The 277,420-nt window shown below is 36.4% G+C and overlaps 35 protein-coding genes, 1 long non-coding RNA gene, 1 other non-coding gene and 11 pseudogenes across 69 annotated transcripts; 23 read left to right on the plus strand and 25 right to left on the minus strand.

Annotated features, from left to right (window-relative positions):
- Positions 1 to 330: 330 nt before the first annotated feature.
- Positions 331 to 1,927, minus strand: LOC109130987 (uncharacterized). Its single transcript, XM_019241250.2, has 5 exons — positions 1,638 to 1,927; positions 1,312 to 1,484; positions 943 to 1,225; positions 663 to 853; positions 331 to 501 (listed from the first exon to the last, which is right to left on the minus strand). Exons 1-5 carry the CDS (start codon positions 1,802 to 1,804, stop codon positions 344 to 346), a joined length of 972 nt encoding a protein of 323 aa, XP_019096795.1. The 5' UTR covers positions 1,805 to 1,927; the 3' UTR covers positions 331 to 343.
- Positions 1,928 to 7,144: 5,217 nt separating this feature from the next.
- LOC104767735 (uncharacterized) lies at positions 7,145 to 8,418 on the minus strand (annotated as a pseudogene).
- A 2,470-nt stretch (positions 8,419 to 10,888) lies between these two features.
- On the minus strand, positions 10,889 to 12,708 carry LOC104767736 (uncharacterized). Its single transcript, XM_087503324.1, has 5 exons — positions 12,507 to 12,708; positions 12,048 to 12,220; positions 11,670 to 11,952; positions 11,397 to 11,566; positions 10,889 to 11,223 (listed from the first exon to the last, which is right to left on the minus strand). The coding sequence occupies exons 1-5, from the start codon at positions 12,647 to 12,649 to the stop codon at positions 11,066 to 11,068; spliced, it is 927 nt and encodes a 308-aa protein (XP_087359450.1). The 5' UTR covers positions 12,650 to 12,708; the 3' UTR covers positions 10,889 to 11,065.
- A 2,747-nt stretch (positions 12,709 to 15,455) lies between these two features.
- On the plus strand, positions 15,456 to 16,301 carry LOC104766104 (uncharacterized). The gene is made up of 2 exons (XM_010489920.3): positions 15,456 to 15,765; positions 15,949 to 16,301. The coding sequence occupies exons 1-2, from the start codon at positions 15,579 to 15,581 to the stop codon at positions 16,167 to 16,169; spliced, it is 408 nt and encodes a 135-aa protein (XP_010488222.1). The 5' UTR covers positions 15,456 to 15,578; the 3' UTR covers positions 16,170 to 16,301.
- On the minus strand, positions 16,221 to 17,301 carry LOC104766105 (transcription factor bHLH117 pseudogene; annotated as a pseudogene). The gene has a single exon (XR_015591607.1). The product of XR_015591607.1 is annotated as a transcription factor bHLH117 pseudogene (transcript).
- A 4,280-nt stretch (positions 17,302 to 21,581) lies between these two features.
- Positions 21,582 to 23,506, minus strand: LOC147920424 (uncharacterized). The gene is made up of 2 exons (XM_087501064.1): positions 23,489 to 23,506; positions 21,582 to 22,466 (listed from the first exon to the last, which is right to left on the minus strand). Exons 1-2 carry the CDS (start codon positions 23,504 to 23,506, stop codon positions 21,582 to 21,584), a joined length of 903 nt encoding a protein of 300 aa, XP_087357190.1.
- A 108-nt stretch (positions 23,507 to 23,614) lies between these two features.
- On the plus strand, positions 23,615 to 26,612 carry LOC104766106 (BTB/POZ domain-containing protein At3g22104). 3 transcript variants are annotated; one of them, XM_010489922.3, is made up of 3 exons: positions 23,615 to 24,128; positions 24,920 to 26,005; positions 26,083 to 26,612. In XM_010489922.3, exons 1-3 carry the CDS (start codon positions 24,063 to 24,065, stop codon positions 26,428 to 26,430), a joined length of 1,500 nt encoding a protein of 499 aa, XP_010488224.2. In that variant the 5' UTR covers positions 23,615 to 24,062; the 3' UTR covers positions 26,431 to 26,612. The 3 variants fall into 3 exon arrangements, with proteins under 3 accessions (XP_010488224.2, XP_010488226.1, XP_010488225.1); XM_010489924.3 differs by lacking the exon at positions 23,615 to 24,128 and adding an exon at positions 24,395 to 24,670; XM_010489923.3 differs by lacking the exon at positions 23,615 to 24,128 and adding an exon at positions 24,622 to 24,795.
- Positions 26,613 to 26,951: 339 nt separating this feature from the next.
- On the minus strand, positions 26,952 to 28,667 carry LOC104766107 (proteasome subunit alpha type-4-A). The gene is made up of 2 exons (XM_010489925.2): positions 28,494 to 28,667; positions 26,952 to 27,875 (listed from the first exon to the last, which is right to left on the minus strand). Exon 2 carries the CDS (start codon positions 27,863 to 27,865, stop codon positions 27,113 to 27,115), a length of 753 nt encoding a protein of 250 aa, XP_010488227.1. The 5' UTR covers positions 27,866 to 27,875; positions 28,494 to 28,667; the 3' UTR covers positions 26,952 to 27,112.
- Positions 28,668 to 29,337: 670 nt separating this feature from the next.
- Positions 29,338 to 30,902, minus strand: LOC147920425 (uncharacterized). The gene has a single exon (XM_087501739.1). The coding sequence runs from the start codon at positions 30,725 to 30,727 to the stop codon at positions 29,603 to 29,605; it is 1,125 nt and encodes a 374-aa protein (XP_087357865.1). The 5' UTR covers positions 30,728 to 30,902; the 3' UTR covers positions 29,338 to 29,602.
- A 3,995-nt stretch (positions 30,903 to 34,897) lies between these two features.
- On the minus strand, positions 34,898 to 35,016 carry LOC147920426 (5S ribosomal RNA; annotated as a pseudogene).
- Positions 35,017 to 46,649: 11,633 nt separating this feature from the next.
- Positions 46,650 to 46,767, plus strand: LOC147920427 (5S ribosomal RNA; annotated as a pseudogene).
- Positions 46,768 to 54,824: 8,057 nt separating this feature from the next.
- LOC147920428 (uncharacterized) lies at positions 54,825 to 55,596 on the minus strand (annotated as a pseudogene).
- A 1,152-nt stretch (positions 55,597 to 56,748) lies between these two features.
- LOC147920429 (uncharacterized) lies at positions 56,749 to 62,236 on the minus strand. The gene has a single exon (XM_087501740.1). The coding sequence runs from the start codon at positions 62,200 to 62,202 to the stop codon at positions 56,914 to 56,916; it is 5,289 nt and encodes a 1,762-aa protein (XP_087357866.1). The 5' UTR covers positions 62,203 to 62,236; the 3' UTR covers positions 56,749 to 56,913.
- Positions 62,237 to 67,762: 5,526 nt separating this feature from the next.
- LOC104766110 (pentatricopeptide repeat-containing protein At3g22150, chloroplastic) lies at positions 67,763 to 70,822 on the plus strand. The gene has a single exon (XM_087501741.1). It carries the CDS (start codon positions 67,917 to 67,919, stop codon positions 70,389 to 70,391), a length of 2,475 nt encoding a protein of 824 aa, XP_087357867.1. The 5' UTR covers positions 67,763 to 67,916; the 3' UTR covers positions 70,392 to 70,822.
- Positions 70,823 to 73,792: 2,970 nt separating this feature from the next.
- Positions 73,793 to 74,775, minus strand: LOC104766111 (VQ motif-containing protein 22). The gene has a single exon (XM_010489927.3). The coding sequence runs from the start codon at positions 74,611 to 74,613 to the stop codon at positions 73,978 to 73,980; it is 636 nt and encodes a 211-aa protein (XP_010488229.2). The 5' UTR covers positions 74,614 to 74,775; the 3' UTR covers positions 73,793 to 73,977.
- A 4,723-nt stretch (positions 74,776 to 79,498) lies between these two features.
- Positions 79,499 to 83,713, minus strand: LOC104766112 (protein FAR-RED ELONGATED HYPOCOTYL 3). Of its 4 annotated transcripts, none has more exons than XM_019241485.2 (8): positions 83,317 to 83,713; positions 80,802 to 83,008; positions 80,641 to 80,697; positions 80,476 to 80,556; positions 80,320 to 80,388; positions 80,151 to 80,219; positions 79,996 to 80,040; positions 79,499 to 79,899 (listed from the first exon to the last, which is right to left on the minus strand). In XM_019241485.2, exons 2-8 carry the CDS (start codon positions 82,992 to 82,994, stop codon positions 79,843 to 79,845), a joined length of 2,571 nt encoding a protein of 856 aa, XP_019097030.2. In that variant the 5' UTR covers positions 82,995 to 83,008; positions 83,317 to 83,713; the 3' UTR covers positions 79,499 to 79,842. The 4 variants fall into 4 exon arrangements, with proteins under 4 accessions (XP_019097030.2, XP_087358171.1, XP_010488232.2 ...); XM_087502045.1 differs by having other exon boundaries at positions 80,151 to 80,213; positions 83,317 to 83,654; XM_010489930.3 differs by having other exon boundaries at positions 80,151 to 80,213; positions 83,252 to 83,640.
- Positions 83,714 to 85,279: 1,566 nt separating this feature from the next.
- LOC104767742 (putative protein S-acyltransferase 20) lies at positions 85,280 to 89,276 on the plus strand. The gene is made up of 9 exons (XM_087501742.1): positions 85,280 to 85,573; positions 85,664 to 85,777; positions 85,886 to 86,272; positions 86,492 to 86,560; positions 86,656 to 86,727; positions 86,816 to 86,944; positions 87,028 to 87,108; positions 87,356 to 87,553; positions 87,809 to 89,276. The coding sequence occupies exons 1-9, from the start codon at positions 85,529 to 85,531 to the stop codon at positions 88,838 to 88,840; spliced, it is 2,127 nt and encodes a 708-aa protein (XP_087357868.1). The 5' UTR covers positions 85,280 to 85,528; the 3' UTR covers positions 88,841 to 89,276.
- Positions 89,192 to 92,505, minus strand: LOC104766114 (protein IQ-DOMAIN 5). 4 transcript variants are annotated; one of them, XM_010489931.3, is made up of 7 exons: positions 92,184 to 92,505; positions 91,839 to 91,935; positions 91,498 to 91,719; positions 91,058 to 91,291; positions 90,860 to 90,973; positions 90,048 to 90,522; positions 89,192 to 89,795 (listed from the first exon to the last, which is right to left on the minus strand). In XM_010489931.3, the coding sequence occupies exons 2-7, from the start codon at positions 91,920 to 91,922 to the stop codon at positions 89,656 to 89,658; spliced, it is 1,269 nt and encodes a 422-aa protein (XP_010488233.1). In that variant the 5' UTR covers positions 91,923 to 91,935; positions 92,184 to 92,505; the 3' UTR covers positions 89,192 to 89,655. The 4 variants fall into 4 exon arrangements, with proteins under 4 accessions (XP_010488233.1, XP_010488234.1, XP_010488235.1 ...); XM_010489932.3 differs by having other exon boundaries at positions 92,176 to 92,484; XM_010489933.3 differs by having other exon boundaries at positions 91,498 to 91,713; positions 92,184 to 92,462.
- A 1,466-nt stretch (positions 92,506 to 93,971) lies between these two features.
- On the plus strand, positions 93,972 to 97,957 carry LOC104787216 (gamma-aminobutyrate transaminase POP2, mitochondrial). Its single transcript, XM_010489934.2, has 19 exons — positions 93,972 to 94,182; positions 94,565 to 94,665; positions 94,774 to 94,858; positions 94,951 to 95,023; positions 95,148 to 95,245; positions 95,395 to 95,487; positions 95,589 to 95,662; positions 95,751 to 95,789; positions 95,877 to 95,965; positions 96,041 to 96,117; positions 96,207 to 96,281; positions 96,407 to 96,454; positions 96,559 to 96,642; positions 96,727 to 96,814; positions 96,907 to 96,985; positions 97,143 to 97,236; positions 97,319 to 97,397; positions 97,509 to 97,624; positions 97,746 to 97,957. The coding sequence occupies exons 1-19, from the start codon at positions 94,138 to 94,140 to the stop codon at positions 97,821 to 97,823; spliced, it is 1,515 nt and encodes a 504-aa protein (XP_010488236.1). The 5' UTR covers positions 93,972 to 94,137; the 3' UTR covers positions 97,824 to 97,957.
- Positions 97,958 to 98,127: 170 nt separating this feature from the next.
- LOC147920430 (uncharacterized) lies at positions 98,128 to 100,718 on the plus strand (annotated as a pseudogene).
- Positions 100,719 to 100,796: 78 nt separating this feature from the next.
- On the minus strand, positions 100,797 to 101,391 carry LOC109131040 (uncharacterized). Its single transcript, XM_019241492.2, has 2 exons — positions 101,229 to 101,391; positions 100,797 to 101,084 (listed from the first exon to the last, which is right to left on the minus strand). The coding sequence occupies exons 1-2, from the start codon at positions 101,322 to 101,324 to the stop codon at positions 100,965 to 100,967; spliced, it is 216 nt and encodes a 71-aa protein (XP_019097037.1). The 5' UTR covers positions 101,325 to 101,391; the 3' UTR covers positions 100,797 to 100,964.
- Positions 101,392 to 101,469: 78 nt separating this feature from the next.
- On the minus strand, positions 101,470 to 105,012 carry LOC104766116 (uncharacterized). Of its 6 annotated transcripts, none has more exons than XM_010489937.2 (5): positions 104,604 to 105,012; positions 102,432 to 104,281; positions 102,129 to 102,333; positions 101,853 to 102,049; positions 101,470 to 101,732 (listed from the first exon to the last, which is right to left on the minus strand). In XM_010489937.2, the coding sequence occupies exons 2-5, from the start codon at positions 104,278 to 104,280 to the stop codon at positions 101,653 to 101,655; spliced, it is 2,331 nt and encodes a 776-aa protein (XP_010488239.2). In that variant the 5' UTR covers position 104,281; positions 104,604 to 105,012; the 3' UTR covers positions 101,470 to 101,652. The 6 variants fall into 6 exon arrangements, with proteins under 6 accessions (XP_010488239.2, XP_087357870.1, XP_087357871.1 ...); XM_087501744.1 differs by having other exon boundaries at positions 101,853 to 102,043; positions 104,604 to 104,912; XM_087501745.1 differs by having other exon boundaries at positions 101,853 to 102,040; positions 104,604 to 104,906.
- A 1,350-nt stretch (positions 105,013 to 106,362) lies between these two features.
- Positions 106,363 to 110,157, minus strand: LOC104766118 (large ribosomal subunit protein eL27y). Its single transcript, XM_010489938.3, has 2 exons — positions 110,129 to 110,157; positions 106,363 to 106,998 (listed from the first exon to the last, which is right to left on the minus strand). The coding sequence occupies exon 2, from the start codon at positions 106,903 to 106,905 to the stop codon at positions 106,498 to 106,500; it is 408 nt and encodes a 135-aa protein (XP_010488240.1). The 5' UTR covers positions 106,906 to 106,998; positions 110,129 to 110,157; the 3' UTR covers positions 106,363 to 106,497.
- An 18-nt stretch (positions 110,158 to 110,175) lies between these two features.
- On the minus strand, positions 110,176 to 135,876 carry LOC104766120 (uncharacterized). Of its 2 annotated transcripts, none has more exons than XM_087501746.1 (4): positions 135,567 to 135,876; positions 110,791 to 110,824; positions 110,510 to 110,652; positions 110,176 to 110,395 (listed from the first exon to the last, which is right to left on the minus strand). In XM_087501746.1, the coding sequence occupies exons 1-4, from the start codon at positions 135,729 to 135,731 to the stop codon at positions 110,384 to 110,386; spliced, it is 354 nt and encodes a 117-aa protein (XP_087357872.1). In that variant the 5' UTR covers positions 135,732 to 135,876; the 3' UTR covers positions 110,176 to 110,383. The 2 variants fall into 2 exon arrangements, with proteins under 2 accessions (XP_087357872.1, XP_010488241.2); XM_010489939.3 differs by lacking the exons at positions 110,176 to 110,395; positions 110,510 to 110,652; positions 110,791 to 110,824 and adding exons at positions 134,365 to 134,947; positions 135,059 to 135,206; positions 135,340 to 135,434.
- LOC147920431 (uncharacterized) lies at positions 114,933 to 115,906 on the minus strand (annotated as a pseudogene).
- LOC104766119 (uncharacterized) lies at positions 127,453 to 129,524 on the minus strand. 6 transcript variants are annotated; one of them, XR_015590964.1, is made up of 4 exons: positions 128,835 to 129,172; positions 128,540 to 128,678; positions 128,348 to 128,367; positions 127,918 to 128,235 (listed from the first exon to the last, which is right to left on the minus strand). It is a non-coding gene; the product is annotated as an uncharacterized LOC104766119 (long non-coding RNA). The 6 variants fall into 6 exon arrangements; XR_015590966.1 differs by lacking the exons at positions 127,918 to 128,235; positions 128,348 to 128,367 and adding an exon at positions 127,453 to 127,629; XR_015590963.1 differs by lacking the exon at positions 128,348 to 128,367 and having other exon boundaries at positions 128,835 to 129,524.
- Positions 135,877 to 137,652: 1,776 nt separating the features above from the next.
- LOC104766121 (protein CYSTEINE-RICH TRANSMEMBRANE MODULE 9-like) lies at positions 137,653 to 139,038 on the minus strand. The gene is made up of 3 exons (XM_010489941.3): positions 138,732 to 139,038; positions 138,497 to 138,638; positions 137,653 to 137,865 (listed from the first exon to the last, which is right to left on the minus strand). Exons 1-3 carry the CDS (start codon positions 138,760 to 138,762, stop codon positions 137,820 to 137,822), a joined length of 219 nt encoding a protein of 72 aa, XP_010488243.1. The 5' UTR covers positions 138,763 to 139,038; the 3' UTR covers positions 137,653 to 137,819.
- A 9,561-nt stretch (positions 139,039 to 148,599) lies between these two features.
- On the plus strand, positions 148,600 to 152,672 carry LOC104766122 (UDP-glycosyltransferase 82A1). The gene is made up of 3 exons (XM_010489942.3): positions 148,600 to 149,170; positions 151,481 to 152,139; positions 152,295 to 152,672. The coding sequence occupies exons 1-3, from the start codon at positions 148,705 to 148,707 to the stop codon at positions 152,556 to 152,558; spliced, it is 1,389 nt and encodes a 462-aa protein (XP_010488244.2). The 5' UTR covers positions 148,600 to 148,704; the 3' UTR covers positions 152,559 to 152,672.
- A 549-nt stretch (positions 152,673 to 153,221) lies between these two features.
- On the plus strand, positions 153,222 to 156,099 carry LOC104766123 (OVARIAN TUMOR DOMAIN-containing deubiquitinating enzyme 11). Of its 8 annotated transcripts, none has more exons than XM_010489943.3 (10): positions 153,222 to 153,597; positions 153,907 to 154,144; positions 154,238 to 154,311; positions 154,503 to 154,557; positions 154,654 to 154,728; positions 155,107 to 155,180; positions 155,272 to 155,320; positions 155,515 to 155,599; positions 155,693 to 155,749; positions 155,847 to 156,099. In XM_010489943.3, exons 2-10 carry the CDS (start codon positions 153,935 to 153,937, stop codon positions 155,903 to 155,905), a joined length of 738 nt encoding a protein of 245 aa, XP_010488245.1. In that variant the 5' UTR covers positions 153,222 to 153,597; positions 153,907 to 153,934; the 3' UTR covers positions 155,906 to 156,099. The 8 variants fall into 8 exon arrangements, 4 of the variants coding, with proteins under 4 accessions (XP_010488245.1, XP_010488247.1, XP_087358940.1 ...); XR_015591484.1 differs by having other exon boundaries at positions 153,256 to 153,597; positions 155,504 to 155,599; XR_015591486.1 differs by having other exon boundaries at positions 153,256 to 153,597; positions 155,504 to 155,599; positions 155,862 to 156,099.
- A 498-nt stretch (positions 156,100 to 156,597) lies between these two features.
- Positions 156,598 to 161,037, plus strand: LOC104766124 (protein PAT1 homolog 1). Its single transcript, XM_010489946.3, has 5 exons — positions 156,598 to 157,121; positions 157,589 to 157,743; positions 157,846 to 157,902; positions 158,133 to 158,208; positions 158,399 to 161,037. Exons 1-5 carry the CDS (start codon positions 157,067 to 157,069, stop codon positions 160,408 to 160,410), a joined length of 2,355 nt encoding a protein of 784 aa, XP_010488248.2. The 5' UTR covers positions 156,598 to 157,066; the 3' UTR covers positions 160,411 to 161,037.
- A 465-nt stretch (positions 161,038 to 161,502) lies between these two features.
- Positions 161,503 to 162,398, minus strand: LOC104766125 (protein JAZ13-like). Its single transcript, XM_010489947.3, has 3 exons — positions 162,253 to 162,398; positions 162,069 to 162,159; positions 161,503 to 161,967 (listed from the first exon to the last, which is right to left on the minus strand). Exons 1-3 carry the CDS (start codon positions 162,324 to 162,326, stop codon positions 161,761 to 161,763), a joined length of 372 nt encoding a protein of 123 aa, XP_010488249.1. The 5' UTR covers positions 162,327 to 162,398; the 3' UTR covers positions 161,503 to 161,760.
- Positions 162,399 to 164,269: 1,871 nt separating this feature from the next.
- On the plus strand, positions 164,270 to 168,394 carry LOC104766126 (uncharacterized). Of its 2 annotated transcripts, none has more exons than XM_010489948.3 (12): positions 164,270 to 164,631; positions 165,001 to 165,159; positions 165,266 to 165,348; positions 165,786 to 165,861; positions 165,977 to 166,044; positions 166,292 to 166,394; positions 166,793 to 166,917; positions 167,014 to 167,097; positions 167,334 to 167,480; positions 167,654 to 167,762; positions 167,851 to 167,970; positions 168,050 to 168,394. In XM_010489948.3, exons 2-12 carry the CDS (start codon positions 165,072 to 165,074, stop codon positions 168,121 to 168,123), a joined length of 1,077 nt encoding a protein of 358 aa, XP_010488250.1. In that variant the 5' UTR covers positions 164,270 to 164,631; positions 165,001 to 165,071; the 3' UTR covers positions 168,124 to 168,394. The 2 variants fall into 2 exon arrangements, with proteins under 2 accessions (XP_010488250.1, XP_010488252.1); XM_010489950.3 differs by having other exon boundaries at positions 164,479 to 164,631; positions 165,009 to 165,159.
- Positions 168,395 to 168,413: 19 nt separating this feature from the next.
- Positions 168,414 to 169,723, plus strand: LOC104766127 (small ribosomal subunit protein uS10m). Its single transcript, XM_010489951.3, has 2 exons — positions 168,414 to 168,953; positions 169,106 to 169,723. The coding sequence occupies exons 1-2, from the start codon at positions 168,603 to 168,605 to the stop codon at positions 169,493 to 169,495; spliced, it is 741 nt and encodes a 246-aa protein (XP_010488253.1). The 5' UTR covers positions 168,414 to 168,602; the 3' UTR covers positions 169,496 to 169,723.
- A 399-nt stretch (positions 169,724 to 170,122) lies between these two features.
- Positions 170,123 to 172,838, plus strand: LOC109124596 (DEAD-box ATP-dependent RNA helicase 9, mitochondrial). The gene is made up of 7 exons (XM_010489952.3): positions 170,123 to 170,680; positions 170,772 to 170,899; positions 170,982 to 171,393; positions 171,516 to 171,614; positions 171,722 to 171,946; positions 172,029 to 172,190; positions 172,272 to 172,838. Exons 1-7 carry the CDS (start codon positions 170,243 to 170,245, stop codon positions 172,626 to 172,628), a joined length of 1,821 nt encoding a protein of 606 aa, XP_010488254.1. The 5' UTR covers positions 170,123 to 170,242; the 3' UTR covers positions 172,629 to 172,838.
- A 182-nt stretch (positions 172,839 to 173,020) lies between these two features.
- LOC104766129 (DNA-directed RNA polymerases II and IV subunit 5A) lies at positions 173,021 to 174,595 on the minus strand. The gene is made up of 5 exons (XM_010489954.3): positions 174,463 to 174,595; positions 174,102 to 174,319; positions 173,610 to 173,789; positions 173,398 to 173,511; positions 173,021 to 173,305 (listed from the first exon to the last, which is right to left on the minus strand). The coding sequence occupies exons 2-5, from the start codon at positions 174,297 to 174,299 to the stop codon at positions 173,180 to 173,182; spliced, it is 618 nt and encodes a 205-aa protein (XP_010488256.1). The 5' UTR covers positions 174,300 to 174,319; positions 174,463 to 174,595; the 3' UTR covers positions 173,021 to 173,179.
- LOC109124744 (DEAD-box ATP-dependent RNA helicase 53, mitochondrial) lies at positions 174,593 to 177,576 on the plus strand. The gene is made up of 7 exons (XM_010489955.3): positions 174,593 to 175,277; positions 175,384 to 175,511; positions 175,611 to 176,022; positions 176,136 to 176,234; positions 176,347 to 176,571; positions 176,660 to 176,821; positions 176,910 to 177,576. The coding sequence occupies exons 1-7, from the start codon at positions 174,894 to 174,896 to the stop codon at positions 177,393 to 177,395; spliced, it is 1,896 nt and encodes a 631-aa protein (XP_010488257.2). The 5' UTR covers positions 174,593 to 174,893; the 3' UTR covers positions 177,396 to 177,576.
- A 7,306-nt stretch (positions 177,577 to 184,882) lies between these two features.
- On the plus strand, positions 184,883 to 186,370 carry LOC104767745 (F-box protein KIB4 pseudogene; annotated as a pseudogene).
- An 867-nt stretch (positions 186,371 to 187,237) lies between these two features.
- LOC104767746 (F-box protein At3g22350-like) lies at positions 187,238 to 188,000 on the plus strand (annotated as a pseudogene).
- A 299-nt stretch (positions 188,001 to 188,299) lies between these two features.
- Positions 188,300 to 189,914, plus strand: LOC104766131 (ubiquinol oxidase 1b, mitochondrial). Its single transcript, XM_010489957.2, has 4 exons — positions 188,300 to 188,636; positions 188,765 to 188,893; positions 188,973 to 189,461; positions 189,544 to 189,914. The coding sequence occupies exons 1-4, from the start codon at positions 188,361 to 188,363 to the stop codon at positions 189,601 to 189,603; spliced, it is 954 nt and encodes a 317-aa protein (XP_010488259.1). The 5' UTR covers positions 188,300 to 188,360; the 3' UTR covers positions 189,604 to 189,914.
- A 7,109-nt stretch (positions 189,915 to 197,023) lies between these two features.
- LOC147920432 (uncharacterized) lies at positions 197,024 to 198,163 on the plus strand. Its single transcript, XM_087501065.1, has 3 exons — positions 197,024 to 197,780; positions 197,884 to 197,969; positions 198,089 to 198,163. The coding sequence occupies exons 1-3, from the start codon at positions 197,024 to 197,026 to the stop codon at positions 198,161 to 198,163; spliced, it is 918 nt and encodes a 305-aa protein (XP_087357191.1).
- A 2,230-nt stretch (positions 198,164 to 200,393) lies between these two features.
- Positions 200,394 to 202,294, plus strand: LOC104766133 (ubiquinol oxidase 1a, mitochondrial). Its single transcript, XM_010489958.3, has 4 exons — positions 200,394 to 200,975; positions 201,071 to 201,199; positions 201,475 to 201,963; positions 202,052 to 202,294. The coding sequence occupies exons 1-4, from the start codon at positions 200,571 to 200,573 to the stop codon at positions 202,109 to 202,111; spliced, it is 1,083 nt and encodes a 360-aa protein (XP_010488260.1). The 5' UTR covers positions 200,394 to 200,570; the 3' UTR covers positions 202,112 to 202,294.
- A 7,876-nt stretch (positions 202,295 to 210,170) lies between these two features.
- LOC104706486 (protein TIME FOR COFFEE) lies at positions 210,171 to 216,575 on the plus strand. 4 transcript variants are annotated; one of them, XM_087501752.1, is made up of 12 exons: positions 210,171 to 210,574; positions 210,660 to 211,205; positions 211,307 to 211,506; positions 211,592 to 211,901; positions 212,006 to 212,342; positions 212,431 to 212,470; positions 212,569 to 212,667; positions 212,829 to 213,066; positions 213,155 to 213,221; positions 213,309 to 213,378; positions 213,482 to 213,814; positions 213,903 to 216,575. In XM_087501752.1, the coding sequence occupies exons 1-12, from the start codon at positions 210,475 to 210,477 to the stop codon at positions 216,282 to 216,284; spliced, it is 4,722 nt and encodes a 1,573-aa protein (XP_087357878.1). In that variant the 5' UTR covers positions 210,171 to 210,474; the 3' UTR covers positions 216,285 to 216,575. The 4 variants fall into 4 exon arrangements, with proteins under 4 accessions (XP_087357878.1, XP_087357875.1, XP_087357876.1 ...); XM_087501749.1 differs by having other exon boundaries at positions 210,206 to 210,574; positions 212,832 to 213,066; XM_087501750.1 differs by having other exon boundaries at positions 210,206 to 210,574; positions 212,434 to 212,470.
- Positions 216,576 to 219,226: 2,651 nt separating this feature from the next.
- Positions 219,227 to 219,333, minus strand: LOC147920433 (small nucleolar RNA R71). Its single transcript, XR_015591886.1, has one exon. It is a non-coding gene; the product is annotated as a small nucleolar RNA R71 (small nucleolar RNA).
- Positions 219,334 to 226,934: 7,601 nt separating this feature from the next.
- LOC147920434 (uncharacterized) lies at positions 226,935 to 230,373 on the minus strand. The gene is made up of 6 exons (XM_087501066.1): positions 229,503 to 230,373; positions 229,079 to 229,134; positions 228,851 to 228,982; positions 228,699 to 228,741; positions 227,571 to 228,511; positions 226,935 to 227,243 (listed from the first exon to the last, which is right to left on the minus strand). Exons 1-6 carry the CDS (start codon positions 230,371 to 230,373, stop codon positions 226,935 to 226,937), a joined length of 2,352 nt encoding a protein of 783 aa, XP_087357192.1.
- A 3,099-nt stretch (positions 230,374 to 233,472) lies between these two features.
- On the plus strand, positions 233,473 to 238,279 carry LOC104766136 (linoleate 9S-lipoxygenase 5-like). 2 transcript variants are annotated; one of them, XM_010489962.2, is made up of 9 exons: positions 233,473 to 233,982; positions 234,318 to 234,622; positions 235,451 to 235,694; positions 235,778 to 236,116; positions 236,201 to 236,286; positions 236,389 to 236,496; positions 236,598 to 236,902; positions 236,996 to 237,259; positions 237,357 to 238,279. In XM_010489962.2, exons 1-9 carry the CDS (start codon positions 233,733 to 233,735, stop codon positions 238,123 to 238,125), a joined length of 2,670 nt encoding a protein of 889 aa, XP_010488264.1. In that variant the 5' UTR covers positions 233,473 to 233,732; the 3' UTR covers positions 238,126 to 238,279. The 2 variants fall into 2 exon arrangements, with proteins under 2 accessions (XP_010488264.1, XP_010488263.1); XM_010489961.2 differs by having other exon boundaries at positions 233,589 to 233,982; positions 234,315 to 234,622.
- Positions 238,280 to 243,313: 5,034 nt separating this feature from the next.
- On the plus strand, positions 243,314 to 244,327 carry LOC147920435 (uncharacterized; annotated as a pseudogene).
- Positions 244,328 to 259,314: 14,987 nt separating this feature from the next.
- Positions 259,315 to 262,723, plus strand: LOC147920436 (linoleate 9S-lipoxygenase 5-like; annotated as a pseudogene).
- A 1,224-nt stretch (positions 262,724 to 263,947) lies between these two features.
- On the minus strand, positions 263,948 to 267,271 carry LOC104766138 (uncharacterized). Its single transcript, XM_010489963.2, has 7 exons — positions 266,850 to 267,271; positions 266,598 to 266,715; positions 266,415 to 266,503; positions 266,287 to 266,333; positions 266,096 to 266,187; positions 264,857 to 264,990; positions 263,948 to 264,746 (listed from the first exon to the last, which is right to left on the minus strand). The coding sequence occupies exons 1-7, from the start codon at positions 266,925 to 266,927 to the stop codon at positions 264,102 to 264,104; spliced, it is 1,203 nt and encodes a 400-aa protein (XP_010488265.2). The 5' UTR covers positions 266,928 to 267,271; the 3' UTR covers positions 263,948 to 264,101.
- Positions 267,272 to 277,420: the final 10,149 nt, after the last annotated feature.

Raw genomic sequence — 277,420 nt, forward strand, 5'->3', positions numbered from 1 at the left:
AAACAAAAAAAGACATCAAAACTTTCTACACCACCTTAAAATTCTTTTCCGAGTTCAAATATTTCACGGGTGAAACGTATTTTACAGAATATAAACGCAAATTTGAATAAACGAAAAAACTTTACTTATATATTTTTTATACAAACAAATCTTAAATCTCAAATAATAATTTTATTCATATTATTTTATTTAAATCGATTTATCCCGCACATAGTGTGCGGGTTGGTACCTAGTAAAACCAATTATTAAAGAACTCATAAGATAAATTAAGAAGAGTATGAACATATCAATGTATCATAATAGTCTAAGTAGCATTATATTATTGAAAATTCTAAAGTAGAGCTTAAATAATAGGAGAGCATTTTGTCTCAGAAACAACTTCAAATTCTATCTCTATAGTTAAAGTGTCTTTCTTGCCCAAGTATGCCTTTTGAAGCTCAGTTCGAGACATAAAATGACGGTGCCCCCACCCTGGATTTGATTTGATGTGCCAATCCTTAACTGCGTACAGAACACGAAAAGAAGATCCAAGCATGGTTATTTTGAGGCTGCTGAATTCCAAATGAATATATAACTCTACAAATAAATCAGGTTAATATTAAGACTGTTAAGACAATTAGACAAATAACAATGTAATATAAACAGCGTTATGACTTAATTACGTTCCACTGTGACGTGATCGTGCCCAAATGGGTCTAGAAGTCGTAGTTGAGCTTGTGCAAAAACCTTCTCATCTTCTCTTAGTGTTTCATTGTCAGCCAAAATCAGATAAATGGATACCCTTTCGTCATCTACTTTTGCACTTTCGCCATCTGTTTTTGCACTTTCGCCATTGGGATACAAACTTAAAAACCTAGTTATCAATAAATTCGCGCATGTTAACATTCAACTAAACGCGTGAATGCACACATACATATTTTTTTATTGATAGTTGATACTCACCATTTCCTTCCTCCCACTGGTAAAATGCTTGATGTATAAACAAGTTCTTTCAGCTCGGAGAAATTCTTAAGAATCCAATGGAACTTAGGACAAGGGAATTTTTCATTAAAAGATAGGATATCCCAATTGGCAGGGGGTGGAGCAACAATGACATCAACACCAAACTCGCATTGATCTCCTTCAAAGACATATCCATTATTAGGGTCACTGAATGTATCAAGCGGTAGCACTTGCGGCAAACCCCACACCGTTTTAAGTGTATTGAACCGCTTTGATTCTACATCTGGATATTTACATATACACATATTAATGACTAAAATATCTAGAAAACAAACAAATATTTGTAGTATAATACATTTAGATACGTACCTTGAATAGTAATGTACTTGTTTACGTTTTTGTTGAAGACGAAAAAACGGACATCTGCAAACACCTCAGTTTGGGGTTTGGACATGAGGCTTGTGCTATCTATTTCCACATACATTGATAAAAACCCACTACCGTTGTCCTTGTCGTTCCCTTTAGGATATATGATCATTGACCTGAATTTTTCAATACTGCATAAGTTAGGATGATACAATCTTTTATATTATTAAAAGACAAAAAAAAACGATTTCAACTATAGATTATTTTAATTATGAATAATGAGGAAGGTGCGAATATTTGGCACTAGTTGAATACGCAAATACGAATACCAATTGTATCCACCAGAGGAGAAAAGACGGGATTGATATTTTTCATTAGATTTAGAGGAGAGAGTTGAGTTCTCGAGTTGGGAGAAATTTTGGATCTTCAGTGAGTAGGAAGAAGGACTACGTTCTCTCCAGCTCTGCATGGTTGTTGACGATACGTTTGAACACATTATTGAATCTGAAGCGAGTAGAGAAAAGAAGAATCTACCCCCAAAGAAACGTATGTGACAGAAATTACGTACAAGAAGAGATAAAATTAGGGAACTGCCAATATTACTTTCTCCTCTCTATTAGATATACGAAGGAGTCCTAACAAGAGAAGGAGAGATAACTACAAGCAAATAAATAAATAAAAGTACAAATAAAAAAAGCATATAAATAAATATTCCAATATATATCTCTAATCCTTAACTTTTAATAGGAAAAAAATGTGTACTAATGCACGTGTTAATATTCCCATGGGTTAATTATTTATTTCTTTGTAATTTTGGCAGGTTATCAAGTGTCACAAGAATCACAAGAAGAAAATCATTCCCATAGTGTATTTGTTTTTCTATATCAAACAAGTATGGGCAGTTGTCAAAGTACCACAATTTATGTTTTTTTTTAAAAAAATTATCATTACAAAGTTGGGTAATTCTATTAACAAGGATAGTAGGATACTCACAAACAATGGTATATTTAAATTCTATGTCAAAAAGGTTTGATATTCAATTTCTACACTTTTTGTGGTACGTTAGGATATTTCTACTAATCGTATTATAAATATAATTTAATATATAGATATAGTTACTAATCATAATATATAAATAATATAACAAATGTTATCTTTTATTTTTATTTTACATCAGACAAATGTTATCTATAGTTATTTGCTAACGTTGATAAACAGAAAATATTTTTCGATAACAAATGAAATGAAACTGTTAATTAGGAAATAAACAAACCGGAGTATATATACTAGTATTTTTGCAGCAATTTTTGCTCAAAAATACTTTTTGGAAAGATTTTATATTTAATGCATCTATACTATTAATTGGGGAGCACACTTAAAAATAAAAAAATAAAATAAAACTATATGATATATCCATGTTGCCAAACAAACACAATTGCTTGCATAAAAAAAAAATCAAAAATCAAACATCCGATTTACCAAAAACCAAAAATTCAAATCTTAAAAGTACAGTATATAATCCCGAAATTGTCTCCATAAAACCTCCTAAATCTCAATAATAACCATATCTAACAACATATTTAATATAACAAAAAAACTAACCTTATTAAAATAAAGCTAACTATCTTCACTAATATCTACCTAATTAAAATCGTAATAAATATTCTAAATTTAAGCCAATAAATTAATTAGTTTGTTAAATATGGAAAAATATAATATGTTATTTAAAGAAATCTAACTAATTCATGGATTAAACCTGTAACTAATCTTATTATGATCGTCCAAAATTTTAGCATATTCCACAAAAACTTTATCTTGAAAAAATATTCTTTAAGATTTCATCATATATTCAAACCTAAAATAACAACCAACTCTCTTAACCTATAAATACATTAGTCGAAATCAATACTCAAAAAACACTCAAAGCTTTCACTGCATATCGAAAAGATTTTAACTGCTTTCACCAAAATGGCCAGTCATTTGGTTTTACAATCCTTGCTAAAATCTTTAGTACTGATGTAATGTTGAAGATGATTGTTGTGAAAAGGTAAACAATTCAAATTGCATAGATATCAGATTCATTTATCGGTTATTCACAATTAAAATCATTGATTATTGATTATTTTTCTTTTTCTTATTTTCAGGTTTTAGGCTACAAACTGATTATCAGACTATTGGTGTTACTCAAAACGTTTTATAATTTTCACATTCATTGTTTAGAACAGTGTAAGCATTTAAAATGGGGTTTGGAGCTTTGTGTTGTTTGCTGTTTTTAATTTTTTTTTACAGTTTTATTCTTGGATTTTAAAACTATAACTAACCTTTCACGTATTAATTTTGAATAGATTATATAACAGATACGATTGGCACCACCTTCTTCTAATTTTTATCTCCATTTGGGTAATACTAACCTTTTTTTTTTTAACCTAAAACAAAAGAGGCTGATTAGCTTTTAATCGTTTTACTAATACAATTGATTTTGTAAAGTATTTGATCAAGTTCTCATCTTTTTGTTTATTTCCTTCCTTGAAAAGTCGTAAATGTTATGATGTCTGGAGTAAATAATCCTGTATAAAGCAAACTTCACTATATTCAAACAAGTACATGATTAAGACTGAACCTCAAAAATGAAAAGCTTAAAATGATATAGAGCTGTTGTTGTTCTTACTATATAAACTTCTAGATGAAAGGTATATAAATTAATCGCATTTTCATAAGAATATTAGAGAAACACATAACAAATCTATAAATATAGTAAGTAAAATACCTTATTGACGATGGTAATAGTGATTGAAGGGCCTTTTCTTCTTTCCATAATAACGAGTTGTCAATAAGACCTTATTGGAAATGAGGCCTTGGGAATTATATAGAACACAAATAGTGATCTTTATTATACCGGGATTGAAGTCGCAACAAGTGCAGGTAAATTTACAATGGGCTTCTTTAGTTTTGGCCAGCAATGCTTGGGGTTAAATTAAATTAGTCAAATTTATATTATTAATAAAAAATTTAACTATCATATATCTTCTCATCATTTTTAATAAAAAGGTAAATTTAATTAAAAATTACTAATATTATATAATTTACATCTACATAAATTTTATCTCTACATTAATACAGTATGATACATTCTATACTTGAATTTCTTTGTGCACATAAGTCTTTAGGATTAAGGTCTAAACCATTAAAGAATATTATAATCCACGGGTTAAGTGGACGGATTAAGCATAGAAAATTTTCTATTTGTAAAAAAATTATTATATGTTAAGAAATATGAGTTTTTCTAAATTATGTTTAAAAGCTTAGGAAATTTAATTATTAAAAGCTTAGAAATATGAGTTTTGTTGTTTTATAACTGGTTTATCACTAATCCGGGTTCGCATCATGTCGATCTAAAGCGATTATTATTTTAAACATTCAAAATTTTGATGAATGCAAACTAAAGATATGTGCGAGTCTGAATCTCTTACCTATTTTTTGATATGTTGGATTAAAATATATAATCTTAAATGGGTATTAAAACCAAAGTTATAAAATAGCAAAACATGACATACATGAGACTATGGGACGGGACGGGTTCTTGACCCAAAATAGCCCTACCACATTTTTCTTATTATTTTTTCATATAGAGATCTTCTTGCTTATAACAGTTTCAAATCCGATCATTTCTTTTATTTAAACCAAATTAAAAATAAATTAATTACTAAACTGGTACAAATTCTGGTTTTGAATCTATTAACATTTCCAAAATGTCTATGAAAATAAACCTGCACTTACGTATTGAAAACATAATAATAATTTTACACTAGTTGACTTTAATATTGGTTACCAAAAATTTTAAAATTAATTATAGGTAAGATTGAAAAAAATAAGGAAATCTTTCTACCTCATTCAAACATAAATATATGATTCTCTTTCATTTTTATTTGAATTTATATTTAAATTATCTTGAATTATTCTATAATACATTTAGTTAATAAAAACTGTGATTTTTTCTTCATATGATGTAATACAAAATTTTTAAAATGAACATATATTACTCAATAGATGAATCAAAAAATACGGGTACAATATCCCACATCGCATAAAAAATTGGGCAATAGTTTAGAGTCATACTATAAAAGAGACAAAAATGATTCATAATACAAATGAGTAGAAAGCTTGATTTATCAGGCATTCAAACTTAAAAAAAAATATTTGGTTTATTCCGGTTCTTTATTTTAAATCTTTTTAAAAAATTAAATATTATAAATATTAATATTTTATAAAAAGTACAAATATTATAAATATTTATATTTGTTTTGAAAGTTAAACTTTATAAAATGTTAAAAATATTAATAATATTTAAACTTTTATGAAGTTTCAAATATGATAAATATTTAAACTTTATAAGAAATTTAAATATTATAAATATTTCAACTTTTAAAAAAGTTAGAAGACTTTTAAAATAGTAATAATATATTTAAACTTTTACGAAACTTCAAATATGAGAAGTAGTCAACCGTTTTAAGAAGCGTCAATCTTATAAAATGTAAATGATTACAACCTTAATAAGTAACATATCAACTCAATCTAATATTTATAATAAAAAAATATTAATAATTAAGATTAGATAGTGCGAGTTAAAAATCTCGGAACGGAGTTATATAGCGGGATGGGTTTTGTCGATATTTATATAAATTTTAAATATCATTAATTTGGTGTTAAACGGGTAAAACATCATTTCATTATTTTGTTAACACTATCGGTATCCAAGAATAGACATATCTAATTAAATTGATTAATAAATATTATGTAAAAATAAATTATACTGCAGTATTATATGGTTTAAACCATAAAATTATTAATTATTATATAGTTATAACATATTTAACCAACAAATACAACTTATAATTTAAATGTTTTAGTTATAAATAATTTGTCCCGCGGTATACCGTGTAGGCATATCAATTAGGGCTAAAGCCCGCGGGCTGGCCCGGTCCGGTCCTGAAAAACACCAGGCTTGGGCTTAAATATATATGTCCAGAAAAAATCCGGTCTTTTGGACTCAGCCCGTTTGGGCAATTGGGTTTTTCGGGCTTAGCCTGACCGGGCTCGGACCAGCCCGAAAAGCCTTTAAACAAAAATATCTGTACCTTTTTGTTAACATTTTTGTTTTATTGCAATATTTGATTAATAATTTATTGTAAATAAAGTTGTAAACTCTAATCCTACCTTTCATATTTATTTAATTACCATACTTAATACTTTTAAAATTTTTATCTATGATGTTTTATATGAACTATATAATTGTTTATTTGGTTAAAGTATCGAAATTTTATTTAGTTTTAAACTTTTTCTATTAAATTAAATTGGTTGTAGTAAATATAGATGAGTTATTAAATTTTTGATTAATTTGTTTTATAGTACACCATCAAACACTACTTTTTAAGGCTTATAAGTTTAAATTTTTGATCAGTAAGATAAGCCCGAAAAAGCTCGAAAAGTCTTGTAGTCCTGTTAGGGCCGGGCTCGGGCTTTGAAATATAGGCTCGGAAATATTTCGGGCCGGACCGGACCGGACTCAAACATATGCGGGCTTTACAGGTTTCGGGCCAGGCCAGGCCGGGTCAGCCCGATTGATACCCCTAATACGGCGGGTCCTAATTTAGTATATATAAATAATTTAAGAAAAACAAGGATATCCACGAGCAAAATAAAATAGCTAATAAGATAATGGAACAGAAAACAGAGTAGTACTAGTACACACATGGAACAGATGATCCTAAATAGGTCGAGCTTAGATTTAAGCTGAGTGTTTAGTGACAGAGAGAACTTTAAATTCGACCTCTATGTTCTAAGTATCTTCTACGTCCAAGTACGCCTCTCGATGTTTAGCTAAAGACAAGAACTCTACAACACCCCACCCTTTGCTCGATTCCGTGTACCAACAGTTAACTAAAAGAACAAGGAGTGTATATGTACATTAGTTAATGACTTAAGTAGGAAAACTATATATATTCATCATAAGTTAAAGAACGGGTATTGAATCATCTATTGAAATGATTTGATGACATACTTCTTGTTGTGACATGATTTGATCCACGGGGATCTATAATCTTCACAAGCGCTCGCGCGTAAATCTTCTCATCCGCCTTTACTATTTCAGTGCCATCTAAATTCAAAAAAATTGATAGCCACTTGCCCGTTTCTCTATCTTCTCCCTTTGGATGCAACTGAAGACACCTAAAAAACATTATTGTGCCCGGTTACCACTGATGGACATGTGTATATATATAAAAAAAAAAATTGACTCACCATTTTCTTTCTCCGATTGAAAAGCTATTTGACAAGTAAAATTTCTCTTTAAGCACCGAGAAATCTTTAACACTCCAGGAGAATTTTGGAAAAGGAATCTCGTCAAAAGAGACAACTTCCCACTTGGTAAAGGGTGAAGCAATCACCACATCAACACCAAACTCACATTCTTCTCCCTCGAAGATATATCCATTTTTAGGGTCACTGAATGTTTCCACCGAAACCACTTCCCCATACCGTCCTTAATGCATTGAACCGCTTTACTTCAACATCTAATGTTCATATGCATATACTGATTTACATATTAATCAACTAATATGTATGTATATAGAGAGAGGGCTAAGTGGGTACGGTACGTACCTTGTATTGAAAAATATTTGTTTTCTTTCTTGTTATAAACAAAAAACGTGAGATATGCAAACACTTCTATCAGTGTGGATGAGAGGCAGGTTTTGTCAAATTCCACGTACATTGAAATAAATCCGCTTCCATTGTCACTTTGGTTTCCGTTGGGTATATAACCAATCTCCTATGTATAGTATTTTAGTTTAAAAAAATAGGTCACAAAAGAACAAGCTTACTTTCTTCAAATTGAAATAGATAATAAGAAAGCATAGTATGTTTACAATGATGAAAAATGCAATCAGACTATAACAAATTCACGTACCAGTTATATCCACCAGACAAGAAAAGACGGGATTCGTATTTGTCGAGAGTAAGCTGAGAAAGTTTGTTAATCTTGAGGGAATAAGAGGAAGGAGGATGCTCTCTCCAGTTCTTCAAAATTGTATAATCTGCTGCTAATGAACCCATTCTATACTATCCTTCATCCAACACGGTGAAGCAACCATATATAGAGCCGATTGTTAATAAATGGAGAGAAATAGAAATGATAAATCAATATTAGTATGACTTGTGAGAGCAAAGGTGTTTTGGAAATTGTGCTATAGGGAAGGTGGAGCAGTCTCAAAAAGGTTATAACGACTTCATGCAAAAACGAAGAGTCGCGACTCATGAGTGTCCAAACATTTGACAAAATATGTCTACATTTAATGTAATGTAATTTTCCTCTTCTTAGATTTTATCTACACATCACTTTTGTCACGTCAAAATATATACTGTCTGCAATGTCATAGAGAAAGTTCGAATCCGGATTCCGTTAGTATATCTGGGATCAATTCACCCCATTATATAGCCAATGGTCTAAAATTACCAAAACTCTTTTTTTTCTTTTTTTTTGTCAACCACCAAAGCCCTTTTCTATATCAATAGTTTCTGGAAAACCCATAAGCCATAGCAAAACATATTCAAAATCAAAATATTCGAAGAACATGAAGCAAAGAGAGGGATAGAAAAAGATAATCGATCTAAATTTCTAACAGCGAAGAGAAAATCTGATTTAGAATTTAGAAATATCAATTAAACAAACCAGAGCTAGCTCGTTTTGTCTTTTATATATATCCTCTAAAGACTGGTGAGAAGTTGAGAGCTAGTGAAAAATTTGACGAACCTGAAGCAAAGAGAGACAGAGAAGTATGGTCTTTGGGATGGAATGCGTCACCGGAGGGCATTGAAATGAAACATTCCAATGGGGCCCCCACTTTCTAAGGGCTTCACCTTTACATATTTTTTGGTTATATATGTTTATGCATGGTAATTTTGCATAATATATATGTAAAAATAATAAGTTTGTTGAGTACATTTTGTAGAAAAGTATAAAAACTATATATTTGTTTACAAAATATTCAATTATTTTAGTTTTTTTTTAGGATGTCACACTATTAGTATATTTTTAAATAAAATGTTTGTTCAAATTGATTTTTTTTTTCACTTTATAGTTAATAATATTATAAAAATTAGTAATTTTTTCTTATTTTGTATGGGGGCCGAATTTTATTGGTCCGGCTCTGCACTTAGTTCTAGACTTCTAGGGTTGGATAGGAATAATCTTCTATATTTAAACGAGAAATTAAATTATGTGTTAGATAAAATCTGAGAAGAGATCGATTATCTTCAAAAATTATGATGATGGACGATTATCTTTTTCTATCCCTAAATTCTAAATTCTAAATGCTTCATGTCCGGATATCAATTGGTTTATCTTCAAAATTAGAATTTACAATTTGAAATAAATACAGTATCAGTATGTTTCTAAGATAATTATGTGCTGACATACTGTATAATTATTTTCAAAAATTATGTTAAATATGTTTGTCAAGAGAGCATTTGTTTTTCCTGTGTCCTTTCTCCCTGAAAGTGTGGCAGGAGCTAATTGAGGGCCTCCTCGGGGACATATACACAGCAAGATGGTCTGAAGTCATCTCCTTACTCACTGGCAACGAGTTGGATAAGACAACCAGGTTTCTCTTGGGTTACACCTTCCAGAATACGATTTACTCCGTGTGGAGGGAGCGCAATGCTCGACGACATGGGGAAACACCGGTTCAGGAAGCAGCGCTACTTCAACTGATCGATAAAAACGTTCGCAACCGATTTAGCACCATTTGGAGGGGGCCATTTTCTTCAACCTTGGTTTGCTGCTACTCTCTACCGGTATAATGCTATGTTTTGTATAATTGCTCTGCTTTATGTTCTTTACAACTGGTTTTAAAAAGTTAAACACAAGCTTTATATAACGTTTTTTGTTTTGAATATAATTTAACATTTATTCAAAAAAAAAATGTTTGTCAATTGTCAAAATTTAATTGTTCGGATATCAATTGTCAAACGCATTTTAAGAATCCTAAAGTTACCAAAAATAATTAAATGTGAACAAAAATCTCATATGTAAATTGGACTTTAATGCATTTAAAAGATCTAGTGATCCCGGGTGATCTGTTCTGCATCAACTTTTAGTTATTTTGCAGGTAACGTACATCATAGTTATTACTTGACTCTCTCTTTTTTTTTAATGGTGCTTTCCTTAACTGTTTGATGGTTTTGATGCGACATATTTGGGTAAATATGAGCAGTGGTATAGAGATTTCTAATGCAAGTTATAAGATAATTCGCTTTAATATGAATAATTTTGGTTTAATTTGGTTTGGTTCGTTTTTTTTAGCACAGCATAATCCACCAATAACCTTACAGTGAATTGTTGGACACAAAAAGCTAGTAATTCTCACCAAAGGTAAGCTCATCTTTTTGTAAATGATACTCCCTCGTTTCAAAATATAAGATGTTTTAAAGAAGTTTTTTGTTTCATAATATAAGATGTTTTTAAGTTTCTATGCAATTTTTAGATTAATTTAGTATCTACGTGTTTTAGTTAAAACATCCTATATTTTGAAACGGAGAAAATATATATTTCACCACTTGTTTCTTTTATACAGTATGTATTCAAGTTCTCTTTCTTCAATTTGTATTTGGTCATATATAGGTACGAAATATAAAATAAACTAAAATAAAACCTAAAAAGTATCAGTAAAATAATTTAACGCATGTTTTTCTAAAGCAGAATTTAGATACTGGGAGAGTATTTGGTGGAAGAAACAACTGCAAATTCAATCTCTACATTCAAAGAACCCTCGTTGTCCAAGTACGCCTCCCGAAGTTTATCTAAAGACGCAAATGTAGACCAACCAAAGCCTAAGTTTAGCTTTGTGTACCAGTAGTTCACTGCAAAACATAGTTAGAATATATATAAGCAGGCTTATTAATAAAAAATAGTCAACAAGGGACGAAAAAGAATAATGAATGAACATTATTAATTAGATTCATGAACCAATGAAGAGTAAACAAAAACAATCAAAGAAACTAGAAGATGATGATGTAAATAGTGTTCAACATACAAGTCCCAGACATGTGATTAGTGGTTCCACGAGAATCTACAATTCTGAGATGTGCTCGCGTGTAGATTTTCTCCTCTACGTTGGGTGTCTCAGCATCCCTTAGAGTCAAATAAATGGATATGGACTTGCCTTTGGCTCTAGCATCGCCGTTCGGGTACAGTTTTAGAAACCTATATAACAATTTGCTGCCCTTGTTAACATTCACAGATGCAGATGTATGTGTACAAATTAATAATATGGAAAAAGCAACCAAATTTTTCTTAGACTCCTCACCATTGTCTTCCTCCTACCAAAAAGTTATCCGAGTTGTAAGAATCCTCTTTCAACTCTTTAAATTTCTTGAGAGTCCAGGAGAACTTGGGATTAGGGATTTTCTGATTAAAGGACACGACTTCCCATTTAGCAAGGGATGGAGCAACCAATACGTCAACACCAAATTCACATTGCCCTCCCTCAAAGATATATCCGTTTTTAGGGTCGTTGAAAGTTTCAAGAGAAAGCACTTGAGACATTCCCCACACCGTTCTCAATGAACTGAACCGCTTCAATTTTGTATCTATAAAAGTGAGATCATATATATTGTTGATGAGTAAAGTAAAAGAGAAGCGAAAGACCAATGTATATGACAAACATGGAGTATTAATTAGATACCTTTAATAGTAAAGTATTTGTCTGCTTTCTTGTTGTAGACAAAGAATATGAGATATGCAAACACATCAGTTAGTGGTGTTGACAAGAGGTTTGTGCTCTCAATCTCCACATACATGGAAATAAATCCACTCCCTTCATCTTTTGCGTTTCCTTTTGGATATATGACCAATCTCCTAAAAAACAATTCGAACAAAATTATATATAGGGCAAATAATTCTCTGTGCTTCATGAAATATGTGAATACATATCATCAAATATTTAGAGTTCTATGTTTTACAAGTATATATATATAAACACAAACCACAATTCCAGTCAAATTCTTATCTCCAAACTACTCACTAAAGTGAACTCTTTTGTATATCCAGCTCTTCTTCATGTTTCTTGGAAACTATACAATTGATTATTAAGTATACAATAAGTGAAAAAAGAAGATTTTTTTTGGTGACCATACGTACATACCAGTTGTACCCGCCGACCGCGAAAAGACTTGATTCGTATTTGTCATCGTTGAGTTCTGTAAGATTTTCAAACTTGATGGAATATGAAGAAGGAGGATGTTCTCTTAATAATGACGTTTTTGTGTCCAGTACCGCGTTGCCCATCTTTTTGAATCTTAGAGAGAGAAAAAAAAGACTTAACTTAATTAGGGTTCCTTGATAATGATATCAATCTTCGATTTATATATATTATTATTTCAACTGCAACGAAGCCAAAAAAAAAAAAGTAAAGGAATTAAAAACAAAAATAAAATAAATAAATCTATATATATAAAGTTAACTTTTTTCTCCTCTGTTCTACCTCCTAAGCAATATTATATTTTTTAAACTTTAAAATAAACTTAACATATTCATTTAAAGCATATTTGTGTTATTTATTTATAATTAATAGAAAGTTTAAATAAATAAAAAAATTAATTATGTAAAATAAATGAAAATGTTAAAATAAAATAAAAACAATACTATAATTTTAAATTAGTGGTAATAATATAATTTAACTTTTTTTTAAAAACTGAACATAGTTTAAAATTTTAAATGTATTATTAGAATGGAAGTAAATTTTAAAGTCATGGTAGAAAAAAAATTTAGGTAATTGTATTTATAAAAATTTTAATATGAAGTATAAAATTGAAAGTGAAATATTTGTTTATAACATGAACAAAAAAAAAGTTGATAGTTCATAAATTGAATCAAATGCTTTTAATCCCAATTTGAGTATTGAAATATAGTAATTACAGCGAAAATAATTCTAATATTTTTTGAAAATCAAGTTACAGTATAGTATGTGTTATATGTGAGCCAATAGAAAGTGAAAAAAAATATGTGTCGAATGGCAACGAGTGCATCATAGATAGTGACGAAAGAATTGTAGATAAAAGTGTTTGAACATAAATTACTAAAACTTGCAAAGATAATAATGTAATACATGACTAATTAAAATAGTTGACATCTCACTTTTTGTGTGAAACAAATGAGTTTGTAGAAAAATACATGAAATATATTATTAGATTCCAAATATGGTTTAACCGGCCGTATAATCATAGAAAGTGAGATAAGATAGATACATCACGAATTGATCGAAAATTCTTCTATGATATGCTGCTTTTGCTTTGATGAGTAAAGCAAGCTCGATAAAGATGTTATATCGATATGATATTATATATGTACAGTTACACTAAGTAATGTTCATAAGATTCAGTATATTCAGATTTTATACAGAATAGTTTTATTTTAGTAACAATATCTAATCATAAATGATATATACAATTAAGTCAACAATCAATAATCAACATCAAAGTTTTCAATAATGTTTTCATTGAATATGAATAAAAAAAAATGTTTTTAAAGATAAAAGATCATGATGTACTCATCAGTGCCGTTTAATATTCCTGCGAATTTTTAAGGTTATTTTAGTTACCACCTCATATATAACAAATTATTTATTTATCAAAGAAACATTATCGTCAATAATATATTAGTAAAGTATGTTTAGTGTTTATATAGATTAATAATTAAAACTTTAAATGATTATATTTGAGCTCAAAAATCTCATTTAAAAAAAATTAAAATTAAAATTTCGTGTGCTGGTACAAATTCTAATAAATAAATAAAGATATGTGGAATATGGAATTGAAACTTACGGTTCATTTTTTTTGGTAGAACAAAGGGAGTAGACTCCCCTAAATTATTAAAGAAAAAATATACTTAAATACAAACAGTCTGTCTGTGGTGTAACATAACCACTAGTATCCTGCGAGAGCAAATCCGCAACACAAAGTGGAGTAACCTCAAACAAATGAAAACCAAGCTGTAAAGAAAAAGCATAGGAAGCTAAACCATCAACAAGACGATTAGCTTCTCTATGCACATGCGTAACCCGGACCACCCAGTCCATTGATATAAAGTCATGGCATAGTCTTACCAGGAAAGACAGCGGATGAGTCGCACCAATCCCTGTCTGTAAGAACCCCACCACTATCTCACTATCCACCTCCAACTCTAACCGCTTAACTCTCTTATCCCATGCCACACACAATCCTAGTAGACACCCCACAATTCCGCTATTGGAGCTGAGGAAACACCAATGTTAAAAGAAAAGCCTGCTTGCCAAACCCCTGTCTCATCTCGCAAGACACCACCTGCAATTGCTAAACCCGGATTCCCTCTTGAAGCGCCATCGGTGTTCATTTTCCACCACCCCCTCTGTGGACGAGACCAACCTATTAACCTCTCCTCCCTTTCTGGGTCCGATCATCCTCTTAGCTTAGTGAGCCAGTTCTATCTCTCTAGCCAAGTCCTTAAGAAACTTCACCCTGTCCCTGCATTTGCCTTGCACCTCAAACACATTACCACACCACTATTTCCACCCCACCAAGTCCCAACACTGAACAAAAAGAATTGAAACTTACGGTTCTTGATAAAGATTGATCTTTGATTAATCTCACATTTAACAAAAAAAAAAAAGAATTGAAAACTCAAATCGTTGATGACGTGTGTATAAAATTGGTTACAAAAACGGGCTTTTATGGCCATATTGGCGGCGGCCATGAGCCGAATTACACAGCATGTAGAGTTTAACACTTTAAACCTGATTTTGATGTATAAAAAATCAAGGATCCCTCTCACCTATACCATGAATATCCAAAGCCTCTCTCAACTCAAGAAACTCTTCCCCAAATCCGAATACAAATACGTGAGTTTGGTTTTTGATGTGATGTTTCCACTTACCAATTGGGAAGTTGTATCTTTCTACAAATTATCTTAGACGGTCAACAAATTATCTAAGTTGGAAGAGCATTACTACATATGAGAGCACTTCTTTCTTTGTGGATTTAGCCATCATGTTCGGTTCAGTTTGGTTATTAGGTTTCCATATTCTTCTAGAACCGGTGATAAAACCCACGTCCGCTGAACAAAAAATTTCCATATTATTTTTCGTTATAGAAACTTACTCTGTAAAAATAAAATTGACAAATATATAAAAATTGACGAGAGAACAAAAATCGAGTCTTCTAAGCTCAAATCTCAAACAACAATGGCGGTTCCGATTCACTTCCTCATCAACTCTCCACATGAATCATCTGACGACGAGTTCAACCTTTCCGAGATTTCCTATTCATCTGATGACGACGAGTCCATGGAAGAAGTCGAATCGTCCGAGTTAGTCAACACAAACGCAGGATCTCTCTCTTCTCCTCTCTCCAACCTCGAACATGACGAAGGTACTTACACTCATCACTCTGTTTTCCTCTGTTTCTTCTACTCTGAAAAAAAGAAAAAAACATCGATCCAGTTCTGTGAGATTGTTGTAACGTAAACTGATACTATTTTTGGTAGATTTAATTTTGAGAACCTTGTGTAATCATGTTCGTATCAACGTTTTTTGAGTATGCGTTTTTTTACAGAAACTGAGGATGAGTTTTGGGTTAAGTATCCGTATCTGAAGGAATTGGTGGAGATTATTGTATCTCAAGGTTTGATTTCTGAAGACGATGCTTTTGAGAGAGTGAAGCTTATTGGTGATGACAAGGCTAAAGAGTTGAATGATGGGTGGAAAGCTTTGTGTATCAAGGAGCAAGATTTGGGTAACGAGATGCTTGATCTACTTGCTTCCACCATGAAATGAAGCGACTTTGGTTTATAATCTGTTTTTGTGATCTGTGTGAAAACTTTGATCTTTTGATGTGTTCGTTTATGTTTTGGTTTATGAACTTTTAAATTATGAAACATTCAGCTGAAGTTTTTCATTTACTCAAAACAATGGCGTAATACTATATCAAAACTCTTGAGTTCCATCGCCATTAAAAACGCTATGTAGCTTTCTATGATCATTGTAGAAGAAAATGAAAGCAAAAACAGAGTTGTGTTCAGAGGTTTCTGGTCATAGCCTTGAGTGTAAGAAGCTGTTCGTAAGAGAAGACGCAAAGACCGTGAGTGGAGAGCACGTTTCGTGAACCTGGCGAGTTCGCAAGAACCTGTAGGATCTGTTGACGCGTCAGAGATTTAAGCAGATCGGATTCTCCAACTTCTCCGACGGTGTTGTAGACTGATTCAAGAGGCATCCAAAGGAGTGAAGCGATTTGAGCTTGGAGAAACTTAATGTACTTGTGAGCTTCTTCTAGAATCGCCGCTAAACTCATTTTTCTCTCCCACGGCATGAGTTTCTCAAGTGTTCTGATCTTGTTAGAGATCTTCTTACGTTTGTTGCGACCGCCGTCGTTGGTGTTGTGTGACGAAGACGCCGTCGGAGAACCAGAGGTGGTTGACGAATTAGTAGAAGAGTGAAGCTTCTTGTGACGTTTCGCGGCTGGAGGAGGGGAGAGAGATGGAAAGAGCTTCATCGTCGTCAGTGTCGGCTCTTCAACGGCGGTTGTTGTTGTTTGTTCGATGGATTTGAGATCTGGCAAGTGAAGAAACGGTGCGGCGGCGGAGGAGTCGTTGTTTGGAAAGAGCTGATCGAAACGAATGGGTTCGTAAAAGAGGTTCTGATCCAAACGAGGTGATTCAGAGAGGTGGTGACGGTTGAGGAGAGAGAGAGTTGAGTCGAGGAAGAGCGAGTCTGAAAGCGAGAGAGACGAGTCGAGGTAGTGGTCGGAGAAAGTGAAATCGGAAGGTGGGAACGGTGGTAAGGAATCGAAGCTTCGTGAGTAGTCCACGACGGTTGGTTTGTACTCTTCTGGAAGCGGTGGTAAGTCAGTGAGCGAGTCGAATTCGTAAGCTGAAGACTCCATTTTTTTTCTCCTCCGGTGGAAGCCAAAAAAAAAAGTGAGAGAGGAGAAGAAGATGATGAGAACGAAGCGTGTGTGAAATAAGAACAGAGAGATATCCACGTGGCTTTTGATGATTGGGTGAAGGGGAGAAAGAAGGAGAAAAAAAAAAGAGAGTTATCGACGTGGCAGATGATGATTGGGTGAATTGGAATAGGCGGCGACACGAGGAACGAAGGCGATTCTGTTAATATGTTTTTATTGTCGACTGTTTGTCGCTGAGGTACCAATTGGTCAGGCGGTTTCAGGGTATTGTACTGAATAAAATATGAACCGTTGGATCAGATGAGACTCTGATCCTAGGGACAGGGATTTTTGTCAGGTAGTGAAACAAATTCTGATCTACGGATTTGTGCCATTCGTAATGATGTTTTTTGTAAAGCTTTTTTTTTTTGGGAGGCAAAGGCACGTGTACTGTTTCTTTAACCGTGAATGCCAAAGTTTCTGGTAAATCAAATTCGTAATGTTTTTTTCTTTTTCTTTTGTTGCATTACTTTAACAGAGAAATTGTTTAAAATATAAATGAATTTGAGTGTATTATAGAGAATGGAAAGAGAAATTAGAATGAACCATTGTTAAATATTTCGTTCTTCTTAAAAAAACGTTATGAGAAACTGAATTTTAAAACTAGGCATGTAACACAAGAATTTGGAGAGGATAAAGCGATTGCACGTGTGTGTATGTGTGTGTGTCCAAGGTTGACGTGAATGTTATATCGCCGCATACACACTATGATGGCACAAATTGATATTTTAAACACGATTGTGTAGATTGTTTCTGTTTGGGCTAAGAGGCCCACTAAATATATATATGCACGATGATGGAAAGAAAATATTTCAAAACCTTTGTATTGACCATGTTATTTTCAATGTACTCAATGCATTTTCTCTACCTTAGGCGTCTGTAAAATGAATGAAGTGTTACATTCTTGTTATTTTGGACCCGATGTTTACTTTTTTTTTTTTTTTTTTTTTTTAAGATTGTATGTGAGCTTTAGATGCGTCATACTTCTTAGAGTCATGTGTCTTTTCACAGGTTGAGGTTACGGTTTTTTTTTTTTTTTTTTTTTTTATTGTTGTTTGGACAGAGTTTGGATCGGAAACGAAGAAATGTCTTGAATGGAACAACTTGTCCCGAGTAACATTTCTACCTTGGCGGTAAAAGATATATTTTAACCCGAGTAATAATGTTTTGTTTGGGCTAAAAGGCCCATTAAATCTAGACATTTTTCAAATTTGTATTTTGAGCGTTACTAAAAGCAATTTCTCCGGGTTTCTTTTTTTTTTTTTTTTCTGTCCGTGTCGTCCATTTTCGACGGTTTAAAAGGAGAAAGGAATACATTTCCCAAAACATTTTTTTGTCGCATATCCCAAAACCTTTGACAATTTTTTAAAAAGAATATTCGATTCATGTAACATTCTTAAACCAAGTAAAAGTGTGATCATGACATATTAGGAGATGTTAAGTATATGACTATAGCAACTGCAAAATATGCCTGACGTACGGAAACTAATAACTCAATGGTTTCTGCTATATATGATGCTATCCAAATCACCTTGATTTAATTCAAGCTTCTTCAATACCGAGTTATACCATGTCACAAATGATTCATGAGACAATACATGTAGGGGGAAGATTCTCAACGTGGTATGTTTTTACTATCAATGTTTTAATACAATAACATATAAGTTTGTTAGAAGGTGTATTTTTAAATCCTATAAGTGTGATCGTTCGAGAAATAATCATACATTTTCATAGTCTAGAAAAAAAAAGAAAAGAAACAAAAGTAGGAATCCCTCCAAAGCATATTCAAGCAAAAGGTAGGAGATGACCACATGACACAAAACTCAGGGATTTGTTTATACCATAAAAAAATATAATACATATGGACCGATCGACCAATGTAGCCGCAACACACACATATGGTAGTGAATTACATACGCAATGGTTCATTAGTTTAGTTAGGCAGAAAACTTTGTGACTTGTGAGTCATTTGCAATGCATTGGTGGTTGTCGTGGTTCCATATATATTTATATTGGCATTATTGTGTATAGTGCTATATCAACTTACCAAGTGAATTAATAGTTTTGTTAAATGAACTAATAAAGTATATATATGTTTGGTTGATCGATGAACCTTTTTCTCTAACGTAAAAAAATTGGTATGATTGCAGTTACTTTATTAGGTTCCACTTCCACACCACGTGAGCAATATTGGTGTCTCACGTAATTAAGCACCTTAAACATTTTAAACTCCACTCTGTCTAGCTAGCTATACCTAGTAACCTTAATACCTTATTGTATTTGGATATCATCAGTTTGGTTTCGTTTAGCTTCTTGGTTAATGTGAATTAGTTGATAACATATACATACAATTCGAACCAAACTAATATTGAAAAGAAAAAGAAAAGAAAGACGTAATTTACATATTGTGTAGATGTATATACCATTTGATATGAGGGATAAAAGTGTCTCTGCAGAGTGTGTAAGTCACGTGAGCCCCGTTCCATGGCTTTTTTGCCCACCACGTTAGGATTAGCTTCAGTGCATGAGCAGTTGAAACCAAATCACACTTTTATTTTATACAGTATTTGTTTATCATTTTATTTTTCATTAAAAACACCTCACATTTTGAGTCTCTTTTATATTATTGTATGTCACGTCTAACGAATGCTATTTTTAGCCTTATATCTTCTTCTAGTGACTTCATTGAAATCAAAATAAAAAAAAGGGAAAAAACACTCTTTCTCTCTCAAACCTGAAAAACCCTAGTTTTTTACAGAGCACCGCTCCGTTTACCTTTCTGCCGCCTACGGTTTTACCGTCGGTGTAAGAGGGCTTTGTTCGTCCTCTTTTTACTTCTGTTGTAGTGGTAGGGTAAAAAGACTCGACCTCCTATTCTCTGGTAGCGCGAGGAGTCACTTCTGTTACATCAATTCGGTGCGATGACGGATGTTACAAAGAGAGATCTTGGCTCTTCTCTCCTCTCCGGGAGATTGGTGGCGGTTCGTAACTGCTTCGGGCGGATTTCTTTGCAGTTTCAGGGCGACGGATCTGGGTTCCTGAGTCGCGTCCCCTGCTTCCCCATCTCTTCGCTGGAGATCCTAGCTAACCGGAGGCTTTTGGTGGAGTTCGAGTTCTAGATTCGACCGGTTGTTTGGGAGGATCTGTTGGATGTCGGTGGCCGGGATTTGAGGTTATCCTCAAAGCTGGTGTTCTTGAGAGCTTCCTCAACCTCTGGTTTTAATCCGGCTAAGAAGTGAGACAACAGGCAGATGCGATGTGGCCAATCCGGAAATGCATCGTGAGGTGAAGATTTGCTAATCTGTGTTTCAATCTTATCATTAGACGATTAGCATTATGGGCTTTGAGTGTTTGTTTGGAGAAGTCTCGGATCATGCTGGTTTGTTTCGCGTCCCTTGGCCGGGTCAGTCGGATATTTGTCCGTTTTTTGGCTTAGGATCGGAGCAATGAAAGCCGGAGAAACCAAGTCTTTCTGATGTTGCGCCTCTGGATGTTGATGCTATTGGAACAAGAACTACACGCATATCATGAGGTTCAAATAGCTTGGATTTGTTTTTGATCTTCAGTATAGATTTTGGTACCTTCTGCGTTAGTAGTTGTTTTCGTATCATAGGGTTAATTTTAGGTGGTTTAAGAGATGATTTCACTCTGAGTTGTAGAGTGTTATCTATCTCATAGTGGTTAAAAAATGCAATGGTTTCTCGGCCAGGTAGCGTTGGATCCGCTAGTGTTTCAGGGCGATACTAGATCGAACCATTGCATTTGGTCTAATTCTATGGTGGGGAATATTATGTATCTTGAATTGGATGTATTCCTTGGTTAATGAGAGTTGAAGTTGAGCAAAAAAAAAAAAAAAGAAATCTTCTTCTACTATGGCGGTGCCTCGTTTATTAACGACTCTTTTCTTGTATTTTTCTGACTAGTATTTTTCAACTATTTGTTATGCCATCTAACGTAATAATACATGATTTTTATTTTATTTACGGAAATTGATATTACATCATTTGTATATACATTTATATTAGTAGTATTATAGTATATCTAAAGAATTATTGAATGACATACATAGTTTTTTTTTGTTAAAGGGTTTTCTTATATAAATAAAATATTAAGTTTACAGGATCGAACTATATTACAAACAAAGAAATAAGAACAAGACTAGCAAGAGCTAGAAGGATGAAAGTTTTAAAGCAAACAAAGACTGAAAAGAGGAAGAAGCAACCAGAGCCTAATGCTTGATATGAAACTTAACTGATCCAACATTGAAGAAGGGAGGCCCCTCGCTTCAAACCCAATTGCATCAAAGAACTACACTTGTTATTCATGGTGGAGATGATGCTTGTTGCTACTGAAACTGGAGAGACCGAAAGACCTTCATGGAATCGTCGATTTCTCTCTCTCCACAGTTCATAGAGTGTACCCTGCCAACCTTGAAGGAGAGCAAGTTTTGTATGTTTTGATGCTGAAACTGATGGCATCCAAAGAAGAATCTGATCCCAAAGAAACGGAGGCGATGATAGCTTAAGTCTTTGTGTAATCAATCTCCATACTTCAGCAGAATAGGCACATTCAAAAAACAGATGATTTCGAGATTCATGAGCCAAACCGCAACAGTCTAACTCAATATCCACTCCCCAAGTAGACAAACGATCAAGAGTAGGGTTGCGATTAAGTATAAATAGCCATGAATTTATAGCATGCTTTGGGATAACAGCTTTGTGCCACACAAGAAGAGCCCAAGATTTTACTTGATTCAAAAACCTAACAGCATTCCACACAGCTTTAGAAGAGAAAGATTGTACCATACCGTCGATTTCCCAAACCGGAGTATCATTTGCTGATGACAAAGTAATGGTAGAGATAAAAGAGTGGAGAAGAACTTGTCTCTCTGATCTAGCATTAGGAAGAGACCAACCATTCTCATTGCTCAATTCAGCCACAGTTGAAAACAAAGGGATCCCTAAGTGACTAGGGCCATCTGAACCAAGGAAATGGTAAAGAGATCCAAAAGGAGTCCATGGATCCCACCAGAAGAATGTAAAATCACCATTTCCAATATGGATGCTAAAAAATTTAAGAGCTTTGAAACGCAGCTTAAGTAATCTTCTGAAATTCCAAGAGTAAGAAGCATTCTTTTCATTGAGCGCCCACAAAAGAAATTTAGAAAGATACTTACTTTTTATCCAGGCCACCCAAAAAAAATCAGCTCTAAAAAACAACATCCAAAAAAGTTTCAACACACAAGTTTCGTTCCAACTACTAATGTGCCTCAAACCAAGTCCACTTTCAAATTTAGGGAAACAAATGTTAAACCAAGACACTTTTGCATCTGAGGGAGAGTCTACCTTTCCATGCCAAAAGAAGGAGCTGCAGAGACTATTAATCTTTCTAATAACCAATTTAGGGAGGAAGAAAGCACTAATCCAAAAACCGATAATTCCAGAGATAACTGTAGATAAGAGAGTTAATTTACCCACCAAACTCAGAAACCTATGAGTCCAAACATTCAGCTCCTTCCGAATTTGAGATAGTAAAGGGACATACATAGTTGCATGTCATCATCAACAAAGATAATAATTATATATCCATGATTTTTTGTATCTTTTTTGATAAACTTCTCGATGTAACCAATTTGGTTTTCCTTTTTAACTATTAAAATCAAGAAATAGTAGTAGGATAGATAAATCAATTTTTAGCTTGGTCCACATAGTACCAATTTTGTTATGGTCGGGGTCCAATAATTAATATTTTTCTATATTGGTATTTAACGGGAAAAAAAAAGATTGCTGAATGAGAGATTTGAACTACTAATCTTTACAAAGTTTTATATCACCGAATCATATTCCTCTAGACGCTCGATTATACACCAACAAATAAGTAACCTTTCTTGGAAACTATTTTTATATTTTTGATTTTAGAACTAAAACAAAGTATTAGTGATTTAATAAAAAAGATAGCTTTGATTGGAAGCATCTCATATAAATAATTAATTCTGATTTCTATCGAAATCCAATTTACTTAAACCACTGAACGATTCTTGCTAAAGTCTTGGTCCACGATGGTCAATGAAGTAAAATAATCAAAATTTATTAAGTTGATTAGAGGTAGATTAAAAAATACAGCATGATGAGAAAAAGGTAACAACATACAGTACCCTCAAAAGCTTCACCATTTTTGATTAAACAAATAAACTTTACATGAAAAAAATACATGATTAATTACTGATTGATCAGCTGATGATCAAAAAGGTAATAAAATGCGTTGTCATTACTCTCTTTTTACTAACAAATTTATTAGCAAGAATGTGTCAGAATAGGTCTCCCCATCTCTCTCTCTATCTTTGGTCTTTGTACATTATAACACACAGTGAACAGAGTGGTGTTTGTTTGAACACGCCTTTGTTGCTCTTGGTCTCTCTTTTTTTTTTTTTTTTTTTTTTTTTTATCAACTCTCTCTAAAAGAACCCACCACTAATTTTGTGGGTGCTTCACCGATTGACTTGACAGACACATCTAAAGAGAAGAGAAGACTTTACTTATATATCAAAAATCCGACAATCAGAAAAACCAACAAAAGTTTTCTTGCTTCTTTGCTCTTTGTCTTCTTTCACTTCTCAGCATAAAAATCCACATCTCTCTCTCTCTACTGTTTCCTCACTTCTTTACCTTTTGGGGGAAAAAAATCAAGAAAAGCTAGAAAGCATATCTGGTTACGGAGAGGTGGCTACTATGGAAGCTTGTTGCTCTGATCTTGAAGTTGACATCAATGGAGAAGAATCTCTCTTTCTCAATAAGGTAAGACCAAAATCCAAACTTTAACCGTTTCTCAGTGTTAATTTCCACTTTTTCTTATCTGGGTATAGTTAAAAATTCTTGTTCTTTCATTTCAAATGTTCATGTAAGTTCTAACTTGAATCAAAAACTGTGACTTGAAAAAAAAACCTTCTTTTTTTTTTTTTGGGTGTGTGTGTGCTTGTGATAACATTATGACGGCTCACGTATTGTGTGTGACTCTGCTACATTCAGCATTTAATGTTCCACTCAACGAATTACCTTAAAATGAGGGAACCACAAATCTCTCTTTTTTTGTTTCAGTAAACCGATTTGTCTGAGTTAACATTAATCTCACTAGATTCAAATCTTATTTAGTTAAGACTTAAAGAGAGTAATGAAGCATGATGTCTCCATCACCATTTATTGCATTTTTTGTTTGTTCTTTACCTTTCCTCTTTGACTTTCTCCCATGTTCCTCTCTCTGTTAAATCAAACAAAATGTTTGTTGCACTGCACCTCTACAGAGGGAAGAAGATAAGAGGCTCAATTTGGATTTTTCTTTGGTTACTATTCACTTCCCTTTTTGTTCTGTGTGACTGATTTATGAGTTGATCTTTAATGATTGGGAGACACAGAGAGACCTCTCTCTGTGTAGTTGATATTTAATTCCTTTACTCTCTTGTTAGTTGTAATAACTGTTGCCTTACCCTATTCTATACCACAAACAGTAACATGGCTTAAAGTTTCAACTTGTTCAAATCTGTTTTGTGTTATATATGACTTATGAGTTTGTTTGTAATTTTCATCTGCAGCAAATCATATGTGCTTACTCTGCAACGTTCAGGAAGCTTCTTGGGAAATCAACTTGTTCCAATGGGAATCTCAAGGTGATCTTTAATGATTTCCCCGGTGGAGCGGAGAGTTTCGAGCTTGTATCGAGGTTTTGCTACGGTAACGGTCGATTAGCTGTGATGCCCTCGAATGTAGTCCTTATGCATCGTGCTGCTAAGTTCATGGAAGTCTCTAAAGTCTTGGAACGAACAGAGAAGTGTATGGAAGAGATTAGGTATTGGTCTTGGCCAGAGCTTCTTCTCAGTCTAAAACAGTGTCAAGAAGTTGAAACATCCTCTGAAGCTGAGTCTTTAGCCGCGAAACTGATGGATGCATTAGTGGAGAAACTGTGTTTAGCCGTTGAAATGAGTCCTTCTAGTGCTGCTTCTGCTTGTTCACCAGATAGCAGCTTGTTTCGGTTTTCTTGTGACAGTAAAAGCACAGAGAGTTTCAAGAACAGCTCTGTTCGGTTAACCTGGTGGTTTGATGAGGTTCTTGTTTTAAGTCCTGGTTTGGTTGAGACGTTCTTGAAGCTGATGGTATTGCGGAAGTTTGATAATCACATCATAAGTAGGTTCTTGTTCTATTACCAGAAGGTCAAGTTCTGCTCAGCGTCTTCTCATGAGAAAAGAAAGATTCTTGAAACCATCATTGATACTCTTTGTGTCTTAGATCAAAGCTGTGTCCCTTGCAAGGGCCTTTTCGGATTTTTAAGGCTTGCCCTTGGATTGAATATAAACAAGAGCAGCATGAACAAGCTTGAGCTTATGATAGGTAGCCAACTGGATCAAGCAACACTAGACAATCTTCTTGTTCCATCTCCATCGAAGTCTAGTCACTTGTACTATGTGAATCTTGTTCTTCGATTCACAAAAGCTTTCCTTGACGGAGCAAGAGGAGGATTGCAGTTGAAGAAGGTCTCAAGCTTGATTGATCAATACATAACTGAAGTAGCACCTGATCCTTGCTTGAAACCTTCAAAGTTTCTGTCTCTTCTCACACTTGTTCCAGATTCAGCCAGAGAATCACACGAAGAAATATACCGTGCTATCGATATGTATCTCGAGGTACGTTTCAACACTCAAAATGTAAAGGAAAGTTTCAATCTTTATCACACAAATGACAGTTTTTATGGCTTGTTCAGGCTCACACTGGATTAACCAATGGTGAAAAACTCAGCGTCATACGAACATTAAGTTATGAGAAGCTTTCAGGAGAATCAAGAAGTAAAATTTCACGTAACCCGAAGTTTCAGGTGCTTGAGACACCAGATGAACAACGAGAACAGAAGCAGCTCATACTAAGAATGGAGAAGGTTGAGGTTTCAGGAGATAACGAGAAGCTGAAAGAACATATTGAAGGGATTCAGTGGAGGGTTATGGAGTTAGAGAGAGCGTGTTTGAAAATGCAGAATCAAATGGAAGTTATCAAGAAGAGATCCAAGAACAATAGCAAAGGAAGCAACAGATCGCTTCCTAAGCTCTGTTCTTGATTACTGAAAGCTGTAGCTTACGATGATATTTGTACATAGAGTGATAGAGAGCATAAGGAGTCAATTATAGAGTTATAATCTGTTTCTTATTTCTCAAAGTATGTATCTTTCCTAGTGTTGTTTACTGTCACAAAGTTGTGCTTATACAAAATTAAATCTATCAAATTTACTTGTTAGATCAATACCAAGAATGCAAGAAAATGATTAGGCAAAATCCCAAAAAAAAAAAAAAAAAAAAAATCTAAAATTTTGATTCTAGTCTTCCTTAAACGTTACTCTTTTGTGATTCCAAGATTCTCAATGTGAAGTTGCGTTTACTTAGAAAAGAAAACAGTTTTTTTGGACGAAATCAAAACTTCAATTTAACAGTAGAATCCGAGGAGGCATTGCCGTTACGTGTAAAACATTGCACGACAATAATGAATGCTTAGTATTCAAGTAATGAATTGAAGAAATTAAAGACTAACCTATAATATATTTGCTCCTTTGATCGTCGTCAGTCACTAGTAAAAAGATAAAACTTCTCTGAACGCATTGTAGATAAATTCATAACATTGTCAAATTTTCATCGCCATAGTTAACTCCAACGTTCAAACTCAAAAGAAAAGCTGTAAAAAGAGTACTACAAACATAAGAGCCGAGACACCATATCAAGGGAATAAGACTAGAGATACTTTTGGGCTTAGGATGTTTCAGCAGCGGGTTGAGTCACACCATGTTTGACCAACAGCTTGGTGAGCGACTCAGGAGAGTGAACATGGTACTTGACGTTCCCAGATGGAGTCAGATACACCTCGGCAAGCTCTAGCTTCTCAGATGTTAAGCTGGTGCTGTCCATTGTCTTGGTCAGAACCTTCAAGGCGAGCTCGACAGCCTCTTCCCTAGTTGCATCATCCTTGTAGTCTTGTTTCAGAATCGACTGAGCAGCCTGATTGTTTGCTCCAACAGCTGCAGCTTTCCAACCACCATAGTTGCCACTCGGGTCACTCATATATAGTTGGAACCCAAAGTTCTTGTCCCATCCTGCAAAAAGAAAAGAGACTCCAAACGGACGAAGACCACCGAATTGTGTGTAGCCCTGCTTCGTGTCACAGAGAGACTGAACCAGCTGCTCAACAGGCATGGGCTCTTGGTACATGAAGGTGTAGCGTTGAGCTTGGACTCGAGCCGTGTTGATGAGAATGTTGGCATCAGACATTATACCAGCCACGGCACAAGCAACATGGTCATCAATCTTGTACATTTTTTCAGCAGAGGTTGAGGTTTGAAGAAGTTTTGAGGTGACTTTCTTCTCACCAATCAACACAACTCCGTCTTTGGATAAGATTCCAATTGCAGAACCAGCGTTTCCAATGGCCTCCATAGCATACTCAACTTGGTAGAGACGACCTTCAGGCGAGAAGATTGTAGTACGGCTATCATACCTCCGAGACATCTTTTAACAACTACACCAGAAAGAACAACAAAAGCAATGGTGAAATCCTATTCTCACAAGACTGAGCCTACTAGTTAACTGAACAGAAAGCAATAAACTCAATGGTTTCTCAAAACATCGGCTTTCGAATAAACAAAACTGTGGAAAACAAGAAGCTTTAACACTAATTCATACTCCCTTAGACACAGGGCCTGTTTTAAGAACCCCAAAATTAGGGTTTTTGACATCACAACGATCAAGCTCAACAGATCAATTCAGAATAAAACTAGACTAATCTTAGGTCAAGTTTCCACAATAGAATCGTTAAAAGGAACTAGCTTTATCAATCTATGGTCCTTTGAGATCAACCACAACCCTTTGAAATGAAATCAAAGGAACGATGAAGCAAAATCACTGTTGCCCATATAGAAAAACCCAAAAAAAAACTAAATAGAATCACATCACCCAGAATCGTATCTAGCTAGGGGTTTATTTAATTCCATCGAAATTTTCAAGATTTCGTAGCAAAAATACTTCGCTCAATACAGATCCAGCAAACGAAGATACCCAGATTCCCACAGATTCCGAGAAACTAAGGAGTAAGTAGAAGAAGAATGAAAGACAATGGAATTTTAAGGAGATTTCTTACCTGAGAAGAATTTAGCTTCTCTCTCGTTTTGGGTTCTTCTTTGATCTTTGCTGAGAACTTACTTGCTCTCTCTACAACAAAAATACACGACGACCTCTCTGAGATGCGAACTTGTTTGACAAGACAGACAAGTGCTTTTTCGATGAGGCCCAAACATATACTTAATGGACAAGAGTAAAGCCCAAATGTATAAAATTAAGCCCAATATAAGATCATCACGTATCGGATATATATCTCTTAATTTTTGTTGTCATATTCAACGTAAAGCTTGGCATAAATGGATGGTCATCTTTTTACCAATTTTTTTTTCTTTTGTACTTTATTTATTTTCATATGCTGATATTTGTATTTTTATTTTTCTTGTTTTGATATTCAACACAAAGTCCAATTATATACGCATCGTAAAAAGAATATATACCTTGAAACAAAAAAAAAAAAACCTTAAATTCCCCTATACATATATACTGTACGTACTTTTTGTTTTGTATAAAATACGTAAAATATGCTGTATAGTTATGAATGATAATAATTGTCGACACTACATGTTACAATTTGTACAAGATATTATTAACTCGAAATTTTAAGCTTTTCTTTATCTTTTTTTTCACGGTTCATCTTATTTATCAAATGTTTTGAAGACAAAACTATGATATATATTTTTATTAGCATGAAATATACGTGTCTCTATTTATACGTACATGTGTACTTGGTCAGTAGCTGCGCTGTGCGGCGCCTATGCATCAGTGCAATGCGTATGGACTGGACCATGGCTATAAAAATCACATTTTTCTACGTAGTCCCACCACGTATACGTACATATGTATATAAAACAAAATTAGACAGATTGACAGATACAAACTTGTTTATATTAGAAAAAAAGTTATATCGTTTTACAGTTTTTTTCTTCTTCTTAAAAAGTACAGCATAACATGAAAACGCAAAGAAATAGAGATCTCAAACCCAAATTACAAGCCCCTAATTTTATTGTATCAAATGAAACATGAAACTCAAGGTCGCACACACGCATATAAACCTCCCATTACCAAAAGAGATAATGAACAAATTTTTGAAAAAAACGAAACCTTCTGAGACTCAACTCTTTACATTGATTAAGCGGGACACTTGAAACCAGGTGGTGGAGTTTTTCCACAGTCGAGAAGAAGCTCAAGAGCAATGGGGAGAATGAGGTTGATGTTGAGAAGTTTGGCTTTAATAGTGGTACATAAACATACGGCTGCGTCTAGGTCAAGTAAGCCTCCCAAAACTGGACAACACTCTTCCTTGGCGTGGCTTTTCCCAAGCCCGATGTGAATCAAACCTCCAAGAACGTCCACACACGCTCCTAGCTTCAACGTGTCAATTGGGCAAGTCTCGGGAATAGGAGGAGTTGGTGTTGGCGGCGTTACCACAGGTGGGGTTGGTGTTGGCGGTGTCACGACGGGTGGTGTTGGTGTTGGCGGTGTCACGACGGGTGGTGTTGGTGTTGGCGGGGTTACGACGGGTGGAGTTGGTGTTGGTGGTGTTACGACGGGTGGTGTTGGTGTTGGCGGTGTTACGACTGGTGGAGTTGGTGTTGGCGGTGTTACGACGGGTGGGGTTGGTGTTGGTGGTGTTACGACGGGTGGGGTTGGCGTTGGTGGTGTTACGACAGGTGGAGTCGGTGTTGGCGGGCACGGTGTAGGCGGCGTTACAACGGGTGGAGGCTTGGTCGTAGGAGGTTTAGGTGTGGACGGAGGAGGCTTGGTCGTAGGCGGTTTAGGTGTGGACGGAGGAGGCTTGGTGGGCGGTTTAGGAGTGGACGGAGGAGGTTTGGTAGGCGGTTTCACGATGGGAGGTTTCGGGTACGGGTGAGGTTTGGTTGGTGGTTTAGGGTGGGGGTGGGGTTTGACGGTGGGCGGTTTTGGGGTAGGTGGTTTTACTGCCGGTGGTTTAGGATGGGGTTTAACGGTCGGGGGTTTAGGATGGGGTTTGACGGTGGGTGGTTTAGGGTGGGGTTTGACGGTGGGTGGCTTAGGGTGGGGTTTGACGGTGGGTGGTTTTGGGGTAGGTGGTTTCACTGCCGGTGGTTTAGGTGGCTTGACGGCAGGTGGTTTAGGAGGTTTGACGGGATGTTTTGGCGGTTTGTGAGGCGCTGGTGATGGTTTAGGAGGGCTACAGTCGCAAGCATAGGAGACGGCAACGAAGCCGAGGAGGAGGAGAACGAGAAAGGAGAGGTTCTGAGTGCGAGACCCCATAATTTTAGAATGAGGGTTTGGGTTTGTGAAAGGAGTGAGTAAGTAAGATAAATGAGTGTACGTGTACCCTTTTTATAGAAAAACTCATTTAAGATTTTTATTTTTACAAATAATACTGTATGTAAGCAACTGTGATTTAGTTGATTGAAATTAAATTTGATTAAGCACGTTATGTCACTTGGTTACAAAAAGAAAACAAAGGGTTGTACTCATCACATTCCTCAATTGGCATTATATTTGTCTTCTCCATATTTTTGAATTTTAATTGGGCTTTAACGAAATATGAATTTATATACAACAGTATTCTTTCTTACAAAAATTTGATTTTTGTCAGGGGATTGTTTTGCTTTGTAAATTTATAAATTTTATAAATTTTATAAATTTATATCTTTGTGTTAATGTTTTAAGGATAGTTTTATAGCTTCGTCCACTTACATGTCACAATGATCATTTAGTGTAATACTCCAGTACGTAGTCAATCAAGTAGCTAGTCAGAAGAGTGCAAGTTCAGCTCTACTATACCTTTGAATCCATAACCTTCTGTTTGGAAAAAGAAAATTCACGCGTTCTCCATCCACCATAGATAATTTTATACTAAGTGTTAGTTTTATTTAAATTTCTCCGGCATACTCATATACTGTATGGTTAATTAAGTCAATAATTATTTGTTTAATTATTGTCTCATATAATTATTTGTTTCGAAAGAAGCATTCATCAATATAGTGTATGTTAACGACAGAAAGATCTCGATTGTGAAAATCTCATGTATACCAAAAAAATTATTGTGCCTATACGGTCAAAAGTTAGCTTTTTTTTTTTGAAAAATGCAATCAACTTCTAAGAATCATATCTTGCGCCTATTTTTTTTCCTCCTACATCTCAGATCAAATTTGGCTAAAATATAAAATATCGTGAAATCAACGCGTGAATCAGCTAGAGAACTGTCCCGACATACATAAGCTCTAGTCTATTAACATTAGAGAATGCCTACTCTATAATTAAGCGTTTAGTATAGTCAGTACATTATTATTGATATACAAATGTTTTAGAAAACTTAGACATAGTCATATTTGTAATTAATGGATGAAAACAATGGGAACAACCAAATGTTTTTGTAATGTAATGGCCAATTGGGTCGACAATTTAAGAAGGGACTTTGTCATTATTATTTGACTTAAAAGACACCTCTCATTTCTCAATTTTGATATTTTTTTTTTTCTTTTGAAACAAGACAAGATATAATTAAACACATCGTTCTCACTCTTTTTTTCTTGTTCCTTGCGAGGTAGGTCCATTTTTTTTTTTAATAAGGATTTTAGGCAATTTCGTTTGGGTGCTAGTTTGTGTCTCTACCTATACAAATAAGAAAAGAGAATCAGTTTTGGTAAAAATCCCCAAAAATATATAAAAGATTGATAAATCTTCAAACCAAGTTGTTGGGTTTCATTAGATATATTAGATTACATGTTGTTAAGTTTTCATTAACTGATGGAAAAAAGCTATACCCCCATCACTTTCCGACCGAAACTATATGTATAGAAGATGTTATCTTAGTGCTTTAATTATCAACTCTTGAAATGATTGAATGACGTGTGTATGTGATAGATGATTCTCTTTGTAGTTTTGTTCATATTATTATAGTTGTATATGAATCTAATAGTACTGTTTCTGATTAATGGTTAGTGGTTACAATATTCATTTTATTTTCTATATTGACATTTTCGCAAAATATAATCTGACCTAATTTTTAGTTCAGTTTATAAAATAATACTGTGAAAAATAAATAGAGCTATAAAACCTACTTGTATAATTAAACAATAAAACTAAATGTACCCTTCAAATTTATTTATATATATGGTGAAGAAAACAAAATAAAGTTATGGACGCAAATTATAAGCTGGCGGGTAGAATTTGGCTGGTAGTAAAAACCGTGTAACCCGTGAACTCTGTCACTTTTGAAGATTTAGTCTTAAAAGAAGAAAAAAAAGGAATGGATAATGTGACGTTATGAATGAATCTCATGCATGCATGTGACTCTCACCATTTGTCTCTTTGTTTCCTCTCACAACCACGACAATAATTGTATAAAAAAATATATATACTAATGGTCGTCTGCGTACTGAGTAGTAGAGAAAGAAGACGAGAATAAACTTTCTTCTTTGTATTTCTCCTTTTTCACACATTTACAACGTCTGCCCATGGGCTTATTTTATGCAACACGATCGATATTCGAATTCGACACTTGTCTACCTTGTCATCATTTCATAGGGCTAGGTATAGCAAAGAATCAAATCGATTGCTAAGCACGAGGTTTAGTTTTCTTAAATCTTTTCTTCTAAGGGGCAATCAGAACTTCACATGCTTTGTGGTGTGAGGTGAGAGAGAAGAAAGTGACGTGGCTGAGCATTTGCTTGGGTTTTGTCTTTTACTTTGGGCTTGATGAGATGTATAAAGTTGGGCCTGAATCTACTTCGATATGCTTTAGAGTGAATTTGCGCATGAGATTGGTCATTTTGTAGGGATGCTGCAAGATGATTTTTCGGGAGATCACTCGTCCTAGTACTTACTATTCATTAGTGCTGCTATGATCATATCTATTAGTATATCCCATAAAACCGCATATACCATTTTTTGAAGACTCGAGGATCATTTCATGTGTCCCCCACTTAAATAGTGTACTGGTTTATTAGTCACTTTAGAAGTGCTTCCAAACTTGAAAAACAAGACATAACCATGTTCGAAATTTTTTTGATCCCGAAATCGTGTTCAGATAAAAAAATCCTAAAAGCTTTTAAGCATCAAAATTTGGTCCCCAAAATAGTCTAATGGTACGGAGATCCATTGCCTTTCCAGAAGCTCTCTTGGGGTTTCAAAAAGGTATTATCGGTCACGTAGATCCTCACGGTATGAAAGTTACGACGTTTATGTATGTCATAGCGTCATGCGAAACAACCAAAAAAAAAGGGAGGGATGCAACACAAGAATTTTCTGGGAGGTCACCAATCCTAGTACTAATGAGATCCCATGCAATCGCATATATTATTTACAAGACTCAAAGGATCATTCGATATGGGTCCCACTTGATATGTGGACCGGTTAAATCACCTTGGACATGCTTCCAAACACGAAAAACAAGTTATAACCATGTCTGAACACATTTTTTGATCCCGAAATTGTGTCGCCCAAGCATAGAAAAAAAGGGAGGGATGTAACACAAGGAATTCCCCGGAGGCCACCCATCCTAGTACTACTTTCGCCCAAGAGTTAACTGCAAAGTTCTGATGGGATATGGTGCATTAGTGTTGGTATGATCGCATCCATTATTATATCCTATGCAATAGCATATATCCTTTTCTGAAGACTCAAAGGATCATTTAATGTGGGACCCAATTGATATGTGGACCGGTTAAGTCACATTGGACATGCTTCCAAACTAGAAAAGCAAGCCTTAACCATGTCCGAACATGATTTTTTGCTTGAAATCGTGTCGCGATCACAAAATAACCTGAAAAGCCTTTGAGCTTCGAAATTTGGTTATGAAAATTGTCTAATGGTACGATGACCCATTGCTTTGCCATAAGTTATCTTGCGGCTTTTCAAAAAAGTATTATGGGTCGCGTAGGTCCTCACGGTGTGAAAGTTACGACATTGTGTATGTCGTAGCATCTTGCGAAATAACCAAAAAAAACGGGGGAGAGATGCACCACAAGGAATTCCTGGGAGGTCACCGATCCTAGTACTACTCTCGTTCAAGCGCACTTAACTGTAGAGTTCTAATGGGATCTTGTGCATTAATGCTAGTATGATCGCATCTCTTAGTATATCCCATGCAATCACATATATCCTTTTACGAAGACTCAAATTATCATTCAATGTGGCTCCCACTTGATATGTGGACCGGTTAAGTCACCTTGGACGTGCTTCCAAACTCGATAATCATGTTTGAACACGTTTTTTTTCTCGAAATATCACGAAAAACCCTAAAAGCCTTGAAGCGCCAAAATTTTGGTCCCAGAAATAGCCCAACGTTATGGTGACCCTTTGCCTTGCCAAGAGTTCTCTTGGAGATTTTCAAAAAGGTATTATGGGTCACGTAGGTCCTTACGGTGTGAAAGTTATGACGTTGTGTATGTAAATATCGTCATGCGAATCAACTAAAAAAAAAAAGGAGGGATGCAACATGAGGGCTTCTTTGGAGGCCACCCATCCTTGTACTACTCTCGTCCAAGCACACTTAGCTGCAGATTTCTGATGCGATCTGGTGCATTAGTGCTGGTATGATCGCATACATTAGTATATTCCATGTAATCACATATATCCTTTTTCGAAGACTTTGTGGATCATTTTATGTGGGTCCAACTTGATATGTGGACCAGTTAAGTCATCTTCGAGGTGCTTCCAAACTCAAAAAACAAGCCGTAACCATGTTTCGAACACATTTTTTGATTCTGAAACCGTGTTCGGATCACAAAAAATCCGAAAAGCCGATAAGCGTCAAAATTTGGTCTGGAAAAGAGTCCATTGATAGAGTGATCCATTGTCTTGCCAGAAGCTCTCTTGGGGCTTTTCAAAAAGGGATTAGGGGTCGTGTAGGTCCTCACTGTGTGAAAGTTACGACATTGTGTATGTCGTCTTGCAAAACAACCAAAAAAAAAAGGAGAGATGCACCTTGAGGACTTCCTGGGAGGTCATCCATCCTAGTACTTACCTGCAGAGATCTGATGGGATTCTAGTAAATCTCTTAGTATATCTCATGTAATCGCATATATCCTTTTACGAAGACTCAAAGGATCATTCAATGTGGCTCCCACTTGATATGTGGCTCGGTTAAGTCACCTTGAACGTGCTTCCAAACTCTAAAACAAGCCATAACCATGTTAGAACACATTTTTTATTCCCAAAATTGTGTCACGATCACAAAAATAACCTCAAAAGCTTTTAAGCGTCAAAATTTGGTCAAGAAATTAGTCCAAAGGTACGATGAACCATTTCTTTGCTAGAAGCTCTCTTGCGGCTTTTTAAAAAAGTATTATGGCTCACGTAGGTCCTCACGGTATGGAAGTTACAACATTGTGTATGCCGTAGCGTCTTGAGAAACAACTAAAAACAAAAAAAAAGGGAGTGATGCAACATGAGGACTTCTTTGGAGGCCACCAATCCTAGTACTACTCTCTCTCTCAAGCACACTTAATTGCGGTGTTCTGATGGGATCTGGTGCATTAGTGCTAGTATGATCACATTCATTAGTATATTCCATGTAATCGCATATATCCTTTTTCGAAGACTCAAAGGATCATTTTTGTGGGTTCCACTTGATATGTGGTCCGGTTAAGTCATCTTGGACGTTCTTCCAAACTCGAAAAACAAGCCATAACCATGTCCGTACACATTTTTTATCCCAAAGTTGTGTTCAGATTACAAAAAAACTTGAAAATCCATTAAGCGTCAAAATTTGGTCTAGAAAAGAGTCCAATGGTAAGGTAATCCATTTTATTTCCAGAAGCTCTCTTGGGGCTTTTCAAAAAGGTATTAGGGGTTGCATAGGTCCTCACGGTATAAAAGTTACGACGTTGTGTATGTCCTAGCGTATTGTGAAACAACCAATAAAAAAGGGGAGGGATGCAACACGAGGACTTCACGGGAGGCACCCATCCTTCTATTACTCTTACCTAAGCACGCTTAAATGAGGAGTTCTGGTGGGATCCGGTGCATTAGGGCTAGTATGATCGCATCTCTCAGTATATCCCATGTAATCACATATATCCTTTTACGAAGACTCAAACAAATAATTCAATGTGGCTTCCACTTGATATGTAGACCGGTTAAGTCACCTTGAACGTGTTTCCAAACTCGAAAACAACTCATAACCATGTACGAACACATTTTTTTTATCCCAAAATTGTGTCGGGATCACAAAAATATCCCCAAAAGCCTTTAAGCGTCAAAATTTGGTCTAGAAAATATTCCAAAGGTACGGTGACCCATTGCTTTGCCAGAAGCTCTCTTGCGGCTTTTCAAAAAAGTATTATGTGTTGCTCAGGCCCTCGTAGTGTGAATGGTACGACATTGTGAATGTTATAGCGTCTTGCGAAATAACCAAAACAAAAAAAGGGGGAGAGATACACCACGAGGATTTCCTGGGAGGTCACCTATCCTAGTACTATTCTCGCCCAAGCGCTCTTAACTGCAAAGTTTTGATGGGATCCGGTGCATTAGTGGTAGTATGATCGCATCTCTTAGTATATCTCATGCACTCACATATATCCTTTTACGAAGATTCAAAGGATCATTCAATGTGGCTCCCACTTAATATGTGGACCGGTTAAGTCACCTTGAACGTGCTTCCAAACTTGAAAAACAAACCATAACCATGTCCGAACACAATTTTTTATCCCAAAAATTTGTCGTGATTAAAAAAATAAACCCAACAGCCTTTCAGCGTCAAAATTTGGTCCTGAAAATAGTCCAAAGGTACGGTGACCCATTGCTCTCTTGCAAGTTTTCAAAAAAGTATTATGAGTCGCGTAGGCCCTAACAGGATTTTGCCTTCATATCTTAATGGGCCGAGCTATCTCTCCTCTCTCAAGTCGAGCTAACCGACTTTGACATCAGCGTTGAACGGGCTGACCGACTACAGTACCAACAAGATACACCACGAGGACTTCATGGGAGGTCACCCATCCTAGTACTACTCTCTCCCAAGCACACTTAGCTGCAGAGGTCTGATGGGAAATGGTGCATTAGTGATGGTATGATCACATCCATTAGTATATCTCATGCAACCACATATCCTTTTTCGAAGACTCAAATGGTATTTTATGTGGATCCCACTTGATATGTTGGCAGGTTAAGTCACCTTGGACGTGCGTCTTAACTATGTTCGAAACAAGCCATAACCATGTTTGAAACATTTTTTGATCCCAAAATCGTGTCTCCATCACAAAAAAAAACTGAAAAGCCTTTAAGCTTCAAAATTTGGTCCGGAAAACAATCTAAGGCACGGTGACCCATTGCCTTGCCAGAAGCTTTATTGGGGCTTTTCAAGAAGGTTTTATGGGTCGTGTAGGTCCTCACGGTGTGAAAATTATGATGTTGTGTATGTCCTAGCGTCTTTCAAAACATCAAAAAAAAAGGGAGGGATGCAACAAGAGGACTTCCCAGGACGTCACCCATCCTAGTACACCCTCAACCAAGCTCGCTTAACTGTGGAGTTCTGATGGGATCTGGTGCATTAGTGCTAGTTTGATAGCATTTGACAATATATCCCATGCAATCCCATATATCCTTTTCCGATGACTCCATGGATCATTTGATGTGGGTCCCACTTGATATGTGGACTGGTAAAGTCACCTTGGACGTGCTTCCAAACCCAAAAAACAAGCCATAACCATGTCCTGACATGTTTTTTAATCCCAAAATCGTGTTAAGCTCTGAAAAAAAAACCCGAAAAGCTGTTAAGCATCAAAATTTTGTTTCGGAAAATTTTCCAACTATACGGTGACCGTGCCATTAGAATACCTCTTGAAAAGCCCCAAGAGAGCTTCTGGCTAGGCAATGGGACCATTGGACTATTTTCGGGACCAAATTTTGACGCTTAAAGGCTTTTATGGTTTTTTTGTGATCCCGACACAATTTCATTTTTTAAGTTTGGAAACACTTCCAAGGTGACTAAACCGATCCACATATCCAGTGAGACCCACATCGAATGATCCTTCGAGTCTTTAGAAAAGAAGATATTCGATTGCATGGGATATACTAACAGATGCGATCATACTAGCACTAGCGCACCGGATCCCATCGCTACTATGCAGTTAAGCGCGATTGGGAGAGAATAGTACTAGGTTGGGTTACCTACCGGGATGTCCTCGTGTTACATCCCTCTTTTTTTTTTGGTAGTTTCGCAAGACGCTAGGACATACACAACGTCATAACTTTCATACCGTGACGACCTACATGATCCATAATACCTTTTTGAAAAGCCCTAAGAGTAGGAAAGGCAATGGGTCTCTATACCATTTGACTATTTCAGGACCAAATTTGGACGCTTAAAGGATTTTCAAGATCAGAAATTGTGTTCAGACATGGTTATTGCTTTTTTTTCGAGTTTGGAAGCCCATCCAAGGTGACTTAACTGGTCCACATTAAATGTGGGACCCACATCAAAGGATCTTTAAGTCTTCGGAAAAGGATATAGCGATTGCATGGGATCATACCAGCACTAATGCACCAGACCCCAACTGAATTCTACAGTCAAGCGTGCTTGGCAGAGGGTGGTACTAGGATGGTTGGTATTTTGGGAAGTCCTCTTATTGCATCCATCCTTTTTTTTTGGTTGTTTCGCAAGATGATACACAATGTCGTAACTTTCACACCGTGAGGACCTAGAAAACCCATAATACCTTTTTCAAATGCCCTAAGAGTGTTTCTAGCAAGGAAATGGGTCCTCGTACCATTGGACTATTTTCAGGGGCAAATTTTTACTCTTAAAGGCTTTTCGTGCTTTTTTTTATCATGACACGATTTCGGGATCAAAACTGTGTTCGGACATGATTATGGCCTTTTTATCGAGTTTGGAAGCACGTCCAAATTGACTTAACCGGTCCACATTTAGCATGGTACCCACATCGAATGATCCTTTGAGTCTTCGGGAAAGGATATGTGCGATCTCTGGGATGTGATCAGAGTTCGCATAAACGATACCAATGGTAGGTGGACCCCTTTCCTTGACATAAGGACTCTTGGGGCTTTTCAAAAAGGTATTATGGTTCGTTTAGGTCCTCACGGTGTGAAAGTTATGACATTGTGTATGTACAATCGTCTTGCGAAACAACCAAAAAACAAAAAAAGGGAGGGATGCAACAAGAGGCCTTTCTGGGAGACCACCCATCCTAGTACTACCCTTGCCCAAACACGCTTGAATATGGAATTCATATGGGATCTGGTGCATTAATGCTGTTATGATTGCATCCGTTTGTATATCTCATGCAATTGCTTATATACTTTCTGAAGACTCAAATGATCATTCGATGTTTGTCCCACATGATATATGGACTAGTTAAGTCATCTTGGTCAGGCTTCCAAACTCGAATAACAAGCCATAACCTTGTCCACACACATTTTTTATCCCAAAATCGTGTTGCGATCACAAAAAAAAAACCGAAAGGCCTTTAAGCGTCAAAATTTGCCCCCAAAAATAGTCTAATGATACAAGGACCCATTGCCTTGCAAGAAGCTCTTGGGGCTTTTCAAAACGGTATTATGGGTCGTGTAGGTCTTCACGATGTGAATGCTATGAAGTTGTGTATGTCATATCGTCTTGCGAAATAAGCAAAAAAAAAAAAAAGGAGGGATACCAATCCTAGTACTACCCTCGCCCATGCACGCTAGTGCGTAGTTCTGATGGGATCTGGAGCATTAGTGGTGATTTGATCACATCCCTTAGTATATCCCATACAATCGCACATATCCTTTCCCGTAGACTCAAAGGATCATTCGATGTGGGTACCATGCTAAATGTGGACCGGTTAAGTCAATTTGGACGTGCTTCGAGACTCGAGAAACAGGCCATAATCATGTCCGAACACAGTTTTTGATCCCGAAATCTTGTCATGATAAAAAAAAACACGAAAAGCCTTTAAGCGTAAAAATTTGCCCCTGAAAATAGTCCAATGGTACGAAGACCCATTGCCTTGCTAGAAGCACTCTTAGGGCATTTGAAAAAGGTATTGTGGGTTGTCTAGGTCCTCACAGTGTGAAAGTTACGACATTGTGTATTTACTATCATCTTGCGAAAAAAAAAAAAAGGATGGCTGCAATAAGAGGACTTCTCAAAATACCACCCATCCTAGTACTACCCTCTGCCAAGCACGCTTGACTGCAGATTTCAGATGGGATCTGGTGCATTGGTGCTGGTATGATCCCATGCAATCTCTATATCCTTTTCCGAAGACTTAAAGATCCTTCGATGTGGGTCATACAGGTTATGTGGACCAGTTAAGTCACCTTGGATGGGCTTCCAAACTCAAAAAACAAGCAATAACCATGTCCTAGTACTACCCTCGCCCATGCATGCTTAAGTGCGTAGTTCTGATGGGATCTGGAGCATTATTTGATCACATCCCATCGGAAGTGATGCGTGGGATATACTAACGGAAGTGATCATACCAGTAGCATGCTTGGGCGAGAGTAGTACTAGGATGGGTGACCTCCCAGGAAGTCTCTGTGTGACATACACAACGTCATAACTTTCACGCCGTGAGGACCTACGCGACCCGTAATACATTTTTTGAGAAGCCCCAAGAGAGATTCTGGCAAGCTAATGAGTCTTCGTTCCATTTGACAACTTTCGGGACCAAATTTTGACGTTGGAAGGGTTTTATGGTTTTTTTGTGATCCAGACACGATTTTGGGATCAAAAACTGTGTGTGGACATGGTTATGTCTTAATTTCCACGTTTGGGAACCCGTCTAAGGTGACTTAAACGGTCAACATATCAAGTGGGACCCACATCGAATGATTCTTTTAGTATTCGGAAAAATATATAAGCAATTGCATGGAATATACTAACGAATGTAATCATACCAACATTAATTCACCGGATACCATCAAAATTCTATAGTTAAGCGTGCTTGGACGAGAGTAGTTCTAGAATGGGTTGTCTCTCGGGAAGTCCTCGTGTTGCATCCCTCCCTTTTTTTTTGCTTTTTAGGAAAACGATAGTACATACACAACATGTAACACCAGCGAACCAAAATTTTGGATATCGGTGGGTGTGTCGAGCGACACAAAGCGTGGTGTCGATCGACACAGTGTTCGGCTGGTTCAACCGGTTCGATTTTTATTTCTCCGATTTGCGTGGTTGGTTTAGGAGAACCCTAGACTCGATTATTAAAAAGAAAACTCGACTTCTTCCACTTCCTTTAGCCGTTTTCACACTTTTAGAGAGAAAGAAGAGTTTTCCAAATAAGCGTTTTTGAGTTTTTGGAGATCTTTTGTCCTGTGAGTGAGTTCTCTTCCTGGAGAGTGTGGATCCATGGCTAGAAACGTGGTGGGAAGTTTGTTTTGGTGTTAGCTTCGTCGTTTGGGCTTAAATTTCGTTGTTTGGCAAAGGTGAGTGTAACGCCCCCGAACCGCCGTATGACCGGACAGGACCGCAGACGGCACCGAGACACCACATGTGTGGGAACCGCACCCTGGTCGTCCGGTTGAGGGACGGAAGCTGCAGTTTCCCGACCAGTCCTCCTGGAGCGACTCCGCCCGCAGCTGAGGTTCACTTAGGCTTTGCAACCCTTGCGTCCCACGCCCGTTGTGTTGACCCGGACAAGGCCGAGTACCATTTGCAACTTGCCATGATTTCCCCGAAAACCAAATATATATTACTTTGATAATTTATTACATTGAAAGTAAATCATCAAAGCAATATACATAGATAGTCGGATAATTTTACAGAAATCATTTAGGAAAATATAGGGTTTTACAAAGAACACAGAAAACCCTATCCGGTACCCTAATGTTTGCTCCAGCTCTAGACTCACTTAGGCTCCCTGCAAGACAAAATAATATCATGAGTAATCTAAGATTACTCAGTGAGCCTGGGCACCCCTTTCCTAAACAGGATTCTACTTCCCCAACCCAACTACCCCAACAGGCAAAGAAAACAAGCCAGCAACAATCAAAGCAACGCAACAGAAATAGTAGCGGAAGCAATAAAAAATAACCAAGCGAGAGAGGTTAGAACGACAAGCCTCAACTCGGACGGTCTAAACTCGCTATTCACAAAGAAAGGCGACTAAAGGGAACAAGGACTACTCGGCCACTTTAGACTCTTAACTCATACACAACTCGCAAAGACGACTAGAATAAAACAAGGGACACTTGAAATACTCTAGACTCTTTCACCTAAGGGCCCTCGATAATCTGTTCCGTTCCACAACATTTCCCATGCCGAAACCACAAAGGTAACCAGCATGAGCCCACACAAATGCTACATCGTCATGTAGCGGTCACGCTAGTAGCTAGCTAGCCGTGACATTGTCCCACGCGAGTGGTCATCGGGAACTCTCGCGAGACAAACCACATTTGGAACGGAAGATCGACTACTCTATTCTAGCTAGGACTCAAGAAACAAATTCGAGAGACTTAGCTAAAATACACCGAACAACTCAAGCAAGAAAATCAAGCATCGAGAGCAAGAAAATCAAGCAAGAGAACATGCAACAATCATCAAGCAACAAGAATGACAATTCATGCAACTTAGATTGTTCTACAAGCATGCAACCTATTCACGCAACTTAAATAATTTAATGCAACAAGTTCAAATATGCATGCAAGCCAGTTTTTAAGCGATTTAACCCATTTAAATCCGTTAAGTCCATTTATGCATGCAAGTCAATTTTAAGCGATTTAACCAAGTAAATCCTTTAAGTCCATTTACACATGCAAGCTAACCTCAACCAGTTTTATGCAATAAAACTGCAAATAAACTTCACCAATTTAATCATGCATGCAACCGATTTTAAGCAAGAAATATTGCAAGTAAAATCCTTCAAACTCAACCATGCATGCAAACCCTTTTGTCCAAATTTTAAGCAAGTCCAACTTACTTTAAAATGCATCCAAGTTCATTTCGCATGGTGATTCCTAGCTCAAATTCTATGTGCATTTAAACATGAATTTAGCATGAATCCTACCATATTTCGCATGCATCAATTTAAACCGATTCTAACATGAATCTAGTCTAAATGCAACACGCAAAGGAGTATGTGCAAGGATCTAAAGATCAATGCAGCACTCCATACACAATTACCGCAGAACTCACCCTGGTACAGCGGAGGATGATTGGACTTCACTGCACCGCAGATCAGACAACTCCCCTTCTGGCGTCCAACAACGTCTTCACAGCAAACCTTCCTCAACTATCTCCTTGTCCGCAACACCGTTTACCCCCTTGTCTCAACAGCTTCACCCTCCAAACACTCTCCCTTCTCTTGGATTTGAGAGCAAAAATCGCAACTTTGAGTGTTTAGGGTTTTTCAAAAATGAGAAAAATGATCTCAAGAGCCATATATATAGGTCGAGCATCCCCCTCTCTTCCCTTAGTGCGTTTTGACAAATGGCAAGCATGAGCTTGCATGTGGCGCGTGTAAGCCAATCGCCCGCCACTTGGCTAACATGAGCTTGCATGTGGCGTGTGAAACACACTCTCCCTTGCATGAAATTTGATTGGCCCAAATCATAGAGACACAATGATTATGCCGCCACTAACCCTTCGTTCGTCAGAAAAAACCGCACTGTCCTACAGTCCGGTACATACGGCATTGTTTGGACATCTCTTGGCCAGGGGTCGGTCTCGGTCTGGACTGCGTTTGGTTCCTCCGGACTCCCTCGATCTTTTCTCGGACAACTCTCGGTCCTTTCTCCCTACGGTCCTTCCTGTCCCTTCCGACACTTCTCGGACCGTACTGTCCTTCCTGGTACTTCTCGGACCGTACTGTTCTTTCCGGTACTTCTCAGACCGTCTCTTCCGCGTACACAGTTTTCTGCGTAAACCGCCAACTCTCGATCGGTCTTAAGGTCTCGATTGTACATCCGGCCACTTTGGTCTTGGCTTGGCCATTCTCCAACTCGTGCATTTTTCCTCATACTTCCTTTGGCCTTTCTCCTTTGTTTTTCTTCCTCTTCCTCTTTAAGTATTATCCGGGCCATTTCCTCGAACTTTTATTTTTGGGATTTCTGCCCTTAGTGAGGGTCACTACAGTGAGTGCATGACCATGGATTATCCAAGCTAAGATCTCAGTTTTCTGTGATTTGTGATATAATTGTTTTCTTGTGAGCTCTATGCGTTTTTCGTTACTCTTGGGAGACTCATTCTAGATTTGGTTTGCATGTGCATTTAGATTGCATCTTCTTGATTTTCTTGATAGATTCTGTTGAAGTTATGCATCTAAATTTTGGTTGTGAAATGTTGAGGTGAATTCCAGGGTAGATCGTTTATGCGATCTCTGATCCGTCCATTTGATCTATTGCATGTGGGGTTAAACATTGATAGTTGTTGTTTTATGTGTTCTTTAAGACCATAAACTTAAGTATCAATTTCTGGATGGGCTTAGTGTGTGGCATTTGCAACAAGAGGTCTGACTAGCCATAAGCTCCCTTAGATTTGGGATATGGCTAACCTTCCTTCTGGTTCCGTCTCAACATGCAACCTTGACCTTGTTCTTGTGTTGCATATTGACACGAAGAGCTCGGTGAACTTGGTTTGCTACCTTGGCCGAGGCTGTCTACACGACGTTGTGGTTTATGTGTTGTACCGGTTGCATGCCTTTGTGGTTGCAATGCGGGTGTTCAAAATGTAGTGGGGTGGAAGGCAGCATATCCAGGCCCTAGTAAAACTTGTTTAAAACTTATCTTTTATTCAAGTTTTGCATGTTGCATTGATTGCTTGCTTATGGTTATTTGCTTGTCTTATTACCTTCCGCATGCTTTGTCTGATTTTTTGTTGGTGTGTTGATTGAATCCTGACATCTTGGGATGGGATGAGAATCTAATCTTCTGCAGGGACCCCTGAGACTCACTAAGTAATCTTAGATTACTTATGATGATATTTTGTCCTGCAGGTAACCGTTAGAGGGAAGCTAACAGGCTTGTTGGACGATAGGAGGCCGAAGTAGTTTTTTTGTGCCTTTGTGTAATGAAAGAGAATTATGTTTTATATGTCAAAAATGTATAATCTTTTTGGCTCTAGGCCTCGCCATAAACTCGAAAAGTCCTTTTGTTAACTTTGTGAAATTTTTTTTAATGAAAGAAATCGGTTTTATATATTCGTGAGTACGAGTAATGTCTGATAATGACTTAGTCCAAGTCGGCTCAACACTTGAGCATCATGAGGTTTGGCAAGCCTAAGTGATTTCTAATCTGGAGGGAATAACACCGAGGGACTGGCTAAGGGTCTAGATCTGTTTTAGAACCTTGGTCGGATCGTTGGTGACTATTTCTAAGTAGCATCTCAGGGCCGTTCTGGGCGTTTCCGGCCATATGACGGTTTGGGGGCATCACAATTAGTCTATTCTCTGGACCAAATTTGTAAGTTTAATGGCTTTTCTGGGTTTTTTGTGATCCCGACATAATTTCGGGATGAAAAACATTGTTCTGACATGGTTATGGCTTGTTTTTCGAGTTTAGAAGCACGACCAAGGTGAATTAACCGGTCCACATAACAAGTATGACCCACATCGAATGATCCTTCGAGTCTTTGGAAAAGGATATATGCAATTGCATGAAAATATACTAATGGAGGCAATCTCACCATCACTAATGCACTGGATCCATTCAGAATTCTGCAGTTAAGCGTGCTTGGGCGAGAGTACTAGGATTGGTGGCCTCCCTGAATGTCCTTGTGTGGCATCCCCCCCATTTTTTTGGTTGTTTCGTAAATTGATATTACATACACAACGTCGTCACTTTCATGCCGTGAGGACCTACGTGACCCAAAATACCTTTTTGAAAAGCCCAATGAGTCCTCCTACTATTTTACTATTTTTGGGATCAAATTTTGACGCTTAATGGATTTTTGGGTTTTTTGTGGTCCCGACACGATTTTGGGATAAAAAAATGTGTTCGGACATGGTTATACCCAACATCATACCTTTCACTCCATGAGGACCTACACGACCCATAATACCTTTTTGAAAAGCCCCAAGAGAGCTTCTGCAAAGGCAATGGTTTCTCGTACCATTGGACTATTTTCGGGTGCAAATTTATGCTTAAAGGCTTTTCAGGTTTATTTATTTTGTGATTCCGACATGATTTTGGGATAAAGAAATGTGTTCGGACAAGGTTATGGATCGACATATCAAGTGGGACCCACATCAAATGATCCTTTGATTCGGAAAAGGATATATGTGATTGCATTGGATATATTAACGGATGCGATCATACTACCACTATGCACCGGATCGCATCAGAGCTTTGCAGTTAACCGTGTTTGGGCGAGAGTAGTACTATGATGGGTGACCTCCCGGGAATTCCTCGTGTAGCATCCCTTCTTTTTTTAGGTTGGTTTGCAAGATGCTAGGACATACCCAACATCGTAACTTTCACACTGAGGACCTATGGGACCGGTAATACCGTTTTGAAAAGCCCCGAGAGAGCTTCTAGCAAGGCAATTGGTCTTCGTACCATTGGGATATTTTTGAGACCAAAGCTTAAAGGCTTTTTGGTTTTTTTTTTGGTGATCTTGACACGATTTTGTTAGCTATCGTGGGATTACCAACGGTTCGAGATGCTGACATTCCCATTAGGAATCCATCATGCAAACGCCCTCGGTTAATCCATCAACAGTTTTAGGGACAAGTAGCAACAAAATACAAATGAAACACGATATAATTAATGTCGAAGGGGGGGGGGTAGTGTAGTGACCCTCACTACAGGGTAAATTTAAAATAAAAACCCATGACCAGAGGACCTGGAAAGGACTTGGAAAGAAGGCAAGAAAGCTAAGTTGAAGAACTGCCGAGGAGTGTCCGAGAAAATGTGGACGGTTCGATAAATGGCCGATGGCCGTTGCCGGACGCGTCTACCATCGAGCCAAAGGACGGATGATCGACGTAAAAGAGTTTTCCTTCGACGGATCATCTTAGAAAGACAAGGGAAGAAGAACGGTCGAGTTAGAAGGAAGAAGGCCATGTACCGTACCATGTACCCTACCACGTACCGCGAACTGTACCGCATACCGCATACCGCATACCTGAGATGTACCGCAAGAGTCGTCCGAGTCATACCGCAAGAGTCGTCCGAGTCATACCGCAAGAGTCGTCTGAGACGTACCATAGAGCCGTCCGAGGCGTGCCACAGATCCGAGACGTACCGCAGAGTCGTCCGTGACCATGCCGCAGAATCCGTTCGAGACCGTGCCGAGAGAAGGACGCTGTCAAGAGAATCCGGTCGCTCAGTTCAAGAGATCGTCGGTTATCTGTGAGTTCAGGCACATTTCACCGGACTAGATGGAGTCTAATGATTTCCATCTAGTGCACGGTTTGCATTGAGCCTATAGTTGCATTTTTACTTGAATTTCTTGCTTGATTTCTTGTTTAAATGCATGTGCTGTGAGGTTACACTCGTTACTAGTTCGAAATGTTCTAGTATCGGAGGTGGTAACTTAGTAAGGATACTTGTAAATTCTTTAGCTTAAAAACCATAAAAAATCAAGTATCAATTGTAGAAGTCTTATTGCGTTAAGTCCGCGACAAAGTCTGGCTTGCGTATTAAAACTTGGGTATGGCTGTCCGTACCAGCATGCAGCCGCGTTCATAAATACATGTTCGTGAGTTGTAGGGTTGGCACAAAGATCTCGGAGGTTATTGGGCTCGCTACCCTGGCCGAAGCTGTCTACACGACGGTATGGCTCTAAGTGATGTTCAAGTTGCATGCCTTTGTGGCTGCAGCGCGGGTGTTCACAGCGGTGTTGAGGAGAGGAAGCATACCGGGCCCATAAAATTAAAACTTGTTTAAAACTCTTTGTTTTTATTCAAGTTTATTGCTTTGTTGTTGATTGATTGCTTGCTAGATTTATTTGCTTAGCTCATTATCTTCCGCATGCTATCTCTGATTGTTTGATTGATTGATTGCTTGCTTGTTTGATTGTTATTTTGGGGTTTGGGGTTGGGGATTTTATTATTGTCCAGAAACCCTGAAACTCACTAAGTAATATTAGATTACTTATGATAAATATTTGTCTTGCAGGAAACCTTAGAGGGGATTAGAGGGCGTGGTGAACGATAGGAACCCAGAGTGTAGTGACCCTCACTACAGGGTAAATTTAAAATAAAAACCCATGACCAGAGGACCTGGAAAGGACTTGGAAAGAAGGCAAGAAAGCTAAGTTGAAGAACTGCCAAGGAGTGTCCGAGAAAATGTGGACGGTTCGATAAATGGCCGATGGCCGTTGTCGGACGCGTCTACCATCGAGCCAAAGCACGGATGATCGACGGAAAAGAGTTTTCCTTCGACGGATCATCTTAGAAAGACAAGGGAAGAAGAACGGTCGAGTTAGAAGGAAGAAGGCCATGTACCGTACCATGTACCGTACCATGTACCGTGGACTGTACCGCGTACCGCATACCTGAGACGTACCGCAAGAGTCGTCCGAGTCATACCACAAGAGTCGTCTGAGACGTACCATAGAGTCGTCCGAGGCGTGCCATAGATCCGAGACGTACCGTAGAGTCGTCCGTGACCATGCCGCAGAATCCGTTTGAGACCGTGCTGAGAGAAGGACGCTGTCAAGAGAATCTGATCACTCAGTTCAAGAGATCGCCGGTTTTCTGTGAGTTCAGGCACATTTCACCGGACTAGATGGAGTCTAATGATTTCCATCTAGTGCACAGTTTGCATTGAGCATATAGTTGCATTTTTACTTGAATTTCTTGTTGATTTCTTGTTTAAATGCATGTGCTGTGAGGTTACACTCGTTACTAGTTCGAAATGTTCTAGTATCAGAGGTGGTAACTTAGTAAGGATACTTGTAAAATTTTTAGCTTAAAAACCATAAAAACTCAAGTATCAATTGTAGAAGTCTTAATGCGTTAAGTCCGCGACAAAGTACGACTTGCGTATTAAAACTTGGGTATGGCTATCCGTACCAGCATGCAGCCGCGTTCATAAATATATGTTCGTGAGTTGTAGGGTTGGTACAAAGATCTCGGAGGTTATTGGGCTCGCTACCCTGGCCGAAGCTGTCTACACGACGGTGTGGCTCTAAGTGATGTTCCAGTTGCATGCCTTTGTGGCTGCAGCGCGGGTGTTCACAGCGGTGTTGAGAAGAGGAAGCATACCGGACCCATAAAATTAAAACTTGTTTAAAACTCTTTGTTTTTATTAGAGTTTATTGCTTTGTTGTTGATTGATTGCTTGCTAGATTTATTTGCTTAGCTCATTATCTTCCGCATGCTATCTCTGATTGTTTGATTGATTGATTGCTTGCTTGTTTGCTTGTTTGCTTGTTTGCTTGATTGATTGTTATTTTGGGGTTTGGGGTTGGGGATTTTATTATTGTGCAGAAACCCTGAAACTCACTAAGTAATATTAGATTACTTATGATAATTATTTGTCTTGCAGGAAACCTTAGAGGCGATTAGAGGGCGTGGTGAACGATAGGAACCCGGAGTAGTTTTTTGTGTCTTTTATAAAATCAAGTATGTTTTATTATGTAACAGATCTTTGGCTCTAGGCCTTAACTTCGTACACTATAATCTTTTTGGTATCCATTTTGTAATAAACTCCTTATATATTAATACATTCGGGTTTCTTTATTCGTACGAGTAGTAACTGATATAGACTTTTTCCAAGTCGGCTCAACGCCTGGGATGTCACAAGGGTTGCAAAGCCTAAAGGACGTCCCATGCGGTCGAAAACGCCACTGACGGACTGGCTAAGGGTCTTGATCTGTTCTCAAACCCCGGCGGGATCGTTAGTGAACATTTTCAAAGTGGCGTCTCGGGGCGGCCCGTGGCCTGTCCGACCATAGAACGGTTCGAGGGCGTTACAGATAGTGGTAAAAAACAGTGAATAACCAATAAAACACAAATTACCAACATACGCGGAAAAAAATTGATGGACTACAAATGAAACACGATTTTATTATTTTTGAGGGACTACCGACAAAAGAGGAAAGACACTAATCTATGTCACTCAAAATACATCCCAAACTTGCTTTCAATCATATATGGAAACGATTATTTTGGGCATAGTTTTTACGGTAACATATTTGAGAAAAAAATCTTGGATGGTCTACAGTGACTTTAAAAAAAATTTGGATGGAGAGGAGCACTCCCTCTATGATTTAAACCATGTTGTGCCTTTGAGGATGAGAGACTTCCAAGACGTAGTAAGGCATTGTTCACTAAGTGATATGACGGCTCATGGACCTTTATACACTTAGTGTAATAAGCGTGAAGATGATGAGCTTATCTGTAAGAAATTAGATAGGGTTTTAGTGCATGATGCTTGGATTGATAAAATACCAAAAATTATAAGGAATTTTTGAGGTAGGGGGATGTTCTGACCATCTGCGGTGTCGAATAAAGATTGGAGTTAACAAACCTTGTTTTTTCAAGCCTTTCAAATTGACAAATGCTTTGATTCAGGACACCAAATTCCTGCCCATGTGAAGGATTACTGGGAAGGTATTGAGAGTCTATATCACTCTACTTCTGCAATGTTCCGATTCTCAAAGAAGTTGAAAGCTCTGAAGCCAATAATTAAACACTTTGTGATAAGCTAGGAGATCTAGAAAAAAACGAGAGAAGCTTTTGCACACCTGTGTCAATGTCAAATGGAGACACTCAACAATCCCTCGAGTTTGGTGATGAGAAAAGAGTCTGTAGCTTATAGTCGATGGTTGCTGGTTTCGGGAGTCGAAGAAAAAATTTTGAAGCGGAAATCCAAGCTCCATTGGTTACGGGTGGGAGATAGTAATAATAAGGTTTTATTTAAAGTTGCAAAGGTTTGGGAGGTAAAGAATGTGATAAAGGAATTTTAAATGTCCAGATGGTTCCTTAGTAGATACTCAAGAGGAGATAAAGAGAGAGTCTGAAAGGTTTTTTCATAACTTTCTCGGTCACAAACCAGCTACTATCAAAGTATATCAGATGAGGAGCTGCAAAACTAGTGACATATTGCTGTTCAGACCTGGATATAGCACAATTAGAACATGAGGTCACCGAGGCAAAAATATAAAACGTGCTATTCTCAATGCCAAAGGATAAAATCCCGGGACCTAATTGATACACTATGGAGTTCTTAAAGAAGATATGGCCAATTGTAAAGAAATATTTCATAGTCAATATTCATCTTTCTTTCAATATTGCTTTTTCCCCAAACGAGTTAACACAAAAATTCTAGCGCTTATACCAAAAAAAAAGAAGTAACGGAGATGAAAAATTACCGTCTGATCTCATGTTGTAATGTCACTTATAAGGTTATCTCCAAGCTTATTGCTCATAGGTTCAAACGTCTTCTTCCGGATTAAACTCTCCAAATCAATATGCTTTTGTGAAAGATCGGCTGCTGATGGAAAATGTTTTTTTGGCATCCGAGCTAGTTAAAGATTTATCACAAAGATGAAGTTTCTTCTTTAAGTGCAATAAAGATTCATTCGAAAGCGTTTGACTCTGTTCAATTCCTTTTATCCTTACCTTACTCTTAGTGCTAAATTTCCCACCCCAATTTGTGAGATGGATAGAACTATGTATTTACCATGTCTTCTTTCTCGGTTCAAGTCACCAGAGAATTATCTGGTTTATTTCATAGTAATCGGGGATTACGGAAATTTTGCTCACTATTGCCCTATCTTTTGGTTGTTTGTATGCAAGTGTTGACGAAAATGCTTAACAAAGCTGCTATGGAAAGAAGGATAGGCGATCACCCTAAGTGTCAACACCTCAATCCGTTTGTGTTTTGCAGATGACTTGCTGGTGTTTACGGATGGCACCAAAAGATATATTGAGGGAGATGTTCAGATTTTTTAAACTTTTGCAGAGTTTTTGGACTGAATATTAGACTTCAAAAACCAACACTATACATGGCAGGGATACGAGAGAGTGAAAAGGATTTGATACCAAGAACTTTTCCGTTTGCAGCGGGAACTCTTCATGTGCGCTACCTTGGTTTGCCGATTCTCAATAAGAGAATGACGAGAAATGATTATACACCACTTATTGAACGAATTCGTGAGATAATAGGAAGTGGGACGGCTCGAAATTTGTCGTTTGTGGAGCGCCTACAACTCATTAGCTCAGTAATCCGTAGTCGTACAAATTTTTGGATGTCTGCTTTTTGTTTGCTGAGTGCTTGTATCAAGGAAATGACAGTCTATGTTCTGCTTTCTTGTTGTCAGTCCCTCCTTTGAACACAAAAAAAAAGCTAAAGTGTCATGGAACGATGTTTGTCTACCTAATGAAGAAGGAGGTCTTGGGCTTCGTTCTCTAAAAGAGGCCAACAAGGTGAACTGCTTAAAACTCATACGGAGAATCCTCTCATCAAATTGTCTATGGGTCAAATGGCTTTGAGTTTACTTGCTACAAAAGGGCTCATTCTGGTCTAAAGGAAAATACCACATTAGGCTATGGATGTGGAGAAAGTAAGTATCAGGTTCTAGCTTATGGTCTTGTCAGGTATGAGATACAAAATAGGAAAAATGTTTCTTTTTGGTATGATAATTGGTCGGATCTAGACATATTTAACAAGCATATATTATGACTAATTACACAGTAGTATAAGATCGGGAAATTGACAAAAATAGCACATATTTAAGTTTTTGTTCCACAACTAGCACACTTTTTCAAATGTTCCAAAACTAGCACAAATTTATATATTATTAATTTTTGGAAAAATCTAAATTATTTATAAAACTAAAGGTTATGTCGTCTCTTCTCTGCTTCCACCGACACGATTCATCTTCTCAACCCAAACAAGCTCCGCATGCTATTCCCATCACCGGAGAGAAAGAGCGACACAAAAGCTACAAAATCTTCGAGTTCTTCTCCAGCAGTATCAGATCGAAACGGCTCGTGGTATCCTCTCTTCGTTGATTCGATCAGATTTACACTGAAAGAGCTTTTCTCCGTCTTCTGGTTATTGTATCCGTCGTTGAAACACGATTTCTCCTATTACTAACATAATCGAAGATTGTTTCTGAAGCTGCAGAAGTGTTCTTCGCCATGAGGAATTTTGGGGTTACTGAAACTGGTACTAACAAATCCATACATATTTTAAAATTTGACTCTCGTAATGCATTGAAGTGATTATTAAGTCGTTAGAAGGATTCAACATATATAGCTCATGATTTTGTTTCTCTTAGGATTTCAGAAGCAGATTGAATGAGGTCGATGTTGATATCAGCAGAAGAGAGGTTCTTGAGATTAGCAATAAACCTCTTAGAGAAGGGTTTGTTGATGATGTTTAATTTTAGCTTTGCATTCATCATATTTGCTAGTCTTTGTTGAGTTATCTAAATTGTTCTAAATAGAATTTGGAATCTGGAGAGAATGAAAGGCTGAAGGTGCTTTGTATTGAATCGCTTAACAATTTTGTTGATCATGTTGTTTCATTTTGGCTTAGATCCGTACTTTTGAAGTGTTTCTTTTGTGATTTAAACAAAAACATCTTATATGTTTCTATGGTTAGAGATATATACAGCTTGAGCATCGTACTAAGTGCCAAAGCTTGAAAGAACCGAAGAGAGTGATTGGCTTAATTAATAATTTCTTATTAAGAGAGTGATTGATAAGTACTCAGTTGTCTTATTACTTATAGTCTTATACCATGTTTTCATCTTTATTGCTTATTGCTTGTGTGTTGTTTAATGTTGTTTCTTGTATATTGATGTTTTTCTTAGTCACATTTAAAAATTCAGGAAGCACTATTGAGAATTCAAGAAGACTTTCCTGAAACATATTCTCTAATAAAATTCAACTTTTATCGCAGGAAACAGAGCTTGGAGATTTTTTCAAGCTATGTGATCCAGTTTTACTTTATTTGTTATTTAGAAATGTATGGAACTTGTGAAACTTTTATAGATTGTTTTGGTTCTTGTATGCATCATAATAGTGTCACATGTTTCTGTTAGCACTTTGCTTTACTTGTGATTGAACTTCATGAAACATTATTTGAAATTAAGGAAGGATTGTATGAAATTCGGGAAGGATTGTATGAAATTCGGGAAGGAATGTATGTAATTCGGGAAGACCTTCATAAAAAATTAGAATTTCTTAACATCAGAATGTTCACAAAAATAAAATCAATATTCTTCACTAAATGGAGTAGTTTGCAATATATTGAGGCAAAACATGAATAAAAAGATAGGTCGAAACTCATTTCTTTAAATTTAAGAAAGATTTCATATTGTTTAGAAAGATGTCCTTGAGTTTATGAAGATCTTCCTAAATGTCTGAAACCAGCTAACTTTGGAATTCCAGTTTAGTCCACAGAACTAAAAGAGAGAAGAAGAACAATAAACACAACAACATCTTCTATTTTATTGGCTTAATTAATAATTTCTTCTCTTTAGAAAGAGGAGGAATCAAAGGAAGAGTTGAAAAAACTAAAGAAGTTGAGCTTTAAAAGACTTAATCAAATCAATCATTCTAATCTCTATCTCTTTATGAAGCCTCATTGTCTCCTTCGCAAACTCCACCTTCTTCTTCTCCATTACCATAACTTTCTCATCAACACTCTAATATCTGCTACCATGGCTCTTGCTCCTTTCCTCTGCCTCTCACCACCATCTCCATAGTTGTTCCTTTTCCTCTTCAAGATCTCTCTCTTTGTCTTCATGACAAGAGTCATCGATCCACCAACTCCAGCAAATTTATAAATTGTACCAGATCTTGTCATTATGTAGTTAATACTTCTCAATTTGCTATATCTCTCTTCATCTTCTTCTTCATAATCCTCATCTTCGTCCTCTTGATAGTGATTATTCGAATTTGGAGACAGTCGTGTGAGAGAACAGCCTGAGATAAGGACAAGGTTCTAATCCAACTCTTCCATTTGATTATATAAAGGCCAAATCGAGATAGATGACCAGTCAACATCAGAACAAGCTGAGACGACGACGACAATCTCTTCCCCGTGAGTTGATTCGATTTAAGAGGACCACAGTCACGGAGAGTCTCGTCGTGAGTCCAGAGTAAGGTTGGGTTGGGTTTTCTTGCTACGACAGAGTTTCTAGAGGCTAAAGCGATGGAGTACGATGAATCGAATAAACAAATCGTCTTGGCATTTCTCACAAAAATTGATGAGGATGAACTAATAATGAAAATCTCAGATGAAAGGATTGAACACAGGTTTTGCCGGAGAAATCTCAAATCGTGAATTTGATTTTACCACCACCGTCTGTAACATAGCGGCGGAGACTACGAAACAATCGGAACAGCATAATTGAGTTGAGACGTAAGAAACGTAAACCTCTTTGGATGGCACAAAGACGCACAATCACTCCGTTTCTAAATTTTAATTTTCAATTAGAATTTTTATATTAAAAATGCTACATATAGAAAAGTTGAAAATAGGTGCTAATTTTGGAATAAAAACTTAAAATAGTGCTAGTTTAGGGTATTTTTCTATAAGATCGTGATTATGTAAGTTACATAATTAATTTATTTTTAAGTTAAGTTATAATAACATATGTAACACTGTATATTTAAAATTAATAATCTAGGCAATACCAAATCCAACTAATTCACAAGTGAACGTCGTCATTTATAGTTATATCACATAGATATATTCATATAGAATTTAAAATGAACGAATAATTTTTCGTGTCTGTTTTGTTTTTTAAAAGAAATGAGTTATATGATAGCCATACAGTAACAGGACCCAAAACGTCCAGGACCATGATAGTGATACGCATGATATAATAAAACTAGCAATGGTTTAGATACTATAGAATATACATATATATATATATATGTGTGTGTGTGTGTGATTTGGTAAATTATTACATTTATTATTCAGACCAAAAAGAGTTTTATTTACAAACTAGTAACCATAATAATAATTAAAAAAAAAAAAAAAAAAACAGAGCAGATTTAGAGAAACAGAAAACATAATCAGAGTCCGTTCAACTGAAAGGTTTGTCATGTTTATAACGAAGTACATACATCGTATGACCAGAAGCTTGTAGCGATGTATTACATAATTAATTTAGATTTCTTTATAATTTGCTTAAATTATGTTAATTTGTAGCATCATACTACAAATATCAAATAATTCGAAAACATCATTCACGATGATATAAAGGGATGCGAACAAATAAATGAGGTTGTGTCACTAAAATAAGCTTGTGCAGATAAACCTTTTCTTTGATAATAAGAGCTATCTCGTTTTATAGCTTTTTCTTCTTTCTTAAAGATACAATATGTAAAATAAGTTTGTGCAGATAAACCTTTTCTTTGATAATAAGAGCTATCTCGTTTTATAGCTTTTTCTTCTTTCTTAAAGATACAATATGAAAACCCAAAGAATTTGAGATCTCAAACACAAACGAACCTTTTATTGTAGTAAATGATACAAGTAATTAAAGGTTGCACACATGCAAGTAACCCCTGTTACCAAAGAGAATATGAAACCAACAAATTCTAAAATAACGAAACTTTAGAGTCATTGAGAGACTCATCACTCTATATTGATCAGGCAGGACATTTGAAGCCAGATGGTGGCTTTTTACCACAATCAAGGAGAACCTCAAGAGCTATAGGAAGAATGAGGTTGATGTTGAGAAGTTTGGCTTTAATAGTAGTACATAAACAAACGGCTGCGTCTAGATCAACTAAACCTTCCAAAACAGGACAACACTTTTCTTTAGCGTTATTCCCGATTCCAATGTGAATCAAACCCCCAAGAACGTCAACGCACGCGCCTAGCTTTAGCGGATTAATTGGACAAGTATTTGGCTTAGGCATAGATGTTGGTGGTGTTGCAATGGGAGGAGTTGCACTAGGTGACTTTGCGATAGGAGGTGTTGCGCCTGGCGGTTTTGCAATAGGTGGAGTTGCGGTAGGAGGTTTTGCAACCGGCGGTGATGCGGTTGGCGGTTTTGCCATGGGTGGAGTTGCCATAGGAGGCTTTGCTACGGGAGGTGATGCAACAGGCGACATTTCGGCGGGACACTGAAAGCCAGGTGGTGGCTTCTTTCCACAACCAAGGAGAACCTCAAGAGCTATGGGGAAAACGAGATCGATGTTGAGAAGCTTAGCTTTAATAGTGGTACATAGACAAACAGCTGCGTCTAGGTCAATTAAATCTTCTAAAAGTGGACAACACTTTTCTTTGGCACTTTTTCCGATTCCGATGTGAACCAAACCTCCAAGAACATCAACGCATGCGCCTAGCTTCAAAGTGTCAATTGGACAAGTCTTTGGTTTAGACATAGATGTGGGCGGTGTTGCGATGGGCGGCATTGCAGTGGGAGGAGTTGCAGTAGGAGGAGTTGCAACAGGTGGTTTTGCTACAGGAGGAGTTGCGGTTGGGGGCTTTGCCATGGGTGGAGTTGCCATAGGAGGCTTTGTTACAGGAGGTGATGCGACAGGCGACATTTCGGCAGGACACTGAAATCCAGGTGGTGGTTTCTTTCCACAACCAAGGAGAACCTCAAGAGCTATGGGGAAAACGAGTTCGACGTTGAGAAGCTTAGCTTTAATAGTGGTACATAGACAAACAGCTGCGTCTAGGTCAACTAAACCTTCTAAAAGTGGACAACACTTTTCTTTGGCACTTTTTCCGATTCCGATATGAACCAAACCTCCAAGTACGTCAACGCATGCGCCTAGCTTCAAAGTGTCAATTGGACAAGTCTTTGGTTTAGACATAGTGGGCGGTGTTGCAGTGGGAGGAGTTGCACTAGGAGGACTTGCAACAGGTGGTTTTGCGACAGGAGGAGTTGCGGTTGGGGGCTTTGTCATAGGTGGAGATGCAACAGGCGGAGTGGCGACAGGCGGAGTTGCTACAGGTGGCTTTGCTATAGGCGGCGTTGCAACGGGTGGGGTAGATACGGGTGGTTTTGCTATAGGCGGAGATGCAACGGGCGACGTTGCAACAGGTGGTTTCGCGATAGGTGGAGTTGCTACAGGTGGCATTGCGGTGGGTGGTGTTGCAACTGGTGGTTTTGCAACGGGAGGAGTTGCAATAGGTGGTGTTGCGACGGGCGGCTTTTCGATAGGAGGAGTTGCAACAGGAGGAGATGCTACTGGTGGCTTTGATACCGGTGGAGTTGCAACAGGGGGTTTTGATGTGGGAGGAGTTGCGACAGGCGGCTTTGCTATAGGCGGAGTTGCAACGGGTGGCTTTGCTACAGGCGGAGTTGCAACAGGCGGCGTTGAAACAGGTGGTTTTGCGATAGGTGGAGTTGCTATTGGTGGCGTTGCGGTGGGTGGTGTTGCACGTGGTGGTTTTGCAACCGGTGGAGTTGCAATAGGTGGTGTTGCGACGGGCGGCTGTGCGATAGGAGGAGTTGCAATAGGAGGAGATGCTACTGGTGGCTTTGATACCGGTGGAGTTGCAACAGGCGGTTTTGATGTGGGAGGAGCTGCGACGGGTGGCTTTGAAATCGGAGGAGTGGCGATTGGAGGTATTGCTACTGGTGGTTTTGCTATAGGTGGCATTGCAACTGGAGGAGTTGCGGTAGGTGGTGTTGCAACTGGTGGTTTTGCGATAGGCGGAGTTGCAACAGGTGGTGTTGCAACAGGCGGTGATGCAACAGGAGGTGTTGAAACGGGTGGCTTTGCAATAGGTGGGATTGCAACAGGAGGAGTTGCGATGGGTGGTGATACAATAGGTGGGGATGCTACAGGTGTTTTTGCTATAGGTGGTATTGCTATGGGTGGTGTTGCGACTGGCGGCTTAGCGATAGGAGGAGTTGCTATCGGTGGTGTTGTTGTGGGAGGTGTTGCCACTGGTGGTTTTGCAATTGGCGGGGTTGCAACAGGTGGTGTTGCAACTGGCGGTTTTGCGATGGGTGGTGTTGCAATAGGAGGAGTTGCCACTGGTGGTGTGGCAACAGGTGGGGAAGCAGCTGGCGGAGTTGCAATCGGGGGTTTTGTGATGGGTGGTGATGCGATGGGTGGAGTTACAATTGGAGGCGTAGCCACGGGCGGCGTTGCAACAGGGGGTGTTGCGACGGGAGGAGTTGCAATAGGAGGAGTTGCAATGGGTGGAGATGCAACAGGGGGCGTTGCGACGGGTGGAGTTGTAATAGGTGGCGTTGCGACAGGTGGTTTTACGATTGGTGGTGTTGCAATTGGAGGAGTTACCACTGGTGGTGTGGCAACGGGTGGGGAAGCTATTGGTGGCGTTGCAGCGGGTGGAGTTGCAATAGGAGTAGTTGCCACTGGTGGTGTTGCAATAGGAGGAGTTGCCACCGGTGGTGCAGCAACTGGTGGTTTTGCGGTGGGTGGTGTTGCAATAGGAGGTGTTGCGACGGGTGGAGTCGCAACAGGTGGCGTTGCGGGTGGTTTTGCGATTGGTGGTGTTGCAATTGGAGGAGTTGCTATTGGTGGCGTGGCAACAGGTGGAGAAGCTACTGGTGGTGTTGCTGCGGGTGGAGTTGCAATAGGAGGAGTTGCCACTGGTGGTGTTGCAATAGGAGGTGTTGTGACGGGTGGAGTTGCAACAGGTGGCGTTGTGACAGGTGGTTTTGCGATTGGTGGTGTTGCAATTGGAGGAGTTGTCACTGGTGGTGTGGCAACGGGTGGGGAAGCTACTGGTGGTGTTGCAGCGGGTGGAGTTGCAATAGGAGGAGTTGCCACTGGTGGTTGTGCAATTGGAGGAGTTGCCACTGGTGGTGTTGCAATAGGAGTAGTTGCCACCGGTGGTGCAGCAACTGGTGGTTTTGCGGTGGGTGGTGTTGCAATAGGAGGTGTTGCGACGGGTGGAGTCGCAACAGGTGGCGTTGCGGGTGGTTTTGCGATTGGTGGTGTTGCAATTGGAGGAGTTGCTATTGGTGGCGTGGCAACAGGTGGAGAAGCTACTGGTGGTGCTGCTGCGGGTGGAGTTGCAATAGGAGGAGTTGCCACTGGTGGTGTTGCAATAGGAGGTGTTGTGACGGGTGGAGTTGCAACAGGTGGCGTTGCGACAGGTGGTTTTGCGATTGGTGGTGTTGCAATTGGAGGAGTTGTCACTGGTGGTGTGGCAACGGGTGGGGAAGCTACTGGTGGTGTGGCAACGGGTGGGGAAGCTACTGGTGGTGTTGCAGCGGGTGGAGTTGCAATAGGAGGAGTTGCCACTGGTGGTTGTGCAATTGGAGGAGTTGCCACTGGTGGTGTGGTAACGGGTGGAGAAGCTACTGGTGGCGTTGCAACGGGTGGAGTTGCAATAGGTGGCGTTGCGACGGGTGGTTTTGCGATTGGTGGAGTTGCAATAGGAGGAGTTGCCACTGGTGGTGTAGCAACGGGTGGGGAAGCAATTGGTGGCGTTGCAACAGGTGGCGTTGCAATAGGTGGCGTTGCAACAGGTGGAGTTGCAATAGGAGGAGTTGCCACTGGTGGTGTTGCAATAGGAGGAGTTGCCACTGGTGGTGCCGCAACTGGTGGTTTTGCGATGGGTGGTGTAGCGATAGGAGGCGTTGCAACGGGCGGAGTTGCAACAGGTGGCATTACGACAGGTGGTGTTGCACTAGGAGGAGTTGCCACTGGTGGTGTGGCAACGGGTGGAGAAGCTACTGGTGGTGTTGCAATAGGAGGTGTTGATACAGGCGGAGTTGCAGCAGGGGGAGTTGCAACAGGCGGAGTTGTAACAGGTGGTGTTGCAATAGGAGGAGTTGCTACTGGTGGGGTGGCAACGGGTGGAGTTGCAATTGGAGGTGGTATTGCAATAGGAGGTGTTGCGATAGGAGGTGTTGCGATAGGAGGTGTTGCCGCAGGTGGTGTTGCAATAGGAGGAGTTGTCACAGGTGGTGTGGCAACGGGTGGGGTAGCAACTGGTGGTTTAGCGATGGGTGGTGTTGCGATAGGAGGTGTTGCGAATGGTGGAGTTGCAATGGGCGGTGTTGCAATGGGCGGTGTTGCAATAGGAGGAGTTGCCACAGGTGGTGTGGCAATGGGTGGGGCAGCAACTGGTGGTGTTGCAACGGGTGGAGTTGCAGCTGGGGGTTTTGCGATTGGTGGAGTTGCAACTGGTGGTTTTGCGATAGGAGGTGTTGCAACCGGCGGAGTTGCAACAGGTGGTGTTGCAATAGGCGGAGTTGCAACAGGTGGTGTTGCAATAGGCGGAGTTGCTACAGGTGGTGTTGCGATAGGCGGAGTTGCAACAGGTGGTGTTGCGATAGGTGGTGTTGCAATAGGCGGAGGTTCAACGGGTGGGGCTGCCACTGGTGGCGTTGCGACTGGCGGTGTTGGTGCACATGGTGGAGGCTTGTGGGTAGGTGGTTTGGGAGTAGACGGAGGAGGCTTCGTGGTAGGAGGTTTAGGAGTCGATGGCGGAGGCTTCACGGGGGGTGGTTTTGGAGTGGACGGAGGGGGTTTCATGGTGGGAGGTTTCGGTGGGGGGTGATGTTTTTTAGGGGGTTTAGGGTGAGGGTGTGGTTTGACGCTGGGTGGTTTAGGGTGGGGGTGTGGTTTAGGCGGTTTGTGGGCTGGCGGAGGTGGTTTTATAGTGGGAGGTTTAGGGTGAGGGTGAGGTTTGGTGGGGGGTTTAGGGTGGGGGTGTGGTTTAGGTGGTTTGTGGGATGGCGGAGTTGGTTTTATAGTGGGAGGTTTCGGGTGGGGATGAGGTTTGGTGGGGGGTTTAGGGTAGGGATGTGGTTTCACGGTGGGTGGTTTAGGCGGTTTTACTGCCGGTGGTGTAGGTGGGACGACAGAATGTTTTGGTGGTTTGTGGGGGTTAGGTGATGGTTTTGGAGGGCTACATTCACGAGCGTATGAGGCAGCAAGGAAGCCAAGGAGGATGAGAATGAGAAAGGAGAGGTTTCGAGTGCGAAACCCCATTTTTTGAGAAGTTCAGTGAGTACGTAAGAATATGAATGAGTATGTTCCCATTTATAGAAAAATATTCTAGGATATTTTTGTTCATATCATGTTGCAAGGACAAGTTGGGATTAGGCAATTGAAACTTGATTTGATTAAAGCACGCATCAGGTCACTTAATTACTAAAAGACAGTAAAGGTTTTTGTCTCACTTTTCCTAAATTGGCCTATATTATGTGTTGTAGATTCTTATCTTCTTTAGGAAATATTAGGACTAACATACTTAGGTTGATTAGGACTCATTTGTGGGTTTTAAAAACCAATATATTTTTTGTTGTAATTATTAGTTTTTAGTAAACGGTTTTAAACATATTTGAACATTTATAAAAATATTGTTCTACATATGAATGGTTTGTAATATATAAGCGATTCATTAAAATATCATGGTCAAAAGAGTGCAATATAGTTTTGGGAATCATGTCCTGCATCCTATCTTTTATTCTAAATTCCAGATCGATCGCGTTGCATAAGTCTATTAACCTAAGATAAGACCTAGTCCGTAAATTTTTAGAAGTTACGAAAATTAACGTTTGCTATATGGTGATCGACATAGAAAATATTTAAAAAACTTGGAATTAATCAATCATATTTTGTAATTATTGGGGTGAAATGAAAACGATGGGAGCAAGCGAAGGTTTTTGTAGGGTAATGGCCAGTGTGCAGACAGTGTAACGTAGAGGCATCTCCCATTCTCTATTTTATCATTATTTTATATGACTTAAGAGGCATCTCTCATTCTCTATATTTTAAAGTTGGAAGATATAATTAACCCATCCTTTTCTCTCATTTAGGTCCACTTTTCTTATAAGGATTCTTTGCAACTTTTTTGGGTTTTAGTTTGTGTCTCTACGTATAGAAATGGATCATCAATTTGAGTTGACACAAATCTATTCGTTGATAAGTATAGAACCATGTTGTTAGGTTTCAGTGGCTACTAGCTAGCTAGCTAGATAAATCTGTTTACATGTGTGAAAGTTTCACTAATTAATGAAACACTTCCTCCATTGTAAATGTATGATATCGTTGAAGTTTTGTATTTGTTGATTTTTTTTTAATTAAAACCAATAAATCTCTAGGACTGGTTTATGGTAATTGACCCTTGAATCAAATTAATTGAGAGTTCAGACATTGGTTTGGTTGAATAATTGGCGGATAAAATCTAGGACTGTTTTATCAGAGAGCTCTATAAAAGCAAAGCTAGCATTGATCTTTAGGGTTGTTAGAGTGAGATCAAGCTTGTGCAATATCTGTAACTTTAAGTACGTACTAGCTAGTGTTGCCTAGCTGAAACATAGGCATTCTACATCGAATCTAAACTCGTGAACGTGATTCGTATACATTATTTTTCTTCTTTTTAATCATTCATTTTGTTTCTTCTTTCAAGTTCTTCCGGTTGATTTCATGAATGGGAGAAAAGATATTGAGTGTAAGAAAGAGATCAAGAAGCTGAAGTTGATCAAGTTTGGTGGCAATTAACGAATATACAAGAATTACAACATACTAAAGCAATTTTTACAGATAAAATTTGTAATAAATTTGTTATAAATTTGTTTACAGATAAAAGTTACACTGATTAATGATGAAAAAAATATTGGTCTCTTGAGTTCAAGTTTTATAAGTACACGCAGTATATTCGTTTCTTGAGCTGAAGCAATAATTTATAATCAAGATATGATCATTTCGAGGGAACATGTTAGATATCCTACATTTACCTTCTAAATTTAGTTTTAAAGAATACTGTCCAACCAAAACTAACATGATCAGAGCTATCAACCTATTTTCTAAAAAAAACATAAACCTAAAAGTATCAAAATTAGGTACTTCCGATTATCTTTTTCTTAACATTTGCAAATTTATTAGTTTAAACAATTAATGTACAGAGTGAAGAAGGTGAATCAGGAAAGGAGAAATATAAAAGTTGGAAATAAAACCTTGATCGTTGGAATTTAGCTTTTTAGGCATTTAGCTAACTTATATATCAGCCGACCTACTCGAAGTTCTTGGGATCCAAGTGAAAAGAACATCTTCAAATTTGCCCTTCGTTGGACGCGGTTACAAAGTCGCGTGTACGATTCAGCTGATAGTTAGAATAGTGTAACCCGTGAAGTATATGTCACTTTTAGAATTTAATTTCCCTTCAAAAATAAAATAAAAAGAGAAATAGATAATGTGACTTTGTGATAGAATCTCATGCTTCCATGTGACTCCACCATTCGTCTCATTTGATTCCTCCCCAAACCGCGACAAGAATTAAATAAACTAGTGGTCGTCGGGGTACTCATGAGCACATTGTCGTTTAGACACGTCGGTCCATCACCAGCAGAAGAGAGCAAAAAACTAGAACATCAGACAACGATCATCGTTTGGATATTTCCTTTCCACTTCTAAAATGTTGCCGACTTGCTATATTTACGAGTCGGAACAAATAAGAGTTAATGGGAACCTATTTTGCTCATTAAATTTGGTTTGGTCCTATATTAGCGATTTTATATATTTACTGGGAAGACAAAATGTTGACTAACCTAATTGTTTAGTTTTCAATGTTGCAATTAATTACCTTTTGTTTAGATTCGGACATCATATGAAAAAAAGATTGATCGAAACTTCTAAAGACAGTTGCATGCTATAGTATATTTAAAAAAATTTATGGTCAAAAGATATAGTTGGACTAGTGGTGAGAGTAGTGAAGTCTGGTTTTCTTAGTTTGATTCTTGTTTGAGAGAAACTGTTTAGATATAACGAAGAGATGCATGTGGTTTGGACAAGAACTTCTCGATTAACAATAACAAAGAAACTAACGATCGCAGTAAGCATACCATATACATTTAGATTGTATTTTTAAAATATTTATACGTTGAGACAATTGCTTTGGTTATGAAAAAAAAAGAAGTAAATCTTATCACAACCAAAATTGTATATCCAAAATATTGACGTAATTTGTGTATGAGCAAGTGATTATTCTAATACATAATTTTGCGAGTGAAAATGAAATCATGCTTAAATAATATTATCAGTTTTAACATATTTTGAAAAATTTAATTATTCTCAAACATTATCTGTAGTATTCGAATTTGGATTTGGCAGAACCAAAACTATTCATCTCTAATCGGTTGAACGAATCAGTTTTCGAATTAGTTTGATATTATTCAAAACTCTACAAAGAGATATTATTCTACCTGCTGAATTTGATAGAGAGGGCATTTACTCTGCTTAGTTACGTTCATTATGATTGTGATGGTTTTTGGATATTAGCATTGCAGAATGCATGATTTAATATTTTACTGCCAACATTTTACGATAAATGATACATATCACTTTATTTTCACACAAATTTAAAAAGTAGAAGAATTCTGGTATACATGCTCTGCAATGGCACATTGACTTTAGATTTCATGTTTTACATGTTATTAATCTTAATGTGAAGTTATTAGAAAACTTAGGCCAAATTTTTATATTAAAAATTCAAAATTACATTGGTTTTGAAAATAAAACTAATGATAAAACGACACATACTTTAAAATAAAGAAGATAAAAATATTTTCTGCTTTAATAAATTATTTATCTCTTAGTAATGTATTATTGATTTTCAAGATCTTTATCAATCAGTTTTACTGATCTTTTGTCTTATTTCTTAGTACTGTATTATTGAATTCGAGACGTCTATTCTACAACTCTGCAAGGGATCCCAATATAATCGTGTAGCGTTTGAAAATGCCAAAAGAGCATTACTAGTATAATATACTCCGAATCTTATTGTTGCAAAGCACAAAAATATCAAAACTCTATAATTGTGACATGATTGTATGTAAACAAACTATATATCTATCTAGTTTTAATCATTTTTGGAAAATGATCCTTTGACGTATATTTTCTGCTACATGATTTTTCTCGATTGAAAATTTTATGCTTTATTTAGTTAAAACTTCGAAATTAGGGTTTGATAACAGATAACCCGACTGACACATATTTATTTAGTATTTTTTTTTCGTGATCATAACGTTGTAGTGTTTTGAAATTGCAATGTCTACGTACTGGCTAAATTACGTTAGCTATATTTCCAGCACAAAAGTAACATAGCCAAGTTATATTTTTGTCACAATCCATGTGTACGTTTCATATAGAGATGAAATAATACACATACACTGTTTGTTGGCATACGCTAGCTGTTTGTTGACAAACAAAGAAAATACAATGTAGTTCATGTTCAAGAACTGAATATAGTTCACACTTGCAATAACGTGGAGTCTATAATCACTATGCATGATAATATATATATGGTACATTTTGTCATCGTATATACGAATATATTTGGGGCTCAAAGCATTAATTAACTCTTAAGTTAAAAAAAAATGAATTAATCTTTCATTAATTAAATGAATAGTAAAAAATTCAGTGCATATCCTCTATATTCCACTATAATTATAACAACCCATACATTTTAGTAAAATCCACCAACTAAAAACAACATTGCTTTGATATATATATATATATATATATATATATATACATATACTATATCTATATATACGGCAAAAACTAGTCGTCGTTTTGGATATGAGACAAAACTTTTTTGCTTTAACATCATGACATATCACATATGTATCAACAGACACTAACAAAATGAACTCATGCCGTGATAGTTAATGATGTTTTAGACTTTTAGTTAACATCTAATAATTTATGTGATTATTTTTAAAATTTACTGATCTTATTGTAGTTACGAAATTTTGTTAGCGTTAAAAGCTTCCCTTTGAAAACAGTCTTATTTTTAAATGGTCGAATCAAAGAAGTTAAAGCAACCTAGCTATTAGGCCGTTGACAAAAGGAAGCAACTTAAAGCCCATTAATATTGTAATTTATGGCTTTAGATACGCCGCTATTCCAGAGGCCCAAAATAGAGGACAGAGCTTCTTCTTTTTTCCTTATGGTCTTTTTACTTTCTTTTTTAGTCTTGTAAATTCAATCAAATAGATAAACAAGTTCTCTAGAGATAGAAGAAAGCTTTACTTGAACAGTTGAAATTAGACACGACAGTTAGTAGGATTTAGGAATACAGATTTGAAAATTTCAGTCTTAAATTAAAAGTAACGTTGAATATTGTTTTAGTATAATAATCACATATGACATTTAACGTTTATAATCACATCTACGTTTAGTATATGGTTCTTTCTCAAATGCAACTATGACCAACGATTTTTACGTTTTACCTGAAATTTTTACTCGTCGAAGTATAAACACACTTAGTTAAATTAGTATTGAACATATAATAAAAGTTATCTTTTTCCTAAATACATAAAAAAAAACTTTAATTTGTATGCGTGTTTGGTTGAGTAAATTTAGTTTCGTAATAATAATATGTTTTTTTTTATCAATTTATGAATTTTCAGTGACAATAAATCTTTTGCCATCATATTTTGTATACACTGGTTTTTTTCTGTCTCTACCAATTTTTTTTTGTGCAAGTATGCATATATACAATTAAATTACTTCAAGATTTGATATTTTCCGGATAATATAAGAGAAATATTTGTAAAGAGAGATTAAAAAAAAGAAAAAGACAAAACAAACTCTTATCAGTTATCACTGAACCTTAAAAGATGATAAACATATAGATAGAGAGAACAGAGCCGGTAAAGGCTCTTTTTTTTTCCTTCTTCTTCATCATCTCCTTGTTAATGGCTGGATCAGCTCTACCTCTACCACCACCTCCGCCACTATCATTACAATCTCCGTCACAAAATCAAACCCGTCCTTCTTCAACCTTTTCTCCACCAACCCTCACTCCTCAAACACCTTCAATCCGTTCCCGTCTCAGCAAAATCTGTCAAGATGGGAACCCAAAACTCGCACGCCAACTGTTCGACGCAATTCCTAAACCAACAACTGTTCTTTGGAACACCATCATCATCGGGTTTATTTGCAACAATCTGCCACACGAAGCTCTTCTTTTCTATTCCCGGATGAAAAAGACTGCACCTTTCACCAAATGTGATCCTTACACTTACTCTTCTACACTCAAGGCGTGTGCTGAGACTAAGAACTTGGAAGCTGGTAAAGCTGTGCATTGTCATTTGATCCGTTGTTTACAGAACTCAAGCAGGGTTGTGCATAACTCTCTGATGAATATGTATGTTTCTTGCTTGAACGGTCCTGGTAGTGAATTGGATTCTTATGAGTATGATGTGGTCCGTAAAGTTTTCGATAGTATGCGTAGGAAGAACGTTGTGGCTTGGAATACTTTGATTTCTTGGTACGTGAGAACAGGGAGAAATGCTGAAGCATGTAGGCAGTTCTCTATAATGATGAGAATGGAGATAAAGCCGAGTCCAGTTAGCTTTGTCAATGTTTTCCCTGCGGTGTCGACTTCTAAAAGTATCAAGAAAGCTAATGTTTTTTATGGTTTGATGCTTAAATTGGGAGATGAATATGTTAAGGACTTGTTTGTGGTTAGTTCAGCTATCTCTATGTATGCTGAGCTTGGTGATTTTGAATCATCACGGAGAGTGTTTGATTCTTGTGTTGAGAGAAACATTGAGGTGTGGAATACAATGATAGGGGTCTATGTTCAGAACGATTGCCTTGTTGAAAGTATTGAGCTTTTTCTTGAAGCAGTAGGATCGAAAGAGATAGTGTCTGATGAAGTAACGTTCCTTTTAGCAGCGAGTGCAGTTTCAGCACTGCAGCAAGTGGAACTAGGCAGGCAGTTTCATGGTTTTGTAAGCAAAAAATTCCGAGAGCTACCGGTTGTGATATTTAATTCGTTGATGGTGATGTACTCAAGGTGTGGTTCTGTGCACGAGTCGTTTGGAGTCTTTCATTCAATGCGAGAGAGAGATGTTGTATCGTGGAACAGTATGATCTCTGCATTTGTCCAAAATGGCCTAGATGATGAAGGATTGATGCTGGTTTACGAGATGCAGAAGCAAGGGTTTAAGATTGATTACATAACTGTGACGTGTTTGCTTTCAGCTGCATCAAATCTTAGAAACAAGGAGATCGGGAAGCAGACTCATGGTTTTCTTATCAGGCATGGAATTCAGTTCGAGGGAATGAACAGCTACCTTATTGACATGTATGCTAAGGCAGGTCTAATTAGGATATCACAGAAACTTTTTGAAAGAAGTGGTTATGCTGAAAGAGACCAAGCTACCTGGAATTCTATGATTTCGGGGTTCACACAGAATGGACTCACAGAGGAAACATTTGTTGTGTTCAGGAGGATGTTAGAACAGAGTATTCAACCCAATGCTGTAACTGTGGCATCAATTCTCCCTGCTTGTAGCCAAATAGGTAGTGTTGACTTAGGTAAACAGCTCCATGGTTTTTCTATTAGGCAATACTTGGATGATAACGTATTTGTCGCTTCTGCGTTAGTTGATATGTATTCAAAGTCAGGAGCGATAAAGTACGCAGAAAACATGTTTTCTCAAACGAAAGAGAGAAACTCTGTGACATACACCACAATGATATTGGGGTACGGTCAACATGGGATGGGAGAGAGAGCTATCTCGCTATTTTGCTCAATGCAAGATTCGGGAATCAAACCCGACGCTATCACCTTTGTTGCAGTGTTATCAGCTTGCAGCTACTCAGGTCTAGTGGACGAAGGTCTCAAAATATTCGAGGAAATGAGAGACCTTTATAACATTCAGCCCTCAAGTGAGCACTATTGCTGCATTACAGACATGTTGGGAAGAGTTGGACGGGTTAATGAAGCCTATGAGTTTGTTAAAGAACTTGGTGAAGAAGGAAACATAGCTGAGCTATGGGGTTCACTTCTTGGGGCTTGTAGACTGCACGGTGAGCTTGAGCTTGCTGAAACTGTTTCAGAGAGGTTAGCTGAATTAGATAAAGGAAGGAACTTTTCCGGGTATCAGGTTTTGCTCTCGAATATGTATGCTGAGGAACAAAATTGGAAGAGCGTTGATAGGGTGAGGAGAGGAATGAGAGAAAAGGGTTTAAGGAAAGAAGTTGGTCGTAGTGATATTGAGGTTGCAGGTTATGTAAACTGTTTTATGTCTAAAGATCAAGAGCATCCTCAGTCTGGTGAGATATATGATGTAATCGACGGTTTGGCTAAAGATATGAGAGGCGATTCGTTTCTGACGACATTGCCAAATGTAACTCCAAGTTTAGAATTGGATGAGTGAAAAAGAATGCCAGTAACTCTCACAGACACATGGAAATCAAAGCAAGAGATGATTAAAAGTGAGTAAGCGGCCCAAAATTCTCATTTCTTTGCTTTCTGAAGCTCTTTGTTGGTGACATTGAAGCAAATCTTTAGTCATAAACACTCTTGTTCATCATTGTCTTCTGCAAATTTTCTAACACCATTAGCCATGTCTGGATCCGAACCCTGTAATATTCAACCAGACAGACACACTGTGCAGTTTTGTCTTTGGTATAATACTGATTGTATTACAAGCCGATCATGAAGACGGCAGAGGAGAAACTGGGGGAAACAAAGATGGATATTTAAACCAACATCATTGTAGTTTACTTTCTCTCATCTTCATTCTAGGCCTCTTCACTTGTAAAACTTTACTGGTATAATTATTTTTATTTTCATAATTAAAACAAATCATAAATGTGATGTTTATCGCGCTTTGAATACTGGGAATGTCATCAAGTGGCTGGATCAGCGAATCAGGTGGCTGTAGCGATTGCTAAAAGTGTTAAAAGAGACGGCAGGTTCCAGTCGTATTTATCACTTGGAGGCCCATCTTGGTTGCATGATCAAGTGTGGTTTGATATGGGTCATTAGATTGTTTGGGTCTTGGTAAGGGTAGAGGAGGGTCGGCGAAGGTTGGTACCAGACTCCTGGCTTCCGTTTGGCTCTGTTTTTGGCTCGGTTCTTTTTGTTCCACTTGGAGAGTCGATTGAATTCAGTATCAAGTGTTTTGTTTCCTTGCTTCTTGGTGTCTTTGAACTCTTACTGTTATTTCGTTTTTTTATCAGATGACAAAAAAAAAAATGTGATGTTTATCTAAAATTTCATGTAAAAAAAAACTAGAGCTAATATTCGTTACCTGCTTTATTTTCATTAAATAATCATATTAAATATATATACAAACAGAAATTTTTGGCCAAATCTAAAACTTATACTTAAAAAATATATATTTATGTTCATATAATATGTAATACAAGATCACGGGTCTATACATGTTTTGTTGGGTTTTTATAAAAAAACTTTACCAAATTTATAATTAACAAATTTGATATTGCACCCAAACCAAACCAAAATAGTAGTATTCGCTACGGGTCAAAATCGGAGTATGAAATTAAGTAAATTAAATATATAATTTTATAAAATATATAGAATAAAGAAATTTCTACTATTATTTTGTAACACACAAATCTAAATTTACGTAAATATTTTCTCACGCTAAACCGTGGGTCACTATCTAGTAAAACAAAATTCGTAACTTCAAAATATTTATAAACTAAATATACGTGTAAGACATATGTAACTTGATTTATAAAAACATTGTTATTATTGAGATTTGAGAATTTATGAAATTTCTATTTCTAAGAATATTTAGAATTAAATTTATTTTACGGGATTCACTAAACCATTTGAAAAACATTAACTAACATATATGATGTGGAGAGATAGAACTTAATTATATATATAAGTATATAACATTAGAATCTATAAAGATAAAGATTCTAAAGCATCTTTAAATGTTTTGTATAGTAAATAACTTAGACCACCTCCAAAGTAGGTTTTAAGCTCAGATTTGAAGGAAAAAGAAAGAAAAAACATATAAAAAATTGTGTAATTAATAAGAACTGTCTGAATAGTGTATAAGAGGTTGTGATGTGTCACTTAAGGGTTAGACGAACCGTTTAGTATAATTTTTTATTTATTTTGCATCAACATTTGAAAGCTGATTTGGCTGAGAATATTTGGCAAAAATTAATTTGGCACAATTCAAGATTACAACTAATTTTTTTTTCTATTTTAATTTGTATTTCTATTTTTAATATGCTTTTATGTTTTGTATGTTTAAAAATTTATGAAATGCAATAATTTCCCATTTTTATAAAATCTAAAATATTTAAACTAATTATGTTCTACTTAAAAAAATATTTTTTTTTTCAAAAATAAAAACCCCAACTAAAGTTTTACTATTGGAGAAGGATAATTTTAGTTAATCTTCTAAAAGTTCTTATTTAAAAAAAGTACACAAGTTAATATAAAAATATATATATATATATATAAGAGTCTCAAAATTGTATTTTTCCATTGGACTTGCTCTTACTAAGTGGTGATTGAACTAAAAAATGTATATTAAGAAAATAAAAAAGAAGTGAAATTTCACTGTTAGGCAGAATATAAATTGGACCCACAATGTGTTTTAGATTCATCCCCTCTTCCCAAACCATTTCTCACTCATATTTGTCACAATCGTCAATGTAATATTCCCTTTTATATAATAAGATTTGTTTTTGTTTTTGTTTTTGGTTTAAAAGAAACACGCCTACGGCATGATAAATTATTCTTTTTCATTAAAAATAAGGATTTATCGTAAGAATCTAAAATCTAAAGAAATGCCAACAAAAAAAAAAAAAAAAAAAAAAAAAAAAAAAAAAAATCTAAAGACATACTACAGCTATAAGTTATCTCTTGTGAATGCGAGGCTTTGGTATATTAGCCAAAGTCTATATTACATCGATCGATCTACGTCAAAGACCCGTCTAAGTCATAATTACAAATTACAATCACAATTAATATTAACGCGACGGATTGGAAAGAAAATAGGAAAAAAACGATAACGTAAGAATCTAGGCATGTTGGTAGCCTACCTTCACCAAAACACTATTCTCTTTGTTTCCGAACGAAAGGCAAGTTCGGGTCTCTATATGATCCAATGAGACTCTTTTCTCCATATTTTATTGTTTTAGATTTATTCTGGTCTTTAAGAAAGTTATCCGTTACTATATTTCAATTATAATCTTAATATAAAAATATTAAAAGGCAAACAAGTTTTAAAATTTGAAGCCGATCAAATTGTGTAAAGGAAACGGCTATCCACTGTTTTCTCCTTTCGACAAGTCATATGATATGATGATATGAAACTATTTATTAAGAGCCATAAGAAAAATAAATTATAAAGATTCATATTCTCAATTATTGCGCTAATTTGGTAAAGTTACATCCAACATTGGTTTCATGTTCGAATATATACTATATATCCAAATGTTGGAGTTAAGCTAGTTGGCTATTTTCTCCATTCTATGCACGTTTTATATGCATTCTTTGACCAAGAAACTTGAGAATTCTAGCTTCTTTACACATGCACGTGAGAACTTTACACGTGAAAATATTTGTATTTTGGTATATGTGATAATTCATAATATTGGCATTCGAGCATATTGTTTTAATTTTATTTGAACTAATTAAGTCTAATAAAAGTATATGAAATCCATTAATAAATGATAATTTTTTTTCCTTCAAATTTAAGATGTATGGATTTGTTTGGAATTTTTTTTTCTTTTCTATGTGACAATTTGCAATTTGAATTGCAAGTATATATGCAACTTCAGATTTATGCTAAAAGCCTAAGATAAAGATAAATCTCAAATATGAAAGAAAAAAAAAACTTAATATACAAAAAAAAGTCAAAGTTTTCATTCTATGACAAAGAAAGTCAGTACCTAACATTTCTGCCTTTATGCGAAAACCCAAAAAAAAAGGGAAGAAAAAAGTTCAAAAAGAATCCAATCGTTTTCTCATTGCAACCTCGACGAAGAAGTATTACTATTCGTAGCCTCCTTAGACGACGGAGCAGAACCTCCTCCACTAGAACCATCCACCGTCCCAAACATACCCGAAACAACCGTATTAGGGTTGTTCATGTTACTATACCCGACCATAGGGTTCACGTTGTTCAACGAGAACATGTAAGGCCGTTGCGGCTGCTGTTGCAGCGGCGCGTGAGGCTGGAAATTGTATTGCCAAGGAACTTGTTGAGAAGATCCAGCGGATGGATCAGACGAAGAAGTGAGGCTGAAACCAGAAGTAGTATTACCAGACCCGAAAGCCATAGCTGATGGACCGCCAGTGTATTGCTGAACCATGGCGCGGAAGTTGGAAGTGTCGGTGTTGAGAAGCGTTGTTGGTGTTCTACGTGAGGCTCTTGATCTTCTACGTGCTGGCTTGGTTACACGGCCGGTCTCTGGACTCAGACGAGAGTCTATAGAGGTGGTATCACTACCGGTGGTGGTGGTTGTGACAGCGGTTGAAACAGTGGTGGAAGTTGTGAAGAAGGTTTGGTTGGTGTTGTAGAACTGAGACCACTCGTTGGGGTTAGCCATTTCTGTGTCTAAAGACAAGACTCTCAAGGATTGTAAGAAAGAAAAAAGCATTTGCCTTCGTTTAGTTCTTTATATATTTATTTGATTGTGTTTTTTTATTAAGACTTAGTCAAAGGAAGACTATTCTAAATCAATCATGACCGTTTATTTTTCTAATTACACGTGGATTTGTTTGGCTTTACATTTCATTCCTCCTAAAATTTCAAAAACAAAAAAAAAGTTGTAATTCCTTAGGTACTTTTATTAATATGGTTTGATATGATTCGATAATATCATAAATAGAAAAAGTAATACTAATTGACCATACGAAGTTACAATTACAATAGTTGAATTTTACCAATAAACTAGAGTTTAGTTTGGTATTGGCTACTTTCTCAACAAGTTGACGACATTGGCCCATTTCACTGTGTGTATTATTCTTTTATTAAATACTTAACAAGTCCCTCTCTTTATATAATCGTCACAAAGGTGACGGCATAGATTTCCAAACGAAACGTTAAAGATATTCATAATCACGTTGCCTCTTGCCTGGTTAGTGCTAAATAGTGTAGTAGCCGTTTTATATAGCACACTAGATACTTAATATGCTTAGTGAGTTAGTGTAGTAGCCGTATTATATGGCATGAATTAAAAATAACGACTGTCGTACGATAATAATAATGGTTTACATGACATTTGTTTTAAACTATAATATACATGTGTATAGTATTTAAATATCGATCGACGTAAATAAAATATGATACACTGAATGTTTCGTTCAACCCATAACATATGGGAAGTGTACATAGACTGTTTTTAATCAGAGAAAATGATTAGCCGATTATTAAGAAATAATTTCTATGATAGTCAAGACGTTATAACTTATAAGATCACTATAGAATAAAGTTTCAAGAACTTGCAGCTAATAATGGTTAAAATGTAACCATGTAAAGAAAAGTGTCTCTAATATTAAGTTTCGTAGGAAATTCAAGATATGTCGTATGAGGTACAAGTACGTATAGTATGATATATGTTTTTCTTAACCCTCTTATGGGGAGATTGAGTAGTTAAGATAATGATTCTTTAAATCCACTGTGATGATAAACTAAGGAAATTACTACTAGTGTTTGCATAATTGACAAGTATCATTTACGCAGTATATATATAATTAATTGATTGGGTAGGTGACTTTTGAATTAAGAGACGACGGAAGAGGAAGCTAATGAGAAATTTCAAAGAAAACCATAATCTGATTTGACGTCGTGGTGATAGGTTATACGTATAATAGGAACTACTTAATCTTTGTCCTCTTTCTTAGTTACAAATTCTGCATCTATCAAATATATATACTCTTTTGGTAGAAGCATCTATCAAATATATATAATAGATAGTTAAAGAAGGAGAGCATATTTTCCCTTTCCATGCATATTTGTTATGTACTAAAATTGTAAAATTAAGTTTTGTAACAATTAGTAATTACACTGTACTGAAAAAAAAAAATTAAAAAAAAATATGGGATAGAGCGGTAGCTTACTCTTATAAATTTGAAAATATTGTAATTTTTACCCTTACTTTTATTAGATTCAAATTTAAACAATTTTGATCACTTCAATAAAATCAGAGAAAGCGAATAAGTGAAAAAATTTAAAAATCTGCTAGAGAGGTTTAAAATTTTTGGGGGTTGGTTTTACTATGGAAACTATGACAAATCTTCAAGATTTAGGAGAAATATTGTGGTGAGACACCTGCACCATCCTCTGCCCTTATCAGGGATTGACGGCGAGCGTCCAACGCCTTAACTCAGAGAGGAAGGTTTGTTCTTTTTTAATGCGAGCCTTTAGATTTTTTAATTTACTTATTTTGGGATGATGTTTTTTGAATATGAATCTGAATTTTTGTTGTTGATGATGTTTTGGTAATTGGGGTAGCCCGGTCCTGAGCCAATTTGCTACACATAAGCTTGTTGTACAATGGGATCTTTGCTGTAAAAAGCCATTTAAATCACGTATTAGGACTCTTCTCCAAATTTCTTGTTGATTGGTTTTTCTATAATTTTGTAAAGTATCCCAACCAATCTGTATTTTAATAATAATTTTTTATCATTTTATTTTATGAAGAAAAGCATATAAAATCATAAACTAATAACATAATAATTGAATTTATTAACAATTATATATATTTTTTTGTTGAATAACACAAAACTTTTATTTACTTTATAAAATTCTGAATTATCCTATTTAAATGATTTTTTACAAATCACAAACTAATAACACCAAACAGAGTTTAACAAAGTCTTGATTGAATAACAAAAAATTATACATAACATCTAAAGTTATTAATATTCTATTTATATAACAAACCAATAACACCTCATAATACAATAGTTGTGAAATAAAAGAAAAAGAGCAGGACATGGGAAATTATAAAACTGTAGGTTAAAACTGTAGGTTATATTTTCTTATATTTTTTGAAAATACTAGTATATTTTTATATAGTTTGAGTAATGAAATTAATTAATTATTTTAGTGAATTATAGATAAAATAAAATAAATTCCTATCAAAATAGAGTTTGATTTGATTCTCAAGATTTTAGATAATATGAATGATGAAATGAACTCAGTGTGAGTTTATCAAATACACATTCTTATGAGTTTTGTTTTCTTCTAATATTGGGATTATGTATCTAAATTAAATGATGATTAATATCAAATTTTATTTTACTTTTTATTAAAAATATATATTTAAAATAAATGAATTGTCGTAAATTATATACGATGTGAAAACAAATGTTATGATTATTCCAACTCTTCGTTTGCTTATAAGAATTATATCTAAATATATATGATTAAGTGTTTTGAAAATAAAAAAAACTCATTAAACTTGTAATTCTTTTCAGCTAGCAGAGCCAAAAAAGTGAATCATGGAGGTCATAATTTTGTTAATGAAATGAAGATTCTATTAGAAAAATAAAAATATCATTCTAAATATTCATCTTAACGCTCATTCATGATTTAAAAACATTTAAAACTGTTTCGTTTATCACATTATCACATGCCTGTTTTTCAACAAAACAAACTAAACAATCACTAAAAAATATATCATAAATATGATTATGCGATGATGTCTTGTCTTCACAATATTCATTACACACACAAAAAAAAAAATTAACGGTTGCAATCGCAACGGAAAAAACTAGCTTCAACAGTTCAGATTGAGCTAGTTTATATATAGAAGCGTGGAATCTGATGGATAAAGCATTACCTTGTTCAATACATTAATAAAAGGTGCATCCAAATCAAGTAATCATAATTAGTAATCAGTAATCAAATAGATTATGATCCATAATTAGTTTTGTTTGTAATCTTAACACCAACAAAAGGTTAGGTTTAATTTGCACGATCGGTTTTAGTTTGTTTTTTTGACCTAAGCTCAGAACTTTTGTTATTTACCAAGTATGACAATTTTTTGAAGATTTGTAAGAAACCACATTTCTGTTATTGTTTACAAAATACCGCAGATATTTACTGAAACTGGACTTTTTTTTACATAAATATTTTCTCCACCGATGCGGCTGAATTTATTCTAATTATGAAATCATAAAGTTGCTTGTTTGAATTGGTGATGAAAAAATGATAGCTACATGTCGAGAAGAAGGAAAAAATAAAATTAAGCTGGTATATGTAGTGGCTACGACAGATTGATTACTAAAATCCCTTGGATTATTCCGTTAAACAATTTGGATTTATAATCGAAAACGAGTTTATTCTACTCCTACTAGACTGAATTTTTTTGGTCCATTAAAACTCTTTACCAATAATTCAAGGCCAATAATTCAAAGTAACGTATTGTGTTTAGTGTGATTTCCCGGTTTGTTTTCTAAACCGGAATTTTTAAAATTGAATATAGAGGTGGTTATTGTAGTCTATATCAAAACTCTTTAATCTTATCTTAGCTGAAACATAGTAGAGTTTGATCCTTACAAATCTGAAACATAGTTAGGTATGATCTCCATCAGGGATGATGTGAATCTTGATTGCATAAACGAGTTTGTCATTGTCTCAAAGAATTTCGCATAGGATGGAGTCATTCTCTGTCAACTTGTTTCAATTGCATATTTTCGTCCAATTTTTTACGTAGACACATTGACCTCCCCATTTCTTTAGTGCCCTAGTTAGTGCACCAAACTTGTCGATACATCCAAAGTAGTCGCCAAACTTCAAACAGTATTATTTCGCAAGCTGTGCGTGAACTAACTGTATATATAGAGATTAGAGAGAGATAGAGCTTTTAGTCAGTAGTAGATATTCTAACTCATGTTGAAATGAGACAAAATACAAATTCTAACTAAGAAAATTACCGACTCATACGTAGGTATGTAACACATTGATCAAATCTTCCATCTATGAGATGGCTGGAATTTGTTGTATTTTTGTTTTTAGCCCAAATTTATGTTTTTTTTCTCTACACAATGACACCAAACTTGTGCCACCTTGTTAGAGATAGTTGTGTATGTTTTTATTGTGTACAAAAGTTGTGTATATACTTACATTATAAGTATATTTGTGTGTTTTTCAATTGATGATTAAAAAGAAGGATTTAAGATCAAGAATCAATAGGAATTGAAATGTATAATAGTAATACTCTATTATTATGGAAATGGGCTAGTACAACTGCTAATTAGAGAGTGCTTGAGTACCACTTAATGAACCAGTTCTTAAATTAACGACACCTCAACCGTCGAGATTGAAGTTTGGAAATTCCTGTCTCCTTTGACTTGGTTTGGATTATGCGTTCCAACAAAATTTAAGACATGGATTTGGATTTAGAATTCAATGTTTACGGTTTGATTAGATTTAGATTTCATTTAGTAAGGGTTTATGAGTTCATGCAAAGCTTAATCTAGTGGTTGAGGTTAAGAATTATATTGATTAGGGGATCAAGATATACCATCACAAGATACTAAATCTAAGAAACTTAATCAAAAGAATCAACAAGAGTTTACAAATAGAGAATATTCTCGTAACACTGTTTTCTTCTCCTCTTAAATCGAACAGTCAATGATCAAACATATGATCATCAGAACTAATACAAACAATATTAACAGAATCGAATCTCTGGAATTATAAGCGAAACAATAACATCCTATCTTAACACTTGAGAAGATAAAACGGAGCTTTTGACTCGTGTCCTGTTCTGAACCTTATCACATTCTAGTGCCTGATGCGCTTTCGTTCTCCGAGGTTTGAACCTTTTCATCCAGTCTTGACTCTTAAGATTTTGTGGATATGCTTATAATTTGGTTTACGAGTGTCTAGACGCATCCTCATGCAACTGCGTTGTCCTCACATTAGGATCATCCTGCACAGTAATGACCATGAACAAAAAGATGACCAATTGATATATATAGGAAAAGAAAAAAGAGTGATCTTTTATTACACAACTGCAATAGTTTACCGGGATATCGTAAGGGTAATTGGGAGGCCGGAAGAAATCTACTCCCTAGAAGAAACAACAAAGTAAGAGCATTAGTAGACTTTTTTAGTACTTGTTTGGGAGGCTTGTTAAAGATTGACAATGCTCATGAAAGCACAGAGAAATAGGTAGGGTACCGGTCCATGGATGCCTTGCTGAGCACCGTAGTAACTGTCGTAACTTGGTGCTAGCGAGTTCAACTGTCGCTACAGAAAACCAGCCGGGATTTTTTTTTTATCCAAAGTTAATGAAAGAAAAAAACAGCAGAAGCTACTTTTACACATATGTCATGGTCGATTTTCATACCAATCCTTGCATTGTTTGTTGACTCCCATAGAAATTATCGCGAGTTGGCGCCATTAAGTTCAGCTGGACCTGTAAAACACACATATCAGAACATACTACATACATAAATCTCAATCTATAAGTGAATAAAAATGCACTTATGTTATGCTTTTTTACCATTCCTTGTACGCTCTGCTGTGTTCCATAATAACTTTCTATGCTGACTGCCCTTGAGCTCAGCTTTCCATAATAACTTTCCTGCGATTACAAAATTGGGATATGAAATACTAAGGCGACTTGAGTTTTAAAGAGGCTTGCTACGACATGTCAACAAAGACAGACCATCTGTTGCAAGCTTTCTGGCGGTGCAACTGGCATAACCTCCGGCTCTGAGTTCACCTGGAATTATGTATTCAGGATCATCAGACTTGCAAAGCATAAAAACGCAAAGCCAACAAAATCCTTAAGCTGTCTACATAGAGAGGTAGTAAACAAGAAATTACTTTTCTTTTCTTAGTTGGATTCTTTTTCTTGCTTGTCTTGCCTGCATTTCTGCTCTGGTTATCCTCCTCGACAGAAATCAGACCTTGAGTTGGTGACGTGACCACATCTGGAAGACTTCTGCCAGAAGTATTAATACCAGCACAGTTTCCTAAAGCTCCTTCAATAGCACCGAATGCAATATTGTAACTCTCTTGAGAGAAGGATGCCTCTTCAGTCAGCTTTAGTGCTCGTTGGCACAAATCATTATACCGTAGCAGCCTAGTCTGCAACTGCTGAGGTTCTCCTGGAAAATGCCGGCTCTTTGCATCTTTTGTCCACCGTTTCAATATGTACTGCGAGGGGATGGAAGAAAGATGACAACACTGAAGAACATTAAGAGTGTGTCTGCAAAGATAGCCTTTATACTCAAATAAACGACAGTTGCAGGAGACTTCAGCCTTCGCTTGGTTCCATGTTACCACGAAGTCCTGCTCGTTTTCAAAATCCTGAACTCTAAAAGTAGAGCATGTGGTATCTCGGCCCTCCTCCCTGGGACTACACGCGATTGCACCCAAAACTTCAATTTGGAACTTTTTGAATACTGCAGGAGTATAGACTTCAGAGACACTCTTCTCAAATGGTGATGGAGACTTCAATGCTGGCTGTTTGTTCCACGTTTCAGAATCAGCTTTGGCTTCTTCTTCACATCTATCTTGCAAAATTGTATCGTATAGTTTCAAAAATTCTAGTACACTAGTCTTCTTATGCATGTACTTGTCAAAGAAAGCATTAATACTATCAGCTCTTTGAGATGTTGACATCCCTGCCAGAAGCACATCAGTCATGTAGGTCGGTGCCCATTTCTTGCGGTCTTCATATAAAGAATGCATCCATTGATCTTCTTTGAGGCCGAATCTAGCAAGATTCTTCCACCACTTTCTCGCAAAGTCTTCTTCTTTCCATGATTTATAGATGCATTTCTCAAACTTTGGCATAAAATTATCATGTTCCTTAATAACTTGACCAAGATTCTCAGAAACCTTCATCAATACATGCCAAAGAAAAAGGCAATGTCGTGTATTGGGGAAGATTTCGGGAACAATGGAGTTCATTACAGCGTCTAGCTCAGTGATCAAAACCTTTGGAGCTTGTCCCCCCATCGCTCTCAGCCAGGTTTCCATCAACCAAGAAAACGTTGCTGCACTCTCATCGGATATCAAGGCACACCCAAGGACCATATACTGGTAGTGCTGGTTGACTCCAACAAAAATAGCAAGTGGCATCTTGTACTTGTTTCTCACATAGGTGGTGTCTAGAGAAACAACATCGCAAAAACTGCCATAGTTATGCCTGCTCTTTGCATCTACCCAAAATACATTCTTCACTCGCTGATCCTCCCCCAGATCTACCGCATAGAAGAAGTTGGAATTCAAAGTTTGCATCCGTGACAAGAAGTCAAGCAGGATTTTAAAATCCCCTGTCTCCACTGATACAGTCCTTCCTTTCTCAAAAGAACTTTTCGAATCGCTTTTTAGGCTGATAGTTTTGTATTCAGCAAACTGTTTAGCCATTGCAGCATAGATCTTTCTAGTCTGTTCACTCACAGCTTGTGCAGGTAAAAGCTCATGATTATGCTCCCTCACAAAGCTGTGAATAACCCATTTCCCATCAGGCCTTCTCTTAACATGCATACTAGCTTTGCAGTCAGTTTTTGCACACGTTCGCCGACCAGCCATATTATCCGGGTCCTGCTTGCTCTGCCTAGCTCGTGGCCTATTAAAAGATTTGTCATATTCTCTTTTAGTACCATACCTGGAGCAAGCAAACTTGGCATCAATAAACTCTCTAGTAGTTTTCGACCTACGACTGTTCTGTATCGCAGTATTGAACCCAATAGCTCGAGAATACTCCTGGTAAAACGAATACGCTTCACCGTGAGACTCAAACTCCATACCATTGAGAGGCTCAAGGTTCATCATACCCTCAGTGTAGTCAACCAAATCCCCAGGTGGAAGACTCATGCCAAGACTGTCATCAGTATGTACCTCGACAGTAACATCCTCAATTTTGCCAATATCAATATCTTCTTCTTCATCAGCAGCAGCAGCATCGTGAAGTTTGTGGTCATTCTGTAACACATTATCAAGTCCTCTATCTTCATCATCATCTCCTTTGCATAGGTCACCTGAATGCAGTCGAAGATCTATATCCATGACAAGAAATTTTCCTAGAACACAATCAAAGAATCCATCAAAATCAAACCTTTCAAGGATTTTTGTGCTTACAATTGCAGGGGAAAAAAAACGTAACTTGGAGCTAAATTATTAGTGGGTAAATCATAAGATATACGAATTGTCAAATCAAATTCCAAAAAACTGATCAAAAACACTGTGTAACACATCATTTCTTGTGGGTTCATTCACTACAGAACAAAACAAAAACTAAAAAATGAAACTTTTTTTTAATATACCTCGTACGAAACAGAGAAGATATACGAAACAAAGATGAATCGAGAACAGAAACTGAGAAAAGCACCTCTCTTTCTGTAATCTCGAGGAAGAGGAGTAAGAAGATGAATCGAGGAAGAAGAAGAAGAAGAAGAAGGCACGCGCCAATCGGGTGCGAGTTGGCGTTTCGATCTGCGAAAAGGGGAGATAGAGAGAAGAAGAGGAGAGAAAAGAGGAGAGAAAAGAGAAGAAAAATTTGGTGAGTGGTGTTCACGCGATCTGAGGAAGCGAGTGGGCGGAAGATCCACGGATTCGTTCGTCTTTGAGTTTTCTAGGGTTTCTTCTCTGTGTCTAAACGCAATGCATCACACCATGTTTTTGGTAATAATATAATATCTTTTCATTTTTGATTATTTTTTAATTAATAAAACCAACTTTTTGTGTTCGCAATTTTACACAAACACTGCGCACGCGTTGCGCGTGCCAAAACTTCTCGTGGGATGAAAAGACAAAAATATAAACGTTAGAGAGGAAGCGTGAATAATGACATGATGAGATTATTAGATAGGGTCCGGTTTTAGAAATTGCTAGACGTTAGTCGGACAGTCAAGGTGGATCTAGCGTCGAACGAGAAAATCAGAGATTAAACGGGGATTAATCGGGGACTAGTTTTAGGGTTATTTTATTAAATTAATAATAAAATAAAAATATATAGTATTAAATATATGTATAATTCTGTTTATGTTAAAATAAAAATATCAAATAAAATATAAAACTATAATATTGTCTTTAAAATTACGGTAAACACATAAAAATGTAATTTAAAAAAAAATTATGATTTTCATTAAAAATTTGTACATTAATTATTATAAAACATTATAAACTCTTAATTTAAATGACTAAATAACAAAAAAATACATATTTGATTTATATTTGGCTCTAAAAATAATTATTATATACAAAATTAAGCGGAAAGTAATCAGATTATACGGGTTATAATCAAATTAGACAGATAAATTTAGATAATTGATGCTAGGCGGAGATTGGTCATTAATCGAGACGAAGAAAATGGACCTAGCGATTTTACGGGGCGTAATCGGTACTAGGTGGAGATTTTTAAAACTGGGGATAAGGGCCATAGGGTCATCGACTAGACTTATTAAGTTATTTTAGGATTCTTCTACAATTTGGTTTGGTTTTGGTCCTTTGTACCATAACGATTACTGACTTTGTTTCAACTATTTTAGTTTTTTTTTTGGGGTCAAAATTTCAATAATTTTTTTTTTTGGGTTCAAAATTTCAACTACTTTGTTTCACTTATGAGAACCACTCTAACAATTACTAAATCGAAGTAGATAAAAAAATCTGTTTACAGCTTTTTTAAGTAACTTAATTTTAGTTTTTGAATAATTTAGTATAATATTATTTAGCTGCTATAATATTATCAACCATGGAAAAAATACCAATTTTATAAGACTTTTTTTTTGTCAACCATTGAGCCATAAACTGGCCGGCCTATTAGCCAAATTCCTACATTCGTAGGAGCCGGGACTCGATCCCGGGTGTGATGATGCCTTTTACAAATGGACTTACCTCCTGTCACTGCGCTAAGATCATTTCACTAATTTTATAAGATTTTTACAATGGAAATATAAAAAATTACGATGAACTACAAAAAAAATTGTTTGATCATTTTAAAATTGATAAGCTATAAATAGTATGACAAAAAAAGCTATAAATAGTATGACAGGTTTATGTAATTTTGTATTCCACAAACTCATTAAGTAATATTTTTAATAGTCAAAATTTTTTATTTCCTAATTTTCTTTACATATTACTATATTAGCTAATAGAATATGAACAATTGAAAACCATACATTATGAATTCAAAATAAAATCCATAAAAGAAAAAAGCACAATCAAAAGCCAATAGCCCTTCTATAGCTAGTTTGAATCACTTCTTCTATTTAATTTTTGTACACACAGTAATTAATTATGCCTCACACACAAAAAAAAAACTATAAATATAATTAGTCCACTAATGCTAAATTAGTAAATTGCTAATAAGTCAGGTCAAACAATTTCGACTTCAATTATTTGACTAAACCAAACCCACAGTAAGACTGTTGTAACAGAGAGAGAGAGAGAGAGACCAAACTTTTTCCCCCGAGCAACAAAACACTCTTCACTTGATCGCTTCAGGCGGTGGCGACGACGGCAACGTGACGGAGACGTTGTCAGAAATTATAGGTTTTTTTATACTGACTTAATTGTTTCTTGCTATTGGAGAAGAAGAAGGTATGGTGAGGAAACACGGTTGGCAACTTCCTGCTCACACACTTCAGGTAAAAAAAAAATTGGTTTCTAGAATCTTCTCAATCGAATAGTCACGAATTGCTCTGATTTCAACTGGGTTCTGTGTATTATTCTCTCAGGTGATTGCGATTACTGTGTTTTGCTTGTTGGTGGTTGCTTACTATGCTTTCTTCGCTCCTTTCGTTGGAGGTCGTATTTGGGAATACGTTTTGATTGGTGTTTACTCTCCTGTGGTATGTTTTTTAATACTTCCTTCTTAAACATGATGTATATTGATATTGATGATGCATTTATGAATCTGACAGCTTTAAACGTCTATGTATCATGTGTTGTTGTTGTAGGCTCTTCTTGTTTTCGTTTTGTATGTTCGTTGTACTGCAATCAATCCTGCGGATCCAAGAATCATGTCTATATTTGATAAAGGCGTGATTGGAGATGACATGGGTCGTGCCTTGTCCAGGGATTTTGATGATACTGGGAGTCAGTTGCAGGCTTCTCCTTCTGTTGTCAGCAGGAGTTCTAACTTTGCAGCAAACTCTAGTGTCAAAGGTTCTGTTGGAGAAGGAGATGCTCAAAGAGTGGAATCTGTTCCTAGGAAATCTTGCTATAATCCTCTGGCTATCTTCTGCTTAGTCTTTGTTCTTGAAGACTGTCGTAGGAAGGAAGAGACGGCTGAACAACAAGGAAATAGTGAAGAGGCTTTGTTTTGTACATTGTGCAATTCTGAGGTATGGTAACATGGTTCCAAACTTCAGGAAGCTATATCAAGTCCCCGTGGTTGTATATGACTTGTGTACCATACATGTATGCTCTTTAATATGAAAACTTGATAATGTATGAGCAGTAGATAATACTAAATAGTTTTAGAAAGTCTAGGGAAAGAATTTTTCCTCAGAATTTAGTTAAATGTGTATGTATTTTTGTTCTGAACTATGTATGTTTAACAGGTACGCAAGTTCAGCAAGCATTGTCGGAGTTGTGATAAGTGTGTTGATGGTTTCGACCATCATTGCAAGGTAACATTCTGATGTTTCGATTGTTTTCTTGCAATCAGTTGCCCTTTTCTGAACATTTGGTTCAGTTGATGACATAGTTTTAATAATTGCTACAGTGGCTTAACAATTGCGTCGGCCGTAAAAACTACATGACTTTTGTCTCTCTGATGAGTGCCGGTCTTCTCTGGGTATGTTTATACCTTACCTCGTATCTGTTATTTTTTTGTACTTATTTCTCACTGAACCACTAACACGTTACGCTTATTCCCTCCTCAGCTCATTATTGAAGCAGCAATTGGAATTGCAGTTATAGTGCGTGTATTTGTTAATAAGAAGAGCATGGAAACTGAAATTGTCGATAGACTTGGAAATAGTTTCTCTCGTGCACCTTTTGCAGCAGTTGTTGTAAGTGTATTCTTGGTGTGATACCGTTGCTTTGAGGTTAGCTTCTGTCGTCAATGTTCTTAATGTCATCTGCTATTATGTAGGGTCTTTGCACTGTTGTTTCCATTCTGGCATGTTTTCCGCTGGGTGAACTTCTTTTTTTCCACATGCTCCTCATCAAAAAGGTCAGTGGGAGAGAAGCTACTTCTGATATTAGTCACTTATAATTTCTGACAGTTAGATATCGTGCTAAGACTTTTTTAAAAGATAGAAGTGACTAGCTCTAGAGATCCATGCTCTCCATATATTGTTTCCTAATTAAGAAGCTCTAACTATTGTATTAAACTTATGTCTATAATTTTGTTTATATCTCGATGATGGCTTGTTCTAGTATATGCATTTGTGAACTTCTCTTCTGTTTAACACTGACAGGGAATTACAACATATGAGTATGTTGTGGCAATGAGAGCCATGAGCGAGGTGCCAGATGGAGCATCTGTTGACGAAGAAATCCAGAATGTGCTCTATTCTCCCACCGGGTCTGCCACAACCGGCTTTAGTGGTGGAAGTTCTCTTGGTCTACCATACAAGGGGGTCTGGTGCACTCCACCTAGAGTATTTGATAATCAGGTAACTTTATCTTTTCCAAAACATGCAACTATTCTTGTTTCATCGCATGTCTTATCTCTTGTGAAACGCACTAGAGTTTTTGTTGCAATAGTTGGGTTATATAATTCATATACATCATTTGCATATCTAGTTATCCATGGGATCAATCCCTATGTATAAACTTGAAATGTATGAATTGTTGGCATACATATATTGCTTAATCTGAGATTATGTTCAGGTATCGACTTGCCATTTTTACTCATTATCTCTATGTAGGATGAAGTCATTCCACACTTAGACCCTCGCATGGTACCATCGACCGTAGACCCAGATGCACCTGGATCAGAGAAAGGCGCCAAGGCTCTGAAAAGACCCGTCAAACGTAATGCATGGAAGCTTGCAAAGTTGGATCCAAATGAAGCTGCAAAGGCAGCTGCCAGAGCCAGAGCATCGTCATCTGTCTTAAGACCGATAGATAATCGCCATTTACCTGATAATGAACTTAGTTCCATTGGCACGGTTAGTATCATCAGTAGTGTCAGCACAGATGCACATATGTCTACGAGTAAAGAGATACGGAACAATGATCTAAGGTCATCTCTTTCTAGAAACTCGTTTGCTCCAAGCCAAGGTAGCCGGGATGAGTATGACACAGGCAGCCATGGTATGAGCAATCTTAGCAGCCCAAGCCATGTTCACGAGTCTGTCACACTTGCTCCACTCCCTCAGAATCCTACAGTAGTTGGCCATCGCTTCACTGCAACAACCCATCACATGCACTCAACTTTTGATGATAAGGTGTTGCACAGAGGAAACGACGCTAATCCACTATTTCTCTCTGCTCCTGCAACTTCTAATCTGAGGGATGTGAGAAAGACATCAGTTGTTTGGGATCCAGAAGCTGGGAGATATGTATCAGCTCCTGTAACTACAACATCTGAGGTTCGCAACAGGTTGCTAAATCCTAGCTCACAAACAGCCAACGTTCAGAATCAGAGACCCATTCTTCCATCACAAGAGTCTTCATCTGGATCAACAGCACTAAGGGATCCTCTTCCGCTGCTCCAATCCGAGAGAAGACTGACATATACAGGTGATTCTATCTTCTATGGAGGCCCACTGATTAATATTCCGACTAGAGATACCCCAAGAACCGGAAGGGGGTCAGTAAGAGAGGTACAAGACAGATTGGCATCAACAGTTCATCGTGATGCAAGATTCAGAAGGAGTTCAACCTCAAACCAGCTTCCGGTGTTTACCCCTGGAGTTCTTGGTACAAACTCCCAACCCGGTTCTAACATCAAGTAGATACACCGGTTGTATTTCTTTAAAGGCTCTGGATCTTCTACAAAACGCCTTCCCCATTCCTGAAGAGGCTCAAAATCAATGGGTTCTGTGCTGTGTTGCTGGAACTCTGAGGATTGAATTTTGAGTCTTCGAGTCACTGGAATCTGTGCGAAGTTAGCGGTCATTCTCACTGTTAGAGTAGAACTAGTTTTCTTCCATGGATGTGAGCTTCTTACAATTGGTGCTTCTTGTAAACTCAGAAATCCGAAATGTCCACACTTTTGATTCTTCCAGAGAAACTCTCATGTATATGTTGACATTTTGTGCGCTGCACTTTCATGTCTAGAAATTGTTCACTTAAAAAAACCATTCTTATGAAAAAATTTCATCACTCTTTCATAATTTATAACGTATACAAGACAACGTACTATATAATCACATTGAGAGGGAATCCCCACTCCCAGCATAAAACCGCAAAGGTTTGACGAATGTACACCTTGAGAAAGCTCATATAACTTAAGTAATAACACTACTTACCGATCCATATAAGAAATCCAAAATCACTCCAGAGAACCATGGACAAAAAGAAAAGGATGGCTAATATATAAATAACAACAACAATGAAGGCAGAGAGAGACGCCAATATAGCATCTTTCTCTTCTTGATTGATCGATAAACCAAGCAAATCTCTCATCTGGAAACCATTGTGTTCTGTTTCTCCCATGGCCTTTCGCCTTTTTTTTGTGTTTTCTATCCGTTCATCAGATGCTGTGTATGTACAGAACGATGGGAGAGGGAATTGGGATGACAGTTCTCAAGCTACACACTTAACAGGGCTATGCGAGCCTCTGTTTTATCGGGTCGGAGTTACGTCTTCTCTGGTTTTGGGCAGATTTTTCCTCAACTACTTTGTGAGAGGTTGGCGTGAGTTTTCCCGCTGGGTTGGCTTTAGCTGACTGAGATCCTAAATATTTTCCTGTTCAAAAATATTCACAATTTTGACTTAAAAGGACAATGGGAACAAACAGACTGATTTGAGTCCTGGTATACTATCCACTGACACATTAGATCAGATTTGTGGGTTCTACTAAACTGTGGTTTGTAATTTTAGGACCAATGCAAACTGATTCCCCCATCACTATCAGCATGTTGATTAGACTATTCATTCTCTCAATTATAAAAATGAAAACGACAAACTGTTTCCTAGGCGTAGAGAAAGAAATCTGACCATTGTTTGGCAGAGATAAGCGTTCCTTTGAAGATCTAATTGGCTCTCTTGATCTTTCTTTTGGATTGCTGTGCGATCTTGGACCAGAACCAGGCTTTGAGTTAACTTCTACAGCAAGATCGTCTTTAGCAGGCTTTGACTTAGCCTTGGATACCACTGGAATGCTTGAAGATATTCCAGGAGAAGACGAAGTACCATCTGACTGACATGGGCCGGTCATCTGACTTGAAACACCGGATACAAGATTTGAAGTGTTTGGCATCTTGCTTGCACTTTTCATCTGCGTTTTATGCACATTCTCAGACTGCTCCACACTGTTTTCACCTAATTTCGCATCATCCCTGAGGTTACTGTCAAGAAACCGGTTCTCCCATGGACGAACAGCCATCCATCTTTCCAACCAGTTCCATCCCCAGTTGTTTTTGTCAGGTTGAAAGCCACTGTGAGCAGATAACTGTCGAGTTCCTGCCTGCCACTACAAGAGAGCATCCTATGTGAGAGAGAAATCCCTTCACAACCACAAAGAAACTACACCATTGGACACTGTTATTAATGGTGGCATAGGTAAAATAGAAACACTTATACGGAAAGAAAAATGACCAAAAAGGTTTAGCAGAAAAAAAGAACACTTTGCAGAAGAAAGTTAAGAAAACAAGACAAAAGAACACTTAAGTAGGCAGCTTCAGATTTGCAAGTCATAGTGATTGGTTAAGAATTGGTCCAAAGAAAGAGAACCAGTGAGAACCAGACTGACAATTCAGGGAAAGCTATGAACAAATTCAAACAATTATTTCTCAACTAGAATAGTGAACCTGATGAGTCAAAGCATATGCCATAGCCCTCTCACGCTTAGCTGCAGCTTCCTGCCTCTTTAGCAGCTTGGCTTGGATTTGTTGAACAGATCCAATGCTATCGCACCAACCTTCCTGAGATATGATAACAAATAGTCATGTTAACCACAAAATCAACAAATACAAATTTTGTAAATAACTGAGACAAGTGACCATCACCTCTATTTCTCGAACTCGGGATTCATCAGCTAGCTGTTGCTGAAGTGTCTGCTGACCCGTTTCACTTTCCAATTCCAAGGCGAGACGAACACGTCTTGCGCGTACACGAGCCTGAACTCTTACCAACGCTTGCATGCATCGAAGCGTTACAGCAGCTTGTTTTCTCACAGCATGCCCTCTAACAAGTGCTTGAAGTCTAACCAATCCCTTCAACGCTCGTAAAGCCCTTCTAGCCTAAAAAAACGTATCATTTTTTATTCAGTCCAGTCAATGGTATACAGAAATGAAGGGAAAGAGATTATATAAATCACAAGCATGCATAAATCTGTAATAAGCCCTTTAGGACATAATCTATATCATTAGCAGATCATAAGTAAGGCATGCCATGAAGAAGACTTAAAGGAAACAAAAAAGATCAACTCCATAAGGCGAATTGATACCAGAAATCCTCGATAAGCTGTTTGAATACGCGTTGCAGCTTGATGTTCCCTACTTTGTTCTTCATAAGCTGTGCCCCCATATGACTGTAGTGAAGTTGATGTAGACACCCCAGTATCGATCACACTACGCGTATTGGAATCTTCAAATCCATCTTGAAACTTTTCAAAATCGAAATCAACTGAATTGTTTCTCCCGAACCTACTCTTGGACGCCACCTTCACCTTTCCATCAGTTAAACAAATATATATAATGCAAATACAGACATGAACCAACAACATTGGCATATAATCAAAGATAGAAAGAGACACACTTGTAATCAATTAAAACATAAAGTACTCACATTTTCATCCTTCTTTGAAGACTTAGACTTATCAGATTTCTTAAAACCAACCAAAGCTTTAATCCATCTCCCTGAAGCACCCATTGTATCAACAAACCTACAAGGTTCCGCAATTAGCTACTGAATTATTCAATCCGTAAAGTAAAAAAGCTTTGATTGCAGGGCAGAGTACTAATAAGCAGTTTGTACTGATATACATACACCCAGAAACAAAAAGAAGGAAACTTCAATTGAGTCACTCAAAAACTCTTCTACCAAGAATTTTAGTAATGAACACTTAACAAACAGACAAACTTTGGAAGATTGAGAAACGAAGAGACAACATCGAGAAGGGTACTTTTTTACCGACGGAGAAGTGAAAAGATCGGATCTTTAGAGAGTGTGGTGGTGAGTGTCGTCTTCTTGATCTTTCTCAGTCCTATCACTGAGCGTCTTTCTCGCTTACTTTTTCTCTCTCTATACAAAAAAAGTCCATTCTTTTTTGGCTCTCTCTCTCTAGAGCTATGTCTATGTGTGTGACAAAAATGTTACAGATAGATAGAGAGATAGGAATTGAATCAAATTGATTGACTTGCTTAATTAAAAATTGGATTTTTTTTTTTTAATTATCGTTTCGTTTCCCTCTTCCTCAGAGATCCGATTGATTGAATGATAGATTAGATTGCACGCCGTACGCGTGCTTTATGCTTCAGCGTTTATTGACTTGTAAAACGGCAAGCAGTTTATTTACTGTATGTTTCTTTTAAGCTCTCTATTCCTTTTAATTAATGCTTCCATTAATGTATATAGTAAGATTACAAATAATAAAGGTTCTTTCTCTTACTGCACTGGGATATTTGGATGAAGCCAAAAAAGTTTTTTTTTTTTTTTTTAATATTGTGTGATGTGTTGTCATTTTAGGCATGTTAATTAGAGCCAAAGTTCGCGGGCTGGCCCGGTTCAGCCCAAAAAACACTAAGTTCGGACTTAAATTATATGTCCAAAAAAAATCAGGTTTTTTAGGTTCAACCCATTTGGTCTATAGGATTTTTCGGGTTTTGCCCGACTGGGCTCTGACCAACCCAAAAAATTGTTTAGCAAATATATGTGTACTTTTTTGTTAACATTTTTGTTTGATTGCAATTTTAATTAATGATTTATTGTAAATAAAGTTTAAAACTCTAATCAAAGTTTTTATATTTACTTAATACTTTTAAAATATTTATCTATAATATTTTATATGAATGATATATTGTTTTATTTGGTTAAAGTATTAAAATTTTGATTGATTTTTTTTTATAGCGCATCTTTAAACACTGCTTTTTAAGGTTTATAAATTTGAATTTTTGATCTTTAAAATAAGCCCGAAAAACATGTAACCCTGTTAGGGCCGGGCTTGGCTTTGAAATATAGGTTCGGAAATATTTCAGGTCGGATCGGACCAGGCCGAGCCAACCCGATTGTAATGTCAGCTATTCTATGATGTGACATTGTGACTAATTTTGTATTGTTTTACATATTTAGGAATATTTTTTTTCAGTAGGTAGTCTAATAATTTCTTTGAAAAATTAGATAAATTATTGTGGTGGTGAATAAGGGTGAATTAACCAAACTAGCCACTCTATATCTTCAAATTTGAAGTATGTACTTTTATCAAAAATAATAATGATATTTGTTAAATCAAAGTATTATCATGAATTATGAACAATGTTTTGATATAAAAATTTTAAAATGAGATACAAATAAAATAATAAGCGTGATTTTTAAATTATTTAATAATGTATAATTGAAAGAAAAACAAAAAACTAAGTTATGTGCCTAAGTAATTGCAAAAATGTAAAGTTAGTTTGTGCATATATATCCCTATGTATTATAATGTGATCATTATGTTCTTGCTGTTTAAATTAATATTCTAAAAAGTTTTATCTCTATTGAAATTAGAATATATAAACATATTAAAATATTATGTTTCTGTTGTATAATATTTTTAAACATAACATTTAATATCACTGCTGTATTTCTGTTAGACATAAAATTTAATACTTTGATACCAAACAAAAATGAAATATGTAGTCAAACTTGGGATAAATGTATTTCTAGTTGGCTAAATGAAGAAGAGCATCTAAATTCATTTATATAAAATAAAACCAAAAAAGGAACATTATAATAAAATAAAATGGCTCAATGACACGTCACTGAACAAAATCAAATGGAACTCAAAGAGATATTTTTTATTGATTCATAACGCCATCATCATCCTCTGTTTTAACCAATCTCAGCTCTCCAGGATTCTTCATACTCTCGCCTTCGAACAAAAAAAATGGTTGTCATCAACAGCCTCCGACGCTTGGCCCGTACAACTCAGGTTTCTTCAACTTCTTTAACTCAACTTTGTCGTTTCCATCTTCGTCGCGCTTAGTTGTAGATCAAGATTCAGAATAACATTGAAATGCGTAAAACTTGTGTGGCTGATAAAAAAGTGATTTTTTTTTTTTTTTCAAACATACAAGATTTACCTGGATCAAGATTTTTTTAAAAAGGTCATATCTTTTTGGGTATATACTGTTTAGGATTCTCCAGTAATCATGGTACAAGGTTTTCAAATATTATATTTTTATATAAATGTGAAACCAATAATTTTCTTGTGGTGAATAGTGTTTTATATATATAGTGATGTGGTTCATAGCTTTTAAACATCAGTGCTAATAAGCTCTCTCTCTCTCTCTCTCTCTCTTTTCTCATGGCAGGTTAATTTGCACAGTAGGTATGCAACATGCATATCTGGGAACTCTACTTCTAGGAGGATCTTCACTACAGAGGCATCACCTGAGAAGCAAAATTCAGTTGGGTGAGTGTTTTTTTTTTTAATATTATGATGCTTGAGGGTTGAAAACTAAAGGCTTTTTTAGGTTCAACGAGACATGAATAGTGGTAATGTGATTTTGGTTAAGAGCAGGTCTAAGGGGCATGATATGCTTGCACCTTTTACTGCTGGATGGCAGAGTGCTGATGTACATCCCTTGATCATTGCTAAGTCTGAGGTACATATCAATATGTCATCATCGTTGTACTATGCTAAATTGCTAATTGTTGGTTCAAACGGTTATGTAATAGTGTGGGATTCTTCTTACAGGGAAGTTATGTGTTTGATGACAATGGTAAAAAGTATCTTGATTCTCTCGCTGGTCTTTGGTGTACTGCCTTAGGTAATCTTCCTTCTATTACTACACCTGTCTTGATGTTTCTCTTTGTACATACCTCTGGACATTTGTGCAAGTGTTACCATTATGTCATTGATTCAGTCTCTCACTGATACTCAAATTTTTGCAGGAGGAAATGAGCAACGGCTTGTTTCTGCAGCTGTTGAGCAGTTGAAGACCTTGCCATTTTATCACTCCTTTTGGAACCGTACTACTAAACCTTCTCTGGTACTTGAGAGTTTTTGTTTCGATGTCATTATTATGATGTTTTTCTACAGTCTGCTGCTACTTTATGTGAGCTGTTAGGACTCAGGGCAGTAGACTTGATGCCAATCATAGAGAATTTAATCACTGTTCTGTTTTTCCTCCTAAAACAGGACCTTGCTAAGGATCTTTTAGACATGTTCACGGCCAACAAAATGGCCAAAGCATTCTTTACAAACAGTGGATCAGAAGCCAATGATACCCAGGTTTCTATAACTATACGCAGTATCTTGATCACTTATTTCCTAATCTGTTGTCCTGTACTCCTGTAAGAGATATTTATGAATCTCTTGTATGTATAATGCAGGTAAAGCTGGTTTGGTATTACAATAACGCACTTGGAAGGCCCGAGAAGAAAAAATTTATCGCTAGAAAGAAATCGTGAGAAAGAATATATGCTTGTTATTTCTCGTTTGACTGTTTTGATAAGATTTTTTAAGTGTTTATAAGTTCGGTGTTACGATTTCAGGTACCATGGCTCCACTCTTATATCAGCAAGTTTGTCCGGGTAGGATATATATAGATCTTCAGATATTCTTCTTATCTGTGGTAAAGATTCCTTTTATTTGCTTAACAAATTTATCTGTTGTTCCAGCCTTCCGGCGCTGCACCAAAATTTTGATTTACCTGCACCATTTGTGCTACACACAGATTGCCCTCATTATTGGCGTTTCCATCTTCCAGGTATCAGTGATTTTTCACTTCCATTTTAAAAGAAGAGTATTGTTTTTTAGTTTAGCCGTGGAATTGTTTGCGCAGGCGAATCGGAAGAGGAGTTCTCAACCAGATTAGCCAAAAATTTAGAGGATCTTATCATCAAAGAGGGGCCAGAAACTGTAAACATAATTTACTTATGTGAATTTCAGTCTTTATGCATTAAAGATGATGTTGGTATCGCAATCTAACAGAAATATCTTCTTACTAGATTGGTGCTTTTATAGCTGAGCCAGTCATGGGTGCTGGGGGTGTGATACCTCCACCTGCTACCTACTTTGAAAAGGTCATTTTCTGAAACGTTGTTGGTATCAAGTACCACTAGAATGATTATGTGGTTTAGTGGTTAGATCTTTGTGGATGTGATATTGGGCTCTTATTGCCATTCCAATTTCTCTTTCTGTGTTGCAGATCCAAGCTGTTGTTAAGAAATATGATATCTTGTTCATCGCTGACGAGGTATGTGCATATGAAACTATCAGTCCACACACAGGATCATGACCCCAAAATTGATCAAGAAGAAGATATAATATTATCCTTTTTCATTTTGTTTGGCCTTTAAGGTGATATGTGCATTTGGAAGGCTCGGAACAATGTTTGGCTGTGACAAATACAACATCAAGCCAGATCTTGTGTCCTTAGCTAAGGTGAGATTTTGCAAGCTGATTAGTAGCTTTTTGGCTCTGTTGGCAAAATATCCCTGACATGTTGTAAATGTTATTAAAATGCAGGCACTCTCTTCAGCATATATGCCGATTGGAGCCATTCTTATGAGTCAAGAAGTGGCAGATGTCATCTATTCCCAAAGCAACAAACTAGGTACTTTTGTAAACTAATAAATGTTCACCGTGGTAGTCGTATTCCAATGTTCTGATCTTACAATGCTGGTTAAAAACTTTTTATATTTTCAGGTGCTTTCTCGCACGGATTCACTTATTCTGGTCATCCAGTTTCATGTGCCGTAGCAATTGAAGCATTAAAGATATACAAGTAAGCTTTTGTCACTTTGCTCGTTCAATTTAAGTGAGCCAGTTTTTAGATTGTAATTTGCCATAAACTCAGAACCTGACACTCAAGTGATATTAGTTTCTCCTTTTTCTATTCTTACTGCACTTTTTTGACGTTTCATATATTTTTTATATTACAGGGAGAAGAACATACCAGAGTATGTCGCCAAAATTGCCCCAAGGTTTCAAGATGGTCTTAAAGCTTTTGCCTCTAGTAGTCCTATTATTGGAGAGGTACACGAGTTCTCTTGGTCTTTACTTACAAGTTTTTGTCTTTTAGAAGTATTTGACTAACAGCATTTGGGATGGTTGCTAGATAAGAGGAACAGGTTTGATTCTTGGGACTGAGTTTGCGGACAACAAATCCCCGAACGAACCATTTCCACCAGAATGGGGTAAAATCTCTCTCTCTCTCTCTCTTTCTCTCATGACCAAACAAAAAGTCTCATTCTCCTTAACTCATTACCATACTAAATCTCTACACCATATTCAAATGATGTTCACAGGTGTTGGCGCATACTTTGGAGCTGAGTGCCAGAAGCGAGGGATGTTAGTCCGTGTTGCAGGTGATAGCATTATGATGTCTCCACCGCTCATTATCTCACCTGAAGAGATCGACGAGGTAAATATTTGAGACAGTATTATGTCTTTTCTTTTTCTGCTAAAAAATCTTGTGACTAGTTTCCTGAAACACTCTGCTTCTTCTTCTTCCTGCCTTGTGGTTTGTTTGATCATTTTTCCAGTTGGTATCTATCTACGGGAAAGCATTAAAGGAAACTGAAAAGAAGGTAAAAGAACTCAAGGCTCAGCACAAGAAGTAAAGAAGCAGAGAGTCTATTGATGTTGATGAAAAAAGTTTTTCTTTGTTCTGTCATCTTTCTTATGAATCGTTTTTGTCTTTACACAATTCGATAATTATATATGCATAAAATAATAAAGGTTCCAGCTTTAGCTCCTTATTTTACTCAGAACTCTCTTTTCACAACATGACTCGATCGTGAACCAAAAAAAAGAAAAAAGGAAAATTGCCTTCCTTCTATCGTGCCCACTGTCTCTAAGTTCGGTTTAAAAAGAGATGGCTTAGCTAAGCCTAGAGGGTGGTTCTTCGGTTGAGATCTTTTTCGTTTTCTTAATAGATCTCTCCAAGTCGTTCGTTCGTTCTCTCTCCGTTTGCCATAGCCGTTCTTGGGTAGGAGGCACTGCCGCAGATTAAATAATATGAATCCCGTTCCAGAAAACAAAAGTTGTGTCAAGACAATTGCACGTTTGGTTTCCCAAAAAGGGTTGGAGTTGGAGAAGACGCTCATGTCCATTGATACAAACTCTAATGGAAAAACCTATAGCTTTTTGCGTAACTCAGACCCTTGTCACCCATTCTACAAGCAAAAGCTTAACAAATACCGTAAAGAAATAGAATTCCCGTTGCCACCTCCTCGTTATCGCTATCACTTTTTTCGTTACCCTAAAAAATCTGCTGCCATGTCAATCAAGGACTTTGGTATTATTAAGCTCACAGCGCAGTTCGTGGCCCGGTACGACTCGTTTTTTCTGCGTGGTTTGAGAGAGAAACTGGGCTATTACAAACCCCAGTTTGATTTTTTGGAGCGGTTTAGTACCAGGTTTAATTACTACAACGACCTTGTTCGTGCCTACGCTACTGTGTTAAGGCCTTGCAGTGAAACTTTATGACCAATGATGCTAGCTTTATTGGTGTTTTCCTGGATTTTTTCAACCTTCTTCAGTTGGAGAAGCTGGAGAAAGGAGATGTGATGGCTTTGATCGATTTGCATGCTTTTGTCAGTGGTGTTGACCGTTTTGCTCACTTTGATGATGAAGACTATCATATTGTGGCAGAACCTGCATACCTTTCATCCATGATGCTCCATTATCCAGAGATGCACCCACTCGGATCTAACCAGCCTACTACTACTACTCAAGCGCAACCTGTTGAGCTAAGACCTCGATCTCGTGAATATGCATTCTTTGAAAAGCAGATCACACTCAATGAGCTTGGTATCATTAAGCTCACAGCACAGTTTGTGGCTCGGTATGGACCGCGGTTTCGTCGTGATTTGATGAAGAAAGTGGTTATGAATCCTCTGTTTGAGTTTCTGAAGCCAACTGATGATGATGGTTGGAACAACAAGTCAAGATTTTTCAATCTGATTGAATATCGTTATTCCAGAGTGTTACTGCCTTCGGATCAGCTGTTGAGGACTGAGGATGGTTGTACCGCCGGGGTACTTGAGTTTTTCTCAGAATGTCTTCAGTTGGAGAAGCTGGAGGACGGAGTTGAGATGGCTACCGTTGATTTGCATGCGTTTGTTGGTGGTCTTGACTTTTTTACTCACATGTATGGTGCCTCCTTTGATTATATCCTGCCACAACCTGAACGCCTTTCAAAGTTTATGGGATCTCGGCTCTGTAACCCTCAGAATCTTCAAGATTGTTGTGTAGATGATGATGCACTAGAACCCTTTCTTTTTCGACCTGCATTTAGATTCCCTGCAAAGGGGATCACACTCAAGCAGCTTGGTACTATTATGCTCACAGCGCAGTTTGTGGCTAGGTATGGGTTGTATTTCAAACAAGGTTTGCGCAAGGAAGTGGTTTTGAACCGTCAGTTTGGTTTTATGCAGTATTCTGATATGAGGTACTATTTCTACATTGGGCTGGTTAAAACGTATCACAGAGTATTAAGGCGTTCCAAAGAGATGGAAGAGAGTGATGCTTGTGCGGCAAGCGTTCTTGAGAGGTTTTTTGAGATTCTCCGAGTCCTGGAGATGGAAGAGGAAGCTGGTTTGTTTGACTTTGTGGGTGTTGTTGACTGTTTTGCTCACTTTGATGATGAAGAGTATCGTGTTGTCATGCCACCACCTGTACACCTTTTGACGAATATGATCCCACCAATACTAAGGGGGCCTGATACCCTTGTGCTGCCTCCTCCAAAGAGATCTCGAGGTGCTACTATTCATCAGTATTGTGTAGATCTCGATCTTGATGATCCTAAGCTTCATCCGTTTAGGGAACCTCCTCTAAGACCTGCAACTACTACGTTTCACGATGGGTTGTGTTTCACACGCAAGGAGGCATGTATTATTAAGGTCACGGCCCAGTTTGAGGCGCGGTATGGGATGGAATTTATGCTGGCTTTGATGACTAGAGTGGCTGAGAAGAAGAGACCTCTAGAGTTTGAGTTTATGGAGCCGACCAGTGGTAGCAGGTTTGATTTCTATAGTCAGCTTGTTGAGTTTTATTCCAGAGTATTGTTGCCTTGGAAAAGGTTTGATGTGGACACCGTTCTTGAGGGTTTTTTCGATTGGGTGGATCGTTTCCAGCAAGAGGGACTGGATTTGGCTATGGGTTGTTTGAATGATTTTGTGAGTTCTCTTGACTGTTTTGCTGACATAGATGGTGTCCCCATCCCACCACCACACGTCAGCTTTAAACTGGCTATTCCTGGTCGAGCTTGTGATCAGAGTGTATCCCATTTAATGCAACCTCCTCCTGCATCACCTCTGGCTGTGCCTTTACCTGAGGAACCAGAGCCAAAGACTGCACCACCTCTGCCTGTGCCTTTACCTGAGGAACCAGAGCCAAAGAGACGAAAGTTTGACGACGAGTCAGCTCTTTCTCAACACATTTTTCAGGGTTCTTCTACAAGCATCAGGTTTTTTGTTCCAGACGTTGGTGAAGTCGTTTTCAGAAAAAAATAGGTCCAAATTTTCTAGCAAATGTGATCAGAAGTCAGAACCAGTATGACCAAACCAAAGATCCAGAAACAGTAAGCCACATGACCAGAAGGCAGCTACATCAGTAACAACATTAGGACAAAACATAGATGTTCTATAATGTATATAAACTGAAAACCCAGAAAAACAAATGTATCATTGACTAAAATAGAGTCTCTTTGATTAGAAAACATGTACGATATATATTTTGGTCTCTGGGACATCTGCAAATCAAGATTTAGGACGTTTTTTATTTGCTTCTCTTCTAGATCTTCTCTCCCTCGAAGATAAAGAAGTCTTGAACCCTGCTCCGTCTTTGTTCTCCGAGTCATACACATCTTTAAACGATTTCTACATAAATCCATTGTCAAGAGATAACGTTAATTAAGACCATGTTGCCACATAAAAAAAACCAAAATGACATCAAAGACGATTGCTTAATGAGCGAGCACTCTCTACTCAAAGAAATCAAGGACTTGTTTCAAAATGACTAACCTCTCTGATCTCAGCGAAGCTAACGGCATAGAAGGTTACAACGGAGACTGCGACAATTCCTAGAACAGGAAGTGCAATATGGCTTATCCCTTCCATCTTTACTTTTCTCAGGACCAAACGTGAAGATAAGGCTCTTGAGGATAAGACTTCTTTATATATATAGTATCTGAATTTTTTTATTTTTTTTTCAAATTTAACCACTTTTTTCACTGAAACCGTTTTAAGAATAAAGATTAGCTTATGTCCAAACAACATTTCAATCACCAACTATCAGAAGAAGAAGAAGAATCCTGTAAATATTAGTTTCTGGGATACAACTTAAATTGGTAAAGACTTCTATTAATAATACAAATCAAACTCTAAGAGGAGTCGCAAATTAAAACCCTATGATGATTACAGAATGAGAGAGAGAGAGAGGTGAAGTTCAAGTGAAGAGATTCTCCGAGTAACCACCTTCATAGCTAGCTTCCTTTTCCAACTTGTATATCTCAGCATCATCGAAACCTGTTCACATTTCATTCAAAACCCTTTTTTACAACCTTGTCTCACATCAATCAATACATATATGGTCAACAACATATGTATTCTCCGAAACTAGATTCTACTACAGTGTGAAGCTTTTACCTGAACCCAAGTCTTCTGTTTCATCAATAACAACAGCTACTTCTTCTGTTCTCTTAATCGGTTCAAGTGACTTCCAGTCTGAGCTTCCATTCCCTTCTATACAAACTTGGTTTCTCGAAACCCAGTCTTCAACAACTTCCATGTTGCTGTGTGATAACGGGTCTACAGTGTCATCTCCACTGTTTTCACTGCTGCCCCTAGAGGAGACAGACAAAGAACCCATAAGTTCTGTTTTGAAGAAACACTGTGTTTAAGAGTAAGAGAATTCAAACTTACAGTCGTCTGAGGCGCATGTTATACTGAACAAATACAAGATCACTGAGCCGTTGTCGCTCAATGGAGTTCTTTGTTTCATATATTTGAGAGATTAGTGGCAGGTTTCTCCCTGAGCCTATCGATGAGCTGCATGTCTGACTCAGAATGCGTATAGCAAAACGTGACAGGTTCAAGCAGCTTTCTCCATATGTAGACCACCATTCAGCTAAATGAAAAAGAGCAAGTTAAGTACATACGATACACTTGAACACATATGAAGAAGTCTTAATGAGATTTCAATAAATAAGAACGATATTGGTGTACCAGGAAGCATAGTGTCACGAGCTCTGATTGCTAAGTTCCTTGCGAAAATCCCAGCAGCATTCTTGTAAGAGTTTAAGTCCTTAATGATTATATCTTGAATGTCGACGTCAGGAACCAACTTCTCTATGCAATCAACCACAGCTAAATGGATCTCACTACGCATTAGTTCGTCAGTGCTATAGAAGAACTTTGGGTTAAGATAGAAACCAGCAGCATGCAAAGGAAGACGATGTTGTTGCAACCACCACCTATCAATAATTTTCCAGTAGATGGTGTAATCCTCCTTGTGTATCATATGTGTCTTAATTGCTTCCTTTGCTCTGTATACTGCTGCATACACATACCCCATTGCAGGCTTCCTTTCAGAACAAACTATCCTCAAAACCCGCAAAAGAGGAGCAGTTATGTAGTTTGACAATGTTAATGCCTTCCAGAAACCCTCATCATTGATAGTCTCAGTAATTGCTAATCCACCTGCTTCCTTCGAATATGAACAATCGTTCCACTCGGATGAAGTAACCATAGCCTGCAAATGGGGTTTTAGATCAGCAATTCTTGCCATTGTTGTAAAAGTTGTGGCTGAACTGGAAAAGCCTGGTTGCACAATATCAATGCCATAAGTGAACTTCCTCATCAGATTTAAAACACCACTGTGATTGTAAATAATCCTTGTGACAGTTCGAGCTTGTTCAATAATTTCGCTCATCCAGTCCATCTTTCCGAATTCATCCAACATCTTGTCTATGCAGTCTGCAGCACAAGGAACCCAGTACAAAGAAGGATACACATCCATCAACCTTTTCCCAGCAGCAACGTAATGGTCTTCACATTTGGTAATAACTTGAACAACATTGCTATCACCTATCTCTTCAACTACCTCCTTAAGTATCTCAAACAACTTATCCTCAGAATCTAACATCTCCGATGCGTCAACGGATTTCAGAAACACTACTTTCTCCGGGCAGTAAACCAAAAACTTGAGGATCTTAGAGCAGCCTTCGTTGGAGTTTAATTCTTGAACTAGAACAGAACAGCCTGTCTTTTTCCACAGAGACTTGCAGTCATCAATTTCTTTCTTCACTTCCTCTACGCAACTCTTCAAAATCCAGCCTCTGAGGTCTTCACGTGTGGGAATAGAAACACCAAACCCTCCAGAAACAATTTCATCCATAAACGGTTGGAAAGTAGCAGAATTAGCCACATCAAAATCAGCTCCAGTATCAAACAGAAACCGTCCCATCGCCATATGAACTGGTTTCTCCCGGTCTTTGGAAGACGGGTGCACAATGTTCTTCACGCTACTAATAGCCACAGGAATCAAATTGTCCATATCCCGACCAAGCAAGTCACTCATACTGTTCCCAACACCAACCTCAACGTTAGCCAAATCATTCCTCTCAAAAGCATTATTCTTTCTACTCCTGTAAGTTCTCTGCTTCGTCCTCCCCGTGCTTTGACCAGCAACCACATCCGAACCCGGCGATTTAAAACCATTGTCCACATCAGTAGGAGCAACAACCTGAGTTTCACCTTCACAAGGAGGGAAATAAGCTATAGGCAAAGGGTCAGGACTTGATCTACGCCTCTTCCTCTGACGTCTCACAGTGCCATCAATACACTGCTGCAAGAAGAGACGAACCTCATCAGGGACTTGATCACAGATCGTTCCTTGTCCCTTCTTACCAGCAAGATGTTCCTTAACCCTAGTAATACCACCTCCTTTAAACATCTTACGACAGTAAAGACATCTCATCTGAACTCGATCACCATATTTGTAAACTTCACAGTGCTTCCACGCACTGTCTTGTTTCTGCGGTGTAAGAGCTACAGGCTCTAAATCCGAATCCATCCTACAAAAAAACCACTCGCACAAAAACAAAGAACCCATGAATTCACATTCCCAAAACCCTAGATCCTCCAATCAAAACATTACGAGTCACACAACTTATAAGAAAGAACTCAGCTGCTGGATATAATATAAAGCTCGCAAATTTTCGTAACAAAGATGTTAAATTTTCGTTTTTTTGAAACAAATCGGATTATATTGAATCGACCCATCAAGGAAAGAGCTTTGAAAAACGCAAAATTCATAAACCCAGTGCGGCAAAATCGTAAATTTCTGAGTTTGTTTTTGAATAATTAATCTCTAGTAAGAACAAACAAAGAACGAACCTTTTTGGTTTGGAGGTTCGTGACCGGGTTGGTTACGCGACAAATCGGTTCGGTAAACAAAAGAAACTGGATGAAATTCCGGTACAAGGACTTCGGTTCCGGGGAAGGAGAAGGTGGAATCGACCGGAGAAGAAGAGTTTAAGGAACGGCGGGGAAGGATCTGAAGACGACGGAGGAATGCAATGTCGAAGAAATTTTTTGAGATGACCCGGCTCGTTTAGGGTTCGAGAGAAGAACAAGTTGGGCAGCTTTTCTAATTTCTGGTTTATAAAAAACGACAACTTTTATTTATTTTTATATTCTAAAATTAAATCTAAATCTCTCTTGTTTTTGGCTTAAACTTGTTTTTTTTTTGTGGTTAAATCGGTTTTTTAATTTGAGGACTAAAGTGATAATTTATGTAAAGTATAAGGTCTGATATGATGATAACTGACTTTATGTGGGGGTATCTTTTAACTTTTGTCCTCTCAAACATGATTTTGGGTTAATAATATTTATTGTTTTTTCAAACTCTTATCATAAAATTAATTAGAGGTTGAATACAAAAATTACCATTTTAATTTCATTAAATAAATTTCTTTGACCATTTTAAAAACTTTTTAGTTATTAGTTTTACATTGTTACTTGACTTTTTTGTTTAAGTAAAAATTTAGACATTATTCATTTTGAATTCTTTTTGACAATATAATGTACTATTAGTATTAGATGTTCAATTATGATTTTAGCTACGTAGTTTTTTATAATTATTAACACCAATTTAAAATAAAACAAATTTGTATATTAATTTTTTGACAGAAACAAAATCTGTCCTTGCTCAACATCTTATATATTTGTTCTATTTCAGAAAAGTCATAAGCAATGGATTGATGTTTTAAACAAAATTCTTCAACACCTCATTACAACTTCCCTCAAATTCAATGTAACATTAAAATAAATGTTAAAAAAAATATCATAGTGAACAATATGAAGTAAGAGACAACCTTTATACAAGCTAATCAAGATCGTCAATTACAATCAACCTAAACTCCTACTTTAGTTCCGAAACACGTAGATTATAAAATACCGGCATTTTAGTTATGTTGAAGCTAATGATTTGTTATCTTACTGGTACATATGACAAGTAGTGAAATGAATGAATATGAGGCAGGCTAGTTACACGATAATTAACTTTCATCTTGGCTCTGGACAGAAGATTCAACGTTTAATGGTATTAGGGAGGTATTGGGATAGGGATGGAACATTCAATTTTCGTTTCGTTTAAGAGGAGATGGAAATAGTTGGTATTTCGCTTTGCTATTGAGTCGCATAACTTTTGTCCAAGGAGATTTGGTTGCACTCTAAGTTTCAGAAATGTATTAGGCACTGCTACCTATCTTATTTGTCAAGATAAAATGGCAGTTCCACTACATACTAACACATCATAATCATCTCCTAACTTCTTTATATTCATATCCAAAGGAAGAAACTAGTTTCCAATCTTTAACAGCTAAACAACATGGTTGAAGAAAGATTCCAATCACCTCTCTAGCTTCTTATGCAGTTACTGGTTACAACACTATCTATCTATTAACACTTGAAAACTCAAACATGCTTCTACAGAGACTCTGTATCTTATCAAGCAGAAACCTAAGAGCTAAGACTGTAAAACAATACTTACTCCACACTCTTTAACAACATTTCCTGAATGTAATCAATTCAGCTATTAAACTGGAGACGATTAAGGCAATCAATATAGCAAATGATGATCACACAATTCAAAAAGACAAATACTCGAAATCAAATTCCAACCAAAACGTCTTAACAACACCATGATCCACATTCATTCTACAGAACTAAAAACAAAAAAATGTAAATTATAAATCCGATAAAGATAAAATCTCAAAGATGCTCTTCTTCAGAACCTGAGCTTGGTAAAGAACCACCTGTTCTTCCCAGTCTTGAAACGCTCCTCAAGCTTAGCCTTAGCTTCCTTAAGAGCAGTCACCTTCTTATCCTTGCTCTGAAGAGCATCAACAGTCGCCACTTCCTTCAGATCCACATCGAGCGTGTAACGAGTAGGCATCAGATGCTGGTAATTCACGAGCTTGATGAAACATTTGACACGTGACTTCTTCGCCGTCTTCTTCGCTGAGTCCTTTCGGATGACTTTGCTCGGATACTTCTTCAGTCCGACGACGAGACAGTGTCCGTAACCGCGGCTGCTGTTTCCGTCGTCGAAGGATTTGACGATCACTGCCTTCTTCCCGGCGTAACGGCCTTGGAGGAGGATCACGGCTTTGTTCTGCTTCAGAAACTTCACCATTGTTTCGGTTTCTCTCACACCACCGCAAAGAAGAAACCCTAATTGAAGAGATTGTTGTGTTTATATAGTGTTTGAGGACCAAAAAAAAAAACCCTAATTTGATCATTTCAACATCAAATTCGGCCCATTTAGATGAGATGACCCCCTAAAGGCCCATATCACTTTATAAACTCATTTTATGCCCTGAAGCCACCAAATTCGAATATATATTTCAAACTCGTATGTTGTTTTACTATCTCATTTGATTCATCTTATATCCTTTGTTTAACAAAACTAAAGTTACAAATTCGTAAGATTCAAAACCTACTAAACCGAAAATTTAACTTTATCTACTAGATTGATAACACTCTACTTTGAGGATAAATTTCTTCATATTCACAAAGATATGCATATATATATATATATATATATATATATTACGCACTAAAATTATTTAAAAATATACAATATAAATGCTTAATCGATGTCTAACATATAGATGCTTTTTAATATTGAATTAACAGTGAACATGTACTGCATAGTACTAACACCAACAAAAAAAAATATAATATAACAATTTAGAAATAACAATATTAGAGAGAGACAAAAAGAAAAACTAGTATTTGTCATCCTTAATCTCACTCTCAGTGTATCCATCATCGGATAACACAAACAAATCAATTACCTGTGTAATATATATTTGGGATAATTGAACAAAAAATTCACAATGAGTATTTTTAACCTCCTATACAAATTATATTTTGATTTTGTTATCGTTTTTAACCTTTTCTACTAGATTACTAACTCTAGTTTGAGGAGAACTTTTTTAAATATATATATTTAATTAGTTATATTAAAAAATTAGTTGATGTTAGTACTATGCAGTACATGTTCACTGTTAATTCAATATTAAAAATCATCTTTGGTGTTATATGTTGATTAAGTATTTATATCGTATATTTTAAAATAATTTTAGTGTGTAATATATATTTATGTGAATATGAATAAAATTTGGATCATTTTTATTAAATGTGTAAATATTAAATATCAAACAGAATATATGGAAATAGGGGTATTTCGTCAACATATTTTATTCAATGTTTCTTTGTTAGACTAAAATAAAATTTATATCAGTTACATGGAAAATTTTCTTACGGATATATCCCATCCAAAAATGAACAGGCCAATTAGAACCTAATTTATTCGTAAAAGAGCATCTCGATGATAAGGGAAGAACAAAAGCTAACAACATTAGGACAAGACAAAGATGTTCCAGATTTGATAATGTATATTAACTGAAAACCCAGAAAAAAAAAAACAAATGTATCATACTATGATAATGTTGGCTCTCGTACCAATGAGACTACTGAGCTCCAACTTCCTGATTCTACTGCCATTGTTATTATCTATGAGGCTCGTCCCAAGTAAGCTATTTCATCTTTCATTGATTTCTATACTATTTGGATTTATGATTTGTTTTTATTTTGTGGATTAGAATTGACTTTATTTTCTTCTGTTAACAGTGACAATGTCAATGCCAATAGAACTGCAGTATTTGAAACGGACAATGTTAAGAATGCCATTAAGTAAGCCATAAAAGCTGGAGCTAAGAAACTGGTAGACAATGAATATGACTCCCTAGTTATATTGACGGACCCTTTCAGCTTCAATTTCACATGGTCATATAGATTGGTAAACATATAATTCGTTTTACTGTTTTTCGTTTCTCTTTTTCTTTCCAATCTATTTTTAAAATTACCTAAATCATTCACCCAGCATGGTCTTAGCGTTAAAGCTTCGAGATATCATTCACCAGGTGAATTTTATATATACAAATCTTTTTTATTTTTTTCGAAGCATAAATGTGAATATCCATAAATAGTTTTTCATTTTTCAAATTTCACTATATTTGGTAAGTTAACTTTATATTATTTATTTATATATTTATTGGCTTGCCTATTTATCTTTTGGGATTGTTTTTCTATCATAGATGCACCATATGATTGGCATAGCTCGGTGGGTGGAAATAGTGAGGTGCACAACCCCTCAGCTTGACCGTTGGATTGTTAATTCAGTTCAAAAGAAACTGATGCCGGAATATGATGCGCTATTCAACAGTCTTCCTCCTTACTCATCTCCACCAAACCGTTGGTTGAAAAACTGTACGAAATAATCATGGGGCAGCAAGACAAGTTGTGTGTTTACTCCAACAGTTTTGTTCGCAAGAAGGGAACATAGTCGTGTTCAGCAAGTTGTACATAGTAATGAGTCTAATATGATGACCAAGGAAGTGAATGACAAGATTAGCTTTTGGGATTGGAAGGCGAGGGAGACAAGTGTTGAAATGCTGAGAGGCTATGGGATTTGTTGATGCCCAACGAAGTGAAGGGCGAGATTAGCTTTTGGCTATGATGATTGAAGTTCTTATTAGTATTGTGATGGGTTTGTAAACTTTGAAACTCTATTGTCTAATTTGGTGAAAGTAGTTATGTAAACTTTTGTATTTGTATTGACTGGGTTTGGTTTAATGCATTACTATAGAACTGAAGCATAATCTTTTCTTACGTCTAGGTCCAGTGTTTGAATGAAAGATCTTGGCTTTCTGGATCCTTTGCTTCAGTTTTTTCTTCTCACTTATTTCAATCTCTTATTAATTTAGCAAGTAAAGAAAGAATCAGTTTTTTTTTTACATTCAGGATAACCAAGTAAACGTGCTTTGTGAGATTGTTTCATTGGTATTTCACATAGAGGATATGCTGCTTATTACTTCAACACATGGACTTCTTTTTTGTTGATGGCTTGCAACATTTGATTCTCTTCCCAAAATTAGTTCATCAATTCAACACTGCGATAAAAAAGAATCTAAGAATTTTGATAAGTTACTAAGAGTATCTCCATTGGTGAAAAAAAGTAAAGTGTATTTAACTAGATTAAAATTAATTATAAATTATAGTGAAAATATACCAGTTTGACACAAATTTGGCAATTAATTGTTAAATTAACACTTCATCCTATCAAATAACTACAATGACACAAATTTTACGTAAAAAGACTAAAATCCAAAAAAAAATTCGAAAAAAATAGTATCTAATATTTCAATTTAAAAATATGATTAATGAAAAATATAAAATAATTAAAAAATATGATGTTTATATTTTTAATATAATTTGAGTTTCTGTAACACAGTTTTCTTTGGATAGTTACTAGTTACAAGTAGCTTTTGTTCTTCTTCTTTTTCTTTGACATATATGAAAACGAAGTATACGAAACAAATGAAGAATCATGGATCCCTTTCAAACAATGAAGCAAATAAACTTAAAATATGCAACGTACGTGGGAGTCCTTACAAACGAATAATATAGATAATAACATATTGATGGATGGTTCTAATTTATTTATATTACGTACGTTGTTTTTCTGATTTCCTGAACGACTTCAGTCTCATCCTGTTGATTATGATAAGCAACACAGGAGACATTCGCAACATGCCTCAATACCTTTACCAGTATTTCTGTAGACAGACAGATCATTAAAAATAAAGTTGAATATATTGTAAATGATTAGAGCCAAAATATATAGAAACATAACTATAAAGAAAGCAAATCAAAAGAAATATATACTCTACTATTTTCGTTGCTTTTTCGACGCCCTTGGATTTGGTCTCCACTGCTGCTGCCGGAGGATCACCCACCATCGCATCTCTAGTGGGATAACCAATCGGCGGTGGCGGTGTGTAGGGATCTGATGAAGTCTGTGAAGGTCTTTCCACTGTGCCCGAAAAGATTAATTAGTTATCTAATTGGTGTGTATAGAATAATTTGTTCATGATTATATCTATATGAGGGCGAAAAAGATTATACGTCGTCGGACATTGATCATGACTTTAGAAAATAATAGAAGAGTTACCGGATAAGGAATTCTGCTCGGATTGATTCATTCTCTGATTCGAGGAGTTGAAGGAGTGATGAAGTGGGAATTATATATGAAGTGAAGTGAGTGTTGTGGTTCTAAATTTAAGGAAGTTGAATATTAAGAAGTTGGGTGCTTGCAAAACTAGACCTCTAATTTGAGTCAATTGCAAAACTGACTACCTCTTTTTTTCTCTCCAATATTTGCCACTTTCTCTCCATTAAATTTTTATGTATTCATTGTATTCACAAAATGTCATTATTTCTAATTTATTTGAATTTCTTGCAAAAATGTTTATTACATTCATATCCTCATCTTCTTCTTTTATTTATGGTTGTGCCACCGCCATCAATTTTCCAACAACCATGAACAACCAAATTTGAAGCTATTAAAGCTTCAACAACCTGAATTTGTAAGCTTAAATAACACCCAATGCTATGAAAACTTCATTTTCTTTCATCTCCTCTCCATTTTAATCCAATAAAATTTGCAAGTGCATTCATCTTGTTATATGTCATGATTCTTGGATAGTGATTAAATTGGTTCTGGGTTTCTTCCATGGTGACTAAAGACGACGTCATTGGTGCTTGACATTGCGAAACAACCACCGATAAGGTTATTTTCCGGTAGATTTCGTGATTTTCCTTGATTTTTTTGCGAAATTAGACTTTATTTGTTAGTCTAACCGTCATAATATCATGTAAAGTCTACTATGTTGTCAATTTTGCAATTAAAAAATTATCGAGTTTCGAGCCCGTAGACTGTAATTTCAGTCTCCTTAATTTCATTTGAAAACAAAAAAATATGGTTCAGACTGCATTATAATCTTTATGTCGGATACTTCGTTTGCAGTCTACTAAGGTGTATTTTTGCAATTGACCAAATTCTTGACTTTTTAGTTATGACTGCCGGACGAAGTCTTCTTCCGATAATAAAAGAGTAGACTTCTATAGTGGCTATTTTTGGATTTGACCAATATATAAAAACATTGACCGTAATATTATTGATATAAAATTAATTAGTTGACTGCAAAAGAAGTCTACTAGTTAAAAAATTAAAATGTTGGTCAACCCCAAAAATGACCACGGCAGACTGCAAACGAAGTCAACATTCCTGGAGACTTCGTATGTAGTCTACTTGAGGAAAGTCAAACTTGGTCAATTGCAAAACTAACCACAACGAAGTTTACTTTTTCTAGTTGACGGATAGATGAAGTCTACTTGTCAGCTAGAAGTCTACTACCAAGTCAATGGTTTGGTCAATTGCAAAAATAACCAGAGTTGACTGTAATCGAAGTTAACTTGTTGAAACTTCCTAAGAAGTCTACTCTGTTCTATGTTTTTAATTGCAAAACTGACCAAAAAATTAACAAAGGAAGACAACAAAAAAAGTCAACTATCCTAGTAGACTTTGTCCGGTGTCTGCTTTATTAAATTGTAATTGCAAAAATAGACCACACAAAATAGATTTCGAGTTAAAGTCTTTGCGTAGAGGCTTGTTTATGTCTAAAATGTTGACATCAACATGAAGTTGTCATAATTTAAAAACCAATTTATTGCAAATTGGTGAATAATTTTTAAGATTTTCTTGTTGTATTCTTTGATATATGTTATGTACTTGCCTCTGTATGTTTTTGAAATGATTATATATTATACATATGGAGAAATCAAGTTTTTGGTTTTCTTAGGCAGTTAGGTCATTAACTTAGACTTAATTTGGAAGTCAACGTGTTGGAGTTCTGTGTGAAGTATGTATTGATGACAAGAAAAATAATCTCAAATTTAGAAAACCAATTCCGGTTTATTTGAAACAGTACCAGAAAAATATAAAGAAAACGACTTCTCTGGCAGACTTCTTTACCAATTAACGTCAAATCAATTTAAACCTTGTAATGATTATGTCGACGACTTTTCTAGCAGACTTCTGCACGGGAAACTGAACCGTCTGCAAATCAATCAAATCAATTTAATATTTGTAATGATTATGCTGAAGACTTATCTGAAAGACTTCTTCAAAGAATGTACAATTCTATAAGTATGAAATGAAGTGATATAGAAACTTTCTAAGAATTACGCAACCGTGAATGATGTCAGTCTACAATACTACAATGAAGTGTATTCTTAGTTATTAACTAGGTGCCGGCCCACGCGACGCGTGGGTTGTGGTGTAGTGTTATTTTTCCTGATTATGTAATATATAGTTTTGAGATAAGGGAATGATGGAGTGGAGTATGAAGTTTAAATTTAAGTAATATAATTTCATATGTAGATATATTTTATAAATGTGACTATACGTTTAGCTTACTACACTATTATATAATATTATAAATGTGACTCCTCTTGTGCATATTAAGTTTAGCATTATGTGGGATGAATGAATGTTGAATTTTAGGATTAGAGTTATATTTATGTTTAATGGGGTTTTAATGCTTTTTGAAGTGAGATTATTTTTATTTAATTACTATATTTGTCTTGTGTTATTAGAAAGGTATTTGAAGAGTTATCTTCGAATTTTTTATTGACATATTGTTTTTTTGTAATTTTAAGCCCAACATGTAGACACAATATTTTGAATACAAAATATTTCTTTTGATGTGTCTTTTAAATTTTTTTTCGTTATATTATTTTATGTACTTCAGTTTGATGGATTTCATAGTAATTAGTTCAGTCACCTTGATGGAAATATTTAATTTGTAAAACATTTTATTTTTATTAATCATCTGATTTTCTTTAAATATTAAATAAGTATGTTTTCGTTCCTACAAATAGGACAACATATATTCTGGTTTAACCATGAAGTTAAGCAATGGAAATGAAACTTGTGATTGCAAGGCAAAATATTGATATTCCTTTCGCCTCTTAGGTTGTCTAGGCATATTATGCAGTCCTCTGTCTCATCAGTGGATGCTTGTGTTTGTGTCCTTGCTAAGTCATCTACCACCACTTCGTAATCCATTCTTGTAAAGGCATTTGTATTGGAATCTTCAATCCGCAGGATGACTTCAAAGGGTGGTGCTATTGTTTCCTCTGATAGGAATACTCCATCGACGAAATTGAGTGTTTGGTTGGTGATTGTATTTGCGGCCTTGTCGTGAAATGTGAGAAAATACTTAAGCAAGTCTTTGAGTCGTGAATTGGACTGGTCGTGGACTTCACGTGTGAAAAAAGGGAATGAGTAGTTGATATTGAACTGGTTTTGTAGTGGTCTGTTGATTTTGAGGCGGAGATGATTGATGGTACTTTGTATTGGGCGAAAGTGGTTTGAAAATCTGATATTTGCCATAGGATTTATTGTGTGGTTTTGTTGTTTCGGTTCTTTCTTGGTCTAGTTCTTTATATATATAATGTTCTCGGAGAGTACTCTTTATATTTTGCATTAATGGGTTTTTATTCTGTATTTTGTCATTTAGTAATAAGTTTCCGTTTTTTTTGGCTGGGGTTTTTACGTTGTGGTCATGTAGAGATATTATTGTACTATTTGAATTTTAGTTAAATTTGTATTTTAATGCTGCATGGTTTATGGAGATAACGTACATTGTTTTGTGTTTCGTATTTTCCTGTGTGTGGGCCTCAATTAGGCCTTCGTTTATATTTTTGTATACGGCACTTTATGTGTTTTTCCTGTTTGTCTGAGTTTTTATGGTCAACAAAGCCGGGACTTGTGTGTTTGGTCATTAATCAATTTTCGGGCTCTGTTGAAATAAGGTTGATGTTTTTTTCCTCCTGGGCCTATCCCGTGACGTTTTAATAGAGTTTCAAACAATAGGTACAGTACAGAATAACTTGAGCAAATGTTAAAGTTTCAATTTTATTGTAATCTGGGGAATTTGGTTTCTTAGCAAAGTACACAGAAAGTAAACGTGGTTTCAGTCCTATTCTGGAGACTTTGCAATTCCATGCCTTGTTTGCAGTTGTGATTTTGTTTGGTGGCCTGAAATGGGGTTCCGTTTCTTTTTTTGTTTACCTGTTACCACCAAAACTTCTTGATTTTAAATCGTGATGAATAACATATAATAAAGAGTATGCTAAAGTGTTGTTTGTTTTGGGGTTTTTAAAAAATTTAAAGAGAGGGATACAGCCTATTTCTTATTACGTACTTTTGCCTTTTGGTAGTGGCCAGGTCTTGTTTCGCATATGTGGCTAAATGTCTTCATGTCCTGCAATTAAAAATATATAAGTTTTGTAGAGGATGATATTTGTTCTGTCGGTAATATTGAAAAGAAGGCTTACTGTTTGTCCATGGTAGACCGTTGAAAATTTCTTTGTAGACTACATTACTGACTGTTGGTTTGGCATGAAGAGGCTTCATGTTGATGACCTTTAGCCCTTGGGCAGAGGTTACTCGTGAGAAGGCGACATACAGTTGCCCATGGCTAAAGACTGGATTCGGAAGATACAAAGCTACCTTTTTGAGGCTTTGACCTTGACTCATTGTTAATTGTCATGGCGTAGCATAAACGTATCGGGAATTGTCTTCTCCTTAGGGTGAATGGATAAATTGTGTCGGTGGGTGACAATATTATCCTTGGAATTATGACAGTCTTCCCAACATGAGTTCCGGTGAGTAGTTCTGCTTCAATGACGCGTTCTCCTAGCCTGGTGACAACCATTCTTGTTCCATTGCAGAGGCCTTCTTTTTGGTTAAGGTTCCGCAGAAGCATTACTGGTGCACCAACCTTTAAAGATAAGACATGATTCGGAAGACCAGAGAACTTAAGTGAATTCAGATACTCTGGGGGGTATATCCCATTCTCGTCCTCCATGTTGCTATCACCAATCGCAACAGAATCTGAGCTATAGTACTCTTTCACTTCACCTGGAATTTGGTCTAGCAAAAATTGATTTACCTCGTCTACAGCGTCATTTTTGGGAGTGAGAATTGCTCTTTCAGTTAAGTATTCTTGTTTGGTGTATGATGTTTGGAGATCCTCATAGCATTCAGCGACGATCGCAGCGATCGGATGTTTCGTATTGCGGAGTAACAACCTTTCGTCCATTAATATTTCTTGGCTTGTGAGGATTTCATTTTCACTTGTCTTTACTTCTTCCGCCACCCCGTCTCCCACATCCAGCAACCATTTTGCGAATTGTTTCTCGTCTGGGTTCAGCCGCATATTCTGCTTTAACTCATATACATGACACGAACTCCAAAGATAGGACCGATTAATTGCAGCCATGATGCTGTCTTGTCTACTCCCTTGTGGTATTACTGGTAAAATCTGCCTGAAATCACCACCTAGAACAACTGTTTTCCCTCCGAAGGGTCTCTCACTTGACATCAGGTCCCGCAGGGTTCGATCTAGGGCCTCAAATGCATGACGATGTGTCATTGGGGCTTCATCCCAGATGATTAATTCAGTTTGGATGATGAGTTCTGCCACAAATGTTCCTTTGTTTATGTTACACATAGTGTCGTCTAGTGCATTGAGAGGAATTTTGAAGCGTGAGTGAGCAGTTCTCCCCCCCGGTAGAAGTAATGCTGCTATGCCAGATGACGCGACGGGTAGCACTATTTTTTTCTCAGACCGTAATCTTGAAATGATAGTTTTGTAGAGAAATGTTTTACCTGTTCCTCCCGGGCCGTAAACAAAGAATAATTTCCCTTTCTTCTCGATAACAGACTCTATCACTGCATCATACACTTCCCTCTGCTCTTTGTTCAGGGTGGCGAAGAGACTGTTATGGTCAGCTAGCTCTTTGGGAACATTATACCGTTTTTCCTCCTGTAGCAGGCTATTTCTCAAAGCTTTTAGTAACTCTTTATCTGGAGTTGGCATGTCAGAGTAATCAGCAAGTGATTTATCACTTTGCAAAAGCAGCTTCTCGATTTCCAAAAGAGTATATTGTTCTAGCTCTGCATCACCCACCTGATAGCTTGGGAAATCAAATTTTCTCCGCAAGGTGTGAAGGATATCATCTGATAAATCATGCCAACAACGTTTCCAAAGTTCTGATGGGGAGCCGACCTCACAATAGATTAAGAGTGTGACAAACAGTCTCCTCAGCTGAGCAGCGGTTGCCCAGTTAGAGGCTTCACCCATGGCATCGCGCCATTCTAAGTCTGAATCTAATAAACCCGCTGCATAGCATGCATCTCTGTATGTCTTGTGAATAAAACCATTGACTGTTCGGATGTCTTCAAAACATGTTGGGCCTCTAACATAGTTTAGCCGAATTCGAAGGTAGTAAAGATCTCCAGAGCTTGGGTGGATGTTGTAAATCCTGCCTATACTATCCCTTTGTTTTCGTTTCGTCCATATTTTCAGGGATGTATTCCACACATAATACTTTGGGAACTCGATGTATGTAAGTTCCCGTGCTTCGCTGTCTGTCTTGTTGGTTTCCATCCATTCTGTGAACATAGTGCTCTCAATCAATGGCCTATCCATAACACTTTCCATATCCCCTGTTTCACTGAACATAACACTCTGCTTTCCTTCCAAATGTAATCTTAGCCGTTGGACAGAAGGTTTTCTGTAGTGTATGTCGTTTCCAAATATTCTCCACATAGCTTCACAGGCTGATAAATAGCGGCATTCTAGATAGTTATGTATCTCATCATATTTTTTCGATACTGTAGTTCCCTCGTTGTTGCTTGTTTCGCCATTCCTCTCCAGGTAAATTGTTGCCTTATCCACCCCTTTAGTTATGTACTTGAAAAGATATTTCACTGCTTTTGATTTAGCACAGACTTCGACGTTGATATGTGCTTTATATTTCTTCAGAATTGCCATGTTGTGGGGAACGACGTAACGATTGTCAAGCAAGGTGCTACCCTTCATAACTGTCTTAGTTGCATCTTCTCGTCGTCTGTAAACAACATACCCTGAGTCATTCACTGATGTAGAGGCGGTGTAGGATCTTGGATATTTTTTGGTGCACACTCCATTCTCCATACATGGTGATGCTGGGCGGTCATTTCCACATGGGCCATGCATCATGTGTTGTTGGACCAAGCTATAGCCTTCAGGATCTTCCTCTTTGTCTGGTATTTCAGCTGAAATCATGTTGTCCACTTCATCCGGTGTTAAACTTTTATATTCTCCCCCAAGCCATAGGAGAATGTGAGCATGAGGCAATCCGCGTTTTTGGAACTCAATAGTGTAGACAACTGAAATTGAAGATGGAGTTTTTGTTAGTTTTGCCTTTCAAGTGGTAAGAAATGAAAGATGTTAATTGTTACTGGAATATATACCTGCTGTCGGAGGGCTGAGTAAGTGGCCTTTATCAATATCGCTTAACAATTGCCCCAGTTTAAGTTTGAAGATTCTGCATTCTGCATCTGGCCTATCATTTGGTGTGTTGTTTCCGGACAACTCTAGAAATTCTGTAATCTCATCCCAATTAGGATTACATGTCATGGTGATGAAGAGATCTGGATTACCATAGGTTCTACAAATAGCCATGGCATCGTGATAATTTTCTGCCATATATCTTGGACCCCCTGTGAATGATGATGGGAGAATTACACGTTTACCTAGCTGTTTTGGATCTGTATCACCTTTGTCCACAGCATCACGTATGTTTTTGTAAATGTCAGCTCGTAATTTCTTCTGGTTGTTCCTTAGGAAGCTTAGGCGTTCTTGCTCAATTGCTGTATAAGCGTCGACTGCATACTGATGAAATAATCTCCCACTCTTGGTTAAAGTCATTCCTTCTGTAGGCCGTGTTTGGAACTGATATGCATAAAATTCCCGTAAACTAACAAATGACCTTTTAAGAAACTTCCCGTTGACATCCAAGTTTGGAATTTGATCATGATAACCAATCTCTCCATATAGAAACAACAACGGGTATTGCAAACTCATAAGTCGAGGATGCTTCTCATTGATTATCTGCAAACCATCTGAGTGTGGGTAAACAACAATATCTCGCTCGCATGTGGTAGCTGATAAATCACCGACAATGAGGCCGGCTATTTCTTCAGTAGTTGGTAACTCATATTGTCTGCCGTAGCGGCGTTGCCCAACCATTCGAATCGAAAATTCTGGGACACCACCATCATGTATGTCGCGAATTTTACGGAATGATTTAGCCAGGTGGTTATGTGTATCAACCATTTCAATCAGAGAAGCCATGATAAGGGGATCCAAGTCTTCAGAATTGGGTTTTCTGGTCATAGTATTTAATCGGTTTTGTACCTCATTGGCTGTGTCGAAAATATAAAGCTGCAAATAACGTGGGGGATCCCCTTCCTTTGGAAGCAATGATCCGATTTTGTGGTAGTTCCCGCCATGTATTCGAAATGAGAAAGGGCCAGAGGTATTTGAAATCGAAGTATCCACTTTCCCACCCATAGATGTGAAGGCCAACATTGAATTGTATACTCTTATGTTTCTTCTAAAGTGGTCTGAAGTTGATATCAAATGCTCAATCAAGGGGGGTGGGGCGGATATTGGGGGGAGCTTAACACGGCCACGCTGACAGCAAATGGTGTAGAACAAAGTTCCCGAATATCCATCTTTGACCGTACTTTCTCCACGCCATACTATTGCATGACATTTCGGACATTGGAGCAGTTCGAAAGGATTTTCGGCTGTTGCAGGGTAACAAACTGGGTCAGATTGAGGATATATTATATTTACATATATAGCGGATTGTAAAAAACAGTGCGGATGTGCAATTATTTACCAGCCTGATAATTTATCCTTGTTGGGAAAAACAGTTGGGCAAAATCAGATTAAACGAAGTTGTGAAATCGATTGAAAATCGTGAAACAATGTTGTGAGACTAAGTTGTGAAAACACGGGTGACTTCTGTAGAAGACAAACGAAGTGAAACCTCGTTTTCTAAAGGGGTAAAAGATATACTTTGCTTTGGATAGTAGGTGTTTTATGGGCCTTATTTTGAGTTTGGGCCTAAAGATTTTTAATTTACTCACAAGCTTGAAGAGAATGAGTAATTATAATTTTGGGCCATACATACCTTTTTTACTTTTACGTGATTTTGATGGAGGTTTCGTTTTGGTAGGGGTTCCTCCTGTTGCCTTGCCTGTACGGGTAATTTTTATTTGGCATTGTAATAGTCGTTATTTATTAGAAATAGTTTAAGGAAAACAAAGGTGTATGTGAACTTATAATAGGATACACAATTACTTGGTCTGGGTAACGGTTGAACGGGGCTTGCCGTGCTACTGGATGGTACATCTGCATGTTATTGTATTTAACTTTAGTAAGAAGTGGATCAGCAACAGGAGATTACACCATGTAAGAAACGCTAAACACTACAATGCAATATGTCAATACCTAGTGGGTTAATCTCGGAGACATTGCTGGTTGTACTATGAGATGATGGGAATAGGAGTTGACGGCGACTATTGAGACGTGGGTGCTGGTCTCCTATAGAGTCATCCAGGCGCTGTTTTTTCTGGGGGCTTGGAGTCTCCATCTTGATAATGTGGTAACTTATTACTTGGAATTGGAACTTTATTTATTTATTTTTTTTAATCTCATATAGGAGTAGTAGTAACTTGGAGTTTTTTGAATTCCGTTTAAACGTTGGAGTAGTTAAAGCCATTTATTGGAGTTTGATTTCTAATAATATTATTAGAACGGGTTGTTTATTTTTTAAATTCAAGCATTGGTTTAGGCTGTGACCTATGGTGATATCTTAGCAGGGGTTTTTATTTTGGCAGGCGTTTTGTAACCCCTATTTATCGTAATTTAATGACCATAAAATACCAACAGCTATATGCCCACAATCATAATGAGAATACACACAATCTTTATTTGCACATAAAATATTTGGGGGGAAAAAAATACAATTACAAATATCCCTTCTTAAAAGCCTCAACGATCACCAAGAACACCCTATAAATATACACACATACATAAAAACATTAGGCAAAAAAAACCTTAAATATTACCAATATTATATTTGACGGCACGAAGAGGGAACCGAAGGTATTTCTTTCTTTCGTTGTTTTTTTTAAAATTTATTTGTTATTGTTGTTGGATGGTTTACAAACGCCAATGAAATATATTGTAATTGTTTAGTTCTTAACTTTACGTAAATGTTGTTATATGGGTTAAATACCAAATTTTAAATGGTTTAAGTTTTTGTTTTTTTGCATTCATATAGATTTGATCTTGCAAAATGGCACAACCCAAAAGAATCCAACTACGGCTAGAAGATTTACCTATTGAGCTAATCAGTGAAATATTGGCAAAAGTAGGTGAGAGGTCACACCGCGATCTAGGCGCAGCAATTATGAGTGGCCCACTCCTTTACGGAGCGTCAAAATCACCAGAAGTCTTCCAAAAATTACACATACGGCCTATTTTGCGTTTACCACGCCGTGCCTATCAACTTTACCCAAACCTAATTGAAGTCTGCGCTAAACACGGTAATACAGAAGCATTGTATTTTCAAGGGCTGATTGAGTTTTTCCTTCAATCCAACCTAAAATCCGGGTTGGAAAAAATGAAGGAAGCAACACTGACATCAAACGGAGAAGCAACGTATGTGTATGCAATTATGTTGACAGTCAACGGTGAAGTTGAGGAAGCCGTCCAGCAGTTGAAAAAATTAGAGTGGCATAAAAAACCAAACCAGCTGCGCTTATATAGAAACCGTGTCATATGGAAGATAGATGGGATCGGTGTCCAACAATTAGGAAGAATGACTGCTGCAGCAAAAACAGTTCCAATAGGGAAATATTGCATGTGCGAAACAATGGAGGCAGCTTGCACCGAATGTGTTTTCTACAAAGAAATGAATTATTTAGCTTATTTTATGTAACCATCACATAATATTCAAACATGGGATTAGGATGTAATGGGCGCCTGTTATAGATTGAATTTTGTTTCTTCCCGTTGTTTACAAATAACTAATAATGTATGTGCGAGAGGAAAGAGAGGTAGAGAAGCTATTGCCAATACTCTTGCTATTATTTAATTTAAACAAATCAGTTATGGGAAATTATAATGTTTAGAAATCTTTAATTGATTTCGTAGAGTTCGTCTCTCGTTTACATTTTTTTGTGGAGCAAACTAAGGCTACTGCATCAGGCCTTTGTCGGGAATACTTGCTTTAGGGAATGAGATCGTATGGACGTCTACTGCATGCCATGGGAATCTTGTACTCTGTATTATAGTGGTAACGGGATTTAAAATTTGATGAGTGGATATATTATAGAATTATTGGATGGGTTAAACATCATCAGAATTAGAATTTCAAATTATTAAATTATTGGATTAGTATCTCATATGGTGTATGGTAAATCATATATCTATATAGAGCTTTCCAAAACTTGGTTGATCCCTTTGCCTCATAATGAATGAAACATCTCTGTGGTTGTAAAATGCAAAATTTGATTATAAACTCTACAACACTGCATTGTTTGTTGTCTTCTAGCGCAGCGTAAGTTTGGGGGTATGGTTGAAGCTGTCATTTAGTGTTTGGCTAAATACAACGTGGTGGTGTCAAGATGAATTAGGGTGGAGTATATTTAAGGTGAGAAAAAGATTTTGTCCTTTTTTTTTTGTTGATTTTAAACCGTCAGGGTGGAGTATATTTAAACGGATTTGGTGAAATAAATGTATTGTCATTATTGTCATTATTTGATTTTATGCGTTTTGATTTTTATTTTCAAATTGAGAAGTAATTGTGTAAATTTAAGATCTTCATTATTGGTGGTCCTAAAATTATTGCTTAAAAAACGGTAGGAAGTATCTCTAAGATCTATATATCTCTTCAAGACCCCCCATTTTATAGTAAGACTTAAAAGTTTTGTGTGGAAATATGACTAATGTATCTGAGCTTAGGCTAGCTTTCCATATACCAGAGGAGAAGGAATGTTTGTTCAATGATGAAGATGGTGGTCCGAAAGAGTCAATGTTTTTGGCATTGATGAATTTGAATAGGTCGAATTCTTTGAGTAGGACACTCATGTATGCCGAGATTCCAAGTTATTTTATTTGGAATAAGAAAGAGAAAAGGTTTCAGGCAAGGAAAAGAGGTTCCCAAATAGGAAGGTTAGAGGTTGTTCCTCGACACATGGGGGAATTGTATTATTTGAGAATCCTTCTAAATATTGTTAGAGGACCTACATGTGGTGAAGATTTGCGAACTTATGAAGGTATTGTTTATGGAACATACAAAGAAGCATGTTGGGCACGGGGTATAATGGAGTAATAATCCTTTGGTTTATGTTTTCATGAATGTTTTAAATTATGTATGGGAGTTCTTTATTTTCCTTCTCTATCTAATCATATAATAAAACATGGTGTTTGGTTTTCTCCCACCTGATTTGCCATTATTTGACATAATAATATGTAAAGATGCTATAACAATCCACTTTAACCACTGTAAATCAATACTTTATAACTTATTAAATCCAATAAATAACTTTGTTTTAAAATGATGATAGCTCATTCGAATCCAATAATTAATATTGGCATTAACTTTCTTTACAGTATATATTCTATTTGTATAAGTGAAATAGAAATATTAAATCGAATACAATAATTAATACTGACATTTCTATTTTTTGTTAAAAATATATTCAATCTTAAAATATATATATATTCAATCTGTATAAGTAAAATACAAATATTTATAAATTTAAGTGAAGAAGGTTTGCTACATATTTCAAATACCAAACGTCCAATTGGGGATTTGGTTTGTTTTTTGTGTTGGGCAATTTTGTGGCCCACTTATTATATAATCTTTAACTAATTTTGTGTCCCTCTTTTTCTGTAAATCCACTACGTTGGGCAATCTCATCGAACAGCTAGATGATATGAACGGGTCGTCGACTTATTTTTTCACAAAATTGGCCTTAATAGAGTGATTGGGCCTTTTCTGTAGTTTTGAAGCCCAATTAAAATTAGACTGCTCTGTTTAATCTATGAGCAATCTTATTTTTGAAGAGATGTCGACTTATGTATTTTATTATCGGATCTGTATCTTCTTCTTCGTCACTCTCTCTTCTCCTTCATTCCCCTGATTTGATTCTTCACCTTAATTACCCTAATCCCTATTTCTGACATCTATTTCTGTTAGTTCCTTCATAAGAACTCCACAGGCTAAACGGCACCACAAACCCCAACCGGAACTGCTTTGATTGCTCATCTTCGGGATCGGACTGTAGAAGGTATTGAAATTAGGGTTTCAAGGTATTGGGATTCCAGGGAAACTCAAAGAATCAAAGAGGAATTTGAGGGAGATTGAAGAAAGTGTGAAGAGCCATGGAGAGAATTGAGACCTAGATGTGGTAATTAGGGAAGAATTTAGAGGAAGTTAGTAAGAGACGCAATTGGCGGAGGAAAAATCACATTCCCTGTTTCCCTTAACAGGTTTGTTTTTTATTGTTTCTAACATTCCATATTACATTCCATATGGTCTCGTTACCGAAAGCTCTCCGATCCAACTACTCTTAACATTTAGACCATTAAAAACCAATCCAACTACGTAGCCATGTTACTCTTTCTCCTATCAACAGTATACTTATTAGAACCGTAAACTAAAGTTTGTTCAAATCTAATATCGCCTTATATAGAGTTGAAAGTGATGGTAACGAAAAGAAAAGGTGAATTTAACCTGACAAACAATTTAAATGTCCTAATTTTGTGAAATCTGTTACTGACTGAGATACCCTCTTGTACAGGGCTGGTCGTCTGCCTGGATTTGACAATTTTGTATTTGATGAGTGGAAAATGCTGCAATCATATAGAAGCTTAAAGAAACAACGACTGGAGATGAGACTCAAAATAGAAGCGGAGGTAAACAATTCTAGAAAGTGGAAATCATTAATCTTTAAATGAATTTAATTATTTGGAGTTCCCAGTTCGGGCCTTCTTGCTTTCTCTCTCTGCTGGTTCTAGTGGCGAGCCTTGACCACTGATGTCATTACAGTTTGCAGTGGCTGGTTGTTGGACTTCGGTGCAATGCTTCTCTGATGTCTCTGAGGGTTGGTCATGGTCGTCAACTTCGTTAGGACCAGTTGATGTCTGAGGCGGTGGATGCTGGACTTCACTAACAACCCGAGTCACGGTAAATGTCTCATACTTTGATTTGAAGTTGTAGCCTGAAATTTTTAATTCAAACTCGAATGTCCTCCCAGTTAACTCTGCAAGTACTTCAGGCACACCATCCTTCATTGCAGGCTATATAAATGGAGAAGAGAATGATACGTAGAGAAAATAAACATGAGAAAAGGATTAATGCGCAAGTTGTATGCATGGGGGAGAGGTTAGGCTGTTACAAACCTGTGAGTCAATCAACTCTGTAACTCCAATGTGTATCAATTGTGTGGTGGGTTCATCAAGCATAACAAATATTGTTTTGTCTTTACCGTCTGTGACAGCCAGTTCAACCCGATACTTGACCACACCAATAGGCTCACCAGAACAACGTTTGCAAATTAGGGAAGATCCTGATTCCACAAGCTTTAACCCACACTTGCCACATGCAATGTATTTCCACCCTCTGTCAACCACGATCTCTACAATGTAAGCTGTGCATTTGAACTCCTTCTCCTACATTTATAATAGTATGCATGGGTCATGAAAATGAGTTTAGAGTTTGACCGGAAAAAAAAAAAAAAAAAATGAAATGAGTTTAGAGATGGAAACAGTGGAATTAGATTAGGGAATAGACCTGTTCTGTTGAAGTGGATACAAATTTGCGGGCCTCTGCAATTGAAAATGTTTCAATTATTGCAGGAGTTTTACCCCCATTAACAGTTGGTGGTACCCCATCGGGAAGTGAGGAGCTATAATGATAGGAATATATTGTCAAATAAAACATGGTAAGTATTTATATATTGTTAAACAAAACATGGTAAGTATTTGAAAATATGGTAATTTTAAGTGGGGGAGATGTACCTTTTTGGGAAAACTTTGATAGCTTCATAGTTGGCGTCTCTGTAGAAACGGGTTGAGTATGTTGTGCTCAATGACAGATTGCCTGCATTATCATTTATTTAGTAAGTATGTGGTTAGAGAGGGTAAATTGTGTAGATGTAAATATAGTTTGGCTACCTCCATAGGATTTTGGATTGACAGCCGTGATTATTAGTATAGTTGATTTGCCAACAATAGAAGCATATAACTTCCGGAATTCGGCTGCACATCCATCCCATACCATGATGCGGACATTGTTACCACTGCATATATATTGAGAAATTAAGTTCTAGTAGCTGGGGGAATACTTGTCAACGTTAGATGGGATGAATGAGAAACTTACTCGGCTAGTCGCAAATATAAAGTGATTTTGTCCTCTGAGGATGGGTCATCCAAACTGGTCCCTTGAATCTTTGTTAGTTCCCCAACAACATCTGGAATGTGAGTACTTGTTAATGGGATGAGTAGAAAAATATATAAGTAGATAATGATGCTGATAGACATAGATATTTAGGAAGCACTACCAGGTAAATGTTGATTAGTCCCAGCAAGAGTCCACAATTCATTTTGTTGGCGGAACCTAAACATCTCATGTGGAATCACGGATGTGTTTCGTTCTATGGATGTAAGGATGGTCCCATCCAAGAACTTAATTACGTAGGGATGATCTGTTAGTTTGTATTGTGGATAGCTAGTATCCACTTGAAAGTCAGAAATATTGTAGATGCTCCCCTCGTGAAGGTCATCTCTGAAGCGGTAAACTCGGTATTGGGGTATGGAAACTTGAATTAAGGTAGACTGCATTATATATATCTTTGTTAGTAATTAAAATAAAGGGGCTAAGAAGATGTATATAAACATATGGAAGTTGTATACCTGTTCATCAAGTAGGAGGAAATCTAGGCTGATTATTTTCCCATTTTGATGGAAAGCTTTTGCATGCCATTTGCGTAGAACACGGCCACACACCATTTGAGGATCACGCCCTGGCTGTAGGTCCTTCAATGGAATTATAGTCATACTTGGTAATTGGTAATGGTGGTAAGAATCGAATATGGTAATTTGGTTTATATATAGAAAGAGCCGAGTTTGGGTTTTAAGGGAGACAGTAAAGAGGAAGACGTGGTGTATTTATTAAGAGATCGTGGAGGAGATCGTGATTTGAATATAGGATTTTATAACGTAGTCTTAATGTCGTATATATGAGTTACGATTTCCTGTTAATTTTGAGTTAGGATTTTAATCGTTTGTATGGGAATAAAATTGGGAACCTATTAAATACAGTATCAATCAGCCAATTTAAAGCGTTTGTATGGGATTAAACGAAATACCAAACAGCGAATATCGTACGAATTTAAGGTAGATATTTTCGTTTACAAATTTAAGTGAGACATTAAAGGAGGGACATTAAATTTGCTTAAATACAATATCAATCAGGCAATTTAATTCGTTTGTATGGTATGAGTTACGATTAATTTGAAACCTATTAAATACAATATCAATCAGGCAATTTAATTCGTTTGTATGGTATGAGTTACGATTTTCTGTTAATTTTGAGTTAGGATTTTAATCGTTTGTATGGGAATAAAATTGGAAACCTATTAAATACATTATCAATCAGCCAATTTAAGGAAGACATTAAATAAGTCATTAAATTAGAAAACCTAGTAAATATCGAACAGCCAATAAGGAGAGAGTGGAAGTGTACTTTTATATATATGATTGTTACACTAAATTTTATTGAAATTACAAATTTCTAGTTTTTTTTTTTTCAGTTTTTGGATAATTTGACATAAAAGAGAAACCTGCCATAATTTTATATAAAAATAATTATTATATTTATATGAAATATGAATACAAAATATCTATATTACAAAGTAAAAATACATAATTAAAAATAAGTTCAAACAACTTTTGTATTTAAACTTGTGAATTTTCCACACTGTTGGACCTTGAAACTTCTTTGATATCATTACGTAATCTGCTTCAACCTGCAACAAAATAACACAAACACACGAAAGATGCATTAATAATCTAAATCATCTTTAGGTTATTATTCTGTCAAAAACTATTTTTAAACATACAAAAATCTTTTGAAGCAATCTCCGAACATGGCAAGCACATCATACTTTTTGGTCAGAATTTTCTTTAAAAAATATTCATCGAATTTATCGTTTGACAGAGAAATTAAAAATATTTGTTATTTCTTTGTTTGGTCTTTCCGAGTTAAAAACTCAAATCGATGTGGTTTATGAAAAACATAAGTTAAGAGAGAGATAGAGACTTCATAATTAATGCGATAAACCGAGAAAATAAATTGTTAAACCGTATTTACATATTTTGCCCCAACCCCCAAATAAAACTTAAAGTTTACAAAACAACCCCGCAAAAACAAAAGCGTTAAGATTCCCCCTCTAACTCCGTCTGCCTAAACAAAAGTCATAACGGTGTACCAGCTGACTAAACCCGGTTTACTTCTCTAATTGTTCAAATTTTGGTTCAAGCCTGGTTCGATTGGACCTTGGAGGCTTATCGGTGGCGTATTGATCTTCAATGGAGATTCCTTTGTTGTCACTTCCAGATCTGAAGACGTCGTACTAGGGTTACAAAGTAAAAGGAACACAAGGAACATATAATAACATCAAAATCAGACATAAGTGAAGGAATGGTGTCATTCAATGGAATTAGTTGTACACATATGGTCTCTACCTTTGATCTCCTTCTTTGATCTGATTAACAAAATAATTAAACCTTAAAAATTGTACTTGTAATCAAAACCAACAACGACAACAACAACAACAACTTTGAAAAAAAAATTAGAAGACAAAGAAATTATCCGACACCACAATCAGTTAACAAAAATATATTACAATAAAACAAGATAATGGATCTATTTATCACCTTTTTTGAGTATCCTTCTAAGGACGAACATCTAACAAGGATCGTCATATCTGCTTGAGATGAAATACATCGTACCTGCTTTCTCCATATCCATTACTTTAGCCGCCAGTAACCTAAACGATATTGGTTTCTCAAATCCCTTTCAAAGAACACCAACAAAAACAAATAAATGACAGTTAAAAGAAATGCACAGATCGGGAGGAATCGGAGTAAGAAGACGAAGAAGAAACAGAGGAACATGAGGGTGCTCGCATCGACGATGTCGTTTCGAGCTAAGACAGATCTTCATCAGTACCTTGAGGATTTCTTCGGAGGAGAAGTATGGTTTCGAATTTGGGGAATTCCTTTCTCGGCGGCGAAGTTTTGTCCCATGACTGTGAGATTCACGAGACATCATATGCGAGAGCTTAAGGTTCTAACAAATATTGGTGTTGATGAGAGAAGGGAGCGAGAGTGGCTGATATATTTGAAGAGAGAAAAGAGAGGAAGAACACAAATCCAAAGAGAAAGGGGAATAAGAATGTTGAAGATTAGAGAGAAAATGGAAAAAAAATTAGGTTAGATCATATCCCAGATTTTAGTCTTTTTGTGATATTAATGTCTGCTCAGGCTGCGGTGGCTGAGAGATCACATAAAAAACTAGGTTTGACTTGCAGAGAAGTATATATATGGTTAAATTATCCGGTTAGGTTAAAATCAAGGAATCGGTATGCATTCAGTTAAGTTCAACTATCGGTTTGGTTAAATTATCGGTGAAATTAAAATAACATAATATTAATAGTTGATGACATTACAAAATCAACCACCAATAGTTTACAGAGAAGTCTACTTAAGCAAACTCTAAATCAAATAATTTTAACCTAATCAGTCTTTTCTTCATTAATTTGACTAGTTTATATTTTATTTCCTCCCTTAATATATAATATATATCCTCGAAATTAAAGAAAGAAAAGACAATATTGAACAATAAAAACAATTAACTCACGGACAACTTAAGTCTCAAGGGCAGACCTATCTTATTAGCCGATGAAAGCGAAACCGATGGTTGAGATGAAAGTGAGAAATGGACAGAAGCATGTTCAACCTCATAAATCCTACCGTCAACTTGCCACACAGGCCTACACATATCGCAAAAAGACGACCCTAATTGTCTCTCTCGAGTCATTTCTGTGAAGCAACATGCATGGTGAATCACATCCAAATGGTTTAATGCAAAGATGGCTTTCGTCACGTACATGACGTACACGTATATGACGTAATCTCGATTTTTTGTTCATGGATCTTTCTTTTAGTTAGCACCTCTTAAAGTACACTCGGTGTTTTTTTTTGTATTCCTTTAGACTCTTTTTTTTTTTGGACAAGTCCTTTCGACTCTTTGTAGATAACCTCTTTTGAATAAGAGTGAGAAGGGAGTACGTTTCCTTTTATTTGCTATGGTTCATATACATATCAAGGGAAATTTTTTTTGTTGAATATGACTCGAGAGAGAGGGTCGTTTGTATTTTTCAAGTTTAAGGTCAAGTTCTTTCTAAAAAGAGTAATTAATGCGATGGCAGACAGGGCTCTTTACCTCTTTCCTTACCAATTATGCTCATAAGTTAGTAATACTCCTAAGTTAGGAATTGTTTTCCTTAGTGCCAAATTGTCAACTCATCAATTTATTTTAACCAAAATCATTTCCATCCAATCCATTAAATCCATAAACCATTTCGACCCATTAATTCAGTAAGACTCAAATTTCTAACTCAATAAGTTTATGGTTTGGATAGGATTGAATTGATCCATAAAAATAGACTCATTTTGACATCCCTAGATTCACTTAAATATATATATATATACTAGAAAATTACCCACGCGATGCGTGAGTTATAAAATCAAATATTTTGTATGTAAAATAAAATTTCATTAAATTATATATGAAATGTTCATGATATTATTTATATATGCTTTGAAAAAAATTTAAATACATATATTTATAAGTTTATAATTATAAAGTGTGTTAAAAGAAGGACAATATTCACATATTGCATAAAAATAAGTTTTGGTTTTAAATTTAGCAAATCATTTCTAAATTCTAAAAATACTAAAATAGCATTTTGCTTTTAATCTTATACTCTAAATACTAAACCATATCTCTTAAAAATTATACCCTGAATGTAAAATATAAAATTCAAACTTAAAAAATATAGATAACCATTGGAAATGGTGTAAGCTTTTTACGACATAATGACAGATGGAGTAAGGGTTACAAGAAAATAGACATGAGGTATGATTGACAACTCAAACAATACCAATGCGATATAAAAGTAGTTTTGCTTTTGTACAGGTTAATCTACTATAATTTATACCACTTTTAATGATTGACATATGTCTATGACGAAAGTATTGAGGTTACAATTAAATATTTTACAATAGGTCTCTGTAAAGTTTTTCCGTGTAATGCGAAAGGATGTTGTAAAGTTTGGGAAGTGATTCCAAAGGGGCAATAAAGAAATACATGATCTTTTGATCATGTATATATGCATTACACGGTAAAATTAGGCTCAATCTTTTTATCAATATGCAAAGTAAATTTTTTTTTTGCAATGGGGATAAAGAACTTTTAAAAATGAAAAACAAAGCAAATTTACAAAACATAAACCTAGAAATATATTGTAGTTGTAGATTAGAGGACTTAAGAGGAGAAATCTAAGGGACTTACAACTATAATATTAAGAGTGAATGTTCAAAGTCAAAGAGATTGCGCTTTAGGACTCAAGCATTAGGCTCATCTTCATCACTTAAGACTTCCAACTATAGTTTGGAAGTTAAAAAAATCACATTACAAAACAATGCAAAAACTTTAAATTATGACTATCATAAAACATAATCTTTGAAAGAGGCTAATATATATTGACAAGGCTCTGATACCAAAAAAAAAAAAACATTGACATGGCTTTGTAAACGATTTCTTCAAATAGTCCTAGAGAAATTAATCTGTTTGTAACAACCCTTCCCGTTTTTTTTTATAGTATTAATTCACTAGTGGTCCCATACCCACTAACAACCTAGCAACAATCAACAACAGCGGATAACAAAAACAATTCCATTAAACCAATAAGAATTCCAACAATAACAATCCAATAACCAACAATGCAATAACCAAATTCCAACATCCTACAATGTTCTATCAACTCAACACTAGCAACCTAACAATAGCTAGACCACAATCAATCAAGTCTCTAGAACATCCTCCTCCTCATCGTCCTGATTCCACGATCACACTTTACCTTTACCTGCACCACAAACACAAATTGCAATGCATGAGTATTTTATAAACACTCAGTAAGGCAATCCTCCCATCTATTGGGCTATACACACAAGAAATAGAGACATCTCTAACCATCAATAAACAATCAACAATAACAAACCAGGACTCAGCATCGACCAACACCAACATGCATCGACCGACACCAGTTGGAGGTTGCGTCGACCGACGCAAGATCTGCATCGACCGATGCAAGACTAACTTGCATCGACCGATGCTCCCATTGCATTGACCGACGCATGCTCGACATAGCACGAAAACCCTAGATTTTACGCGCCGTCCTCGCATTTGCATCGACCGACGCACCAAGTGCATCGACCGATGCAATGCCGAGCATGGTTTTCCTCCAAAGCTTCTCGCTGGATCTTCGTTTATACAACTACAAAACTCAATCCCAAGCCACAAGAAAGCTTCCCAGCGTCCCAAAAAACAAACTAACAAGCCTAACCACACATAACAAACAAATCAGAGATATCTCCAGCTTAGATAAGCCATGGTCATGCACTTACCTTTGCCACAGAAGAAATCCGACCCAAACACAGGAAGAAAACGCTCCTAGGAAGTTCCTACCACGATCTAAGCCTCAGATCTCACAGGAAAACGCCACAAACTTCCAAGAATCTCCCAAAAACGCTTAAGAACTGATAAGACCTCTTTCCTCTCTGGTTTTTCTCCCCAAAACGGCTGAACTTGTCGAATGAGACAAAACACGACTTAAAGGTTTTCCCTAACCCAAGACGCAGCGTTTAACTTAACTCGTCCGCAGAAAACTTAACCTGCATCGACCAATGCACTATATGCATCGACCGATGCAATCCCCTAAACCGGGATTTCGGTTCGCAGATGTTACACTGTTAATCATCATACTGCAAGACATCATGCTTTTTCAAAAAAAACTTCATAAGAAAAAATATTTTTAAAAAATACCATGGGAAATGATGGGAAATGATGGGAAAAGAAAGATATATAGTGAGTGATTGTTTTCTTCATTATTAGCCATGTGAGCATTGGATCTTATATAATACACTAAACATTGTTTGAAGTTTGAAAGGAATTTCATTGACACATTATTCTGAGTAATCACATTCATGGCAATAAATACAGTTATAATGCATATTAATTGTAATTAATTTGGTCATATGCATCATTGCAACGTGAACAATTTGAACAAAAGAAAACGTCCACCCATAATGTCATAAATGTAATTGATTGAGAGAATTAATGTAATCTAAAGAAACTGAACAAATAAAATGTCCCAAATTAAAAAAAATATGTGTAGACAATTTAGTTTTAGATTAGCAATAATGTGTATTTTTATTTCATTAAAATTGAAAAAATAACACATGTTTAAAAAAATAGACGGGTGCCAAATGACAATTTCTCTCAACTCTATTTTATTATAGTTTAATATATATTAAATATTGACATGTGAAACCGATAAAAATAGTTAAGTAATAAAGTTTCGGTTGCGATAAAAAAATAAGTGACAAATTTATATATCGTAAAAACAAAATAGAATAAATATATTTTTGTAAAAACTATAGAGATTTTTGCTATGAAATAATACTAAATTTAAAAATCAAAAATAATTAAAGATTTGATAGACAAAGAGTAAAGAAATTTAAAGGAACATTAGTGAGGAATTTACAAATCGTATAAATTAAATTAGATGAAATATATTCTTGTAAAACGATTTTTTTTACCAAAGTAAAATATATTGATTCTTGCTATGAAATAATATTAATTAATACAATCCAAAAATAATTAAAGATTTGGTAGAGGAAGATAAATCTGAGTACTTATCTAATAAAATTAAACTATATAGATTTTGTAAAATAGATTAGATTTTCTTTAACAAAAGTAAACTATAGAGATTTTTGCTATGAAATAATACTAAATAAAAAAAACCAAAAATAATTAAAGATTTGGTAGACGAAGAGTAAAGAAATTTAAAGGAACATTAGTGAGGAATTTACAAATCGTATAAATTAAATTAGACAAAATATATTCTTGTAAAACGATTTTTTTGTTTTTACCAAAGTAAAATATATAGATTCTTGCTATGAAATAATATTAATTAATACCAACCAAAAATAATTAAAAATTTGGTAGAGGAAAATAAATCTGAGTGTTTATATAATAAATAATGTGATTTTTAACCAATTAGGTCATCAAAAAGGAATAAAGCAGATGATAGAATTGATGATGATGTGAGAAATGAGGGACAACCAACCATAAGTAAAACATTAATATCTTCTCAGATTATGTAGTTGATGCTACGAAATGATGTCAAGTTCGTAGAGGCAGAGAGGCGTGGACAAGAAAGAAATTATATTTAACTTTTTAATTAGTTATGTTGGCTAGGGAACGGGCCTATTTTTTGGTTTCTCTGCTCCATAGTTTTGAAATAAAATTGAAATAAGTGTATGTTTTGTTGGCTAGGGAATTGAGATGAATCTATTTACGTTTCTTTAACCCATAATTTTGAATTAAATTGAGAATGAGGACATGTGTCAGCTATATAAGAAGTCAGATGTATTATATAAGATATATATGATCACTTAGAAAAACTGTAAAGTGAAACACAGCCATCCTGATCACTATTTCTATCACTATCGTCAAAAAAAATTACTTCTTATAGTAATAGTTTGTATGAAATCGTTAATTCCGAAGTTAATGAGTCCCATGCAAGGGTCATTCAATGTTGATCGGAAGCAAAACCGTAAGAATTCACTATAACAGGGGAAGCCGTCTGACGTTGATGGAGCATTAGTTACGACTTATGACTAGGTTTTTTTCTTTTCTTTTTTTTCTTTGATTTATATAGAAACAAAATACACAAAGCAAATGGGATCATGGATCCCTTTCAAACAATGAAGCAAATCAATTTTAAAAAAAATGCAACGTGAGGATCCTTACATACGGATTAAATATATATATAAAACATATATCAATGGATCTTCCATTACGTGATGTTTTTTCTGGTTCGGTCAACGACTTCAGTCTCATCAGAAGTCTCATGCTCATGCTAAATTTAGTGTCACGATGAAAGTACTTTCTGTAAGACTTCAAGGCAACCACAGAGACATTTCTGACAGCATCTGCCAATAGTGTACACAGACATAGCATTAAAAAAAAAAAAAAAAAATTGAACGCCGCGTGAATATCTTGAAAATGATTAACGGATAATTAGAAAAGAAATAAATATGTACTCTAATTTTTCGTATGATTCATCGACGTCCTTGGACTTTGTCTCCACTGCTGCTGCCGGAGGATCACCCACCATGGCATCTCTAGTCGGATAACCAATTGGCGGCGGCGGTGTGTAGGGATCTGATGAAGCCTGTGAAGGTTTTTCCACTGTGCCCGGAAAGATTAATTAGTTATCTAATTGATGTGTATAGAATAATTTGTCCATGGTTATATTTATATGTGGCCAAAAAAGATTATATGTCCTCGGACATGATCATGACTTTAGAAAATAATGAGTTACCTGATAAGGAATTCTGCTCAGATTGATTCATTCTGATTTGAGGAGTTGAAGGAGCAATGAAGTGAGAATTATGAAGTGAAGTGAGTGTTGTGGTTCTAAATTTAAGGAAGTTGAATATTAAGATTTTTTTATACAAAAATATCCTCGAAATGAAAGAAAGAAAAGTCAATATTGAACAAAAAAAACATCTATCTCACGGACAACTGAAGTCTCAAGGGCAGACCTACCTTATTAGCCGAGGAAAGCGAAACCGATGGTTGAGATGAAAGTGAGAAATGGACAGAAGCATGTTCAACCTCATAAATCCTACCGTCAACTTGCCACACACAGGCCCACACATATCGCAAAAAAGACGATCTTGTCTCTCTGGAGTCATTTCTCTGAAGCAACATGCATGGTGAATCACATCCAAATGGTTGAATGGAGAGATGGCTTTCGTCACGTACATGACGTACACATATATGACGTAATCTCAATTATTTTGTTCATGGATCTGTCTTTTAGTTAGCACCTCTTAAAGTACACTCGGTGTTTTTTTTTTTGTATTCTTTTAGACTCTTTGTAAATAACCTCTTTTGAAAGAGAGTGAGAAGGGAGTACGTTTCCTTTTATTTACTATGGTTCTTATACATATCAAGGGGAATTTTTTTTGTTGAATATGACTCGAGAGAGAGGGTCGTTTGTATTTTTCAAGTTTAAGCTCAATTTCTTTCTAAAGAGAGTAATTAATGCGATGGCAGACAGGGCTCTTTCCTTACAAATTATGCTCATAAGTTAGTAATACTCCTAAGTTAGGAGTTGTTTTCCTTAGTGCCAAATTGGGTTAATTAAGTACTTAAGTAGATCTTGTAGTCTTGTAGAGGTCGATTTTACTATATATTATGGCCTGTAACATATGTGTACTACCAAAACTTTGGTTACTGAAGAGTAGATGTTGAGCGAAGAATAACAGAAAATTCATTTGTATATCTTGAATGATATTGCAGTTTTTTTTGGTTCATGTATTTTAATTTTTGCTTGTATTTTGTATTTTTTTTAGGTCCCTCTTTTAGACATTTGATATCGAAGAAAAGTATCAGACTCTCTAAAATTTCGGACTAAACTTCTTTGTATCTTATTTGAATATTATAGTATAAATTCATAGTAAAGAAAAACAAAATTGTGAGATTTAGAACACTACAAAGCCGATGCTTTTCCCAGGTTTACGTCTGTGTGTTTTAACCTCCCAAATAAGGTTTTTGACATCTTATTTGAATCTTATAAGTATACATATGTTCTAAATCATGCATGTATATATATCGAACGTAAAGTGTTAACATACAATAATTTTGATTTAGCCAATACTTTATTACTAGATACTTTTTAACCTCCCAAATAAAGGACACTTTCTTTGAAATTGAACTCAATGTTTGTGTAGAAACTGAGTTTCACACAATGAATTTGTTTAGATGGGGAAACAAATTCAATAAAGCTTTCTCTCAAAGAATCGGATTTAAACAAGAAATTTAAAAGAGGGATTTAATCACTTAAAGAACAAGGTAGGGTTTGCTCAAGAACAAAGATGAATTTAGGGCTTTTATATTAATTGTGGGATGATTTACAATGGGGGAAGATCCCTCTATTTATACTTTGCCTTAGATTACAAAATATATTCACTTTCATAACCGATTGCATCAGGATTGGGAAAGTTTCTCAATGCATGCTAGGTCGGCCGTCGTGCGATCTGGGAAGTCGGCCTTTCGCTTCGGAGATGGGCTTGTCGATACTATTGGGCCTTCATTCATAAACCGAATCCATCTCAAAGCCGAACTCCCAATTTAGATATCCAGTTTCATTGTTGGTTTAGACCGGTATGTTGGGGATGCCAATTTCCGCACCAACAGTTTGTCTAACTTCCACACTCGATCCATAAAAATAACATTTTATCATTCAGCTTATATTATCATGATTCATGAGTTACTATATATATAACAAAGTATCCCGTTGACATATCTCGTTTGATATATTCACATGAATAATTCACGCATGATTTGGAACATAACAAGTAGCATATATTGGGCTTTTCTATGGAATAAAGGGGAAATATTTTAATTTCCCACTAATTCTTAATTTGATTGGTCATGAAAGAAAGATAAGACATAGCCCACCTAGTTATTCTGTTTGGGTTACCCAGGCAATCACATCTACCAATTGCGTGAGGAACTGAAACACAACATTTCGTTACTAACTGATGATTCGATCATCGATGGATTTTTTCTTTTCTTTTTTTGGTTTAAACGATTTATTGGAGGTTTGATATAAAAAAACGTTCTATTCGACAAACCAATTCACTGCAATATATATAATCACTTAATATAAAACATAACAACCATCCACAGAATATATTCCATACAGAGAGTACGTAACATAACTAGCATCAAATTGTTTTTTATTACAGCAATAATAATTTTCATGAAAGCGTCAATTCCGAAGTCTGATCATCAAAAGCATGCGTCCAGGACACAACAGCAGCATATGGCAGCACAACTGCCAATAGACAAGCCCACATATATTAACTGTTAGTGCCAATTTTATGTAAGGGATATGGCTTTACAATATTTATAATAGTAACAATTCCTGAAAAAAAATACTTTAAATATAGAAGTTAAAAAAAAAATTAGCAACGTACGTAAAATTCCATAATATAAATTCTTTTAGTTGTTCAGTTGGAAAAACAAATTCTTAGCTTAGAACTCTGAAGTTGGATTAATTTTTTCTATTTGTCAATGAAGGGAAAAAATGTAAGTCTGAGGGTGAATTTAAAACCGAAACAAAATTTGCAAGAAAGAACTAGTTGTCAAAAAACACACACCAAATTTTAAAATTTATCCCAACTAAAATGTTGAAAAAAACAAATATTAACAATAAAATGTTGACCCGTTTCTCCAAGAACTTGATTTGACAGATTTTCATATTATACCAAAAAATCCATTTCGAACCAATAGTTCGAGTCGAATTAAAACAATCCATAAAAAAAAAACATATAGAAGAGAGTACGTAAAAATTGAAGAAAAATATTGTAACATGAAACCTATATCTTTCAAAAACATATACACAGTTAGAAGTTAGAACCATGATCTATATCTAAAGTACGTAAATATGAAAGAAAAAAATATACCATCCTTTCCAAAATCCATCGCCCTTAGACTTAGTCTCCACAGCGACGGCCGGAGGATCACCAACTATCGCATCTCTGGTCGGGTAACCAATCGGCGGTGTACTTGTGTACGCCCCCAACGAAGTTTGTGAAGGCTTTTCCACTGTGACCAAAAAAGATTTATTAAAATTATCATTCAAATGTTTAGAATATAATCGCAGCGAGTTTGATTTAAAAGAATAACTGAAAGAATTACCGGAAAAGTGATTCTGCTCGGACTGATTCATTTTGATTTAATGACAAGTGAGGAGCTGAGGATTATGAAGATGAGAGTGTTGTGGTTACGATTTAAAGAAGACGAATATTATGAAAGTTCTTTTATAAAAATAATTAGAGAGGTTTGGTGATGGATATATAGATAGAGGTTATGAAGATGCGGACGACAAAAGCAGGTATTGACTTCTTAGGATTATTGGAGTGGTTGGATTCAACTAAGTACGCTATATATGAAACTTTTATCATGGTACTTACTTTATAGAACCCCTTATGATAATTTAGTTTATATATATATATATATTATGATTTTTTTTTCAAAGTTTGAAGTATAATCCAAATAGTTAGTTTCGTTTAGGTCTGGACAAAATACCCGACCCGAAATATCCGTATTGGAACCGAACCGAAAAACTCCGGTTCGGATCGGGTTAGTTGGATCTTAATTGTAAATAATTTTGGGTATCGGGTATTATCCGATCCGAACCGATATCCAATTAGTACCCATGTATATCCGAACCTATGTTGTTTATCATTTCACATATGTAATCCTTATGTGTGTTTATCAGTTGAGATTGCATAGAAGAAGAAGAATTGTATTTATCAGTTCGTCTCCACTCTCCACCTGCGAAAGATTTGTTTTTTTATATAAATTATATAACCCTAATCCACAATTTGAATCTGGATTCTTTAAATTTTTTCGCTTCTTCTCCTGAATCTCCTCTTTCAGAGACGTTAAAAACTCATTCAAAGATAATCTCATTGCTTAGTGAATTTAGTTCATCAATTGACACTTATATTGTATATAGAGTTAACAACAAGAGTTTGATGCATTTAACCACGAGTGTTTGGTACTTTAGTTCATCGATTGATTCTTTAGACTATATATAGAATTAGTTTAGTTATTTTGGTATGATTTTTTAAGTTATAACTTCATGAAATTTGATATAGTTATTCAATTTATATATAAGGTATTTTAGCTATATATGGGTATTTTGGTTCTAAATGGGTAAAAAATACTTATACCGAACCGAATCCAAAACATATCAGATATATTTCGGTATTCCAAAAAAATATTCAAACCGATCCGAACCCGAAAAAATCCGAACCGAAATTTCTATAATACCTATATGATTCTATAAATTATAAACCCGAATTACCCGAAACCCAAATTACCCGAACCGAATCTGAACCGATACCCGAATGCCCACCACTAATTTCGTTTAATTATGATTATTTAATCTGTGGATATTTCTGATTGTATATCTTTTCTTTTCAGCATTATGATTGTGCATGCAAATAGCTACAATTTTATATGCTTGCATACGTATATATGAAATAAATAGTATAGTGTTATACTGTTATCATATTTTGAGTGAAAGATCAACGTAATGCAAAATATATGTACTTGATCTCCTGGCAAACATATGAGGGAGGGACCAACTCCTGGCAATTATATTGGTCGCTCAAGAGAGATAGACGTTATGAAAATGGTCTACTTATTTGGCTAGGTACTAGATTTTAAAGTTTTTTTCTTTCTATAAACTCTATTTGAGCCTTTTAAAAGAATGATGCACCAATTATAAAATAGTATTTTTACTTTTGAATATAATTTAATATTATTTTTAAAAAAATATATATGTACTTGATACTTTCATCAAATGTTAATAATTCTCTAAATAAAACAAATAATTCAATAGTTTATGTCTTTGACATCCAAATACACACGTTGTGTATGAACAATAAACATCTAACTCGTATATCATATTTTGTAATGGTCCTTAAAGTTACGCGTCAACTATTTGAATTTTCTTAGTACTGAAAAAAAAACAGTTTCACTTATAAGGTTAAGTTCTATTCACCATATTATTATAATCTTCAATGCTACATTGCTACTAGAGCTCAATTTCGATTTCGTAATATCATATATGATATATCATGGTTTTTAGGTGTTTTTAGCCATGATATAAGTATTATTTATAGAATCTTTTTGGTATTTTTAGAGTCTTTTGAGTCTTTATAAGATTTAGCATGGATAGAACCATAATGGAGCTAAATAGGAGGATTTGGAGCACAATCAAGCATTAAAACTAAGTTGTGAAGTTGGGAGACGAATTCAGAGGATGCATCGACCGATGCAGCAATAGTGTCGATCGATGCAGAGCCAAAACACAAATCGGAAGTTTTTCCACAAGTTTGTTTTGAAGATTTACAAAGCTGCCCCAAAGTTTTTCATATTTGTATCATTAGTCCCTGGACGTGTTTTAGGAATATAAATAGAATTTTTATGGTCATTGTTTAGACCTAAACTTTATTTTTCTCTGCAACTTTTGAAAGAAGACCTTGAGAGATTTTAGAGAGTTTTTGGAGAGAAGAATCAAGACTCATTCTAGAGAATATTCAGAACTCATTCTACTTCTTTTAATCTTTTAATGCAATTTATTCAGAATATGATTTGTGTTTCATTGATCATGTCTGAGTAGATCTCTTGTTAGGTTTAGGGTTTTCAAAGGAATTCATGGATTGTTAGGTTATCAGATTGTTAGGTTAATATCTATAGAATTCTTTATCTAGATTGGTTTATTATGTATTCTAGAGTAGCGAGAGCAACCTAGAATCTGATCTTAGGTTAATTGATAGACATGAGAGTGTTATTAATTTCCTGAAATAATCTTAGATGAGCAAAATACCTATTTACAAAGATATTTGATTTAGGGATTTTGTAAACTTATCAAACCTGAATTTAATGCTAGTTTAATCATTAGGATTTGCAAAGAGATTTGGAATTCTAGTTTTTAGACTTAGATAATTTTTGCAGTGAGAGCTAGTTAATTTTACCTTTGTGATTTGAGTTCTAGAATTGTTCTAAATAAATCCTAACAATTATTTTAACTGATTTTTATGAATTTCCTGAGAATTTCCCTGAATTTATCTTCTCTTTTATTGAATTAACTCTTCTTTTTATTGCTTTTCTTGCTCTTTTGATTTTAATACAATTTATTTCTGTTTAGCTTAATTGAAAGATTAATAAATCTATTGTGTGATCTAGAGTCCTTATGGATATGATCCTTAAATACTACAATGATCTCTTAATTTGAGAGAGTAGCTCTAGGGTAAATTTGAGCATATTAATATATTAATTAGCATTCGTCATGGGTTGGTTGAGATATCATATATATACTACATATATATAGCTAAACTTTCTTATTAAGTTTTTTATGCTTTAAGTCCTCTAAATAATTGTGTATTAGAACTATATTAGTTACTAGTTAATTAGGATGGCGCAAACCATTTCTTTAAATAGTTTCTTTCTTTGTCGAGCAACCTCTTACCTCTCGAGTTGGCAGAGCCACTTGCCCAAGTGTTATCTTTTTTTTTTGTCTGAAGATTTCATTGATATTCCACCAAGAAAGAAATTACAAAGGCCGACAAGAATATCAATCCTTCCAGAGGATTAAGCCGGCGAGTACAAACTCACTCCCGAAAACTAAGACCAAAAGAGGTGAAAACAAAGGGGAAAAACCCGAGCATGTGAAATACACTACATCCAATCAATTATTTTCCGGATCAAGATCTAGAACTCCAAATTTAAGACAAACAAAACATAAACCTTTGATAAATTAAAACAAATCTAAGACAAGAAAACCACACAAACGGATAAAAATACAAGATTCTCCTTAACCACAAATTAAAACCGAAGTGTTATCAACTATATAAATCGTTTAAATCATATAGTAATCAAAGTGTATGTTTCAGTTTGATTTATTTGATAAGAAAATGATTTTATATTTTGAAATATAATATCAAAATTAATTATTATAATCTCAAATTTATCCAATAGTTTATTATGTTTTATATGCACGGTTTAAGTACCCTTAGCAACACCTAAATTCGTTTTAAGAGGGATAGATAACGCGTAGAAGTTTATATAGGATTGGACCACTGAAACACTATATTCGCATTTTCTTGACATTTTGGGTGCCGTGATAATTGATTTATATATATGTAACACTGGTTTCAAGTTTCTTTCCGTTCTATTAACTAAAGTGGTTCGAATCTATTCCAAAATTTATTATAAAAGAAGAAAATGTATTTAAACATACGCGTTACCCTTAGTTATTTATGGTGGATTTGAAAGTTGAAACATTATTCTGTGACTTTCTTGCTTCTCACTAATTATATGCCAATTATATATCCAAAATATCACATGATTTTTGTTTTATCTAAAAAATGTTTTCTGTTTGAATTATCTTTGGGGTCAATTTTCAGACACAGTATTCTGTTTACCAAAAGTAATATTCTTGCTTATTCACATGAAACCAAATCAATCAAAGAAAATACTCAAAAAAAAAAAATTACTACTTAATTTATCTCTCACCGTATTTTATTATCCCCTTTATAATAAAACGGAAATACACAACATTGTTTTGTAGACTATATAGTTTTAATAAGTTGGTTACAAATAAGTTATACATTAACGATAGATTAATTAGTTACAAATATGTTATACCGAAAATCTGAAAGAGAATATTCTAAAGAATCATATCATCTAACTTACCATATTAATTTTCTTTATTAAATTATTCATCAAATAAAATCTTTTGATATCTAACTTAACATATTAATTTGTTAATTATCATTATAATTCACCTCTCATTTTTATATATGAGTCTATTTTGTGAAACAAATAAATTATCATATTATTTATTATAATTAAAAATAGATTTATTTCCGAATATACCATAAGTTGAATTTTTAAAAACAAATATAAATTGTTCAATCTATAACATATTCAAGATTCAGTAATATTATTTTTAAAAATAATATCTATTGAATTATTATTTTTTTACTGAGTAACAGATCAAAATTTGAATATTTAAATTCAATTTCATAAGTTTTGTTGAATTTTATAATTTTATATAATATAATAAACTTTAAATAATTTATTTTGAAATATTTTTAATATATTGAAACTTGATATAAAAGTTAGAAACCGTAAACACTCTAAATTTATTTGTTATAGAAATGTCAATAATATGTCACTATAATATGAAAGAATTTCAAGAAACCAAGTATATTAAAACAAAAAGTATAACAATATATTAAATTACTCATAATATAATAACTCATTTTTAAAAAACCAAATTTATAAAATGTCTTATAATGACATTCAAGTCATGATGTAGATATACATTGTTGAAATAACTTCACATATATAACCTAATACAACATATTAAATTTTTATTTTTTTATACAAAATTTTGTATAAAATAAAATTTGTCTAGTGTTATAGCACGAGTACTTATCTAAAATCGTTAAAAATATAAAACTTACAAAATAAGTGTCTTTTTCAAGTCAATCATATTTAGCATGTGATTTTATTGCATAGTGTTTTTATTCAAATGTTTTCAAAAAAACAATCACATAAATTTTATTTTATATAAAAATTCTAATATAAATAAAAAGAATTTCAACTTGTGCTCTATCACGGTCTTAATCTAGTTAATGTACATAATGGGATACGTTTAAGTATCTTAAGACATCGATTATCGTATATAAAACTATACAATATGCACAATGATCCAAAAACAGAAATAAATGGGTAATTAAATAGATGGTAAATTTGTGCTAAAAATTAAACTTTTCTAACAGCCTGATTATAGTTTGGGAAATGTTAAACTTTTCCAACAAAAGACTAGTGGACGAAATATAGAGCTTTTTTACTAAGGACAAAATGTTATAAAAAATTCCCATGCGTAATGCCTTTCAAAACGTTCCAATCTCGGACTGTCTTTTAACACGTATTGGTTTGGCAATACTTACCTAACTCTTTGATTCGTTCATATGAAAATGAATTATATTCAGATACAAAGCATTAACGGATGGAAAACATAAGTTTTATTTTTAACATCTGCATATATACGCCAAACATTAGTTCACATATAATAATGGTTTTTATCTGTCGAATATACATATGAATCGAGATGGGTCGGTCTTTTAAAACATATGAAACCGCGTGGGGATCTTTAAAGATTTCAGGACTGCAAGTTGCAATAGTGATAACACTTGATCCCCTGTTGTAGATCTCCTTCTTCAACGGCGTTCGATCTCTTAATCCAGCGAATCAATTGTTAAACTTTGTATTTTTAACTAGTTTTAGCGTGAGTTTATTTGATATATTTTGATAAAAATTATATATGATTGATTACGATAATAAAATATTATCTCATAAAAAATTAAAATTAGTACTAAGGAAAAAAATTAAATTTCAGATACACAATTTTTTAAAATATAAAAATCATTTGTGTTATAAAATCAAATCTGATAAAAAAAAATCATAAATTTAACTTGACGTCCAGGCGAGGCAAATCAAACTGATGACCTCACATATCCTAAACCATTTTTTTTACCACCAGAAAAACGAAACAATTTTATAATCATGAATTTAACTCGTTTTCATATTGAATATTTGAAAATAAGATATGTATCATAAAATAACATAGACACTTTAGGTTATGAAAATATTTGAAAAATTATAAAATACATAAAGTTATATATAAAAGTTTAATAGTAAAAATAGAATGGATTAATTACTCAATAATTGTTTGAACCTTAACTTAAAACACAAATGACGAAAACCATTTATGTTGGCCTGTTTTGCATACTGGCCCAAAAGCTTTTTTCGTGTTAAGTCACATTTCCTCTCCTTGTAGCTGTTCTTCTACTACTACTTTCTTCTTCGTTAATCACGGATTCACGATGGTCTTGTCCATCTTCTTCTTATCAGTCTCTTCACCTTCTCAATTCTCATGGACTTCTCCTCTGTCAAACCTCTCGGCGGCTCACCTTCTCTGTCCTCAACGATCTCATCGTCTACTCCTCACCATTATAAATCCACCACGACACCTACCATTATTGTCGCCGCCATCTCAGGAATCTCCTCCATTACTGATTCGAGATCCGATGCATTCCTGGTGGGATTCAGTCCCCAAGAAACAATCTCGTATCGTCTCTCCTCTCCGGCGACTTCACTTCGGAAGACGGCCAAGTTACCCTTGCCTCATCTCTAGAGAATTCAAATCGACATGCACTGTAGTTAGCTTCTTCTCGCGCTGCTTACTCCTTTACAATCCAGCTTCAGGTTCTTGATCTGATCCGCTTTGTCGATGGCTATACAAAAATGACCTCTCTTTTGATCCACTGCTTCGTCTTGTCATCCTCTAGCATGCGTACAATATTTGGAGGCCTCTCTGATCCTTCAATTACAAAAAAAAAAAAAAAAAAAAAAAAAGCAAGGTAAATTGTCTTTCAGTAACTCTTCGAATTGAGTTCATTTTTAAAAGTTGTCATAAGATCTTATTGTAATGGTTGTTATTAGTTAAAATAGCTATGACTTAAGTAATAATATTCGGATTGTTGTATTGTTTATATGTTGTATAAAAGATTTTACATTGAAGCTACACCTGAGAATCGACTTAATATTAGTTCTAATGCATGATTAGATGACTATAGACACACAATAATGTATAGATAGTATTCAGCAGTTACTCAATATCTATTCACATCCTTATTACCTTGCTTGCTATTAATAGCTGGAGGACTAAATTGCGTAGAGATTCCATGAGTTTGTCTTCGTTTAGTCGGATTACTGGATGAGCAAGCACAAAGCTAACATCCCTTGATTCTTGTAAAGATGTTAAGCTGGATTTGCAGCAGATCCTGCTTCATTATATCAACAAATATGTGTTACTTTGATGATTACAATATAGATCAAATAACTTGGTAATGCCATAACTAACTATCACCTTATTTGTTGTTTAAGGAAGATCCCATTGTTTTCAGTTCCTTGTAATTGCTTTCTCTTGATCGATGGTGCTTCTCGACCATGTTTGGCAAGACCAGGTATGTTTGTAACATCCTTCAAAACCGTTCTTTTTGGCAAGTTTGATTCTGTAGTGGATCCTATAAGATACAAACAAATAAGAAAACAATAATTTAGTCCCTCCCATCTATGTTGTTCCTTGTACACTATCGACGATTTCACCTTTACTTTTCCAACTCGTTTTGAAAGGCTTGATGTTAGCGAGCTTTCTTCATCCACGATTAGCAGCCTTGGTGACAAAATTGGCTGATAGATCTAAAATATTGAGTATTAAGTTTGTTCATTGAAGTTTGTATTTATATGACTAATAGAGACGGTTTCGGGAAATGATAAATTCTAGAATATGCTTATTAGATATTAGTGATAAGATACGTTAATTATTTTCTCTACTAAAGATCAGGGATAGTTGCTAAAAATTAAAGAATACGAATATTTAGTTTTGATTTTAGAATGTAAGGTGTAGAAATCGGTATTGTTAAGATTGGCTGATCTTTATCAGATTAAATGACGAACAAAAATGGTAATTATTTAAAATGCTGCCGTTTATTATGTATGGTAAGTTGTCTAAAACTGTTTTGTATATAATCGCTGATTTTTTGAAATGTTTAAATTAGTAACAGAATTTATATGGTAGGTATTGAATATTATGCGTTTGGATTTGATTTCTCCTATAGGTTTAAGAAGAAGAGAGTGTTTGGATACACTTCTAATATATCTAAGATCCGAATAAGGTTATGGCCAAACACTTAGGATTCGCGTCCCATCTTCAAATATAATAACTTTGTTGCCCTTAAAAAAAAATTTCTATTCTTCCTTGCTTAATCCGTAGGGGCAATATACGAAATTTTTTCTAAAGTTTTTTTTTTTCTGCTTTTGTACTCCCCAATTAATAGTATAGATTATGGTATACTAGTTCAAATCCTGAATGTGTACCCACATATCTCACATTATTCATATTGATATAAACATGTAACTGTAATTAGTTTAAGGGACCCTGAGCAGATTCAGTCTAGAATAGGATCCAACATAAAGAATTAGATCGTATATGTACGGCTAAGATTAGCTTTCGAGAGTACAGGGAGCGAAACCTACCACTAGGTTCAAAATATTTCAAGATTTCTTCTCCTTGTAGTATAGTGTTTTAAAATCTATACTGAAGTGTCTAAGAGTTTGTAATTCGTTATTAAGAAGATTAATAAATGGAAAGTAAACCCTAGCTAGAGGCAAAAAAATGTATTCGCCTCAATACATATCCGTTTCATTTTTATTATGTTTATAAGATTTTTCTAGGTTTTGCCCGAATTCAATTCAGACATGTATCACAAAGTTTTGTGTGTTTTAGTATAAATGTGAATACTATAAGCTAAACTTATTAGCGAGATCCGACTTATAGTTTGGAATCTTTTAATTTCGGATCGCTGGTACTAACATGTCCTCTACTAATTGCCTAACTAGTTTTCGAGGATTATTGACCCACGATCGAGTCATTGACTTCATGCGACTATTGACGTTTACTTAATGTTTTATATTCGATTTAGTGCATGATTAACATTTGATACAAGAAAATTTTCTTTTTAAAAGCAGCCACCGTATCGTATAACAGCAAATTACCAGCTCACATTATCAATGTGTGTGTGTGCGCATGTAGATATAGTAGATATGTGGTCCATTCTCAAAACTTTTTCGATAGGATATTCTTTATTTAATTATAGAATGAACACTGCACAAGTAACGGCTTAACAAATGTATTAGATAAATGAGAAAGCAGTTTCCTTACGATATTATTGTCATTGAATCCTCTTTTCTAAGTATGGACATGCATATTATATTCTAAAACTATGGGAATAAACCTTCATTTCGGAAAGTCATATATATATATATATATATATATATATTTACATATGCATGTACGGATTGGCAGAGTCGATCAATATAGCACATGCATGGTATGCATATAAAAAAATGATAATAGTCTCCTACCAATTCATCTTCCTTGTTATAATAACCCGAATTATAGCATAAGCAAACTATCAATAACCAAAACTCAAAAATATAGGAAGAGGAAAACAAAGACGATATGAAAGTAACACAAATGCCTAAGATATTATTTATCCCTTATCCGGCGCAAGGCCATGTCACTCCGATGCTCCACCTCGCATCGGCTTTCCTCAGCCGTGGATTCGCCCCTGTCGTTATGACTCCGGAGTCTATCCACCGTCGGATCTCAACTACTAACGAGGATCTTGGGATCACTTTTGTGGCCTTATATGACGGTCAAGATCGTCCGGACGCACTTCCCTCGGACTTCTTTTCGATAGAGAACTCGATGGAGAACATCATGCCGTCTCAGCTCGAACGGCTCCTACTAGAAGAAGATTTGGGTGTGGCTTGTGTTGTGGTTGATTTGTTGGCTTCATGGGCTGTAAGAGTGGCTGATCGGTGTGGAGTTCCGGTTGCCGGATTCTGGCCGGTTATGTTTGCTGCTTACCGTTTGATCCAAGCCATACCAGAGCTAGTACGGACAGGCTTAGTTTCCCGAAAAGGTAACTTGCATTATCTTAATACAATGGTTAAATAATTAGTCGTCAAACATTAGACATTGTAGTTAATACGTACGATCACAGTAAGTAATATTCACACATCACAGTTTACCTCATGTACTATACAAATAGCACATACTGTATATATAAAAACAATTTTGTACCCACAGAGACCCATCTATATAGACTACTACACGTGTCCGTATACAAAATTAAGTATGTGTAGATTTTTATTAAGAAAGTATATATGTATAGTTGATAAGTAAACAGACAATACATCTCTAATGATTGTTATTTGTTAATTCCAGATCAGTGGATCAGGCAATGTTTATCGAGCTAGTGGCATTGTGTCATGTTAATTATATGGACTTAAATTTTCATATCTAGTATTATATGTATACGGAAGTTTGGATATATAGAGCAATTTGGGCACACAGAAACAAAGCCAGGAATTATATTGGTAATCTATTAGGAGTTGCTTGGTAATGCCGAGATACAACATAGTGGCACAAGAAGTCGGGCGCGTGTTCTTAACTCGTGTGCGACTTTCCTCCTCCTTCAGCCGCTCTTGAAGACAGCTTAGATCCGCTTCGTATATTGCCTCTCCGGTCACCGGCGCTCCTCGCCGTGACCGTGAGAGGGCTCCCAAAGTTTCCTTTATGCAGCTGGCTTTTTTCCGGTAGGCGATCTGACGAGATTAGGTTTCAGAGTTTGATGGCGATTTTAACGGTGGCTCCGATTTGTGGAGAATTGGCCTCGGCTTGTCTCGAATCTTCTGTGAATCTTGGCGATTACTCCCTCCCGGTGCTCTCACCCCCTTCGGTTTGTTTGAGGACGGCAATCTGAGTTTGTGTGAGGCTCCTTAAGGTGTTTCTCGGAAGTTCTTCTTAAGCTCCATTAGCGATGGCGCTTCTGCTTGTCCCGTTTCAAGCAGCGGTAAGATTCTTCAGAGGCAAGTGGTGGGTAGTTTCTTGGTATTACAACCGTAGCTTCTCCGGCATGCGGCGGCTCTCCTCCTGTGGTGGCGTAAGAGATTAGTGCTCTCTTCCCCTCCGTGTTTGCCTTCTGTCTTCACTCTGTTCACCTTCTCTCCCGCCCCGTGATTAGTTGTCGTTTGTTTCCTTGGCTCATTGCGTACTCTGGTATGCTCGGAGTCTCTGTCTTGTGTGTTGTTGTTTTAGGTGTGGCTTTTAGTGCTGAGGTGTCAGCCACCGGTGACTCAGATCTTCTTTTTTGTTTATACCGGGGGCGTTTGGTCATAAAATGGTAGTCTTGTGTTGTGGTTTGTTGTTAGAGCCGGCTTCTCTAACTACTTGCAAGCTACCTAACATCAACTCCCCAGCCAAAGGTGTTTATCAGAAAAGGTGGACTGGTGTTCGTCCGAGACTTGTCTTGCTCTTGTAGGATTTTGTGAGTTTCGTCTAGGATGGAGATGAGGGCTACGCTTGACAATGGGTTTGGGTCTGCCCAACGTCGCTGCCCATACCATTTCCGTGCAAATCCATGGCATGTCGCACTTGTATCCTTGATGTTGCGTTTGAGTTTACTGCCCCTCGTGTCACTTTTGCCCAAGCCTTAGCTCAGCCGCAGCGGATTAGTGTTTTAGTGTGAAGCCTTGATGACTTTACTTGAAGTGTCTGTTTTTGTCCTGAGCATTTGGTGGTGTTAGTATGGCTCTTTGTGGTTAAGATGTTGCCAGGCTCTGAGCTACCGACTCCTAGAGGGACTCGCTAGAGTGAGCGAGCATTGCCTAACACATTAAGCTTGGCAATTCCGCAGCTCTTTGCTAAGCTCGGATTACCGGTGAAAGGACTACCATCTTGCTTTATGGGTGACTAGTGATCTTTATTGTTCTGTTTTCTTGTTGATTCTTTTTCTAGCTCACTATAGGGATTCTTCTTATCTTGTTCCAAATCGTCTTCTTTAACGAGAATTGATGATTCGGTTCAAGAATGTTGTATGCTTCCATGTTTTTTATTCGTTTTTTGGCATGGGACCATAAATTGGTTACCCTTAATTGTGTAATCTACATTTTCATTGTGAAATGAATATTTACATTCTTAGCAAAAAAAAAAAAAAAATCTATTAGGAGTTTAGGACCACGAGTCTAATTAGAACGATGAAGAACAATCATCACCAATATAGCATTTGATGAAGCTATTTGCCATACATAGGCTTGAGTTCCATTTGTCCAATCTAAATTAAAAAAAAAAAATTGTTTCCTTAGTTATTTTTTTTTCTTTTTCTTTTGTCATATTCGTGTCACGTACAAAATTGTTTGCATATTAATTACAAAAACATTGGTGTGTATAGGTTGTCCTCGTCAACCAGAGACACCACTAGTCCTGCCGGAGCAACCACTCCTATCTGAAGAAGATCTACCATGGCTAATCGGAACTCCAAAGGCTCAAAAGAGACGATTCAAATTCTGGCAAAGAACCCTAGAAAGAACAAAAAGTCTCCGCTGGATCTTGGCAAACTCATTCAAAGACGAATATGATGGTTTCAACAAGCAAAAAACACCCTACAAGTTGTTTAAAGATTTCAACAAAGAAAACAATTGTCAAAATCCTCAAATCTTTCACGTTGGTCCTTTGCATTATTACCAAGCAGCACCAAGTAATATAGCTATGACCAAGACTAGTTTATGGGAAGAAGACATATCTTGTATTGGTTGGCTTCAAGAACAAAACCCGAACTCAGTCATTTATATCTCATTTGGAAGTTGGGTTTCTCCTATAGGAGAATCAAATATTAAAATGTTGGCATTGGCATTGGAAGCGTCGGGAAGACCTTTCCTTTGGGCGCTAAACCGAGTGTGGCAAGAAGGACTTCCACCAGGGTTCGTGCATAGAGTCACCATTGCCAAGAACCAAGGAAGGATCGTCTCATGGGCTCCGCAGCTTGAAGTACTTAGAAACGACTCTGTGGGGTGTTTTGTGACTCATTGTGGTTGGAACTCGACCATGGAGGTACACTATATTATCACTAGTAAAAATCTAACATGTATTATATAATTGTGGTACCTAGTCACTACTATATACATACCATATATTTGTTTTAAAAAAAAAAACTATATATTTGACTTTAATTATTAATCATGATTCATTGCTTGTACAATATATAGGCCGTGGTAAGTTGTCGGAGGCTACTATGTTATCCGGTGGCCGGAGACCAGTTTGTGAACTGTAAATACATAGTGGACGTGTGGAAAATTGGAATGAGGATTAGCGGGTTTGGAGAGAAAGAGGTTGAAGATGGGCTAAGGAAAGTAATGGAGGATCAAGATATGGGTGAGAGATTGAAGAAGTTGAGAGATAAAGCAATGGGGAATGAAGCTCGTTTGTGTTCGGAAAGGAATTTTATACTTTTTAAAGAAGAGATAAAATAGACGAGCGAGGAGTTACGTAATGTTGATGTTATACACTTAACAAAAAAATAAGCTCGTACAATTGTTAAGTTGTACGTTCAAACAACTTGAATCAATGATGGATTGTTTCAACAATTTGGGGTTTTAAATGATTTAAATATTAATATGAAGCATTAGTGGACATATATATAAACGAATATATTTGACTCTAATGACCAAAAAACATATAAATTTTAAAATGGATAAAAAATTATTAGGAGAGCCATCAGATTAGTTGATGTGGTCTTTACATGGTGCACGCATGTCAATCATCTTTAAAGTTGAATGAATTAAAAGTAGTTGACAAATTTAAGATAAAACATTGCGGTCTTGTGCAACATTTTTCCTCACACGCTTTTATATAACCCATAAAAAATTTAAATTTTAGATTTTGAAAAAAATGTTCCATCATTTATTTAAATCATCATAATAAATGTGTACTTTAAAAAGATCATCTACAGTATTTATTGATTTAATGCATCATTGATATTTTTATCAAACAATAAAAAAGTATTTTAACATAATATATTCCATAAAGTAACATATTAATATATAATTTACTATTTATAAGTATTATTCACATATAAAAAAATCATTCTTAAATTTCTTAGTTCAGTTATATTTTTTTGAAATTTTATTTGAGCTGTTTATTTTGCAGAAAATTACTAAAAAAAAAAACGAAAATAATTAAAAAGAAAAAAAAAAGACACGCAAAAATGGGTGAAGTTTTGTTTGACCGCCAAAGAAGAAAATAAAAAATGAAGTCTTGAGGAAATCTCAGGAAGAAGAAAACATCTCTGAGACCGACGCCGAAAGAATCCATTTTTATCTTTTTGTTTTGTTTTTGGTTCTCATCGGAGAAAATAAACCTTTTATTTTTTTGTTAGCTTCTTTCGTCGCTGACGTTTCACTTAGGTGTCTATTTCTTATCTTCCACGATTCTTCTCTCTCTCTCTCATTGCTTTGGCTGATCGATTTGGGATAACTTGAGTTCGCCAAGTCAAGCAACCCGATTTCGTTGGTAAATTATATTGTTGGTTTTGTTTCAAAGATTTTAGGGTTTCTAAATTACGTTTCTATTAGTGAAAATTGAAACATTTACAAGATCGTTGGTGGGAATTGAGATTGCTTTGGCTTTCGTTTCCAATTTGGGTTTTTGAGTGAATGAGTGTGATCTTTGATCTGGGTTTCTATGATTTTGTTTGATTGAATCCAAAGTCGTCATCTTTTTGTTACCGATTTCAACATTTTAGGTGATATCAACAGTAGTACCTTTTGGATTTGGTTTCTCAAGATCACTTAATTTGACAGCTTTTGTCTTGCTTTCTAGGTTGTATTTAGTATAGGAGCCAAATACAATGGATGTAAACAATGTGAATCCATTTGCAAGTACAAGTGCTAGTGCAAGAGCAAGCGGTAGTACAAGTGCGAGCTCAAACTCGAGTTTTAGTAGCAGTGTGGCGGATACAGATGATGATCAGACCATTGCACGTATACTAGCTGAAGATGAGAGTTTAAGAAGAGAAGGCAAGCTTGGGAAGAGACTATCTCATTTGGATTCTATCCCAGTATGATAAGCTTCTTTTTTTTGCCTAATCTCAGTTTGAATGCGTGGTGTGCTACTCATTTTTTGAATATCTTGTGGCATTTCGTATTGGCAGCACACTCCTCGGGTTAACAGGCAAATACCCGATATAAATGATGCAACATTAGACCATGAGCTGCTCTCTGGGAGGTTCTTATCTTTAATTCAACGTTTCCTTTTATGTCTTCCTTGAATGCATTCTTCATTTGATGCTGATTAGATTGTTCATTTGCCAAAGGCCTTAGATGGAATAACTAGTTGCTTTGAATCTATATAGCTCTAAAACATCGGTTTGAACTTCCCGTGTAAATCATATAAGGTGGTGTCTCTTTCTTGTCTAGGTTGGCTACATATGGGTTAGCTGAATTACAAATGGAGGGAGATGGAAATTGCCAGGTAAGTCGGTTGGAACATCCATATAGACCTTGTTTGCAATTTTAAAAGATATTGTATTGATTCCATCTGTCGTCATATGTTATACTTGTTTGCCAGTTTCGAGCTTTAGCAGACCAGCTTTTCCGCAATGCAGAATACCATAAACATGTAAGGAAGCATGTTGTAAAGCAGGTACTGTCTGAGAACAATCGTGTAACTCTGTTTCTTTGTTCACAAACTTATAGATTTGTTCTGAGAAGAATGTCCAACTGTTTATTTAGTCAAGGCCTTCAGGAATGAATGCGTTTAGTTGTATACACTGGCTTTATTCAAAGACTCTTGCTTCTTATGAAAATTCCCCACAAAACCCTCTCTAGCTGTTGTGTCCTGTCTCTGGTGACTTGGTTCTCAACCTTTAAAACTTTTTTCTCGGCTTTAGCAATAAACATTTCTTGAAGTTCACAGTCACCAGTTTTCTTAGTTGGGAACTCCTCTGAACTTGGTTTCTCTCAACTTTGTCACATAGTAATTAATAATTGACTGAGTCTGACTTAGCATGTGCATTTTCAGTTAAAACAAGAGCGGAAGTTATACGAAGAATATGTGCCAATGAAATACAGACACTACACCAGGAAGATGAAAAAGTGAGACATCTTTGTTTTTGTTTTTGTGTCAGCAAGTAATAAATTACTGTCTGATTCATTCTTTTTGCTGATACATTTTGGATGTGACCAGACTTGGTGAATGGGGAGATCATGTAACTCTTCAAGCTGCTGCAGATAGAGTAAGTTATAATAGAAATACCTTCTTTTGAGTTTACGATAAGACTACAATTGGTTTCTAAACACACCTTAAAGATTAGATCTTCTATTGAGCAACTGTATCTTGAGGAATCATCCCAAAATTAACCTTTTATACGCTCACATTTCGTTCTTTTTTTTACTTGAATCACTGGCTGCTGACTCAGCATTACTGTAGTTCGAAGCCAAGATCTGCTTAGTCACATCCTTTCGGGATCAATCCTACATTGAGATACTTCCTCATAACAAGAACCCTCTTAGAGGTACAAAGCCTCACTCTCTTCTCCCTTTACGCTCTAAGCCAACTTTATACTCGGTCTCAACGTTCTTGTTTGAATCATTTCCCTGTTCTGCAGAGGCTTGGCTTAGCTTCTGGAGCGAAGTGCATTACAATTCACTATACGCTAATGGAGGTAAAACTCAGTTTCCTGCATTTCAACTCTACTTATTAAGTCCTTTATCATTATTACTCACTAATTATCTCCATTGCTTCTGTCTCAATCTGAGTAGTTCTTGCTATTCCAGATGTTCCAACAAGAAAACCCAGAAGAAAGCATTGGCTCTTCTAGAATTGGGATACATAGGTTCATCTCCATATGTATAATGTATACTACTATACCTTCTCTCAGATTTGTGTGATGAACTTTACAATAACCTTACTTTGTTGTATGCTTATCATTGGTTCTCTTTCAACACCTTGGTTGTAAAACAATGAATAAAACATAGATATTATTTTTTATTAATAATAACCATTTCATATTAACTTTATTCATAACGAAAATTCAACTAAACATCAAACATTTTCATAATTGACATAGATGTTCGAATTGGGCATAAAAATTCATAATTTTTTAAAAATGGACCATAATGAGATCAATTTGAACCGACCGGGATGAAATACAAACACATGGACCAAGTAACACATGTCGTTGAGTTTTGATAATATATACAAATCTTTGCATTTTTAAAATATTAAGATTTTGGTTGAGTTTGGAACAAGTAAAGTAAATGGGTCTTAAACCTCAAGAATAATAGAATCAGTGGGATCGGACAGAAAGAGCTTCACTTTTTTTTCTTTGACTAAATACAAGAATCATTTAGGCAGTGGATGTGTAGTAAAACTATTTTTCATTTTCTTAAAAAAGAAAAATTTAAAAATCTTTAGATATTTTGAGCAAGAAATTTTATTAAAAAATTATCTTTTAATTAAAATATGTTGGATTATGTAACTATTTATGACTATATTAATTTATGAAGGAGTAAACAAAATTGGAATAAAAAGTGAAAAAAAAAAAAAAAAAAAGGTGTTGGTTTTTTATGGGTTTGGGGAAAAAGGTCAGGTCATGTGTCGATGTTACACACGGTGAAGGGGAGAAACAGAACAAGAAAAAATAAAGGCCATTGCTTTCTTCTTCTTCCCTTCTCTCCTTCTTCATCCCTCTCTCTCTCTCTCTCTTTTTTTTTATCGCGGAGAGAAGAGATTTTAGATTTTGTTTTTTCTTTATTATCCCTTCTTCTTCTTCTTCTTCTTCCAAATTGAAAACCCTAGAAGCAAATCTCCTCTGCTAAGTTTTTTACTTACCGCTCTCAAATTTTCTCAATTTTGTTTTTTTTTTTATCTCTCCTTCACAAACCCTAAGGGGGTAAAGGGTTCTCTTATGTTCTCTTGCTTCTTCATAAAGCTTTGCTTTTTTTCGAAACCCTTTTCGTTTTGATTGACTGTTTTGATCATGGAGAGATCCGATTCCAGGGATTTGTTCAACTTTGTTCGCGCTTCCTCCTTAGGTCAGTTCTGTCTCTTCTCAAAAGAATGTTTCTTTCTTCCTCTTTATGGTTTTTTTTGGCTGCTTAGCTTAATTTTGGATCCGGTTTTGTTGTGTGTTGCTTGGTTTCGTTTAAGCATATAAAGGAAGGAGATTTATGCTTTAGATATATGTGATTGTGTTCTGTATTGATTTAGGTCACTGAGCTATAATGGGATCTGATGTTGTTTCTTGTACTGAGGATTTATGGGTTTTGCTTAGTTTTTCGTTGTTGTGTTCCACAATGCACAAATGATAAAACCAGTTTTTGAATACGAAAAAACTTATCTTTAGAGATTTTTTAATCATGTGAATGTGATGTTTATATATTGTTGTTATCTCCTTTTGATTGAAAGTTTGTGTTTTTATGGTTATGAGGGCAGGAGTTTAACTCTTGTGTTTGTAATATGAAATTCTGAAGCAGCTGTTGTTTTTGTTGTGTGTCTGCAGATAAGAACAGTACACTCTTTGATGCCTCACAATATGAGTTTTTTGGTCAAAATCTGGACGAAATGGAAATTGGGGGTCTTGACGATGATGGAGTGATTGCTCCTGTTCTTGGACATACTGATGATGATGAGTATCACTTGTTTGATAAAGGAGAGGTAACATGACTTTCTCTGTCAAAAGCTTACATCTTGATAAATACATTGTATTAAATTTTGGTTACAGATGTTTTACTGATTGATACATTTTGTTGATTCCAGGGTGGAGGCTTAGGATCACTATCTGAGATCGATGATCTTGCGACAACTTTTGCAAAGGTTAGCATAATTATTGTTTACAAACACTATAATGAAAATCTTAACTACTATGTCATGGTCGCATTGATAATCATCTTTTTCTCCTGGCAAGCTAACAAAAGTAACTACTTCCTCCAAATAAGAGCCAAGAGCATAATTGTTTTATCATGCAATGCATATACCTCTTTCCCCAGTTTTTTTTTTAACTCTTATGTATGTGGTTTTTAATCTACCTATTCTCTTTTGTGTAGATAAACAGAAATGTTACCGGACCCAAACACCCTGGAGTTATTGGTGATAGAGGATCAGGATCCTTTTCAAGAGAGAGTGAGTTGAAATCCTAACTTGGTTACACTTTATAACTTTAGGGTTATTTTTTAGCTTGTATAACTTGGTTCCTGGTATTGTGATCATTTTAAGTTGCAAATTCAATACTTTTTCATCTGAAATATCGAATTACCTGTTTCGAGCTATTATTTCTACGATTAGCTTTTTCTGACTGAACTCTATCTTATAGGTTCCTCTGCTACCGATTGGACACAGGATGCAGAGCTAACAAGCTGGTTGGACGAACAAGATCAAGAAGCTAAGAGATGGTCCTCACAGCCACAATCATTTGGTCATTCAAAACCTTTGTACAGGACATCCTCCTATCCTCAGCAGCAACCACAGCTGCAGCACTACAATAGCGAACCGATAATCTTACCAGAATCAAATTTTACCTCATTTCCCCCGCCTGGTAGCAGATCTCCGCAGGCTTCACCCGGAAACCTCCTTCGCGCTCCTTCTCTTCCTGGTGGTTCTCAGTTGACCTATTCTGCACCTTCACCACTGTCAAATTCTAGTTTTCACCCCTCCGTATTGTCGCAAGGTCCCCAGTATGGTGGTAATTTGGCTAGATATGCCTCGTGCGGTCCTACGCTTGGTAACATGGTGCAACCTCATTGGGTCACTGATCCTTGTCTTATGCACGGAGATCATTCTGGTTTGTTACATAGTTTGGTGCAACAACAGCATCAACAGTTGCCTCCTCGAAATGCTCTTATGTCGCAACATCTGCTCGCCCTCCAGCAGAGACAATCATATGCTCAGCTTGCCGCGCTACAATCCCAACTGTATAGTTCCTATCCTTCGCCATCACGTAAAGTCCCTTTTGGAGTTAGTGAAGTTAGGGAACACAAACATAAGTCATCTCATAGAAGTCGAAAGAACAAAGGCCTCTCTCAACAGGCATCAGATGCAGCTAGTCAGAAAAGTGAAAGGGGGCTGCAGTTTAGATCGAAACACATGACTTCAGAAGAAATAGAGACTATCCTTAAAATGCAGCATTCCAATTCACACAGCAATGATCCTTATGTCAATGATTATTACCACCAAGCTAAGCTTGCCAAGAAGTCTGCCGGATCTATTAAAGCAGTCTCTCACTTCTATCCCGCTCAGTTGAAGGACCACCAGCCTAAGTCTCGTAATAGTTCTGAACAGCATCCACAAGTTCATGTAGATGCTCTTGGAAAAATTACTCTTCCTTCTGTCCGCAGGCCTCGTGCCTTGCTCGAACTTGACTCTTCTCCTGGTTTTAGCGATGGAAGCGGGGATCATAAGGGCTCAGTAAAACATTTGGAACAGGAACCTCTTGTTGCAGCTAGGGTTACGATTGAAGATGCTCTTGGAGTTCTTATTGACATAGTTGATATTGACAGGACTCTACAAAACACAAGACCCCAGGATGGCGGTGCCCAAATCAAGAAGAAGCGGCAGATCCTGCTAGAAGGTTTAGCGACGGCACTTCAACTTTCTGATCCGTTCAGCAAAACTGGTCAGAAATCCGGGATGAGCGCTAAGGATGATGTTGTCTTTCTACGTATAGCGACTCTCCCCAAGGGCCGGAAAATGCTTACGAAGTATTTGCAACTTCTAGTTCCAGGTACTGAGATTGCTCGAGTTGTTTGTATGGCTGTATTCCGCCACTTGAGATTTCTCTTCGGCGGCCTGCCTTCCGATACTCTAGCAGCAGAGACGATAGCTAATCTTGCCAAAGCAGTCACGGTTTGTGTTCAAGCAATGGACCTCCGAGCACTGAGTGCTTGCCTTGCAGCTGTAGTTTGTTCTTCAGAGCAGCCACCTCTGCGTCCTATTGGAAGTTCTGCTGGGGATGGTGCATCAGTTGTCTTGATATCTCTTCTTGAGAGAGCTGCTGAAGTAGTGGTGGTTCCTCGAGTCATGCATGGGAATCCTAATGATGGTCTCTGGAGAGCCTCATTTGATGAATTCTTCAACCTTCTTACCAAATACTGTAGAAGCAAGTATGAGACAATCCGAGGTCAGAACCAAGGTAGTGCAGCGGATGTTTTGGAGCTGGCGATAAAGAGGGAAATGCCCGCTGAGCTTTTACGTGCGAGTCTGCGTCACACCAATGACGACCAAAGGAACTATTTATTAAACTTTGGTCGTAAACCGTCGGCAATTAGTGAGTCGGCGTCTCATGCAAGGGGTGGTGGTCAGATCAACTCTGAATCTGTGAGGGGTTAATAAAGAAAAGAGAAACCATGAGCTTGGAAGTTTCCAGTTCTTGGTTTTCTAGGCTGTGGATCAAAACAGTCAAGGGGTGTGGTGTGGACTCGGGAAACAAACTTGTAAGTAACCTGATGGTGTAGGAATCTTTTCACAAGGGTTCAGGTGATAAGTACTTTTAGATTCTGCTCTTCTTTTTTCTTTTCTTTTTTTATAACTTCGAACTCTTTTATTTTCCGTATGTTTTTAATGGTGGACAAATGCAAATTCTGCTTGGTTGTGTATTTATGATGATGGGAAAGAATGTGAAACATCGGAAGAAGAGAGATCTTCCGAGGGGAGCCATATTTTGGTGCTTTAGTCGTTAGGGAACAAAATAGGGAAGTTAGTGTAGTTTCGGAAGGGATATATTAGTGTTTGTGTACAGAATGATGAACCCCTTATCCGGGGAATAGTGAGATTGGAGGCTAAAGAACACAATAGGTGCTAATCCTCTTCGATTAACAGGTTTAGGTCTGGAAAGCAGCTGGGAAAGGGATTTTACAAAAGTTTGTTATCTGATATGTTTATTTCCTCTTAACACTTGTGTCGTGTAATAGTAATAGGAACACACAAACCCCTCATTTTGAATACTCTTTGGATCCACCTCTCTCGTTGGTTATTTCAAGATTTCATCCTCTAGGCTTATCTACTTTTTTTGTGATGAGCCTGAGAAAAGTACAATACTAAGATCCACCTCTCTCGTTGGTTATTTCAAGATTTCATCTTCTAGGCTTATCTACTTTTTTGTGATGAGCCTGACGGTACAATACTAATATCCAACTGGTCTTGTTAGTACAATTTTTGTTTTGACTAGTGATTATTTGGAATCATGTTGGAATTGATTTTCTCATTTTTGAGTAAACCCGTAGATAAATTAGATAATACTACAAAATTTCTGTAATGGTGTGAAATGACTAAGAGCCAAAGATGAGCGACGCGTAAACTATTAATAAATCTTGTGCAGTCTAGTCTTTGGTGGATCCAGCGAGTTCAATGCTTGCGTTTTCTTATTTTGTTGTAAAGGAAAAAAAAAGTAGAAGAGTTACATAGAGCTAACTTGGAAAAAAATGGACAACCTCATGAATCCATTGCAAGACAAGTGTGAAACTTAATACATGAATGGGGAAGGAAAAAACTAATACAAACGATCCAAATGATCCTAGTTTTAATACCAGCTTCAGTGCTCGTACCAGTGCAACGTCTTGATTTTAAAAACCAAAAAAAACTCGAAATTCATATCGTCGAGTATCGAGAAAAATGACAAGAGAGTGAAGCAAGAGCTAGCTAGATTTTTCTTAACCCATTTTGTTTTTTGTTGGTTGATACTTAGAAATTATGAGGAGAGGAGGAGGATGAGGAGGTGGAGCCTCTAGGTGTAAGTGTAATAGTTTTGCTTCTCTTCTTCCTCTTCTCCAAGAACCTCTTCACGGATCTCTTCACCGAACAACCTAACGGCGATTCCATTCTCACCGGTGCTAACTCCAATGTTGTTACTTCACGATCCTTCCTTGCCATCTCTATTATTGCCCTTATCTTCACGTATTACAAATTTCACTCCTCAATATACTATAATCAAATCGATAAGCTTATATAAAACGGAAAAAAAAAACACTCAAGCATGCAAAAAAATGTACCTGGATCTCTACAAGATCGTACTCGCTTAATCCTTCATTATAAAATGCATTGTTGTCCTTAGGTTTCATGGCTGATGAATGATCACTAACCCTATATATTAAAAAAGAAAAGTTATTCAAAACGAATCAAGAGGTGTAAATTAAATATGGAAAAGTTGAGTAATTTGCATACACAAACACTCACGTAGAATCTTGGCGACAAAATTGAAGCGTAGGGGTCATTGGAGATAGGCAGAGATCTAAGCTGCAACCATTCATGATTCTCTCTTCTTAAAAATATTATTACTCTCTTTGGTCGATCTTCGTATCAAAGTAATCAACATTGACATACTTTGCATGTAAAGTATATATAAGAAAGTGCCATAACTTTCTTTTCTTTTTTGGTTGGAAAAAAATAAATATCTGCAAATTTGGTCACGTGCTTCATGTTTTCAATACAAAGAAAAATGGTAGTTTTTTTTTTCTTCAGTAAGTATCAATTGTGTCTGAAGAATCTTGAGTAATGTGTATCTAAATTTGTATCTGTTTGTGTGTGGTGTACGTATACAAAAATTCTATTTTATAAAGTATTTACGATTTAGGTGTTAAAAAAATGAGTATTTATAATTTCAATGATAAATGATACATATAGAAGCTAATAAGTTATATATATTTATGCATGCATATAAAATTTTATAATGTATCTATATGTTTTTTTTTTAATGTATTGATTAGTGTTGTGTTTATGAGATTTAACGATATATAGATAGAAATAATCAATATAAAACTTGAATTTTAGAATTATACATACTGTATTAAGATATAAATTAGGATTCTGACTTTGAGGGTTTGTGAAAAGATTGGCCACATGTAGTGTCTATGCCATGTGGGGTTTTGGAGTCGTTTGGTTTAATATACTTTCCAAAAATAGAAAGTCAATCCACAAATGTGAATGGTAACTGGTAAGTGCATTTCGTATTTTTTTTGAGGCATTACGGAATACACAGTTTTTAGTTGAAAGCATGATTAAAGTTAGGTATAGAAAAGTTGATAATATTAGTGGATGAATTAAGACACGTGAAGCATGTTTTTACAAACTGTTCACGACTCACAAAGTCACGTGTTCTCTCCTTTTTGTTTATTTTTCTTAAGCAAGAAAAAAAAAATAGATAAAGACATGGACATGATTATGAACTTGGAAGTAGACATATGGGTAATTAATATGACTTTGATCGAAATAGGTTATGAAAAGATGTGATAAGGGTTTTGATGTTTAGTCTGCTTTTAGTATTCACGACATGGACCATTTGGCCCACGACATCATGGCATGGACTTACGACGAATCGTATAATTGTATTTGGGGGTGGTCACTACTCATTGGTCTGAATCAATTAAAGTGATTACACCAATCTTATTTTGTTGTCGGGAAGCCTTGTGTAAAACGTGATTGCTTTGTTTAACAAAGCATCATTTTGGGAGTTAGTTTCTGGTGGAAAGTTTGAGATTTGAGCTTATGGGGTCCCAATTGCTGCCTAACATCAAAAGGCGTTTATACGACGGCCCAATCACGTTGCATATTGTTTTTGTCAACCAATCAACCTTTTTCGACAAAAGTATAAACGCCTTTTGAAATGTTGTTAGGCATATCAAGATTAATCTTAGCATGAGCAACATATATATAAGGTAAGGTCTGTGTGATGGTGTTATTAAAGATTTGCTTTAACGTAACATAGGGAACAAAACACACAAGTTGATACATTAGCAAAGTAGGCAAGAATGTTTGTATTCAAACTCTAATCTCTTGGAATTCTTTGTACTAAAAGCCAACTCTTGCATGTACTTGTTTCTGACTTTCTGTTAGTAATATAAAAAAAGACAACAAAAAGAAAACAAAGAACACGAGCCACTTTTTCACAAAGTGTGCTTTGATCAAGCGGCGAGTTTTAAGATTTCCGAACAATTGTATGTTTTCTAGTTCGGTTTATACCTTTTAATGAAAAAAAGTATAAGTTTCGGTCCAAAACTCTTCAACTAACGTATATTAAAATTGTATTTTATCATCAAATGATTTCTCATTTAGAAAGTTTTAAATATAAGAAATGAGATCTAAAACCATGAGGTTATAGTCATGATCGTGCCTAATTCAAAGGGACAAGTTTGGTTAGCTTCATCATAGAACAAGTTCCCTATAACAAGTCCCCATATTGCCTTTGAGTAAAATCGCTAAACAAAATAAAAATAAAAAAAAATTTGACAAAAAAAATAATAAATAAAAAAATAAAAATAAAAATAAAAAAATTGAAACGAAACATAATTCCTCTCCCAAAAATCACCAATTAAGAGAATATAAGGGGTTATACGTAAATAATTATATTATACGTACCAAATCAATATGTTAAGTAAATCGAGGGGTGCAATTAATAAATAAAGAGAGACGGAAAAAAGAGACGCCGTTCAATTTCACCGCAGAAGAGAAGAAGAAGAGGAGAAGGAGCCTTTTTGTTTGTCTCTCTCTCCCGGACTCGGAGATCTCTTCTCTCTTCTTCTCCCGGCGTGCGCTTCAGCCTCATCCTCTTTGATTTGGGTACGATTCGCTTTTTTGCTTTTGAAATCTTAGTTTCTTCTCTTCTTACGCCATTGTTTACGCAAAAGATGGGAATTTATCCAATCTAGGGCCGGTGAAGATCATACTTCGAAAAAAATCTGTTTTTTGTAGATGAATTCGTTGTGGGCAATGTGGCCTTGCATCTGCTTGGTTGTTTTAGCTAGACCCTTTAGATAGAACCGCCATGAAAGCTCTCTGCTTGTCTAGATCGAGGAAAATTTACAATTTTAGAAGAGAATTGGGTTCTAATAGGAAAGAGAAAGATTTGATGGTTTAATTGGTATATCAATTGCCAAATTGTGAGAGTGGAATTGAATGAATTTGGCAATATCTAAGGTTGGTTTGTAGTTTTGTAGAGGTCCTCCTCGGAATTGGATTTGTTTAAGAAGTATTTATTATCATCGAGGGAAGCTGCTAGGATGGGTGTGAAGCAGGCTCTAAGGAGCATCGATGCGTTTCCAAGAGCAGAGGATCATTTGTTGCAGAAGACGCAATCGGGTGCAGTTGGTAATGGGATTTTTATTCTCTATGCTCTTCTCGTTTATTTGAGAATCTGTTTTTAAATGTTTGATGTTTGTTTACTTATGTAACATTAAATTTGTTGTTTTTGTAGTATCAATTGTTGGACTTCTTATAATGGCCACTTTGTTCTTACACGAGCTGAGTTATTATCTTAACACACTTACAGTGCACCAGGTATGTATGTTTTTAGTTTAAGCGGAATCTGGTACTTTAATGTTTATTACTTTCCTGACTCTAGCCTTTAAACTGCTACGAATAGTTGTACAAATTGCAGTGAATGATCTTCTGTTTCATGTGTCTTATGAAATTCCGAGGATGAATGCTTTTGATTAGTATTCTTCCAGCTGTTATCCTTGAGATTCATTGATGCTACTCTAGTTGTGAACTATGTATAGTTTTCAATTGCAAATTGCGTTGAATGTCCCAGTCGAAATTTTGCAGTGATCTATAGCATTAAGAAAATATGGATTTGAAGTCTCTCTATTGATTCAACCTCATTGATACCTTAGTCATTCTCTTGCCATTTGACTGACTCGTAGGAGTTTTTATCATTTTGTATATTATAGCTAATGTAATCAAAATGGAATTTGTATCATGTCTTTTCCTTCTAGATGTCAGTGGATCTAAAGCGTGGTGAAACTCTACCAATACATGTAAATATGACGTTTCCATCTTTGCCTTGTGATGGTATGTGAAATTCGCTGATCACATAGTAGCCAAGGCTACATAACGTTCTTTCCTCCGCACTTTCTCGAATACTTGTGCTTGTAAACTTCGTCATTTGAGCTTACTTGTTTTGTAGTATTGAGCGTGGATGCTATCGACATGTCAGGGAAGCATGAAGTGGATCTTGATACAAACATTTGGAAGGTAAGATGAAATGCAAATCACAAGTCTTTTTCACATGTTTTCTCTTTTACCTTCGAAGTTTATTTTGTTAGATTGCACGTAAAACAGTATAGCATTTCATACTGTTCATATATAGGTTAAACATTCTATTTCAAGGGAGCTGTTTGGATATTTCGCTTAGCACCTTAATCTCTCACTTCTTATGGCATTTTGCTCAAGTACTTTTTTATAAGCGAGTTTATTGCTCACTAATTGCGAGTATATGCAGCTCCGTCTCAACAGTCATGGACATATCATTGGCACAGAATATTTATCTGATCTTGTTGAAAAGGGGCATGAGCATGGTCACGGTCACTCGTCTCACAAGCATGGTAACATTTTAACTTTAAGCCTTTACCGAGTTTTGTACCTTTTGCGACGAGCTTCTTTTTCCTTAGCTGTCCTTTGAATGTATATACGTCTTGTTACTTTCGGAAGAACAAATAGTCATGTGCACGTTGGTTCTATGTACTTGTCAAAACGTGTAATAACAATTCTGGATATGTAAATCTGAATAATATGAAATATGATGTACACCTTGTTCAAATGTGTTGTAAATCTGGAGAACTGAAATACACAAAGTTTGTGCTTCCAATCAAATTTTAATGGGAACCTTACAAGTTGAATTGAGGCGTGAGTCCCAGTGATAGGTGTCATGGTAGTTATCTTGTTTTTGGTACGAGAATAGAGACTAATCATGTACACACTTTATCTTTTGTGCTTGCTAAAGATGGCAAAGAAGAACACAAGAATGAGACCGAAATCGAAACATTGAGTTCTCTAGGCTTTGATCAAGCTGCTGAGACTATGATTAAAAAGGTGAAGCAAGCATTGTCAGATGGAGAAGGATGTCGGGTATTAACCGTTGCTCTTGTCAATATACAAACTAGAGATTTTGTGCTACCGGCTTTTAAGAAAAACAGAGACTAACACCTTTTTGCTGTTTCTCAGGTTTATGGTGTCTTAGATGTACAACGGGTTGCTGGAAACTTCCATATTTCAGTTCACGGGCTGAACATCTATGTTGCTCAGATGGTTGGTATCATTATTATCTCTCGTAATTAGCCATCCTCTTATCAGGACTTGAGTGCAAAAGTGTAACCAAGAACATACATTAAAATCAGATTCGTTGAAGTAGGTTGATTAAAGTACCATGCCATAGATTCATAGACGCTAAATTGCTCTCATCATTTGTATTTGCACCTCATTCATTGACTTACTATTTGATATACCTTGCTAGTAAACAACTAATCGCTTTACCTTCTGAACAGATATTTGGTGGTTCCAAGAACGTAAACGTGAGCCATATGATTCATGATCTATCCTTTGGGCCGAAATACCCGGGAATTCACAACCCACTTGATGACACCAACCGAATGCTTCATGACACCAGTGGAACATTCAAATACTATATTAAGGTATTTATCCAAATTCCTCACTGTTCTTTTTACTTATGTCTCTCTGCTGAGTATATATCTTATAAGCCTCATTATTTGTTAATTTGAAATCATATACCAGTATGATCCCTTTCGTTTTACACAAGTCATTTTTTGTTAGTTCAAGTCAATAATTTCTTTCTGGTATGGCGCAGATTGTTCCCACGGAATATAAATATCTTTCGAAAGACGTACTGTCAACAAATCAGTACTCTGTAACTGAATATTACACGCCAATGACTGAATTCGACCGGACATGGCCAGGTTAGTTGAGCCACGCAATACATTTGAAGTATGCACCTGATTCTTATTACTCTGTTTCTGTTTTGTTTGATGTGCTTTCCATTTTCAGCTGTCTACTTCTTATATGATCTTTCACCTATCACTGTGACAATCAAGGAAGAACGCCGTAGTTTCCTCCATTTAATCACTCGGCTTTGCGCTGTATTAGGCGGTACCTTTGCTTTGACAGGTTCGCCCCCATCTCGTTGGTCTTTGTCTCAACGCTCATCTTTCAAAATCTTTGTCTAACATATCATTGTCTTAAACAGGGATGTTAGATCGTTGGATGTTCCGTTTTATTGAATCTTTCAACAAGAATCCGAGTACCAGAAGCATACACTAGTGAAACAGAGTCCAAAACAATGAGAAGCAGGAAAAACAACAAGGAAGAAGAACATATCATTCCAACACTTGTAATCTGCCTTCTGAGACAACTCACCAGAGATTCTAGGATTGATGATGATACGTTTACACAGAAACTCTAGAATCCATGGATGTAGTTTTTTTTGCATTTTCACTCTCTTATGTATTATTATTACTCTGGTTTTAACTAGTTGAGTTATTTTGTAATTTTTATCCACTTTGGGTTCATGAGATTTTAACATTTTTGCCTCTTTTAACTTGTCTCTTATTAAAAGAAGAAGGAAAAAAAAAAAACATAAATCTGTAGCTCACTGTAACTAACGTACACTCGTCGCAGGCAATCGTGTCCTCACTTCTGTGTGCTTCGACTGAAAAAATCAAAAACCCTAATTGACATTTTTCACTTTTGCTTCTTTCAATCTCTGATTCATTTCCTCCGTCTCACCGTTGATTTTGAAAATGATCACCGGAGTACTCCGCCGATCTTCACTACCGTCGAGGCAGACTCTCTACGCCGCGTTAACCTCCTTCGATTCATGTCTATCTCACAATCTCACTCCATCCTCCACAGCAGCCTCCATCACCCCTCGATTCACTCTCGCGTCGTCTCCGAACTCATTTGGTATCACAGCGAGGAGGGACTACCACAATAGATCTGAGCCGCCGATGTTTGTTCCCGCAGGAATCGCGTTTCACGGTTACGCTACTTCACCAGAGAGTAAATTCAAAGATTCGAAATCTAAGAAATCTAAGCTTAAAATTGCTCCAGAGAATGTCAAACCATTGAGTAGGAAAGAGATCGCTCTCCAGGTACATGTTTCTCTTCTCATTCATTCTCTAAATCGAATTGTGTCAATGTTGTTGCCTTCACCAGATTCACAGAAATGCCCTACAAGTTTTGATGTTTTCATGTTGTTGAAGTCATTGTGAATCGCTGTTGTGTTTGTGTGGTTTGAATGTAGAAAGAAGCAGCTGAAGAGAGCACATCAAAGATCAAAGGAACCAAGATTTGCATAGCGATTCGATCTTTCGATAACCCGGAGAAGCAAGCTTGGTGTCTACCTCCTCACACGCGTAAAGTTGCGATGCCCGACACGAGGACACTGTACACTGTGCTAAGGTCGCCTCACGTCGATAAGAAGTCTAGGGAACAGTTTGAGATGCGGTTCAAGAAACGGTTTCTTGTCATCAAAGCTCAGAGTCACGAGCTGAGCAAGAAGCTCTTTTGGTTGAAACGTTACCGTATTCTTGGAGCTCAGTATGAACTCCAGTTCCATTGCAAGACCCGTTTGGATATGACTAAAGTGTTTGGCAACATTGCTGATAGCTCCACCACCACCATTGCTCAGTGAGATTTGTGTGCTAGAAAAGGTAATCATTTTTGAAGAAAGTTTTCAAGACGCAACCGGGTTAGGTTTTGACCCGACGACTCTGCAATAATTTCGAAACCCTTACGGATCCAAAGAACTCAGACTTCGTTTCAGATCAGAACCTGTAGCTCTTTTCTTGCTTTAGTATAAACTTGTGTCTTTTGTTTGGAACGATTCTTAAAGATCAATTGAGTTTCAATGCTTTCAGTTTATGATTTGAGACACAAAGTAGTATAGGGTTTGTTGCATCCCTTCTGAACCAGAGCCTGATTGATTTGCCACCACCGGAGAGCCAAAGGAAACATTGAGAGTCGATCCAAAATGATTGCAGCATACAAGAGTTTGAAACTCGCAAGTCATGGAGTCTAACATTATAAACAGAGCACAAAACGAATTTCAAAAAAAATAATTAGTTCAATCGGAATGAAGATTAAACAAAATCAGAAGTCATTAACTCGGTATTTGCTTTTTGCATCCAAGAACACAACTTTGGGCTCAAGCGAAAGTTAAAATCTTTTTAAAACACGCTCGCACGTGCACGAACATACCATACACTCACCCGCAGGAGATTATAACAAAATGCACACCTTTATACCCGCCTTTGTTAAAAATCTCACTCTAAACCCTTTTGCCGTCTCTTCTAAAACCCTAATTCTCATCTTTGGGGTTTCACATTTTCACACTTCTCACAAGAACCCATCACTCACTCTTCTTCACCAATACCTGAAAATGATCAGCACAGTACTCCGCCGATCTTTCCTAGGCACATCACAGCGTACCCTCGCCGCTTCGGTGACCTCCATCAACGCGGCTCTGTTTCATCACCTTGCTCCATCCTCCGCCGCCGCCACAACCACAGTCTCCGATCTAGCAAATGGGGATGCTAAAGTCAAGGCTCTCCTTCCGAATTCGAACCCGTTTGGTGTTAAAGTGAGAGACTTTCATTTTAAATCTGTTCCGTCGGAGTTTAGATCGTCGGTTGTTTCTTCTGCTGGGTTCGCAGCTCAAGAGTACGCTTCTTCGTATGAGAGTAACGATGGTGTTGATTCGGAAGGTGTTGGTAGTAGCAGTGGTGGTGATGGGCTTGCCATATCTGAGCTTGGTATATCTCCGGAGATTGTTAAAGCTTTGAAAGCTAGGGGTATTGAGAAACTTTTTCCTATTCAGGTATACATATGTGATCTTCTCTCTGTTCCATTTGGTTATATAGATCAAGATGTTTTGAACTGAGTTTTTGATGTTTTTGTTGGTTGAATAGAAAGCTGTGTTGGAGCCAGCGATGCAAGGTCGAGATATGATTGGTCGTGCAAGGACTGGAACAGGAAAGACACTTGCTTTTGGGATTCCTGTTATTGACAAGATCATCAAATTCAACGCTAAACATGGGTTTGTGTTTACTGTATATCAAATGATCGTTCCAGAGATTTATGTTTAGTTTGGTTCTTATGTTGTCTTTTTGATGTGACAGTCGTGGGAAGAATCCTCAATGTTTGGTTTTGGCACCGACAAGGGAGCTTGCTCGTCAGGTTGAGAAGGAATTTAGGGAATCTGCTCCAAGCTTGGATACTATTTGTCTCTATGGAGGTACACCGATCGGACAGCAAATGAGGGAGCTGAACTATGGTATTGATGTGGCGGTTGGAACTCCAGGTCGTATAATTGATTTAATGAAAAGAGGAGCTTTGAATCTATCAGAAGTTCAGTTTGTGGTTCTGGATGAAGCTGATCAGATGCTTCAAGTTGGATTTGCGGAAGATGTTGAAATTATATTGCAAAAGTTGCCAGCGAAACGTCAGAGCATGATGTTTTCTGCAACAATGCCTAGTTGGATCAGATCTCTTACCAAAAAGTACCTGAATAACCCTTTGACAATTGATCTTGTGAGTGGTCTATACCTGCTTGTGTTTGTACCTGAAAATTATTCAGAATCCCGGAATGGCTTTAGCAGAGTAGTTAATGAGGTGACATTGTTTTAATGACACATGTGCTGCTATGTTAATAGGTTGGAGATTCAGATCAGAAACTTGCAGATGGGATTACAATGTACTCTATCGCTGCAGATTCTTATGGAAGAGCATCCATCATTGGTCCTCTTGTAACGGTATGTTTTCTTTACTTTGCATTTAAACCCATTATATGTATGTATCTCGTTTTGATTCTTCTTTTTGTGTTTCAAGTTGTGATTTTATAACATCTACACCTTTACAGGAGCATGGCAAAGGAGGAAAATGCATTGTCTTTACTCAAACAAAACGGGATGCAGATCGCCTTGCATATGGATTGGCGAGAAGCTTCAAATGTGAGGCTTTACACGGTGACATATCCCAAGCTCAGAGAGAAAGAACACTTGCTGGTTTCAGGGATGGGAATTTCAATATTCTTGTTGCAACTGATGTTGCTGCCCGTGGACTTGATGTACCTAATGTTGATTTGGTTAGTGTAAACTACACTTTTTCTTGCACTTAAACTAGTTCTGTTTCACATTTTATTAACCTATCTTGTGCTTTGTGTGTAGGTAATTCATTATGAGCTTCCTAATAACACGGAGACGTTTGTTCACCGAACGGGGCGAACAGGTCGTGCTGGAAAGAAAGGAAGCGCGATTCTCATCCACGGTCAAGAGCAATCCAGGGCTGTTAAAATGATTGAGAAAGAAGTCGGAAGCAAATTCAACGAGGTTAATAGTTTTTCTTACCCTCTTACTGTCATTTGTTTGAATGCTTGGGTAACATTTCTTTATCTATGTGGTTGAATTCAGCTCCCTAGCATTGCGGTGGAGAGAGGAAGCGCAAGCATGTTTGAAGGAGTCCCTCGATCTGGTGGGTCCTTTGGAGGAGGACGATCAGGTGGTGGTAGTTATGGTGGCAGCGGTGGCCGTTCAGGTGGTGGTAGTTATGGTGGCGGTTATGGTGGCAGCGGTGGCCGCTCAGGCGGATCAAGCAGCCGTTACTCTGGTGGTTCGGACCGCTCATCTGGTTTCGGAGGCTTTGGTTCAGGCGGTTCAGACCGTTCTTCAGGAGGTTTTGGGGGATTTGGTTCAGACCGTTCTTCTCAGTCAAGTGGAAGGAGCAGCTTTGATGGGTTTGGATCAAACGATGGTAAAAGATCTTACTGAGGAGTGTTGGGTGAGGGTCTTGGACCTGATCCGGCAATAATGGAGTTGACTTAGGAGAACTCAGTATGAGTTAAGTAGTTTATCAAGGAGGTCGAGCTATATATAAAATCTGTAGCTACTTCTTGCCTCAAAAACAAACATAAGTTATATCATTATTTCACATTCCCTGATTTATTTTATTTCTCAATTTCAGTGAAGAGTGTTCCTTTAGTTTTCCCCTCTTCCATATATTGTACCTCATTTACTTGGCCATCATAAAGGAAAAAAGTGTGGATGATCAAAAGAAACTCGAGTTTTGGATTAATTAAAGTTATCCCAATGGCTTTATATGAATTTACGGTTTATAATTCATTGTGAACCCTTGAGTCTAGTGGTTTGAGGATAGAAGCCTATACAAAAATTGTTTTAAGCTTTAATTCTAATATCTGACAAACAAAAATAAAACACAGTCAACAATTTGGTTTAGTACAAAAGCATTACTCTTTAATGTTTCACAACTCTCAGCGTTCAAGTCGTAATCCGACCCACAAAAGCTTTATTTTTTGTTTTGCTTATACGACATAGCGATAGGTAACATAACGACCAGCAGTTTCACTTGGACGAATGATCTTCACGACTTGCCCACGTTTCAGTCCAAAGTATCTTGCGATGGGATCAGTCACTTGGATTCTCGGAAGCTAACAACAGCCACAAAGGTTCAAACTTAAATTACACAAAACCACAAGAAGCTTATCATCACTGAAAAAACAATGATTTTAAACAGACTAACCTGTGTCTCCTTCACTGTGTATCTCTCCAGTAAAGTTTTCTTCTCTTCGGTGGTGAGAACTTGATGCTCAGGAACAAGAACATGTTCTTTAATGTTCACTAGCATTTCCGCCTCCTGCATCAACCACCCAATCATAATTCAGGATGCTGATTTGTATACAGAAGATACATCACCATGAGAACAAAAGAAATCAGTGTATTATGTTTCTTTACCTGGAAAACTTCCAAATGAAACTTAGAAGAGATCTCACTAATGCAAGTTCGAGCAAAAGGGGTCAAGTTCTGCTGCACCACCAAAATAGCTCTGTAAACATTCTCTGATTTCATCCGGTTCGTGTACATCTTCATCGTCTTAACTCCAACTTTCGCCTCATCAGGGAAGAAAATATAGAGCTAGAGCAAGAAGGGCACAGGGAATCAGAGACTAACACAACGAAGAATCAAACCAACACAGAGATACCAATCTTGCTCTATCCTATGACTTCCACAGCTTCCTTACAGACTAAAGAGATGACATTTATCTATACCACCTTCAAAACTTAGCTCTCTGTAACAATTCCAATGTCTACTTACTAATTGAAACTTTCTCTAACACTAAAACCCCTAACACATTCTCTTCTCACACTCAATTCTAAACCAATTAGATAAAACAATGATAGTCTCTAGTCTCAGACGAAAGAACACCCAACGAGGAGCTGAACAAACCTGATCGCTGTTATCATTTCTCTTAGCCTTGAGAGAAACAAGATCCTCCCTTTTCATGTTATCACCATGTTTCCTAATAAACTGATGCTTGGTCATCGTAAGCTCAGAATCCGCGATAAAATAGCCACGGTCCTTTAACATCTGCATCAACGTCTTGTGGATTCTGTACAGCCGTTTAATCTCATCTTCCGTCAACATCTTCTTCTCCGATACTTAATCTGCAGACACACCAAAACCGAGCGCGTAAGAACCAAACGACACACGAAATTAGGGTTTCTACAATTTTAGGTTTATTATAAATCTCTTAACTTTGAGATAAATAATACACAGATAAGTCACTGTGAATAAGGAGAAAACTCACGTTTGGATATCACAGAGATGGTTGAAGAAGCAATTCAAAGAGAGAGGCGAAGAAGAAGAAGAAGCGGCGAAGCTTTCCTTTTGCCTCCGAACCCTTTTTTCTCAGTTCGATTATAATGAAGCTTTGTTGCACATGTGTACCCCAATTTATAGTAGCTTTCTGTTTTAACCCCTAAACTTTAAACTACAATCTATAGTGATCCAGAAAAGGCCCAATGGGCTATAATTTGGGTGAGACGACCCGACCCGACCCGTCCCGTAGATCGATCACACCTAAACCCTTCCGCTGATATTTTTTTTGTTGTTGCATCCGCAACTGTTCTTGTTGAAGAACTTAACTAAACCCTTTGTGTCTTCTTCATTTACAGATCCCTAATTCCCAAATCTTTGGGGTTTTACATTTTTCCTTATCGGAAAACACCTGAATCCGAAATGATCACTACTGTGCTTCGTCGATCACTCCTCGATGCATCAAGGAGGACTCTTTCCGCATCGCTGACTTCTATTAACGCTGTTTCGTTTCACAGCTTTGCACCAGCCGCTGTAGCTAGAGTCTCCGATCTAGCCACAATTGGATCTTTTTCCGATGTCAAGACTGGGTTTTCGTTTGGTGGTGTTAAGAAGAGGGAGTTTCATTTTCAATCTGGACCGTCGGAGTTCAGAGCGTCGATGGTTTCTACTGGTGGGTTTGCGATCTCTGAGAGTAGCGAGAGAGGGATCGAGAGTGATGGGCTTGCGATATCTGAGCTTGGGATCTCTCCGGAGATTGTTAAAGCTTTGAGTAGTAAGGGTATTGAGAAACTCTTTCCTATACAGGTTTGTTATGTTGTCAGATCAAAGTTTGAATTATTCAGCTTTCGTGTTCCTTGTTCTTGAATTATGGGTAGCTTAGATTTTGTGTTTGTTTTTGTGGTTTGAGTAGAAAGCTGTGTTGGAGCCAGCGATGCAGGGAAGAGATATGATCGGTCGTGCTAGGACTGGAACAGGAAAGACACTTGCTTTTGGGATTCCTATTATTGATAAAATCATCAAATACAATGCTAAACATGGGTTAGTGTTTACAGAGTCTTTAACGATCATTTGAGGTTCTGAGATTTACGTTTTCTGGTTAGTTCACTGATTATTTTTGTGTGATCTTTGATGTGACAGACGAGGGAGGAATCCGCTTTGCTTGGTTTTGGCGCCGACGAGGGAGCTTGCTCGCCAGGTCGAGAAGGAGTTTAGGGAATCTGCTCCGAGCTTGGATACTATTTGCCTCTATGGAGGTACACCGATTGGACAGCAAATGAGGCAGCTTGACTATGGTGTTGATGTGGCAGTTGGAACTCCTGGTCGTGTGATTGATCTCATGAAAAGGGGAGCTTTGAATCTATCAGAAGTTCAGTTTGTTGTTTTGGATGAAGCTGATCAGATGCTTCAAGTTGGGTTTGCTGAGGATGTTGAAATTATATTGGAAAAGTTGCCAGAGAAACGTCAGAGCATGATGTTTTCTGCTACAATGCCCAGTTGGATCAGATCCCTCACCAAAAAGTACCTGAATAATCCTCTGATGATTGATCTTGTGAGTAGTCTCGTACTTGCTTGTGTTTAGCAGAGTTCTTAATGAAATGACATTTTGTGAAACATGTACTATTATTATGTTTTTGCCTAACTGTGACGTGTTATTTTATTTAGGTTGGAGATTCTGATCAGAAACTTGCAGATGGAATTACAACTTATTCTATCATAGCAGATTCTTGTGGAAGAGCATCCATTATTGGTCCTCTTGTAACGGTGTGCATTCTCTACTTTGCTTCTAAACTGATGTGTTCATTTCTGGTGTTTCTTTCTTAGTTTTCAGTCGTGTATGGCAAGACTCAGGAGTTTAATATCATTTCTTTTGTAGGAGCATGCTAAAGGAGGAAAATGCATTGTCTTTACCCAAACAAAACGTGATGCTGATCGCCTCTCATATGCATTGGCGAGAAGCTTCAAATGTGAAGCTTTACATGGTGATATATCCCAGAGTCAGAGGGAAAGAACGCTTGCTGGTTTCCGAGATGGGCATTTTAATATCCTTGTTGCAACTGATGTTGCTGCCCGTGGACTTGATGTACCTAATGTCGATTTAGTGAGTCAAAACTACACTTTTCTTACTCCAAAAGAGTTCTGATTCTCATCTTACTAAACCAATATTTCTGACTTGTGATCATGAATAGGTAATTCATTATGAGCTCCCTAATAACACGGAGACATTTGTTCACCGAACGGGGCGAACAGGTCGTGCAGGAAAGAAAGGAAGTGCTATTCTCATCTACAGTCAAGATCAATCCAGGGCAGTAAAAATAATCGAGAGAGAAGTTGGAAGCCGCTTCACCGAGGTTATATAAGCTGCCTTATTTTTTCTTATTAGTTTCTTTTGTTGAAGGTCTGGAGTAACTGGTTGTAACTATTGTTTTTTTGATTCAGCTCCCTAGCATTGCTGTGGAACGTGGCAGTGCAAGCATGTTTGAAGGAATCGGTGCTCGATCCGGTGGGTCCTTTGGAGGAGGTATGAGGGATCGTGGTTCAAGCTTTGGTGGTCGTTCAGGTGGTGGTGGCTATGGTGGTCGTTCAGGTGGCGGCGGCTATGGTGGCAGCAGTGGCGGTTATGGTGGAAGCAGTGGCCGTTCAGGCAACCGCTACTCTGGTGATTCCGACCGTTCTGGTTTCGGGAGCTTTGGTATGCGTTCTCCTGAAGAATTCGATGCAGCTCGTTCTTCTCAGTCAGGTGGAAGAAGCAGCTTTGGTGGTGGCCGTTCAGGTGATTATGGTAGCAGCAGTGGCCGTTCAGGGGGATCATCAAGCAACCGTTCATCTGGTTTTGGGGACTTTGGCTCGGATCGCTCTTCTCAGTCAGGCGGAAGGAGTAGCTTTGGTGGGTTTGGGTCAAACGATAGTAAAAGATCTTACTGATCAGAAGAGTTTTTGACCCGTCCTCGCAATAATTGTTGACCCTAGGGGGAGGATTCGGTGACAGAGTAGGGTAGTTTGCTACGGGATACAAAGGAGTCGATCTATATATATATAATTGTGAAGCTATGTAAAACAAACATAAACTTTTTGAAGTTATGTCATATGAGGTTCTTTTTCATAATTTGTTGTTTTTTTATTGATTGAAATGTCATGTTTTGATATATGTATTTTCTAGTAGTGTTTATCGGATAAGAGTCTTGATTTACTCGAGACTCATTTTTTAATTGGATGGTCTAGTGTTATACTGTTATATATCAGATAGGTGTCTTGGATTCATCGCCAATGCAAGGGCGCTCGTCGGGTTTTCCAACTTTTGGTGGCAAATGGTTGCGTTAAAAACTATCATGTTTTGTGTTCTACTTTAGTGTTGGGTATCAAAACGTATCATAACAATTCTTAAATATTTTATCATGTTGTAAAACAATAGGATTCAAAGTGTAGAATCTCTTCTTCTTATTATTAATGAATGACTTGAGGTTACATATATAGTGTAGGACTTAGTCCAAAACAGAATAGGAAATACATAATGCTAAACCGACCTAGTCTATGCTCATGGCCGATGGGCCTTTGCTTCTAGCCGATGTACTTCATGGGCCGTGATCGTCAATGGACTTGGTTATGGAGTTCATCCTTAAGTGGTTTATAACACTCCCCCTTGGATGACATAACCATGCCGATGCTAAGGGATCAATGCAATGTGCTTGGGGATGCTGCCTCATTAAAACCTTACCAGGAAAACCCAATGGGACAAAACCATAGTGAAGGAAAAAGAGTACAACACACATTACTCCCCATGTTCCAAGCATCACTCTAAGTCCTTAAGCCTCCGCATTCCAATCTGGTGCATGAGCTTCTTGAATGTAGTTGTCGGTAATGCCTTAGTGAAAAGATCGGCTGAGTTGTCACATGATTGAACTTGTACCACTTGAACTTCTCCGGCCTTTTGTAGTTCATGTGTGAAGAAGAACTTGGGTAGGATGTGCTTTGTTCGATCTTCCTTGATGTATCCTTCCTTAAGCTGTGTGATGCAGGCCGTATTGTCTTCGTATATGACCGTTGCTTCCTTATCGTCAATCATGCCACAATCTGTCCTGATATGTTGAGTCATTGACCTCAACCAAACACACTCACGTCCGGCTTCATGAATCGCTAGGATCTCCGCATGGTTAGACGAAGTGGCCACAATACTTTGCTTCATAGAACGCCATGAAATCGTCGTACCACCGTGAGTAAAAACATAACCGGTCTGAGACCTTGAGTTGTGCGGATCCGATAAGTAACCTGCATCAGCAAAACCAACTAAACCTTCTTTGTTATAGTTAGTATAAAATAAACCAAAGTCTGTCGTTCCTTGTAGGTAACGCAGAACATGTTTAACACCGTTCCAGTGCCTTTTAGTCAGACAGGAACTAAATCTTGCTAGGAGGTTCATGGCAAAACATATGTCCAGTCTAGTGTGGCTAGCCAAGAACATTAACGCTCCTATAGCACTAAGGTATGGCACTTCAGGACCGAGAACTTCTTCATCGGCCTTCTTTGGACCAAATGGATCTTTATCCAAATCAAGACTCCTCACAACCATTGGGCTGGTCAATGGGTGAGCTTGGTCCATATTAAACCTCTTGAGTACCTTTTCTGTATATGCCATTTGATGCACAAGGATTCCATCATTTATGTACTCAAGCTGCAATCCCAAACAGAACTTAGTCTTACATAGGTCTTTCATTTCAAATTCTTTACTTGAGATATTCTACTGTTTGGGCAATTTCACCAGAGGTCCCAAGGATGTTTAAATCATCCACATACACTGCTATTATTACAAACCCTTTGTTTGCAAACTTCTTTATAAATATACATGGACTGATTGGGTCATTCTTATAGCCTTCTTTAGCTAAATACTCACTTAATCGATTATACCACATTTGACCACTTTGTTTCAGTCCATAAAGGGATTTGTTCAGCCTTATGCAGTACTGTTCTCGAGAACCACTCTTATCTTTGAGCTCAAAACCCTCTAGTAATCTCATATAAATTTCATTATCCAGTGGACCATATAAGTATGCGGTTACAACATCCATTAACCGCAAATCCAGTTTTTCTCTTATACCCAAACTTATTAAGTACTTAAATGTTGTTGCATCCATCACAGTGGAGTATGTCTCCTCATAGTCTATTCATGGTCTTTGAGAGAATCCTTGTGCTACAAGCCGTGCTTTATATCTCACGATTTCATTTTTCTCATTTCTCTTCCTTACAAAGACCCACTTATGTCCAACTGGTTTTATTTTAGGTGTTGTCCTTAAGATCGGACCAAACACACTTCTCTTCTTCAAAGAGTTTAACTCCACGTCAATGGCTTCTTTTCCACTTTAGCCAATATTTACTTTGAGTGCACTCTAATATAGACGTGGGTTCATGATCCTCATTTATTTCAAGTGCTACCTTATATGCAAATACTTCATCAATGTCGACATCCTTACGGTTCCATTGTATTCCAGACATGATATAATCGATTGAGATCTCATTATTATCAACACCTTCAGGACCTTGAGGTTCAGCGTCCCAAACCTCACTTGGTACCTTAGGATTTGCCGCGGCCATGTCTGCATTTTCCTTAACCTCGGTTTGATTTGCACATTTCTTAGATTTCCGAGGGTTCTTATCTTTGGAACTTAATGGTCTACCTCGTTTTAAACGTGGCTTAGACTCTGTAGCAACTTGATTGTGTTCCTTCTGAACATCAATACATACTGGTGCATTACAAGCTGGTATGTACGATTTTGTTACTCTCTTTGGGTCAGCAAAGGAATCTGGCAACTGATCAGCTAGCTTCTGTAAATGAATAATCTTTTGAACCTCTGCATCACATGCTAGAGTTCGAGGATCTTGCCAATTTAAGGATGTTTGATTCCATGTTAATTCTTTAACCAGCTTGCTTGTCTCTCCACCCAACATAGGAAATTCAGATTCTGTAAATTGACAGTCCGCGTATCTAGCCTTAAATAAATCTCCTGTAGTTGGCTCAAGATACTTAATAATGGTGGGAGACTCATATCCAACATAGATTTCCATCCTCCTTTGAGGTCCCATCTTAGTTCTCTGTGGTGGAGTAATTGGTACATAAACGGCACACCTGAATGTTTTGAGATGGGATATGTCTGGCTCATGACCCGTTAATAGTTGGGATGGTGAATACTTATGTTCACTAGATGGCCTGATGCGTATAAGTTCTGCTGCATGTAAGACTGTGTGTCCCCAAGCCGACACAGGAAGCTTCGACCTCATTAGCAATGGTCGAGCAATTAGTTGTATTCGTTTAATGAAGGATTCAGCTAATCCGTTTTGTGTATGGACATGTGCCACAAGATGTTCCACACTCACCCCCATGGACATACAGTAATCATTAAACGCTTGGGATGTAAATTCACCAGCATTGTCTAGACGTATAGTCTTAAGTGAAAAATCTGGAAAGTGTGCTCTTAGTCTTATAATTTGAGCCAACAGCCTAGCAAATGCTAGGTTCCTTGTGGATAACAAGCAAACGTGTGACCATCTAGTTGATGCATCGATCATAACCATAAAATATCTAAACGTCCCACAAGGTGGGTGTATTGGTCCACATATATCACCTTGTATCCTTTCCAGAAAATTTAAAGTCTCTTTATTGACATTTACTGGTGATGGCCATATGATAAGTTTCCCTTGTGCACATGCTACACACGTGAGATTTTTAGGGATAACTTTTCTCTCTTTAAGAGTGTGCCCATTCGAACTCTTAATCAATTTACGCATCATGTTCGAACCCGGATGGTCAAGCCGGTCATGCCATAGAGTGAACTGTTCATTGAACATTTTATTCTTTGCCAAGTTAGCTTCTATCATGTTAATCTTAGCATGGTATAAACCAGTGGCTAGTGCAGGTATAGTCTCTAGGACCTTCTTATGTCATTCACAATTTCAGTAATGTATAGAAATTCTTTGCTTCCTTCACCCTTTGTTTCAACATGATAACCATTCAATCGAATGTCTTTAAAGCTCAATAAACTTCTCTTAGAGCTGGGTGATTACAAGGCATCACTTAGATCAATATATGTGCCATTAGGTAATAATATGTGAGCTTGGCCGTAGCCTTCTATTAAGCTTGTTATACCCGCAATTGTACTAACATTGGCACTTTTCATTATGAGGTTTATGAAATATCTTTTGTCCTTCAATATTGTGTGGCTGGATCCACTGTCCACCACTAGTACACTCATATCCTCGGCCATTTCTATAATGACAATAATTTTGTTTTAAACTTTAATAAAACAAGCAAATATATATTGAAATAAAATCATTGAATTTAAAACAAAATAATTATCCAATACATAATCCGAAATTAAAGCATAAAAGCATAGAAATTAAACCAAAGGCCTAAGATAAAACTAGTTATCTTCTTTAAAACAATTGGAAGTCTCATAGGCTAGTGAATCATCATTCTCATGGTCGAAGTCATCTTCACCATCGAGATGCACATAGTTAGCTTCTGGATTCTTCTTCAAAATCTCTTGATATGCATCAATAAGATGCTTAGGTGTTCTGCAATTCTTGGCCCAATGGTTAGACATACCACATCGGTGACAAACTGATTTAGCCTTGGATTGTGGTTTAAAGGACCCACGGCCCCTACCACCACGGCCACGGCCCCCACAGTCATAACCATCAAAACAGCTAGCTTGGTACTGTCCACGACCACCACGTCCTCTGCCACCACGGCCACGGCCATAGTGTCTTTCTCTGTGGACATAGTTGGTCTCCTTGGGCTCTTTAGGCTCCTTAGGCTCTTTAGGATTTTGCTTTGCCATATCTACCTTGTGTGCTTCTGGTAATGGGGTTGTACCAGGAGTTCTCATAGCACTATTCATTAACAACAGCTCATTGTTCTGCTCAACTAGTAGCAAACACGAGATTAGGTCCCCATAGGTTTTAAAACCCTTTTCACGATACTGTTGCTGAAGCAATATGTTGTTAGTGCTGAAAGTAGACAATGTCTTCTCTAGCAGCTCTTTCTCGGTCACCTCAGTACCACACAACCTAAGGAGTGAGACAATCCTAAAAAGCTCTGAGTTATACTCATCCACGGATTTGTAGTCCTGGATCCTTAGGTTTTTCCAATCAAATTGAGTCTTTGGTAGGAGCACCGTTTGTTGGTGTCCGTATCTGCGTTTAAGCTCTGTCCAAAGATCAAGAGGATTCTCTATGGTGAGGTACTGATTCTTGAGACTCTCATCAAGGTGATGGCGCATATGCATAATGGCCTTGTAATTCTGCTTATCAGATGGTTCATAACCTTCCTCAATGCACTCAAATAAGTCCTTTGACTTCAGCATGATTTTAGTGTCCAATGCCCATTGCAGATAATTGTCTCCATAAGCATTCAAGGCAGCATAGTCTAAGTTGTTTAGCCTTGCCATCTGCATAACACAGAAATAGACAACTGATCATTAGCATGCGGTAATAAGAGATCGATCCATGCAATAAATATTAAACTTTAGGTCATGCGGTATTTGAGACCGAAACATGCCTTAGGCCATGCGATATTTGAGACCGAAACATGCCTTGCCCATTACTCATTATTTTTGGTTTTTGTATGCATGGAAAACAAACAAACCTAGATAGAAAACTAGCATGCAACAATTTCCTTTTTACTAGATAGAATTTCCTTTTCTTAAGTCTTCCTTTTTCCAATATTGTTCTAGGCGTTTAGATAATTACTTGAATAAATTTAGAAGTTATCCTAATCTATGATTTAATCTTTAAAACAATTCCGATTTTCAAGTTTTAGTTTTAGGAATTTAACAATAAATTTTAAGGACAATCGGATTCATCCTAGAACAAATCTATGTGTTCAAGTTTTATAGTTCATGCATCCAAAAATTTACATAGATAATTTATGCTACAATCGATTCAATATTATTTCTATGTAAGGTTTGATTTTAACAACCCTAAAATAAGTCTATCCAATTCGATTTTAGGGTTCATGCAGTTTGATTATATGCAGAAACAGTTTATGCAATAAACGATTCTATAATACCCTATACATGATCCGATTTTCATACTTATGATGCATGCAACAAACAATCAAGCAATAGCAACAATAAACAAACAATCCATGACAAGAAAATCCGATTTTTAGGGTCATAGGAATTATAGGTCTTAACCTTTTATTAGTTTGTGCAGTTTCAGGTTTTTAGTGTTCAATAGTTTTTAGATTCAAGTTCGATTATATGGTCCCATAAGTTTCGATTTTACCTTAACACCAAAGGGGTCTGACCGGTTTTGATCTGGGAGCTAAAGACCTCAGATATTCCTTGATCACGAACCACGAACCTCGAACAGAACTGCAAGCTGCTTTCCCACGAACAAATCTCGGACCGCTCCTTGTACCGCTCACGTCCCGGAACCGCGAACCACACACGTACCGGATCACGAACCTCGAACTGGTTTCGGATGGAACTTGAACACAAGCACATGTTTGCTTGTGAACACTAATAGATCTTCGAAACAGGAACTAGTTTCGAACAAAGGGGAGGAACGACGACGGTTTAGGGTTTTGATGGAAGAAGAAAGGTGAACGGCGGCGGTTAGGGTTTTAGGGTTTTGACTCAGCTGGATCTTTAGAACAATCGTGCTGATAACGTGTTGTAAAACAAGAGGATTCAAAGTGTAGAATCTCTTCCTTATTATTAATGAATGACTTGAGGTTACATATATATAGTGTAGGACTTAGTCCAAAACAGAATAGGAAATACATAATGCTAAACCGACCTAGTCTATGCTCATGGCCGATGGGCCTTTGCTTCTAGTCGATGTACTTCATGGGCCGTGATCGTCAATGGGCTTGGTTATGGAGTCCATCCTTAAGTGGTTTATAACATATCAGATTATTTCTCCAACTTGTGTTTCTTTCTGATTCTGGATTTCTAATTCAAAGCATGAAATGGTACCAAAAGCAAGATAAGTAGTAACTGTCTAACTGACACTTGCGTTTGTGAATTTTATAGATCTTGAATGATCCAAACAGTTAGTGTTTTGTCTAAGGTTAATTTCATGTCCTTTGATATATGGTTCCAGAATTGTGTTGCACATTAGACATGGATCAGTCTATCAATAGAGATCATATAGGGTTTAGACTTTTAATTCGACAAAATTCAACAATAAACAAATTGACCAAAGACCTTAGAGAAACAAGTCTCTGCTTTAGAACAGAGAATCTGAAAAAAAAAAAAAAAAAAAAAAAAAAAAAAAAAAAACTGTTAAGTGTTAACTCTGATTTAGTTTGGTTTAGTTTTTCATATATAGTTAATTTAGTTAATAACTCTGGTTTAGGAGGGCCTTTGTATTTTAATTTATATCATTAACTATTTTCCTACATATAAACCCTAAAAATGCCGCCAGAGAAGAAGGAGATGATCGGTTCCGACGGCGATACAAAGTGGTCGAGGCTTGTACCTGATCTGAGTACAATATACTCTCTCGAAGACGTACAAATAGTGAAGCCTGGTAAGAGAATCATCAAAGGTTATGCAGTTTCAGGGGTTGGACTTTCCATAGAGAGACTAGAAATATCTCTGGACCAATGGAACTCTTGCGTGGAAGCTTCTAAAACCCCAAAAAAGGGTAACAACAACTCGGCATGTGTGTCGTTTGAAGCCACCGTTGATGTTTCACAGACCAACGAGGTCATCACAGCCAAAGAGATCAAAGTTAGGGCAATAGTGAGAAAATGTGAACAACAATCAGATCAGTGGCAGACGCTTGTCCCGGACTTGATTCGATCGATCTTCAAACGCTTGAACTTTGTTGAGTTCCATCGAGCCAGGTCCATTTCTTTAGATTGGTACTCCACTGGTGAATTGTGCTACAGAGAAAACCCAACTCCATGGATCATCCTCTTTTCAAACTACAGCCATATTTCATGTAAGTTGATTGATCCTCTTCAGTACAAGACATACGAGGTAAAAGATCTAGGGTTTGATTTCCATAGGAGTCGTTGTTTGGCTAATTGTGGTAGCTGGTTCTTGATGTTAGACCATAAAACTGATTTTTATATTTTCAATCTGTTTACTCGAGAGAGGATTCGTCTTCCGAGTCTGGAAGCTATGGATGGATCGCTGATGAGGTTTGAGAGGACCGGTGAGTATGACTTCATGGTCACCTTAGATTATAAAACTAAGTACGGACATTTTTCTTCGGGTCAAATCAGAAAAGTTAGCATAAAGAATGCAGTTTTGTGGGTAGATGAAGTGAGCAAAGATTACTTAGTTGTGTGGAATCTCGAATGCTTTATAGCATATCACAAGAAAAGTTATCGTAACAATAGTTGGAAAGTGCTACAACCTTTAGACATGCAAGGTTGCGTCGATATGGTGTTCAAAGAAAGCAAGCTTTACGTTCTTTGTCTAAGTCGAGCAATCACTGTTTATGAGTTTCGTGGTGGTGCTTCTCCAAATGAATGTGCAAGTTTTAGTTCTCCGGATTTTCAGAAAGATCATGACTATAGTCTTGTTGTGACTATGTCGGGAGAGGTTTTGATGGTCGCGAGGAAGATATGCAAATTCGATACCTACAAGATGGATCCAAATTCGTTAAAGTGGATTAAAATAGATTCTATTGGGAATGAAGCGTTGTTTTTGGATCAAGGAACAACCGTTGAAGCTAAAGATGGAGTGAAAACAAATTGCGTATATTTTAGTAATGATCAGCTTCATAGATACAATGAGATTGGTCTATGCTATGGAACTAATAACTGCGTCTACGATATTGAAGTCGAGAGTGTTGTCCAATCGTTTCAGCATTTTGCAGATATATCGCTAATACCTTTCAAGGATGCTCGTTGGTTTTTCCCAACTTTTGGTGGCAAATTTTTGCGTTAAAAGCTTTCAAGTTTTGTGTTTTGCTATTGGTTTTTTTTTTCTCTTACATTTAGACAGTTTTTTTAATATATATTTTAGTGTTTGAAATTAATCTCTGGGAATTTTCATCAGATTACTTTTTGGGGTTAAAAATATATATTTAGAGTCTGATAGATGTTGAATGATACGAACAATTTAGTGTTTGTCTTAGGTTTAGTTACAGATCTTGTTGTCCACGGATACTTGGGGTATGACACGGTCTCTCATTAGATACACATCAAAGAAACTATAACGACCACATACATATTTTAAAACACGACTCTGTTTTGGAACAGGAGAAGTTTTTTGGACAAAATGTTTTTAGTCTAATCAATCAAAACGTTTTTGCATAGGTCGATTCGATCAAAAGGTAGAAACACTATTTGAGATTGATTACTATTCTAGATCGTTAGATTGATTACAAACACTATTTGAGATTGATTACTATTCTAGATCGTTAGATTGATTACAAATACTATTTGTATATCCCTTTAGATGATTCGAAACTAAAATCTTTACTCTTAAATTGGTGTTAAAAAAAAAAAAGTTAAAAGAAACGAATGATTGAATTTGGTAGATAAAAAACTTGAATTATATTATGGTATTTTTGTTAATTTACATAATTTAATATGGTAGTTAAGGGTGTTTTATTTTGTAAATTCCGTAATTAACCTAGTTATATTCAATTCTCTCGATCAAGAAAAACTATTCCTTCTTTGCCTTTTTACATTTTGAAGAAAATTAAGTAAAATTTGTAAATCATGTTTTGTTATATAAGATAAGATTGGTTATTAAACAAAGAGTAGAAAACAAAATAAAGCCCTAATTTTCTTCGTTTCGATCATATATATGGTGAGGTCTTACCTTCCCCGGAATTTGGTAGAAGAAATACTCTCTAGGGTTCCGGCCACATCTCTGAAACGATTACGATCTACATGCAAACGATGGAACACTTTATTCAGAAAAACCAAGATTCACCCAGAGCCACTTTCGAAAAGATCCAAAGGAGTCTATGGTTCTCATGTTGAAGGAGCAAAGGGTTGTCCAGTGAGCGTCAATCTCAACGTCAATGTTGCTCCTCCGTTTATAGAGTTTCAAGGTGCAGAACTACTTGGCCTAAAAGATTCTGAACCTAATTTTGGACAGGTCAAGATATCCGAAGTTTTTCACTGTGATGGTTTGTTGTTATGCACCACCTATGTTTACAATAGATTTCATGGTTTGGAATCCGTGCTTAGGGGAAACCAGATGGATGCAACGCAAAACTGGTAACCAGAAATACTCTAGCTTTGCTCTAGGATACGAAAACAAAAAATCTTGTCGTCGTCGTAGCTACAAAATCTTGAGGTGTTGGCAGTCCCGTCTCAAATAAATGTTAGACCCTAGATGAACTGAATTTTTTTGGACCCTTTACACAAGAAATAATTTTCATAGTTACGATTACAAACTAAATTACCGACCTTTAGGGTTTGAAATCTATGACTTTAGCTCCGATTCATGGAAGGTTCTTGATGACGTCGCTCATGACCGCTTCCCAACAGCAAATGGCGTGTCTTTGAAGGATAACACTTACTGGGATGGTTTTGATAAAAACGAAAACACTATTGTTTGAAACACGTGCAGACCCTACTACACAAACATAACATGTCTCTGTTTTGGAACAGAGGATTTTTTCAACTTTTTTTTATTTTTTTTTATAATCTAATTTCACAAGAATATTACTACAAGTTATAATTTTTCGTGTTTCATTTTTGTTTTGCACAATAACGTTGGTTGCGGACTGGCCTTTGTCTTCGTTTCGTGTGCTACAAGTCTTTTAGTCAAATCGTAGACGATTTTTTCGTTTTGTATACAATGATGCTAGAGTTCCGTAATTGCTATAAATAGATAGCCGTTGAGGAGTTACAAAATGCAAAAAAAAAAAAAAAATTAAAAAGATAAGAAAAAACACTTTCATCTTCCATCTGCACAAATGATGATGAGTCGCTATGGAGCCAAGGTAAAGGCAAATGCTGTGACTCACACCCATCTTTTGAAGCCTAGAGTTGCTCTGGCGGCGATGGGTGGCGTGAGAGATCTCAGCAAGATGACATTTGAGAAGAAGAAAACGACGGAGGAGAAAGGATCTAGCGGTGGCAAGGATGATCAAGGTAACAAAGGGGAGCAATTAATCGTTAGTTATTGGGGCGTGAAGCCGATGAAGATCACCAAAGAAGATGGAACTGAATGGAAATGGAGTTGCTTCCGGGTACGTACGTTACATATTAGTAATATGATATTACTATATTATGTTTCTTGTTGTTACTCGCTTGTTCGATTAATATGTGCATTTGTGTTTATGGTTTGAATTTTGTTGTTGTCTTGGAATAATGGTAGCCATGGGACACTTATAAATCAGATCTTACGATAGATTTGAAGAAGCATCATGTTCCATCGACGTTACTAGACAAATTAGCTTATTGGACTGTTAAATCTCTTCGATGGCCTACTGATCTCTTCTTCCAGGTATAGAGTCATACGACTTGTATGATTTTTATACATCGTTTCAAAAGCTTTGTATGTTTTGGACTAATTTTAATGGCAGAGGCGGTACGGATGCCGAGCGATGATGCTAGAAACGGTAGCAGCGGTTCCAGGGATGGTTGGAGGGATGCTAGTCCACTGCAAATCGCTTAGGCGGTTTGAACAAAGTGGTGGTTGGATCAAAGCCCTACTCGAAGAAGCAGAGAACGAGAGGATGCACTTAATGACATTCATGGAAGTTGCGAAACCAAATTGGTACGAACGAGCTCTTGTGATCACCGTTCAAGGCGTTTTCTTCAACGCTTATTTCCTTGGATACCTAATCTCTCCCAAGTTTGCTCATCGTATGGTTGGATACCTTGAGGAAGAAGCAATCCACTCTTACACTGAATTTCTCAAGGAACTTGATAATGGTAACATTGAAAACGTCCCTGCACCGGCTATTGCAATTGATTACTGGAGGCTTGAAGCGGACGCGACGCTCCGTGATGTTGTAATGGTGGTCCGTGCTGATGAGGCCCATCACCGTGACGTTAACCACTATGCATCCGTAAGTTGTGTGTGTTTGTGTGTCATGTATATATATTTGGAAGATCGTAAATTGTTTTAATGGGTTGTATAATAAAATGCAGGATATTCACTACCAAGGTCGTGAGCTGAAAGAAGCTCCAGCTCCTATCGGATATCATTGAATCTAAGAGCTTCTCCAACTATGTTTTGTCGCTTTGACGCTCTATTATTATTACTGTCAACTTTTGTTTTCTTTGTTCCTAAATGGGCTTTTATAATGGTCTTAGTTAAAACCTTAAAATTTAGTGTTGGGGAAAGAGTAATAACTAATAAGGATTGTGTTGGAAAGTGCTCAAACATGGTTCCAATTTTTTTTCAAAATCATAAGTAAAAAGAAAGAATCATTGCCAATTCCATTTCTTGTAGTACTAAATATTGTAATGGATATTGAATACTCTGACCCATATTAGTCGGTTTGATTTGCTTTGGTAAACGGTTATTTTGGTTACTATAATTTATGCCGGATGAAATCATTATTTTGGTATTATGTTCAATCTTCTTCAAACAATGTGCACTTTTTCTAACTATGCTAAACTAAAAGTAAAACACTCTCCCAAACGCTAAACCCACTTTTTAAACGGCAATTGACAAAAACAGCACTATTTTAAGTTTTTCTTCCACAATTAGTAGATGTTTTGAAATGTTCCAAAACTAGCACAAAATTATATTTTATTAAAAAATATTAATAAAACTAAAACAGTGTCGAAGTCATGATCGTGACATTGCAACCACCATCTGTTCTCTCTCACTCTTCCTTCTCTCCGATTCCAAATCTAACTGATGATGAAGTTGAAGTCAATGATTGACACATAGCAGAGGAGCCCAAGCATCGATAATGTTCAATTTGGATGGATTTAATTCCTGTAAAAGTTACATAATCGATGGGAGAGGAGAAGAGGAAGTTTGGTTTTTCGGTGCTAGGTCTTTTCCTTTCTATTCTCTACACTTTTGTTTGATGTGAGCCTTGGTTTTAGAGCTTTCTCTAGTGGTAGTTCTGATGTTAGTGATGGTGAAATTGAATCTGAAGATTATAATGATGTTATTGATGAAATTGGAGTCACTGGTGTTGAATCGAGTACTAATCCCGAGGAAGTAGATAACGATCTGATCAAAGTGGTTTTAGAACAGTTTCAACATACTCGGAAACCTGTAATTATGTTCTTTTGTTGGGCTGCAAAGAAACCAGGGTTAGCTCATGATTCAAGAACCTACAACTTTTATGTTGTATTATCTGTTGGGCTGCATAGAAATTCCATGATGAGTATGGTAGCAAAGACTAGACAGTTTGAGGGGTTTGGTTCTTGAAGAGATGGGTACGTAAGGTCTATTGTCTTTAGATACAATTTTGTGAAATGTTTAAGCCACAGTTTGTAAAACGTTACTAGCAAAATATATGAAATGACTTAAAAGTTATCATTTTTTTTATATGTTTGGTCATAGCTAAATGTCTAGGATCTATTTTAAACCATGTAACTCTTGTTCTATTTTGTTTTTTCTTGTGAAGAAATTTATTGAATTACCGAGAGAAAAGGAACACATGAGGCTACAATTGCTTACTTGAGGACTTGTGTTGCTCCTTGTGCTTTGATGCTTACTTGGTACTGGAAAATTCCATCCTTTCTTATTATATTGTCTCTTTATTTTTGTACCCTAATCTTATGTTTTCTTAGATTCATGATCTCTTTGTTATTATATTATACTTTTTTCTGGGATGGTCTTACACATATTGTTGTTTGTTAATATGTTCTGCTCTTTTTTAGTTTTCACGTATGCTCTAAGATATATAGGTTATTACTTCCATCTTATGAAAATTCAGGAAGGATTGAACGAAATTCAAGAAAGTTTCCTTGAACTTCAGGATGACCTTCATAAAAAGTTTAGGGAGAATTGGAGCTGCAATAACACTCATAATCAAAGATGAACGGTGCTCATACAAGATTGAAGGCTTCAGTTGCCATATGAGATTGAAGTATTTACAGTTTGATTCTTTGTATTCACATGGTTTTTGTTTTAGCATTAGGATTTTGGTTATGAAAGATAGTTTGGATGGTTTCCATCACAAGACTTGTTTTAAAACATATTCAGGAAGGTTTTGTATTAATTATCTCGATATTTTGGTAGATAGCTATGTTTTCATCGGTAAACATATAAGAAGGATTTGAATGTACACATTCAAGAAGGATTATCATATATTTATGAATGATTTCTTGAATTTCAGGAAGACCGTCATGAAAAGAAAAAAAGAGCATTAGGAAGGAGTCATTGACGTTTAGGAAGAACTCCTTGAAATTTAGGAAGAAGTCATTGACATTTAAGAAGATTTTCCTAAAACATCATGTTGGATATTTCTATTTGCTACCTTTATTGTAAAACACCAATATGTGCACATAGTCAAATCATTATACCTCACTAATGAAGTAATATGTGATACAATAAAGCAAAAGACATAGAAAAAGATTTAAAAACACATTTTTAAAAAATTTAGGAAGGATTCCGTAGCTTTTAGGAAGGTGTTCTTGAATTTTAGGAAGACCTTCCATAATGACGAACTGAAACTTCCATTCAAGTGCACATTTTCCCATCTTCATCATCAACGTGAACAGCAAACAAGATTCTCTCACTGAAGCTCACCGTCGCTGAGTCCGTTTTCGTGGCCGTGGGAATTCGCGGGACTTAAACAACGGTGGCGGTGGATTTGTTGTATGCCAAAAATCAAGCTCATCGTCTTCATCAACACCACAATCAAATCGAAATCTATCAGTTCTTCCCTCCAAATCTAGTTTTCGTTGTGAAAACCCAAGCTCCAAACACATGCTCTTTCCTCAAAAACAGAGTTTGTGAATTCGTCGGAGATTTTGCCGATTTAGTACGACCCTAAGCTTCTTGTAAGACTGATTATTATTTTTTTTTTTCTCTTTTTGTCATTATTTAATATAATAATTAATTTTAGAAAAACTTGAGCGTGTGCTAACTTTGAAAGAAAAACCTAGAATAGTGCTAGTCTAGCATATTTCTCTTTTTAAAATAACAGTTTAGAGTTTTTTTTGTTTTTTTTTGTTTTGACAAAATAAAGATGATATTGACGACAGGATGTCACTTAATCTTGTAGTTCAAAATCTTTATTTGTTTTTGTTTTGACAAAATAAAGACGATATTATACATGCTTCCTATTAAAAAAAACAAGAGGATTTAGTATATAATCTAATCATATAACATACATTAATCATTCAATACTGATTATTTGGACAAAAATATATTTGTTTCACAACGTTAGCCCTCAAATAAGTAAGAAGAGAAAGTATTTTTGAATCCTAAATTTTTTTATCCACTTTTTTAAAGAAAATTTTATTTAAAAAACCTTCTAATTGTAGCAACTACTTCTTCTTTTAACCTTCAAAATTTAAAACTCCGATAATAAACCACTAAAATGACAAATTTGCAACTTAAAACCTTGAAAATGGCTTTTTTATTCGTGGAAACACAAAATTATCAGAAAATGATTACATTAACGAAATAGTCCAACATATGCATAAAATTTTTATAAATTCATACTAAAACTGAGAGAGCGGCGATGGCAAGGGCGATTCTAGGGTTTTGATTATCTGATGATCCAGGTGGTTTGTCTGGTCGAAGGATGTGGATTTACATTGGTTTCCATCAACGGATCTGTTGGAGATTGGTTGGGTTGCTTTCGGAGTTTTTTCCTTTGGTGGATTCTTAGGGATCGAGTTTCGGGATATTGGGGATTTTTGGGCAAGCAAAAATTTCGGGACATTGATGAAGCGGATACCTGATTTGGAAGTTGGATTTGGGGATATTTAGTGTATATGGGTTTCTATAATTTGGTTCTCTTCAGAATGGGAGAGATTTATGAATCTTAATGGGTGGGATATGGTTTTTGGGGTTCTAAAGGAATCAAATGCTTTATTGGGAGACATCGTGCAAGATTTGCTGAGGATCGGCCTTCGGGATTGGGGGATGTCTGTCAGGGATTTGTATCTGGTTGGAATCAGATCATCTCTAATTGATCTCGCCTTCCTTTTTCGATTTCCTCTCTGGTCTCGATTTATTTATCATTTGGCTTTGGATTTATTGGGCGATATCGAGCAGGATTTGCTGAGGATCTGTCGTCAGGATTGGGAGATTACTGCCAGGGATTTGTCTTTGGTTAGAATCGGATCATCTCTAATCGATCTCGCTTTCCTATTTCGATTTCCTCTCTGGTCTCGACTTCATCCTTTTCGTTGTTCCATCCTTTTCGTTGTTCTTTGCGGGAAGTTACTTTTGTGTTTCTTTGTTTGCGTTTGATTCGTCTTGTCATGGCTCAAAGTGGTCTTATGGGGAAGGGTTTGGCTGGTTTGTCGGAGGATGTCTCACGACCACGACGGAAGATCAAGGTTTCGTTTTTGATAATTCTGCTCGCATTGCGGGTTATTCTAAGACGGTCATTGGGCGGTGCTTTAACCCTCAAGTCCAAGACATGAAGTCCTTGCTGATCATGATGTCGCGGATTTGGCAGGTGGAGGGCAGAGTTTCTGGTGCTGAGTTGGGTTCGGGGAAGTTCTAGTTTGATTTTGATGAGGAAGCTGACATTGTGGAGGTAATGAAGAAGGAGCCTTTTCATTTTGATTCCTAGATGGTTTCTCTGGTTCGCTGGACTCCAGTGGTGGATCCGGCTTATCCATCGTCTTTAAAGTTCTGGATTCGTGTCTCCGATGTGCCAATTCAGTTATGGGTGGAACCCACTTTCAGAGATATTGGTTCGGCTTTGGGGGTTGTGGAAGATGTGGATATTGACAGAGGGATGGTTCATGTTACGATTGATGGTCTTAAGCCTCTCTGTTTTGAGATGGATATCGAGTTTTTTAATGGAGAGGTGACGATCGTCAAACTTCATTATGAGCGTATGTACGGTTGGTGTAAGTCTTGCTTCAGTTTATGCCATGATGAAACCATTTGTCCAAGATTAGGACTTTCATCTTCATGAGGGGGTCGGGTTGAGTCTGAGGTGAGTAGCGACCAGGGCTAAATGTTGAGTTACAAAGGGGTGGTTTTGGCAGACGCTAGAGGTGGAACTGGTTCCAATAAAGGGCGCCATCAGAATACCACTCACGGCTCTTCTAAACCTAGAGTGGATCAGGTGGCTGGTCCCTCCTATCGTGCCAAGAGGTCTTCACATTGGGAACTTCGCAGGACTCCCATGGCCATCAAGGGATGGCAAGGGGACAGGGACGTCATCGTGATGAGAGGGTCTGAGAGCCGGTCATTATGGAGATAGAGTCGCAGCGGGTGCCTACTCAACCGCAGAGGGTTGTCAGGAAGTCTTTGTTTCAGGATGAGAGTGTTGTTGGGGGTTCATTGGTCTCTCCTGCAGTGGAGGGGGAGGTCGTTGAGGAGGGCCAAATTATGGAAGTTTCGACTGAGTTGGTTGGGGGTGAAGGTGTGTTGTCGGCGTCTGGTGGTATGGTCACTGCTCCTGTTGCTGTTACGGGGTTATCAAATGTTGTCCCTCCGGTTGAAGTCAGGGGTCCGGAGGAGTCACGGTTGGATGTTACTGTGGTTCCCATCACAGCTTCCATAGTTGCTGGCGGAGCTGATGTGGTTTGCGGTGAGTCCATTCCAGGTCAGGGTTTGGAATCAACGATTTTATTGGATGTTGCGGGAGTCCAGGGGAGTGATTTGGGATCGGGAGGTTTTCAGGGGGACCTTGTGGGGGGGGGTGGATGTTGGGGTGATGGAGGAGGAACATGATACCTTTGATGATTTGGAGGAGGATTTAGGGAGTGATGACGGTGCCACAGGGGAGGTTGCAATGGAGGATACCAGCTCGCAAGCTGATGGGGCAAAGGTGAAGAAGGGTCGTGGTCTGGTGCTAAGGGGTGTAAGTGCGAGGAAGCGCAATGCGCATATGCTACTATCGCCAAGGCGACGACCTCCGCATGGGCCGAGTGCTGGCGAGAGTGGACCTGTTCCAAAGGCTCAGGACGGGGCAAAAGGCGGGGCCAAGGGGTGACAAACCACCCAAACCAAAAATTGTTAGATGAATGTATTAAGCTGTAATTGCCAAGGGCTCGGTAATAAGGCCTCTATAGGGAATCTTAGGGATCTCTGGAATAAACATAGGCCAGATTTTTTATTTCTTATGGAAACAAAACAGTCTTTTTCTTTTTTGGAAAAATTTGTAGGCCATTTTGGCTATACTGATTTGAAAACAGTGGAACATGTTAGTTGTAGTGGTGGTTTGACTTTATTCTATAATAAAGATGCTTTTAATGTTTCAATTTTAATGGAATCGAATAGATTAATTGATGTTGAAGCGTGTTTCAAAGGCCGTGTTATTAATTTAACCTTCGTTTATGGTATCCAGTTCCCAAAAACTGCGATTTGGTTTGGAAACGGTTGATAAGAATTGGTACTACTCGGTCCACACCTTGGTTTCTTATTGGGGATTTTAATGAATTAACGGGTAACCATGAAAAACGTGGAGGGCGGTTACGTCCTGCTTCTTCTTTTCTTGTCTTTAATGGGATGATTCGGGATTGTGGTTTTTTGGAATTCCCATATCTGGGTGATTGTTTGTCCTGGAGGGGTTGGCGTGATAAGAAGCCTATCAGGTGTCGGCTGGATAGAGCCTTAGGTAATGAGGATTGGCATGATTTATTCTCGGATACGGTGATCGAATATTTACCGATGATCGCGTTAGATCACATGCCCCTTATGACTAGTATAGGTGCAAAGAGGCCGCGGGGGAGGCGGAGCTTTATGTTTGATCGGCGTTGGGTTGGTAAGGCGGGTTTAATGGAGGTAATCTCGTCTGGTTGGCATGCTGACCAGGACCAGGGATCGCCAAGGTTTGTGGATAAGATTGTGACTTGTTGGTGGGCGATTTCGCGCTGGCGCAAGACACAAGCCCCATATGGTAGGGTTTTGATCGAGAACCTCAAACGACAGTTGGAGGTGGCTCAGGCTGCTGATGCGTCTGCACCAGAGTTAACCTCGGACTTAAATTCCCAGTTGCTTGAGGCATACATGGATGAGGAAATTCATTGGTATCAGAAAAGTATGAATCGGTAGATGCGGGTGGGGGACAAAAATACAAAATATTTCCAAGCGCAAACAAAACAGCGCCGGGCTCGTAATATGATTGTTGGACTTTACAACAAACAGGATGTTTGGTCTATGGATGATGCGGATATCTGTGATATGGATGTCTCGTATTTCGAGGAACTGTTCACTACAGTTAACCCTGTTAGTTTTGATGATGCTTTACGGGAGGTCCACACTGTCATTACTGACGCGGACAATGTTCGGTTAACAGCCCCGGCTACGGAAGCAGAGGTTCAACAGACATTGTTTATGATGCACCCGGATAAAGCACTAGAGTCGGATGGGATGACTGCTTTGTACTTCCAGAAGGCATAGACCGTTGTGAAAGTTGATCTTGTATCTATGGTCAATCACTTTCTTGATGAGGGTGTTTTTGATAAAATTTTAAATCGAACGCATATTTGTCTTATCCCTAAGGTGCCCAAACTGATGCGGATGGCGGAGTTGCGTCCCATTAGCTTGTGTAATGTGGGGTATAAGATTCTGTCTAAAGTTTTGTGTCAACGACTTAAGGCGCTATTACCTGGTCTAATTTCGGAGACGCAGTCGGCTTTTGTTCCGGGTCGTTTGATCTCGGACAACATTTTGATCGCTCAGGAGATGTTTCATGGGCTGAGGACGAATAAATCGTGCCAAGGCAAATTTATGGCAATAAAGACGGATACGAGTAAGGCGTATGATAGAGTTGAGTGGGGCTTTCTCGAGGCTTTGTTTCATAGAATGGGATTTGCGGAACGATGGATCTCCTGGATAATGTTTTGTGTCTCTTCGGTGGAGTATCAGGTTCTTCTCATTGGGCAACCTAATGGTTTAATTGTTCTGGAGCGGGGTCTGCGACAGAGGGATCTGCTGTCTCCTTATTTGTTTCATGGGCTGAGGACGAATAAATCGTGCCAAGGCAAATTTATGGCGATAAAGACGGATATGAGTAAGGCGTATGATAGAGTTGAGCGGGGCTTTCTCGAGGCTTTGTTTCGTAGAATGGGATTTGCGGAACGATGGATCTCCTGGATAATGTTTTGTGTCTCTTCGGTGGAGTATCAGGTTCTTCTCATTGGGCAACCTAATGGTTTAATTGTTCCGGAGCGGGGTCTACGACAGAGGGTTCCGATGTCTCCTTATTTGTTCATATTATGCACAGAGGTCCTTATTGCAAATGTACGGAAGGCGGAGGCAGATAAGCAGATTACGGGTATTAAGGTGGCAAACAAGTGTCCTCCAATTACCCACTTACTATTTGCGGATGACAGTCTTTTTCTGTAAGGTTGATAAGGATCAATGCAGGGTGTTTTTAGATATCTTACGGCAGTATGAAGGGGTCTCGGGTCAACAGATTAATTTGGCGAAGTCTTCGATTCAGTTTGGTCACATGGTTGACGCGGTAGTACAGACTGAAATATAGGGGGTTCTAGGGATTACCAATCTGGGGGGTATGGGTTTTTATTTGGGAATCCCTGAGAGTCTGGGGGGGTCTAAAACTAAGGTTTTTGCTTATGTTAGAGATCGTCTAGAGAGTCGCACAATTGGCTGGTCAACGCGGTTACTCTCGAAAGGGGAAAAAGAGGTTATGATTAAGTCTGTCGCGATGGCTGTCCCGACTTTTGTGATGTCTTGTTATCATCTGCCAAAGGCAATTACATCAAAACTGACCAGTGCAGTGGCAAATTTCTGGTGGAGTACGAATGGACAGGCTGGGGGTATGCATTGGATCGCTTGGGAGCGGCTTTGTTGTAGCAAACATTTGGGTGGCCTGGGTTTCAAGAGCGTTGATGATTTCATTACGGTGTTGCTGGCTAAGCAATTGTGGAGACTGATAGATAATTCAGACTCCCTATTTGCCCGGGTTTTCAAAAGTAGGTATTATCGGAACTCAGATCCTATGGATCCAATACGATCTAATTCACCCTCGTACGGGTGGAGGAGCATCGTCTCTGCTCGCTCTCTGGTGAACAAAGGACTTATTACACGGGTTGGCTCAGGGGCCTCTATTTCTATCTGGAGTGATCCCTGGGTTCCAGCTCATTTCCCGAGACCGGCCTTAAGTAACGGTCCTTTTATGGACCCAACTCTCCGGTTACCCCACTTGATTGATCGTCAGACTAATTCTTGGCGTAAGGATCTGCTCACCTAGCATTTTGATCATGTGGATGTTTCACTGATTTAGGCTATACCTCTTGGTGGTAGATCAAAAGATGATTATTTAGGGTGGCATTTTACTAAAACTGGGAAATATACAGTCAAATATGGGTATGAGACGGCACGTTTGGATTTCTTTGGACCCTTTCGGGCTTTGGGCTATGGGCCAGAGATTACTCCCCTTCTTGCTAGGGTTTGGCAGGTACATTGTCCACCGAAATTACAGTTTTTTATGTGGCAAGTATTATCGGGTTATATTTCGGTATCGACTAACTTGCGCCGTCGGGGGGAGGAGGGGTGAGTTGCGATGTTGTTTGCACATGGTGCGGGATGGAGGCGGAAGATATCAATCATGCCATCTTTTTGTGTCCGCCGGCCCGACAGGTTTGGGCTTTAGCCCATGTACCAGTGGGACCGCACCTTTTTCCGACGGGGTCTGTGTATGCTAATCTAGATCATTTTCTAGACCCTAAAGGTCTGGGTTCACATATCTCTGCCTTTTCTTGGCTGATGTGGTATATTTGGAAAGCTCGGAATGCACGTGTTTTTGAGAACTAGGCTGAATGCCCAGATGTGGTTGTCCGGGTGGGGGAAGGCGAGGCTTTAACCTGGCAGGAGGCTCAGGTGGGTAACGAGGGGGAGGAGATCCTCTCCACACCTCTATGTCCACCGTCTGGGCCTCGCGTGGGCATATCGCTTCCCCGGGTTTTTACGGGACATAGATGTTATGTGGACGGCTCTTGGAAGGCGACTGATGTTTTTGCAGGTGCAGGATGGTGCTGTGTCTCGTCACAAGGCTCGCCACCGGTGTTTGGAGCGACAAATTTCCGGCGAAGTTTATCCCCGTTACATGCTGAGGTGGAAGCCTTCGTCTGGGCGATGCGCTGTATGATTGGACATGACTTCCGGGATGTGGTTTTTCTTACCGACTGCTCAGACTTGGTGAAGATGGTGTCTTCTCCTACTGATTGACCAGCGTTTGCAACATACCTCGACGACATTCAGATGGAAAGGGAGGAGTTTTCTTCCTTTTCTTTGCTTTATGTTTCTCGATAAGCTAATGTACGAGCGAATTCTTTAGCATGTAAGGCGCATGTGTCTCTCTGTATCATGTTTTATTTGTAGACAACATTTCCCAAAATTGGCTGGTTTGAGCTGATTTTTTTACTCACAAAAAAAATCCAACATCTGCATATATATATATATATATATATATTTAACTAAATAATTACGTAAATGTAATAATTATTTCATTAACATAGAACTCAAATAAAATATATATAATCTGTCAATGATTGTCACAGTAAAAAAAAAATGGATGAATGATGAAGAATCGCACATGAAAAAAAAAAACACCATAAAAAAGATGTGTGTAGATCTCCGTAGCGGATCACGCATTTTCACAAAACAGATCCAGCTCATTTTTTTTTTCTTAAAAATATAAGAAACGCACTCCTCCACGTATGCAAATAGAACTTTATTTCGAACTTGGTCTCCAAGAAAAAAGTAGGCCTTGGTCTCCAAGAAAAATCTTCACCGCCTAAATTTACGTAAACACCCTCAGTCAAAGCAAAGTCATAAAGGAAGTCTCTCTCATGTACTCAAGGGTAACGCAGTCATTTAATATACACCACACAAAAAAACTGTTATACCTAGTTTCACGTGTCATAATCTCGTTACATATACGTCAATAAAACTAATCACCGACCGTCGTTTTCTTAGTATATAAAATCCCAGCTCGACACCTTCGTGAGAAGAGCATAAGACGACAAAAGTAAACCCAAAAAAAAAATATTCCTCATACAATTTTCGTAAATTCTTGGATTTGATTTCTCCGATCTGTACAATGATGATGAGTCGCGGTGGAGCCAAGGCGGCGAAATCGCTTTTAGCGGCGGCTGGACCTCGTTTGTTCTTCTCGACGACTACTGCTACGATCCGTGCGGTTTCGTCTCACGAGGCGGCGTTATCAGCTAGCCGTCTTCTGAAGCCTGAGGTTGCTTCTGCTTGGATCTGGAGTAGAGCTCCGACGGTTAATGGAGGTATGAGATTCGCAAGCACGATTACTCTTGGAGAGAAAACGAAGGAGGAAGAGGCGAATCAGAAGAAAACAGAGAACGAATCTGCCGGTGGAAACGCCGGCGCCGGAGGTAACAACAAGGGAGAGAAAGGTATCATGAGTTATTGGGGTGTTGAACCTAATAAGATCACTAAAGAAGATGGTTCTGAATGGAAGTGGAACTGCTTCAGGGTACGTTAATGATAGATTTCGAGATATTATAGTGTTGTTGTTCTTGATTCAATTTTTTGAGTATGTTTTGTTGAAATTTGTTTGGATCGTTGCAGCCATGGGAGACTTATAAAGCTGATACGACGATAGATCTGAAGAAGCATCATGTTCCGACGACGTTTCTTGATAGAATCGCTTATTGGACTGTTAAATCTCTTCGTTGGCCTACCGATCTCTTCTTCCAGGTACACACTTCGTCTTCTTCTTCCCCAAATCTTGAAATTTTCCGAAACGGAAACATATGATTCATTCTTTCTTTTTTTTGGCAACTAGTCAATATTTAATTTTATTTGTTTTTGGGAATCATTTTTTTTGTATATTATATAGTTTACATTTGTTAGTGATTTGGATTCTTGCCAATTAAGACGATTCGTTGAGATTAGTAAATGACTAAACAGTTCTTATTATATATTAGTGGAAATGTTTGGGGACTTTCTGATTTGTGGTATTGTCAATGCAGAGGCGATATGGATGTAGAGCTATGATGCTTGAAACTGTGGCAGCAGTCCCTGGAATGGTTGGAGGAATGTTGCTACACTGCAAATCTCTCCGTCGTTTTGAGCAAAGTGGAGGATGGATCAAAGCTTTACTCGAGGAAGCGGAGAATGAGAGGATGCATCTCATGACTTTCATGGAAGTTGCGAAACCCAAATGGTACGAGAGAGCTCTCGTGATCACTGTGCAAGGAGTTTTCTTTAACGCCTATTTCCTTGGTTACCTCATCTCTCCCAAGTTTGCTCACCGTATGGTTGGGTACCTTGAAGAGGAAGCGATCCATTCTTACACTGAGTTCCTCAAGGAACTTGACAAAGGTAACATTGAAAACGTTCCTGCTCCGGCTATTGCTATTGATTACTGGAGGCTCCCTGCTGATGCTACGCTCCGTGATGTTGTGATGGTTGTTCGTGCCGACGAGGCGCATCACCGTGATGTGAACCATTTTGCATCTGTAAGTGCTTTTTCTCTTCTTCTCTATTCATCCATCTTAATTGAACGAACTCTTTAACTTTTTTGACTGATGAAACATTTCTTTGCAGGATATTCACTACCAAGGTCGTGAACTAAAGGAAGCTCCAGCTCCAATTGGGTATCATTGATTTGATTTAAAGAAGAGCCTTTTCTCAAGTTTAGTTCTAAAGAAATTGAGTTCTTTCATTTGTATATATCAACTCTCCCTACTAGAGCCAAACATGGAATCGGCTTACCTGTGATGACTATGAATGTTATATTTGCTACGAATGCTCTGTTTTTTTTTTTTAATGAAAGCAATATTTACTTTCCTTCTTTTTCCTCTTTATGGGCTTATGGGCTTTTATTTTGATATTTGCCATATTTTTATCTCTTTTGTGACGTTTGTAGAAGCTGCTACTAACTCTACCCCACAAACATGTAAGGAACCACTAATATCATAAATTCATAACTATAAAGTTTCGTATAGACATCTCATCATTTTATTATTGAGGTAAATTAATATTTCTTTCTCTATGTATTAAACATATTATTGACAAAATTACAACTTTTTCTTTTCCTCAATACACACATTAACAGGAAAAGAAAAAGAAAAAAGAATTGAGGACCCGGTGGATGTGGATCCTTTGTTTATGGCATGGGGGGTCTTTATTTTCTTTCCGGGCCCCTAAAACTTTCAAAAGAAAATACAAAACAAACCAAAAAAAAAACATTAACAGAACAATTAAGAGAAAACAATCAATTGTATAATAGAGAAAGTTTAAATCAAATAATAAAATAATTTTGGGTGATTATGTGTACATAACCACTTTCTTTCAAAACGTATGAGAGACTCTCTCCTTATGCCACCACCAAAATATTAAAATTGTATTAGTTGTGTCCCCATTATAAAAATAAGTATCTATCATGGCTATTCTTTTCAATCTATCATGGCAAGTTTAGGTCAAAGTAATAGCAAATCGCAATTACCAAAAACCTTAATTAGTATTTTAAAAAATCAGCAAAATGGTTTAGCCTTAGCAAAGGGCTTTTCTAGGCTACCACATACCCTCTTCTCTCATCAATTATTAAAATCCGGAAAAAAAATAATAAAATTATTATATATCCAACACTAAATGTTGGAATAAAAATATTTTGACTTTTCTTCATATAAAAAATATCGAATAGATATAATAAAATAAATATCAAAATACGTCCTAATCAGTTGCCTAGCCTCTATCAACTAAAGTAATGTTTTTTTATACTTTCAACGATTAATCTAGTCTCATAGCATAAAAATAATATTATTTGGAGGCAATGTGTACTTTCGTCTCTTTGCATTTTCTAGATTTGAATGATAACAATGATTATAATAATGAAGAAACAGTCATGGTGCCATGTTCGCTGTATAAAATAATTTTATATTATATGGTTTTAAATATTATAAAATAATTAGAGCTCGCAATTTTCGATATGCTCTTATTAGTGCGTTAATGAAGGGATTATTTTTTTACACGTAATAAACGTATCTTTGCATACGACAAATAAAGGAAAAAAAAAAGATATGATGTTATACAAAGATACTTAATGTTAATTAATTAAAAAAAAACCATCGTATTGTTTAAGGCCAAATAAAAATAATGGCTTTTATGTATAATTTGTCTGATTGAGTAAGAAAAAAACGTTTTGCCTCTTGACGGCTAGGGTTAAGCGAACGATCAAAACTATTGCCACGTAGGAAAAAGCAATAACTCGTAAAAGTCACCACGTGTTACCTACACAGTCAAACGTATTTATTTCTTATGAAGTTAATTTTTTAATTCGTCGACAAGTTTTATTAGGCGGGGGTGGGGGGACTCTACTACACTCCGACGTGGCATTTTCACTGTCGTAAAGAAGCTAGATAACGTAAGTCCACCAATAGAAGATTACCACGTAAACAACTAACGCGGCTGTCACGTTTAATATAAGTGAACGACCGTGACTTTAGAGCGGTTTTTATTTTTATTTATTTATTTTAAAAGCAACGAAAAGAGAGTAGAGAGTAGCTTCGACAAAAACAAGATCCAAGGCGACGAATTAAAAGAGAGAGAGCGATCATCCACGTGTCATGTTGGTAATAAAACACGTGGAATCACGTGGCTATCTTAGGATTCTTATTTGCACGCGCTTTTATATCAGCGCGCGTAACGTTAAAATTAAATTTATGCGAATCTATCTAACTGGTTAAAGAAGAGTTACTCCACTGTTATTAATTACTCGCATACGAAAAAATTATCATGAATACCATTGACCAAATTCAATTTTACAAAATCTATATTTTTCTGCTCGGGTGGGCCTAATTCATGTCACGGTCACCATTTAAAAAAAAAATTATAATATAAAAATAAATTTATAGTAAGACACCTACCTATATACTAAAACATTTGAAAAATCAGGTTTAGGAGTAAAAGTAGAAATACTACCGTATTTTCTAGTTTCCTTTTCCTATTTCATTCTCTCCCCCCACACGAATGATTTTGCTGTACTCGTAAGAAATGACGTTTTCGAAACCATGCTCAGGATATATGATAATAATGGTGTGTTAACATGATAAAATTTCGTTATCATATAATTTAATTTGGTATTTTGATTTACTGAACAAAGGTAAAATTATAAAACACTTTAATATCTTAGATCCACAAACCTAACTAAGTGTATATATATATAATCAGAGTTAATTTTATTCTCTTTTCAAATGTATAACTTAAAGTATGTTATATTTATTTTGGAAAAAAAGTATGATATATTTTCTACTTCAATCTTTTCACTTAATTTTTTTAAAAAAAATTGGAAGTCCAATCGGAGGAAGACTTTTTTAAAGAAAATTAAAAATATATCAGAAACTAAACTGGACAAGAAAACCTAATATCTAGAAATATCTATTCAAAATTACCTTTTACAGTTAATACTACTTTCGAAAAATAGCGAAACAAGCCAAACTTTTTTATTTGTCAACATGCCAACACTTTTTTATTATTTAGAATATAGTACTCTTTTTTTTTCTCATAGACAAAAATAATTTATACTGTGAGATTTCCACTGGATAAAATATATAGGTGAAAAATAGTACGTTGGCAGTGAAAAAGGTTAAAAAATAAAAATATATATAGATAGAGAGAGGAGGAGCAATTCCACATTGGCAGCTAACACTGTGGACCTCACACTTCTGGGAAGTTCCGTGACCGTGACTTGAGTGAATACAAAAGAGGTCCCCACATTCTCATCTGAGCCGTTGATTGTTTCCTCTAATCAACAGTTCAGATCAACCGGTCGGGTGCCAACTCAACGCCTTTTTTACGGGATGACGCTTTCTGCCAAGTCAGATTTTACAAGAAAACTAATCCAACGGCTGTGTGAAATTTTTGGCTATTGGCAACAACTGATATCAGCCGTTGATTTTGTAGTTAATGAGTTTTTTTAGATTGAGGTGGTGGGGCCACTTCTCTAACTTTATAGTAGGTGTTATTGTTTAGCTTCTTCTCTCTCCCTAATTAAAAAAAAAAAACTAGAGACTTATTATATGATTTTATTACTATTTTAGAAATATCCAAATATGACCAGATTTTAAATCGTTATTACAGAATATTGTTATAGTTATGTCAACTTGACTAATCTATTCTAGGAATTATCAAGATTTGCTTTTTCTATGTCTCTTATCTCTATATACTTATTTAAACATTCCTTTAAACAAATAACCATACTTTAAATAAGATATTATACAAAATACTACTCTATATTAATAACAACTATAATAATAAAATCTTATTATTAAATAGTTATAACCAGAAAATCGTTACCTTAATTAATAGCAATTAAAAATAACCTATTATATTAAATCATATTTAGTTACAAATTACAAACAGTTAATATTAAAATAACATTAACTCATACGACAAAAACATTTTATATTTTGTTGACATAATCATAATGTTATTGAACACCGCAAGTGATATATAACATAAGAATTTCAGATAAGAACTAACATGATTTAACACGACAAAAGTATTTTATATGTTGTTAACTAATTTGCATCTTTTAAGTAATAATTAAATTTATACCAATTCCTAATGCTAATGAACACTACAAGTGATATATAGCATAGGAATTACATGAGTGTATGATTAAACATGAGATTGCATTATGAGATCTGTTTGCATTACCATTACGATACGTCTTTTGCAAAAAAATTCTTGGCGTCACCATCATTCCGCTAAAAACTGATTCGCAACCCTAACAATATCCTTAGTATCTCATCAAAATCACAAAATAAGATTTCAATATCAAAACTACAATCCGGCTCTCCACTAATCTATGAACCTGAACCGAGAATATCTTGAATACACAACTATCATATCTACCAAATCGTAAAACCGTTTAAGAACATGCTGTCAAATATGGGAGCATACATTGAGCATAAAATTAGAAAATATTCCATGTAAGATCTTTTATCTCGAATGATCTTTTCTTGATGATAAGCTTAAACACTTATCCCTTTAAGTTAAAGGTAACCTAAATACTACTTCATTCTCTATATAAATAGACTATTAGCAATATTCTACAAACCATCACCACAAACATGCAACCAGCTATCCTATTATTTTAAGCAAAAGAGTTTCTCAAAGTGAATGGTCTTATGGCTATGAAATTACCTTGCTGATGTCAAACCTTACAAAAGCATGTGGCGAGTTCAAGTTAAGGTCCTCCCAATATGCTTCCAAGTACACTACCCAATCTGGAGAAACAATGGAGATGGTGTTAGCTGACCACAAAGTAAGTTTTTTATAAATACACAAATTATAATAGTTTATTCTCTCATTTAATCACCATCAAACACACAATTTTTTAACGACTATGTTTGTTTTTGTTTTACTATCATAACCAGGGCGCCAAGATTCATGCTTCCATCAAGAAAGGACTTGTGAACAAGATTGAGAGGTAGATAACAAAAGGTGAGTGGAGGGTCATTGAAAATTTTGGACTACTCAGGTGAGAGGCCAGTTCAGGGTTACTAACCATTCGTTTAAGATGGGCTTTGCGAACAACACTCATGTAACCCCATGTGTCTCTCCATCTCTGATGATATGTACCTCACATTGCCCGACTTTCAAAACATCATGGTGGCCGTAGTATTATAAGATTAATTTACAAATGATTTACTTGATGGGGTTTATGATGCTGATGTAAGTACCATTTTGCTAGCTGTGGTGTTAGAAGATTAATCATAGAGATACTAATATGTCGTAAGTGTTGCCAATAATGCAGCTCCAAGCACATATGTGGTGAAGTTATCTAAACTTGATGATTCAAAAGGACAAGGCAACCTATCTCAAATCATGTAGTTATTTCTTTAATATTATTTATAGACATATATATGAGAAATTTTATATTTTTTTGGATAAAGTGCAAAGTGAATTTAATTTGTTTAATGTTCAAATTCAGGATTACATGCTTACCAATAGCAGTGAAGCATCTGCTTCTTTTGCTACTCCATCATCAAAGAGCTTTAGAGAAAGCAATGAAGGATACTCAACCAACAAGAAGATTTTCAGGAAGTCAATCACGTTGGAAAAAAAAAGACGACACGCTGATGAGTGTGACGACAATCAAATTGGAAAAACTTGAGGAGAAGAAGGGAGTGAAGATTGTGAAAGCAGAAAGTGGAAAATAAAATGAGGATCTCCCTTATGAGGAGGACAATGGAGATAGCAAAGATTCAGAATATGTAGGATATTGAATCTAAATGACCTAAATCAAGTGGTAGAATAAGGCTTTAGTTATGTTTGACTTTCAGTAGTTCCTTTTTTCTTTTCAATAAACTTTTTTCTATGTAATCAAACTCTACAACCTAGGACTTTCAAGCTTTCAAAAATAATTCAAGGTTTGTATTTTAAGAGATTTCTGGGTTTATGTTTACTTCTTTTTAAGTTGATTTTCGGGAATTTAATATTTTCTTGTGTTTAATTTTAACTTTGTTTAAGAACAAGAACCTAATTATAATGCTAAAAAAACACAAGCAGGAAAACCAGAAACAAAAAATATATATAAAAAGTTACTTTCTTAAAAATATTGACCTGCAATATTGAAGTCCCTTGAACAAAAACTCTTGAAGTCTTGATCTTATTGGCTGCAATATGATTTCTTATGTTTTTCAAGGTCTCCTTACTAGCCACCATATCATAGAAGATAGAATCATATGTTTAAAGCTCCTTTTGTAGAGCTGTGAAGTACCAACACACCAAAACCCAAACCGCATATGTCATCATTACAAGAAACTAGAAAACCCCAAAAACAAATATGCATTTGTGGAGCTAATTTAATGTATACATTACAATTATACAATAATAAACTACAGTATACTCAATCTCTAGCAATTTATTAGAATCAGACATCAGTTGATACAAGTTAATACAGTTCCTATCAAATTTAACGATTTGAAAGATTTCCAATTGAAAATAAAAAACGAAAATTACAGATTGAAAGCTAAATTCGTATTGAACATCTTTAAACTAATTCTTTCAAACATTACATCAGTAAGAATATTGTCGACTAATTATGTCCAAATAATAAACTAACTTGATCTAATTAATGATCCTAAACACACCTTGATTTAGAATCCATCTTGCAATCTCTCATGACCCAACATCGATGGGTTGATTCTCTGGCACATTTAAGGTTGGACTTTTCGAAAAAGAAATCGATGATTATAAATATGAAGCTGAGATTTCGTCGAATTGCAGAGAGAAGAAGAAGAAAAAATTATTATATTTGTTTTGCTGGAAAAGAAACAAACAAAAAAAAAATCTTCATCGACAAAAACATGAAGGGATGGATCTTGGACTGGGCCCTTAACAATGGGCTAAACATACTCAAAAATTATACTTATTGGCAACTTTTATTAAATCTATTTTGCATTTTGTGAAAAATTAGGTGATGGTTGGTGAAATTAATATAAAATAACCCTTATAAATAACTACATTACATGCTAAATCTAATTTATATAGCATCAATCATATTTACTAATCTTTATATTAAAAAACAATTATTATTATAGGATTGAAAACACCATACAATAATACTATATTATATAAAATATCAAATAATTATAATAATAGTTATAATCATAATGACCAACAAAAATAATAAAATTGGTTATTTCCCCTTACTACCGGCGCGGATCATCATCTAGTTGTGAATTTAGAATTTTAAACTTTCACTTGATGTTTTTAATCTTTTCTTTTGAAAGTGTAAAAAAAAGATAAACTTTTGTAAACCTGGCATCTTCGAAAAGGTAAATTTAATTGCTTGCACGTAAAAAAGAAATATGGAAAAGAAAGAAAAACATTAAACTATTTATGAGCCATTTGTTTAGTAGTTTAAAGGAAATGATTTTTTTTTAAAGTAAATAAAGACGGAAGAGAGGTAGAGAAGTGGGAACCTGAATATGATTAAATTTTTACCGGTTGGATCAGTCACAAAGATTCCATTCTGATCGTCTGATTTCCTTTACCATTGTCTCTTTCTACCGGTAATCACCGGTGATACATCTTTTCAAGACATTTTTTTTTTGGAAATTTATAAAACAATATTATCATATTTGTGCGTGTTTATGTCAGTATATATTTTTTTTTTCACACGAGTCATAGCGATTAGTGGACAACAGTACACTACCCCTGAGGAGCCTTTTTTAAACAATTATTTAATTGCAATAATATACTATTATAATTTAAAATATTTTTATTTTTATGTTTCCGACTACCAATATATTTTATTGTTTCTTTAGTCGTTTTTTAATATGTTATTTTTCTAGAGTGAGTAAAGTCAATAAAATATTGGTAACGATAATACAGACGGAAGCGTGTAATGTCAAACTCTTGACACGTGGCAGCTCATGTTTAAAAAGTCCAAAATAATTTTTTCACATGAAATCCGACTAGGAAAATAATATTATTATTATAAATTAAACCGAAAAAATTAGTAATCTGTTAACAAATAAAATATTACAACAAATAAGATATCATTTTTGTGTGGGGTTTCACCTTGGATGCTGACTAATTAAATAAATAAAAAGATTACTTTTTTGGAAAATGATAATAATAAAATAATAATTGGTGGTAAATATAATAAATGAGGAAATATTTAATTATTAAATATGTGAGATCTCTGATTATTAACGGAGGGCTAAGATTTTGTCAGCTGGTTTTAAAGCGGATCGTGACCGTTAGATGAATTCACACCGACGGTGAAGATTGGGAAAATGTTTTACGGCAGGGAGATATGAGCCGTGGATTTATTCGCTACTGCCCTTTTATGAGGAGCACAAATAAAGGAGATAATGGGAAGCAAGTAGAGAGATAGAGGAAAGAGAGAGAGAGAGAAAGAGAGATAAAAAAGAGAGAGAAAGGGGTTACGATTTAGGGAGAAAGAAGAAGGAAGAAGGAAGAAGAGGGAGAGTTATAGAGAAACAAAGAAGATGGATAGAAATAGAGAAGCTAGAAGAGTACCCATGGCTGCTGCCGGAAATGGTATTTCACGGCGGCGACATAGAGCCGGAAGTTTCAGAGATTCTCCAGGTTTTTTTTTTCATTCATTTTCACGTTATTTCTTCAGATCTGGGAGAAACCGTTTGATTCTGATGTTTTTTTCTGTTTTTTTCAGAGGAGGAAGGTCCGGTGGAGTTACCGGAGGCGGCGAGGTTGAGAGATCGAGGAGGGAGTAATAAGAAGGATCGAGATCGGGAACGTGATAGAGACAGAGAGAGGGAAAGAGAAAGAGATAGGGAGAGAGATCGGTTAAACAGCCGGAGTAAAAGGAGAAGAGGAGAACGTTTAATGATGGTTCACGGTAATTTAGACGACGGTGGTGACGATAGCTCTGAAGAGAGTGTTAACGACGATGAAGAATACGACGACGGAGGTGTAGGACCACCTTCTTCTTTGAAGATGCTTCCTCCGACGAACATCTCCGCCGCTTCGTTCTCATCGTCTCTTTCGAATCATCATCACAACGGTGGTAGCGGTAATCTCCATCACCACAACAACCATCACAGCCACAATATTAATAACCACCATCAGAAGAAAAATTTCCCGCCGACGAAAGTTTTCAGATCGAATCCTTCTCCGGCGCCGGTTTCACCTCTCGTGTCGACATGGAAAGCCGCGGATGAGATGATCGGTGTTTCGGTTCCTAGAAAAGCTCGGTCAGGTAGAGAGGTGGAAATTTACATTTCTAAACAAATCTCTCGCTGGTCTAATAAATCTCTCTTCATGGATCTTCTAATCTCATCTTCTTCTTCTTTTTTACAGCTTGTACCAAGAGACCGCATGAATCATGGGCGTCGAGTACTACAGGCGGTGGTGTTTTTGCTTCCGGTGAACAAATCCATCGGCAAGTTTCGTCAACGTCTCCAGCTAATAGAGTTAGTCCGGCTTCGATTTTAGCTTCTCCGTCTCCTCCAGCTCCTACATCTCCTTCTTCTTCCAGCGTTTCTGTCCGGAAAAAATTGGTTAGTCTCTCTTATTTTTCACTCTCCCAAATCTCTCCTTCTCCATCTTCTTGTTTTCTGACTTAAATAGTTTTTGCTTTTGAAGCCGTCGGGGACGAAACAGAAGCCGTTACCGCCGAAGTCATCATCATCGTGTAAGTTATCATCTCCGGTGGCTGTACAAGACGAGATCGAGATCGAGATTGCTGAAGTGTTGTACGGTATGATGAGGATGCCTTTAGCTACATCGAAACAAGAATCCGCCGGAAACGATGTGACGGAGGCAGGTGCGAAATCAACTGTAGAAGTCAAATCTAGAGTATCGTCGCCGCCGATCTCTAATCCTCAAACTCTTCCTCAATCATCATCCATCACACTGGCTGCAAATTCGAGTTCCTCTAATGTTTCAGCCATCGGTAAGTCTTCTTCTCCATTCACAATCAAGAACCATCTCTTGATTTGTTTGTTTTTTTTGTTTTCTTCATCTTCTTACTTTGTTTTATTGTTTTGGTTTTCTCAGCTCCTAAAAGAAAGAAACCGAGACACGTCAAATACGAAGACGAGAACAGTTCTCGCGTCACTACGATCAAATCCGAAGGTGAAGCTCCTTCGAAAAGTCAAGTTCCGTTGGGTGATCAGTTAAAGAGCTCAGGATCCGGCGAAGGAATTAGCTCTGTGTTGGATTCAACCATTCCTCAAGCGAGAGAAATCCACGCGGCGTTAGATTCGAGATCAGCAAGTGAGAAAAGAGCGGAGAACAATCATGTGTCAAAAGAGGAAGTTGTATTGCCGAAAGTGGAGTCTTCTTCAGGATTTAGATCCGATGGTGATGGAGCTACCACTTTAGGAGCTAAATCGTAAGCATTCAAATCTATTTACATTTTTTTTTCTGGAAATTTTTACCTAATTTTTGGTACTGAAGAGTTTCTTTTTTTAATCATGCAGAAGTTCGCCGGAAAAGGAGAAGTTTGAGATAGATCTGATGGTAAGTGTCAATTTTTTATTTAATTTAATTTAATTTATTTATTTCATTTTTTTTTGGAAAGCTCTCTTTGCTCATTTTTTTTTTAAAAATCGGTTCAGGCGCCACCGCCGGTGAGATCTTCATCGGAGAGAGGCGGCGGAGAGATGATGGAATGTGTGGCAGCGGAAGCTAAACTTAAAGTCACGGAAGTGGAAACGGTGAGTGGGACCTACTTTTGTTTGGTAATATATATTGTGATAATTGGGGGTATATCCATCATTACTTTTCTTTGCTTTTTTGGGTCTCTTTTCTTATCTTCTTCTTTTTTAGTCCCCTTTATTTTAATTCTCTCCCCCGTGTCTACACTAAATGCATGTAGCAGGAAGCAAAGCCTTTGCTAAAGGAAGATAGAGGTGCTGCTGCGACGACATTTCATGATGCTGAGGAGAAGAAGAGACCTAGAATGGTGGCGGAAGCTGAACACCATAAGTTAGAAAGGAACTGTGAACTCAAACTCGACATTGATAAATCTGATCATGTGGGTTTAGTAAACAAGCAGCATCATGTTCAGAAACAGCCACCGCAACAACAACAACTATCTCTTCCTGATAAAACAGGTAACGATTTATTTTTCCATCTTTCTTGAGTTTTGGTGTTTTAGTAAATCTGGTCCCTCATTTTTTTGTTTTTTTCTAAATTTTCCAGCTCAAGGTAGCCATTTACCTCTGCATGTGTCAATGCCTGGCTGGCCTGGTGGTCTTCCTACAATGGGGTATGCTTTTTGTAATTTTAGCATGTGAAACTTTGCAAAGTCTCCTTTTTTCTCCCCCTTGAATTAATGGAAACTCTGATGAAACAGATACATGGCGGCACCTACACAAGGTGTTGTGCCTACGGATACCAGTTCCTTATCAGCTGCAGCAATGCAGGTAATTTTCATTGGATGTGCTATTAGAAAAATCCTCTTTCACACTTTCTTTCACAATTTTCATTGGATGTGCTGTTATTAATTTAAATTTTGATCTTGTGCAGCCTCCTCCGCATTTACTTTTTAATCAACCGAGGCCTAAGCGCTGTGCTACACACTGCTACATTGCTCGAAATATTCAATCTCATCAGCAATTTACAAAGATGAATCCTTTCTGGCCTGCAGCAGCAGGCTCAGCTCCACTGTATGGGACCAAGGCCTGTAATCTCAGTCTCATGCCTCCCACAGAACTTCAGGGGAGTGTTTTGGGTAGAAGTTCCAACCCTGTTCAAGATAAGAACTCTCAATCTACTTCTAAAAGTTCAGTAGATACTGCTCAACGAAATCAAATATTGCTTCAACAAGCTCTGCCACCTGGAGCAGCCAATAACATCTTGGTTAGTTTTTTTGTCATTTATCTGACATACATATCAAGTTTTTTCGTCTTTACTAGCTCATTGTTGTTATTTGTTTCGTCCATTGTAGCATGGACCTACATTCATCTTTCCCATGGGCCAACAGCCTCATGCAGCTGCTACAATAGCTGCTGCATCTGTCAGACCTTCTAATAGTGGTATCACATCTTCTGGAGCAACACCTACTGCAAATGTTTCTGCATTAGTTACTCCAGCTGGTGCGCCAACAATGAGCTTCAGTTATCCGGCCATGCCAGGAAATGAAACACAATACCTGGCCATTTTGCAGAATAACGGTTATCCGTTTCCAGTCCCAGCTCATGTTGGTGCGCCACCTGCTTATAGAGGAGCTCCTGGGCAACCGATGCCATTTTTTAATGGTCAATTCTATTCCTCCCAGATGATCCAGCCTCCACATCATCAGCCACAAAAGCAGCAACAACAGCAGCAAAATGGTCAAATGCTCCAGAGCCATGCTCCTAGCAACCAAAATGGGAGTGTTGCCACTGGTTCCTCAGCAGCTCAAAAGCATCTGCAGAATCAACAGCTGAGGCCACCGATTAATCACGGGAACTCCCAAGGATTTCCAACTCACAAAATCGGGTCTCAACCTTTGAGTTTTCAGCATAGGCAGCAACCAAGAGAAAATGAAACTCAACATAGCGAGACTGTCGGGGAAGATAGCCCATCAACTGCTGATAGCCGGGGTTCGCGTTCCAATGTTGCTTGTGGCCAGAACTATGGTATGGCAATGCAACCAACCAACTTGGCTTTGATGAGTTCAGCAGCACCTGGTGGTGGAGTGGTTGGATCGTCTAGCAGCCATGGTGAAAAGAAAGCACAGCAGCAGGTTTCAAAAGCTGGTGCAGAATCCTTCCAGTCACAGGGTTATGCTATGACCTTTGCGACGTTCAATGGGGCTAACACTGCTCCGACCCTGAACATGTCTTCAATTGCTCAGAATCACCCTATGTTCCACAACATGCCAGAGGCAGCGAGGCAAGGTTATCAGATGATGGCAGTTGCTCAAGCAGCTCAACAGAAAATAAACTACAGTGCTTCTCTAGAAGATGGAAAATCTGGGTCTGTTGGTCCTGCTGCTAATACCACAGAGGAACAAAGGAAGACAAGAGGAACAACAGGGAAAATAAGTGGTGGGAATGGTGGGCAGTCGATTGCTTTCTCTAACAAACACGATTTAGCTGATGCATCTGTTTCTGCTGTCACGAGTGGTAGCATTGTAGATAGCTCATCCCGTTTGCTCAACCTTGGTTCTGCTCTGCCACAGAGTTCGGGTTCTATGACCACATCTCATCATCATCACCAGCAACAACTACAACTACAACAACAACAGCAACAGCAGCAGCATATGCAACGGAGTCAATCACAGCAACCTTATACCATGTATCTCCAGAAGCAGCAGCGCTATGCAACTTCAGTCGCTGCTTCTGCTGCTAGAACCAAAGGGCCCGTGGCAAGTAATGGGAGTGGTTTCCCTGATCACAATATCACCACGTCACCTGCGGGAACCACCAAGTTTGCAAATGCTAATTCAGGGTTCCCCCAGAACCTTGTCCAGTCGAGCAACAATCAGGTGCAGTCTTCTCAGTGGAAAAACAATTCACCCAGGACATCAAATACTTCCCAAGCTCAGTCTCCTTCGATTCTGTCTCCATCATCATCAGTTGCTGCTGCATCGTCCCTTAGAAACGTCTCGCATAAACAGCAAAGCCGTCCCCAGCAATCGCAGATATCTTTTGCAGCAAATACAAAACCAATGGGTTCTGGTTCACCAATGCAGCAGGTGCAAGGAGGTACCAACCACCAGGCTCCGTCTCCACCAATGATAGTTGGGTCGCCTTCAACGTCTTCTGTCTCCAAAAACGCCAGTGGAAGCCCAAGAACAACTGCTTCCGCTTCTTCGGGGGCGAATAAAGCTGGACAAGCTTCATCTACTACTCATTCATCATCTCAGCAGTCTAAGAACTTGCAGTCTGCATCCGTAGCGTCATCTACTGGTGGAAGGAATAACGGTCCTTCTGTTCTCGGAAACCCCACCACGAGCTCTGGATCCAAGTTGCAACAACAGCAGCAGTTGCCAAAGCATGGGTTGCAGCAGCAAGCACAGCTTTTCTTCTCGAACCCTTATATGCAAGCCCAACATCAACATCAACAGCAACAGATCACTATATCTCCTTCTGGTGGGTATTACATTCAAAGACATCAGCAACAGTCAGGTTCAGCACCTGCTGGTGCAGCCACATGTCTTCCAGTCACAGGAGCCGTTACAGCAACTTCGGATCCAGCGAAAGCCATTGCGGCTGCAGCAGCTGCCAATAACATGAAAGGAGGTGGTATGGGGAAGACGCCTCCAGGGTTCCCGGATGTGCATGCGGTTCCCTCTGCTGTTCAGGTGAAACCCGTTGATCAAAAGCAACAAGCGGGTGAGTGAAAGACCCTTAAAACCCATTTGCGAACTTGAAAGACTCTGAATGGGGGTTGGGAAGTTCCGGTTATATAGCTTGCGCTGGCGAAAAGAAAGAAAAGGACTTTGGAGTCGGAGAAATGTAGACGGAACAGAACACCCACGAGGGATGACAATTTTTTGGAGTTGGTGGTGCTTTATAAAAGCATTTGTGTACAATTAGTGTTTATATTATTCTGACAGGAACCTGCGGTTTCATTTCCAAAAAAAAGAACAAAAAAAAGTCACGAAGTTCTAATTTAAGAAAAAATTTATTCATTCTTCTCGGGGAGGTTTGAGTTTTGTGTTTAGTGCTTTTAGGTAGTAACCAAAAAATAAAATGTGGTAGAAGCAAGCCAGCGAACAGTAAAAAAAACTTAAACCTGTGTAGTGTGGGTTGTTTAATGTTTAGCATGAAACAGTATTTTATAAATTTGTTATATGATTCGTTCTAGTTGTATCAGATGCAGCAGTAAAAACAAATTTGTAGTGACAGAGTTGTTGATAATGGAGATATGGTTAAAGGCCCACGCGTGCAAACTTACAAGTTACAAGCTTTGCCAAATTAGCTCTCTTTTATTTCACTTTTAACCTCTTTTTTTTTCAACAACTTTAACCTTTTCTTTCTATTTCTGTTTTTGACCTTTTTCCTTTTTAACATTCACCACAAGTTCTTTTTTTCTATGTGCAAATCTTTTTTTTTTTTTTGTTCTCAAATCAAATTTTCATTAAATTCAAAATAACGTAATTACAAAATCGTTATACAGAATTACTGTAACACAATTATTACATATACAAACGTATGCATCATACACTAAGAAAAATACAGCAAAAAGGAGATTGACGATGCTTTCTGAAGAGTAGTCTTACTCGCTAACCGTTCATAAGATCGGTTATTGTCCAACTTCATATTTGATTTTTCTCTATTACGATTTGCTTGCAGCATCTTGTGGCTGAACTTTCTTTTGCAAACCATAACTGTAAACCCAATGTGTCCAAACGTAATTCTGGAATATAGACATAATGGTACCAATGCTTCCGTACCAAAGTGATAACTCTCTAATTTACATGTTTTAAGCATCTTTTTGTCCATATTTTGCATTGTTTTTACTTTACCTTAACCTTAGCATTTTTAGGTCATTTACTGTAGGAATCCACATTTAGGCCATTTAGGGTGTTGCATTCTTGCATTTGCATATTTTGGATGAAAATAAGCGTTTAAGAGCCGAAAATGGGGGAAAACAAGGTCAAACCCGAGCATGTACCCGAAGGAGCTATGGAGCAGGAAGAACAGTCCGAACACCAACCCGATCGAAGAGGATCTAAGAACAGAAAGAACAACCCGAAGACCTACCTGAAGAGCAACTCGAGCTCATCCTCGTGCACCCCATCGAGCAGACCCTTGAGCAGGACTGGGAAGCTAGGGTGTCTTAGTTTGGTTGTTTATGTTTTATAAATTCCCTTCTAGATTGGTGTTCTTAATGCTATCAACAAACCGAGAGGGTGAGATTAGATCCGAGGTGTTTTACCATCGAGAGGTGTAGATGAAATGCTTGAATCAATCAATGCTAGAGATTTACTCACTTAGCCTAAGAGATTAGATGAGTAAGGGGTTTATCGACAATAATGAATCGGTTTGAATTGCCTGCTTGGTCATGTTTCTCCAATGAGAGTTGGGTAGGGGAGTGATTAAGGTTGATTATTTCTATCACGAGAGTGTTTTAACAAGATTTTAGAGATTCATTGTCTAGGGAATATTTGCTTGAGGCATGTAGGACATCCGTATTGGTCAGGAACACTTAGGAGTCGATTACCCCATCCTTAGGAGCTTTCATATTTAGATTGTTTACACTTTTATTCATAACTCGATCACTTACCCGAACAGGTACACGATCACCTGCTTCGAGTATAACTTCGAGCTGTTCTTGCTTTTCTTCTTTACTCGATCACCCCACCCGATGCTGTACTCGAATGCTTGCATCGAGTGCTTAGGTCGGGTGGCTCTTATTTATTTGCTTTCTTTTATTTAATTTAGGATTGTTAGATCAAACCCATTTATAGATTGGCTTGACTTGCTTGTTTCTGATTGCATCATATCTGCTAGCATAACAACCATTTGGATTGATAACCCTTTGTACTACAACTGCATAGGGAATTGATACCCTGGGTGAAAATCCTGTTATCAATTTGGCGCCGTTGCCATTTGGTTGAATTTAATTTGCTACGTTTAGGATTTCAGCACTTGCTAGATCAAGTTCTATTATACACTTTGGTTTGGTACTGACTTGTTAACTTTCGTGTTTGTTTGTTTTGCATTTCAGGTAAAACCCGAGCACCCACCCGACCCATCACTCGATCACCTGGATCGAGCTGACTTTCGTGTACTCACTCGGTCAGCTGATTGTGCATGCAAACACGATCCAAGGGTAACCAGAACTTGAGTCCTTTCATCGACAACATCGACAGACCACGGTTACTGCGACAACAACAAGTTCAACAACCACAACTAGCAACAATTGAGGAGATAATGAACAATCAGAACGGTCCACCAGCTCCTCAAGCAAGGACCAACATAGGAGCAGGAGATGCTCCATCTACTCACACTCAAAGGAATGGAATTGTGCCACCTGCTGTCCAAAACAACAATTTTGAGATCAAGAGTAGTCTCATCCAGATGATACAGAGCAACAAGTTTCATGGATTGCCAATGGAGGACCCATTGGACCATCTGGATGAGTTTGATAGGCTCTGTAGCCTAACCAAGATTGATGGAGTTAGTGAAGATGGATTTAAACTCCGGCTTTTCCCATTCTCTTTGGGCGACAAAGCACGCATCTGGGGGAAAATCACTCCCCAGGGAGTCCATCACCACCTGGGAAGCATGCAAGAAGGCGTTTCTAGCCAAATTCTTCTCCAACTCCAGAACCGCAAGGCTGCGAAATTACATCTCGAGCTTTGTTCAGAAAAACAATGAGACGTTCAATGAAACTTGGGAACGTTTCAAGGGATACACCACCAGATGCCCTCATCATGGATTCAGGAATGCTTCATTGCTAAGTACACTATACCGAGGAGGGGTCCCTAAGATACGGATGTTGCTGGAAACTGCAAGAAATGGTAACTTCCTCAACAAGGATGTCGATGAAGGTTGGGATCTAGTGGAGAACTTGGCTCAATCTGATGGGCATTACAATGAGGAGTACGATCGCACTGTGCTACCTACTGGAGAGGAAGACGCCAAGTACAAGAGGGACATGAAAAACCTTAATGACAAGCTCGATAGGCTCCTCAACCAGCAGCAGCATGTCAATGCAATCTTAGAGGAAGAACAATTTCTGCAACAAGATGGGGAAAATGTTCACCTAGAGGATGTGAACTACATCAACAACCAAGGAGGTTACAACAACTACAAGCCGAATCCGAATCTGTCATACCGTAACTCGAATGTTGCTAATCCTCAAGACCAAATCTAGCTATCCGCTGTTCAAGGGAACCAGATCCAGCAAAAGCCTTTTGTCCAATACAATCAAGGCTATGCTCCTAAGCAGCAATATTCTGGTAACTACCAACAACCTATTGCACCACCTGGATTCCAACAACAAAAAGTCCAGCAGAACCAATCCCAAGAAGCTGAACTCCGCGGCCTAATTCAGCAGATGATACAAAACCAAGCCTCGACTGCTATGGACAACGCAAAACGGTTTGCAGAGATGAGCAACAAGATCGATTCCGGATACAATGACTTGACTGCCAAGTATGATTCCCTCAACACTAAGCTGAGGTACCTAGAGGGCCATCACAACAATCAACCACCTCCAAAGATCAACCAGCTTCCAGGTAAAGCTGTTCAGAACCCAAAGGATTATGCCACTGTCCAAGCCATTTTCCTTGATGATGATTATGAGGACTACCTCACTGAGGACAGTGATGTTCAAGATGGGGAGGATATGGATCATTATGGTATGAATGAGTCCCAGTACTACATATCCGAGTATGAACCCGAGCCTTCACCCGAGGAGACTGATCGAGTTAACGATCGAGCACTGGTTCGAGAATCACAAAACGAAGAACCACCCGAGGCTGAACCCGATGACACACCCGATGATGGTGATCGGATGATGTATCGAGTAGACGTTCAGATGACGAATCAACCTCAACTCCCTCAAGCTGAAGAAAGGGGAACTAGAGGAAATGTTCAACGCCGCTCTTGACATCCAATTAGAGGTGCTTGTAGAGCGTATGGCCAAGCGAAAAGTTCACCCTCCTAAACTCTTGCCACCACACGAACTTCAAGGGGAAATCGCCAAGGAAGCAACTCAGTTGGTGATTGAGGTTAAGGAAGCTGTCAAGGAGATCGGGAATAAAATTCTTAGGAGTGGAGTGTGCTTAGATCCTGAATTGCGAATCGAGGAGAAATTGGAGGATTTTGGTTCTTTTACTCTGCCATGTTCAATAGGCCTTAAAATTTTCAAGAACTGCTTGTGTGATTTGGGAGCTTCAGTCAGCATCATGTCACTATCGGTTGCCAACAAGATGGGTTTCAGCAGTTTTAAACCGAGTAGTCTGTATTTGGTTCTAGCTGATAGAACAATCATACATCCCATTGGTGTCCTGGAAAACTTGCCTCTCATGATCAGAAGAGTGGAAGTTCCTACTGATTTCATGATCCTTGATATGGATAAGGAACCAGATGATCCACTGATCCTAGGAAGACCATTCTTGGCAACAATAGGAGCAATGATTGATGTGAAACATGGGAAGATCAGAATTGAGCATGGAGAGCATTTCAAGATGGAATTCAGCGTCAAGAAAGGAATTAAAAGGCCAACTATTGATGGTCAAGTTTTTTCCACCAAGACAAAGCAAAGAAGAGTCAAGCATCTTAAAGAAGTCAACACTACATTTGCTGTGGAACCAGGACAAGACCATGAAGATTGGTTGAGCCAATCTGTCTCAGTGGAGAGGATTCCAGAACCTCTCCCTCGTAAAACCCATGCTTAAAGAGCATGAAGAGTCAAGCTTAGTGACTTAAAACAAGCTCACTTGGGAGGAAGTCCCAAAGATATATTTTTATTTTTCTTTTTATTTATTTGTTTACTTTGCATTATCTTCAATTTTTACATAACTCTCTAATTTACATGTTTTAAGCATCTCTTTTTGTCCATGTTTTGCATTGTTTTTACCCTAACCTTAACATTTTTACGTCATTTACTGTAGGAATCCACATTTAGGCCATTTAGGGTGTTGCATTCTTGCATTTGCATACTTTGGATGAAAACAGATGTATAAGAGCCGAAAATGGGGAGAAACAAGGTCAAACCCGAGCATGTACCCGAAGGAGCTATGGAGCAGGAAGAACAGTCCGAACACCAACCCGATCGAAGAGGATCTAAGAACAGAAAGAACAACCCGAGGACCTACCCAAAGAGCAACCCGAGCTCATCCTCGTGCACCCCATCGAGCAGACCCTCGAGCAGGAATGGGAAGCTAGGGTTAATGGTTTCCATATATAAACCCCCTCTCTTCTTCCTCTCAAACGAGCACGCCGCAGACCCTCAGAACAGAGAGCGAGAGCTTCCGGGAGAGAAACTGAGCGATTCAAACACTTTCTCTACTTCGTTAGGATTTAATTTCATTTCTTTTTGTATTTTCGATTCTATACTCTTCTACTCTACTTCTATTTTTTAATATAATGCAATTTTCGTTTATCTATGTTTTCTACAATGAGATCTGAGTAGTGAAGTAAGGTTTCTAGGGATGGGATAGACGATTTTGTGTTCTTGATCGGTTAGGATGTCTTAGTTTGGTTGTTTATGTTTTATAAATTCCTTTCTAGATTGGTGTTCTTAATGATATCAACAAACCGAGAGGGTGAGATTAGATCTGGAGTGTTTTACCATCGAGAGGTGTAGATGAAATGCTTGAATCAATCAACGCTAGAGATTTACTCACTTAGCCTAAGAGATTAGATGAGTAAGGAGTTTATTGACAATAATGAATCGATTTGTATTGCCTGCTTGGTCATGTTTCTCCAACGAGAGTTGGGTAGGGGAGTGATTAAGGTTGATTGTTTCTATCACGAGAGTGTTTTAACAAGATTTTAGATATTCATTGTCTATGAAATATTTGATTGAGGCATGTAGGACATCAGTATTGGTCAGGAACACTTAGGAGTCGATTACCCCATCCTTAGGAGCTTTCGTATTTAGATTGTTTACACTTTTATTCATAAATCGACCACTCACCCGAACAGGTACACGATCACCTGCTTCGAGTATAACTTCGAGCTGTTCTTGCTTTTCTTCTTTACTCGATCACCCCACCCGATCCTGTACTCGAATGCTTGCATCGAGTGCTTAGGTAGTGTGGTTCTTATTTATTTGCTTTCTTTTATTTAATTTAGGATTGTTAGATCAAACCCATTTATTGCTTAGCTTGACTTGCTTGTTTCTGATTGCATCCTATCTGCTAGCATAACAACCATTTGGATCGATAACCCTTTGTACTACAACTGCATAGAGAATTGATACCCTGAGTGAAAATCCTGTTATCACAAAATCATTTTGAGATATCTCGATTTTGTAATATTCTTCACAAGTAGTTTCAATACAGAAATAATCTCCACCGTACCATCCTTTGAAGAGATTTTCTTTATAAACTTCAAACAAAACTCTAAAATTCACTGGAGTCCACAATACTTTGTTTGATCTCACACTTGGCTCAACACCATCATCAAGAACACCCAATAATTAAATGTGAACAGTCATAGTCATAAGTTTTTGACTCTGCAAATATATAATCATTGCCCCGAGAGTAAACCAAGTCATCTCCATCTCTTGTACAAACTCGATCAACATCATGACATAAACATCATCAAACAAAACACAAATTTCTTGTGACCCTATCATGGCAATAAAGTTCCATCTAAGCTTTGTTAAGTCATTCTTTAGAATCCATATCGGACCATTACCAATAGTGTATTGTCGCCTATATGTGATTAAGCCCTCATTCAAATTTACTACGCCAATACAACAATTGCCAAATCGATGCAATCCTAAATCTATCACCCAAACAATGGCATGACTAACATTCCCTCCCGGATCCCAAATCCTAATCTTGGTTATGTTTCTCATGTAGTAAAGAGACAAATAAGATTGAAAAAAACATACATTGGAGACGGAATGACAACCATCGATCGGAGATGGAAATAAACTGACACAATTACTCTTTGGTTGAGGCTTGAGTAAAGTCAGAGATACACTCTTCGACAAGAAGAAAATGAAAACGCGTGTTTGGGTAGAACTCCAACCGCGACAGAGACGAACCAATACAACCCTTTTCCGCCTCAAAAACAGGACTCTCGATGTACTTTGGGTGTGATTAAACACCACACAAGTCGAGAATAATGTTATCGGCCTCAGATCTGACCATACTATCTTTCCAAAGGAGCAAAGAATGGGGATTTGGAAACTGGATTTGCAGAGATAATTATCTAAAAACTGTACAGAAAGATAAATTGAGAAACTGAAAAGAAAAAAAGGGGTCGACCGACGCCGGAGAAACTAGCGCCAGCCGGAAACTATAGAGATCGAGAAAACGGTTTCTCAAAAAGAGGCGTAGCTTTGAGAGTGAGAAAAAATCTCTGCTATTGTTTACATATGTATTCTATGTGCAAATCTCTGCTATTGTTTACCACTCGTAATGAAACATTTGAAAGTTTTGAGGACATGGTGTTAAAACTAAGGCAATACCATTTGGAATGTCGTCTTCACAGTCACTATGTAGGAATGTGTCTAAAATTCTATATACAATGAAGCTAAACCTCAATATAACTTTACTTTTTAATAAACCATCTCAAGAATTTGGATTATCTGCTCTTCAAATTACTCTCTATTTTTTCATTCTCCTATTATTGTCTTACTTTTACAACTTTTTTTTTTGGGTACATTTTTAAGTTTATTATGGAGTCTACGACAAGGACTACAATATCAAAAGTGAGGGTCCCTTAAGGTAATAATTAAAACGTATGGGGTTCAATTTCGAAATCCCTCAAAATTGAAATGGGGCTCACTTGGCAAACTCCAAAAGAGTCAGCGGTCCACTAATTAAACTTTGTGGGCTCAGACTATTATGTCTCGTTGTTCCTGGCCCACTTACAGTATACCGAATATACCTAAATTTTCTTATGTTTTTTTTGTCTAGATAATATCTCCAATTAAATATCCTTATATATATATTTTTTAAATTATTTATTTGTAATTTAAATATATATCTCATTCCATGCTAGCGACAATTCCTTTAACAAGGCAAATATAATATTATTGTTTTTTTTGCCACTATTAAAGAAGCCACTTTTTTTTTTATAACGAAGTTCAGTGGAATTTAGTTGCGTGGTGCTTGATTAACAATGTATATTCTTTTATCTCATTCTATATAATTTGGGTTGTAAAATTAAAAGAGAAAATAATGGCAAACCTCCTTTTTAACCTTTTCTCAAACACACAGTAACATGATTTTTCTAAATTTTTCCACTCTAAGAAAAGACAAATTTTTGTTTTAGGTGAAAATAAGCCATGTGTAAGGAGGACAAGACCATTGTCCCACCACATGCATTCCCCTATCTCCAAGGTATATACAATGATTACAACTGCTTTAGTAATTGCAGTTTTAGAGTTATTCTCTACCACGACAAATTGTTTTACCGGATTTAAAATAGAGATGATGTAACCCTTTAATTAGAGCCTCTAACTAAGCCTTCACCTATATAAAGTGTTCGCCTGGGAGTCTAAAAGGTGATCCTATTAATTTGCCTATGTGCCTCACCTACTACGTACGTACTACTACCAACATGGGTTGGCTCATTGGACAGTGCATTAGTGCGTCATAACACATGGGTCAATGACTCAAAAGAAATCAACTCATTAATCATCATGTTTGGTTAAGATTTGAGAATGGATTAATAGATCACGATTATAAGCAATCTATCCAAATCATTTGAATGCACATGCATGCATATCGGTTATTCACTTCATCCTCCACCACCTTCTTAGCTTGACACAGTTCAGGTATCCGGAGAAAATACCTAAGCAAGCACGCTTCATAATTTGGCTTGCTATTCCTGATATAGGCTGACTACAAGAGCTCGTTTGAGGAATTGAGGATTGAACGTTCCAAGTAAACTATGTATGAAGATTTGTCACCTCCTTTGTTTGATGATATTGTAATTTGGGTTCGTTATTCATTCCGTAATGGGAACCTCAAGTCAATTTAATTTGCAAGCTCATATGCGGTCATCTATTGTTTGTGGAGGGAAAGAAATGCACGGCTCCACACATTAATGATTAATCTCAAAGCCCGCCCAAATTCTAGTTAAAGAATAGTAGTATAATTTAGAGAAAGAAGTCATCATGCCAAACAACACTTAATTAACTCAAACCACCAGTCCCTATATATCATGTATCAACGCATGTGATTCACATTTCACTTGAATATTCATTTCTTTCGTGGGCAGCTAAAAGAAAAAGAAAAAGAAAGAAGCGTTTTCGTTTAATTTAATGCAATAAAGCGAGTGTTGATTCCTAACACGGTTAACAAGTTAAAGAAGAGTATCTCCTCCAATTAGAAAGAAGAGAAACTAAACAAAACATGTTTCGGAATGGTGGTTAACTCTCTAGCTTTACTACTTTTTTTTAATCATATATTCGTTGTCCTTCTATCTAATTATCTAACTTTATATATTTAATAAATGCGCGTCGGATCTATGTATTCGAATTTTAGTTTTCAAACTTGTTCTGTATTCCCTGTTCTCTAATTATAAAATGTTTTTAGCGGTTTTTTCGTATTTCATTTTTTATAAGTTTTCTTTTTTGAGGTTTCGACACACACTATAAATTGGTTGAATTTCTATTAAATGATTTATTCTTTTATAGTAGAAAAGTTAGATACTTTTATTTATACGTTTTTAACTAAAACATCCTTAAAAACAGGGAGAGTAAACTTAATTTAGTGACAGGGGTAATTATATTTAATGATGTTTGTGTTGTGGTATTTGAGTATTGCAATGGGCAATTTGGTTCAATGTATTGTAATAACAATGGTAATGATATTTGTGAGTATTTGAGTATTTGAGTTGGCAATCTTGTTCAATGTATTGTGTGCTAATTATATTGATGATGTTTGTGTAAATGGTATTTGAGTATATCAATGGGTAATTTTGTTCAATGTATTCCACTAACAGTGGTTAAATCCGTTAAATGATGATGTCTGTTATGATAGTAATCAAACGAATTTATTAAGGGTCTAACTACCAGCGGCGTAGCTATTGAATACTAGGTAAAAATTAAGGATCTGTTTTTTTTTTTTTTATTGTAGGGATAAGGATCTGTTAAAGTAATAGGTTTTAGGGGAAAGCTTATCTCATTCATTAGACATAATAGAGTATATATAGAGAATACAACTTAGTGAACAAGCATTAGGTTTTAACCTAATGGACTTCTAATGGGCATCTACTAATCATACATAACACTCTCCCTTAGATGTCCATTGTAAATGCGCGTAAGATGTTGCCTCGTTAAAAACCTTACCAGGAAAACTCAATGGAAAAAACCATGGTTAAAGGAAAAAGAGTGCAGCACGCATTTACTCTCCCTGATGAGTACATCCGTCAAGATCCTTAAGACAATGTAGTCCAAGGAGACGAACTAATTTCTTGAAAGTAGCAGTTGAAAGTGCCTTGGTGAATAAGTCTGCCAGATTATCACTCGATTGAATCTTCAGGACATTAACATCTCCATTCTTCTGGAGCTCATGTGTGAAAAAGAACTTTGGTAGGATGTGCTTCGTTCTATCGCTTTTAATGTATCCTTCCTTCAGTTGTGCGATGCAAGCAGCATTGTCTTCATACATAATCGTTGGAGCTTCTTTCCCTTCAAGGATCCCACAATCTCTCTGTATATGTTGAACAACAGACCGTAACCATACACACGCGACTGGCTTCATGAATAGCTAGAATCTCTACATGGTTAGAGGACGTAGCTGCAATGGTTTGCTTCATAGATCTCCAGGAGATAGTTGTGCCACCACATGTGAATATATATCCTGTCTGCGACCTGGCATTATAAGGATTGGATAAGTACCCTGCATCTGCAAAACCAATCAAATCTCCTTTGACTTGATTAGAGAAAATAAACCCATGTCGTTCGTTCCTTTCAGGTAACGAAGTATATGTTTAATCCCATTCCAGTGCCTCTGAGTTGGGCATGAGCTAAACCTTACCAATACATTTACTGCAAAAGATATATCAGGTCTTGTATGACTAGCAAGATACATCAATGCCCCTATCGCACTTAAATATGGCACTTCTGGTCCAAGGATTTCTTCATTATCCTTCTTAGGGCCGAATGGGTCCTTGTCTACATCAAGTGACCTTACAACCATTGGACTACTCAACGGATGTGCTTGATCCATATAAAACCGTTTAAGCACTTTTTCGGTGTAAGTTGCTTGATGCACAAGGATTCCTTTCGCAAGGTGCTCTATCTGTAATCCGAGACAGAATCTCGTCTTTCCAAGATCTTTCATCTCAAATTCTTTCTTTAAGTATTCCACTGTATGGGAAATCTCTCCAGAAGTTCCAATGATATTCAAATCATCTACATATACTGTGATTATAACAAATCCTTTCTCAAATCTCTTAATAAATATACATGGGCTGATAGGGTCATTCTTATAACCTTCTCTTAGTAAATAACCACTCAAGCGGTTATACCACATACACCCTGATTGTTTCAGCCCATACAAAGATTTATTCAACTTTATGCAATAATGTTCTCGAGAACTAGATTCTGCTGCCGATGGCATTTCGAATCCTTCTGGAACTCTCATATAAATTTCATTGTCCAGGGGACCATACAAGTATGCTGTGACTACGTCCATCAAGCGTAAGTCAAGCCCTTCCTTTACTGCCAGAGTAATTAGGAATCTAAAAGTAGTTGCATCCACCACAAGGGAGTATGTCTCCTCATAATCGATTCCAGGTCTTTGTGAGAAACCTTTTGCAACTAACCGTGCTTTATATCTCACAACTTCACCATTTTCATTTCTTTTCCGCACAAAAACCCATTTATGTCCCAGCGGTTTAACACCATTAGGTTTACGGATAACCAGTCCAAACACTTCTCGTTTAGAGAGTGATTTCAATTCAGCGTCTATTGCCTCTTTCCATTTTAGCCAATCATTTCATAGTGTACACTCTACAATAGACTTTGGTTCATGATCCTCATGTTCATTCATGACATCAAGTGCTACATTGCATGCAAAATTATCATCGACGTCGATTTGCTTTCGGTTCCATGTTATCCTAGACATGACATGATTAATTGAGATCTCATCATTATGAGGTACCTGAATTTCCTTCCTTGTCATGTCTAAGGGCTCGTCTAGAATCCTTCAGAATTCTTTACATCCTCGGTTACATTATTGCCAATTTCTGCTCATTTCCTTTTCCGAGGATGTTTATCTTTGGAACCAATTGGTCTACCACGTTTTAAACGTGCCTTAGATTCAGTAGCAGCTTGATTCAGTCCTTCTTGGACATCAATTCTAACTGGAGCATTAACATCTGGAATATGTGACTTAGTCACTCTATTTGGGTCAGCGAAAGAGTCCGGCAACTGATTTGCTAAGCTCTGTAAATGAATTATCTATTGGACTTCTGATTCACATTCTCTAGTCCGAGGATCATGATAAGATAATGATAATTCATTCCAACAAATTTTTTTTACCAGCTGATTATTTTCTCCCCCCAATGTTGGATATACAGATTCATTGAAATGACAATCTGCAAAACGGGCCTTAAAAAAATCACCCATGAATGACTCTAAATATTTGATTATTGATGGGGAGTCATATCCAACATATATCCCTAACCTCCTTTGAGGTCCCATCTTAGATCACTGTGGTGGAGCAATTGGAACATATACAACAAAAGCAACTGTGAGGGGGAGTATTTATGATTACTCGTTAGCCTGATGCGAATTAATTCTGCCGCATGCAAAATAGCATGTCCCCAAGCAGAAATTGGGAGTTTTGATTTCATGAGTAATGGTCTAGCAATCAGTTGGAGGCGATTGATCAATGATTCAGCTAAACCATTTTATGTATGAACATGTGCTACAGGATGTTCAACACTTATCCCAATGAACATACAATAATCATTAAAAGTCTGGAACGTGAATTCACCAGCATTATCAAGACGAATTGTCTTTAAAGGAAAATCTGAAAAATGTGCTCTTAATCGAATCAATTGAGCAAGTAACCTCGCAAACGCCAAGTTGCGGGTTGATAACAAAGATACATATGACCATCTAGTCGATGCGTCGATTAGAACCATAAAATATATAAAGGTTCCACACGGTGGGTGAATCGTCCCACAAATATCGCCTTGTATCCGTTCCAGAAAATTTATCGATTCAGAATTTATCTTGGCTGGTGAAGGCCTTATGATTAGCTTTCCTTGTGAACAGGCAGAACATGAGAAATCATTAGAGAGAACCCTCTGGTTCTGTAATGAATGTCCACACGAATTCATTATTATCTTTCGCATCATTATCGAACCGGGATGGCCTAACCGGTCGTGCCAAACATTGAGACTTTCAGTAAACTTTTGGTTTACTATAGCATTTGCCTCAATTGTACTAATCTTAGTACAATACAAACTAGTAGAGAATGTGGGTAATTTCTCTACAATTTTCTTAGAGCCACATGTAATGCTTATGATCTGAAGGTATTCATTATTTCCTTCATTCATAGTCTCAACATGATATCTATTTTTCCGGATATCTTTAAAACTCAAGAGATTTCTCTTAGACTTGGGAGAGTATAACGCATCAACTATATCAAGTTGCGTTCCCATAGTCAATAACACACATGCTCTTCTAGAGCCTTCAATTATATTTGCACTACCCGAAATAGTGCTCACACTGGCCTCTTTCATAATAAGATGAGAAAAATATCTCTTATGCTTAAAAATGGTGTGGCTTGTTGCGCTATCCACCAAGCATATATCCTCATCATTCATCATTATTGAGAGATAAGAGATGAGAAACGTGTGAGATCTAGAGAGACAAGACACGAGAGACGTCCGAGGCGGTGACGGCTGCTACTCAACTCGGCGGCTAGGTTTTTTTTTTTCTTAAGACGGCTAGGGTTAGAGACTCGTGCTGATAACGTGTTAAAGTAATAGGTTTTAGGGGAAAGCTTATCTCATTCATTAGACATAATAGAGTAGATATACGGGATACAACTTGGTGAACAAGCATTAGGTTTTAATCTAATGGACTTCTAATGGGCATCCACTAGTCATAAATAACATGATCTGTTTATTCTTAGCTTATTTACACCATCGGCTAACACAATTAAGTTGTGTATTTCTTAATTTTTTAAAAAAAATTGCATATCTAGACTTGTTCAGAACTGAGTCAATTGACTAGTGGTGGGCATTCGGGTATCGGTTCGGGTAATTTGGGTTTCGGGTAATTTAGGTTTATAATTTATTGAATCATATAAGTATTATAAAAATTTCGGTTCAGATTCGGTTCGGATTTTTTTGGGTTCGGGTAATTTTTTAGAATACCGAAATATATCTGATATGTTTTGGGTTTGATTCGGTATAAGTATTTTTTACCCATTTAGAACAAAAATACCCAGTTTGACCCAAAAAAAAAAAAAAGAACAAAAATACCCATATATAACTAAAATACCATATATATAAATTGAATAACTATATCAAATTTCATTAAGTTATAACTAAAAAAATCATACAAAAATAACTAAACCAATTCTATATAAAGTGAATTGACTATTAAGATTGATATTTGTAATAAAGAATTAACTAGAAAGATTGTTTATAATCCGATCCGTATTTCATTGTGGGACTGATTTTACGTGATTGAATTTTCATAGTATTGTCCTTAAATATTAAGTACATCCCCACGTAACATCAACATTTTGGCAAATTTGGGATAAGTTAGCCTTAATTATATTCTGATAAAGGTCTTTGTCCATGTGAGTTTTTCTTAGGTTTTGAAAGTATTATGGAGATGGAAGAAGCTTAAGTTATGGATGAAAGCAAGGAAAATTGATATACCATTTGAAACAAATTTCAGTATATAGTTTTATGTAGTTATATAGAAAATGTAAGAAAAAGGAGTTTTCAGTCATTGTTTTCTCTTTGACGATAATATTTTTTGATATAAGAAGCTATCCAACAATTTTTAGGCAGTTGCTTTTGGTTTTACTTCCACGACTTGGATACGAAAGTGATTGAAAGAATTGAAGATGTGTCAACGATGCTCTAAACTTTGGCATAATGCTGGGCATTACCATGCTTTAAAATCCTTTAATATAAAATCTCATAAAGTTTTGTTAAACAAATAATTAGAATTTAAATCCAAAGAATACTACAGAGAATTTGAAATCCACACAAATTAATTCTTAAAAATGATATCAAATTTCAAATCTTCAATTTTTTAAAACCTACATATTTTATTTTAAATTCATGAGAAAATAACACGAGGTTTTAACTTATTTTTAAAAATGAATAAATGAGTAAAACGTAATTGCAACTAAAATTTCAGAAATAAATAATATCATAATACATGATCTAATTTTTGATTCCTATTTCTTTTGTCTTTAGTCCAATGTTGACAAATGGTCTTTAATCCAATATTGACAAAGGAGATAGTATATTTTGTTACATAAGGTTTCTGTTTCTTATTCGATCTTCAGAGAATGGAGGACAAACCAAACAAACGTAAACGTAAAAGCAAAAGAAACAAAAATGGAAATATAGTTTATACTCTATACGACTATACGTATTTTTAAATTAGCATAAACTAATATATAAGTATACGTACGTATATTTAATATTGCATAAATACATCTAGATGATACAAAAATAGAAAAGGCAGCTCCTAGCTGATTCATGATGGCTGGCTCTACAAGTAGGATGGTCAACAACTATTCATGTGTCAATTTCATAACCTATATATTTGTACCGAATTGTACCTATTGCCAATTTATAAGATATGAAAAAGTAGAAAAGTTTATTAATGAAATATGAAATATTTTCAAATAAACATACACTATTTTCTTAGCTTTTAACATACAATTTTGATCCAAAAAAAAAAATCCAATTATGGAGTTTAGTAGTTTGAATTAGTATCTTGATCGTATAACTAATTGAACTCATAGTCTGATCAAATATATGTTGTTGATAATAAGAAACTAAACTTTATATGTTTTACATATAATCAGGTCGTTAGATCGTTTTATGAAGTAGGTATAGAAGACTACAACTAGGAGTCAATGTGAAGAAGATAACTTTTAAGATCTTGACTTACGAAAAAAGCATTCAATTTTTAAAGATAGTAATGGCTGTACTTGAGAGAAGAAATTGCTAAAGATATTTAATTTGCACCGTACGGATACATCATACGTTGTTCCAAATGATGTATGTTCTACTAAGTTGTAACGTTCTTATGTAGACATAATTGATTCTCAAACCATTAGCTATGTACAATATATAAGACTGCTTTATTCATAAAATTGTTGCGGACCAAATATTAATATATTGAAACAAAAAATTACATACTACCAACTAAATTTAGTTTATTTATAAATTACTCGTTTTTGATCATTTATTATAATACACATGACCTAAACTAGATAAATAAACCTAGATAGTCTCATTAATATATCCTAAAGGCTAAAACTAATATATGAAATGTATATTCATAATTCATGTATAGGCTGATTCAAAACAAATTTTAGTAATGTTTAAAATTCTTTCTCTTGTAAAACTCCACGTCTTCTTAATTAGAAGACTACATTCAACTTTACAAAAAAAGTTAATATTTTTTTTTATAAAAAGTGTTATCCTTCTGATTTACAAACAAAAGTCTTAATATTTTTTCTAATTAACAAGCTGAAATAATATAGATAAAATTGAGATTTTTTTTAAACTGCATAGAAAACAAAATAAAAATTATTTAGTTGTGTGTAAAATATTTTGTTACTAATTCATTTTTTTTTAACAGCTGTTGTTAATAATTAAACTAGTAGACAATAAATAACATTAAAATATATATTTTCAGATACAACTCATTTTCTTTTTCTTAGTGTAATTTTGAGGAAAAAGATTTACTAAAAGTGGATTAATAATTTATTGTAGAAAAAAATCTAAACCCCTCTCTAGATTCAATATAAATATAGTATCACATTAACATCAGATTTGTGTAATATGCGAAGAAAGAAGAACATTCTTATAATCCTCACACATCTCTCTCTAGCTTCATTATACCATACCCCAAGCTTAGAATCTCTCTCTTCACCTTTTCTTCAACCTCACTCTAAGAAAATTCTGCAATATATATCGCCATGATCCACACCGACATCGCAGAGATCTTATGCGTCAAACCCAAGACGAAGAAGACAAAGACAAAGACGATGGAGCAAGATGTCAAGAAGACTAAGACGAAGACGATGAAGATAGAAGGAGAAGTGGTTGTGATGAAGAAGAACCTTCTTGATTTCAAAGACGTCATGGCTTCTCTTCTTGATCGAGTCCATGAGCTTCTTGGTCGTCGCGTCTCTCTTCACCTCATCAGCTCTCTCCAACCCGACCCAGGTACCCGCTCTCTCTTTAACCCGACCCGTTTACATTTTGCATTCAGATCCACATCTTCAAAGTTATCCTCTTTTTTCCCATTTCATCACTAAAGTTTCCATCTTTTATTAGCTCGATTCATGAAACAGAGGATTACTCTGTTTTTTTTCTTACATCAATCTTGTTCTTATTTGGTTAATTGTTCAAAGAATCGATTTTGAGAAGAAACTAAGATTAGTAGTTTCACTGTTGTTATAAACCATGATGTTGTGACAAATACACTTTTTTTAGTTTATCCAACTTAAGTTTCTGTGTTTTACTTCAAATAAAATAATACTTTGGGTATTACGTAGCAGCCAATGAGAAGAGAGGAAGACTTGGAAAAGCAGCACATCTGGAGAAGTGGGTAACAAAAATAAAAACGTCAGTAACCGCTGGGGAAACCGCGTTTGGAGTGACGTTTGATTGGGACGAGTCAATGGGACCACCGGCTGCGTTTGTGATCAAGAACCACCACCATAGCCAATTCTACCTTAAGTCCCTCACCCTCCGCGGCTTCCCTGAAAGCGAAGGCGAAGGCGGTCCGATACATTTCATATGCAATTCTTGGATCTACCCGAATCATCGATACCGTTCCGACCGCTTTTTCTTCTCTAACAAGGTAAGACGCTAATTGGGGACAAGTGGGGTTTGGTAATAATATAATACACTAATTGACCTGAAAGTACTAGCTCTATAGTTTTTATATTCGACTTGGAATTCTATATTATATTCTATAACTATTCCTAGATTGCTAAGATTTTCCATGTGATAAATATTCTTAAAACCCGCAGCTCATTCTTTCTAACTAATCTAATCTGATAAGTAGAGGGGATTAAGTTAATTAATTAAGGGGTACTGGTTAGTGGTATGTTAGTAGTAGTAGTGTGTACTGTAAAGTAACAAGAAACATCCTAATCCATATGACATTATCTTTAGTGTTAATAATTTATTTTGATTGAATAGAAGAGAGTCTTGGAATATTCGTGTACGTGTGTAAAACTCATTATTGTATATTTGTACCAAAGAATGAAACCGGACCTTACGGGTCTATCTATCTTTACAAGTCACCTTCTATGCCTTTATTCCAAATATATTTCTATATTATAGAATCTTTTTTTTGTTTGACAAAAAAAAAAAAGAATCTTTTTTTTATATAACGTGATAACGATAACTATTTTTAAGTTATTTATATTGATATATTTTTCTTGATTTCTTATTCTTATTACCCAACCTTGATTTGGTTTATTGTTGGTTACACAATAAAGTGGGGTGGGACTGGCTCTACTATAGTGTCAACAGTCAAAAACGAATATAAGGGTTGGAGATTTAAATTTAATTTTATCTTTAGTATTTAACCTAATTTAAACAGATGGATTCATGTAAATACGGTGAAGTGATAAGTTTACTACCTTTTTAATATATTTTTCTTCATTTAAACTAAACAAAGGCATATCTTCCAAGTAAGACACCGGAGCTAATGAAAGAGTTAAGAGAAGAAGAGCTAATGAATTTAAGAGGTGATAAAAAAGGAGGAGAACTCAAAGAATGGGACAGAGTTTACGACTATGCTTGTTACAACGACTTAGGTGCTCCGGAGAAAGGTCCTGACTCAGTCCGTCCGGTTCTCGGTGGTTCACCTGAGTTGCCTTATCCTCGTCGTGGAAAAACCGGCCGTAAACCCAATAAAGCCGGTTAGTCAACTCAAACTTTTGAAATCATATATACATTGCAAAACACAATGGTTACTTGACCTGGACAACAATGTTTTGATCAGACCCTAAGTCCGAGAGCAGGCTGGCATTTCTAAACCTCAACATATACGTGCCACGAGACGAGCGGTTTAGCCATGTGAAGTTCTCTGACTTCCTCGCTTACGCACTCAAAGCGGTGACTCAAGTGCTCTTCCCTGAGATCGCCTCTGTTTGCGACAAGACCATCAATGAGTTTGATTCCTTTGAAGATGTTTTTCACCTCTATGACGGTAGTATTAAGCTTGCCAATGGTCACACCATTGCTAAGCTCCGTGACATTATTCCATGGGAGATGTTTAGAGAGCTCGTCCGTAACGATGGAGAACGGTTCTTGAAGTTTCCCTTACCTGACATCCTCAAAGGTAACATATAAAACATTTATATATTCGAATCATACCTAAATATTTGATAGATTTTGACATATATGATCGTTTATATTGTTACAGAGAGTAGATCAGCTTGGAGAACCGATGAAGAGTTTTCCAGGGAAATGCTGGCTGGTCTCAATCCAGTGGTGATTAGTCGTCTGCAGGTTTAAATCTTATCTTATCAATCAACTTCTTCTTTGGAATAATTGAAAATTATCGGGTGATCTCGCTTGATTACTAGATAATTTGAATATACAAAACTGTAGGAGTTTCCACCAAAGAGCAATCTGGACTCTGCAAAGTATGGAAATCAAGATAGTTCCATACGAGAAGAGCACATAGATGCATACATGAACCGCCTCAGTGTCCAAGAAGTAAGTATAATATAGTTTTCTTGTTTGGCAAGTAACAGATTTATAACCATTTGTAGCTAACTGCAATTGGTTTTGTTTTGTATTGTATATAAAAAAAAAAGGCTTTGGAACATAATAAGCTATACATATTGGATCACCATGACGCATTAATGCCTTACCTGACACGGATAAACTCAACAAACACTAAAACCTACGCGACTCGAACCCTTCTGTTGCTTCAAGAAGATGGAACTCTGAAGCCTCTCGCAATAGAGTTGAGTCTTCCACACGCACAAGGCGAATCACATGGATCCGTGAGCAAAGTTTTCACACCAGCAGAGACAGGAGTAGAGGGATCGGTTTGGCAGCTTGCAAAGGCTTATGCGGGGGTTAATGATTCCGGCTATCACCAGCTTATAAGCCATTGGTAAATAAATGGTGACAACATTGTCAACTAACTAGAAAATGACCAAGATTTGATTTCATTTTTAAGTAACCGGTTTATTTCTGGTTTTTGCAGGTTGCAGACGCATGCAGTGATTGAACCGTTTATAATAGCAACGAATAGGCAACTCAGTGTGGTCCATCCGATCTATAAGCTGCTACATCCTCATTTTCGCGACACGATGAACATCAATGCATTGGCGCGACATGTCCTCATAAGTTCAGACGGAATTCTAGAGAGAACGGTCTTCCCGGGTCGATACGCCATGGAACTATCTTCTTCAATTTACAAGAATTGGGTTTTCACCGATCAAGCTCTCCCTAAAGATCTCCTCAAAAGGTAAGAAGCATCTAGTCTCCTTCTACACGATTCTTGAGTCATAAGTAAACCTAGAGTCTTGTGGGACACGTAACCTTAACATGCCATGTTTCTGCAGAGGACTTGCCATGGAAGATCCAAACAGCGACAATGGTGTTAAGCTTTTAATTGAGGATTACCCTTATGCGGTTGACGGTTTAGAGATTTGGTCAGCGATCAAAACGTGGGTCACTGAGTACTGCTCATTCTATTACAAGAATGACAAAACCGTCCAAACCGATATAGAGATCCAGTCATGGTGGACCGAGCTCCGAACCAAAGGCCATGGGGACAAACAACACGAATCATGGTGGCCATCGATGCAAACCCGCGATGACCTCATCGAATCCTGCACGATCATCATTTGGATCGCCTCTGCTCTTCACGCAGCAGTCAATTTTGGACAGTATCCTTACGCCGGGTTTCTCCCTAACCGACCTACGGTCAGCCGTCGATTTATGCCCGAGCCAGGCACCGTTGAGTACACTGAGCTGGTAGAAGACACTGACGTAGCGTTCTTGAAGACGATCACGCCGCAGTTACAGACTCTTCTTGGGATCTCCATCATAGAGACCTTGTCAATGCATTCAACAGACGAGATTTACTTAGGGCAAAGAGAGTCACCGAACTGGACGGCTGATGATGAGGCTTTGGAGGCGTTTAAACGGTTTGGGAAAGAACTAGAGCTGATAGAGAACAATATTATAAAAAGAAACAATGACAAGAAATTCAAGAACAGGACCGGACCGGTTAACATACCATACACTCTATTATACCCTAATACTACGGATTACACGAGAGAAGGTGGGCTTACTGGGAAAGGGATCCCTAACAGTGTCTCAATCTAGAATTTTTTTTTGATTATGTAATTATTTATTTTAACTTAATATTTTCTTTTCTTTTAGATTTTGCTTGATATTATAAACTCTTCTACGTTACTATCCACTGTTCATATGATTCACATTGTCGCTCAAAGTGAATATATTTTTCCCCTTGGTTTTATTTACTTCCCACCACTATATATAACTAGTCTATTTTTCTCTAACAATATGGATCTCGAATTCTCGATCTCCACAGATTTTGTGTGCTCGTAGTATATAAAAATGACGTAGAAACGTATATAAAATTTCTTTTCGATCACAATATGTTCCACTACAAAGAAACCAATTAAAAAGTACATATTAAATGATTCGTATATAAGTATAAAATTACATCCCAAGAGACAGAAATTGTACCGCCGATGCTCTGGTTAAAAGGGCACTTCTACTTTGTAATAAACCCACCCGTGTTAAACGAAAAAAGTTGGTTGTCCAAAAAAAAAAAAAATGATTCGTATATAAGTATAAAATTACATAATCCAATAGAGGTTCTCTTATACATATTAGATGATTCGTATATAAGTATAAAATTACATAATCTAATAGAGGTTCTCTTATAATATGTACAAAAACTTTGACAACGTCGAGGTGTCCCCTAATCCAATAGAGGTTCTCTTACCAGAATTAAATGTGTTAATTTTATCTTTAGTTAATTAATTGACTTTGTATGTTCAAAAGCTACATAAATGTTGGACCGTCGATCATTAATTAAGGTAATATGCAAAATCTTTGACTATCTCTGTAGTATTTTTAAGCAAGTTCATTAGTAAATTAATTTACTCCATAAGTTCAAAGGCTATATGTTAAACGCAAAGGGTGCCAATACGATCGAGTAGGTGAGTATGTATGTTATACGGGGTTAAATATTGTATTCGATTTATACAGTAATATGTACCTGCAAAAGCAAATTGAACCATGTCTTTCCAATTAATAGGTTCAAAAAAGAAAAAAAAAATGCATACGAGAGCTTCCACGCAAAATGTACATTGAACGAAATTTACAATTCAATGTCGTAAAAATGGAAGCATATATTCAGTTATATTGATTGATGCGAAGTAGTACATTTAAACCTCAGAGCGAACATCGTAAAAATTTAATAGTATGCATATGTTTTGTTGTAAACCACTTAATATGGATCTGCATAACGGGCCCATACAAGCTCAAGTTCATAAGGTCCATCAATGCTATCTATTCCTACTGTCAATAGGTTTTGGGTTTTGTGTATTTGTATATATATGTACTTTTTATTGGATGAATAATACAAATTTAAGTTTCACAACACTTTATCAGCACGTGTTTGCTCTAAACACTAAGGGGGGTGTATTGAACTGAGAATTTTAAAAGATTTTGAGATATTCTTAAATCCCATGTTATTCAACTGATGATTTTTAAAAATCATCTGAAATCCTATGTTATTGGATGTGAAATTTCTAAAAATCATTTACAATCTCTTCTTATCCAATCAATAATATATAAATATCATCTCAAGTCTACTGTTATTCAAAAAATCACAATTTTTTTTAAAAAATCTATTGAATGTAATTTTAGGAGACTTTTCTAACATTTTTAGTTCAAAAAGATATCTTACAAAATCACACCTCTAAAGGTGAAATTTTGAAATATTTTTTTGCAAAAACTTCTCGAGACTAGTAGCAATTTTCTTTTGCGAACTCTCTCTCTTTTTCTCTCTTTTTCTCTCTTTCTCTCTTCTTTCTTCTCTCTTTACTCTCGGAAAATCCTCATAAAATTTGTTGATGTGTAATAAATCCCATTATTAGTTATCGATTGGGGAAGACAACTTTTTCATGGATTATCCATGATCATGTGATGCGCTAAGGTGAGTCTTGTCAGAGCCGAAGCTCTTATCGGATCCGTCTCCATCGTTGCTCTCCATAGACTTCTCTCTAGGCAATAATAACCCCCTTTCTTTTATCATCTCAAGATTCTCAATTTCATGTTACGGTACCCCTAAATCCTTTATCAGCTTCGAGATAATTAAAAGTTGGATTCAATTTCTTTTACTTTCAGGAGGTCAAACTGTTTTCTGCCCTTCTTTCGTGGCGGAGCAGAGCTGCGGACAAAAGATGGAGTTAGAGAATATCAAGGTGGCCAACCCCGTTGTTGAAATGGATGGTAAGCGTTCTGCAAATTCATCATATACAAGGTAAATTGTCTTGTATCTTGATTTTGCATGCTAATTAGCCCTTACCATTGTTTAAAGATGAAGTTCCTTATAATAAAAAAAAAAAATGAGTTCCTCGTAGAATAATAAGACGACACTAACCTGAATTCTATGAATCTGTTCTAAAGTGATGATAGTCTCTAATAGATAGATGATACTTACCTGAATTCTAGCAAATGTGGTGTACTTGTCTGTGATGAACGAAAAGCTAGAGCTGCCAAAATCTGCATCAAATAACATAACATAACGCATCTTGTTTAACACTTTCGGTCTGCTTACGATGCGTTAACCAACACAACCAAGAATCAAATACATGGACTATGAGCTTTCTCATCATCATCTTGTGGAAGAATCAGTTGGTGGAGCTTGTAGAAGATGCCGACAACTGAAACAAGAGACTTCTTCACAATGATTGACAAAAACAGCATTATAATATCAATATATTACTACGTTTTGTATATTCCTCTTGTTTCAAGGTTCAATATTCACGTAGTTTCAACATCATCATAATATCTGACTAGAATTCAAGAGATCAAGCTTCTTCACACAATCAAGTTCCTCTTTTTTTTTTTTTTTTTGAATTGTAAAATCACCTAAAATATAATAATCAAATCTTACCAAATCCCAAAACCCAAATCTCAAAATTCAATAAATTTTAAACAAATCTCCTAAAATCATACTCAAATCTCCCAAAATTTTAAAATATTAAAATCCCAACAAATCTCCTAAAATCATCAGTTCAATACACCCCCCTAAAAGGATTTCGATCTCACAAAGCTCATCATAAGAAAATTCCCTAAGCCTGAAAATCTCGCAACCGGACCAAGCTCTTATTTCGTTCAAGCTCGCAACCGATGGTTAAGCTCGTGATCAGCTCTCTGTTATCCGTGGTCTTAAGCTCTCGGATCAATCCATTCAACCCGATCGGTGGTTAAGGTAAACAAATCAAACTCATCGGACATATATATCGAATTTGATCCCTAATTATATTAGAACCCTAAAATCTACATATATACAATCAACAAATCAAAACCCTAAAGTTATAAACCCTAAGAATCCTAGACCCTAAGTCGCGTTTTCTTTTGAAACCCTAAAATTCTAAAACATTAAAATTCGATTGTTTTAAGGTTGTGGTTTTCTTAGGATAGATTGATTGTTATTGTCTGATTGTTCTATGTCTTGCATAAACCTTAAAATCGGAACCCTAGAGAAAACATAATCCTATTCGAAAAAGGAAAACCCTAACTAAAAGATAAAACCCTAATACCTAAATTATTTGCTTTCCTATGATGTTTCCTTATACATACTAGATCACAATTTAGTCTAGGATTGTTTCATGCATAAACTAACCACATGACCATGTAAGAGATCACTTACTAGGACCAGCATTGTCACACCCCACTCCCAAAATACACCAAAAGAAAGTACCAACTTGCGTAGCTAATCACATTTCTCTCCAGACCTGAAGAAGGGAAATAAGAAAGAGGTGAGTAAAACGAGTTTACTCAGTGAGGAGATCAACTCTGCCCACTGGTCATACAGTAAACACGTTCCGAACATAAACACGACCATTACTTAGCATAGAATCAGAATGTCTAACCATCAACAATCATCACATCGACGATATGCAACACGTAACTCATTTATACTTTATTTATCTCGTTATCATGCAATCATGCAACTTAAATGTCACACTCAGAGCAAGGCCCTTGTGGCACAACTACTCCCACACTCAGAGCAAAGCCCTCATGGCACAACTACTCCCACACTAGCATTCTCATTCTCATGCATATGCTTATGCCATTCGTAAACTTGTCTTAACATATATCCTTAAACATTAACATCATACATTCAAGTTACTAACAACCTAACTTCATCAAGTAATCACAAACCACCCAAAGACTATTCTCAAGCCTATACTTAGCAACTATCGAAGAATATATAAGGAAAGAGGCTACTGCATATCCGCAAATACCACCCTCACCTGAATTTGAGCTGGCAAGAACTGGAAAGAAAGGCTGAAACAGCTAGCAACAATCTGAAACTTGCAGCAGAAGAAAAACAGTTCAACACAGATTAGGGTTTCTGGTTTTTGACTGAAGTAGATGATTCTTGTCCGACAAGCAACCAGCACAGAAGCCAAGGTGTACCTTTTTTGGTGATAAAAGTGGCTTAGGTAGCTTCCCTAACACCCCTTATATCTGGAACAATTGTCAACCCGCCTTAAAGTCCACAAGTATATCCGAAAATATTTCACCAAAACCTCAGGTCGAAACTGCAAACTGGATTTGACACGATTTCTACATCAGAAAACAATGATTTTTTTACTAACTTTGATCACGATTTCCAGATCGACCTTACCTCGGATCGAAGTACCGTTTGTTGCTGCTTCTTTCTTGTAGAGAGATCTTTCCAACGACACCAAAAGCGTGATCTGGTTCCTTCAGATCCGACGGGAAACGGATCACCAAAATCACTTCACTAAAACCAATTGTGGTGTCATAAATTACGAACTCAGTAACCAATAGAGGCATATTCATTAGAATAGATCATATATCCATGATAGATTTGCCTTACTCAAATGAAGCCGGTGTTAAACGGTGAAAACGAGACGTCCAACTCTTCTCTCCGCTTAATGTGATCCCGAAAGGAAATAGAAAACACAATGTCAACTCTTGCTCACTAAACAATGGCGATTAAGATTTAAAACAAGGCGGTCTGATGCTTTAGGTTTCGAGTTTGCAGAGCAAAGAAGCGGCTGGAGGTAGAGGGAGATCTGTACACCCTATATATACATATGTACACATGCGCACATAGGTTTTGTGATGAAAGTTGCTGGGCCCTTAGTGGGCTGGATCAAGTCTCACAAGCATGATTCGGTCTTAAAAACAGCATGGCCTAGACTAAATTGATTGCATGTTTCAGTCTTAAAAACCGCATGGCATAATTTAAATCGATTGCTTGTGTGTTTTATAGATGTCAAAGATCGACAATCTTCAGTATGCTGCACTTAATGTCTATGGTGACAACTATTTGCAATGGGCTTTGGATACTAAGATTACCCTAAAATCAAAGAACCTCTGCGAATGCATTGAGGATAACAATGAGGCCACTGAAAAAGAAAGATATAAGGCGATTCTCCTCATACGACATCACCTTGCACCGAGTCTAAAAAATCAGTACCTCACCATTGAGAATCCTCTTGACCTTTGGGTAGAGTTGAAAAATAGATATGATCACCAAAAGACGGTGCTTTTACCAAAAGCCCAGTTCGAATGGAAGAATCTCAGGATTTTAAATCCGTGGATGAGTACAACTCAAAACTATTTAAGATAGTTTCAATCCTGAAACTATGTGGTAAAGAGGTTACTGAGGAAGACTTGCTAGAGAAAAAATTCTCAACCTTTCACACAAATAACATAATGCTTCATCAACAATATCGTGAAAAAAGATTTACTACATATGCAAGTCTAATCTCTTGTTTGCTACTGGCTGAGCAAAACAATGAGTTATTGCTGATGAACAGTGCAATGAGACCTCCTGGTTCTACCCCATTGACAGAAGCCCACAAAGCTGATATGACCAAGAAAGAGCCTAAAGAGACTAAAGAGTCTAATTACGTCCATAGCGACAAGTATTACGGTCGTGGCCATGGTAGAGGACGTGGTGGTCGTGGCAATTACCAAGGAAACCATTATGATGGTCAAGGTCGTGGGAATCGATCCGATTTTGGTCGTGGTCAAGGTAGAGGCCGCAGAATTTTCAAACCGTAACACAAAACCAAATTCATTTGCCACAGATGTGGTATGGGGACCCATTGGGCAAAGACGTGCATGACACCCCAAGCACATTGTTGACCTTTATCAAGAGATTGTGAAAAAGAATCCAGAAGCTAACTTGGTTCATCTTGAGGGTGAAGGAGATTTCGACCATGAAAAAGATGATCTAATGGATTATAAGACTTCGGATTTCCTAAAAGAGGATAATTAAATTTCAACAACTATTGTTTAGATTTATTTTTAATTTTCCATGTTTTATGCTTTTGGATTTTATTGAATTATGATTTTGGTTTAAATCTAATTATTTTGTTATTTTTAATATACATTCGTTTGCTTTATCCTTTTATGTCTAAAACATGGTTATTGTCTATATTAAGAAATGATTGAGGACAAGAACATACTTGTTGTTGATAGTGGATCAAGCCACACGATTTTGAAGGACAAGAGATATATTGTAAATCTCACTTTGAAAAACGCCAATATTAGGACAATCGCGGGTATAGCTAGTCTTATTGAAGGCTACGGCTAGGCCCATATTCTTTTACCTATGGTCACGCATCTTGAAATACCAGATGCTTTATATTCACCCAGCTCAAAAAGGAGCTTATTGAGTTTCAAAGATATTCGTTTGAATGGTTTCCATATTGAAACTAAGGGTGAAGGGAACCAATAGTTCCTACACATTACTGAGATCACCCAAGGCTTTAAGAAAATCCTAGAGACTATACCCGCATTATCTACTGGCCTTTACTATGCCAAAATAAATATGATAGAAGCTAATATGGCAATGAACAAGATGTTCACTGAACAATTTACCTTATGGCATGGCCGGTTTGGCCATCCCGATTCTAACATGATGCGTAAGATAGTCTTAAATTCGAAAGGGCACACTCTATAAGAGAGATGAGTTATCCTTAAGAATCTCACGTGTGTAGCATTTGCACAAGGGAAACTCATTATAAGGCCATCACCAATAAAAGTAACTAAAGAGACTTTAAATTTTCTGGAAAGGATACAAGGAGATATATGTGGACCAATACACCCACCATGTGGGACGTTTAGATATTTTATGGTCCTTATTGATGCATCGGCCAGATGGTCGCCTGTTTGTCTATTGTCCACTAGAAACCTAGCATTTGCTAGATTACTGGCCCAAATCATACGTCTGCGAGCACACTTTCCAGATTTTCCACTTGAGACTATACGTCTAGACAATGCTGGTGAATTTACATCCCAAGCGTTTAATGATTATTGCATGTCCATGGAGGTAAGTGTGGAACATCCCGTGGCACATTTACATACACAAAATGGATTAGCGGAATCCTTCATTAAACGAATTCAATTGATTGCTCGACCATTACACATGAGGTCGAAGCTTTCTGTGTCGGCTTGGGGACACGCAGTTTTACATGCAGCAGAACTTATACGCATCAGGCCATCTAATAGCATAGATATTCACCATCCCAATTACTCACGGGTCATGTGCCAGACATATCCCATCTAAAGACATTTGGGTGTGCCGTTTATGTACCCATTACACCACCACAGAGAACAAAGACGGGACCTCAAAGGAGGATGGGAATATATGTTGGATATGATTTTCCCACCATCATTAAGTATCTAGAGCCAACCACATGTGATCTATTTAAGGCTGGAAACGCGGATTGTTAGTTTATTGAATCCAAATTTCCTACATTAGGTGGAAAGACAAACAAGCTGGTCAAAGAGGTATCATGGAATCAAACATCCTTGAATTGGCAAGATCCTCGGACTCTGGAATGTGAAGCAGAGATCCAAAAGATTATACATTTACAAAAGCTAGCTAGTCAATTGCTAGATTCCTTTGCTGACCCAAAGAAAGTTACAAAATCGTACATACCAACTTGTAATGCACCAATACATATTGATGTTCAAAAGGGACACAATCAAGTTGCTACAGAGTCTAAGGTACGTTTGAAACGTGGTAAACCAATAGGTTCCAAAGATAAGAACCCTCGGAAATCAAAGAAAGGTGCAATTAAACCCGAGGTTAAGAAACCATAGACATGACCGCGGCAGACCCTAAGGAATCGATAAATGAGGTTTGGGACGCTAAACCTCAATGTCTAGAAGGTATTGATAATAATGAGATCTCAATAAAATATATCATGTCTGGAATTCAATGGAACCGAAAAGATATCAATATCGATGAATATTTGCATATAAGGTAGCACTTGAAATGAATAATGATGGGGACATCAAGTCATTATCATCCAATTATCAGGGAGGGAACACCAATAAGACGACCAAGATACCTGGAGAGAACCAGCCCGAGCGTACCAAAGACATACATGCCTTTCTTGAAGCATATAACCCCAACCAAAAGGAGTTAAGCTACAAAACGACTTGTTCTACATTCTTGACCCATCAGAGAAACACTTCGAGTTGGAATCAAGCCAAAATCAATTTTGGTTTAGAAAGTATTCAATTTCTAAATCAATGGTTTCTAGACTTGCCTTATTTGGAGTCTCACGTGTTTGGTAAAGATCAAACGTATCTGTGGCGGCCAAGAGAATATGATATATTCTAGAAGCTCCCTACAACACCCTAAGGTGCACCAAAACACAAGAACCAAGCTTGCCTTATTTGCCTTCTTTGGAGCCTAAGGAGATCAACCAGCAACAGTTCTTTCCCAATCTGTTTGAGTGCGTTTCAGAGACCCTCCAGGTGAACACGAGACTTCCCAGGATGCACCATTTCCTTCCCAAGCTATCAAGATACAAACAACGGCTATTTCCTCATTTAGATGTTTTTCTCATTAAATCTCCAACGGCTACTTTGTCAATTAATTTTGCGATTCTTTACTTATTTTAGCTTCTTAGGACCGTTATCTATGAGCCTATAAAAGCTCAGTTTCGTTCTCATTGTAAATCACCTTTCAATCATCTAAGAAAATACAAGTTTGTTTTATTCAAAGAGTGTCTTTGTTTAAGTAAGTTTGTCTTTAAGTTTCATTTGAAAGATTCATTTGATTCTTGAGATTAAAGGATTAGGATTGTTTGTGTGATTCAATCAAGTCTACTTCTCCACCGATTGAGAGAGTCAATCAAGCCCACAGATTGAGAGAGTCAATCAAAGCAACAACACCACCTTTACCGTCGTATTCATCTTCCGCCAACGCTTATTGATCAGTTCTTGATCACTGTTTGTTCATAAGATTGCGGAGTGATTCCGGATCTTATATCATCTGGTATCAGAGCTTCAAAAACTCCTATCCATCAGGTTGTATTTTTTCAACTTTTATTTTTTTTAATTTTCTGGTTTGCTATTTTGCTTCCAAAAAAAAAACATCAAAAAAAAAAAAAATATGTCTTGATTTTTTTTTCTTGTTTAATCGCTTCCTTACCTTCATAAAAAGGAGAAAAAAAAAATACTTTTCTTAGTTGCACAAAAAAAAAAAAAAATACTTTTCTTCATTTTGTTATTTATTTTGTTTTATATAAAAAAATCCTAAAAAGTTTATATTTATTTTCTGTTTGTGTTATTTTCATTAAACTCATTAAAAACAAAAACAAAAACAAAAAAGTCTTTTTATAAATTCTAATTCACTTCCTTAATTTTTTTTTTCGTAATCAGAAAACCAAATAACAATATTTCTTCTATTTATTTATTATTATTTTTTTTCTAAAGAAGGAAATTTGTCATATTTTTGTTACCTTATTTTGTTGACTGAAACGCTTCTTTGTTTCTTTTGACGAGGTTTAATCCCTAAGCTACAGCAGCCATGGACTATGGAGATGGAGAGGATGAAGGGAGCGAGTTTAACACCTTTGCGATCGATTGGGGTGACGAACCAGACCACTACTCATGGAACGGAGAAGAAGATTACGACCCTAGCTCTTGGAGAGGAGGTCCTGAATCTGAAATCAGTACAGGAGAAATGTATGAACGTGATGAAGGGGCTTGGGCTGACGAGACAACAATATAGAGTGCGTTTGATGAAGGAGAAAACCGTGAAGAGACTGACTCTCAAACCAGTCTTGAAGGAGACCCTGAAGGTGAACAAGAACATGAAGAAGACTTTACTAAGGAGAGTGAAGTCGAAGGTGAGGCTGGAAGAGATGATTTCGAATTTGAAGAAGATATCATCGACGAGGAAGAAGCCATAAGTGAGGCTGGAAGAGAGGACGATGATGAAGCATATTTAAGTGACGCCGAGAGTGACGCCGAGAGTGACTTCGATGAAGATCAATCCATGAAAGGCCATCGATCTGTTTGAGTGCGTTTCAGAGACCCTCCAAGTGAACACGAGACTTCCCAGGATGCACCATTTCCTTCCCAAGCTATCAAGATACAAACAACGGCTATTTCCTCATTTAGATGTTTTTCTCATTAAATCTCCAACGGCTACTTTGTCAATTAATTTTGCGAATCTTTACTTATTTTAGCTTCTTAGGACCGTTTTCTATGAGCCTATAAAAGCTCAGTTTTGTTCTCATTGTAAATCACCTTTCAATCATCTAAGAAAATACAAGTTTGTTTTATTCAAAGAGTGTCTTTGTTTAAGTAAGTTTGTCTTTAAGTTTCATTTGATTCTTGAGATTAAAGGATTAGGATTGTTTGTGTGATTCAATCAAGTCTACTTCTCCACCGATTGAGAGAGTCAATCAAGCCCACAGATTGAGAGAGTCAATCAAAGCAACACCACCACCTTTACCATCGTATCCATCTTCCGCCAACGCTTATTGATCAGTTCTTGATCACCGTTTGTTCATAAGATTACGGAGTAATTCCGGATCTTATATCAAATAAGGATCATGTACCCACGTCTATATTAGAGTGCACTCAAAGATCAGATTGGCTAAAATGGAAAGAAGCCATAAATGTGGAGTTGAATTCATTAAAGAAAAGAAATATGTTTGGTCTGATCATGAGGACACCATTTGATATAAAACCAGTATGACACAAATGGGTCTTTGTGAGGAAGAGAAATGAGAATAATGAAATCGTGAGATATAAGTTACGGCATGTAGCACAAGAATTCTCACAAAGACCGGGGATAGATTATGAGGAGACATACTCCCATGTGGTGGATGCAACGACTTTTAGATTTTTGATAAGTCTGGCTATAAGAGAAAGTCTTGATCTGCGGCTAATGGATGTAGTGACCGCATATTTATATGGTCTACTGGATAAGAAAATAAATGAGATTACCAGAGGGTATTGAGCTCAAAGATAAGAAAGGTTCTCGAGAACATCACTGCATAAGGCTGAACAAATCCCTTCATGGACTGAAACAAAGTGGGTGTATGTGGTACAACAGATTGAGTGAGTACCTAGTCAAAGAAGACTATAAGAATGATCCCATCAGTCCATGTATTTTTATAAAGAACTTTGCAAACAAAGGATTTGTAATCATAGCAGTATACGTGGATGATATGAACATCCTAGGAACCTCTGGGAAATTACCCAAACAGTTGAATATTTAAAGAAAGAATTTGAGATGAAAAACCTAGGTAAAACTAAATTTTGTTTGGGATTGCAGCTTGAGTATATAAATGATGGAATCTTTGTGCATCAAATGACATCTACTGAAAATGTACTCAAGAGATTTAATATAGACCAGGCCCATCCATTGCCCAGATTGGTTCTGAGAAGCCTCGGATTGGACAATGATCCATTTGGTCCAAAGAAGGACGATGAAGAAGTTCTTGGTCCTGAAGTACCATATCTCAGTGCCATAGGAGCTTTAATGTATTTGGCTAGCCACACTAGAAGAGATATTTGTTTTGCCGTGAACCTCCTATCAAGATTTAGTTCATGTCCGACCCAAAGGCACTGGAACGGTATCAAACATATATTGCGTTACTTACAAGGAACGATGGATTTGGGTCTATTCTATACTAACCATAACAAAGAAGGTTTAGTTGGTTTTGCTGATGCAGGTTATCTATCGGATCCACATAATGCTAAATCTCAAACCGGCTATGTGTTTACACACGGTGATACAGCAATTTCATGGCGTTCAATAAAGCAGACCATTGCGGCCACTTCATCTAATCATACAGAAATTTTGGCTATGCATGAGGCCAGGCGTGAGTGTGTTTGGTTGAGATCAATGACTCAACACATCAGATCAGATTGTGGCATGGCCGACGACAAGGAACCGACCATCCTGTATGAAGACAACACAGCTTGCATCGCACAGCTCAAGGACGGGTACATCAAGGGAGATCGGACGAAACATATCTTGCCTAAGTTCTTTTTCACACATGAACTACAAAAGACCGGTGAAGTTCAAGTAGTACAAGTCCAATCTTGCGACAATTTAGCTGGTCTTTTCACCAAGTCATTACCAACATCAACATGTAGGAAGCTCATGCATCAGATTGGGATGCGTAGACTCAAGGGTCTTTAGTGATGTTCAGAACATGGGGAGTAACCCGTGTTGTACTCTTTTTCCTTCACCATGGTTTTGTCCCATTGGGGTTTTATGGTAATTTTTTAATGAGGCAGCATCCTCAAATGTATTATGATGATCTCTTAGCATCTACACGGTTATGTCATCCAAGGAGGAGTGTTGTAAACCATTGAAGATGGATCTCCATAACCGGCCCATAAAAGCCCAAGTTCATAAGGCCCATCATTGCTATATATTCCCACCGTCAATAGGTTTTGGGTTTTGTGTACTTGTATATATATGTACACTCTATTGGATGAATAATACAAGTTTAAGTTTCATAACATGTTTGTAGTTAATATTCACAAAAAGAACATATTTAAGAATGTTCTATCAACTGTTTCAACGTAACGACCACGCTGTCTTGATTTTAATTAGAATATTATAAGAAAATGGTAGGAAACACATGCTTTTTTACTGTTTTCTTATGAAAATAACTGGAAAACCGGAAGGAAATAAATTTCCTACGAAATTCTTACAAAAAATATTTCGTAAGAATTTCGTAGGAAAATGGAAAGAGAATTTTTGCTATTTTCATTCTTATCAAAATATTTCACTACAAGAAAACAGCCAATTTTCAAGGGAGAGAATAGTCGGTAATCCCTCAGAAACAACATTTTCCAACGATTTACCGAGAATAAAAAGTCCTTGGAAACCGCTTGTTAGAAATTATTATTTTCAAGGGATTTCCAAGGATGCCAAATTACCGAGAGATTTTCAAGGGGACTTACCTTCCAACGAATTTTCGCGAGTCCAGATTTCCGACGGAATTCCAAGGACAAAAGCCTTTCGAGAGAATTCCAAGGACTTCACGTTTTCAAGGGATTTCCAAGAGATAAGATTTCCGAGAGATTTCCGAGGACTTTCAGACGACAACGGAGTTTCCGAGGACTTTTCGAGGGATCTTATATATAAATTACGAAATTATAAATAAAAATATAAAAAAATATAAATATAAATATAAATTTTTCAATAATAAATAAAATAAAAATATATCAAAAAGCTGAAAATAAATAATTATCCAACTATATACATCCTATATAGTTGAAAATATCCTAATAAAAAATATAGACATCCCAATACAAAATAATTATCCAACTAAATAACAATTAGCATAAAATTAAAATAGTTTAGAAAAAAAAAAACAAATTAGTTAGGATTAGGAGGAGGGAATTGTCCAGGAAATTGGGAGGAAATGAAACTTTGAAGTTGGGAGAGTGTTGTTTGGGTCCATAATCTTGAGGTTCCTTAATCTTGATAATCTTGATAAATTGTTTTCTTGCTTCAATTCCTCCATAAGACCTACACAATTTAATAAAGTAGTAATCAACAAATAAATAACATGAATCCAATCAAAATCTTTAAACTAATATCAAAATTATAAGAAAAACCTACACAATTTAAATAAATTACTATACAAATTAAATATATTATTATTTATTTAGAAAACTATTCTAAATACCAAAATATAACAAATTTAAAACTAAATCCAATCAAAATCTTTAAACTAATATCAAAATTATAAGAAAAATCTACAAAATTTAAATGAATTAGTAATCAAATAGAATGTATTTTTTTATTTCCAAAACTATACTAAATCCCAAAATATAACAACTTCAAAACTAAATCCAATCAATATCATTAAACTAATATCAAAATTATAAGAAAAACCTACACAATTTAAATAAATTAGTAATCAAATAAAATGTATTTTTTTATTTACAAAACAATTCTAAATCCCAAAATATAACAACTTCAAAACTAAATCCAATCAAAATCTTTAAACTTATATCAAAATCTTCTAAATTAATAATCAACAAATAAATAAAATGTTTTTAAAAACCTAATTCTAAAATAAATTCTTTTTAAATTATTTCTACACAAATAAATTGTTTCTAAAATTAAAATCTAAATCCATATCAAAACCCTAATTAGATAATAAATCCAATCAAGATCTAATTAAATGTATTCAAAAACCTAATTCTAACAAAATATTAATAAACAAAACTAAGAATCACAAATCAAAATCATAATAAAATATGAGACTTACATGATTTCAGATGTTTGTAGATGGTGACCGGTTGAAGGAGGCCACTGGCAAAGGGAAGCAGATGACCGGCGGTGGAAGGGAAGCAGATGACCGACGGCCGTGGAGAGGAGAAGACCACCAGCGGAGGGAAGGAAAAGATCACCAGCGGAGGGAAGAGATGGCCACCGGTGGCGGGACTAGCGAAGGGAAGGAAAGACCGGTGGCAAGGAAACAAGCGGCGGGGAGGAGAAGAACACCGGCGGAGGGGCAAGGAACGGTTTCAGCAGTGGAGTTGCGGCTGGGAATTATTAGGCCATGTATAAATATAAATCTTTCAGAGGGACATAACCGTCGGAAATCCCTAGGACATAATTATGGTTTTGCCGCGTGAATGAAATAATATGCGGATATTATTTTTCACTTTGCAAAACCGTCGAAAATTCACCATCCCTCTGAAATCCGTCTGAAAATTTTTGGTCCCCTCGGAAATCCGTCGCATAATCATTGCATATATATTTATTGGCCAGTCAATCATTTATTTAACTGAAAAAACAAACTTCAGAAATTTCTCGGAACAGTCCACATCCCTTGGAATTCCGTCGGAAATATCACAACCCTTTGGTAATCCGTCGAAAATTTCCGAAAAATTTCAGACAGATTTTATTTTTTATAACAATTTTATAAAAATTGATTGATCTTAAGAGTTGTTTAAAACTAGACTAAGACATATTGTCAGCAGAATTACATTTAGGATCATAATAGATAAAAAATCACATAGTTTTTATAAATAAAATAACTTTACACTAAATTTTAACTATATCTCTTATATCATCTTATAAACACTTAAGTGTAGATAATGTAGTAATCTTTCAAGTGTTGTTTTTTTGTGGTACGATGCTTTACAATCTAATTTATTGTCAAATATGGCTTATCATAATATTATACAACACATTAGATGTATCCAAACTACTAAATTCTTTAAGTAAATAAAAATCCCTAGGAAGTCGTCGGAAATTTCTGACGAACTTCAGAGGACGTTGAGGAATTTTCCAACAGATTTTCAGAGGACGCGGTTTAAGCCTCGGTAATTCGTCGGAAATTTCTGAGGGTTTTCCTAGAAAACGAGTTTTTTTTCCTTAATCTGACCACATTCATCTTCCCTCGGGCAGCCCTCTGAATTTTCTTACGGATTTGTGAGGCCATATTATTTTAATATATAAATATACAGATACATACTAAATTATATATATAAATGCTAATTTAAATTTATGAAATTATTATATGAAAACTTCAAGAGTTAAAATTTATTTCCATATTTTTTATAAATACATACATAAGAATAAATACAAAATTAATACAATTTAATTCTCGTCTTCTTCATCCGATGAATATTCAGAATTGTTCGAATCAGAAGCATCCTCAAATTAAATTCTCCACTCTCTTCCTCTGAATCATCATAAACCTCGTCATCTATAAAATTGGTGAAATCAACGACATGATAAATTTCTAAAGAGTGGTCAACCGCTCATATGGTACCCAATAAGTTTTGCTACATAGGTTTATGTTCACTATCATCGAAAATTCCAAAAATCTTTCCTCTAGGATTTATTATCATCACTGTGATCCAAGAGTCGTTTGCTTAAGTTGCCCATGGATATCTAATGTAGCATACTTGATCGGCTTGTGAAGCAAGGATGAATAGATCATAATGGCAAATTTCTCAGTAATCCGTCGGATATTTGTTAGAATAAATCAACGGTCTTCTGGTCCCCGGAAAGCCGTCGCGAGTTTTGAAAATTTTTTGAGGATGTTCCGACGACCAGGTTTTCGTCAGAAATTTCCAAAAAATTACCCATGGATTAATAAATTTCCGAGGATTTTCTGAGAGACGTGTTTTCCTCAGAATTTCCTCAGAATATGTCGGAAACCTATTGGAAAACTGTCAGAAAATTTCCTACGGATTTTTCCGTCAGAAAATCTGTCTGAAATCAACGTGTATTCTTGTAGTGTTTGTAGGAAATTATTCTTACTATTTTCCTACCAAACTGGTCTTACAATTTTCCTACAAACTTAATAAAAAAATAAAATTAATTAATGTGTTCTCTATAACTATTAATTATATTTATTTTGAATTTAATCAAAAATTAATAACATTAATTACTAATCTAAATAATATATATATATATAACCAAATTATTAATTTAATTAGAAATACATTTCATTTTTAAATTAAATTACAAGCCTAATACAATGTGGGCTTCGACGATGGAGATTCCCAGATTAGTTACGCCAGTATAGATCAGATTAGGCAGAGTCACATATTGAGGTATGTAATGATGGAATCTAAAACTTCAAGTTGGATCCGGCAAATCGATTGTTGGTGATGTATAGATCGATTCAACTGTTGGTGATGTCTTGGTTTTTTTTCCAATGGTAAAGACGATAGAGATCGAAGAGGTAGAGAAAGAGATCAGTTGCTTATCAACAAGATTGAAGTCGCTCCGATTAGAAAATGCTGATCAAAATATTGGGTTTTCTAAGAAGAACATAGGAGAAAAAGAAGAAGAGGAAAAGAAGGACGAAAAAGAAGAAGAAGTTGACAAAGGAACGAGATGGAGGTTGCATAGTACTGTTATTATATCTAGGGTTTTTACTAATTTTCCTACCAAATTTTTACCAAAAAGCTTTTATATATATTTTAATTTTTAATTTTCTACCACATTTTATCATTATTTTTTGTTTTGTAGGAAATTCGAAGGAATTTTTCCTACCAAATTCATTCTACGTCATCTCCTTTCATACTTTTTCTGGGTTTATACGAATTTTCCTTCAACAAAATTTTTGTAGGAAATTTGAAAGAAAAATTTCTACCAAATTCATTCAACATATTTTCTTTCTATATGCTTTCTGTTTTCCTACAAATTTTTCCTTCGTCCAAATTATTTGTAGGATTTTCGTAGGAAATTTCTTACGATTTTCTTAGGTATGGTTTTGGTAGGAATTTTTTCCTACCAAATTTTTTGTAGAAAAATTTGTAGGAATACATGATGTTATAACAATTGACTTCGAATTCCTAACAAGCGTCGCACATGCGCATTTTTCAGGTTTTTTTTTCTTTCGTTATGCAAGTTGAGATTCTACATGAAGTTAATGATCCTTGGGAGCAGAATTCGATCCGCACAAAGTTGATGATACTTCTTCAGAATCAACGTCAATGTCCTAACCTATAAAATGTACTACTTTCTTCGTTTCAGAATATAGAATGTTTTAAAGAAGTTATTTTATTTTATAATATAAGATATTTTCTAGGTTTTATGCAACTTTTAGATTAGTTTAATACTTTATATTATGCAGTCTTATTTATGATTGTTAAATTTTTTTAATCTGCGTGTTTTTTTACTCAAAACATCATATATTTTAAAATGGAGTAAATAGTACATTATAATATTGAAATAACTAGGTTTCATAAGCTTATTATTTCGTTAATATCACGGTAATTACAAAACTGCTAAGGGCTAACAGTCTAGAAAAAGAGTATTCGTAACAGATCCAATCATCAATGATGTTAGGGCATCTCCATCAATGGTCATTAGCAAAAGTTGTTTAACAATTAAATTATTATAAATTTTGAAAAAGTTAGATAAGAACTTGTTAAGAAACTTTAAAATTGTATGGATCCATTGAAATATGCTAAATTGGAATCCTTTATTAAAAAATATAATTTTGTTAATTATTATAGTAGAATTTGGTGGTGAAGGTGGTGAACATATAGCACACACAATCTCTCCTAAGTTCTGGCTTCATACATACATGTCTCGATGGAGAAGAGCACTGTTGACTTCAGCTCTGAGTACAAGGAATTATATTCACGGACATGAAATTTCTAGGGCCTCTTCACTTGGATCCTTGTGGTATGTATCTTCGAAGGCCAACACGCACCTACTAGAAAGAGACATGTCAAACAAAGCAGATGGAACATTGTATGATCCATAAGAAAAATAAAACATTCTCTGATTCAGAGTAAGAGAAACAAACATTGAACAATTTTCAATGTAGCAACTATCATATAATGGAGGTCAATCATCTTTCTTGGCCAAGGCCCAAGAGATCAGCGGCAACTTTCAATGGCTTCAAGGCATGAATCTCATCAAATTAACATCCATAGAAATATAATATCACCTAAATAAAATCCATGGCCAAAAACAGAAAAAGATGAGAATTTGCAAACAAGAAAAAGGACGGAAGGAGATAGAGAGAATGAGATCAGATAGTCTCAAGTTTAATTTTATAGGAAGAGGTCTTCAAGGGTTTGGTCATCGTTTGCTTCCTCTTTGAGACCTAGTTTAGCAAATCGTAGCTCAAATACTCCTCCTGCACACATCACAACTTCACTACCTCATCGTCATGTACAACCTGCAACATAGCCATGATAGCCACACTTAAGTCAAGATAAATGCTTACACGCCAACCACCAAAAAGAAATAGAGAGAAAAAATGGAACCATGGCCACTAAGTTTGATCTGCAAGCAACCTCCTCGAATCCACCAGTTAACAACATCTCGATTGGCTCCTTGTGATATGTTTATCTTCCATGGCCAACGACAGTCTTCGGTTACACCCTACACAACACAGAACATCACAAAGAAGACAAATAAAAATTAATCTTACAAAATCACCTAACAACAGAGATCAAAAAAAAAAAAAAAAAGCAAAGTTGGAAAGCAAATCGTGGAGGAGAACGAGAGAAGATGGATTGCTTTGAACTACAGTTAACAAAATAAACATTCAGTTTGCTGTTAACCTACAGTTGCCCCGTTCCACAATAAGAACAACTCCAGACAGCTAAACAAGGATTAAACTCATTACTTTTTTGAACATCACAAATAGCTTAAACGCATTGATTCTAATGTCATAGGTCATAATAGAAAAGGGTAAAATAAATAAAAAACCTTGTTCTTAAGAGGTGTACAAGAATCAACAGGATTTGCAAAAACAAGGTGTCTGGTTTGCATTCTTCTCCTTGGACACAATCCGTCTCTCGAATCTAGCCCCAACCCCAACAATCTCCACACTCTCAGCCCATGTTTGAACTTTTAAGCAAAGAACCAGGTGACCACAAATTATATACACACATATAAACTTCAATCCAATCTACTAAACATGAATAAAGCTTTCACATGACCTTATATACTCTCAGTTCAATTTATAATCTAGAACGTTGAGATAAAGACACGTGACGACATCTTCTGTGCGAAGACACGACTGACACAAACCCACATCAATATGTATGTTGTTGATAATAAGATAAAGTTTATTATAGGGAATTTTGTTAAAATGTACCACATATATATGTTTTACATATAACCACATCGTTTTATGAAGTAGGTATAGAAGACTAGAACCACATCGTTTTATGGAGTCTATGTGAAGAAGATAAGCAATATGCAAAGATAGTAATGACTGTACTTGAGAGAGGAAATTGCTAAAGATATTTAATTTGCAGCACCTGCACCGTACGGATCATGTCATTCCAGATGATGTATGTTTTAAGTTGTAACATTTTTACATAGACATAATCGATTCTCAGACCATTAGCTATTTAGTGTGTAGGATATATACGACTGGTTAATTCATAAGATTATTGTAATTTATTTTTTAGTATTTTGTTTTTATTAAATTTGAATTATGGGGGAAAAACATGTAAACAGACCAGATATTAATATATTGAAACCAAAAATTACATACTCCCAAATAAATTTATAATCTTAATTACATTACTTGGTTTTGATCGTCTATTATAAATGAAATTGAAATACATTTGACTAAAACTATATTCATGCATGTATAGGCTGATTCAAAACAAACTTTAATTATGTTTAAAATTTATAAACGATTTGTCTTGTAAAACTCGGTGTCTTAATGAGAAGACTACATTCAACTTTCCAAAAACAAAAAAAAAAACAAAAAATTATTTCCTACCATTCATAAAGAATGTCATTTTTATTTTATTTTACACAGAACTAAATAACTTTCTCTTTTTAATTTACAGGTTTAGATAATATTGATAAATTAATATTAAATTTAAAAACCTGCATAGCAAAGACACAAAAAGAAAAAAATGTCAAAACAACACTATTTGTTATTCCAGATGATGTATGTTCTAAGTTGTAACATTTTTACATAGACATAATCGATTCTCAGACGATTATTTAGTGTGTACGATATATACGACTGGTTTATTCATACGATTATTGTAATTTATTTTTTGTATTATGTTTTTTATTAAATTTGAATTAAGTGGGAAAAACATGTAAACCGACCAGATATTAATATATTGAAACAAAAAATTACATACTCCAAAATAACTTTATAATCTTAATTACATTACTTGGTTTTGATCATCTATAATTACATTTGACTAAAACTAGTAAATGAACCTAGATAGTCTCATTAATAAATCCTAAAGGCTAATTCAAATTGAAATACATTTGACTAAAACTAGTAAATGGACGTATATAGACAAAAACTAGTCTCATGAACAAGGTGGATATTAATGTCAATCATTGTACTTGGTGTAGTTTTGAGGAAATGCTTTTACGGGAATTGGATGAATAATTTATTGTAGAAAACTAAAACCCTTTGGTGTTCAGTCTAAAGATTCAATATAAATAGCGTATCACATTAACATTGTGAAATATGCGAAAAAGAAGAACATTCTTATAATCTCACACATCTCTCTCTATTATCTTCATACCATACCCTAAGCTTAAAGTCTCTCTCTTCACCTTTTCTTCAACCTCACGATGAAGATAGAAGGTGAAGTGGTCGTGATGAAGAAGAACCTTCTTGATTTCAAAGACGTCATGGCTTCTCTTCTTGATTGAATCCATGAACTTCTTGGTCGTCGCGTCTCTCTTCACCTTATCAGCTCTCTCCAACCCGACCCGGGTATTCATTCGTTCTTTTACCCGACCCGTTTACATTTTGCATTCAGATCCACCTCTTAAAGTTATCCTCCCATTTTTTTCGATTTCATCACTAAAGTTTTCATCTTTTATTACTCTGTTTTTTCTTAAATCAATCAAATTTGAGAATAAACTAAGATTAGTAGTCACTATAAACCTAAGTTTCTAGTGTTTCATTGTTCTTATAAACCTAAGTTTCTGTGTGTTTACTTTAAATAAAATAATATTTTGGGTATTATGTATCAGCCAATGAGAACAGAGGTAGACTTGGGAAAGCAGCACATCTGGAGAATTGGATAACAAAAATAAAAACGTCAGTAACCGCTGAGGAAACCACGTTTGGAGTCACGTTTGATTGGGACGAGTCAATGGGACCACCGGCTGCGTTTGTGATCAAGAACCACCACCATAGCCAATTCTACCTCAAGTCTCTTACTCTCCGTGGCTTCCCGGAAGGCGAAGGCGGTCCGATACATTTCATATGCAATTCTTGGATCTACCCGAGTCACCGTTACCGTTCCGACCGCGTTTTCTTCTCTAACAAGGTAACACGCTAAAACGAATTGGGATAAGTGGGCAAGTCATAGTATAAAACACAAATTGACCTGGAACTGGAAGTACATTACGGTTTTTTTATATTCAATTTGTGAAATTTTCTTTAGTATTTTAACCAAATTACTAGCAGAGTTTACGACTACGCTTATTACAACGACTTAGGTGCTCCGGAGAAAGGTCCTAACTCGGTCCGTCCGGTTCTCGGTGGTTCACCTGAGCTTCCTTATCCCCGTCGTGGAAAAACCGGTCGTCAACCCAATAAATCCGGTTAGTCAATCAAACTTTTGAAATCATATGTACATTGCAAAACTCAATGGTTACTTGACATATACGTCATTGTTTGATCAGACCCTAAGTCCGAGAGCAGGGTGGCTTTGCTCAACCTAAACATATACGTGCCACGGGATGAGCGGTTTAGCCATGTGAAGTTCTCTGACATCCTCGTTTACGCACTCAAAGCGGTGACTCAAGTGCTCGTCCCTGAGATCGCCTCTGTTTGCAACAAGACCATCAACGAGTTTGACTCTTTTGGAGATGTTTTTCACCTTTATGACGGTAGTATTAAGCTTGCCAATGGTCACACTATTTCTAAGCTCCGTGACATTATTCCATGGGAGATGTTTAGAGAGCTCATTCGTAATGACGGAGAACGGTTCTTGAAGTTTCCATTGCCTGACATTCTCAAAGGTAAGATATAAACAATTAGATAGTCAAATTAGACCTAAACTTTTTATAGATTTTGACTGTATGTTACAGAGAGTAGGTCGGCTAGGAGAACCGATGAAGAGTTTGCCAGGGAAATGCTGGCTGGTCTTAATCCAGTTGTGATTAGTCGTCTCCAGGTTTAAATCTGATAATTCAACTTCTTCTTTGGAATAATTGAAATTCATTGATTGATCTTGCTTGATTACTAAATAATTTGGATTTACAAAAATGCAGGAGTTACCACCAAAGAGCACTCTGGACTCTGCAAAGTATGGAAATCAAGATAGCTCGATACGTGAGAACACATAGAAGCGTACATGAACGGCCTCAATGTCCAAGAAGTAAGTATAATATAGTTTTCTTGTTTGACAAGTAACAGATTTATAGCCATTTGTAGCTAACTGCAGTTGGTTTTGTGTTGTTGTGTAAAGGCTTTGGAACAGAATAAGCTATACATATTGGATCACCACGATGCAATAATGCCTTTCCTGATGCGGATAAACTCAACAAATACTAAAACCTACGCAACTCGAACCCTTTTGTTGCTTCAAGATGACGGAACACTGAAGCCTCTCGCCATAGAGCTGAGTCTTCCACACGCACAAGGCGAACCACTTGGATCCGTGAGCAAAGTTTTTACACCAGCAGAGACGGGAGTAGAGGGATCGGTTTGGTAGCTTGCAAAGGCTTATAAGCCATTGTAAATAAATGGTGACAACATTGTGGACTAGCTAGAAAGATTTGATTTTCGGTTGAAGTAACCGGTTCTTTTATGGTTTTTGCAGGTTGCAGACGCATGCGGTGATTGAACCGTTTATAATAGCGTCGAATAGGCTACTCAGTGTGGTCCATCCGATCTATAAGCTTCTACATCCTCATTTCCGTGACACGATGAACATCAATGCATTGGCGTGACATGTCCTCATAAACTCAGACGGGATTATGGAGATAACGGTCTTCCCGGGTCGATAGGCCATGGAACTGTATTCTTCAATTTACAAGAATTGGGTTTTCACCGATCAAGCTCTCCCCAAAGATCTCGTCAAAAGGTAAAACATCAAGTCTCTTTCTACAAAATTCTTGAGTCTCAAGTAAACCTAGAGTCTTGCGGGACACGTAACCATACATTGCTCTGTTTCCGCAGAGGAGTTGCCGTGGAAGATCAAATAGCGACAATGGTGTTAAGCTTTTGATCGAGGATTACCCTTATGCGGTTGATGGTTTAGAGATTTGGTCAGCGATCAAAACATGGGTCACAGAGTACTGCTCATTCTATTACAAGGATGACAAAACCGTCCAAACCGATATAGAGATCCAGTCATGGTGGACCGAGCTCCGAACCAAAGGCCACGGCGACAAACAACACGAATCATGGTGGCCATCAATGCAAACCCGGGACAACCTCATCGAATCCTGCACGATCATCATTTGGATCGCTTCTGCTCTTCACGCAGCAGTCAATTTTGGACAGTATCCTTACGCCGGGTTTCTCCCTAACAGGCCTACGGTTAGCCGCCGGTTTATGCCAGAGCCAGGTACCGTTGAGTACACTGAGCTGGCAGAAGACACTGACGTAGCGTTCTTGAAGACGATCACGCCGCAGTTACAGACTCTTCTTGGGATCTCAATCATAGAGACCTTGTCTCTGCAATCAACGGATGAGGTCTACTTAGGGCAGAGAGAATCACCGAATTGGACGGGTGATGATGAGGCTTTAGAGGCATTTAAACGGTTTGGGAAAGAACTGGAGCTGATAGAGAACAATATCATAAGGAGAAACAATGACAAGAGGTTCAAGAACAGGACTGGACCGGTTAACATACCGTACATTCTGTTATAACCAAATACTACGGATTACACAAGAGAAGGTGGGCTTACTGGGAAAGGGATCCCTAACAGTGTCTCAATCTAGAGTTGCTTTTCTGGATTTCGTGATTATGTCTCTTTTTTTAACTTAAATATTATTAGTTTTTTGGGTTTTGCTTGCTATTATGAACTCTTCTACAGTTCTACGTCACTATCCATTTTTTTGGATCGTTCAAAGTCAATAAATTTTTCCCCTTGGTTTTATTTACTTCTCACCGCTGTTAAGTGTTTATATAACTATTTAGTCTATTTTTCTCTAACAATATGGATCTCGATCGATCTTCACATATTTTGTGTGCTTGTAGTATATAAAAAGTTGTGGAAACGTATATCAAGTTTATAGTGGATCACACAGAATTATTTATTTTTTTATCAATGTTCAGTTTACCACAGTTTTTAAACACATACCACTCCGAAGTCCTAAATAAAGAAGCTAAAAAGCGGTGTAAACTCAACATTTATCTATGATCAATCACGTTTTCACCAAGTTATGTCAATATAAACTGTTAACTGTTTACACTAAACATCAAGATCAGTCGTTGATTAATGGCAAAGTGGTACATTTAACTTCAGAACGACGTTGCAAAAAAAAATATATGTTGGTATTGGGTTTCCGCTTTATCAAGGCGCAACGATTTAGGCCTAACAAGAGGAGTTAAGCATATTTGCTAAGTAAGGCCCATACGCAAGGATAGGTTGGAAGCAATGCATTATGGGTCTAACGACAGAGAAGATCGCGGGGTGGTTGCGAGGATTGAACCGAGTGAGGCGAGATCTTCGCGAGAGATCCTAGCAAGCTGCAACGGAGTCAAGGACGAGAAAATATATACATACTGATAGGGATGAGAGCGAGGACACACAATTGTAAACGAGAGAAAATACAACCACTTGTAAAGCATTTCATTCATTCGATCAATATTAATCCGTTTCGTTAATCGATCTAGTTGTGCAAACTGTTCATAGCTAAGAGCGTAACCTGAAGTCCTCATGTTTTTGTAGTTAATTTTCACAAAAGAACATAGGAGTAGTATTTAAAAATGTTCTATAAATTGTTCAACGTAACGACCACGCTGTCTTAATTCGAACAATTGACTTGGAATTCATGACAAACGTTGCACGTGCGCATTTTTTTCTAAAGTTGAGAGATTTTTACATGAAGTTAATGATCCTTGGGAGTATAATTTGATCTCCACAAAGTTTGTTTTTTTGGTTTTATCTCCACAAAGTTAATGATCCTTCCGAAGTATCAACTACTACATTATAACTATAAGATTGAAATAAATTGCTTTCATAAGCTCAATGGTTAATATATCAGGGAAACAAAATTGCTAAATGCTAACAGTCAAGAAAAAGAGTACTCGTAACAGATCGATCAAATCATGGATGTTATATACTCAGTTCACTTTATAATCTCGTCCTTTCGAAATTAAAACCGTTGAGATAGAGACACGTGACGACATCTTCTGTGCGAAGACACGACTGACACAAACCCACGTGGGCCTCTCAGCTTAGACCTATACGCCGTCTCGTCGTACGGTCTCCGGTAAAACTTCAGATACGGTACGAACACTTCACGTGTCTTCTCCCCTCCTCCTCCGGAAACATTGTTCTCCCGGCGAAAGAACATCGCCGGAGACTGGAAAAACGACGGACGAGGAGTTTTCCTGTACGAATCCGTCTTCGTCTTTTCCGGCAACGGGGTTGATGAAAACAGACTCTTCCTGCATGCGGCTGGTTTCGCGTCTTTGATACCACCACCACGCGCCGCCGGAGACGTGAAAGAAAGCAACCGTGCGCTGCTGAGAGGAGAAACTTGAGCGGCGGCGTTGTAAGGTGACGTGTCGGTGAAGGAAAGGTACCACGGCTTCAAAGAGTTGTGAGATACGGTGAAGGCGAATCTTGAAGAAGCTGAACCAACAACCGTGGCCGTTGATTTGATCGACGATGCATCGAACCTTAAGGATACTGATCTAGGATGTGATGACACGTGGCTGATATCTAGCGATTCGTCGTAGTCTAGCGACGACACTATCATCGTGACCGTTGAGAGTTCCACAAAAGGACGAACACCCTGACAAACGAGTACGAACAACAAGAGCTTATCCATTTGCTTGCTAATCACAATTAGAGAATTATTAATTTGAAACTTAAATGAGTTTATTAGTATTTAAGAGACTTTACCTTCCAAATGTAAGAGAAAAAAGAGGGAGGATCGATGATAAAGGCTTTGTAAAGTCGGCATGGGTAATAATCTGCGATGATTTTTAGAGTCGCCAAAAGCAAATTTGCAAATGCAGAGGATGATCTGAAAAAGCCTGTTTTTTTATAAAGGAAAGAGAATATTAATCGATTTTGTACAGCTAAGTGTGGGACTTAATAATTAATAGTCTAATCGAACTTGAACAAAATTTAAAGATGCAGAGAAATTATTGTACTTAATTTTGTTCCTTCAAAAGAATGAAAATCAGAAAAGGTGGATAAAAAAAGAAAAAAAAACTTTGTACAGAGAAATAAAAAGCATAAATCTTTAGAAGCGTGATGCGAAAGAATATTAATTATCCATTGAAAAATATAGTTGGGTTTTTGTAAACTAAGTTATTATACAATTTTTTTTTAAAAAAGAGCCAATCATTAAATAATAAAGTACCAAAGTAAGTATAACAAAACATGAGAAAACACGTACTTGCATAGTCAGAATAGTGTTTTTTTTTTTTTTTCAAATTGTAAGTAGTATTTATCAGCTACAAATAGATAATCCTATAAATAAAATAAAAACTTTCAATTTTATTTTGTTGGAAAAAGAAAAATTTGCTTAGAAAAATAGAAAGTAACTATAGGGAAGATAATTTGCGATTAGCCGTAATTACAAAAGCATTGACGTTGACACATGAATTGGAAGACAGACGAATCGGAACATCAACTTAATGCATATACATACATACATACATGTCCAAGTGTCCGGTCCCCGACATAAACGAACGTACTCAATCCAAAAAACAAAAACTAAAAACCCAAAAATACGGCAAGTAAATTACAGATTAGTACAAAGAAATTTGGAAGATTATCAAGGACAAAATCAAGAGTATCAAGTAGGCATGATCAAAACTAAACTCTATCCGCAATTCGAACCGTAACCGAACCGTATCTAAATCGTAACCAGACATAACCATATAAAACGATTAAAAATTATAATTTTAATATAAATATATGGTTACATTATATTAATTGTATCAAAATTGTTCGTTAACCGCATGTTAAACCATAACTGTTTAACAAATAACCGTAACTGTTTAACTGTTTAATAAACGGTTATAGTTAAAGTTAAACAAATTTTCAAACCGTAATCGTGATAGCCGTGGTCATGCCTAGTATGAAGTACAAAACGGTAATATCAAACAGTTAGCATTACCAAAAACTTACTTGCATCGAAGAGAAGAACAACGCTATGTTCAGCGTTTCTGGTCATGCTTGAGATCGCAGTATCCATCGTGAACGCCACCAAACGCGTAAACCTTCCCCACAAAAAATCATCATCATTACGTTGTGAAGAGTATCAATCAATAAAACTGGATTAGTTTTTTTCTTCTTCTAATAAATCATCTAAATCTTACTGTTTTGGGGTACGAAGCTTCTGATAATCATGCTTAAACCGGAAAACCTGTAAAAATCAACCTCATTTAACTTACCATTAATGTCATTTATAGATGAAATCAAGATTGGTTATGAAAAAAAAAATTACAATAACGGGTCTAGACTCTCCGTCGTGACCGGCGATGTAAGCTACACCGTCTCCAAGCTCCGTCGAGAACTCCTCTGCTCCCAATCGCTCTTTAACATATATTAAAAAAAAAACACAAAAGCCTTAAGAAAAGTGTGTGTGTGTGTGTTTTTAAAAATCAAACATTATTAATACAAAACATACCAAGATCGAAGTTTTGTCTCCAAGAAAGACATGAGATTAGATGTTTCGCTGCTTTTTTCACATTATCTCCTTTAACCTTCAAGAATCTCTCAACACACTCTCTGTTACAGAACTTCTCCTGTAAAAAAAAAAAAAAAGCTCGAAGCTTTTGCTTGTTATGAAACGTTCGAAGCTTTTTGTTTGTTTGTTTGTGAACAAGTACGTACATGCATATATGTTTTGTTTATTGGAAATATTTGAGTAGAGACGTACTTGTTTGAAAGTGAGTGGAGGAGATTGTTTCTTGACCAAATGAAGAACAGCTTCGACTTTCTCGTCTTTCTTCCCCATTGATGATCAATCTCTTTGCTCTGTTTTTTGAAAGAACGAAGAGGATAAAGAAAAAGAAGAGAGAGAGAGAGAGTTCAGGTTTTTTTTTGGGAAAGAAGAGAGAGAGAGAGAGAGAAGCTGAACAACGATTGTATTTTGTGTTCTGTGTGTGTGTGTGTGTGTGTGTGCGCCGCAAGGTTCTTCTTGTAGCCAAAAGAAGAAGAAAAAAAAGTTTGATTTTGTATTTCTCTCTCTCTTTCTAGAGAGAAACAGAGAGAGTGTGTTGTTGTGTCTGAAAACGGCTTCTGCAGAAAACATAAACTTACATATGTTGGAGAAGTTATTGGTCTGATGATGACGCTGTTACTATGTCGTTTTGCGGACGTTTCATGTTTTTAAAAGCAAAAAAAGCCGTTGGGCCCGCCACCAGTGACGCCATCTAACGTCGTTAAATTGGCTCCGTTTTATAAGTTTTTTTTAACTTAATGTTTCAGTAATTACTCGAATGTTTTGTTTATTTTGTTACTTAATCATCCTTTTTAGTATCCTTAAATTAACGGACATGAATTTGATTAAGAGTACTTACTTTTTCACAAGTTGAGTTCTCTCAAGTCTCACCAATATTGGACGGTCATACTCATAAGGGTAAGTCGAGTCTCTCTCGCAAATGATGAGCTACACCATCATCATAAGGGATGGAACTTGTAGATTTTGATGAAAACAGAATATCTATATGGATTTTATATTTAGTAACACCAGCTAAGTTCATATGATATAGTCAACGTCTATATTACCTAGCTCAAGTACTTCCCAACGATCGATGGTGACGTTAGCCAATTAAATGCATTTTCCGTAACAAGATTTCTCATCAAACCAAGTCCATGTGTGTGAGATATATTTGTTTTGGCGGTGCAAGGTAGCGCTATATATAAAGCGAGTAACGAACAACAAAAACGTTATAAGCGTGTAGTCATTAACTTTGTGTTTGGAATCACTTGTTATTTTGAAAGTTACAATCAATATGTAGATAATTTAAAGAGTGTACAAGACATAAATATCCTTTTGACGTCGTGTAGAGTGTAGTGATGTCCATGAGTTATATGCATGATTTGCTTAACATGTGTATATATCTTCGATTTAAAACATATTTCTTTTCAAGTTATAAACAAAAAAATAAGACTATTTAACTTTTTTGAACTAATATTCCAGCACTGTCAAGTTATATAAACAATTACTTTTTGGAACTAAACTGAAAAATTAGAATCCCCTCTATTTATTTTTGAAAACCAACATTTTGGTGTTGTGATTTTTGATGTGACTAATTATTACTATTCTTTTTACTCGTACTTCACATTTCGACCGTAGGTGCAATGTATAGCTTCAGTTTGCAACTGTTGTACACAGGTCTGATTGCAACCAGTAAATAAAAATAAAAACACACTTTTTCTATATCAACTCTTAACCAGATCAATTTACAAAAACCCCACCAGTTAATCACTTTTGGTCTTTTGGAGGTTTAAAATAACAGAAACACTCGTCAGCTTAAAGAGGAAAAAACCATATAATATGCATATATTTACTTTAGTGATATATTCATATTAAATTATTAAACCATTATTTTTTTCTTCTCGTTCAGACGTGCAACTTTCTTAGTTTATCGTATCACTGAATTAGTTTGACTTTGACATGATTATAGTAACTATTTCCTCAAACATACACCATATTATTGTTTAATGAAGTAGGTGGTGTAATTCGACTAATCCGTCTTTACTAGCTCTAAACTCTAGTTCATTTAACGGGTCAAACCGAAAAGACAACGTTGTGAGTCCTTAGGGGTGTGAGTAAATATATTCTTGAAAAAAAATAGACCGTTGTCGTCACGGCGGCGACTTGCTCGTACGTGGTTAGTGGTAGTGAAGATTCAGAAATATATCCAGTAAAATCCACATGTCAAAAAGTAAAGATAACACAAAAAAAGAGAGTTCACGTGCTCGTTTCCTAATGCTTTCTGTCTAATGTCCACACACACCGACAAATAAAGTCAAAAGGAAAAATGATTATCTCTCCTGTTTTAACTTCAAATGTTACAGTGAAGCTACAATATAAATCTTTAAAATAATTTTTTTTTTTATGTTTATTTGGGCAACTAGATTAGTTAATAATGATGATAGTCTCTGATTGGGAATCACTAAAAGCGGATTTCAAAACGGGTTTTATAAAAGAAAACATTTCAATATGATATTGAGTCTTCTCTGGGCTTTAGCGTCCGAATTTTTGAGATTGTAATTGTGAAAATTTCATTTAATTAAGCTTTTTATATAAATTGTAGGGTTATTGACTTATTGTATTTGTCTAGCTTAATATAGAATCATATTAAAATGTTGTTGTTATAAACTCTTCTCCTCTAAATTGAGAAATCATGGGATTATTTTATTTTAATCTAATTGTGTAGTTAACAAAAAATAAGTTTAAGTGATTATCACAACGATTATACACGTTAATTTTTTTAAATAATTGTATAATATTAATTATTAGATATTCATTTAAAGCATTTGCGCTTACACTATCCAATCCATTTAACACATGCATGTTTTTTCTTTTCCTAGAATTCAAACTGGATAATAAATATATATATATATATATATATATATATATTTATTATCCAGTTTGAATTCTAGGAAATGAAATAACGATAATACTAACACAAACTATTAAAAATTACAACTTTAACATTCCGTAGAATGAATTAGGCCATCTATAAATCATTCCACATTCTAAGAAGTTTTTGGATTTGTTATATATCTATGATATTTGTTCACTAAAATTTATTTTAGAAATATATTGAAGATATAAATTTCACCTGCTTGCCAAAATACATTTTTTCAAAATTTGAAATCTAAATATCTAATATTGTTGCATAGATGGTCCTCACTATTCCATATACACAATGTGGAAGTGGTGGGGATAAGGCAAAGTGATTATGTAACTATGATGCATAATCATTAAGGAGAATTTGGGTGGATGGTTCATTTTAAGAAGTTAACTAGGTGAGACAGTTTTTAGTTTATGAGAAATAGAGAACTAATTTTTGATATTTTAAAATGACGAAAATGTATTTGATGATAAATTTTATTGTTTCGATATACACAGGACAGACAGGTCTGTAATAATTTATATATCAGGGCTTTCCTATCACTAAACCCATAAAAATTGAGATCTTATATTAATTTTATTAATATTTTAATGAAATACGATTATCTCATTTAATTGAGCAATCACGTAATAACAGATCATAATATGTCTATTCTAAGACACAAGATTTCTCTCCTCACTTTTTTTTAAAAGACACTCATCGTTAAATGACCAATGAACTTGCTCTAAGGAAACAGTCTGTTTACTCTGTTACTAAATACTAACCCACGGTTCACCGTGAACTAAACATTTTATTTAAAGTAAATTAAAATATATTTTTTTGTTATTTTGTTATTCATAGTTTTTTGTAATTTGCAAGTTATATATGCATATTTTAAAACTGTTTTTTAACTTTAAAATGAGTTCATTGTTTTAGTGTTGATTGTAATAATTTAAATTTCTAATAGCAATAATTTGTGTATATATACAACATGTAAATGAAAATTTACTTTGAAGTTAAATTTTATTTATTACTTTCAACATTACTCTTTATTTATTATTAAACGTAAATGGAAACTATATCCTTATATATTGGATAAATTTAAAAGAAATCCTACTAACTGAATTTGAAACAAATGATAAATAAAATCCATAATGCAAGCAAATGTGAGTAACATGTGAGTAACGTTTGAAAATTTGAATACAAATCGGATTATTGCTGCAGAGGTTGTTGCAAAAAAAAAATCTGTAGAAAATCTGATTATTTTTAGGGAATTTAGTCAAGACTACCATATTGAACTCAAAACTTTTCCATTCTACCACATTGTAAAACACCTTTCACGTTCTACCACAATGTGTAGTTGAAAAGTCAAAAATAACCTTTAGTTTATGAGCATGAATTTGGAAAAATATATATAAATAATATTGTTCTTTTATAGCAGACACATGATACAACATTTATTGTGGATAAAAAGAAGAACCAAAGTACAAAAAGACAAATAGCTAAATGATAAACTTCATGGACAACTTTAAAAAAAAAAAAATTTTGTCTGTTAATACAATTTGGGAGAGCTCATATGATTTGTTTTATATGTAAGAGTATTAAAATTGTCCACTGAAAAACTCATTGTCCACCAAAAGTTTCATTGTTGTGCATTTCTATATTGGTGGACAAAATTTATTTTCTGCTGCAATTGTTTATATATATATGGTCTAAACTTGTCTACCACTAAAAAAATATTCATAGATTTCGGTAGGAGAAACATGTCTACTAAAATTTTAATGTTGTCTACTAAAAACTTCAACATTGTGTATTTTTAGACTGTGAACTAAATTTATTTTTTCTACAATTGTCTATATATAAAATTTAAACTTGTCCACTGTTATATATAAATTTCCTGAAAAAAATTAATGTAGTTGTAATTAAAAAAAGAAGGTAAAGAAGTAGAGAAAGAAAAGAAAAAGTGAAAAAACAAAAAGTGTTGAGAATAAAAAAAAAGGCAAAAGTGAGATGAAAGAGAAAGATAATGAATAAAATAATAAATATTTTTGTTTAGTTTTTGGCTAAAGGTATTATAGTTATTTTATTTAATAGTTATAATATTTTAGAAAAGAATTTTAAAATGTGGCAGTTTGGAAACTACAGTGATAAAGATATGGTAAAATTGTTAGATTTCTCTTATAGTACTATATCAGAAAAAATCTTAGTTGTTGAACTGAATAGATATTTCTAAATATATTTTTCTACCAACAAATTTAATAAATTAATTTTTGTTTACTCTAATTAAATTGTTTTAATTATCCTTAATGATCATATCCTTTTTTATACTATTTTCAATGGTATTCTATTATAATTTTTTACACTTTTAATGTTACTTTTTTATAAATGTACTTCTCGGTTAATATAGCAGCAGGATGGTACGAGCGATTCTATCATTTTATGGAGATGGGATAACGGATAATGATGATACGATAAATGATACGAGAGAGGGTTTAACGTAGTTACCTATAATGGGCCTGCTAGTGAAATCTGCTCATCGTATTACACATGTTTCTTTCGGGCTCGTACAACATGTTATCACTTGTTGGATCATATAATACATGCTTGCTTACACCTTGAGGCTTTACTCAACAAACACCATTGATCGATCTTAGTTCAATTGTTTTATGAGTTGTAAATATCCAAATTATGGATTGAGTTAGCAAAATATCCAAACTAACTTCAGTGTGAATTGAGTTTTCTTAATCAGTGTTTCAAAAAACTAATAATTTTTTCCTCATAACACTATTACAAAAAAAAATCTCATAACACTTAACATAATATCATATTTTAAAAACATGCATAAGAAGATCTCATAATTTGCTTAGCAAAAAACAAAAAAAGATCACATAATTTAGAAAAAACAGTGCACGATTTTGCCAATTTTAGCTCCCTACAAATGGTTATTTTATCTAATAAGCCCTTATTTTATCCTATTTTATAGTGATCGGTTTCCAAACCTATAGTTTTGAGTAACAAAACTTATAAAGGTCATGTAAAACTTGATGTCAGGTACTATTAAAAAAAAGAATTTTGGAACTTTTAAGCGATTAAAAAGAGAAATTAATTTTTGAAAATGTATGGAGAGTATGGAAAAATTGTCTATTGTATACAACTAGGCTTTAATAAAATATGTTGGTTAAGGATGAATATACAAGAGGTAAAAAATTTCAAGTAAGATTAACATCGTTTAGTAAGATTTTATGCGATAATTTTTGTATGAAGCGGTCAGTTGTCTCGCCCATCTCATAACATTATATTTCATGTAATTCGCCATCCACTGGAAACAACATAAGGGGAAATACATCATCCAACTCGGACAGTCGGATGACCATAGTATTAAGCTATATATATATTGTATAGTTGATAAATGAACTAAGTTTTCTTTTATTTAGTTTGTTTCACAATACTAAGCTGTATATAAAGGAACATTGTACATTCTGATTCATTAATGAAAATATTCTTTACAAGTTAATACATAGTTATAGTCAGGTCAAGTTGTACTAGTCGAACTATAGAAAATCGAGACCTTAAGATGCTTTCAACTATATATATTGTGAGGCGTCGTGGTAGCATTGGTGTAACCATATAGCTCATGCAATGTATCACGACAATCTTTAATTACGAAATTGTATTTTAATGTTTTATTTATCCCATGCCGAAGCGTTCCATGCATGGATCCTGAAGTCTTGAGTTAAAATGCAATAGTTGCTTGTTGAGGTTGTCCGATGAGATATTACGATCTCTAGAGCTCTGTCACATTTTGGTCATTCCAGAAGTTGAGTTAACTCCAAAGATGATTCTTAGTATATGTGTTGTCCATCAGTTTGGCGACCATAAAATAATCCCATCACTTACAAATTACAATGTCATCATTTTGTAATTAATTAAAACAAACAAACAAAACTTTATGGTCGTACTTGATATTAAATAGTCCGAAATGTTAAAATAAACGATATTATATACTAATCTTTTAAACATATCAAATCAATTCTAGATTAAGTGTCCCCCTAAGTTAAATAAGTGGAAGAATTCTGAAACTAATGATTATGCAAAAAGTGTGTTAATTTTTGATACAGTACTTAGCGTGAGGAATTGAGTTGTTTAATAATTTTTTTTAGTTTTTCCCCTGGTTCAGAAGGAGAAAATGTTAAATTACACATAAGAATTTTTTTTTATAACATGTATACTCAAGATGCACCCATTAATCTTCATACAAAAAAAAAATCAAAAATAATGGTAAGGAATCCATATTCGTGTATATATTTTTATGTATAAATTAAAAATAATCACGAGTTATTTATATTAGTGGTGTACGTATGTGTTTATTTATTAGAAATGGTTAGATTGATTTTAAAGTAAGGGAAGAAAAAGGAGATTGACGACTTCTAAGGCACCCTAACATTACCACAGGCCACAGCTGTCTCTCCACATATGTCATTTGCTTCCATATTTACTCTTTCTTCAATTCTATTTCATTTCCTCCCAAGTAAAATCATCTTTAGAGGTTGGTCCAAATTGTTGTGTACCTTTAGCACGAATCTACAATTTTGTAGTTTACATTGGCCCACGCACTTCTTTTTGGGGGACCAATGGTCATATTAATTTATATAAAAACATTCGTTGCTCATTGGTTCATTGACCATTATTTTAAAATTTATCTCTTTAACTATCATTTAACCATTGCCGTCAAAAAGAAAAGAAAAAACTATCATTAAACCATTTTAGATCGTTTACATCATTACAAAAACAGAAAACAAAAAGAAGTTAATCAAATATGACAAATTTTGTTTTATTGACGACTCCACAATATCTTTGCATTCTAAAAATCAATAACAGACCATTTTATTTATACTACATTCATTGGTAAACAGTTTTAACACATGGTTACCATGCTAAAAATCTTCAATAATCTTACCACCATTAATTTATAATAACTAGCTAGCATTATAGAAATCAATAAAGACAAACTTGTTAATACAAGGAGTATTAAACCCCTTGTAGTTGTAGGTCAAAGGAACTTCCCCAAAAAGAAAAAAAGAAAGAAAATACAGTCGGTAGGTCATTAAACATGTATTAACATGAAAACTAATATAGTATTTTAAACACATATGAAAGTACGTACTCGTTAGTTTATAAATGTAGCAGGATATACAAATATATGCATGCTAGACAATTTGTTAATTCATTACAATATTGGACATACGAGTTGACATAATTAAACGATGAAGCATAACAATGAGATTATATAAAGGTGGTAATTAAATTCATTCATATATATATATACAGAAAGAAGAAGTGTGAAGAGAAAACATGATAGGTGAAATGGGATTGTTCTTGAGGCACAAGTGAGCTTCAAAAGAGAGATGTTTGACAAACACCTAATACCAAAGAGACCCCATCACAATAAAACATTAAGTCACAGTTTCATCATTCTTCCTTGATATTGCGTTATACTTCATCAAAACTCATGAATACTACTAGAAAAATCTAATAAACTACCACATTTAATCGAGATGGGATCCATGTGTCACGGTTAAAAGCATTTGAAAACTTATTTAATAGCAAATTTATAGAGTAAACAATAAAAGAAAAAAAGAAAAAGAAAAAAAAAAAAAAGAGAGAGAAAGATGGAGATGGTGGCTTGGGGCATACTTAAAAAGGAACATATAAAACACGTTGATGTGGCTGCCTGCATTACTTATTATCCAAGGTGGAGTACCGTCATTGGTTGGTTTCTTGAGTTGGGTCCTTAGGTTATTTATATAATTGTATCTATATCTCTCTATATATATAAAGATAGTGTACTTAATATTTCATTTTTTGCAAGAGCCTTAAAGGCACTGTATAAGAAATGGGGTGGCTCCATTCTTTCTTCTCTCCCTTGAAGAAACTATGGATTAGCGTCAATTCTGCTCAAAAGAAGAGTATGATCTCTCTCTTTCTCTCTTTCGTTTTTGGTTCTATGGATCGGATAGTACTCTTTCTGATGGCAAATTATGAAAATGAGTTTTGCTATATGCCTATATATTTTTCTGGTTTTGTATACATATGCATTTTCTTTGTGTTGATGTAAACAAATGTAAAATGTGCAGGAAGAGGGATATACATATTATACGAGGACGTAAAGTCATGTCCATACGAAGATGTGCATGTTTTATGGTCTATACTCGTGGAGTCTCATCCACACACTTTGCAACTCAAACAATGATGAATCCATTTCATTACTCTCTTTTTGGTTCGGAGGGTTCATATACATCGAATGTTCATGCTCATGGTCGAAAACGAAGAAGAAAGTTCTTAATTATCAGCATGATTTCTGTTGCAAAGGGTTCATATATCTGTTTTTTTCTCTCCTCACTTGTACATATAATATAAATACACAGAGACTCTCTTTCCCATTGGGTTCTTTTACGTAATTACTCGCCATTTACAACTATATACACATATATGTAGATGTCTAACTTATATACGAATCTCCTCTTGAACGTCATATTCTTGATATCGGTATACAGCCTCAAAGATGGTTTTAGTTTAAATTTTATTTAAAATAAAATCAGTCACCACACAGTAGAAGATAAAATAATAATCAAATGAAAACATGGAGCTTATAATGATGAAAATAACCAAAAATAAATAAATTTAAGTGCTCATTGTATTCAATGTTCAAATCTTCACTCATATGTCACTAACTAAGATGAAAAACCGAGACTCTAATTTTATGCATAATGGGTGGAGCCCAAGACAAATGCCTTATTTGTACAAGGGTTGTCATGGCTCTGTCGGTATACATATAAAGATTGCATTATGCGGGAAAATAATTAGATATGAGCATGATTGTGTATATGGAAAAATGTGTGCCATAGTATCTAATTATCTATCGGTCATCTCTATGACATGTCTGCGTAACAAAAAAGCAAGTAAACATGTACCATATGTTTTTTTCTAATTGGTAGCTAGACATGATAAAAAAAGATAAAGTTTGATGGGAAAAGGAGAGCTAGTGAATAGAAGTTGGATTGTCGTGGAGACTGTTTGGCTTGTGTCGGTTGGGTTGACGTTAGTTGAAAAAGTTGCGGTTGATTTCATTTTGCGTTTCTTATTCGTTTAAGCCTGAATGTTGTTGAACTAAGCATTTATTTTATATAAATTATGTGGACAAAACTAAGAAGAATGTTATGATTTAAACATTGGATAATAACCAAATTTAAACTTGTTTTGGCATAATAATGCTACCACATTAAATGTTGAAGGTGGGGTTTTACACCAAAACATTCGTTCGAGTTTCTTAATTGTCAAATGTCAACAGTTATAGGGAATTTCTTAAGAGAGATAGAATTAAGTAGAAAAGGGATCATTATCTAAAGAGATGAAAATTTTAATATATGTAATTATGTGACAGTATCAACTAGATCTACGTGAGACATGCTTTATGGGTACCATTAGCAAATATGTTTTGGCAAATTCATTATTCAAATTATATTTCCTAGGATGAGTTTGCTTCGGCATGATAGGTGAAGTTGATTAAACCTTCCTGTTTCCATGTTTTTTTAGTGATAAGAATTATATTAGGTTAGTGATATGAACATAGTGATTCTAAAATAAAAACGAACAAATAAAGACTAGACAATTTATAGAAAATGTCAAGTAGGAACCAAAGCGTCAACAAGTAAAAGAAGTTTTTTTTTTTTTTTTGAAAATATACATACTCATACCAATTGTATGGAGACAAAACCGGCACATCCTTAAACAAATGCTTCAAGGAGCGTAATCAACAGATTTAAAATAAGAACATCGATGGAAAAATATCTACGCCGTCGGTCCAAAGTTATAATAGTACATT

The sequence above is a fragment of the Camelina sativa genome, chromosome 19 (genome assembly GCF_030686135.1).
Source record: "Camelina sativa cultivar CO46 ecotype springtype chromosome 19, ASM3068613v1".
Classification (NCBI taxonomy): Eukaryota; Viridiplantae; Streptophyta; class Magnoliopsida; order Brassicales; family Brassicaceae; genus Camelina; species Camelina sativa.

Coding starts and splice junctions, on each gene's coding strand:
- LOC109130987 (XM_019241250.2), bottom strand. CDS start 1,804: ATGTGTTCAAACGTATCGTCAACAACCATGCAGAGCTGGAGAGAACGT. Junction 1,485..1,637: donor TCCTCTGGTGGATACAATTG/GTATTCGTATTT, acceptor TGAAAAATTCAG/GTCAATGATCATATATCCTA. Junction 502..662: donor CGATCACGTCACAGTGGAAC/GTAATTAAGTCA, acceptor TTCTGTACGCAG/TTAAGGATTGGCACATCAAA.
- LOC104767736 (XM_087503324.1), bottom strand. CDS start 12,649: ATGGGCAACGCGGTACTGGACACAAAAACGTCATTATTAAGAGAACAT. Junction 12,221..12,506: donor GCGGTCGGCGGGTACAACTG/GTATGTACGTAT, acceptor ATTGTTTTTTAG/GAGATTGGTCATATATCCAA. Junction 11,567..11,669: donor TTGGTAGGAGGAAGACAATG/GTGAGGAGTCTA, acceptor ATTGTTATATAG/GTTTCTAAAACTGTACCCGA.
- LOC104766104 (XM_010489920.3), top strand. CDS start 15,579: ATGGCGGTTCCGATTCACTTCCTCATCAACTCTCCACATGAATCATCT. Junction 15,766..15,948: donor CAACCTCGAACATGACGAAG/GTACTTACACTC, acceptor GTTTTTTTACAG/AAACTGAGGATGAGTTTTGG.
- LOC104766106 (XM_010489922.3), top strand. CDS start 24,063: ATGGAAGCTTGTTGCTCTGATCTTGAAGTTGACATCAATGGAGAAGAA. Junction 24,129..24,919: donor AATCTCTCTTTCTCAATAAG/GTAAGACCAAAA, acceptor TTTCATCTGCAG/CAAATCATATGTGCTTACTC. Junction 26,006..26,082: donor CTATCGATATGTATCTCGAG/GTACGTTTCAAC, acceptor TGGCTTGTTCAG/GCTCACACTGGATTAACCAA.
- LOC104766107 (XM_010489925.2), bottom strand. CDS start 27,865: ATGTCTCGGAGGTATGATAGCCGTACTACAATCTTCTCGCCTGAAGGT.
- LOC147920425 (XM_087501739.1), bottom strand. CDS start 30,727: ATGGGGTCTCGCACTCAGAACCTCTCCTTTCTCGTTCTCCTCCTCCTC.
- LOC147920429 (XM_087501740.1), bottom strand. CDS start 62,202: ATGGGGTTTCGCACTCGAAACCTCTCCTTTCTCATTCTCATCCTCCTT.
- LOC104766110 (XM_087501741.1), top strand. CDS start 67,917: ATGGCTGGATCAGCTCTACCTCTACCACCACCTCCGCCACTATCATTA.
- LOC104766111 (XM_010489927.3), bottom strand. CDS start 74,613: ATGCTTTTTTCTTTCTTACAATCCTTGAGAGTCTTGTCTTTAGACACA.
- LOC104766112 (XM_019241485.2), bottom strand. CDS start 82,994: ATGGATATAGATCTTCGACTGCATTCAGGTGACCTATGCAAAGGAGAT. Junction 80,698..80,801: donor ATCCAACTAAGAAAAGAAAA/GTAATTTCTTGT, acceptor ACATAATTCCAG/GTGAACTCAGAGCCGGAGGT. Junction 80,557..80,640: donor CAGAAAGCTTGCAACAGATG/GTCTGTCTTTGT, acceptor TTGTAATCGCAG/GAAAGTTATTATGGAAAGCT.
- LOC104767742 (XM_087501742.1), top strand. CDS start 85,529: ATGGTGAGGAAACACGGTTGGCAACTTCCTGCTCACACACTTCAG. Junction 86,561..86,655: donor GTTTCGACCATCATTGCAAG/GTAACATTCTGA, acceptor TAATTGCTACAG/TGGCTTAACAATTGCGTCGG. Junction 87,554..87,808: donor CTAGAGTATTTGATAATCAG/GTAACTTTATCT, acceptor ATCTCTATGTAG/GATGAAGTCATTCCACACTT.
- LOC104766114 (XM_010489931.3), bottom strand. CDS start 91,922: ATGGGTGCTTCAGGGAGATGGATTAAAGCTTTGGTTGGTTTTAAGAAA. Junction 91,720..91,838: donor CTTCAAAGAAGGATGAAAAT/GTGAGTACTTTA, acceptor ACTGATGGAAAG/GTGAAGGTGGCGTCCAAGAG. Junction 90,523..90,859: donor CATATGCTTTGACTCATCAG/GTTCACTATTCT, acceptor GCTCTCTTGTAG/TGGCAGGCAGGAACTCGACA.
- LOC104787216 (XM_010489934.2), top strand. CDS start 94,138: ATGGTTGTCATCAACAGCCTCCGACGCTTGGCCCGTACAACTCAG. Junction 94,859..94,950: donor TGATCATTGCTAAGTCTGAG/GTACATATCAAT, acceptor TTCTTCTTACAG/GGAAGTTATGTGTTTGATGA. Junction 95,024..95,147: donor TCTTTGGTGTACTGCCTTAG/GTAATCTTCCTT, acceptor AAATTTTTGCAG/GAGGAAATGAGCAACGGCTT.
- LOC109131040 (XM_019241492.2), bottom strand. CDS start 101,324: ATGGAAGGGATAAGCCATATTGCACTTCCTGTTCTAGGAATTGTCGCA. Junction 101,085..101,228: donor GCTTCGCTGAGATCAGAGAG/GTTAGTCATTTT, acceptor GGATTTATGTAG/AAATCGTTTAAAGATGTGTA.
- LOC104766116 (XM_019241491.2), bottom strand. CDS start 104,319: ATGGGTTCTTTGTTTTTGTGCGAGTGGTTTTTTTGTAGGATGGATTCG. Junction 102,334..102,431: donor TCGTGACACTATGCTTCCTG/GTACACCAATAT, acceptor TTTTTCATTTAG/CTGAATGGTGGTCTACATAT. Junction 102,050..102,128: donor AACATGCGCCTCAGACGACT/GTAAGTTTGAAT, acceptor TGTCTCCTCTAG/GGGCAGCAGTGAAAACAGTG.
- LOC104766118 (XM_010489938.3), bottom strand. CDS start 106,905: ATGGTGAAGTTTCTGAAGCAGAACAAAGCCGTGATCCTCCTCCAAGGC.
- LOC104766120 (XM_010489939.3), bottom strand. CDS start 135,787: ATGTACGTGACGAAAGCCATCTCTCCATTCAACCATTTGGATGTGATT. Junction 135,435..135,566: donor CGCTTTCCTCGGCTAATAAG/GTAGGTCTGCCC, acceptor CCTTAAATTTAG/AACCACAACACTCACTTCAC. Junction 135,207..135,339: donor TGAGCAGAATTCCTTATCAG/GTAACTCATTAT, acceptor TTCCGGGCACAG/TGGAAAAACCTTCACAGGCT.
- LOC104766121 (XM_010489941.3), bottom strand. CDS start 138,762: ATGAATCAGTCCGAGCAGAATCACTTTTCCG. Junction 138,639..138,731: donor CGAGCAGAATCACTTTTCCG/GTAATTCTTTCA, acceptor TTTTGGTCACAG/TGGAAAAGCCTTCACAAACT. Junction 137,866..138,496: donor GATGGATTTTGGAAAGGATG/GTATATTTTTTT, acceptor GTCTATTGGCAG/TTGTGCTGCCATATGCTGCT.
- LOC104766122 (XM_010489942.3), top strand. CDS start 148,705: ATGAAAGTAACACAAATGCCTAAGATATTATTTATCCCTTATCCGGCG. Junction 149,171..151,480: donor AGGCTTAGTTTCCCGAAAAG/GTAACTTGCATT, acceptor TGGTGTGTATAG/GTTGTCCTCGTCAACCAGAG. Junction 152,140..152,294: donor GTTGGAACTCGACCATGGAG/GTACACTATATT, acceptor TACAATATATAG/GCCGTGGTAAGTTGTCGGAG.
- LOC104766123 (XM_010489943.3), top strand. CDS start 153,935: ATGGATGTAAACAATGTGAATCCATTTGCAAGTACAAGTGCTAGTGCA. Junction 155,181..155,271: donor TACACCAGGAAGATGAAAAA/GTGAGACATCTT, acceptor GGATGTGACCAG/ACTTGGTGAATGGGGAGATC. Junction 155,321..155,514: donor TTCAAGCTGCTGCAGATAGA/GTAAGTTATAAT, acceptor GCATTACTGTAG/TTCGAAGCCAAGATCTGCTT.
- LOC104766124 (XM_010489946.3), top strand. CDS start 157,067: ATGGAGAGATCCGATTCCAGGGATTTGTTCAACTTTGTTCGCGCTTCC. Junction 157,122..157,588: donor TGTTCGCGCTTCCTCCTTAG/GTCAGTTCTGTC, acceptor GTGTGTCTGCAG/ATAAGAACAGTACACTCTTT. Junction 157,744..157,845: donor ACTTGTTTGATAAAGGAGAG/GTAACATGACTT, acceptor TGTTGATTCCAG/GGTGGAGGCTTAGGATCACT.
- LOC104766125 (XM_010489947.3), bottom strand. CDS start 162,326: ATGAATGGTTGCAGCTTAGATCTCTGCCTATCTCCAATGACCCCTACG. Junction 162,160..162,252: donor TTTTGTCGCCAAGATTCTAC/GTGAGTGTTTGT, acceptor TTTAATATATAG/GGTTAGTGATCATTCATCAG. Junction 161,968..162,068: donor ACGATCTTGTAGAGATCCAG/GTACATTTTTTT, acceptor TAATACGTGAAG/ATAAGGGCAATAATAGAGAT.
- LOC104766126 (XM_010489948.3), top strand. CDS start 165,072: ATGGGTGTGAAGCAGGCTCTAAGGAGCATCGATGCGTTTCCAAGAGCA. Junction 167,098..167,333: donor ACATCTATGTTGCTCAGATG/GTTGGTATCATT, acceptor CCTTCTGAACAG/ATATTTGGTGGTTCCAAGAA. Junction 167,971..168,049: donor CGGTACCTTTGCTTTGACAG/GTTCGCCCCCAT, acceptor TGTCTTAAACAG/GGATGTTAGATCGTTGGATG.
- LOC104766127 (XM_010489951.3), top strand. CDS start 168,603: ATGATCACCGGAGTACTCCGCCGATCTTCACTACCGTCGAGGCAGACT. Junction 168,954..169,105: donor GGAAAGAGATCGCTCTCCAG/GTACATGTTTCT, acceptor GTTTGAATGTAG/AAAGAAGCAGCTGAAGAGAG.
- LOC109124596 (XM_010489952.3), top strand. CDS start 170,243: ATGATCAGCACAGTACTCCGCCGATCTTTCCTAGGCACATCACAGCGT. Junction 171,394..171,515: donor ACCCTTTGACAATTGATCTT/GTGAGTGGTCTA, acceptor CTATGTTAATAG/GTTGGAGATTCAGATCAGAA. Junction 172,191..172,271: donor TCGGAAGCAAATTCAACGAG/GTTAATAGTTTT, acceptor GGTTGAATTCAG/CTCCCTAGCATTGCGGTGGA.
- LOC104766129 (XM_010489954.3), bottom strand. CDS start 174,299: ATGTTGACGGAAGATGAGATTAAACGGCTGTACAGAATCCACAAGACG. Junction 173,790..174,101: donor GAAATGATAACAGCGATCAG/GTTTGTTCAGCT, acceptor TTCTTGCTCTAG/CTCTATATTTTCTTCCCTGA. Junction 173,306..173,397: donor ACACAGTGAAGGAGACACAG/GTTAGTCTGTTT, acceptor GGCTGTTGTTAG/CTTCCGAGAATCCAAGTGAC.
- LOC109124744 (XM_010489955.3), top strand. CDS start 174,894: ATGATCACTACTGTGCTTCGTCGATCACTCCTCGATGCATCAAGGAGG. Junction 175,278..175,383: donor AGAAACTCTTTCCTATACAG/GTTTGTTATGTT, acceptor TGGTTTGAGTAG/AAAGCTGTGTTGGAGCCAGC. Junction 175,512..175,610: donor AAATACAATGCTAAACATGG/GTTAGTGTTTAC, acceptor TTGATGTGACAG/ACGAGGGAGGAATCCGCTTT.
- LOC104766131 (XM_010489957.2), top strand. CDS start 188,361: ATGATGATGAGTCGCTATGGAGCCAAGGTAAAGGCAAATGCTGTGACT. Junction 188,637..188,764: donor GGAAATGGAGTTGCTTCCGG/GTACGTACGTTA, acceptor GAATAATGGTAG/CCATGGGACACTTATAAATC. Junction 189,462..189,543: donor ACGTTAACCACTATGCATCC/GTAAGTTGTGTG, acceptor AATAAAATGCAG/GATATTCACTACCAAGGTCG.
- LOC147920432 (XM_087501065.1), top strand. CDS start 197,024: ATGGCGGAGTTGCGTCCCATTAGCTTGTGTAATGTGGGGTATAAGATT. Junction 197,781..197,883: donor GGCAGATAAGCAGATTACGG/GTATTAAGGTGG, acceptor GGGTGTTTTTAG/ATATCTTACGGCAGTATGAA. Junction 197,970..198,088: donor TTGGTCACATGGTTGACGCG/GTAGTACAGACT, acceptor TGCTTATGTTAG/AGATCGTCTAGAGAGTCGCA.
- LOC104766133 (XM_010489958.3), top strand. CDS start 200,571: ATGATGATGAGTCGCGGTGGAGCCAAGGCGGCGAAATCGCTTTTAGCG. Junction 200,976..201,070: donor GGAAGTGGAACTGCTTCAGG/GTACGTTAATGA, acceptor GGATCGTTGCAG/CCATGGGAGACTTATAAAGC. Junction 201,200..201,474: donor CTACCGATCTCTTCTTCCAG/GTACACACTTCG, acceptor TTGTCAATGCAG/AGGCGATATGGATGTAGAGC.
- LOC104706486 (XM_087501752.1), top strand. CDS start 210,475: ATGGATAGAAATAGAGAAGCTAGAAGAGTACCCATGGCTGCTGCCGGA. Junction 211,902..212,005: donor CTCTAATGTTTCAGCCATCG/GTAAGTCTTCTT, acceptor TGGTTTTCTCAG/CTCCTAAAAGAAAGAAACCG. Junction 212,343..212,430: donor ACCACTTTAGGAGCTAAATC/GTAAGCATTCAA, acceptor TTAATCATGCAG/AAGTTCGCCGGAAAAGGAGA.
- LOC147920434 (XM_087501066.1), bottom strand. CDS start 230,373: ATGAATGATGAGGATATATGCTTGGTGGATAGCGCAACAAGCCACACC. Junction 228,983..229,078: donor GGGGAGAAAATAATCAGCTG/GTAAAAAAAATT, acceptor ATTCATTTACAG/AGCTTAGCAAATCAGTTGCC. Junction 227,244..227,570: donor CTTTTGCAGTAAATGTATTG/GTAAGGTTTAGC, acceptor CAACATATACAG/AGAGATTGTGGGATCCTTGA.
- LOC104766136 (XM_010489961.2), top strand. CDS start 233,733: ATGATCCACACCGACATCGCAGAGATCTTATGCGTCAAACCCAAGACG. Junction 236,117..236,200: donor CTTACCTGACATCCTCAAAG/GTAACATATAAA, acceptor ATATTGTTACAG/AGAGTAGATCAGCTTGGAGA. Junction 236,287..236,388: donor TGGTGATTAGTCGTCTGCAG/GTTTAAATCTTA, acceptor ACAAAACTGTAG/GAGTTTCCACCAAAGAGCAA.
- LOC104766138 (XM_010489963.2), bottom strand. CDS start 266,927: ATGGGGAAGAAAGACGAGAAAGTCGAAGCTGTTCTTCATTTGGTCAAG. Junction 266,504..266,597: donor GAGACAAAACTTCGATCTTG/GTATGTTTTGTA, acceptor TATATGTTAAAG/AGCGATTGGGAGCAGAGGAG. Junction 266,334..266,414: donor GAGAGTCTAGACCCGTTATT/GTAATTTTTTTT, acceptor TGATTTTTACAG/GTTTTCCGGTTTAAGCATGA.